Source organism: Odocoileus virginianus, chromosome 23, assembly GCF_023699985.2.
Source record: "Odocoileus virginianus isolate 20LAN1187 ecotype Illinois chromosome 23, Ovbor_1.2, whole genome shotgun sequence".
Lineage (NCBI taxonomy): Eukaryota > Metazoa > Chordata > Mammalia > Artiodactyla > Cervidae > Odocoileus > Odocoileus virginianus.
In genome coordinates this window covers 7,762,003-8,026,404 of record NC_069696.1, presented here as the reverse complement: position 1 = coordinate 8,026,404, position 264,402 = coordinate 7,762,003, and the positions used below count along the sequence as shown (strand labels likewise).

Below are 264,402 nucleotides of genomic sequence, written 5' to 3'. Positions count from 1 at the left end.
CTCAGAAGAAGCTAGGTTCTGAAGATGATTGTGTTTGGTAATTTCAAATTCTGTTTTCTCACGGATGGTGCAGAAAGTTCTTAAAGATACGGTAATTATTGCAGAATGATGGCTTCGGGCATTCAAAGCTATTCAAACAGTAAAATTCCATTATGAAAGATCACAATATGTGTGTTCGGTTGAGCTGCAGTGGAGAACCTGTCCCTACAGTGTTGCTGCATCATTCTTAACACTGAAGAACACCAAAGCAAAATGCAATAGTTCTAGGACTTGATGATGGATTAAAACTGGGAGATGTAAAATAAGAAATGAATCAGAATGAGATCCAGGAGTTCCGGGATGTGTGTGTGTGTGTGTATCAACATCAACAACAAGAATAGTTGACATTCATTGACTGCTAACAATGTTCTAAGCATGTTTTCATTTTCTCAACAACCATACCAGGAAGGTATTGCCGTGTTTCATATGAGAGAACAGAGGCTGAGAGAAGCTGAGTTTGGTTGTTCAGGGTCACACAGGTAGTTGTAAGGGTCAAAGCCAACCAGGAACCCTGGTCCATCTGGGTATAGAGGTTGTGCTTGTAATCACTGGCTTCACTGCCTCACAGTTCAGGGTGAGGGTAACAAGGTGGGCGTCGGTGTCATTGACTGGGATGACAAATGAGGAAGATGGGCAGGGCTAGCCTGTCTGTCCTGGGTTTGGGGCGGAGCTGGAGCTCCTGCCTCCACAGTGGCTGTCCCCTTCGCACTCTGCCCTCCAGCTGGTCGCCCCCAGCTTCTAGAGCCGCTTGGCTGAAGCATCACCCCAGACCTTTTGGATCTTTCTTTTGTTGGTATCCCTTTTCTGGAGAGTTATCTGCCTCCACACACACTCCCCAGCCCTTCCCTGCCCTCTTTCATGTCTAGACCCAAATTAGCAGACGCTGCAGAAAGCTAGAATATCCTAAGAGCTGGTTTGGAGGTGAAGAGACTGTCCCAATTTCTTTTTTCCACATAATTAAACCTGGGAAACGTCATGTGGCTACACACACAGAATTTTAATTGGGGGCTGCTTTCACTGGTTCACCCCAGCAGCGGAGAATTTTCATTTCTACTTTTGTTTTTTGCTGAGCCACTTGGCATGTGGGATCTTAGTTCCCTGACCAGGGACTGAACCCACGCCCCCTGAAATGGAAGCATGGAGTCTTAACCACTGACCACCAGGGAAGTCTGAGAATTTTCATTTCTTTAATGGATCTCTGTCTCTGAAGCATATAATGTGCAATTGAAAACCACAGAGAGCAACCCAGAAACAGCCAACAGAAACTAAAGAAAAAATCAGTTCTGACTTCAGTTTCATATACAATAATATGCTCATACTTCATTTTTTAATGGGGAACACTTTCTCCATAGTGACCCTTGGTGGCTAGTTTCGTCTCTGGGCTAATGGTGTGATATTTGCTTTACGTCCACGCTCGCTATGTAAGAGTCTTGGGGAGCTGCTTCTATTAACCCTCAAACAGTCTGCTCCCCCTGTATTTCCTCCACCCGCCCCCACCCCCTTAAAAACCAAAAACAGAGAAAGGACTGAGCCAGAAACAGTAACACGTTAGATTAAGCCCAAGGTGAGAATAAATACACAGCTTGAAAAGCACAAATTCCAAAGATAAAGAGAACTAGCAAGAAAGAGGCAAACAAACACTGACTCCGGGGATGCAGGGGCCCAGCGGGCACAGCGCCCCGTCCCTTTCACAGGGCAGACAGCGGTCGATACAGACCCGCTGTGGGCACCGTCAGCTGGCAGCTGCAGAGCCTTTGGACAGGAGACCAGAAGGGACTTAATGGAAAAGCTGATCTGAGCCTGAAAGAGGCAGTGATAGGGGAGGGAGGTCGGTCTGTGCCGGGAGGCGGGAAGGCAGGGCCCGGCCCCAGTAGGACCGAGGCAGCACTGGCAGTCACATGTCCACCTAGGGGGACCATGAAAGAGGACACAGGAAGCCCAAAGCCAAAGCTTCCTACGTTCCTGAGACAAGAGCCCTTCCAGAAGATGCCACCAGCTTTCAAGACCCACATACATGCCCCCAAATAAGCAGGGGCCTCTGGAGGCCCTGAAAGCCCATGGAGAGGACAGCTTTCCTGCCTTCTCCCCTAAAGTTGCAATGGGGATCGGGCTGGCTGCCTTCCAGAAGCTCGATCCTGTGCAAGCCTGGCCCTGGGACCATGTTGTCTGTGCCTGGATAGGTCCCGGCCAGCTTAGTCACTTGCTGCTGAGAACTGCTGCTGAGCGTGGTCCTGCCACGGTGCCCCCTAGTCGTCTCTGCTCTACTGAAGGGGAGGTGCCTTCACCAGCTGTGGTTCCCTGTGGGGACAGTAATGGCGAGCAGCTTAGGAACGAAAGGTCCAGACGCTCCTCTACCTGCCATATAGGTTGGGGGTGACCAACAAGCCTCATCCTGAAGCCTGTAGATTTCCTCTGTAAAAAAAAAAAAAACCCACTCTATTTATTTATGTATTTTTGGCTGCACTGCGTCTCCGTTGCTACATGCAGGCTTTCTCTAATTGCAGTGAGCAGGGGCTGCTCTCTAGTTGTGATGCTCGGGCACCTCACTGCAGTGGCTTCTCGTCGCGGAGTACGGGCTCTAGGCACACGGGCTGCCGAAGTTGTGGCTCCTAGGCTCTGGAGCGCAGGCTCCATAGTTGTGGTGCACCGGCTTAGTTACCCCAAGGTGAGATCTTCCTGGATCAGGGATCTAATCCATGTCCCCTGCATTGGCAGGAGGATTCTTAATCACTGTACTACCAGGGAAGCCCTAGATTTCCTTTTAAAGCATCTTAGGAAGCTGCAGGAGGAAAAACAACACAAGAGATCGCTGTGCTTACCTGGTATGCATCTCAGAAGGTTTTCACAGCTCAGTCTATTCAAATCCCCTTGGCCTTGGGCTTCCTAACATTTGTGGGGCGCCTTACCGTTTGCAAAGCACTTGAATATGTCTGTCTTTAGTCCCTGGGTCAATATGATCCCCTGGAGAAGAGAATGACCACCCACTCTGGTATTCTTGCCCGGAGAATTCCATGCACGGAGGAACTCGGCCGGCTACAGTCCATGGGGTCACAAAGAGTCGGACACGACTGAGTGACTAACACTTGAGTCTCATGACTCTTTGGAGAGCGAGACAGATGGGGGATTCGAGCCTCAGAGAGGCTGAGTCAGTGGCTCAAGGTCGCACAGTGCTGAGCAGCGGGCAGGATGCCTCCCCCAGGTTCTAATGCTGGAGGCATCCTGTCCCACGAGCTGTGCCGCCTCCAGCCCCTCTCCCGGCACAGCCACGCATCAGCATTCTAATCAGCTGCCAAAAACTCAGTACGAGCCTCTGCCCTTAAAATTGTCTTTTATATTCTTAATCTTGTAGATTAGCTTTGTTTAATCCATTAGCATATTTCATCATCTCTAATATATGGAAATTAGTGTTTTCATTTGGCTCATTAATCGCCGCTTCTTCCCCTAAAAGCCAGAGTTACTGGAAACAAAATAACACAAAGACCAGAACACCTCACATTCTTGAGATGAGCTGGGGGGGTGGGGGCGGGGGGAGCTAGCGATGATTATCCACTCTGATTCTGCCTCCACGCCTAAATGACAATCTTTAGAGGGGTGAATTTCAATGACTAATCTGCTGAGGCTTGGCTCTGCTGTTTAGCATGAGAACATAGCAGTATTCGCCAGCTTTTCAGCCCATCACTATTACCGCATGGAAAAATACAGTACATAGAGATGATTGGATATTAACAAGCAGTTGATTATTAAAATTCTGAATTTTAAAGAATTTTAAAAATAATTGGAGGGGTGGGACAGGGTTGGGAATAAGCATGTGTCCTTCTGTGATTTCTCTGTTCTGTGTCAGCAGCTGGCCTGTACAGATCCCCCTGCCCCACAACCAACCCTCTAATCTACATGGAGCACTCACCTGCCGCTTGGAAAACATGATGGGAAACATGATAGCCATGTCTTCACCACAGCACCCTTGGGATGGGGCGAGGACTTCCAGTGGGTTAATGGTGTAACCAGAGGCCTCCAATGGGGTTGAGCTGGTTTCACTGAGGAAGTGCCCTGTCCAAGCTGGGGGCCTGAACTCAGTGCTCCCACAAGAGAGGAGAAGCGGATCCATCACTGTCGTCCCTGTATTAGTATCCTAGGGCTGCTTGGCCGCATGCTTGGTAGCTTAAAATAACAGTAATTTAGGGACTTCCTAGTGATCTGGGGGCTTCTCAGGTGGCACCGTGGTGAAGAATCTGCCTGCAATGCAGGAGACCTAGGTTCAATCCCCGGGTTGGGAAGATCCCCTGGAGAAGGGCATGGCAACCCTCTCCAGTATTCTTGCCCAAAGAATCCCATGGACAGAAGAGCCTGGTAGTCCATGGGGTCGCAAAGAATCAGACACAACTGAACAAGCACTGGTGAGCCGGCAGCTAAGACTCTGTGGTCCCAATGCCGGGGGCCATGTTTCATCCCTGGTCAGGGAAGAAGAACCCACAGACCACAGCTAAGAGTTCACATGCTGCAACAAAGAGTCTGCTGCAACTAAGACCTGGTACAGTCAAATTATTAATTAACCGAATTTTTTTAAAGTAATTTATCATCTCACGATTCTGAAAGCCAGGAGTCTGAGATCAAGGTGTGATCTGAAGGCTCACCTGCCTCAATTCAATCCTGCTCCAAGAGAACGCAGTGTAACTAGAGCCCAGCCCTCCTTGAGCGCCCTTTCAGCCATTCGGAGGCTGCGCAGGTCAGGGAGGCAGCAACGTGAGAATCGCAGTTTGATGATCAGACTGAGAGAGTTTCAGTCCAGGCTCTGCCCGTTCTGAGCTCTGCAGCCCTGGGCCTGCCACTCTGGCTCCCTGAGCCTCTGTTCCTTCACCTGTTCTGTTCAGTTCAGTCGCTCAGTCGTGTCTGACTCTTTGTGACCCCATGGACTGCAGCATGCCAGGCTTCCCTGTCCATCACCAACTCCTGGAGCTTACTCAAACTTCTGTCCATCAAGTCGGTGATGCCATCCAGCCATCTCATCCTCTGCTGTCCCCGTCTCATCCCACCTTCAATCTTTCCCAGCATCAGGGTCTTTTCTAATGAGTCAGTTCTTCATGAGCATCAGGTGGCCAAAGTATTGAAGTTTCGGCTTCAACATCAGTCCTTCCAATGAATGTTCAGGACTGATTTCTTTAGGATTGACCTTTAGGATCTCCTTGCAGTCCAAGGGACTCTCAAGAGTCTTCTGCAACACCACAGTTCAAAAGCATCAATTCTGTGCTCAGTTTTCTTTATAGTCCAACTCTCATATACATACATGACTACTGGAAAAACCATAGCTTTGACTAGACAGACCTTTGTTGGCAAAGTAATGTCTCTGCTTTTTAATATGCTGTCTAGGTTGGTCATAGCTTTTCTTCCAAGGAGTAAGTGTCTTTTAATTTCACGGCTGCAACCACCATCTGCAGTGATTTTGGAGCCCCCAAAAATAAAGTCTCTCACTGTTTCCATTGTTTCCCCATTTATTTCCCATGAAGTGATGGGACCAGATGCCATGATCTTAGTTTTCTGAATGTTGAGTTTTAAGCCAACTTTTTCACTCTCCTCTTTCACTTTCATCAAGAGGCTCTTTAGTTCTTTGTTTTCTGCCATAAGGGTGGTGTCGTCTGCATATCTGAGGTTATTGATATTTCTCCCAGCAATCTTGATTCCAGCTTGTGCTTCCTCCAGCCCAGCGTTTCTCATGATGTACTCTGCATATAAGTTAAGTAAGCAGGGTGACAATATACAGCCTTGATGTACTCCTTTTCCTATTTGGAACCAGTCTGTTGTTCCATGTCCAGTTCTAACTGTTGCTTCTTGACTTGCATACAGATTTCTCAGGAGGCAGGTAAGGTGGCCTGGTATTCCCATCTCTTTCAGAATTTTCCACAGTTTGTTGTGATCCACACAGTCAAAGGCTTTGGTGTAGTCAATAAAGTGGAAGTAGACGTTTCACTGCATATCATGAGTTATTAGCACTCACCTCACCTGGCTATTGTGAGAATTAAATGAAAACATGTCTACAAGACGCCTTGTACATAGTAGATGCTCAATCAGTGTTAGCTCTCTTCTTCTATCTCCATGTTCCCCACATACCTTACACAATCCTTGGATTTGGGCGGTGACCTGACATTATTATATAAACAATTCTGCAACAAATATGTACTTCTCAAGCTGAACTTCAATTTCATCACTTTCAATTAGTTGGCAAGGAGAAGTATTTTTCAGTGTCTGGATTTTCAGAACCCATTAAGGGTGCCCAGCCAGCTGGTGGGCTGCCTTCTTTGAAATGAACGCAGGTCCAACGCCGGGCCTGGCAATGATCGAGTGTCACAGTGTCTCTCCAGGTCCCATGTCGTGTGGGCCTTTGTGTCTGCTGTACAGTAATCAATTGCCTTGTTCCCAGAAGCCTGCACACCCAGGAGCAGCATTCAGAAGAGAACAGCTGCCCTGGAACACACGTCTCTCTGTTCAGTGGCTCTGGCTGACCCTGGCTCCCCCGTCCCTGCCTCTGGCAGGTGAGGCTATAGCCTGCTGCAAATGACACTTGTGGGAGGGATGCCCCTTGCCGAGGTCACTGCCGTCTCAATTTCTGGAGGTCCAAAAATGGTGGCTTTATCAGCTTTCCAGAAGTACTCAAGCCAGAGGAGACTGATTTGTAATGACTCAAATTGAACGAGACCCTTATGAGCCAGATCATTCTTTGGCACCAGAGTTCAAGTGCTTATTCATTCATTTGTTTATTCATTCACTCATTCAACAAACATCTACGGAGGGCTAGGCACTTTCCCACATTAACTCAATTCTTAATCCCAAGAGTTCTTATTATCCTTCCTCTCACAGGTGGGAAACTGAGGTTTGGAAAGAGGAAGTCATTTCCCCAGATGCCTGCCCTTGTAGTGAGTTCAGGACAGAGACAGGAAAGAACAAGGGGGTCCAGAGAGAAAAGCAGTAGGGAGACGAGGCTGGAGAGGCAGATTGGGGCCTGATTATAGACCTGGGGTGATGGGGTGTCCATTCAGGAAACAACACACCAGCATTCCTGTGACTGTCAATGCAGAGATGAGAAATCATGTGGGGTCAGAATGCTTGCCTGTGGATGCCTCTGTGGCCCAGCATCTTCCCATCTCTTCTTCAGGGTATCTCTAGCTAACCACACCTGCACCCTTCTCCAGAAAGTGTTTCCTTATCAACATTCTTATAGCCAGTGTACTAATGAGGTCTTGTTCAGTTATGCTGTGGTCACAGACAGCCCAGATTCTCCATTGCTTATGACCACCACAGCATATTTCTCTTTCAAGTTAAAGCCCTGGTCAGCCAAGGCTCTTATCCACGGCATCTTCTTTCTGGGATCCAGAATGAAGAAGCAGCCCCTCCCTGGGACATGCTCTCATGACAGGGGCGAAAGAAGAAGGGTGGAACCACACAAAGAAACAGGTTATTTACCTTTATGGTCTGTTGCTGTTGTTCGTTGCTGTTTAGCCGCTAAGTCGTATCTTACTCTTTGCAACCCCATGAACTGTAGCACGCCAGGCTTCCCTGTCCTTCACTATCTCCTGGAGTTTGCTCAAATTCATGTCCATTGAGTCACTGATGCCATCCAACCATCTCATCCTCTGCTGCCCACTTCTCCTCCTGCCCTAAGTCTTTCCCAGCATCAGGGTCTTTTTCAATGAGTCGACTCTTCACATCAGGTGGCCAAAGTATTGGAGCTTCAGCTTCAGCATCACTCCTGTGAGTATACAGGGTTGATTTCCTTTAGGATTGTCTGGTTTGATCTCCTTGCTGTCCAAGGGACTCTCAAGAGGCCTCTCCAGCACCACAGTTCAAGAGCATCAATTTTTCAGCATGACTATATGGACCTTTGTTGGCAAAATGGTGTCTCTGCTTTTTAAATACTGTGTCTAGGTTTGTCATAGCTTTTCATCCAAAGAGTAAGTGTCTTTTAATTTCACCTCTGCATTCACAGTCCACAGAGATTTTGGATCCAAGGAAAATAAAATTTGCCACTGTTTCCACTTTCTCACCATCTATTTGCCATGAAGTGATGGGACCGGCTGAACAAGTTATTTACTATGGTCTTGTTTACACTATGGAAATAATATAAATTGTCTCTCAATGAGGCTCCTACAAAGATTAAATGAAATACAGTACAATTGTATGGAAGCATGGTACACTGTCAATTTACTTACAGCTTTGTAGTGCCAAAACAGTGCCTGACACAAAGAGATGGCTCAAGAGTTCTATGTGGAACTTTATTCATCAATGAATATTTACTGAGCTCCTTCTGTCTGTCAGGCGCTATTCTAGGAGAGATCTTGGGATCTAGAGGAGAATGAGACAGGCAGGATTCCTGTTGTCATGGACCTGACAGCCCAGTTAGTGAACACAGACAATAAACAACTAAGTCAGAATTCCAGAGAGTGGTAAGAGTTGTAAAGAAAATAAAGTAGAATGGATAAAAACAGGTCAGAAAGTGAATGACACTCACCAAGAAAGACCCCTCCCAAGAGGTAACATTGAGCTGAGACCCATTAATGAGAAGGAGCCACTCATGAAAAGAAATCAAGGAACCAGCATCCTGAGCAGAAGGAGGAGAGCATGGACAAAGGCCCCGAGGCAGAGATGAGCTTGGCTGTTTTCAGGAACACAAAGAAGCTCAGTCAGGCCGGCGAATCCTGAGCGCAGGGGGCGCCCGCACGGAAGGCAGCCAGGAAGAGGCAGGGACCTCCGCCCCTCTCCTCCCGTCCTTCCAGGGTCGCCAGAACCTCACACCGCGCCTGGAGCACAGGCAGACTCTAGGAAGCATCTCTTCAAGAAAGAGTAGTGAGCAGGAGGGATCGACAGCCCCACAGAGGCAGGGCTCCTCCCCTGGAGGGGCTGCAGACACTCTGCCCGTTCCTTCCTTTTGATTCTCCTCCTTGGTTCCTCACTCGCCCCTAGAAACTTCTGTCAGTACCGCATCACCCCATGACATGTTACAATTTCCAAAATTATAGCTTTCTCATGACCTAGAGATGGACTTCATTCTTATAAATAAGCTCTTCCCAAACCACAGTGTGGGATGGGCGGGAACGAATCCCATCCGCTGTGACTGCTGTCAGCTCTGCCCCCAAACCATGGCAGCCGCCGACCTTGGCCTGGATTTCTGGGTGATTTTTGCTTGGGGAACCTGGCTCTCCTCCCCACAAACAGTGGAGTCACATAGTATGCACGTCTAACTCCACCTCCATACTTCAGCTACGCCCGCTTGCAGAAGAGAAGGAGCCAGTAACAAGGAACACGGTGAGCTCGGGCCTCAGAATGAGCCGGGATAGGAAAGGAGACTCAGCGGTTCCCTGAGTGCTCCAGCGCTCCCACGGAGAGAGCATCTTTCCTTCTGTGTTCCTGGAGATCTTAGTGCTAAAAGATCTGGGAGATCTGAAGGTACCTGGCTCCTATAAAGCTATCGCCCTCGGTGCCAGCATGGAGGACATCTGGGCCAAGCCGGCCAGCCATAAGCCAGGACATCACCCTCACAGGGAGGCCTTACCAGGGGTTCCAGCGGGGAGTGGGGTGGGGAGTCAGCATACAAGCGATTCCACTGTCTGTGCTCACTTCAAAGCGAAGCCTGGAGCTGCTCGTGCAGGGATGGCTCTGGAGGAGGCCTGTGTGCTGGGTTGGGCATCAGAAGACCAGGCTCTGGCCCTGACTGGCCCCTGAGCGGGTGACCTGCTCCCCAGGTGCAAGATAGAGGCCTTGGGGTGGATGGTCTCAGCACATCCCCACCCTAACTCTGACACTGCATGATCCTGAAGGGGGCACCACTGCGGGACTATATATGGAGCATTGACAGGAGTTCTTCCGGGGAGGGATGGTGAGCAGAAGCCACACCTGGGTCCAAGGAGCCATGGAGAGGACCCCCACTGGACCTTCCCAAGCCTGACTGGAGGCTTAACTTCCACCAGGAAGGGATCAGTCCATCAAGGAACCCCTTCCAGAGGGGCCATGCCCTGGGAACCAGGCTGACGGGGGCAATCAGCCGACCTCTTGGTCCAGGTCCAAGGAGACTTGGCCAGAGGCCTCTTTAGCATCAGACGCCCCAGAGACAACAAAAGGATGCGCTGAGGTGAGCAGTCGGGGAAAAGCAGAACCAGGCCCAGACCTAATTAGAAAGTGTCTCACACGGCCCCTCCCATCAGAGGTCTCAAGGCTAGCGGGTATTGGGAGCAGGCAGGGGCATTGAGGAGGAGGCAGGCCCCAGAAACAGAAGAAGCTTCAAGTCAGCCCAGCACCCCAAGTCCAGGTTGCCTAGTGACGACACAAAGAAGGCTGCGAGGGGGCAGGGAGTGACCGAGTGGGCGGCCCAGGATGGGGAGCTGAGGAAGCTGGAGGCCCTGGCAGGAAGCTGAGCCCAGGCTGACCGAGAGCCCGGCAGACAGGGGCCTGGGCGGAACCAGGGTTTCCTGAGGGCCCGGCACATGCAGGGCTGTGGACAAGCCCATGCCAGGGACAGAGCTGTGACGTGGATGAAACATCGACGTGAGGGTGACTCTTGGGGTTGTGGATGCACATGGGGCAGCCTCTGAATGGAGCCACGGGCCAGGAGCCCGATGCAAACAGCCAAAAGCGATCTTCAGGAATTCTCCCTTTAACCTTCACGTCTCTAAGGCTGGTGCAGCTTGTGTTCTGAGTGGGACGTATGTGGATCATTCTTGCCCTTCACACCCCTCTCCTCTCCTGGGCTGTCTGTCTGCCAGAGGACCCAGCACCCCAGATCTGTGAGCCCCGTGCAATCTCTCCCGAGCTCCAGAAAGGGGACTGAGGCCCTCCAGAGCTGGGTGAGCCAGGGCCCCACGTGGAACCGGGGGACACACGGGGCTGGGAAGGCTTGGGCCAGAGCTGCAGTGGGAGAGGGAGGAAGAAGAGGTGGGAATAAGTCATAGTCACACACCAAACTCTGCAAACCAGATATTACCTTCCCCATGTTGTGGTGAGGAAACTAGGCTCAGAGAACTTAAGGAACTGCCCAAGAACACACAGCCAAGTACAAGTCAGAGGCTGGATTTGAACGCAGATCTGCTTGATTCCAAAGAGGTGTTCTTACAGCTGCAAGACACTGCACTTCCTGTCAGAGAAGTGCAAAGAGAAAGAACCCAGAGCTAAGGGTGTGTGTGTGTGTGTGTGTGTGTGTGTGTGTGTCCAGGGCAGGGGTGGGGTGGTAGGGGGAGAGTGGAGATAAGAAGATGTCATCAGCTGGAAAGGAGAAAGGAAAAGAAACAACTGCAGAGAAAGAGAATAAAGAAACAGTTGCCAGCATGAAACTCAAGGACAGACCTTTGGAAATTTTAGAAGTTGTCAGAGCTTTCTTGATGAGTTTTTTCTATCCAACTGGTGGCATAACTTTGGGAGAATGCCAGGGACAGAAAAATGGAGCCAATTAAATGATCCCCCCCCCCCCACCCACCGACTGTTTTCCCAGAAACCTCTCCATCACCCCTGCAGGGCCCTGGGGCCCCGAGGAATGGCTTAAAAGGCAAAGTGTTCAGTCACATTGTAAAGATCGGTTACTTTCCATCCGTAGCTGTGCATCACAATGTTTGCAGTCAAGCTCTGGGGCCCAAGGCTATTAAAATTCTGATGGTTCTGTGGCTTTGGGATTGGCTAATGACAGAAACTTCCACAGAGGAAGAAAAGCTCTGATGGCAGTCAGTACGGCAGAAGTCAAATGCGGCGAGCACAGTCACATTGCGGGATCCACTCAGAGCCTTCTGTCTTGACCGGAAGAGCGCCTCCCACCACTTTGGGTTCATGGTCAAGGCTGATTCTTGGATGCTGTGAAAGACAGGTGTGTGCTGTCTGCTCAGTTGTGTCCAACTCTTTGCAACCCCACGGACTGTAGCCCACCAGGCTCCTCTGTCCTTGGGATTTTCCAGGCAAAAATACTGGAGTGGGTTGCCATTTCCTCCTCTGAAAAGGTTTATTAATATCACTAACAACAACAATAATAATACATTAGAAGCTTACATTTGTATTTCACATGAGGAATTTACATCTGCGGAGAATCTGATGTTTAACTAAGTACTATACTTATATACTTCCTGTCTCCAGCCTGACAATAACCTGGAAAGCAAGCTGGGCGGGGCGGCGGGGGGTGGCGGGAAACAGGTGCTATCAGATACGCCTGGTCCTGCCCTCCCTGCTGCAGTGCAAGGCGGCACCTCCCACTGCCCTGGAGGTTAGGTGTGGCTGTGTCACTTCAAACGTGGCCGAAGCCTTTATGTTCCAAGTCACCTGTTCCCTGCCACACAGCAACGCCGCGGAGTCCCCAGCCAGCAAGCCTTGGGTTGGTACAGATGGATGTAACCTCGCAACATCTCAGCAAACTGATGCTGAAAATTTAGTCTCTGTGCACTGGTGCTGAATTGAAGCTCAGAGTTTTGGGTGAAGTAGAAAAGGATAGCGTTATTGCTTTGCCAGGAAATGGGGGACACAGCAGGCTCCTGCCTCTCAACTCGGTGTGTGCCAACCTGGGAGGACCGAGAGAGAAGCTTCCTAGCAGGAGGGTGGGCTCTGCTGACCAGGATGAGGGTGTGTGCAGGGCCTGCACTCCTTTCATGGTCTTCTCTGGAATGAAGAATGCTAGCACCTTCCATCTGTTGGGAGTTTTAGTTCTCCGAGATATGAGTTTTAGAACTCCAAGATATTTCTGTGAGTGTTCCTTGAGGCCGAACCAGGACAGGAAGGACCCCAAGGCTGCAGCTGCTTCCTGGCTGTCCCTCCCTTGCCTCTGCATCCCCTCCCTTCCCTGATTAGCGGTTGTTCAAATCCGCCCTTAGGAACTCAGGGAAGATCACGGAGTCGGAAGGCTATTCCCTAACAAACAAGAAACGGGGTGTCAAAAAAGCTTCTGTGCCCAGGGTCCTGCTTGGTTTCAGTGCTGACTGGAACAGAAATTAGCCCCATCTCCAAAATAAGCAAACGAAGACACCCTTCCCTAAGGCCTCGTAGATACCAGCTGGTGATGGATCCTCCATCTCCCGTTCCTTCTTGGCCATCAGGGAGGGCAGGATTGAATCCAGCCTGAGTCTTAGAACGGATGACCTTGGGCAAGTTTAGCCTCTGTGGGTGCTGCTCTGCTCATCTGGGAAACAGAAATGATGGAGGCAGGACGGTTGGGAGCACTTGATCAGACACCATCACGTGGAGCGCTTGGCTGTGATGGGTGCCGTCCCCACTCCCCCAGGGTGTATCTCGCAGGGCCTCATGCAGCTCGGGGAGTCTGAGGTTGACTCAGGGCTCCCCAGATGCCTTCCTTGAACGGCTGCCCCTTCCGTCCTCAGCTGAGCAGAGTTTTTATTTCGGTCTGGGCTCGGAATCCGGAAGCTGTCTCCTCTGTGTCCAACTAGAACAGTTTTCATTTCAAATCATATCATTGTCCGGGAACAATGGTGTGAGGCAGAGCTGAGCTGCTCCTGAAGATAGAAGCGGCGGAAGGCACCAGAGAACAGTGGCACCTCTGAGCAGCGCCAGGTGTCGGCAGGAAGGGCCCTGTAATTAATTTTTAAATTTGCTATTATCATGCGTTTAGGCAGTAGGCTGGCGTTTCACTTGGTTTTGACCTTTCAAAATGTTACAAGCAGTATCAGTCTTTCTCCAATGTTGAAGGACAGTGCCCCAGAGGCTATAAAAACCTCAGCTTCGTGGGCTGGCCAGCTTCCTTTTTAAAGTTCTCTCTCCTTTCCCTTTATTTTACTTGTCATCTACATAAAGCAAATCTCACACACACACCCTGTGTTTTCTGGAAATGAGGTGTGTGCTTCCATCCCTTCATTTCCATTCCCCAAGGGGCTGTCACACTTTTTTTTTTGGTGACAGAATATACATAACATAAAATTTAGCATGTTAGCTGTTTTTAAGGGTCGAGTTCAGAGGTGTTAAGTACGTTAAGTACGTTCATGTGGTTGTTTAGCCATCACCACCATCCATCTCCTCAACTTTTTCATCATTCCAAACTGAAACTCTGTGCCCATCAAACACTAATTCTCCATCCTCCCTTCTCCCATCCCCCAACACCCACCCTTCTGCTTTCTGTCTCTATGAACTTGACTCCTCCAGGTACCACGTATGAGTGGAATCATAAAAGATTTGTCTTTTTATGACTGGCGTTATTTCACTTAGCAGACTGTCTTCAAGGTTCTTTCATGTTGTAGCATGTGTCAGAATTTCCTCCCTTTTAAAGGCTGAGTAATATTCCACTTATGGATAAAGCACACATTTTTTAAATGGCGAAAGATTCTTGATGGTTAGTAGTGATACCCTGTATCTCAGTGTGGAAAATGTTGTCTCCATGCTTTATTTCATTTGATCCCCCGCAGTGTTTGAGGTGGATGTGATTAGTCCATCTCAGACGTGCGGAACCAAGTCTCAGGGAAGCTCAGGCACTGCCCCAGGCAGTTGACGAGTGGACGCCAGGGCTCTGGACCCACAGCTCCCTCCCACCTCCACCCACAACACCCTGGTCTCAAATGTTAGAAGCAGAACTTATTCTTTGTTTGGGCTGATGTTCGCTTTCCCGTTTTATTTCACTCCTCACATATACCCACGAACCAGATGTTCAAGCAGGGGCTCAGACAAGGTCGGAGCAGGAACAGAGTCTCATCTCAAAAAAACCTTTGAGAAAGAAGGAAAAGAAAAACCCCACCCCAATCCCAGTACCCCAGCTGTGACCCACTGAGTCTAATTTCTACTCTATTTATAGGAGAAGATCATGATGGTTGTGGGGGAGCACAGCAGAAGATCACCTCTTATTTGCATTTAAAAACCACGCAGGTGAGACCGGGTCAAGGCTAGAGCAGAACCACACAAGGCTGGGCCAGGGAAGCCTGGCAGGGGTGACGGCAGCTGCTGTTGGCTAAGCCCCTGAGGCCGCAGGTCCTCTGTGGGGCCTTCCGTCCAGCGTCTGACAACAACCCACGGCAGGAGCATCTGCCCCCTGGGGTGGAGACGGTCGGTCGCACAGGCAGGAGGCAACACGGGTAAGTGTAGCCCCGAAGTCCGCATTCTCCTGCCTCATCCTTGGCTCCGCCTCTGCCAGGCTGAAGAAAGGAAAGCGAGACCACTCCGCAAGTGCAGCTTTGGGGTGGGGGACTCATGAGAGTGCTCATCCAGGGCTCCTTCCACGCCTGCCACCATGGCAGGACCTGCAGACCCTCCTCAGAGACAGGAGGCCAAAGGTCACACCCCACTCCACTTCTCCCACTCCTCTCCCTCCACCCCTCCACCTCCCCATCCCCCTCTACCCCCTACCCCGCCCTCTGCACCCTTTCTGGATCACCTTCAGGCCAGGCGGTATTGGTGGCGTTCCTTAGCACCGAGATATTTCTTCACTCATTTTCAACAAAGCGTGGACATCTCCTGAGTTGCTGCTGCTAAATGCTGGGCTCAAGGCTAAGCCCCAAGGCCCCAAGAGGTAGATGACCTTGTCTGTGACCTTGGGGGCAGACAGCCTCCACCCCATCACCACACAATGAAGTGTTCTGGAGGCAGACGTGCGGTGCTGGGTCAGGGGTAAATTCTCCCAGAGAAAGGGGAGGCCTGGCACAGAAGAGATACTATTGAGCCGGGTCTTCGGGGCTGAGCCCACCAGCTAGGAGACGGGGGTCCAGGCGCCACAAAGGGTACAGGCTGTGCAAAGTGAATGGAATGTCCACAGAGAAGGGCTGGGTGGTGAGTGACAGGAGATGTTCTGGGAAGCAGCGGGTGCACCGTCTGTAAGACCCTGAAGATAAGGAGGTTCCTTGATCTCGTAGGCAGTAGGGAGCTGGGAGATGTCTATTGCCAGGTAGGAGTGGGGGGTGGGTAGTCAGGGGCCAGTTGGCACCTGATGGACAGGCACAGGGGGGCTGCAGGGAAGGAATGGGGACACTATGCCCCTCCCCTAGGCAGACAGGGTGCGGGGAAGGAAGATTGTCACATCGCAGAGACTTCTGAGGAGCAGATGTGTCCTCGGAGGCTCCAGGCCCTCAGAGCAGCATGTCTGTTAATAGCTGCTGTGCATCAGGACTGATGAGCCTTCCACCCCCAGCTCACTGAGGGCTGGCTGGCTATGCCTGTAAGATGCCACCCGCGACTGCACAGTGCGGAATCGGAGGCTTCAGATGAAGCAGAAAGGCCTGACTGGCTGGCCCAGCCTTCCGAGGGAGCTTCAGGGTGTCATGAGGCTGGTGGGGCCATTACCCTCCCCCAACCAGCCTGTAGAGGAACCTGAAATGTCGCTGGATCCTCACTCCTCTGACGTCAGGTCTTTTCTTCCCGGGCCCCAGCCTGGGAGGTGCCATTCAGCTTCAGTTCAAGTCAGTCGCTCAGTCATGTCCGACTCTTTGCCATCCCATGAACTACAGCACGCCAGGCCTCCCTGTCCATCATCAACCCCTGGAGCTTGCTCAAACTCACGTCTGTCGCGTCAGTGAGCCTCAGTTTCTATAAGGAACTGACCACATTCCTTAATAATAAGACCTACATCCTCCAAGGTGGTCAGCAAAGGGATACTTGCTGGGTGGGCAGCTCGCCACAATTCACTGATATGTACTGCCAGCCGGGTGAGGACGCGCCCCCTTTAATGCTCTGCTGAGAGGTGGGCACTGCCCTTGAACCCACAGACTGGACTTGGGGGACAGCAGAAAAGCAAATATGACTCTGCAGGAACAATGAATGGACACACAGCAGCCCAGTCTCTGGGTTCAGAGGCCCTGTTCTCACCGAGGGATCGAACCCGCGTCTCTTACGTCTGCTGCATTGGCAGGTCAGTTCTTTACCACTAGCGACACCTGGGAAGCCCCGGTGTGTGTGTGTGTGTGTGTGTTTGTGTGTGTTGCTTCAGTCATGTCTGACTCTTTGTGACCCCCTGGGCAAGGAAGCCCAGATAGATGAATGCTAAATACTCCTGCTTAACAAAGCCCTAGGCTCCCAGCAGTTGGGGGGTGGGGGTGGCGTGGCCTGTTGGTGCAGGAAACGCCCTCCCTGAAACCAAGAAGAATAAATAACACATTCTGCAGTGACTTTTATTAGAAATCAAAGCTCACCAAACTCCTCCAGCTTCTGCCCTGACCCTGCTCCACAGCCAATGCCCAGCTAGGAGCACAGCTCCCGTGGCCAGCCCTGCAGTGTCCATGGACCTGTAGGGAGACACGCGCAGTCACCGTGGCCCTGGGTGGGGTGGGTGGGGTGTGGCCCTAGGAGACCACAGCCGGGCCTTCTCCCCAGCCCCCTCCCCTGCTTCCCTTGGAGCCCTTCTTTCTCAAGGGCCCCTAGGGGTCAAGTTCCTAATGTCCCGAGCCTCTGCCTAGTGAAAATACCTGTAGAGGAAACAGCAACTTTTTTCTGCAAAGCCTCCACCTGCCAGGTCATGTGCAGGCAAAGCACTGCCTTAGAACTCAGGCCCCAAGACAGAGCAGGACACAGACCCTGCCCAGCAGGCCTGGGGGCCTGGGGGCCTGGGGTCATGGTTACCACCCCTAACCAGAGCCGGCATAAAGGCTCAACCACACAAGTTCTGTGCTGCTCATCACAGAGGGCAGGGTGGAAGATACGGGTACCTGCAGCCCCTGAGGACCCTCTGGGGCAGGGGGGCAAATGCAAGCTCTCAGTCCCAGCCTTCCAGACCTGGGCTGCCGGCTCCGAGATCCTAAACCGCCAAGCCCAGACCCAGGGCCGGTCAAGGTGCCCGCTCACCCTGGTGTCCACTGTGCACCCAGACCCTCGGCTATCTGGAGGCTGGGACCAGATAGTCCAATGACCCTCTTCTCCCTGCTGGTGTGTGGTCTGGACAGATGGCTCCACCTGCTTGTCTGTGCCTTGGGGGCACTGTGAGTGCTTGCAGCCTGTGACCTTCAGAGGAGCCAATGAGATGCTCAGAGGCAGGGCCCAGCACCATGCCAGACACACAGCGGCGGTTGTCATCATCACGTATGTCTCGTCTGAGTGCAGTTATTTCTGCTGCTCTTTCCTAGCCTCTACTCCCCAGTCCCGGCTGCAGCATCGTGGCCCGGACCCTGCCTGGCTGGTCACAAGCTGGCCTGTCTCCCACCCTCCCTGAGCCCCCAGGCCCTGAGCCCAGTGTGGCTATCAGCTGTCAGTCACTCCCTCCTGAATGCCCTCAGAGGACCAGCACCCCCTCGCCCAGAACCAGCCTGAGCCCCCATCTAGACCAAGGTCACCCCGCCTCTAAGTTTGAAGGTGATATTTTTAAAGATTCATCACATTATTTGCAAGCAACCTGCTCCTTCCTGCCAGAAAGATGCTAAACAAGTTTGTTTTTTTAAATTTTCCATCTATAATAACTGCTTTTCAAACTGAGACAGAAACAAACATGGAAAAAAGCAAAAGGGTTTACAGCTAGTAAAACATCCTCGTCTGTTTCCTAGCCTCTTCCCACAAACATTTCTGATACTGCCCACCCGCCCATCTCTGCTGCTTCTTACACCATCCCACGCGCTGTTCTTCATCTCACAATGCTGCTTGCAGCCCTTTAGTGTCAGGGCAGTGGCCCTCTCCTCCCTGCTGGTGTGTGGCCTGGACAAACAGCTCCACTTGCTTGTCTGTGCCGTGGTTATCGCTAACAGCTCCTGGAATTCCATGGTATGAATGCTCTGTGGTGTACAGTGTTTGAATCCCATTTTGAGGGTCATTTCAGTGGCTTCCACGGCTGCAGTAAATATCTTTGTGTATTTATGCCAGTGATTCCACGGAAGTGGAATTGCTTGGTTGAAAGTCAAGGCCTCTGTGGACATTTCGTCCTGACTCCACTCCCCAGGGGTCAGCCGGCAGCCTGCCAGGTGTCCTATGCTAATCCTACTCAGCTTGCCCACCTCCCCCTGCCCGCGAGCTCCAGTGCAGGCCTGACAGCCAGGCCTGCTCATGTTTGAGAGTCATTCATTCACTCATTCATTCATTCATTCGCTTCTCCAGCAAACAAGGCCAAGGTCAGTCAGCCTTCAGGAGCTGGTGGCCTTGGGTTAAAAACTTCTCTTCTGAGACCTCATCTCCTGGGACCCCTCCCTGTCCTCTGCCTGCCCCTGCCCTTCTGGAGGGCAAAACCCTCTGCCTGCTGCGTGGAGAATGGAGCCTGCACATAGAGAGGGGCGGGGGCGCCTCGAGAGGCCAGAGAGGTGCCCCCTCCCTGAAGTAAGTCCTGGGAGATACCCCTGGGTCCTGACAGCAAACTCACATTATTTAAACTGGCTCTGAAGAGGGTGATTCCTTCTAACACAACAAGCCTAGAGGTGCTTCCCTCCTCTGTGGGCCCCTGGGGCGGAGACCTGGCTTCTGGTTCTGCATCCTCAGCACCCAGCGAGGGCTGACAGCCACTTCCAAGGGCACCTGCCTTGACCCTGTGAGGCAGCACTTGCCCCTTTGAAGTCAGGACATCAGGCCAGGATAGTCTGTGTCTGGCCAAGAAATGACTGACGGCGTCAGGGTTTACACTCAGATCTTCACTGCGAGTCCGTGTTCATCATCTGACTATAGGGACTTTGCACACCTACTCCGATCCAGCCTTCCCTCCACTCGAACCAAGTTTCCTCTGTGCTCCGGTCTGACCCCCTGACCTAGGTGCGTGCCTGGATCCCCCGTGTGGCAGGAGTAAGTAGCATTTCTGAGATGAAAGGAATGCAGATCACCAGGCAAATGCTCTGGTTCAAAAGCACCAGGTTGTAGAGCATGATCCTGCCCTGGGGTGGCCTCAAGGGTCCCTGGGTTCCTGAGAGTCCTGGGGCTGCGGGTGCCTCCACCGCTGTGCCCAGGTCCTTTGCAAGTCCCCAAAGAGGAGGAGGAGGCGACAAGACCAGCCTTACTCGGGAACACATGGGGTTTACTGTCCCTCTGAGACTGTGAATTGTTGGAGCAGGGGCACCATGAGGCCGGGGCTTATGTAAGTTAGAAAAGGAGGAAGTTTCCTCCCCATGTGACAAGTCACAACCCTGCCCCCACCCCCGCCCCCATCACCATGACAAGCTCAGGGACACTTCCAGGGAAGACGGGTGCATTCGAGGCACATGTGACCTTTGTCCGCGGGGAGCCCATCTGGTCCGTGTCATCGCCTCCTCATGGGCTCTGAGAGTCTGGGGCCTCTTTGCTGAAGGACACGAGAGTTTTCCAGATGGATCCACATCCTGGCGCCACACAGGCCCTCCCCTGGCCTCCCTGATGACAGCATGCGATGAAAACAAAATGAAGTGATGCTGGGGTGGGTGACCGAGGGGACCGGGGCTCTGAGAACCAAGCAGGCCCCCCCCAGGGACAAGAAGGTGCTGGCTGAGAGCAGCTGTAACCAAGTGAGACCTGGGAGAAAAGGATGCTGTCTGAGGGGTGGGCTCTAGACTTCCTTCCCCTTGAGCAGAGAGTCCAGTGCTGCTCCTGCCCTTCCTTGGGGCCAGCTGGTCTCCAAGGAGGGAGGTGGCTACGGAGGTCCCAGGAGCTGAGGGCACAGGGCCCTGGGCCTCCTCCCTCAGGGTCCCAGATGTGCTGGCATCTGGCCTCAGGCATTGTGGGCAGTGGTCTCACACTGGTCTGGGAGCTCCATCCAGGTGACGTCAGTTTCTATCTGCAGCACGGACGCGGGGAGTGACAGGGTCAGGTAGCCTCAGAGGCAGAGCTAGCATTCCTGGGGAGATGGGACACTGGGGTCAGACAGATCCAAAATGGGCACGATCATGACACAGCACACTGAGAGAAGGTAGGGGTTTGCAGCTCCAGGAGGACTTCCTGGAAGAGGAAATAACTCAGACATTTGTAAAAACCAGTACTCCAGCAAAGTGCAGGAACTTGGGGAGGGGAGCATCCAGGCTGAGGGACTAGCATAAGCAAAGATGGAGGAGGCCATGCAACATGAGCTGGGTGGGGTGCTGTAGCTAGCATGGAGTTTGTTTTGCTTTTAATTTATTTTTGGCTGTGCTGGGTCTTCATTGCTGTGCACAGGTTTTCTAGTTTCAACGAGCAGGGCTGCTTTCTAGTTACTCTGCAGTGCTTCTCATTGCAGTGGCTTCTCTTGTTGCAGAGCACGGGCTCTAGGGCACTCTGGCTTCAGTAGTTGTGGCACATGGGCTTCGTTGCCCCGCAGCATGTGGAATCTTCCCGGACCAGGGATCGAACCCGTGTCCCCTGCATCGGCAGATGGATCCTTAACTGCTGGACCACCAGGGAAGTCCGCTAGCATGGAGTGTTGAGACAGGGGACGGAGAAAAGACTGGAAGAGTGGGCAGAGGGCAGGTGATATCAGGTCAAGAGAGCCTTGTGGAAAAGCGCTGGGATGCCATCAAAGCTGAGGGGTTGATGCAGTCAGATTCGTTCATGCTTCATGTAGATCCCGTGGTCAGTGTGGCAGGCAAGTCAGGAGACCCCATGGGGTCCTGGGTGGCAAGGTGATTCAGCACAGAGATCTTAGCAACAGAAGGACCCCAGAAACACTTAGGAGATAAAGTTCTCGGGGCTTGAAGCTCAGTTTCCTTAGCTCTAGGCACGAGCAGTTCCCAGAACCAAGGTGAGCTTCAGCCCGCAGGTGGCAGAAGAGTGGCAGTGAGGTGGTCCAGGGCGAGAGCAAGAGGGAGGCCACTGCACTCAGGGCCCAGGGGCGGGAGAGGCCTTTAACCCTGGTCTTTTATTTAAGAGTGTGTGAAACCTTCTCTAGTGATGGTTACAGGCTGCCCTGGAGGCCTGGCCTCCAGAAGCAGGGTGCCGCGGTCAGCTGCAGGTAATAACAATTCCATTCACATGTTGTCGTCTCAGGCCTTAAGAGTCTGCTTTCATGTTCCAAAGACAGAAGATAAATGGCCCTTATCACTTTTATGTAGCGGGTGTCACCACCGGAGCTGCCCGTGGAGTGCCCCGAGCTGCTCTTGTGCTTGTTCATTAGATACTTTAAGACCTTTCTCCAGGGAGAAGATGCCCCTTAGCTGAGAAATGACTCCTAGTTTAACATAGCCCAAGTCCACAGGACTCATGCACAGTCGCTCCCCCCCTCCAATTAGAACCGTTGGGTGAGCCTGAGCCCCGGAACTGGGGCTGGAGGGATGGCTTCCCGCCCCAGCCAAAAGGAAGCAACATCCTGCTTGGGAGGGCAGCGGGCCTCTCTCACCAGACGACCAGTCGGGGCGCTGCAAGAGCAGGAGAGGAAGGGATGCTGAGCGAGGGTGGGCTGAGGGCCAGGCAGTCTGCCCGGTTCTCACTGAGGATCCTCCCGGTTATCCAGGCAGGATCTCCAGGCAACAGGGAGGATGCTGTGGTCCAGAAAGAGAAGACACAGCCCCTCCACCAGAACCCTCCCCTCTGTTCTCCCAGGGGAGGCTGGGAGGGCTGGAGGCCTGCTCTTTCACGGATGAGGGGATGGGGGGCTTTAATACACCTGAAACTGGGCAGTGTCTCTGGGAGTGAGCCTCACTGTTTGGAGACCTCTGCGAAGGTCAGGATGGAGCTATAGCGCCACTGGCAAGCGCCAGAGAGCTTAATCAGGACACAATCCAGTCTGTTCATTATAGACCTAGGTCCTAGTCCATCTTTCAAACTGATGAGCAATCTTGTTGGGACGTGTTGGGGTTTGGGTTTTTTTTTTTTTTCCTTCATGTTTTATTACTTTCCCCCCTAAGTCTTCCCGGAATACAAATTTATACGGGGGAGGGGCATGGCTTAGTGTGCTGTCAACTCCGCAGCCCAGCACTCGAACACCAGCTCCCCTCTGGGGAGGCACGGCTCCCCCAGGAACCAGCGCTGACCTGGGCGGGGGTCCCCTCAGGAGGCAGAGCTGACACTCACACTTCTTTCTTACTCCTCGTCTGTCAAGTACCAAGCTTCAGCTTCATGGGTGACTGAAAATCCCACCAACGAACAGCTCATGTTCCACATGCTGCCTTCTGACAGCAAGAGAGTTGCAAAGACAGCAGCAAGGTTGTTCCAGAGTGGAGGGCTGGAAGTAGGGGGGCGTTGGCTGGGAGGGGAGGACCAGAGGGGAATCAGGAGGGGAGGGAGAGGTTCAGGATGGGGAGAGGAGGGCAGGCCCTGGCTGCTGGGCTGGGTTGAGGCCTGGCGGTGGGCAGAACTTGCCCAGACAGATCCACGACGGCCAGACCAGGCTGTGCATGGAGACAGAGGTCAAAGCAAGTTGCTGCCAGGGTGGGTGCCAGGCCCATGAGGACCATTCATTTTGCATGAGGAGGACACCCCTGTTTCACAGCCTCGGGACCTCAGCAGGGGAACGGCCCATGCTGGTCTGCAGAAGGACCTATCGAGGGCCAGGCTGGACCTTCAGCTCCCTGGACCCTGTGGAGTGGGTTTCAGGTCCTGACTCCTTTTTCTGGGAGACTGAGGGTGGTGAAGCAATTGGTCTCATAACTAATGACAGAGAGAGACATGCGGCCTTGCACATGGTGGAAATGAGGGGTGAGAACAAGTCCCCCCACCGCAGCAGGAGGCATGCTGGAGGCTGGGCATGTGGGAGGGGCCCCCTGATGGCCCCCCAGCTCTGCCGCCCCTTCCCCGGCTCCCTGAGGGTGCAATCTGTTCCCATCCCAGGCCGGGCACTGCGCTGGCGCCTGAGTCACGGGCATCATCCCCCAGTGTGAGAGCCGCCCTGGCACGTGGCCCTTCGTGGAAGGAGGGGCGGCCTTGCTCCTGGGAGCTGAGTCACTCAGAGGACCTGGGAGTGAGCTCCAGGGTGCAGACACCCCCCAGGCCCCGGAGGTATCCCAGAGACCTCTGGGGGTGCTCCACTCCCCAAGACGTGGCCACGCGGCAAGGTCCCCACACGTCCAGCTCCCACGCCATCGGTTGCAGGGACTCTGAACAGAAAGCTGGGCTCTGACACAAGTCTGCTCGGTGTCTGAGTCGGTGTGACCCTGCCCCTGTCCAGGGGTGGGTGGTGGTGCCCGCTCGGCCGCCCACGGGCAGAGCAGAGGGCCGGGCTGCACCCAGCTCTCTGTCAGCTGTCATCCCTTGGGCCCCCAGCCCTCGGGACCCCGGGCAGCCCTAGAGCTGTGACCTTCCCCTGCTGGGGGTGCGGGGGCAGAACTCAGGCCGGGTCTCACTGGCTCAGGGTGAGATGGTGCAGGAGGGCCTCCGCAGACCCCGGGCCACTCCCCCTGAACCTTCCGAGCCCGGTCCAATAGCTTCCCCGGGATTCTCTTCCTCCCAGAGCCAGCTTCCAGCCCGAGCAGACGTCACAGCCAAGATCTCTTTCCTGAAATCGGCTCAGTTTCGGCCCATTACTCCTCATTACTCTCCTGAACGACTCCTTCTCAGTCTCCTCCTCCTCCGCGTTTGGTCCGTGCCCTTCAGAGGTTTGCAACAGGACTCATTTCTTGGCCCAGGGACAGGCCATCCATCTTCTTAATCTGACTTCATAAATCAGCCATCTGGGCCTCCTCAGGCACCCCTCCATGGCCCCCTCCGCCCCTGGAGGCCTTTGGGCACCTCTCAGGGCCGCACCCACCGGGACCGCCAGCCCCTCCAGGAGGGGGCCTGCTCCCCCAACATGCCCATCACCGTCCTTCCTCCCCACCACGCTCCCACCCCCAACGACAGGTCGGGGGCTCCCAGCTGCCCCAGCAGGACTCCCACCAGCAGCCTGGGCAGCTGCCTCTCCTGTCAGCAGACCCTTCTTCTGGAACCGGGATGTCTTAAGCTTGTTGGGATCAATTGCCCGTGTCGTTCCACTTAGTCCCCTTGCCGGGTCCTGACATCTTCACTGGAGGGGAGGAAACAAGGGCTTTCCAGGTCTCTGAATCAATGCCTAAGGGACATGGCCTTGGGGTGGAGAATAAAGCAGGGTCTGGAGAGGGTGGGGCAGTTAGAAGCAGCCCAGAGCCAGTGACCTTTAGAAAAAGCCACAAGTAGCCCCCCACCCCGTAGCCCCTGGGGAGCCCTGTGAGGGGCAGTAGGACCAGCGGAGTCCAGTGCCAGGCCTGGCACACAGAGAGCCCTCGGGTAAGATTGCTAAGGGGCAACTCTGGCAAATAGAAATGGTGCGTGCGTGTGTGTGTGTGTGTGTGTGTGTGTGTGTGTGTGGTGTATGCATTGTGTATATGTATGGGTTCTGTATGCGTGTCAGTGATTTCTTGGTGGGGACAAATCCCGAGGACTGATGCTGAAGCTGAGACTCAGATACTTTGGCCACCTGATGCAAAGAACTGACTCCTCGGAAAAGACCCTGATGCTGGAAGAGACTGAAGGCGGGAGGAGAAGGGGATGACACAGGATGAGATGGTTGGACGGTATCACCGACTCGATGGACATGAGTTTGAGTAAACTCTGGAAGTTGGTGATGGACAGGGAGGCCTGGTGTGCTGCAGTCCATGGGGTCGCAAAGAGAGACACGACTGAGCGACTGAACTGAACTGAACTGTTTAGTCACTAAGTTGTGTCTCTTGCAACCCCATAGACTGTAGACTGACTGGCTCCTCTATCCATGGGATTTCTCAGGCAAGAATACTGGAGTGGGTTGCCATTTCCTTCTCCAGAGTATCTTCCCAACCCAGGGATCAAACCCGAGTCTCCTGCATTGGCAGGCGGGTTCTTTACCACTGAGCCACCTGGGAAGACGTCTTTGACTTGAACCCCCACTCAAAGACCCACTGGCCAGAAGATACACTTTAAGTTTATATAGTTAGTTGCTCAACTAAAATTAACTTAGCGTCTGCTCGGTTCTGAGCAGGCAAATGATGAAAATGCAGCAGTAATAATAAAGACACAGTTCTTGCTTTGTGAGGTGTGTGTGCCTGCTGAAAGGCTTCCTGGAGGAGGGGTGCTAACCCTGCAACTGATGGGAGAGATTTTGAATGATTAGATTAATGGTTCTAAGACTGGTCCAAGCCCAGGGGTACCTGGGAACTTTTAGAAATGTAGATTTTCTGGCTGAATCAGACACAGGTGGCAAAACGTCCTCCAGGTGTTTCAGGTGAGAACCCCTGGGCTAGGCCAGGGGAAAATCAGCATCGAGGGAAACCAGATTCTGGGAATTCTCTCCTCTGGCCAAGATTTTGGGGCCTCGAAGCGTGTTCTGGGCTTCTGTCCAGGTGCTGAACCATCCTGCAGGTCTATAAAGTGTGTGCCTGTGTTCGGGGCAAAGCAGAGAACACTATTCAAAAAAATTTGATATTAGTATTTTTTCAAACAGCATGAAGATCGTCATCATGTGAAATACAAGAATCTCAGACATCTTATCTATTTTATCCCCCAAATTAGACAGTACTAGGATTGCTCAGGGCTTCCCAAGTGACTCAGCTATAAAGAATCTGCCTGCCAATGTAGGAGGTGCAAGGGACGTGGGGTCAATCCCTGGGTCAGGAAGATCCCCTGGAGAAGGGAAGGGCAACCCACTCCAGTATTTTTGCCTGGAGAATCCCATGGACAGAGGAGTCTGGCGGGCTACAGTCTCTGGGGTTGCAGAAGAGTCAGACACGACTTAAAGACTAAACAACAGGATTGTTCTACAAAGTCAGTGTACCTCCAGGCTTTCCCCACACGTGGACCATCTCCTTGACCCCTGCTCTTGCCTCTGGGGCCTCCTTCCATCAGGAATCACCTTTCATTAGGAGTGGCTCTCGTGGGGGCTCTCTTGTCCCCTCTGGGCTTTGTCTGAAGATGCCTTCATCCTGTTCTTGCGAGACATGTTTACCTGATACAGATTCCAGTTGGACAATGAATTCACTTATGTTTTTAGTCTTTGATAATATTGATTTCCAGGCTCCTAGCCTCTCTCACTGCCATTAAGGAGTCTGCCATTCACAGATGGGTCATTTTCTCTTCGGCTTCTTGTAAGATTTCTTTGCTATTCTCCATCACTGTGATGGGTCCGTGTGTGGGTTTTTGGTGTTTTGGTTTTTTTTTTCAAACCCTTGCTTAGGATTTATTGTGCTCCCTGAACTGAAATTCGTGTCTTTTATCAATTCTGGAAAATTCTCAGCCATCACCTCTTTGAATAACGACTTTCTCTCCTGTTCTCGGTTGTCTCCCTCTGGCCCTCTGTGCAGCTGTGCATTATTTCTCATCCCAACCTCCTCTTCCTAGCCTCTATCTAATATGCTCTGGCTTTCCCTCTGTCCCGCATTTACGCATCCTGGTAATTGCTTCTGCTCCATCTTCTAGTTCCCTGATTCCCTCCTGAACTGGGTCTATTTGTTGTTCCTCCCATCCGTGGAGATTTGTGTTTCAGTTATTACGTTTTTCATTTCTAGAAGTTCTACCTGGCTCTTTTTCAATCTCTTGGATCACTTTTATATTCTTTTTTCCCCTCCTTGTCTGTATTCTCAATTCTTTCTTGAAACATTTTAAACTTATTTTTATTCTAGTTCTGATCACTCAAACATCTGAAATCTTTTGATCTAGTTTTGCATGCGTGGTTTCTGCTGACTCTGACTCATCATGGATTGTTTTCTCATGTGTTTTGCAATTTGAGATTGTAGCCAAATGATATTCTGTAGGAACCCAGAAGGACCTAGAAGACATGGGTGTGCTCTAGCCGTGTGCCCTAGGTCTATCCACCCAACACCACTTTAGGTTAACTTCTGGGCTTGGAGTTTTCTGGACCACTGATCTCACAAATTGCGAGCCCCAATTGCTAGTGAAGATCAACCTAAATTGACACGTTCTCAAGAAAGAATCTTTTTTTATCTTCATTCATGGCAGGGCCCCGGACACATGAATATCCTTGCTCTCTTTCTTTGCTAAAAGTTTGGTTTTTACAGACCAACATTATGCTGAGTGTACCACCTCAGAGGGTCCCAGTTTGAGATAAAGATCTCACTTCACACTCCCAAGCTCCCATGAGCTCTAGATAAGATAATGTCTTGTGGGTTAGTCGCTAAGTTGTGTCACTTTTGTGACCCCACGGACTGTAGCTCGCCAGACTCTTCTGTCCATAGGCAAGAATACTGGAGTGAGTTGCCATTTGCTTCTCCAGGGGATCTTCCTGACCCAGGGATTGAACCCGCATCTCCTGCTTGGATTCTTTACCACCAAGCCACCTGGGAGGCCCCAAAGATAATGTGTGCATTGCAGTTAAAACCCAGTTTGAGGCTCCTAGCAAATGCCTCAAGGCAGTGTTTGCTTCTAGTTCCAGTATCATTTCCCACGTCATTACTGGCTCTCAGGAATTTCCCTTACTTTCTTGCAAACTTAACTATGCATTGAATAAAGAAGTTTGTAATGACTGAACCTGAATTTTTAGGTGTTTATGTAGCAAGAGTGTCCCTCAACCCCTGGAGGATCTGACTATAGCAGAACAAATACTTGTTCACCAAACCATCTCTTCTTCCTTTGGGGCTCACACCTAGACCCCAGCCCTAGCTACCCTCAACCCTTGCAGCTAAGCATGGTGCATGTCCAGTGGAACTCTTCCCAGGTCAGGATTGTGAAAACCTCCCACACGATCCACAGTGGAAGATGACAGAGTCACAAGATAGATGAGCCTGCATCCCTAATCACTGCCTGAAGGAGAACTGCCTGCCATTTCAAAAGTTAGATGAATAAGAAAAAAAGCCCCTGGGACTTAAGGATTAACCTGTGACAGCAGCCTTTGTTCTTTAGTCCACTGGTCCACCATTTGTCAGAATTAAAGTCTCACATAGAATTGTCCTGTAGTTTAGTATTAATCTTGCGAGGCAGCAGTGAGCAATGGTGTGAAGCAAGATCTTAACTACCTGCCCAGAAATTGAACCTGGGTAGCCTGGATGACGAAGAAGGCAATGGCACCCCACTCCAGTACTCTTGCCTAGAAAATCCCATGGATGGAGGAGCCTGGTAGGCTGCAGTCCATGGGGTCGCTAAGAGTAGGGCACAACTGAGCGACTTCACTTTCAGTTTTCACTTTCATGCATTGGAAAAGGAAATGGCAACCCACTCCAGTGTTCTTGCCTGGAGAATCCCAGGGACAGAGGAGCCTAGTGGGCTGCCATCTATGGGGTCGCAAAGAGTCGGACACGACTGAAGCGACTTAGCAGCAGCAGCAGCAGCCTGGATGAGGGGCTTCCCTGGTGGCTGAGATGGTAAAGCATCTGCCTGCAATGTGGGAGACCTGGGTTCAATCCCAGGATTGGGCAGATCTCCTGCAGGAGGGCATGGCAACCCACCCCAGTATTCTTGCCTGGAGAATCCCTATGGACAGAGGAACCTGGCAGGCTACCATCCATGGGGTCACAAAGAGTCAGACACGACTGAGTGACTAAGCTGGATGAGAACCAGGAATCCTAGCCACCAGACCAGCAAGGGCTAGGGGCTGGAAGATATTTTTCCCTGGATCTTTGCCCTCAGTGAAAAATGCATTTATTAGGAAGGCAGAAACTCTAAATGCAGATACAAAGTTTATTATTAGAGACAAAGTACAACAACAAATGGAAGAGCACAAGAGAAACAACTTAAATGAGATAGAAGTAAGGCAGAGATGCACACCCAGAGGAAAAGGGTGTGGGTGTACCCCTAGCGAGGAAGAAGGCAGTAAAAAGGTGGCTAAGTCACTTATATAGGTCAGTTCTTTGGGGTCTTTGTCTTCCTTCAGGCCAATTGTCTGGTTTTTTTCCCCACACCTCACCTACCCTGAGACCCTCCCCTGGGTGTGCATGTACCCCTCACCTGAGATGAATCTCGAAGTGAAGTCTTCCGGAAAGAGCAAGACTCATATGACCTGGCATTATCCCTTGACTTTTGACCCACAAGGAGTTTTTCTGCGCATGTGTAGTGTCTCCCTCATCCCCAAAGATGAGGGGAGCAGAGATCCCTTAATCCTTTACTCAAAGAGGGTTTTGCCCCTCTTTGTCCTTGCCATGACCCCACTCCAGTGCTCTTGCCTGGGAAATCCCACGGACGGAGGAGCCTGGTAGGCTGTGGTCCATGGGGTTGCTAAGAGTCGGACACGACTGAGCGACTTTACTTTCATGTTTCACGTTCATGCATTGGAGAAGGAAATGGCAACCCACTCCAGTGTTCCTGCCTTGAAATTCCCAGGGACGGGGGAGCCTGGTGGGCTGCCATCTATGGGGTCGCACAGGGTTGGACACGACTGAAGTGACTTAGCAGCAGCAGCAGTCCTTGCCATGACTGTTACCTTAAGGTGTTTACAAGAGACAAACACTGGCTATTTATCCTATTTCTGTCATTACTTTCATTTCAGAGGGCAAAAAAGAGCCTGTTTGTAAATGCCTTAACTGGAACCCACCTATCTCTTGTCCCAGGAAACGCTAATGGTTGTAAGTATCCAGCCTGAAGCCCACTGCTCTGTGGCCCGTGAAATGCAAACAGGAGGCCAGTTGTAAATGTCTAACCTGGAGCCCATCTATGTCCTAACTCAAACCTGTACAATCTTTTCAGGCCTTAGGGGCTTCAAGGGTGTGTATTCAAGGGGGTCCCAGGATGCAAAATCATGGCTCACAGAGCCTGAGCGGCTCACTGGAGTTGCAAGTGGGATATTGGCTTGAGAAAGATCCCATATTGGTTTGAGAAAGATCCCCCTTCCTTTCTCTGCCTTGTCACCGTTTTACACCAGGCCTGCACTGGCCACTAGGTCCCCAGATCATACAGGTGAGGCTGTGCTCTTGAGGAGCTCCTGTGTATTGGAGACAGAGATGCAGACATAGGCAAGCCTGGGACGAGAAGATAATGGTGGTCGTGGATTGTGGTGGAGTGATGACTCAGGTGATGGCCCATTCAGACTGAGGATCAGGGCGTGGCTGGGAAGTACCAGGTTGCCAGCCCTGAAGTTCAGGTCCTTGGAGACAGAATCAGGCAGGCCCTGCTCTGTTCCCTGCTGGCGAGATTCCAGAGGGCAGCCCAGCCCGCCTGGCAGGGAGGGCCCGGGCATGCTCTGGAGGTGGGCGTGTGGCCCAGAGCCGGCAGGACGTTGAGGCTGCCGCCTGCAGAAAAACCTCATCTCCACAGCCCTAATGACACCTTGCTTGGTCTCTGGAGTCCTCACTTCACCCATTGTGCAAGCATGTCTTCAAGAGGCCATAAACCTGTATTCACTGACCGCTTCTGCAGGGATGAGGGCTGCCGTTGGGCATTGGCGACATTGTAGGGATACAGTTGTTAGGGGAGTGTTGATTGAAACTGCCCACCCTGGCCAGGCACCACAGTAACAATTTTCATGAGGTCCTGATAAGGAACAGGTAACTAATAAGCCACCGCCAACTGGAAGAGTTCGGGAAAGGCCAAAAGGAGATGCCATGTGACCCACCACCTCCCAGAATTCTTCTCACTGGAATCCATCTTGGCTAAGCAATGCATGCGCCACCAGAAAGGACCCTGAGTCAGAATGATTAGGCAGAGACAACCCGGAAAAAGAAATCCCATCACCATAAAACCCAAGACTTCGAGCCACGTGGCAGAGTAGTCCTCCCAGGTTCCTTCACCTTCCTGCTCTCAGCCTGGGCGCCCATTCCCAACAAAATCAGCTTCTGTGTCTCCTCAGACAATTCATTTCTGACTGTTAGACAAGAGCCCCCTTTTTGGACCTGGAAGGGGTCCCCCTTCCTACAACACGGAGACACATCAGGTTAGAGAATGGGCTTCCTGACCCCCACCCTTGATGGCTCACAGCCTGGAGGGACAAGGAAGGGCCCCCTGCTGGTAACTGACCACATCCCCTCCTCTGCCCCCCAGCTCTGGTAATAGCGGTGTCCACAGCCCCCTACCCCCCACCCACAAATCACACGTGTGGTAAGTGGTCCCTACTAGCAAAGGTGTGAGTTAGAATGACCCAGTTGGGATGTCGCTTTTATGTGTCAGCCTGGCTGGGCCGTGGTGCTCAGTTGCTTAGTCAAGCACTGTGTAGACGCAGCTCTGAGGGTAATTTGCAGGTGTGATAACATTTACGATCAGCTGACCTTGAGTAAAGGAGCTGACTCTCCATGAGGCAGGTGGGCCTCATTGAACAGGTAAAAGGTCTTAAGAGCAAAAACAAAGACTTTCCAGAGAAAAGGGGACTTTGCTTCTAGACTGGAACATGGAAGTCCTGCCTGAGTTCCAAACCTGCCTGGGTGGGGAAGGGGGGTCTCAAAGGCATTTTAGGGGTGTTTTCTGTGCCCCTGGATACACCCAGAAGCAGAGGCTTGGGACTTCCCTGATGGTTCAGTGGTTAAGAACCCACCTTGCAATGCAGGCGATGTGGGTTCCATCCCTGTTTGGGGACTAAGATCCCACGTGTCACAGGGCAACTAAGCCCGCACCCAGCAACAAGAGAGAAGCCCTCACGCTGCAATAAAGATCCCACATGATGCAAGACCCCGCGGAGAAAGTAAAATTAAAAAAAAAAAAAGTAGGGGCTTGGATGGAGGAGACGGAGGCTTCCTCTCAGGCCAGGGCTATGGATGGACTGAGCAGCCTCCTTCATGAAGGGAAGGACAGGGGTGAGGGACCCGTGGAGTCCCAAGGTCGTGAGGCATCATCATCTCTACAGCAAGTTACGTTCCTATGGAATCGGACCATACAGGAGTGAGGCCCCAGAAACCCCTGGCCGGGCATGACAGCCTCAGAAGACAGGAGGCCAGCCTCTAAGGGAGGACATGTCTCCCTGTCCAGAACCACCTACTGTGTGCCGCCCTTACTGTGCGCCTTCCTTCTGCCCATGGAGGAAGCAGGACCACGGGGGTGAAGGGTCTCATCGTGTGTTCCATAATCTTCTTATGGCTGCAAGATGAGCCTGTGTGGAGCGGCCCTTGAGGCACGAAGCTGCGCTTAAAGGGCTTCAGAGATTGGGAAACTGAGGCCCAGAAGGACGTGACACCCCTAGGCTGACACAGCTCAAGCCTTTTGAGTTTTCGGACCCGGGGAAACCCCCGTTCAGCAGCTTCCTCGCTACATAAACTTGATGGAAGGAATTCTCCTGTGCCTAGGTTTCCCTGTCTGTAAAATTGAAGACATCAAAGTATCCTGTGCCCTGGCCCTAAGGAAGAAATGAAATAACTCATGTGAAAGAGCCTCATCAGACACCTAACATAATAAACCTTGATTAAAATTACTATCTGGACCACAGTGCTATTATTCTAGTTTTCTCCCATTAAGCACTCTGTATTCGCTAAATGAGTGATTTTTTAAAAACATTTTATTATGAAAGTTTCAAACACACAGCCAAGTGGAAAGAATTTTTAGTGAACACACAGATTCTATAACAGTAGAATTCTACCATTTACATTTCATAATACTTGCTTTATCAATATCCATCCATCAATCTGTCTTACTTTTTGATGCATTTCAAAGTAAATTGATGATGTCAGTCCAATTCCCCTTCAATGCTTCCTGGTTTACTGTTTGTGGGGGGGGGGTGAAATTTACATACAGTGAAATGCACAAAACTTAAAAGTCATTTGCATATAAACATGTAATACAAACCCATATCGGAACAAAGGATATGACTATCATCTCCCAGAGGGGCTTCCCAGGTGGCTCAGAGATAAAGAGTCTGTCTGCCAATGAAGGAGACACAGGAGACTTGGTTCGATCCCTGGGTTGGAAAGATCCCCTAGAGAAGGAAATGTCTACCCACTCCGATATTCTTGCCTGGGAAATCCCATGAACAAAGGAGCCTGGGGGGCTACCGTCCATGCCGTCGCAAAGAGTTGGACACAACCCAGCAACTGAGCACACATCATCCCAGAAAGTGTCCTCCCGCCTCTTTGGAGGCAGTCCTGCCCCTGCTTCCAGGAGGCAACCACTCTTCTGATTTGTTTCCACTACAGGTTAATCTTCCTGTTGTAGAATTTCACATGATGCAGAACATGATTCATAACACAGGGCTCTGTGTGCTTGTGTCAGCTATCTGCGGCTGTATAACAAATTACTCCTAAACTGAGCAGCTTAAAACATCACCACCTAAGAGTTCACAGTTTCTCTGGGCTGGGAACAGGGACCTAGCTTACCCGGTGGTGCTGTAGCGTGAAGTTGTGTCTCTTGCGCCCCAGTGGCCTGTAGCCTGCCAGGCTCCTCAGTCCATGAGATTTCCTGGGCAAGAATACAGGAGTGGGTTACCATTTCCTCCTCCAGGACATCTTCCCAATCCAGGGATCGAACCCACGTCTCCTGCATTGCAGGTGGATTCTTTACAAGTTGAGCCACCTGGGAAGCCCCCTGGCTTAACTGGACCCTCTGGCTAGGGGTCCCCTAAGGCTGCAATCCACATGCCGCCAGGGGCTGCAGTCTCTCATCTTCAGGCTTGGCTGAGGGAGGTCCGCTTCCCGGCTCACTGGAATGGGTGCGGATGGGATCAGCACCTTGAGGGTTGTTGGGCTCGGGGCCTCACCCCCGTGGATGCTGGCCTGAAGACTGCATCTTTCAACCCCTCATCACGTAGGCCTTGCACAGGGCAGCCTACAGCGTGGCAGCCAGTTCCCGTCAGAGCGACAAGATGAGCAGGCCAGAAAAGGCGAGGAAGACAGTAGCCAGATCCTTGCCACCTGCTCTCAGAGGTGACATCCCATCACTTCTGCCATACTCTAGCCATCAGAAGGAAGTCACTAGGTCTAGCCCACATGCTAGGGGTGGGGACTCTATAAGGGAATGGATACCAGGAGGAAGGCTCACTGAGAACCATCTGACAGGCTGCCACCTTCCTTGGGTGAGACACTCAGGGCCTGTCCATCCCCAGCTGGGAACAGTCTTCCTGGATGCTCTCTCTCTCCAAATTTTCCTCTGACTCTGGGAGGTAACCATGGTGATGGTGCCTGTGTCCCTTGTTGTGGCGGCCTCCTGGAGGGAAGATGCTCCTCTGCATGGTTGTGGCTGGCCTGGGCCCTGTCCCAAATCCAACTGGGGCCTTGAGTCCCTGACCTTTGCCTCTCCATCCTCCCAGGATGGGAACACCTCTCCAGGTAGTATGTGATATGGGGTGCCCTGGAGTGGGGGTGAGACCCCCCCGGTTCTACATTTAATTGACAAGTCCTGGTGGCACCTTTCCTCAGGGCCAGAGCTGCCCTTTTCAGCACCAGCACAGCAGGCTGTCCCCTGATTTGCCTGAGCAGGCTGACTCTGGCCCATGGTCACTTGGTGGGCAGGACAGGGACTCTGACCTGAGTACCCTTCCCATCTCCCAGGACAGAAGAGAGCGCACGTGACAGGCACCACGTGGGGAGGAAAGAGCATAGAATCGGGTCCGGGCTGTGACTCGGCCTCCAGCCCCCTCCCTGCAGGCACTGGACACAGAGGGCCTCGGGTGGCCGCCGGGCTGGTGATGTGCTTTCCGTTATTCCAAGTATGAGGGGGAGATGGTCAGGCTATCAATGGAGAGTCAGAGATGGAGGGAGATAAGACAGAGAGACAGAAGCGGATGGAGAGATGGACAGAGAGAGACAGAGACACTGAGCCGGGCAGAGAGGAAGGGAGAGCAGCAGGAGACACAGGGACCAGGAGGCCAATGCTGACTGGCTTAAATGTGGTGAGTGGAGGTGTTGGCAGCAGTATTGGGGAGACCTTCCTCCCCGCCCCACATCTCCCAGGGTTAACTCAAAAGCCTCATCCTGAGGAGCTGACATCTGGAGCCATCAGCCCGGCCCTGGAGGTGGGGGTGCGGGTGCTCAGGGGTCCCAGGAGAAGATCAGACCAGATCTCAACCTGGGTGAGTCAGTCACCTCCTCCCTCTCATAGGACTGGCAGATCAGCAAATAAGCATCTGACCTCCAGTCAAACCAGAGATATGGTATGGGACACACACTAAAAAATTATTCATGATTTATTTGATATTCAAATTTAACCAAGAGTCCTGGATTTGATCTGGTGGCCCAACTCTCTGAGGGGTGGCCAATGCCTTTGTATGGCTGTCTACCTCTTGTCCTCCAGGCCCTGGCTCAAAGGACTCCCTTCCAGAGAGGTCTCCCCTGACCATCCTGGCGGATGGACCGTCCCCCCTCCCCTCAGCCATCCTCCATCAGAGCACCTGGTCCAGAGCCGTCCTGGCACTTGCAGGTTCTGAAACAACTCCACTCATGTGTCTGCTTGCTTTTTATTTTCTATCTCCCCATCTGAGAGAGCAGGCTCCTGAACTCGGGGACCCATCAACACTGTATCCCCAGCACCTATCACCTAGTTGAGCACCTATCACATAGTAGGTGCTCAACAAACATCTACTGAACTATGCAAGGGCAGAGCCATCAAGAAGGCAGTGAGAAGTCGTGGGTGACGGGGGGGCACTGTGTGTAGCCCACCCCTCCCACTGGTGACCTGTCTGCTCTCCCAGGAGTCTCAGAGCTGCCCCGGGGGACAGAGCCATGGGGGCCCAGCCTGCACTTGGGGGCCTGCAGGTCTGCACCAGCCCAGCGGGGCCCTCTGGCGGCCCCTCCCCACAGGACCAGTCTCCCATCCACCGATTCCCAGAGCAACCCTGTTACCATGACAACGGCAATCTGAGGTCACAGCGCAGGAAACCGGAGGACGCCTCCCTCCTGGAACGCTACCTCAGAGTCAGAATCTAATTTTCATTACAGCCATAATAGCGGTTTTGCATAATCGTCCATATATTAATACCTAACATGCCAGTGTTTATTTGGTTAAAATTCATGAATTCAGGTCTAAATAAAAAGTGCTGATGGGTGAAGTTTTTCATTCTCTTAAAATGTTCTTTTTTTTTCTCAGTCTCTCTCCTTGGCAGCAACTTGCCTTTAATCCCATTATTAACGGGTAACGGAGAGGAAAACAAAGCGAGCACAGCTCTGCTCTCAGGGCCCAGGGTGGCCTCGGCGCGCGAGAGACGGATGCTCGCTCCCCGGCTATGGAAGGGGCGGGCAGGTCATGGTCACCACTGGCTCCGCCTCCTTGTGTGACTTGGCACATGTCATACCGCCTCTCTGGGCCTCAGTTTCCTCGGGTAGAGAAAAGAGGGAGGGGGTGAGCTGGGCACTAGGCTCTGGGCTGGGCGGAGGGACCATGGTTGCCATTGTTGGACTGATGCAGTGCGATGGGGACTCAGCAGACAGACAAGGACGTGGGGATAAAGGTTTGGTGTGGAGGGAGAAGTGGAAGCTGGAGAGCAAAGCCATGGGCAGCTGGGAAGGCTTCCTGGAGGAAGTGACATTTGGGTAAGCTAAAGTGGTAAGAGCCAGGGGAAGGGGAGAAAGGGAACAAGGGGCATTGTGGCGGGGGGCCTGTTCTTGCAGGACGTGGGGGAAGAGGTGTGGGGTCGGCAGCACGTGGGCAGTCTGCAGAGCCACAGAGGCTGATGAGGCCTGGGAAGGAGGCAGAGCCAGCTTGGGGGCTGGGAGGGAGGAGAGAGTTGTAGGAGGAGGGACAGTCACCTCCAAAGGGCCCTGCAAGGTGAGCCAAGGGGCCAAGGAATGTGCCCTGGGAGGTCAGCAGGGAGGGCTGGGAGGCGATGAAGAGGAGCTGGGTGGGGGAGCAGAAGGGAAGCCAGGGTGAGGTGGGCGATTCAGGCCGGGGCCCCCGGTGGGAGAGGAGAGGAGTCTGGAGCCCAGGCTTCCAGAGAGGGATGGGTGTTGGGGGTCAGCCGTCTAGAGGTTTGAACAGGTGGAGTCTGAAGTGCCCCATGGAAGAGTCCAGCAGGCCTGCCTCTAGGGGCTGGGAGCGGAGGGGCTGGAGCAGGGTGTCTCCCCAGGGAGTCAAGGCTTGCTGGACAATTTGGTCATGAGAGCTGAGGCTGGGCAGCTGGACCAAGTCTCACGGGTGATGAGTGAGGCTCAGGCTGGGGCCTAGATCTACACTGGGACTCAGAGCCCTGCCTGCTCTCTGGAAGGCCTGCCCTGCCTCAGTTTTCTCATCTGAAAATGGGGGTCAGACCCCTCCCCAGGTGGAGGCAGGCCGTCAGGAGTGGGGGCAGGCCCGCCGCCAGCCCAACGTACCAATGCATGTGCAGCAGCCCCCACCAGCCATCGCCGCTCTCCCTGCCCCCACTGCTTCATCTATGGTGAGGCAGATGCCCAGGCCTCGATAAGGCTCCTGGTGAGACCCCCTCTGTCTCCCCCTCCTCAAGCAGGGAAAACCTAGTGCTCTGAGCAACAAAGCCTGCCGCTGGAAGCGTCCACGTGGGCGCCACGCAGAGAGACCTAGAAGGCAGCAAGATGTCTCTGTCCATATCACCCTCTCCCCAATCCAGAGCTGTGGGGGCCACCAGAAGGGGTCTCAGAGCAGATGGGAAAGCAGGGGTGAGCCAACGGGGGGGTCACCTAGGGCCGGGGTTACAGGCTGGTCTGTGGGGTGGCCCCAGGTCTTCCTGTTCTCTGCTGTTCTCTGAAGTGGACAGCACTGGAGGTCACCCGCGTTGTCCTCATGTCCCTCTCCTGTCCAGGCCAAGGCCCTAGTTGGCCCTCAAGTATAGTGAGCACACACCAAGGGGGGCAGGTAGACTAGGTAAGGCTGGTGGGGATCAGGTCAGCGCTCCAGCCACTGGCTTGGCTATTCCACTCCTACAGCTTGTTGACATCTGGGTGCTCAGTCTCTGGACCTCTCTGGGTCCCTGGTCTGATCTGAGGGGCAGTGACGAGAGCACCCTTCAAAGGGATGAAGCCGCACACAGCTTAGCCAGAGGAGAGGCAGCCCAGGTTTCTCTGCATGTCCAGCCTTCAGCCCTTCCTTCCAATAAGCACACAGTGGTTCTCCTTGACATTTTCTCCCTTTCTTGCTCTCAAACCATGATGCCGGTGGGTCACCCCCATCCCTGGATCCCAGAGTTCAGACCTGGCCAATGAGAGCATGGCATTTACCCCAGTCAACCATGAACTCTGCCAGACTGTCAGGGAGAGACGCCCTCCTTCATCTGGGGGTGGGCAGATAGATAGGCCCCAAGTCTGGGCTGCTGGTGGCCACTCGGAGAAGAGGGAGGCAAACTCAGAAGGAAGCAGAGCCGAGAGGGAGAGAGACTTTGTCCTAGCAACATAGTTGGAGCCTTGATCCAACTGCATCTGAAGCTGACTCTACCTCTGGACTTTTTAGCTACTTGAACCACTAAGTTATCTTCATCTTATTTCTCTCTTTCTCCCTGTCTTCCTTTCCTCTCTTCCAGCTTTTTCTTTCAAGTTCATTTGAGTTGGATTTTTGTCCTTTGCGAACTGTGGTCTTGGAGAAGACTCCCGAGAGTCCCTTGGACTGCAAGGAGATCCAACCAGTCCATCCTAAAGGAGATCAGTCCTGGGTGTTCACTGGAAGGACTGAGGCGGAAGCTGAAACTCCAATACTTTGGCTACCTGATGCAAAGAACTGACTCATTGGAAAAGACTCTGATGCTGGGAAAGATTGAAGGCAGGAGAAGGGGATGACAGAGGATGAGATGGTTGGATGGCATCACCAACTTGATGGACATGAGTTTGAGTAAACTCCAGGAGCTGGTGATGGACAGGGAGGCCTGGCATGCAGCAGTCCATGGGGTCGCTAAGAGTCAGACACGACTGAGCGACTGAACTGAACTGAACTGAACCAAGAGTCCTAAAAATACCCACAGTATGACTTTAGGTGACAGTACCAGCTAAGTAGATGACTTCTCTCTTGTTACTCTCTCACCCGGGTCCAGCGTCTTCACTACAGAGCCAGGTTCTGCTTCCTCCCCAGCCCAGCAGCCCCCGACCCACACCCCAGCCAGAAGAGGACCCTTTCGGGGTGTCTCTAGGTCCAAGACACCCCAGGCCCCACAGCCTGTGCATAATACACACATCACCACCACCACGCCCACCCACCCCCCACCAGGAAACCCCCCAGTTCAACACCCACGCCACTAGGGAAAGAACAGCCCAGACACACAGAAGAATTCTGAAATAGGCTTCGGGTTTTATTCAAAACAACACTGGTGGTGGCTGCCACTTGGTTTCTCTACCCCAGCCATCTGGGCCAGTGGGTACCAGCGCCATCAGCAACTAGGAGGGAAGTTTATTCACGCCATAGAAGCTCTACAGCGACTGGGAGCGCGATGGTCACAGCAGCAGGGCTGGGTGGAGGGCTTCCAGGAGGAGGCGGCCTCTGTCTCCTCCTCAAACCCTGCCTCAGCCCAGGCTCTGCCAGGAACACTGATTATTGCACAAAGACAAAAAGTATATTTGTATCTGGGCTAAACAGCAGTTTCTAAGACCCCAAGCCCTTACACAGCGCAGCAAAGGGGGCCAGAGGTGGCCCTGGAAACAGAAAGCTCCAGTGGGAAGATTTGGGGTGGGGGGGAAGAAGACAGGCAGACAAGCTGATACTGTGCACATTTGGTCCATTTTTAGGGGGCTGCCTGGTGCAGGAGAAGGCCTGGCAGGAGACAGGAAAAGGGTTTGGCCGGGGCAGGCCATGTCCCATCTGGTCTGGGTCCCTTTGTACAGGTGTTGAGGTGCCTGCCAGCCACCATCCTGCAGAGATCTGCAAACACACAGCTTGGGGTGTCCAGCACCAGGGTCCCCACTCTCCTCAGGGCCAGGCCACATCGGTTAGGGTAGGTTTGTGCTTTTGTGATGGACAGGCCGCAGGATCGGGGAGGGCAGAGGGACTAATCACCCAACCCTTAGCCATTTGGGCTTGTCCTGGCCAGCCAACCACAGCTTCCCTGGTCCCCTATCACCTGTAACTCCCAGAAACAAGACCAAGTGCCTGGGTTCTGCATTTAAGGCCCTCCAGGAACCAGCCCATCTCTCACGACTCCCTCAGGCAAAGCTTCTATCTTCCGTGTTCAGCTCTGAGACACATCCTGCTCTGACCAGACCTCCCACCATCACTCAGGTGACAGCTGGATCACTCTTCCCACCTGTCTGCTTGCTCTGAGGTCACACAGATCCGGGTAAAAGGATGGCTTTAAGTCAGACACACCCAAGATGTGTTCCCTGCCCAGCCTTTGATAACCCGGTAACACCAGGAAAGTCACTTCCCTGGTCTGTGCGTGGAGCAGCAGTGCATACGGCTCAGGGCTGCCCAGTGACGTCTGAGCCCAGAAAACGGAAGCTGCTGACTGGTGTCAGATAACATCCCCTTGAACCCCAACCCACCCTCCACACGGTCATCCCAGGTCCCTCTGGCCATCTTCCAGCCCCTGGCACACACGTCCCTCCAGGAACATGCTGCCGGGCACAGCTACTGTGTGTGCGGCCTCCCCTCCACCTCAGTTGGTGGGGCCAGCATGGCTCATGGAGGGAGGGTGCGGCAGAGCCCGGCAGGCTACCCGCGCCCTCTTCTTCCCCAGACGAGCAAGCACCCCCGTGATGAAACCATCAGCATGGCCAGGGCGGCCAGCGCAAGGCTCTCTGGAGCAAACAGCTGAGGACCAGAGCCCAGCCTCCCCCCACAGCCAACGGGCCCCTGGGGGGCAGGAGGGATATGACGCCAGGCCCAGCCAACCTGTCCCCCAGAAGCTGCCGCCTGGGAGAGTGCAGGGCTTCCGGGTACTGCCTGTGTGTCCTCACGGCGACCCCTCAAAGAGGACTGTCCACCATCGCACTTTCAGGTGAGGACAGGGAGGCTCCAGAGGCTCAGGGGCAAGTCCAGGACTGACCACCAAGATGGCCCAACTCCCCCCACTGCCAGCAGAGAGGCCCACAGCCCGGCTGTGACTTTCTGAATCCCCCTGCTTTGAAACACAGGGTCCCTGTTTCACACTCCAGGTACTCGGGAGCTGTTCACCCACGGCGCCCCAGCCTCTTTGCTGCCCACGCTCTGAGGGTCCTGGGGTGGCCCCTTCAGCCCCTGGAGTGGGCCTTGGCTTCCTTGGGTGTGAAGTGGACTGAACAACCCTTCCCCATACCAGCTCTTGGGGAAAGGCTTTGGAGGCCACATTACCTCCTCCCCTTGCACGATGCCCAGACCCCAGGGGTCCCTCTGCCACCCAGAAGACCCAGGGCCTGTCAAGAAGACCTTTCTCCTGAACCTGTAGCCCAGCCCAAAGCCAAGCTCTTTAAGGTCAGGGTTTGGGAACAAGGTCAAGGGCCCCTCGGCGGGGCCAGCTGAAGCCTTTGAGAGGCTCTCACACCGGCAAAGGGCCTGGTTATTGCTGAAGCGTGGTGAGTCCCCAGCTTTCGGCCTTTCCCACCCCACAACTGTGTGTCTGCAGATCACTGCATCACCACGACCCAGCCTTCTTACTCAAAATGACTTCAAGTCCATTCACTGCTCAAAACCCAGCCTTGATCTGAGCACTATGTCTGTGACGTCATGGGTCCAATGTACTGGGGTTTTTTCCTAATAAATACAGAAATAAATGCACAACTTTTCAAATAAATACCCATCTGATAAACGCAAAACTATTCAAATAAATACCTGTCTGGGAACCCATTTGAGAAGTATTGCCGCTTTGGGAAAGCTGGGGAGGGGAATAAAACAGAGACTCAGAGGCAGGCAGCAGGGAGAGAGGATGTGGGGATGTGGGTCTCCTGGTGCCAGGCAGGTGTGGGAAGGCGCAGGGCCCAGGGCTGATCCCAGGGCCCAGGCAGGCACCCCCACCCCTACTTAGGGTCCTGTCAGATCTGTTTTACCCTGAACTCCATAGAGGATGGGGGAGCAGGGAGCAGAGTTGATCAGGGGACAGGGAGTGGGGGGGTGTGTACAACCTCCAGGAATGGCCGTGGCTCAGGGTCCACCCTGGGGTGGGGGTAAAAGGCAATAAGTAACTGGCCACTGATTGTCAGAACCCAGGAGCCCCGGGGGGCAGCCCGACCAGCACAGACCACGAGGGTTCCCTTGACCTCCAAACGTCTCATCTGCTTAATTCCTCCACCTTCCCTCTTCTTCCTGCAGCTCTGCTGCTCTCAGCTCCTGGGGGGCAAAAGCCCCTGGAACCTCACCTAAAGCAGAGTGCCACGCCCCAACCCTGCCCAGTCGTGGAGCCACCTTCCACCCCCACCCCTGTCCTAAAAGTAATACCAGGACTCACCCCTGGTTTTCTAAAGAAAAACATCTAACTGGTTGACTAAGAGAGTTTGTGTGCTCTGGGGCATCTATGAAGGACTGTCACAACAACTAGACGGTCAGGAACAAGACAGACACCCCAACATGTGGAGGGGCGGGATCTTAGCAGCGTTTCTTCTTTAAAGGAAAAAAAAATGCACCCTGAATTCCACCTCTTCTTCTGGGCCTGTCTCCCCAGCCACGGGGTGGGGAGGACCCTTGGAGGCCTGAGAGCCCTCTCCCAAGACTCTCTCAACCCGGGAGGGAGACACCAGAAATTCCAGCCGCCAGTGCCCCCGGAGTGGGCCCCCACCGGCTATGCTCAGCTTTAGCACTTTCTGGAAGTCATAAGCTCTCAGTAGAAAAAATAAATAAATATATATGTCTGTCTCTCTCTATGTATATGCATATGTATACACGTATACGCACGGGCAGGACCACAGCTGGGCCCTTCTGAGCCTCGGCCACCGCGGGGGGAACCCTGCTCCTCCCGCCCCGACGGCGGCCCCCCGGCGCGGCGCCCAGGTCCAGGTCGTGGACTGGACGAAGTATTGCTGTCTGCCCCTGGCTCCTGAGGTAAAGAAAGGTGAGACGGGGCGGGCGGGCGGCGGCCCTCATCTCCTCCCCTGGCTCGCGGCGTCCGCAGACGGCGGCTCCCCTGGCGGCGGCGGGGGCGGCGGCTCGGGCGCCTCGGGGTCCCGGGGGACGGCCGGCTCGGCCGGGCGCGGCGGGTCCTTGCAGCGATCGGCGGCAGCCCAGGAGGGGCTGCGGGCCAGGCCGCGGGGCCCGGGGGCGGCGGCGACGACAGCGCGGGGGCGGCCGGGGCCGGCGGCCAGGCTACTGGCGCTGCTGAAGCGGCGCGCGGGCGGGAGGCCGGGCGGCGGGGGCGGCGGCCCGAAGAGGGAGGTGAGCGAGAGACTGCTGAGGGTCTCCGAGTGCTCGCTGCCCGCGCCCCCGCCGCCCCCGCCGGCCCGGCCGCCCGCGCCCTCCTCGTCCGAGGGGTCCATGGAGTCGTGCCGCGTGCAGCCCGGGCTGGTGGAGCCCCCGCTGCTGTGGCTGCGCTGGTGCGCCCGCAGCCCGCGCAGGCTGAACGGGCCCCGGCCCCGCGGGCTCGGGCGGCGGCGCGCGGCGGGCGACGGGCCGGCGCGGGGCCCCGGGACGGACGCGGGCGGCCCCAGCCCTCGCCGAGGGCTGTCGCTCAGGGTCAGGCTGTCCTCCAGCGTGGTCTGCAGGCTGCCCGCCGAGCTGCTGCGGCTGACCTCCAGCGACGTGTCGCTCCCCGTGACCTGCGGAGAGGGCCACAGGAGATGGGGGAGCCGCCCGGTGTTCCCCTCCCCCGATGGGCACCCTCCCAGCCCCTCCGACCCCTCAGGAACACACCGGGCCTGGCGCGGCTTTCCTTCCGCCTCCCCCGCTCCAGCTGTCTGAGCTGCAGGGTGGCCCCCCTGGTGGTCCCTGCAGTGGCCTCCGACTCCACCCCACCCCACCCCACTGCCTGGTCCTCAAGGTGCCACCAGCGTCATCCTGCTCAGACCCCAGTCAGACCCTGGCACCCGGCAGAGGGGGATCCAAGTTCACTGGGAGGAAAAGCCCTTGGGCCCCACCCCATCCCCCTGGGACCTCCCTCCCCCCTTACTCACCTGGCTCCTCCCACCCCACCCCGCACCCCCACCTCTGCCTGGAAAGCTCTTCCCTGATTCACACCTGCGTCACTTCTCAAGGCCCTCCCAGTCCCTCCACCTGAATATCAGCAGCCCACTCCCCCCCCAGCTCCCCTCCCTCCCAGCTCCCACCCGCCCCCGCTGCAGCATTCTCCCTGGCCCACATCACTGCCAAACAAACTATACTTTCCACGCATTCATTCTGATCATCTCTCCTGGCACATCCCTGCAGCACACTAAACAGTAAACCCCCTAGAAGGCAGGGATTTTTCACCCTGAGGCTGGCTGTAGCGTAGCTGGGGTCAGCAGTCACTGGGCGAACAAGTCACTGCAAGAGCCCTGGGCTGCCTATGCCTCCCGCACTGTGCCTCTCCCTGAGACCTGCTCCCCTTCCCCTGCCCGGCTCCCCCCATCCCCACCCCCAGACCAGGGACGTCAGGTCTGCAGACCCTTCTGCCCTGTGCTCTGGGCCCTGAGGGGTGCCCAGGTGGTGGCCCTGGCCAGTTCAATACAGGTGGCCACGCAGACCGAGACCTCCATTCCTAGCAATCACACCCCAACCCCGTGCCCCACCCCACACCCTGCAATGACTCCCAACGCCCCCTCCTCCCTGTCCCCTCAAGCTAGAGCCCAGGTCTTCCTCCAGGCCCCCGATCTGGGCCTCCCCACACTCTACTGTCCCCAGATGCCCTAGGACCCCGCCCTGTCCACTTCATCGGCCTCTAGTGCCACCTCCTCCCTCCAGCCTCAGCACTACGCCCACTTTGCCAAGTGTCCCTGGCACCGCCTGCCTGGTGCCTTTGGTTGGGCCCCATTCCCTCCTCCCTCACCTTGGATCTCAAGATCCCCCTCGCATGTCCCCTGACAGGAGAGCTCTCAGAGCTGGGAGGGACCGTACCTGTCGAAGGAGGGTGCAGTTGACGCTCGGCGACCGCAGGGAGGCCCAGGAGCCCTGCAGGGCGATCTTGGGGAGGGTCCCGGCCCCGGCGCCCTTCTCCTGCCCTTCCTGGCTGGCGGCCACGGCAGGGTGGAAGAACTCGGCCGGCATGGGCAGGAGTGGGCTGGAGGCATCGGGGGAGAAGGGGCTCGGGGGCGCTGCTGGGGAGGGAGGAGAGGGTCAGGGGAGCAGGCTCAGGCTGGCTGGCGGGCCCCTGAGGGTAGGCTGGCAGGAAGGGCCCCCCTGACAAATTGGCTGTGACTCCATGGGCAGGCCTCCCTTTCTGAGCCTCGGAGTCCATCGTGAGAGCAAGAAACACCGAGCCTGCCTGTGAGTCCTGGGAGGACGGGCACTGGGCAGTGGCAGTTTCTAGAGCCAAGCAGACCCAGGCTCAAGGCCCCCTAGCTTCCTTCCTCTTTAAATGGGGACCAGCTGCCCACCTTGAAGAGTGGAGACATGGCCGTAAGAGCAAGAGGCAGCTATGGAGCTCAAGCCCCATGAACAGCAGTGCTCACTAAGACACTCACCCCCCAGTCCTGACACCCTCGGGGCCTGGCCAGGACTGGGGGATCCCCACCCAAGGACAGCACACAGGTGGGCACCACGCTGGGCAGCAGAGCAGACAGAGTTTGGGGGATGGAGGGGGCAAGGAGGAGGTGAGGTGGAAATGAAAGCAGGCGCAGTTCTGCGGGCGGGGGGCAGCAACTTCTGCCCATGGTCCCCTCAGTGCCTTCCAGGATGAGGATGGAAGCTTGAATGTCCCCAGGTAAGGGGGATTCTGCATCTGTGTCATCTTCTTTCAGGAAAAATGCTAATGAAAGGTTAGGTAGAGATGACAGGACTTCGTCTGATCAGAATGGCTCTTTGGTCCTGTGCCCTAACTTTTGATTCAGGAGGTCTGGGGTCTTGGCACCTCAACCATCATATCCAGTCCAGAGGCCATCAGCTTTAGGAAGGTCCTCGGAAGAGTCACTCCACCTTTAGCTCCTGGAAGGTGCTCAAGGCCAAGCCTCCTCCCAGAAGAGTACTTAGGGTGGGTTCAGGATCTTGGGGCTCCTCTTCTGATAAGTTCATCTTTCTGCCCCCCTTCCCCAGCCAGTGCTATGAAGCCAGATCCCATCACCTTCCAGAGGGACTGGAGGTGAAGGTGAACCTGTAAGGGACCAGTCAATTGAGTCCTCTGTTCTTGCGCCCAGAGCCCAGCCACAAGCTCAAAGTGCACAGAAGACGCTGAAGGTAGGGCTTTGTACGAAAGAGCTATTGAGGACCACAGCCTCTCTGCTGTTCAGTATCACCTTGTGTGATGATCTTGTGGGATAAACATCTCTCAAATTCAGCTCTAGAAAAACACTTCAATAATTAGGCAGCTTGCCTTCTGCTTGATGAGAGCTGTGTGTGCCAACCTGTTTCCTTTTTCACCACAGCTCCTAGGACACTCAGCGTGAATCATCCATTAGCCCAGATTTTTGGTATAATTATGATCTCATCTCTCTGTATTATTTGGCTACTGGTCTTTTGTCATTGTTCTATCAGGCCTGAGATTCCTATCTTTTATTGTCAATTAACCATCTGGTTCTTTCTGGACTCGATGTAATAGTCTAGGCAAAATTACTAAGAAAAAAACCTCAGCCAGCTCCCTCCAAAGCCAAAACCCGAGATCAGGGCCATGGGAGCTGGCGGGGCTCCCACCCTCACCTTGGGTGCTCTCGTGTTTCAGCCAGGACCGGACGGGGTTGAACGGGATGGCCTCCATCTCACACAGGAAGCTCTCTGGACCCGACGAGACGGCCGTGTTGGGTAAGGGGAAGAAGCATTCGCCCAGGTCCCCTACCTGCATGGGCTCAGGCGGGTCAGGCTCACCCTACAGAAAAAGGGAGGTGGAAGGGGCAGGATGGTGGAGGGGGGGAACAGCCCACCACAGCTGTTTCATGCCCCTGCTCTTCAGCCCTTTGCTTCACTGCTCTCACTGCCTGGGACAGCCTTCTCCTCACCTCCTCCACCTGGCCAGCAATCATCATCTTCCAAAACTTCCTGGAGGTGAAAGGGCCCCACCTCCAGGAAGCCCTCTCTGATGCCCCAGGCAGGTAGCAATTTCCCCACTCACTCCCCTTGTGACCCTGAGACTCCTGAAGGCCTTCCCTGTCTCTGTAGCCAAGTGCCTGGCACAGACCCTGGCCAGTAAAAAGGCCAAGCCTAGGCTGGTGAAGGCACCAGAAGTCGGACCAAGGAGCTTCAAAGCCTCCTTGTGAGCGTGACCCTGGGCAGGTCCCTTCCCGTGGCTGAGCCTCAGTTTCCACATCCATAAATGAGAGAGGAACCGCTCCTTCTGGCAACCAGCTCTCCATCCTGACACTCCCTAAGCCCTGCCCTTCTTCAACCCTGCAGGCCAAGGTGACCTCTGAACAGTATGTGCCTCAAAAGCTGCCTCAATGCTCCCTCCAAGGTAGATGAGCCCCCTATGAACTCTTCTTTGAGTCCTAATAAAACAGCACCCACCTAACACCCACCAGACCTTAGAAACTGTGCATCCCAACATCTCGTGTGGGAAAACAGTGCAGGGGTGCAGGAGATCCAGGAAGGGGCTGGGGGTGGTGGGGGCAGGGGCTGTCAGCTGTCAGAAAGGGGACAGAAAGGGCTGGGAAGATCCACTCCCCCCATCCCCACCTTCCTGGAGCTGATGGAAGTGGGGGGCACTGGGGGGGGGGGCAGTGGTGCCAAATCCAGGCTGCGCCAGGGGTCAGAGGGACAGAGACTCTCTTAGGGGACACCCACTGCGTATCAACCTCAGGCCAGGGGCTCTCGCACCTCTCCCAGCCTGGGCAAGCACGACTAGAATGCCTTGGAGCAATTAAGTCTTCTGATGCAACTACTGGGACCACACACCACAACTAGAGTCTGTGTGCCGCAACAAAAGACCACACACGATGCAGTGAAGATCCTGAATGCCACAACTAAGACCCAAGTGTCCAACTCCTTGCAACCCCATGGACTGTAGCCCACCAGGCTCCTCCGTCCGTGGAATTCTCCAGGCAAGAATACTGGAGTGGGTTGCCATTTCCTTCTCCAGGGGATCATCCCAACCCAGGGATTGAACTTGGGTCTCCCGCATTACAGGCAGACTCTTTACCATCTGAGTCACCAGGGAAATCAAATAAAGAAATAAATGCTTTAAAAAAAAAAATGACTCGGCCTGGAGGTCACAAGCCCGGTGGCAGACCTCCCCTTCCTGAGCCTGCAGGCTCAACAGAGCAGCCCTTCCAGCCCTCCTAGCCTCCCTCAGACTGACCACCTCGAGGGCAGAGGTTGGGGACCATGCCCAGCTATGCGACAGGACAAACCACCTCACCTCTCAGAGCTCTCATGCCCTAGCCTGTGGATTGGAGTCACATCACCCTTAACACACAGAGCTGGGAGACAGACATACTGAGTGCAGACAGAATGGCACACAGTAGGTGCCTGCACCTGTTCAGACTCTTCAGCCTCCCCCGGTCCCCCTGTAAAGTTTGCCCACCAGGGACAACTCCCATTAAATGGAGCAAAAACATCCAAAACTACAGTGAGTGGCAGGGCCACTTGGATGCTATGATTAGAGCCCTGGCTTGTTGCTGTGTGACTTCAGATAAATCACTCCACCTCTCCGTCCCCAGCCCTCATCTGACCAACATGAGATGAGGGCCTGGCACGCAGCGGGTGCCACTTAAATGGTGCTCCAGAAAGGGGCAGTGGCCCAGCATGGCAGGCGGAGGCCAGGCTGCAAGTTCAGATCCACCTGCCCGGGAGCCCACTGGGTGCTCACCTTGCCGTCCCTGGGGCCGACGGGGCAGGCTGCAGGGTCCTCCAGACTCAGGTCATCGCCAAGCAGGATGGACGAGGACCTGTCTGAGTTCAGGGAGAAGGCCTCCGTCTCGGCCAGCTGCACCTGCAGGGAGAGGAGGCCACCTCGGGTCACCCCTGGGGCTGCGGTGGGGCAGGCTGGTCCTCCAGGGAGACACAGGGCAGCGGTCAGCGAGGGCAGAGATCTGAGCACAGAGGGCATGTCCATCCTGTGCAGGGACCCAGCCTGGGCTGGGGGGTGGGAGACGACCCGAGGAGGTCACAGCCGGCAGAATGCCAGGCCTGGGCTGGGCCAGTGGGCAGGTGAGCTGCCGAGGGCTGTGAACCAAAGCTGGTCCGCTTGCCCCCAGACCAAGTGCCCTTCGAGGCCGCTGGGTCTGACTCACCTGTGGCCCTGTGCAGGCTGCCCTCACAGGCTGGAGGTGCTTCTGCGCCCCTAGGACCTTGGGGAGTCTGAAGTCACCTCAGGCTGAAGGGGATCCCTGGGGGCTGGATAGTCCTAGGGAGGTGCTCAGGGTCCCACGTAGCTGGGGAGAGGGGACAGGGCCCGCCTCAGCCTGCACAAGACGGGCCCAAGGCCACGGATGCCCTGCGGTGCCCATCAGGGAACGCCCACCTGGGGAGGGCAGGGGCCCCGGGAAGAGGCTCCAGGGTGCTCAGGCCTTGAACTCCAGGACGATGGCCCTGGGTGACCCCTTGATGTCACAGAAAAGGCACACTGCCCCAGAGGTGACGCCTGGGCTTCCTGCCGGTGCCCGCAGCTCACCACCACGGTGAGCAGCCGCCCTTTCTGAGCACCTGCTGTGTACAGGCCCAGAGCCAGGCTTCGAAGCTCCTGAGGCCACACCACAGGCCTACACGGAGCAGAGGAACAGGCCAGGCTGGGCTCGGGGGGGAGGCCCGTCCACCACGGCCCCCTGGACCCGCCTTGATCAAGTAGGCCCTGGGGGCCTCCAGCTAGAGCGGCTCGCCCCTCGGGCTGGCCCTCCACCACGACCGGTGCCACCCCCAACCCCGAGGCCCCAGCTCCCTTGGGGGCGCTGCCGTTACCTCCTGCTTGTCGTGGTGACACTTCTTGCAGCTGGCCGGCGAGGAGTAGTGGTGGAAGATGGACCCGGACAGGTTGTCGATGATGGTCAGCTCCCCCTCCAAGGAGTCCTTGATGATTAAAGAGACGCTGTCCAGCCACAGGTTCTCCTAGGCGGACGGGGACGGGGTGGGGACAGGTGGGATTATCGGCCGGCTCGGGATGGCCGGGTGGGCGGGCACGGGCTGCCTTCCTGGTTCTCCGCCCATGGCCTGGGCCCGACCCCACATCACAGGGTCGCCCCTGAAACGGAGCTGAGCGAGTGGGGCCCGAAACGACCGAGCTCTCTGCCCGAGCCCTCCCCACTGCCAAGCCCAGCTGCCTTCCCAGCCCTCGGAGACCCCGCTGCCCTCTCCGGGCCCCGCCCACCTGGGCTGGCGAGTAGCAGCTTCGGCGCAGGCGGCCCTCGGGGTCACCTTCGCTGCCTGCCCCTCCTGGCCCGTGGGCGGGCACGGGCGCCCCCGGGGAGCCGGCGGGTGGCCGTGGGCTGGGGCCCAGGCCATGGGCCATCTCCAGCTCCAGCTCAGCGTCCATCTCGGCATCCTCCTGGGCCTCCTTGTTGCTGTCGTCCAGGTGCTTCATGAGCACGGCCACCACCACGTTGATGAGCACGAACTGGGCCGTGAGCACGAAGCTGACGAAGTACAGCGGCGACACGAACTGCAGGCTGCTCAGGCAGCTGCGCTCATCGTGGGTACAGTCCCGCAGTGTGTCCTGCACCAGGGACGGGGGGCAGGGAGGCAGCTGGTGAGGCCGGGGGTCTGGGACACAGGCCTCATCTCTGTCCTCATGAGACCCCTCTCCACCCAGCCCAGGCTGAACTGCAGGCCAGAGCCAGGGAACCTGTGCTGGGTGATGGGCAGTGAAGCCCAAGCCGAGGGCCCAGCACCCACAGCAGTTCCTGGAGTCCCTGGCCTCGGGCCCCCAGCCCCGCTCTGGCCCTGGGCAGAGTCCTGTCCCCTGAAATCTCAGCCCTGACCCCGGAGCAGCATTCGGGGCAGACAGAAAACCCGCTCTGGCCTCACGTCCACCTCACTGTGCCCCAGGGCCGTGGGCAGGTCCCCCTGCATCTCTGTGCCCTGCACACCCTCCCATGTGCGACGGGTCGCTGGGCAGGCAGAACCCAGCCTGACTCTCCCTCCCCTGCCCACCCACATGTACCTTCATGATCCCATTCCAGTTGTCGCCGGTGGAGACCTGGAAGAGCGTGAGGAAGGCCATGCCGAAGTTCTCGAAGGTGGCGTGCCGGCTCATGCCCTCACAAGGGTTCTCGTCGTTGCAGACTGGAAGGAGAGTGTGGTCAGCCTGGCCCGCTGCAGAGTCCCCTGCAGGGCCTGCCCCATGCTGCTGCCTTTCAGCCTCATATCAGACAACCTCAGAGGCGCGTGCGGGCTGTGCCCAGCCCACAGATGGAGAAACTGAGGCTCAGGGAGGTGGCACACAGGTGGAGACTCAAGCTCAGGTGAGCCTGGCTCCAGGTATCAATTTCTGAGAGAGAAGCTGGGCTAAGGTAGGTAGGTAAGGGCTCATGCCCAGGGGAGCCAGCTTTCTGAACCCGGCCCTGGGCAGGGCTGCCTGGATGTGGGCTGCATTGCCCTCAGTCTGTGCCCTGTCCACTCTGCCTACTGGGATGGCACTGACTGGGGATGGGCACTGGCAGGTGGGACTGGAAGGGGCATCCCTGAGAGGTCAGACAGCTAGGGGGGCTCCAAATGGGGGGTCCACTGCACAGGTATGGGAGTGCCTGCGGACCCAGGCGAGCATCTCTCCAAAGCCTCTATTCACACTGGGAGGGGGGTGTGGATGGCTGAAGGTCACCCATCCAGCCCCCAAAGGCTCGCTGTGGGAACATTTCCCCATCACAGAGACCGTGGCATGACAGTCTGTTTGGGGGAGGGTGTCTCAGGGCTCCCCACCCTGCCGGGACACTCCCTCCACTACCAAACCTGCTCCATAGCCCACCCCCCAGGCTGGCTTCAGCATCAGCATCACGCACCCAGCTTCCCGAAGAGCTCCACTCCCAGGGCGGCATAGATGAAGAAGAGCAGCATGAAGAGGAGGCCCAGGTTGCCCACCTGTGGGGACAGCAGGTGGGGCTGGGCAGGTCCAGGGAGGGGGCGCTGCAGGCTCCAGGCACGGGGCCAGCCCGAGGGCCAGGGCAGGCTCTGCGTCCGTGACTGCCACCCCCGCCCCACCTCCTGGAGGGCCGGCTGGTCCAGCACAGGGCACCAGACAATAACATAACATGTGTGAAGCCCTCACTGGCGGCCCCTGTGGCTCAGTGGTAAAGAATCCACCTGCAATGCAGGAGCCACAGGAGACGTGGGTTCGATCTCTGGGTCAGGAAGTTCCCCTGGTTAGGAGAAGGCAGCACACTCCAGTACTCTTGCCTGGAGAATCCCGTGGATAGAGGAGCCTGGCGAGCTACAGTCCATGAGGTTGCAAAGAGTCAGGCACGACCGAGGTGACTGGCCCTTCCTATGAGCGGTCTGATTTCAAGCATTCCTTAGTCACGGCTGCACACAGTGATCTATGGACTCTCTTTTACCCCCATTCTTCAGGTGATGAAGCAGATGTCCTTGAGAGGTGAAGTCTTGCCCAAGACCACATCACTAGCAGTGGTAGGACTGGAGTCAAGCCTAGCAGGCTGGCCCCAGGTTCTCTGCACACAGCTACTACACCTGTGTGTGGTCAGTACCATCCCATGGATGAATGGAGAGAGGGAGAAAAGGAAGTTACATCAATAATGCTACCTCCTTCATGAAGCCTGCCTGGATTCCTTCAGACAGATGGGGATTCAGTCTTACAGCGTGAGTGTAACTGATGTGTCCCTGTCACTGTCTCTGCCAGTCTGGGAAGTCCTGGAGAGCAGGGGACATGGCTGGAGTAATTCAGATCTGCTTCCTCTCACCAGCATGAGCCCTGGCCCCAGAGAGGCAGGAACACAGGAATCATGCAAGACTGGCCCCCCCAGAAGCCTCCTGCAAACCCAGCCACCCCGCTCCCTCAGCTCCGGTGAGAGAAAAACATCAGATTCCAAACCTATTTCAAGTCTATCTATAAGCCAGAGACCACCTTTAACTCATGTTATGGGTAAGATAAGGCTCCAACATGTTCTTGCCCTAGAAAGGAAGTGTCTCTGAGAAACCTCAGAAGACCTGCATGAATGGAATCTGAGGATGTTCATGTTAATTGCTGAAATGTAAACTGTGTTAATCACGGGCTCCTAATGTTTCTCTACTCCAGGCAAGGGTTTCCTTCTAAGCTGCGCCACAATCACACCAACAGTGTCTAATTAAATGATGCTGGTTTATTAAAGAGACAAGCTCTCACTGGGCACCTCTGAGGCCAGGTGTGAGGCCCCAGCTGCTGGGGTCCAGCCCTGTGGACCCCTCCCAGACTGATCTCCCAACTCCAGACTACAGCCACACAGAGAACAGACCTCATTTGCATATTCTGTTTTCTCTGCCAGGAAGACCTTCTCTCTGCCTTTGCCTAGAAAACGCCTACTCCCCACCCCTCAACACCTGGATCAGGGGTCACCTCCTCTGAGAAGCCTTCCCTGATGCCTCCTCTCTCTGTGTGCCTGAGACAAAGCCTGGAAGGAGGAAGGAAGGGCTGAGGTTTCGTTTTCTTGTCACTTTACAAAGAACCAAGGAAATGTCCAGGATCAGCTAATAGGAGGGGTAAGCCCCTCACCCCAATACCACATGGTTCCAGGCACACACATCTCTTAAAGTAGTTGTAATTACTATCACATGTCTCCTACTTGAAGCTGGGACCTCCTAGGCATCTCCATGTGCCCTATGCCAACGTAGGCTTAGGATGCCCAGGGGTCAGAACGAGGGGAAAGGGAGAGGGGAAAGGGCCAGGAGGCCAGGCAGGCTGGGGGCACACACTTGCCACCCCCATTCCTGTCTTTAGCAGACTCTTCCATGGTGCTTCTTATGATCCAGTGCTTTACAAGCTTTAACCATTTAAACCTCACAACAACCCTTTGAGATAAAAACTGCTGCCACCACCACCCCCCGCCCTGATTTCACGGGCAAGAAAAATAAAGGCACCTCGTCCCCAGGCTCTCACAGGGCACTAGGCTTTGACCATAGGTTCCCTGGTGGCTCAGATGGTGGCTCAGAATCTGCCTGCAATACAGAAGACCCGAATTTGATCCCTGGGTCAGGAGGATCCGCTGGAGAAGGGAATGACTACCCACTCCAGTATTCTTGCCTGGAGAATTCCAGGGACACAGGAGCCTGGTGGGATACAATCTATGGGGTCGGGAAGAGTTGGACACGACTGAGTGACTAACACTTTGACTTTCAGGGAGGCTTGAGTCTGGTCTCCAACCCATTTACTCTCTGCCCAGAACTCACCCACATCTTCCATGTGACAAATTCCTCCCAAGGGATTTAAGTTAAGAAAGACCACAGCTCTCTGAATGAAAGCCTTTGCTTTCCATCCAGACCTGCTGTCTGCTGTGTCACTTTCCCTTTGCAATGAGGCTGCCAGGAAGCTCACTCCAGAACGGAACTCAATATCCTCAGCCCAGGTGCCTGAGAGAATTTGCTTTCACATTCCCTGGGCTGTTACTCTTTCATCCTCATCTTTAGCGTGCTGTATCCGTGCCTTTTACCTTAAGATACCTAAAGTTCTTTAAGACTAGATGAGTCATAGTGAATAAATGAATGTATATGAGGCTCACCTCAGAGAGAGGTGAGGCCGTACTGAGGGGAGGGAGACGAGGACTCATCAGTAGCTGGGACAGCAGGGGAGGAGGAGTCTGGGACTGCAGAGTTGCCAGGAGGATGGAAGATGCACCCTCTGTGGCCCTGACCCTATCTCCAATGGTGGGGGGCACTTTCCTAACTTCTCAGGGTACCCACCCCCAGGTCAGGGTCTCATGCTATCCCCTCCTAGAATGTCATACCTGTCACCTCTCTATCCACATCACCATCTCTTACCAAGCCGCCCTACAAGGTCAAGCCACCCTACAAGGTCAAGCTCAAAGTGCCATATGCCTTCTCTGATTCCCCCATGTGCGGGCCTCCCCACACTGCCCTGAGACCTCTGTCATGCCCCTAGACTCCTGGGGGCAGAACCCAGGTCCTCAGTGGCCAGCCCAAGGGCTGGGTACAGAACAGGCAGTGGGGGAGGGGGAGGGAGCAAGTGCTCCACCAAGAAAGGAAGGAAGTAGATGGGACCCCGCCCATCTCTCACTCCCTGAGCTCACAATTGCTTCTCTGGAGGCAGGACTCTGCCTTGGCTCCGGGCAGATCTGAAGAGAAGGGAAGTCACAGCCCATGCCCCCCAGCGGGCCCCCAGCGGGCCAGGTTGCGGGAGGGGCGGCTCTTACCTGGGGTAGAGCTTGCACCACCGTGTCCAGCAGGGCCCGCATCCCCGTGGCCATCTTCAAGAGCTTCAGCACTGTGGGCGACACCCCGCCCGGCCCACTCAGCCCAGACCAGCGGGGACAGGCCTGTGCAAGTGTGTGCATGTGAATGCAGCAGAATGAGAAAGTGCAGGGCCGTGAATGAGATGCCGCGCTACAATCCCTTAGGTGCGGATGAATGCGGGGCGGGGTAGTGCACAAAAACATGTTCGTCCGGGTGGGTGTCGGCGTAAAAAAGCCCAAGAGAAGGAGGGCGGGCACAAGGGAGCAGAGGGATATCCAGTGTGTGAGTGAGCACCTAATGCACCGTGATGAGGTCACATGACCAGCGTGTGAGTGCCCTTGGGTCTCTCCCTTCCTCTCTGGCTGAAGAGCCCCAGGGTGACTGCGGAGTTTCTCCACCAGACCCCTCGCCACCTCGGAATCTGGGGACAAGGGCGGGGCAGACAGAAGGGTGAGCCCAGAGGCAGGAGGTGTTTTGAAACAAGTATAAGGACAGCCTTGGGGTGAAAGGGAGGCTTCTGGGAGGAGAAAGGATTTCAAGGACAGGGTGTCCCAGCCAGAGCTGGAGAAAGGCTGGTGAGGATGAGTGTCTTCTTGGCTCCACAGGTTGGTACCCAACCTGAGACTGGGCCACCCTGGGCAGAGTGTTATATGGAGGGGGCATGCCAGGGTGCATGCCCTGGCAGAGCTGTCAGGACGAGGGCACGTGTGGGCACACAGCATGGGGGTGTTGAGTGTATGTCAGGGACAGGCTCCTATTCCCCCTGCTCAGCAGGCAGCCCATCCTGCCCCACCGGACCCTCACCCCGGGCAATGCGCAGGACCCGCATGATCCGGATGATGGTGGGGTTGATGGGCAGCGCCGCGTTGATCTCAATCTCCTCCAGCGTGATGCCCATGACCGACAGCAGCACGATGGCCAGGTCCAGCTGGTTCCACCTGTGCGGCCAGGCAGAGGAGGGCGGGAGTAAGACGCAGGGCGAGAGGCACTTGAGTTTAGACACACTCCAGCTGGGAGGAGTTTCCCAGCCCTCCACCTTCCTGCCATGGCCCTTGGGGATCCCTAATAGCCCCTCCAGATCCCAGGGGTTCCAGCTCCCTCGCTGCCCCCTACCCCCAACCCCACCACAGCCTCTATCCCTCAAGCAAGAGGCTGACCAGGCTAAAGGAACATCTGAGGAGGAATGGGTTCTGACTCCTAGGGCTGAATCTTGAGCCAGCTGCTCCCTCTGTGTGGCCTTGGGCTAGTCCATCAACCTCTCTGAGCTCCACCTGTTCCCTCTGAAAAGAAGGACTCATATGAGGTGTGCCCTGCTCTACCTTCGGGGTACGGAGGACCCATGAGAGGGGTTCGGCAGAATGCCCTGCACCCGTCAGGGCTGAAGGCAGCACCCAGGGTCAGTGGCCATCAGTCCTCAGATTCCACTCGTTCCCCTCCTCCAGCTGCTCCGAGTTTCCCCTGGGGTCAGGACTGCTTCCCCCTCCTGCATTGCACTCTGCGCTGCCTCAGCCCATTCCAGTTTTGCTCACCGGTCCTTGAAGAAGCGTCTCAGACCAAACGCCACCAGCTTCAGCACAGCCTCCAGCACAAAGACAGTGGTGAACATGTAGTTGCAGTACTTCAGGGCTGTCTCCAGAGACTGCAGGAGCCACAAAAAGAAGCATGATCCAGGCCCCATGACCCGTCCGCCACCTTTACTCCCGTCAGAAAAATCTCTGCCTTGTAAGGGGAGAATTTCCTTCATTCACGCTTAGTGCAATGGTTTACATATCTGCTTTTACTCTTCCCACTTTACTCAAAGTGCACTATTTATTTTAGATTGCTGTTTCCTTTTCCTTATTTCTGCTGGTCTGGTCCAATTACCACTCAGTGGAGGCAGTATGGGGTAATGGTTAAGGCAGCGGTTAAAAACCAGACCACTTATTAATCGATGTGAATTCAGACTCAGTACTTATTCCTTGTTCGTAGCCTTGGCAAGTCACTTGACTTCTTCAGGACTTAGTTTTCCAGTCTACGAGTTGGGGATGATAATAGCACCCACCTTAGAAAGTTGCTATCAAAATTAAATGAGGTAATAGTCCAAGACCAGACAGAATAAATACTTGGTTAATATGAACTTATTCCATTTCTTCATGTTAATTTAGAAGTTCTATCATTACTGCTGCATTCCATCAATGGTTGCCTTCCTTTTGCCTGCACTCATTGTATCTCACTCCTATCATTTAAAATAACGTACCGATTCCTCACCTGGAGGCTCTGCTTTCCCCTCTTCCCCCACTCCAGTAAGTCTTCTCAGAGACTCACCCCTACAAAACACACCCCTCATGTCCCTCGTGAACGCTGCCTGCAACCAGCTGGGAACCGGACACCTCTCCTTCCCCAGTGTTTGCCCTCAGTGGCCCTGCCCCTCTGCCAGGCTCCAGATGCCCAGTGGTAGTGGAGCCAGGTGGCAAACCAAAGTTCCAGTCCCGCCTCACTCACTGGTTGAATGACTTGGGCAGCGTATTTTAAATGTCTCTGAGCCTCCGTTTCTTTATCTACAAAATCTGGAGAAAGCCCGCCACACACACGCATTAAGGCTGCTGCGAGGATCCGAGAGTTAATATCTGTAGTGTGCCCTGCAGAGTCTCAGTGAACACAGCACAGCTGTTGTCACCCATGTTCAAGGCTGGACCTGAATGTCACCCCCCACCCCACTCCCACCCCATCCCACCCCACTCACCAGGACCTTTCCCTGGAAAGGAGTGACCTCTCCCTCTCATCACTCATCCATCCTACCAGGCCCTGAGCTTCTTAAGCAGAGGACCCCGTGTAGGACCTGCTCAGACCCTGGCCCGCCCATCCCTGGGGTGGGGTCCCACTGAGGACCCGACCCCGCCATGTGACCTCGGGCCAGGAGTCAGGCTGGGGCTCACCGTGGGCTGGTTGTAGTGCTCCAGGGACATGGTGACCACGTTGAGGCAGATGATGAAGGTGATGAAGATGTCCAGGTAGTGGCTGGTACACATGGAATGGATGAGCAGCCTCGTGGGACAGTAGGTGGCATAGTAGGGCAGCCGCTGGGCCTCTGCAGGGGTGCAGGGTGGGGGGCACAGACCATGGAGGGTTGGGGCAGAGGTGGGAGCAGAGCACTCGGAGGGAGAGGCGGAGCGGAGGGAGGAGGCGAGGGGGAGATCGGGTCCACCCCAGGCCCTGGGAGTCAGCTAGGTCCACCCCACCCAGCCAGGTCACCTCGAGAAAAAGGGGTTAGAATGTGAGGCAGGGCGGCAAAGAGGGACCCTGACTGTCCTCATCCACCCCAAATGTGCCCATTCATGGGCTCTGGGTCTGCTGGGGACAGGATAGGGGTTCCACGGCTCAGGGCTGGGCATCCGGGCTCTGTCTCTGCCCTCTGCCTGGACTGAGCTGCAGGGCCTCATACGGGCAGGCAGTGGGATCACCATCAGACTCTGGATGGACACTGATGACAGAGGTCAGGTCAGGCAGACACTGGGGAAGGGCGAGGCCAGGGGCACAGAGACCTCTGTTCCCTCCGGGTCCAGAGGCCCAGTGGCTATGGTCAGGCCCAGGCCTCCGCAGAGCAGCGGGCAGAGGAGCCCTGGGCCAGGGGCCCGTCCCCCTCCCCTGCAGGTTACCCACTCACTCCGGCGCTTCTTCTCCAGCCGCCGCAGCCGCTTCTCCTCACGCCGCCGCGCCTCCTCGGCCTCCTGGTGCTGCCGGCACTTGTGGAAGTTCTCTACCACGACGCCCACGAACATGTTGAGCACGAAGAAGCTGACGATGAGCAGGAAGGAGATGAAGTAGAGCAGCATCCAGGGGTTGTGGTTGGGCACGGGCTGCGGGGACCAGACGGGGCTGAGGGAGGCTGGCTGGGCACCCCGGGGCCCACTGTGGGGGGTGCCCTCCCTCGCCGAGCCTCCATGCAGGGGGGGCACCAAGAGCATCCTCCCAGGCAACTGGGAGATTTGCAGGAGGTGAAGGTAGGAAGTGCCCACCCTGCCTGGCACAAGGATGGTGCTCGGCAAAGACAGTGCCCCCTTCCCTGCCATCTGTCTTCTTACCCTACCCACCATCTATTCATCCACCCACTGACCTATTCATTCATCCACTCATTCATCCATTTACCCATCCATCATCCACTCATTCATCCATTTACCCATCCATCATCCACTCATTCATCCATTTACCCATCCGTCCGCTTATTCATCCATCCATTCATTCATCCATTTACCCATCCATCACCCACTCATTCATCCATTTACCCATCCATCCACTTATTCATCCATTCACCCATCCATCACCCATTCATTCATCCATTTACCCATCCATCCACTCATTCATCCATTTACCCATCCATCCACTTATTCATCCATTTACCCATCCATCATCCACTCATTCACCCATTTACTCATCCATCCATTCATTCATCTGTTTACCCATCTATCCAGTTATTCATCCATGTGCTCATCATCCATTTATTCATCCAACCATTCATTCATTTATTCATTCATCTAGAAACAAACCAGGAAACAAAGCAGCCAGCAGAGGAGTGATCACAGCCCTGATGGTGTGTGTGTGTGTGTGTATCTATGTGTGTCCATAGATATGTGTGTGTTAGTGGGAGTGGCAGGCAGGAAGAGTGTACAAAGAAGTGGAAGGTGATGTCACCATGTGTTCTCATTCCTCCACATCCCCAAACTCCACCTCTATGACCACTCCAGAGCCGTCCAGGGTGAGGCCAAGAGCCCGAGGGGGCCTACAAGCCTAGGGGCATCTCCAGCTCCGATGCCCTCACTGAGTGGGTCCTGTCACGACCTAGAGCATCTCCCTGCTCCTTCTCCCGATGACTTCCATATCCAGGACACTGCTGACCCTGATCAGCCATGTGTCTTGCCTAAGGCCCCCGCCTAGCCCCTGAGAGGACCCCTACTCTCAGAGGGATCTTGGGGGTGAGGGCTCAGACCCAGCCTCCTCTCTGACCCCTTCCACCCTCCCAATCCCAAATCCATCCTCACCCAGCAGCCCCAGGAGGCTCCCACAAGTTCACCTCACTGTTACCCCTTCACTGACACACACTGCCCTCCACTCCAGCCCCAGCTGTGCACCTAGGCCTTCCTGGCCTTCCTGCCCTGCTTGCCTCCTGCCGCTCTCCTTCCACCTCCTACCCCCGGCCCTGGCCTCATGACTCCCTGAGCCTGTCACTGGCCCGCCCAGGCGTGCACCTGCTGTCCTTGCAGCTGGCCCGTCCCCGGCCCACCTCTCACTCTCGCTTCTCCACCCACGGCCTCTGCGGCCCTCCGGGCAGAGCCGGTTCACAGCGCTCTCCCTGCAGACAGCAGGCTTGTGGAAGCCAAGGGAGCACAGACTTACACCAGCCAGAGCACAGCCCTAATGGGGAGGGTGCCGGCCAGGACAGGGAGGGGCGGGTATGGCTGACAGTGGGATACACCCGCTTCAGGCCCCGGGGGCCCCAAAGACACCATGTCCCTCCCCTGCTGCCCGGGCAGACCCAGCCCGGCCGCACCCACCTGCTGGTCCACCGCGACAGCGTCCAGTCCATTGTACATAATGTTCACCCAGCCGTCCTTGGAGGCCAGCACAAAGAGGGACATGAGGGCCTGGAAGACATGGGAGGAAGGGGGACGGGGAGGTGGCATGGGCAGCTCAGGCTGCATCTGCCCCCTCGGAGGGACAGAGAGGCCTTCCCCGAGTCCAGGGCAGAGCTGTGTCCTCGGCCAACAGACCTTTGCTGAGGACACGCCGTGTGCCTGCCCTGTGTCCCGCAGATACTGCTGCAGGAGAACGAGCACTGGACTGGGAGTCCTGGGCTCCAGTCTCAGCTCTGAAATTAACCAGGCAAAAAATTCATGACATGTTTTCCCCTCACCCACGGAATGGCGCTAACCCTTCAGGGCCTGCCTGCCACATTGGCTGGGAGGATCAATGGAAACTTTAAACTGGAAGGTTTAAACTGAAAAGCAGAAGCCCTGGCAGGGGAGGACTGGAGCCTGGTCTGTAGTCCTGTTGGCACTGAAGAGCTGTCACCCCACTCATGTGGAGTGGGTCAGGTCAAGAGAAGGACGGGGTGCTCACCTGGCCCAGATTGTCGAAGTTGTACTTATGATGGACCCAGCGGTAGTTGGCAGCCATGCAGTCAGAGCGGTTGGTGATGTTGCGAGTATCCACACCCAGACAGTGGTAGAACTTGCCCTTGAAGAGCTGGAGGCAGGGACACAGGGCTAGTGACCATCTTGCCAGTGCTCCCGGGGGGTTTGCAATTGGGGTGCAAATCAGAAGAGGGACCTGCCCCTCCAGGGACACTGTGCATGCCTGAGCCAACCCCCTCCACCCCACCTGCTCTCCAAGTACTCCAGCATGAGGCAGGGCTACGCTCATCTCGTCTCACAGGTGAGAAAACTGAGACCCAGTGATGTCAGGTTAATTTCCCAAAGTCATTTCAGGTTCAGGAAGTGGCAGAACCAAAGTTCACAGCCTGGTCTGATTCCCAGCTCTTCCACAGACCCCAGAGATCAGACCCCAGTACGTACACTGGGGATTCGGGCAGGGACTCCACACAAGAAAGCTGCCTGTACATCTCCAAGGGAGAGAGAGAAAGAAGCAAAGGGACCCTCTTAGGGACCCAAGCCCTCTCCATGTCAACTGCCTGGAAGGGGCAGATCCACTGTCTGCATGAAGCCCTTCCTGCCCAGGAAGCCACGCTGTGCTCTCTCAGTGACCCCAAAGGACACCTGTGCACAGGGCCTCTCCAAAGCACAGCCCGGAACACAGGACCATGGGGAGCCTGGGGCCTCAGGACAGTGCTCAGACCCTCAAGAAACAGGGTCTCAGTGGCAGCTCAGACCACAGAAGACCCAGGTCATTCTGGCCACTCCCCAACATACAGTCTATGGTCTGCACCCCCTCCTCCCTGTCCAGCCCTGAAAGTGAAAGTTGCTCAGTCGTGTCTGACTCTTTGTGACCCCATGGACTGAATTCTCCAGGCCAGAATACTGGAGTGGGTTGCCTTTCCATTCTCCAGGGAATCTTCCCCACCCAGGGGATGAACTCAGGTCTCCCGCATTGCAGGCGAATTCTTTACCAGCTGAGCCACAAGGGAAGCCCAAGAATACTGGGGTGGGTAGCCTATCCCTTCTCCAGCAAATCTTCCCAAGCCAGGAATCGAACCGAGGTCTCCTGCATGGCAGGTGGATTCTTTACCAACTGAGCTATGAGGGAAGCCCTATCCTATTCCCAGACTGGGCTAAACCAAAATCTGAGTCAGCTTAGGGCCCTGCCTGGGTCAGAGGTTCTCCATGGTGCCCACACCAGTGAAGCCAAGCTGCCCTTCCAGGTCTCACCCACCTTGGTCCAGCTCACCTCTCCATGCCAGTCGTAGCTCCAGGACTCTCTCCACCAGTGCTCTGCTTGTCCCCACCTCCCCATGTGTCCATCTGCCCCTGACATACATTGCCCCCACTGTGATCTGCCCAAACCACTTGTCTTTCAAGGCCTGGTGAAAAGGCTACCTCCTTCCCCATTGTCCCCAGTCCAGCCCTGTGTTCCTGCCTCCCTTGGCCCCCTGTCATCCCATTTACCCCGCCTGCTCTGCACTCAGCCCTTTGGGCCCTGTCTGCCTCCCTGCCTGGAATGGGAGCTCCCTGCTGGCAGGGACCATGGTTGCTCCACCAGGGCATCTGGCACAAGGTCCCGAGAGCTGGGCAGGAGCGTGGAACCTCTTCCTCAACTACAGAGCCCAGCCTACTGCCGGCCCAGCCCCCTCACCTGCACCCCCAGGATGCCAAAGATGATGAAGAAGGCGCAGCAGATGAGGACGATGTTGCCGATGGGCTTTAGGGAGGAGATGAGTGTCTCCACCACCAGCTTCAGGCCAGGTGCCCGGCTGATGACACTGCAGGCAGGGAGGGGCCAAGGATACCATGAACCACCAGCCAGGCCCAGAACAGCCCCTATTAGGCCAGAGCCACCAGAGCAGAGGCCCCCAGGCCATAGATTATATGCACAGCAAGACCCAGTGCTTTTACCCCAATCCCTTGGGATACATACTGCAGCCTCTAGATACTAGAGGCCCAGAGATGGCAGTGAGCCCCCCCCCAAGGACACACAGAGAGTGGGTAGCAGCCCTGGGGGCCACCTTCAGCCCCCACATTCCAGAACCTGCTGCAGGCCCCACCCCAGGAGCAGGGCCCACAGTCCGGAGTTCAGATGGTGCCTGGCACATGCTACAGAGGACCACATGGGTCGGGAGCGGGAGAGTGAGGGGTCCATTTAGACCATGGGAGATCCCTCGGGCAGTGCAGGGATTCCCCATCCACAGGGGTGGGGGGTCCTCACCGCAGGGGTCGTAGGGTGCGCAGGAGCCGCAAGACCCGGAGGACGCCCAGGATCTTGGCTCCCCCGGCCGAGGCCACGGACACCACAATGTCGATGATTGACACAAAGACGAGGAAGCCGTCTAGTACATTCCAGCTGCTGCGCAGATAGGCCTGCTCCCCGAAGTACAGGCCCAGAGAGACCACCTGGGGGCGGGGCGATGGGCGGGGTCAGGTAGGTTTCTGGGGAGCAGGTGGGCGGGAGTGGATGCGTCCACTGCCACCCCTCCGAAGGCAGGTTATAGGTGTCCCCTTACCCAAGGAGCCATTCCCTGAAGCACAGGCCCATGACTGCCCGGTTCCCATCTCCCCGCACATCTGCTAACCCCCATTGGAAGCCAAGCACTCCCGGAAGCATCCTAGACAGAACCCACTCCTGTGCCCCCACGCCTCCAGCAGGTACCTCCATGACACTGGAAATGCATTGAGCGCCCGCCCGGCGGACAAGAAGCTGACCTCGCCCCCCTCCTCCTTCCACCACCCCAGGAGCCCAACCCAGTGGCTGGCATCAAGTGGGGATGGGCCTCCAACACCCCCTATGGAATGCTGCTGCGGAGCAAGTGGGTGACCAGCTGACGGAGGCTGGACCAGAGCCTAGGGCCTGGACAGGGGGAAGGAGAGGTCCCAGGTGAAGCCAGGTACCTTCAGGGTCATCTCGCCCACGAAGATAGCTGTGAAGATGTAGTTGGACACAGTGAGGAAGATGCGTTCCTGAAAGAGCCGGGAGAGGCCGTGGGTCCAGGAGCTCCCAGAACCGCCAGCCTCTGCCTTCAGCCAAGGGGCACCCAGGAGAGGCTGCCACTTCACAGTCCCTGTCTCCAGAGGCCAGCTCCCGGCCACACCTCCCTCTGTGGCATCCGGCCTCATAGAGCTCTCCAACCCCAGCCCGGCATGCCATCCCACAGCAAGCCCTGGCAGCCTGTCCCTCTGCCTTGTCCCCTGCACCGCCTGAAGGCCCCAGCCACTCACAGTGCTGCCAGCCTCAATCTGGGGCCGCTCCAGGGCGATGGTGATGCAGTTGAGGAAGATGAAAGCCAGGACGACATAGTCGAAGAGCTTGTGGGCGATGACGGTCTGACACAGGACCCGGAACCTGGGCAGGGCGGGCAGGGGGGCCACGTGAGTGTTGGTTTGTCCCTTACCCTGGCCAGAAGGAAGGTAGAAGGCCCAGGCACACACGGGGACCAGGGTGGCCTGGAGGAAGCTGACCCTTCTCTTCTGGACACATCACAGGTGGCGATTTCACATCTTCTCAGGATGACACCTTCGGTGACCACACTGCAGGCACCTAACACCCCAGGATGAAGGGCGCCCACCTAACCTCAACACTCAAAGCTTTCCAAACACCAGCCTGTGTCCCTGAGTCTTGTCCTCAGCCATATGGGCACACATGGCCAGATACCCTTAGCTCCTGCCCCCAGGTCTTTCCTCAGGCTACTCTCTCCACCTGGACCAGCCTCCACCCTCTCACACCTCCTTCTTCATCTGCAGAATGCTGTCTGCTTCCAAAGCCCAGCACAAAGGCCACCTTCTCCAGGAAGCCCTTTGATGCCCTCTCCAGAAGGAAGCACCCCAGGTTCTCAGAAGATTTATCCAACCTGGAGCCCAGGAATGGCTTAGGGAAGAGAAGATGCTCAGAAAAGCCCCCACCCGAACCCCTCCCTCCCCTGCAGGCTCTGAGGTATCAGGGATGCCCCCGCAATGGTCCTGCTTGGCTTAGCAGAAGTCTCTTCCTTCCAGACACGTCAACCCCCTACACTAACCGCACCCCAAGCCTGGCCCTGCCCACCTGTTCTCGGGTGAGAAAAGGTAGACGGACCAGTCCTCGCGGACTTCACACCAGTCAGGCTTGTAGACGTCAATCATCTTGCGGACTCGGAAGCACAGAGTCTGCCAAGAGAAGGCCACGGGGTCAGGCAGGTCAGCACTGCCCAGAGCTGCTCACCTCCACCCATCCTGGCCATCTAGCAGAGTGTGGCCACTGGATGACCTCTGAACTCTCCTAGTAAGACCAGAATCCTCGCCCCACCCAGGGTAGGCCAGGAGGGTTTCTGTGCCAGGGGCAGGCCCAGCGGTGGGCAGTCCAGGCCCCGCCCCCTGCTCACGCACCTGAAGTCCTCTCCCCACGGCCACGCCCATTTAGGCGGGGCCCCACTCAAGCCCCGCCCCTCGGCCCCTCTCTCTTCCATGCCAGCTCTCCAGAGCCCGGCCCACTCACGTAGTCCATCTCCTCCTCATCCTCCCCGCGATCCCGGCGGTCATCCATCTTGGTGAAGACGTCCTTGGCGATGCTGGGCATCCTGCCATTGCAGTCCTCGTGCCCGGAGGCCGGGCCCGCCACCCTCCAGGCCGCCCGGGAGTGGGTGCCCACGGCGGGCACCAGCTCGGCCAGGTCCACCGAGTCTCTGGTGTCGAGGGACAGCGTCCGGCGGTGGTGGCGGTGACGATGCGCCGGGTGGAGACCATAATGCGCGTGGTGGGCGTGCGGGGCGTGCAGGGGCGCGGCCCGCAGCGGGCCCTCGTCCCGAGCACCCTCGCAGCCCCGGGTGCCGCCACGCTCAGCGGAGAGCAGGGATTCATGCTCCGCCGATGGTGGCTTGTGCTTGAGGCTGTTCCAGCTGGAGCGACGGCTGGCCCAGGCCCCGCTGCGGCCCCACGGCCCATAGTAGGAGCTCCGAGAGCTGGACTGGGAGGAAGGCCGGGGCTCTGGTCAACGCCATCACACACAGTCACGGCTGTGACTGAAGGCAACCTGCACACCCGCTGAGGCCCAAAGGGCGCCACCCACCTGGCCACTGAAGGACAGAATGGGCTAGACCCCAGGAGACCTGTCCCTGCTCTGCCTCTCATTCCATCCTCATCTTGGGACATTTGGTCTCCTCCACCCCGTGGTTCTGTCCCTCCTGCTGCTTCACTTCTCAATGAAAAAGGTACAGCAAGTTAGGGCATCTGCCCATTTTACAGGAAAGGAAACTGGAGGCTTAGAGAAGCTTTGTAACTTGGCCATGGTTATAAAGCTTGGCGGTGGCAGAGGCCAGATTGAAGCTCAGGTCTCCCCAACCCGAAGGCCCAGCTCTTTACCCTGCACGTTGCTGCTAAGACAAAAACCCAACTCTACACCAGACCCACTGGCACTTGTTCATTCATTCCTTGTTCCCTGGGCACCCAGGAATGAAATGACATGGTCCCTGCCTGGTTCTGGCTGGGCAGTCTGGTGTCCTAAACCTAGGTACCAGTCTGAGGCTGGTACCAGACTGGCAGACACATCTTCTCTGGGTCACTCAGCACACACCCGGCAGGAAGCAGCCATCCAGAGCACCCCACAAGGACTCACCAGGGAGCGCTGGTCGTAGCTCACCCTCCCCAGTGACATGACACTGCTCTTGCGGGAGCCCAGGGCCATTAGCACAGGGTCTGGCTGCAGTGAGAGGCGGGGAGCAGATGCTGCAGCCCCAGTGGGGCCCAGATGTCCACCCAGTGGGAGATTGGGGTCCAGGTGCCCATTGGGGGTCATGGGGATTGGGCAGAGCTTGGGATCTGGAGGGTTCAGATAAAGACAGAAGGAGGGGCAGACAAGAGCAAAAGAAGCCGTGAGACGAAGAAACAGACATGGACAGTAACAGAAAAGAAGAGTTTTTCTGGAGAGACCTCCTCCACCAGGAAGTCCTCCTGGTCAGAACCCATTACATGTGCCTCCCCTATGCCCATCTCCAAGGCTCTCAGCTTTACGTTTGGATGAGTGAAGCCCTTGCCTTCCAAGTTTAGATGCCAGTTCTGGGCTTCACCCAACATGGGAGACTCACTCCTGTACTCATTGCAGGAAGAAGGCAGAGCCTGTCTAGCCTAGTTGCTGAGAAGGACACAGCATGGGCTGGGGAGGTTTCTTCCCAGCTGCCCAGAAGTACTCAACAGAACCCAGGCATCCTGAGGCCCAAAACTCTTCCTAACAGGCCAGCTGTGTGGAGGGGTGAGGGTGGGCTGCATGCCTAGAATTCAGGAGAGCCATGACTGTCACTGACCTTTTTGAGATTCAGCATTTCTGTCTATTATAAACATAAACAACAAACCATAGAGAGTTAGCAGTCCCGGAGCCTTGGCTTGAGGGGAAACCAGATGCTGTACCGTCTGCCCGCTTGGACGTCTGGGGAAAAGTCCTGGCCTCCCAGGTGATGAATGGAAATCTGTTTACCTCCACTGCTCTCCAGGCCCTCCTGGAACTTATCGAACTCCTCCATGTTGGATGAGCTCTGGTCCTCGTCCGAGTAGGAACGATTGGCATCACCCTGGGAGACCGTCCCTCACATTGGAACGAAAGTCAGTTTAGCCCTTCCCTCCCTCTTGAATTTTTCAATGCGTTTTTATCACTCCCCACCACCACCATTTTACAGATGGGAAAACTGAGGCTCAGAAAAAGGAAGTGAGAAGCTAATGAAGACCTCAGCCAGAAACCCACATCTGCCCGACAACAAGTGTCCCCCAGGTTCAGAAAATGGAGCACCCCAGATCCTGGGGACTCTAGGATCTCAGAGATGGACAGACTTATTCCTACATCCCTGGGGGATAGACAGGGGTCCTAGATGCAGCCTCCACTTGCATGCTTCCTGTGATGGGAAGCTCACCACCTCACTGGTAACACCCTCCTCTGGAGAACCGCTGCCTGCTAGATGTTTGAATTGCGGTCCTCCTGTATCCAGGCCACCCCCCCACCCAGTCTCATACAGGCCCCAAAGGGGTGCTTCCTCCACCAGGGCCACAGTCACCTCCGCCTGGAAGCCCTCCACCAGGATGGCCACCAGCAGGTTGAAGAGCACATAGTTGCCGAAGGTCATGAGGGCAACGAAGTAGAGGGAGGCCCAGGGGGATGTGGAAGCCATGCCGTTGTAGAGGACGACATTCCAGTCCTCCTGGGTGAGGATCTGTGGGGGGTGGGAATCGACTGCTTAGCCCCGGAGCATCCCCAGGCCCCAGCCCGCTGGTTGTCCTAGCTGCAGGCAGGCAGCAGCCCATACACACCTACAGCATTCTCTCCCACACACTCATGCACACCCAGGGTCCTCGCATATCATGGCCTTGGCTGGAGCATAGCCACAGACCCAAGTGCATGCGCATGTGTGCAGACACATGCGCGCGCGCGTGTGCGCGCACACACACACACACACACACACACACCTTGCTCTTCCCGCTGCCTGGTCTGCCCACACCCTCAAGGCCTGCATCACACAGTCCTGCCCTGACACTCGCTCCCCAGTCACCAGCACTCCCTCCGAGCCGGCCTGACAATCCCACCCCCACAACCACAGTACCCATGAGGAAACGGTTTCAGGGAAGAATCCTAACCCCAAAGCCTCGGGGCAGGAGTGGATGCACCGGGACGGGCACCAGGCTCTCATAGCCAGAGCTGCGGCACTCTGGCTGCGGGAGGCTGCGGTTGAGGGGCCTCCTTGCAGGCTGCTGCTCTTTCCCGGGACTCTCTGAGGCTGGGAGCACCTCCAAAAAGTGACAGACACCCATGGACACAGGCTGGAGCTCACCTGGAACACCGTGACGATGGCCCACAGCAGGGAGTCAAAGTTCTTCCTGTCGGGGACCGTGTCTCCCGTGTCCGTGCGGAGGCTGAATTTGCAGCCAAAGATGTGCATCCCGAGGATGCTGAAGGAAGGATGGAGGTGGCTCAGGGGACTCACACACATACCAAGCCCCCTGCCCGCCCATCCTGTTTCATTCTCAGAACAGCCCACTAAGAGAAGTGCCAGAGCTGGTCCCATTTTACAGATATGAACACTGAGGCTCAGAGGGGCAGGATTTGCCCAGAGCCATCAGGGATGAAGTGACAGTGCCAGGATTCACACCCAGGTCTGGGGTGCTACCTGGAGAAGCTCAGTCACACTCCCCCAGGCCCCTGCCCACGGCCCTGGCAGGCCCCACGGGTGTGGCCCCAGGGTAAGCAGGGCTCACCTGAAGATGAAGATGAAAAGCATGAGCAGCATGCAGAAGGTGGCCACGTTGTCCATGGTCTTCATGAGCACCACGAGCTGGCGCCGCAGGGCGGGCATGAAGCGCACCAGCTTCAGCACCCGCAGCAGCCGGAAAGTACGCAGCACTGACAGCCCGCCATCTGCCTGCCCCACGATCTCCCAGATGCTGTGGCCAGGCCAGCAGGCAGGGCAGGGAGGGGAGAGAGGCAGGAGGGGTCAGTGGGAGGCGGGGATGAGGGCAGAGGAAGAAGGGAGGGTGGGGAGGCGGAGATGGACACCTGTTCATACTCTCGTTCACCCAATAGATATCGTTTGACAGGTCGCTGCAGCTCGTGGCACCCTAAACTCGGGGCTCTGAACCTGGATTCCACGAACCCCCCCCTTGACGAAGCATAAAGCCCATGAATATCGCTGACCTCTTTTTGAGATTCAACATTCCTTTAATTATGATGGTCAACAACAAACGGCAGAGAATTAATGAGGAGTCCCTATGATCCTGTGGCCAATCAAAATCACTGGTAGTTTTCTATCATGTGATGGCAGATACAGACATTTCCAGACATTAGTTATGCTCATCCTTTCTCTGGAATGTGGTTGTCATGGACCCACTACTATTGATCTTGATATTTAATTCATTCATCCAGAAGCACGTCTATATTGATAAATCACATATTTTCAAATATTTTCATTCTGGCATAATTAACTTCCTTTGATCTTATGTACTTTATTTACATCCATAGTTGGATGGCATCACTGACTCAATAGACATGAGTTTGAGCAAACTCCAGAAGATAATGAAGGATAGGGAAGCCTGGTGTGCTGCAGTCCATGCGGTTGCAAAGAGTCAGACATGACTGAGCAACTGAACAACAATTTCATTTACTGGCTGAGGTCAGTGCATTTAATCCCCCTCCCACCTCGCTCTATTTCTAAGCCCGCAGGCTGCAGGGGGAGGGGGGTCAGCACCTGATGATGACGATGATGCTGTCAAATATGTTGTAGGGGTTGCGCAGGTAGTCGAAGAGCCCAAAGGCGGCCAGCTTCAGCAGCATCTCCAGGGCAAACATGCTGGTGAAGACCACGTTGCAGATCTCCAGGATGTTGGTCAGCTCCTCAGGCTGTGGGGATGTTGGGGCAGGGGACGGGGACCCGGTCAGGCTAGAGGGCAGCCATGGATACCCCACTCTGGACACCCATCAGCTCTCAAACCCCCAGGGAGGCCTGGCTCTGCCACCCTGGCCCCATGGCCTGTAGGTCAGTGTCCTCGCTGGACCTCCATCCTCCCCCTGCATTTGGCCTCTGCATCATCTCTGCTGCCCCAAGAGGTCTACTGAGATGGGAACCCATGGGGCCAACCTTCCATCAATCGGGCAATGATGCCCGTACTGCCGACTGAGGGCCACATTATGATACCCATTTTACAGATAAGGAAGCTAAGGCTCAGAAGACAGCCTGAAGTCACACAGTTAGACACAGAGGAAGACAGGAAGGCAAACCAGTGACTGCTTAAATCCCTGTTTGCCCACAACCCTAACCCATTTAGCGAGTGTGTGCAGGACCTGTTCTGTGCACTTCCTAAGTATCGTGTCACTCAGGCCCTCACAAGAGCCCATCTGTATGCAGGTCAAGCAGTAACAGTTAGAAAACCGGACATGGAATAACGGACTGGCCCCAAATTGGGAAAGGAGTATGTTAAGGCTGGATACTGTCACCCTGCTTACTTAACTTATATGCAGAGTATATCATGCTAAATGCCAGATTAGATGAAGCACAAGCTGGAATCAAGACTGCCAGGAGAAATATCAATAAGCTCAGATATGTAGATGACACCACCCTTATGACAGAAAGCAAAGAGGAACTAAAGAGCCTCTTGATGAAAGTGAAAGAGGAGCATGAAAAAGCTGGCTAAAAACTCAACGTTCATAAATTGAAGATCATGCATGGCATCCAGTCCCTTCACTTCATGACAAATAGATGGGTAAACAATGGAAACAGTGAGAGACTTTATTTTCTTATGCTCCAAAATCACTACAGATGGTGGTTGCAGCCATGAAATTAAAAGATGCTTACTCCTTGGAAGGAAAGTTATGACCAACCTAGATAGCATATTAAAAAGCAGAGACATTACTTTGCCTACAAAGGTCCGTCTAGTCAAGGCTATGGTTTTTCCAGTAGTCATGTATGGATGTGAGAGCTGGACCACAAAGAAGCCTGAGCACTGAAGAATTGATGCTTTTGAACTGTGGTGTTGGAGAAGACTCTTGAGAGACCCTTGGACTGCAAGGAGATCAAACCAGTCAATCCTAAAGGTAATCAATCCTGAATATTCATTGAAAGGACTGATGCTGAAGCTCCAATACTTTGGCCACCTGATGCGAAGAGCTGACTCATAAGAAAAGACCCTGATACTGGGAAAGATTGAAGGCAGGAGGAGAAGGGGACGACAGAGAATAAGATTGTTGGATGGCATCACCAACTTGATGGACATGAGTTTGAACAAGCTCCAGGAGATGGTGATGGACAGGGAAGCCTGGCATGCTGCAGTCCATAGGGTCACAAAGAGACAGACATGACTGAGCGACTGAACTGAACTGAGCTGAAGAGCCCATTATGCCATTCAGGAGACAGGTTCAGAGAAGGCCAGTCCCTGCCTGAGGAGGTACTGCAGAGCTAGTGCCTGGATTTGAACCCAGGCAGCCTAACTCCAAGGCTCTGCCCTTCACCCCTCCGTACCCAGCCTTCTCCCCACCTCCTTCCTTCCTTAACAATTGCTTTCTCAGGATTGTGGGTGGCTAGAGACCTCCAGCTCTGTGAAGGGCAGACAGAGACCCTGCACCTACCATGTGCCACCACGGCTTTCAATACACTGGACCACCTGGTCAGTGGGGCTTACTTCACCTGCTGCTCAGAGGAGAACGCTAAGGCCCAGAGAGGTTGAAGGTCAAAGGGAAAGTTGCTCAGTCGTGTCTGATTCTTTGCAACCCCATGGACTGTATGTAGCCCGCCCGGCTCCTCTGTCCATGGCATTCTCCAGGCAAGAACACTGGAGAGGGTTGCCATTCCCTTCTCCAGGGGATCTTCCTGACCCAGGGATCGAACCCAGGTCTCCCTCATCGCAGGCAGATTCTTTACCATCTGAACCATGAGGGAAGTCCCTGAAGGTCAAAGTCCCAGCTACTCAGAGGGAGACTAGCCCTTCTGTCCACAGACCCACCCTCTGCCCCTGGAGCTGTATGCTGCTGCTGCTGCTAAGTCGCTTCAGTCGTGTCCGACTCTGTGTGACCCCATAGACGGCAGTCCACCAGGCTCCACTGTCCCTGGGATTCTCCAGGCAAGAACACTGGAGTGGGTTGCCATTTCCTTCTAGCTGCTAATTATGAATAGCACATGACACCCTTACAAGTGGAACTACCCAAGGAATCCCAGTGTATTAAACAAGCTACCCTATAGCCGCAACTGGGGTGGGGTTCCAAGTCCACCCTCACTGCCCAGGCTTCAGTTTCCTCATCCTTAAAATGGGAGATGGAGTGAGGGGAGGGCTATACAGGGCTCCAGCCCCTTCTCTCTCCACCCCTCTCCCCTCTCCTGGTTCTGCCAGGACTGATGAAGTGTCTGGTCTCTACTCACCACCGGGTCAGGTTGTTCCTGCCCAAATCATACAGCAGGAAAGGGCCATTTTTCAGGCCTGAGCTCAATCCCAACTCAGTTACTGACACCTCAGCCACCCTGTGAGGCCACCGTTGTCATCTCCGTTTTACAGATGAGGAAACCGAGGCTCCAAGAAGGGAACTGCCGTGCTCAGAGTCACCTGGCAAGGCTGTGGCAGCGCCACCAAGTCAGACTCCAAACTGCGCTCCCAGTCCCCACCCCCACCCCCAAACTCATCCATCCATCCATTCACTTGTCCACTGCTGCAGGCTCTCCCCAGTGTCGGTCAAGGGCTGGGCTTGTGCTACCCAGGCTGGGCGGTGGTGAACCAATCGGGACATTCTCCCTGCCCTTGAGAAATGCAGGCTCCACTGGCAAAGCCCATCATGCGGGTTAACACCCAGTCAGCAGGTGATCAGAACAGAGGGAAGTTGAAGGTGGTTTGGGCCATAGGGTCAGTGGAGTCTGGAGCGGCTTCCTGGAAGAAGCTGACATCTCAAGGAGACCTCAGAGTCAAGAGGGAGAGTGGTAACAGGGAGCAGAGAAGGTGTCCAGGCAGAGAGACCAGCTGGAGTGGAGGCAGCGAGGTGGGAGAAATCCCAATATCGGGTCCGCCCACTCCAGCCCAGCTCTCCCATGGAGCGACACAGACTCAGGGCCTGACTTTGACTCCACTTCGGTCAAAAGGAGAAGAGAAAAAAATAACAACCCAACCCTCTGCTTCCCGCCTGGTGCCTGGGAAATCTAATAAAACTGCCAGCTCCTCTCAAGGCCAGATCAAAGAGAAGGCACCATTTCCATCTGTAATTACATTTGACTCACAAAATGGTCCCAAAAGGGGAGTGGGACCCCGAGAGAGGCCCCCAGAGAGGGAAGGGCTGGGGCCCAGCATTCCAGGATGAGCCAGGGCCCAGATGCTCTTCAGAGTCACCAATTTCCCAGCCCTCCAAATGGGAGATGAAAGATGTGGCCGCTGACACTCCACAACAGTGGTCACCCCGCTAGGGGCCTCACGCTGCCCGCACGCCCGCCCACCCACAACCGATGGGAAGCCTGCCGCCCGGCTCTCCCCAAAAGGTCACCCGCTTCCTCCCCTCCTCCCTCACAACAGCTGTTTCTCTAGTCAAGCGCACACCTGTTAATCTTTTTCTAACGGACCATCCATCACTCCTGCAAGCATTTTTCTGGGAGAGAGACAGTGAGCAGGAGAGAGAGACAGATAGACAAACCTAGACACAGTGAGTGTGAGACCAAGTGGGGAGGCATGTGGAGAGGAACAGGGCAGCCGTCGGAGAGATGGACAGACAGAGACTCAAAAGACTGATGGACAAACAGACAAATATGGACCCGGGGAGTAAGAAGCAAATGCAGGGTGTGGAGAGACAAGATAAAGAGAGGAAAACAGAGATAAACAGAAGGAAAGACTGAGATCATGACACTGGGTAGGTCAGAGACAGAGCCAGAAAGTGAGAGCGCGGAGGCAGACAGACAGACGGAGAGACTGCAGAGAGGTGGCTGGAGATGGCAAAGACCCACCCAGGGGAAGGGGAGGTGCGGAAAGGCAGAAAAACCAGGTTCCACCAGAGGTGGGAGGATGGAGGGCCGATGAGCGGGGAGCTGCAACCTGCAGGAGAGGCTAGAAGCGGAGGCAGACAGGGCAGTGGCAGGGCCAGCTCACCCTGATGGACGCCAGGCTTGGGAGGGCTGGCGGCAGGGGCAGACAAGGGCCCAGCTGGGCAGGAACCTAAGCTGCCCCCAGGAACCCCTCGAGCCCAGCATCACCCCCATGATAACAACACAGCTGTGTTAAAAGCATCCCCACGTGCCAGGTGGCGCTAAGCACTTTCCATGAATTATTCCATCAAAGCTAAAACATTACCCTGTAGTAGCCCCATTTGACAGCTGGAAAACCTGAGGCCCAGAGAGGGGAAGTGACTGTCCCTGGCCACACACAGGCAGTGGAAGAATTAGATCTCAAACCCAGGTCTCCTCCCTCTGGCCCGGCTACCTCCCCATGGTCCAGGTGCCTTCACCTGCCCTACCTTTCTGACCTGGGGCTCCAGTTCAGCACAGACTCACTGGCTTGCTTATAAGCCTTCCATGCCCCACCCCACCCCCACTGCCCTAAGGATAAAGCCTGTCTCAAGACCCTTCACGAATGGACAGCCCCCAGGCTGCCTGGTCTGTCTGCCCTGGCCCATGTGCATATGCTCCTTGAGGGCTCAGGAGGGTCTTCCATAGGAATACCTATGTTCCTGGTGCCTGCATTTGCCTCTCCTCTGTCTACTGAAACCCCAGTCAGACCTCAGGATCCATCTCCAGTGCCACCACCTCCAGGAAGCCTTCCCTGACTGCAGTCCATGTTGGTGTATCTCTCCCCTAAGCCCCCATAGAGCTGGAATGTCAGGCACTAAGCTACCCCATCTTCCTCTTCCCAGAGTCACCCCAGATCTAGGTTGGCAGTGACTTGATGAGACTGCTGAAAAGAGAATAAAACCTGTTCTGACCCATCCACTGATTTGGAGGCCTTGAATGCTGTCCCCTGGGACCTAGAGCCAGTGGACACGCCCCAGCTGGTGTCAGCCCTGCCCCAGGGAGGCTTTCTGCACCCCTCCCTTGCATTCCATTCAGCCTGGCTCTCGTTTTCTCTTTTTTTTTTTTGGCTGCACTGCAGCACATGAGATCTTAGCTCCCCAAGTAGGAATCAAACCTGTGCCCCCTGCATTGGAAGGCAGAGCCTTAACCACTGGACCACGAGGGAAATCTCTGATCCTCTGTGTTATCTGACATGGTGACCTTCCTCTAGTCTCAGGAAGGCCTTGCCCAGCTCAGAAGGAGTCACGGGTATGGGCAAGAGAGTGCCAGGAGAGAGCGGGGCCAAGACAGACCCCTCCCAGGAGCAGTGCCTCCCCTTCACCTCCTGTCAGCTTTCTGGAACCTCCAATTCAACCTCAGTATCTCGGAGCCCAGCGCTGACAGCTGCTCACCACGCCACGCTGGGCAAGCCAGTTCACCTCTCTGAGCCTCAGTATCCCTACCTGCCCAGTGGGTACAAGGCACTCTCCCCGCCTGCCCCGGGGGCTGCCGAGAGGTCACACCAGGAAGAGATGTGACAACACAGGAGAGCAGATGGCGATGGAGGAACCTGGCTGCCCAAGCCATCCCCACCCAGCCGCCTGTCATGCAGACTCCGTCCCAGACCATTCTGGGCCCCTCCCCTCCAGGGCTGCGCTGGGTCGGGAACAGGCTTCAGCACCATCTGACCGCCTCGGGAGTCACACACAGGCCCCTGCCTGGCTGATTCCCACTTTTCCCTGTCACCCCCTCACAGGCCAGTCCCTGCACGGAGTATCCATGACCACAGGAACCCTGGTGACACGCCTTCGAGATCCTGGCAGCAGTGACTCCCTAAAGGCCGTGGGCACCCCCAGTCTCGCCTCTCATCTCAGCCCAGGGGTGGCCCCTTCACAGATGGAAAAGGAAAGTGGCACCTGACCTCTGTCATGTCCTCGTCACCTGCCACCCCTGCCACCCAGTGACCACACCAAGCTCCCCGCCTGCAGAGTGTGCAGCCGGGGCCATATGAGGGACCCCCCAGGATGCCTCCCCTCTGAGTCCCCTCCCCTGCAGGAGACAGGCTGCATGTGTTCCCCGGCCTCCCCTTCCCGCTCCCCACTTCTCTCCCTGCCCCTTGGCAGCCCTGGGCTACCTCTCTCTCTACCGGCACCACCTCAGACGGGAGTTGCTCAAAATAGACTCGGGGGCGGATCACTTCCTGCCAGCACGTCTGGGATGGGAGCGAGGGGCGTGGAGCAGAGCTACCCGCGCCCCACGAGCGGGCCCTGCGCGGAGCTCCGCCAAACAATGGCTGCTGCTCAGAGCTGCTTTAAAGAGAATATTTTTAAAAATCCTCCCTCCTCCTCACTTTTTCCTTAATAATTTTTTTGAGCTTCAGACGATAGCTGGGTAAACTGACCCCAAGGGTGGTGTAGTGAAAGTTGCTCAGTCGTGTCTGACTCTTTGCGAACCCATGGACTGTCATGGAATTCTCCAGACCAGAATACTGAAGTGGGTAGCCTTTCCCTTCTCCAGGGATCAAACCCAGGTCTCCAGCATTGTAGCCGAATTCTTTACCAGCTGAGCCACAAGGGAAGCCCAAGAATACTGGAGTGGGTAGCCTAGCCCTTCTCCAGCGGATCTTCCCGACCCAGGAAATAAACCGGGGTCTCCTGCATTGCAGGTGGATTCTTTACAAACTGAGCTATGGGGGAAGCCCCAGCGATGGTGTAAGGTTCCAACAAAAGTTCACAAACCATTCCTAACTAGTGGGCGCGGACTACGCGCCAGGCTTCTTAACACATTCGACCCTCCCAGCTGCTCTGGGAGGAGACGTTCGTGTGCCCACTTCCAAATGGGGCTACTGGCTGAAGGAGGCCAAGTGACTTGCCCAAGGTCACCCTGCTGGGCGACAGCAGAACCAAGGGATGAAGCAGCAGGTTTCAGCATTCTGGTGGTAGGCGTCAGGTTGGGGGGTGGGGCAGGTGGTGTTAATACCTGCTTTGGTGGTGAAGACTCAATACACCAGCTGGCTCAGGGCCTGGCGCTTAGTAGGAGCCAGGGAGCCAATCCCTATGAGGTAAAAGGCACGAAATCAGGGCATCTGCTCATGGACAAGGAGGCCAGGGCGGCTCCTGTGAAGGGGCAGAGGGTGCCAGTGAGGGCACCCCAGTGGGGAGACCAAGTGGGGCCTGCAGTACCAATGAGAAGAGCCCCCCCCGCCCCCCGCCATCTGAAGGCTGGAGTGTTTGCCCAAAAGGATGCGGCAGAAGGAGAAGGCGGACAGGCCAGGCAGGGAGACCCTAAGAGGACTCGAGCAGGGACCATGGCCTGGCCTGAGTCTGGGGCTGGAGAGGGAGAAGCTGGACCCAGAGGTCAGAGCTGCAGCCACCGTGTTGCCTTGGAGGGATGGCTGAGAAGGTGGGAACCAGTGGTACAGTAGCAAACAGGCCTCTGAAAAATAGCCCTGATTTGCAGTGTACGGCAGTTTCCACTGGGTGAATACCCCCGCCATGGCCAAACCATTTGAAAGGGTGGGCTTGCAAAATCCTGGAATCTCAGAAAACGGGCTCCTGCGAGCTGTTTCCACAAGCCACCAGCAGGGCCCGTGCTCAGGCCCTGGTGGGGCGGGACTGTGACAGGCTCCCTGGGTGCTGCTCCATCCAGAAGCTAGAGGCAGCACCCTCGCAGCACCAGTTCACTGCGGGGCCTTCCCCAGGGACACTGGGTCAGGCAAAGGCCAGGAGACTGGACCCGAGGCGAAGGGATCCAGGCTGCCAGTCCCACCAGCTTTACCCTTGCAGAAAGCCTCCCCACCGGCCCTCCCCAGAGACCCTCATAATTAAGCCGGAATGGCTGGCAAACGGGCAGCTCTGAGCAGAGTGTGGCGGCAGCCCCAGGGGCCGCATTTAAGTAAATTGAATACAGCCTGTGCCTGGTGAGCTAATGAAGAGGGAAATGAGAGTGGGGCCCGCCCCGGGATGCTGTGGGCGGGTGGGGGGCCCCACAGAAACAGGACCACCGGGAAGCCAAAGGGGTGTTGAAACTCTATACCCTAGCAGAGGAGGGGATGAAATCTGACCCCAACTGGCTGTGGGATCTTGGGTCAGTAACATCCCCTCCTTGGGCCTCAAGGCTTCCCTGCTCGCTCCTAGACAGAGTGCCTCACACAGTTGGGGTGCAGGTTAAGGGAGGGACCCCACCTAGCGGCTGGGGAACAGTGGGAGCCAGAAAATGATGTTTTTCCAAAAGGAGCCAGGGCTGGACTGACTTGTCCAGGCTGTCAGCCAAGTGTGAGCAATGGAGACATCTGTGCTAACCCCCTAGCCTTCCATCCTGTGCCCCCATAAATACCCTCTGGTACCACACATTCTCCCTGTGATCCTGCCACCTTCTAGTAGCCATCCCCACCCCCTTGGGTGGTGATCCCCCCTTGGGGGACCCTTTCTCTGAATTCGCCTCACCTCTAAACCCTGGGCAGTACCCCCTGATGGCCCAGGGAACCTGAGACCCACCATTTCACTCCATCAACACGGTCTCTGCACCCCATGCCTCCAGAGCTAAAGACAGAAGAAGCCACGGGTTCGGCCAAGAAGGGAGACGGGGGCAGCAGATTAACCCTCAGTGCCGTGGGGCTGCAGTGATGGGGGCAGGAAGTGGGGCTGGGGGGTCAGGGATAGGAGGACACCCCACCTGCTGAAGGCGTGTCACGGGTAGGGCACAAGGGGCTTTGACCATCAGTGAAAAGTGCATTTTGTGCCGAGGGCGACGGAGGGCGTGGAACTTTGGGGCCAGGGAGCTCCCAGCCTCTGGAAAGACCACTCCAGGTGTTTTGGAGAGAAGAGACAGGAAGGCTCAGGTGCAGAGGTGAGGAACAGAAATGAGGATTCAGCGGGGACTGGCGGGGGACGGGCTGTGGGTGACCTGGTGTCCAGGCTGAGAGGGACAGGAAGTGCTCCCCCTTGTCCTCACCCCAGGTGACCATTCGGTCACTCGTCCACCCTGAGCTCTGCCACCTCCTCGCCTCACCCTGGGCTGGGCACTGAGGTCATGTGGCTGAACGGGACCCAGGACAGGGGAGACAGACACACCGCGGGTGTGCGCCAGGCCCTGGGCACACACATGCCAGCCCACCCCTTGCCCACCCCCCGCTCCCCACTGGCCTGCTGATGGTGCTCGATGCCCATGCTGACGGTGTTGACCAGAATAGCCATCATGATGCCCCGGTTGAAGTACTTGCTGTCCACGATGCCCCGCAGCTTGGCTCGCGTCTCCCGCCACACGTCTTCGCACAGCCGGGCCGCCCCGTCGGCCGGCCCCTCCTCGTCCTCCTTCCCCAGCTCCGAAGAGGCCCCGTCCTCGCTGGTCCGGGCCACATCCGCGCCGGCTTCCTCCTCGCCGCGCCCCGAGTCGCCGGAGCCCGAGCCCTCCTGGCCCGAGTCGCTGCTGCTGCCCGGGCCCGAGGGCCGCCGTTCGGTCTCGTGCTGGCAGCAGGGGCAGCTGGCAGGGTCGGAGGCCAGCATGGCAGAGATGGGCTGCACCAGCGTGTGGGGCGTCGGGTCCAGGGGGCTGTGTCGGGGGCATAACTCTGGAAAAGAAGCAGAGGTCAGAATCGGGCCCTCGGGTCACCCAGGAGGCAGCCCCCACCTGCAGTCGGTCTGGCATAACCTGGGCCACCACCTGTGTGAGCCTGCAGGGTCTGTCTGGAACCCACCAGCGCTGCTTGGAGGCTGACGGCTTATGGTCCCTGGGGAAACGTGCCTCCCCTTCTGGGCTTTCCTGGCCCCCAAGAAAAAGCAGGGACCAGAAGTCCCCACCTTACAGAGCCGTGGGGTGGGTTCTATTGCTTAAGATGCAGATGAGCCCTGAGGAGTGTCCTTGCTCCATCACTTCCTGGCCTGTGGCCCCCCGAGATTAGTCACCAAAAGACCCTTCAGGTACCCCAGCCCATCCCCACTGTTTTGCTTCACGACATCATGGAGCTTGGAAAACGGCTGAAAAGGCTGGCATGGAGGGTAGACACCCCTCAGAGGAAGCCAAGGTGGCCTCAACGTTCCTCAATTCTCCTCGGGTCTATTGCATCCAGGGAAGAAGGAGGCAGGAGTCCTGAGCAAAGGAAAGTCTTCATTCTAGAAGCACCTCTCCCCGCCCCAGGCTCCCCTCCACACAGCTGAGTTGAGGTGGGCCCTGGGGAGCGGGCAGGAGGTCCCCACAGGTGGCAGGGGCAGGAGTTGTCATCCCCGGGGCTGTCCCCGGAGAGGTGAGGAGCTAGGCCAGTATCGGATCCAAGTTCTATGATCCGTGAACCATTTCAAAGAGTTGTCAGAGAGGCTCCATCTGGGTGGTTTGCTTCCTTCTTTATATTTGTGTATGTTTTCCTAGAATAAATGGGTTTTGCTTGTGTAGCAAAAAATATATAATGTTAAAGAGAAAGAAAAACCTGCAATGTCTACCCTTCATTTCCACGCTTGCCACCAAATACCTCTGGACAAGGCTCTCTGACTCACTCACCCTCTAGACTGGTGGGGCCACCAGGGGTGGGCCCACCTCAGCATCGGAGGTCAGAGCAAAGCACTTCCCAGTCCAGCTGAGCATGGGGTCGCCCCCCTAAGGCTTGTTTCCCAAGGAAGGGAGTTGGGGGAGACACGGAGGCCCAGGGCAGAGATATGACCTCCCTCCAGAAGCCTTCTAGGGCTTCTCTCCACGCAGTTTCTCCGGAGAGAGTGGGGGCGACAGCAGGAAGTCCCCAAGCAGTAAACACCCTCCCCGCGTCATCCAGGAACACGGGGTGCCAGCCTTGCCCAGACCCCTACTCCCCCGGCCACGTGCTGGGCCAGCCCACGGGCCACCTGGAGCTTCCTCCAAGACCATGCCTGGACGGCTGGCGCCCGGAGACGGGTGGGCGGCCGCCCTGAGGATGAATTCTGCAGCTTCTCTCGGAGCATCTCAGATTCCCAGAACATGAGCACTGCGGAGCCGGGCTTGGGGGTAGCTGACTCCACAGCACCTGGCCCTCATCCTCACTCCATGGATGGAGACTGGAGGGCTGCAGAGGGGCCGGGCTGTCCAGGGTCACAGCTGCCGCTGCTCTGGGGTGCGGTCCTGAGGCTGGCTGACTTCCTCACTGGCACCAACTGGGGGGCAGGGCTGGGCCTGGGGTGGGGCTCACCTCCTGTGGCTCCTTTGCCTCCTCTTACTGGAGAGGTTCACAGCCCCCCCAGGAGGTGGGGGGCGGGGGCGGCAGAGCCTGTAACCCTGATGTCTCTAGCACACTGTGTGACCTTGGGTGACTCCCTTCATCCCTCTGGACCTTCATATTCCCTTCTGAACACGGGAGCCAATATTACTCTATTCCCTTCTGAAGACTGTTTTCTAGAACAGATGAGAAAATGAATGGAAGACCCTTTGAAGCCTAAGGGGCTAACTCTCTGGAACTGTCTACAGTTGAGCAAGAGAAATGGCCCCAAGGCAGGAGGAATCACAGTGTGTGAAGTGCCCGACATGCTTGCTCAGGTGTGCAGTGAGAGGGGGATGGCCTGCAGTGTAGAGGGATTTTATAGTTTCATAAAACTAAGGAAAACTATAAAGAAAGTTGAGTGCCTAAGAATTGATGCTTTTGAACTGTGGTGTTGGAGAAGATCCTTGAGAGTCCCTTGGACTGCAAGGAGATCAACCAGTCCATCCTAAAGGAGATCAGTCCTGAATATTCATCAGAAGGACTGATGCTGAAGCTGAAACTCCAATAGTTTGGCCACCTGATTCGAAGAACTGACTCATTTGAAAAGACTGATGCTGGGAAAGACTGAAGGTGGGAGGAGAAGGGGACGACAGAGGATGAGATGGTTGGATGGCATCACCGACTAGATGGACATGAGTTTGAGTAAGCTCCAGGAGTTGGTGATGGACAGGGAGGCCTGGCAGTCCATGGGGTCTCAAAGAGTTGGACACAACTGAGCGACTGATCTGAAAACTAAGGACAGATGCGCCAGTACTTTGGCCACCTGATGCAAAGAGCTGACTCATTGGAAAAGATCCTGGTGCTGGGAAAGATTGAAGGCAGGAGGGGAAGGGGACAACAGAAGATGAGATGGTTGGATGGCATCACTGACTCAGTGGACATGAGTTTGAGCAAACTCTGGGAGATGGTGAAGGACAGGAAAGCCTGGTGTGCTGCAGTCCATGGGGTTGCAAAGAGTCAGACACGACTGAGCCGCTGAACAACAAAGGACAGATTATTGTTCATTCTTTCGAGCATGGAGCCCAGGGTGGAGCCTGAGTCCTGTGCACACATGGGATCAGAAGGGAATTTCCAGGATGGGGCTAGGACCCCCAAGTCCAGGGCTAGGCCACGCCAGGCCAGGCACCAGCAGGTGGTCAGGAAAGGAGACAGGGAACTGAGAGTGTGGCCTGGAGCTCCCAGGGGAAGGCCCAGGTTCTGAACTAGATGGACACCTCTGCTTGTGCTGGAAAGACAGGCCACGTTTTTAAACTGCCGCTTTTGAGTCCCCAGCTGGAGACACACCAGGCCTGGGTGGAGTACCCTGGAGGCCCCGCTACTTACTGTAGTGCCTGGGCTCCTTGGCGCGGGGCCCCGGCGTGGTGGAGCCGGGCGTCCCAGGGGCCTGGCGCCGGCTCCGCAGGGCCTGGTAGAGGCCCAGGGCCCGGCGCTTGGCCTTGCGCAGGATGTGGCAGATGTACTGGAAGATCTCCTCGTAGCAGTCGCCGGGCTCAGCGTAGCTGGCCACCGTGCTGGAGGACAGGTAGCGCTGCCGCTGCTCCAGCATCAGCCGGTGCTCCCGCTGCTTGGTCTCCGAGAACTGGGTCGCTATGACAACGAGGCACAGGTTGATCATGAAGAAGGAGCCCACCTGTGACCAACGGGAGGAGAGGACAGGGACAGAAGGGATGGTGGGGTGAGAGGGCGTGGGGGCGGGGCGCCGCAGGAGGGTGGGAGAGGGAGAAGGAGAGATGGGGCAGGAGAGACAGCGGTGGAGACGGAGGGATGGAGGCAGGGCAAGGAGCAGAGGGGATGCAGAGGCAGAAAGAGGGCCAGGGGGAGGGGCGGGGTAGATCCCGGACATGAAACAGGCAGAGAGACAGCCAGAGACAGCGGGGCACAGAGAGAAAGGCAAGGAGAGACGCCGAGGGAGGGTGAGACAGACTCAGAGAGGACAGAGATGGGGGGTGTGGGAGGCACAGAGACGGGGGCGGGTGGGAACAGGGAGAGAGAGAAGGGGCAGGGTGTGGAGGGCCCAGAGAGACGGAGAGGCACGGGCACAGATAGGAACAAGAAAAGACCACTGAGGCCTGGCTCCCAGAGGAGGCTGGGGCCCAGGACAGGGGTGGCCCGGGCAGCCCCCCAGAAGGCTGCTTTCCTGAAGCCTACTTCCAAGCCCATCCGCTTTGGACCCCTAGATCCTGACCACAGCTGCCCTCCCGCCTGGGACATTGACGCTGAGGCAGGGGAGGAAGGCAGAGACCCCATAGGCTCTGCTAGCCCTGATACCCACCCCAGCCCTGCCCTCGCTATGGCCTTGACTTGGGCCCTAGTTGGGCCCGCAGACCCCACTAGAGAGGTTTTCTTAGAAAGGGTTTGCTTGTGTGTTTGGATGGGGAGATAGGAAAAGGTTAGGAATTCTGCTGCCTCAAGTCCCCAGGCCCCGCTCCAAGGGCCACCAGAGGCAGAAGGGCCCTTTCTGCCCTAGTTTCCAGAGGCAGGCTCCTCCCAGACACGTGCTGAGCCTTGGACCAGACTCAGCTGCAGTGAGAGAGGCGGTGGTGTCGCACCCTCCTCCAGGTCACCCACCAGAAGGTTCCTGCAGGCGACGGTCGGTCGCTCATCCCCTCTTTCTTCCTCTCCCCAACAGCATGGCTGGGAGCCGGGGTTCGGGAGATGAGCTGTGAGGGTTGTAGGGGGCTTCCTGGCCCAGAGGACTCTGGGAAAATCCCCTGCTTCTAAAGTAAGAAGACACCTCACTCATTTGCTCTCTGTATTTCCAGGAGACGGGCTCCGCAGAGCCGTGTGAGGGACACGGACCCCGCCCACTGGGAACTCACACTTGGCAGCCTCTGCCCAGCCTGCCCCTGCAGCTGCTGTCCTTGGGTGACCAGAAAGCACCCCATTTCCCTCTGGACCTCCATTTTCCCCATCTGTCAAACAGAAGGCTCAGACGAGCTTAGGACTTATCCAGCCAGAAGGAGCACGGGGCACCTGGGTTAATTTAGGGCTGAGAACCCTCACTGGCTGTGTGGTCCAAGCCAAGCGCCTCACCTCTCTGAGGCTCAGGGTCCACACCTGAGACATGGGCAGGTAACCCAGCCTTTAAGGTTCGATGATGGCATCATCTCCTCCAGGAAGCCTCTCACTTCCCCATCCTTTCTCCAGGCTGGGCGAGAAATCTCCTTTGGACTCCCTTAGCCTCTTGGGCTTCCTTTTGTGGCGGCTCCTAAGATGTGGCTGGTCCCTGCCTGCTGCAGCCCGTTTTCCCCAATGAGACTGTGAGCTCCCAGAAGGCAAGGCAGGCCAGATCCACTGCTCGGTACCCAGCACTCGGGGCCTGGCATAGCGCAGGCTTCCCTGAAAGTGCTGGGGAATGAACGAACCAGTGGATGGGTAGGGATGCTGAACAAAGCCTGGGATCTTCTCCTTCTATCTGCAGTGTTTCCTTATGAAAAGCGTTCCAGCACCCCCAGGAAGGCTGAAGCTAAGCCAGCAGTGGGTGTATCTCAGCTCAGTTTGTCCTGAACCCCCAGGTCAAAGTCCCAGCAGCCCAGGAGGGGGTGCTGCCCCCAGAGCGCCAAGCGCAACCCCTCCTAACACCAGGAAGCCAGACAACCCACCCCTACAGCAGGGAGCCAGCAGTGACTCTCCTGGGAGTGAATCACCTTGACATTTGGGGATTGTGCTGTGGCTGAGGCTGTCAGGTATGACAGAGTGAAGGAGCTCTAAGCTTAGGGGAGACTGCGGTGGGGGTAGAGGGGTTGGCCAGCAGAGGGGCCCTCTCTGGGGGTAGAGGGAGCCCTCCTTCACCTCCAAGTCTCCCCCACAAGGCAGAGATGCCCGAGAGGTGTGGGTCACTCCAAGAATCCCAAGGAGCTCCAGGAGCCCACACCCAGCTCAGTCTCCCCTCCAGACTCTGCCTGGGAAGCCACCCCAGTCTTCGGTTTCACAGCATCTCATCTTCCTGCCCCAGGAAACAAGGGAGATGCTGGAGCTCTTGAGAAGCTTCATCTGGGGGCTGCATCTCTGCTATGGTCATAAAAGAATGTATTCCCAGAGACTGCAAGGCAGAGAAACTCGAGTGCTGGAGGGACTTCAATGCCCAGAAATGAGAAATGAAGGCAATCAGAAGTGATGGATGCCTCCAGCAGCCACCCCCAACAAGCTCCTTCAATCACCCGTGGCTCGGCTGCATTTCAAAACTGCCCCTCCTGCTCTCTCCCACTCAGCTCTGTGGGCTCAGAGGAGCACCCTGGGGACTCCCAAAGACTCTCTGGTCCCCTGGCCCGTGGGTCCTGGAGCTTGCCCGGAGAGCACCAGCTCCCTTGACACTTACTATGATGAGCAGGATAAAATAGATGAAGTTGTAGAAGGAGTGAGCATCCATCACGTAGTACATGATCTCCACCCAGCCTTCCAGAGTAATCACCTGCAGCCGGAACAGAGCAGGAGAGACAGGCTGAGACGGCAGAGCCTCTGGAAAGTCAGGCAGCAGGCAGTGCCCCAGACAGAGGTCCCCCAGTGCACCGGGACACTACACGTGTTCTCTCTCATACTTCTCCCAAGGGCTCCACTGGGCAGGCATCCTCATCCCCAACATGCAGGTGAGGAACTGAGGTTCAGAGAGGTTAGGACACTTATCCAATATCACACAGCCAGCAAGGAATGGATCAGGGACTTCTAACCTGGTCCCTCTCACTCCAGAGCTCCCTACCTTTCAGTCCCACAGCAAAGCAGAAGGACTGGAGGAAGCAGGTGGTGGGGAGGGGGTCTGGGTTGCAACTCCAGCTCACCCCCGGGCCACTCTCTGAGCCTCAGCTGCTTCTTCAGTGCGTGGGATTAACAAAACCGGCCCGGCAGGGCTGGGGGCGCAGCTCAGCTGAGCCAGGGACAGTGGCTGTGCTGAGTTTGGTGTGACTCTGTCCCCCACGCACTTTCCCAGAGAGGAAAAGCAGAGCAGCCTTGGGCAAGATGAACTCTGGGTCCTCCCCAGCACCTGGTCTTGTTGGCTTCTGGGCAATTGCACAGAGCAATTCCCCATCTTGGGGCCGGAAGGTCTCCAAACACAGATGCTGGGCTGTGGTCACATCACACCTTCAGCTCTGAATTCTATGATTCTGCTGCTCCCCAGAGCAAAGCTCGCAGAGCAGCCCTCTCAGCGGCTTCTCAGCCACCACCCTCTGCACCTGCCCCATCCTCCCTTCCAACCTCAGCAGGAAGGTAACCCCGACCGAGCACTCACTGCACCTGGGCTCTGCTCACATCGTCTGCTTTATTCTTCTCAGCCACTCAAGGTTGGGGGGCGGGGGAGGGAGCTGTTATAACCCCCATTTTTTAAATTTAAAAAATTTGTTTGATGTGGACTATTTTTAAAGTCTTCATTGAACCTGTTACAATATTACTTTCATTTTATGTTTTAGTTTTTTGGCTGCAAGGCATGTGAAATCTTAGCTCCCCGACCAGGGACTGAACCTGCATCCCCTGCATGGGAAGGTGAAAATCTTAACCACTGGACCACCAGGGAAGTCCCACCCTCATTTTAGAGATAAGAAAATTGAGGCACAGAGACTTCAGGCAATAGACTCGAGGGCCTGCAGTCCTTTCTCCAAACCTCAGTTGCTCTGTCTGGAACATGGGCGTGATAGTGCCTGTCGTGCCGTCAGGTCGGGCAGACTTCAGTGACTCTGGCGGCAAACGCCTAGCACAGAGAGCGGGGTGAAGCTGCTCCTTCCACCCCTGCCACCCCCAGCCCCCAGCACAGGGGCCAGCGCCCGGCCCAAGGGCCTCACCTGGAAAATGACGATCCAGGCGTAGCCGATGTTGTCAAAGTTGATGGCGCCCTTGTGGGGGTTGGCGCTGCCCGTGCGGCACACATTGTAGTAGCGGTTCCAGTTGACGCAGAGCCCACTGGCGTTGAGGTCCTGGCGGCCCGCCCCAAAGTCGTAGACGTCGTCTTTGGACAGGCAGCACTCGCGGCCCTGCTCCTTGAGCGGAGGGATCTCGTGGCAGCCCATGATGCCGTTGTCCCCGGACAGGGAGCATATGAAGGGCATCTCGTCGTCCTCCTCCGGCTGGTAGTAGGGGGGCAGAGCCACGTCCCCTTGTCTGTCCACAGGTGACGGTGCAGAGAAGAGGAGAAGGGGAGGGGTCACCGCCACGCAGCACGGCAGGACTGGAATGACCAGCCGTCATCGCTTCAAGGCCTTCCTACATGCTATTCCCGCTGCCTGGGACACCTTTCTCCACCTCTGGCGTCCTCACAAAAACTCCCACCTACTCACTGAGGGAAGTTCCAGGTCTCCCCTTCTCAGGGAGCCTGAGGCCCTGCACAAACTCCCATTATTGCTCTTGGGGGAAATGCACCCAACTTCCCTGGGAGCCTGGAGCTCTTTCAGGGCGAGGACTGGGTCTCAGCACCCCTAGTGCCTGCACACTGTTTGGTCAGCACACAGCAGGTGCTCAATATACAAATGCTGAATTTTACTGGTTCAACAAATCAAGGTAAGATACCTTCCTGTCCCATCCTGTCCCATCTATGTGACCTTGGGCTGGTCATTTCCCCTCTCTGGATCTCAATTTCTTCATCTGTAAAACAGAGATGGCGATCCCTGCCCCGCCCATCCTGCGGAGCTAATCTGTGACTCACGGCAATTCCCAACCAAAATTCCAACATGCTTTTGTCTATGAAACCTGGCCAGATGGTTCTAGGCTTTATATAAATGGGAGACTAGTCTAGACAACCTTTTAAAAGAATGAAGATGAGTGGAGTACAGCCCTACAAGAGGTCAAAATATACAGAGTGGTATTGCATGGGAACAGAAAGATCTGTGGAGCACCACAGAGCATGGGGACAAACCCAGGTGTAAGAGAGAACTTGGTATATTATAGAGAAGGCTTTTCAGATCCATGGAGAACAGAAGGACTAGGCAATAAATGGTGTTAGGAACATTTGCTATTTGGAAAACAATAAAGTTAAATCCCTACCTCACACCATATACAAAAATAAACTTCTGGAAGACATGGCATTGAAAGGAAAAAAGAATGGTTTTTTCTCCTCAATTGTTTATATTGATTGCACACTGCAAATAATATTTTGGACATATTAGGCTAGGCAAAATACATCATAAAATTTTAAATAAAATCCTGGTGAATTAAAAAACAGAAATGCAACAAACATAACCACAAAAATTTTACAAGAAAATATGAGGTATTTTTGTTAACTCAGGATAGGTAAGGCCTTCTTATATAAGACACATAAAATCCAAAACCTATAAAGAAAAAGGTTGACAAGACTGATTAGACAAAATTTCTACGAGATGAACAATACTATACAAACAACAAATTACAATAAAGCAGAAGTGGGCAAACCTTTTCCATAAAGAGACAAAGAGTAAGTTTTTTTTTTTTCTTTCTGCAAACCACATGGTCTCTGTCCTAACAATGCGACTCTGCCACTGTAACATGAAAACTGTCACAGAAAACGGATAAACAAGTGGACATGGCTGTGTTCCAATGAAACTTTATTCAAAAAAACAGGCCAAACTTTGCCATCCCCTGTGATAAAGCATTTGAAACACATAAAACAGATACAACATAACCATCTAAAACATACTAAAATCTCTTATAACTCAATAAGAAAAAGGATCCACTAGGGGAATAAAGGATGAAAGAATCACAGAAGAAATCACAGAAGAAATCAAAATGACCAACATATAGGAAGAGATGCTCACCTCACTAATAACAGGAATTTACAAACAAAAATTACAGTGAGATCATTTTAAATCCATCCAAACAGCAAACATTTCAGGGTTAATAATATTGAGTGTGGCGAAGGGTGAGTGCAAACAGACATGCTCATATGCTAGTGGTGGGAGTATAAATTGACACAACCTTTCTAGAGGGCACTTTGGCAACATCCATCAACAATTAACATGTAGACATGTAACCCAAATACATATGGTCCCCTGATGGTAATAAAGGCACTCTGACGATTCAGTGGGGAAAGGTTGGACTTCTCCAGCAGCAGTGCTGGGACAACTGGTCATTCACATGAAAAATGAATCTTGACCCCAACCACATGCCATACTAAAAAACATTTGAAATGGAATACAGACCTAAATGTGAAAGATACAAACAAGAAAGCTTCTAAAAGAAAACCCTGGAGGATAGTTCATAACCTTGGGTTAGAAAAAGATTTCTTAAACTGGATACAAAAAATAATACTAGAAAAGTAATTGAGAATCTGGTCCTCATTACAACTGGGGAGCTTCTGTTTATCAATCAAATGATACCATTAAGAAAGTGAAAACTGAAAAAAGACAAAAAGAAAATTAGAGAAGAAAAGAAAAAATACAGAAATACAGAGAATCTTTAAAAAGAAATAAAAATGGAAAAAAGAAAAAAACAAAATACAAAATTTTAAAGGGGGAGAAGAGTGAAAACATAAAATTCAAACTGGAATCAAATATATGATATATGTCATAAACATATATATATATATATATATATATATATACATATATATATATCTACTGAAGGACTCAAATCCAGAATATAAAGAACTGCTACAAATTTATAAGAAAAATAAAGGCAATTCAATTTTAAAATGGCAAAAACCATACAGGCACTTCACATGAAGATATACCAATGGCTGATAAACACACAGACAAGTGCCCATCACCACTAGCCATTAGGAAAATTCAAATTAAGTTGCAAATTAAAACCACAGTAAGGCGCCACTGCACTCTCACTAGAATAGTAAAAATTAAAGGACTGACAATCCAAACGTCGCTATAGAATGTGGGGCAACTGGAACTCCTTAGACTTCGCTAGCAAACATTCAGTGCAACCATCCTGGAAAACGGTTTAACAAAATTTACAAACCAGTAAACACAGGCACTCCCTTCACCTGGCAATTCTTCTCCTGGGAATTTACCCAAAAGAAGGAACGGCCATATCCACCCAAAGACATGGGCAAGAATATTCATGAGTCATTGAACCAAAGAACCAGAAACCACCCACATCCAGAGGAGAATGGAAAAACACAACACGTCGTGGTGTGTTCAGTCAGTGAGCCTTACAGCAATAAAAAAGGAGCTACTGATACATGCAGCAACTTGGATGAACCTCACAGACCCAGGACCATGAGCAAAAGACGCAGACACAGAAGCCTGTATGATTTCATCTAAAGAAACCTCAGAAACAGGCAAAAGGAGTCCATGGTGATAAAAGAGATCAGAATAGCGGCTATTTGGGGCGAGGAGGAGGGTGACAAGGAAGGGGCAGGATAGAGCCCTGCTGGGCTCTGTGAATTTCTCCGGGTAGATTTACACTGGTGCTTAATCCAGGGAAAACCTCACTAAGCACCCCGCCCCCCACAGCACTTAATAGCTGTGCCAGAGTGTACTTTATACCTTAACCAAAAAAGGCAAATAAAAAATGGACACAGAGGTTCAAGAGGGAGGGGGACATATGTATATCTATGGTTGACTTATATTGATATTTGGCAGAAACCAACATAATTCTGTGTTTATCTTTCAATTTAAAAATAAAAAAATATTTTTTTAAATGGGCACAGGGCATACCTCATTTTATTATTTTTAAAACACTTATTTATTTGACTGCACTGGATCTTAGGTGCAGCATGTGGGATCTTGGATCTTAGTTGTGGCATGTGGATCTTTTCAGTTGTGGCGTGTACAAACTTACTTGTGGCATGCAGAATCTAGTTCCCCGACTGGGGATGGAACCCGGGGCTCCCTGCATTGGGCATGTGGAGTCTTAGCCACTGGACCACCAGAGAAGTCCCCATACCTCATGTTATTAAGCTTTCCTTTGTTACACTTCTTACAAAGTGAAAGTTTGTGGCAACCCTGCTCCAAACAAGCCTATCAACACCACTGTTCCTACAGCATCTGCTCATTTTGTGTCTCTGTGTGGTACTTTGGTAATTCTTGCACTATTTCAAGCTTCATTGTTATTATGTCTGTTATGGTCATCTGCAATCAATGATCTTTGTTGTTGCTGCTATGACTCACTGAAGTCTCAGCAGAGATGGCTAGCATTTTTGGCAATAAAATATTTTCAGTTGGGGCATGTTCTTTTTTATATACTACTGCACAGTTAACAGAATCCAGACAACTTGCCTGGTTCACACTCCCAGTGCAGGGGGCCTGGTTAGGGAAGCAGGTCCCTCATGCTGCAACTAAGAATTTGCATGCCGAAACTAAAGACTTCACATGCCGCAACAAAGATCGAAGATTCCGAGTACTGCAACTAAAACCTGGGGCAGCCACATAAATAAAAAGAAACATTAAAAAAAAAAAAAAAACTGACCACACACAGGATGGTGTAAACATAACTTAACATGCACTGGGAAACCAAAAAAATCGTATGACTCACTTTATTTCCGTGGTCTGGAACCGAACCCGCAGTATCTCAGAGGTGTGTCTTACACTTCCACTAGCAATTATGAGTCTAGTCATTGATCACACAAGGGCATACAAAGATGGCAAGCATACACAATGCTCCCTGCAGGCTTCCACGTAAAAGCAAATACCTGGTAACCACACAAAATCCATCGACAGAAGCCGGCTCACTGAACTGTGGTTCATTTGTAGAATAAGAAACACTGATCTAAGACACACTCAAGACATCACCAAAGCAATTCTCATTTTTAAAACCTGTCTGGGGTGTAAATAGCCGTGCGTGTGCATTAATGCCTAGACAGAATCTGCCAGAAGGGAGCAGATGCTTTGCAGAGGACACGAGATGGAGCCCTGCCACTTCCTAGCTGGGTGACATCGTCTTTGCTCATCAAGAACCCTCCATCTGACCATCTTGGCTTATGTGCCTGGGGCATGCTTTGTGCACACTCACTGGGGGGTGGTCATGGTAGGCTTTGGAGGTCCTGGAGCAAGGTTCTCCTCTCTCAGACTCAGTTTCTGGGTCTCTGCATGGGGTCAAAAGTAAACACCACCGCCACCACCTGTGTCACACAGGAGCGTGTCATCCTTGCTAACCAAGTCAATAAACTGGACTAAAGATGCCCAACAACCCTGAAGATAAACTCACAAGTGAGACAGGTTCAGACAGAGACAGTGCCAAGAAAATCAAGCAGGATAATGTTTTGGGGGAAAGGGGTGGTGAGGGAAGGCCTCCAGGAGGAGGTGACACTGGGGTTGAGCTGGGTGAATGAGAGGGGGCCACCTAGGGATGAATGAGGAAAAGATCCATGGGGGACCAGAGGGGCCTGGATGTGACCTGAACCCCGAAAGCTGAGAGCTCACACCTGCCCGTCTCCATCTGTGCAGGCCAGACCAGGAGCAGCAGGGCCCGCCCCTTCCAAATGATTGACACTGAGTGCTCCCCTCCCCCACACAGGGCCCTGACCCACAAGGGTGCCCGCCCCTGATCTGCCCCCACAGCGCTGTGGAGGGAGCCAGTTCTTTCCCCAGGCTTCCCCCTGGCTCTCCAGCATAGCTCCATCCCCACAACCAACAGTCAGGCGGACAGGGAGGCCCAGCCCACACCTGTGCCCACCCCTAGATCCCCAAGGGCTGGAACCCCATCTTCTGCTTCGTCCTCCCCCGAGCTGGGCAAGTGCCGCTGCTTGGGTGAGCGTGTCAAGTCACAGGATGAATGAAAATGCTTTCCTACCTCTGTCTCCCTGGGGCCTGGCACACAGCAGGAGTGCACTAATGCATATTAGTGAAACGAAATGAAAGCTTAGTCATGTCCAAATACATATGGCCACGTATGTGTACTCAAAGCCGCCGCTTACCCCTCCTCGCTGAGATGCTACAGATGTCCAATTTTTCCAACGACTCAACCCAACTTCTCCAAGAGCCACAGCTCGATTTCTGTTTACATAGCTTTGGACAAGCCTCTCTCTAGGGAGCTGTCCACCCCCACTGCTTTTAGACACACGTGGGCCAAATGCAAGCTGACCTTTCCCTGATGACTCAGAGTCACTGATAGGAATGTCTGTGCTGTAATTAGACAGCCAGGTTTCATGTCTGCTTTTGAGGTTTTCTGTCTTGTTTTCCCTTGCTGTCATCACTTCTGCTTGGGTCTTGGCCTCCTACCCAAACTCCTCCTTGTTTGCTGCTTCCACTCTTTTGGTCCCAATTACCAAGTAGTTGCCTCCTGTTTCCCCGGTGGCTCAGACTGTAGAGTCTGTCTGTAATGCAGGACACCCGGGTTCCATCCCTGGGTTGGGAAGATCCCCTGGAGAAGGGAATGGCAACCTGCTCCAGTATTCTTGCCTGAAAAATTCCATAGACAGAGGGACCTGGCGGACTACAGAGCATACAGTCACAAAGAGTCGGAGACGACGGAGCGACTAACACTTTCACTTTCACCCAGTAAGTTAAAACTGTGTTCAGCAAGAGTCAGTAGGAGCTGAATTAGAATCTAAGGGCCTATCTTGGACTGGGGCTTTGTGATAACAGTTTTCAGGGCTCAGAGGCCTTTTGCACTCATTCTAGTGTCCAGCCATTCATGGGAGACCTACCACCAACTCACCTGGGCACATCCCTTAATCTCTCTGCTCCCCTGGGAGTAAGGATGGGGACTAGGTGCTCAATGGGGAGACCTTCCTAGCCTGGAAACATTCTGCATGAACAACGCCCCAAGTAAAGCTGGCCAGGGGTCCCAGGGCAGGGGGTGGGGAGCTGCACTCACATGGTGAAGTTCTCCTCCAGGAAGCAGCGGTTTCGAAGCAGGCCAGCCCAGAGCTGCACGCCAATGATGCCAAAGATGAAGAAGACAAAGAAGCAGAGCAGGAGCACATTCCCCAGCATGGGCAGTGTGTCCAGGAGCAGGTTCACCAGGATCCGCATACCTGGGAGAGGGGAGGGTGGAGGGATTGGCAGACAGGGGCAGAGGGCCCAGAGAGGAGAGAGAGAGAGCAGGGTTAGAGGAACAGAGAAGGGGTGGTGAGAGGAGATGTGGGACAAGTGGGCAGGGGCTCCTCACTGCCCTCAACCTGCTCAGTGGCCACCAGACAGACCTCCTCCTTGGTACCTGCCCCTTCTCCCAGAAGCCATGAAAATGGCTCTGCATCCCGCTATACTTCCACTAGATCATGGGTGAATAAGCAGATATTTACGGAGCACTTTTAATGTGCCAACTGCTCTTCGGGGTAATGCTCAAATACGAGCTCTTCAGTCTCCATGACAACTCTATGAGGGTGGTAATATTATCCCTATTTTATAGAAAAGGCAACCAAAGCTTCATAGAAATGAAGCTACTTGCCTAAGTTCACACAGATAGGAAGCAGCAGGGTCTGGATTTAAACCCGGTGTCCTGACACCAAGTTAGCACTCTTGTTGTAGCCCCCAAGTACCCGGAGGTCTGGGACTGAGGTTAGCTCATCTCCCGATTCCCAGCACCCGCCCAGGATGGGCACTGGTTCCCCAATAAGTGTGTCCTAAGTGTCCTTCATTTCTTGGACAGTTAGTGGTCCCCTGACTGGGACAGGACACACCAGTACCAACCAAAACCATCCTGCTGACCCACCCCACTGCATGATGGAATCAGGCAGAGCTCTCAGAACCACCTAGAGAAGAACCTTGGCCTGCCAAGGTACCCAGACCTGGCCTGATGCCAGAGGAAGAGGACTTTTCCTTTCCTTAGAAATAGTGGCAATGAATGAGCCAGGCCAGAGGCAGTAAGAGGAGAAACTGGGGAAATGAGAGAGAAGATAGCCATCTCCAGGGAGCGTGATGGGGTGACCTGAGTGGGGCTTCGGGCAGGCATGGGGAGGGGGGCAGAACATGTGAGTCACTTCCTTGGGAGATCTGACATCCCAAAACTCTGCAGGTAGGGAAGGCCTGTGGAAAGCACATAGCCCCTGATGAAGAGAGAACAGGGTGCAATTCCTCACTCTGCTGGCCTCTGGGACCTGTGGGACCTTGAGCCAGTCCCTTCCCCTCTTGGAGGATACGACCCCTCAGCAGAGGGGCCCAAGAAGACAGCAACCATGCTACAAAGATTCCCCAGCTCAGGGCCCGCACCCAAGTCTCAGCAAACTCTGGGGCTCCCACCCCACAGAGGAAGTGGAGAACAGGTTCAGCTTTTGACACCACTCCACACACTTAGCACTCTTCACATGTCTCCCCATTCTTCCCTTCTGCCCCGCCTGCCTGAGCTGACCCATCTGCACCCTCCATGCCCTCTCCCCCCACAGGCTCAGTCCCCCCGCTGTGAAAACACCTGCTCTCTCAAGTCCGGGTGATGTCATCCACTGTCATGGCTTTGGTAGTGGTCTGCATGTCACCCACTCCCTCCTGACTCCTCAAAAAGATCCAGCCACCCCAGTCACTGGAGAATCCACAGGAATGCAAGTCCCAGACAAGTGGGCCACCTTTGTGGCTTTGCCCAGCCCCTATTTCCCAGTCCTCTGAACACAGCATCACTCTTCCATTCCAGTTCTATGGTTTGGATGGGCTGACATGGAGATCATATGACTCAGGCTTGGCCAATCAGCATAGTCTGTTTCCCTAACCTCCGTGATTGGTCCAGGATGAGCATGTGACTCTACCTAGGACCAGTGAGAGTTGGCAATGGGACTTCTGATGGAACTACAGGAAAAGAGATGCTCTCTTGCTGCAGAGTTTACAAGTTGGGAGGAGTGAAGCGTGGAGTTGCGGGGGCCATCTTGCTCCCCAGGGATAGTGCCTGTCTGGGGTTGAAGCCAGCCCAGGGAAAGCAGAGCCCAGGGCAGAGAAGGAGCAATTTCTGATAATAGCCACTTTAGAACACAAATGTGGGCATGTCATCACCATGTGTACAAACTGCTGGCATTCTCACCAGCTACCAGGGTTTGTGGATCCCTGACAGGTGGGGGGAGGTCTCTGGAAGGACTATAGGAGGTCACTGAACCTTATGAAATTGCTGTAAAATATGCAAGTATGACGCCATGAATTTTTCTGGGAAGAAGGTCCACATAAGCGTCTGTGGCTCCAAACAATGTCAAGAGCTAGTGGGTCACCCTTGAGTGTACATCACCCAAGATCCTGTGATTCCTGTGTACGCTCTCTAGCCTCATCTTCCTCTCTCCCTCCCTCTGCCCTCAGTGTGCACCCTAGGTCTCAGGTGGCACTAGTGGTAAAGAACACATCTACCAGTGCAGTAGACGTAAGAGACGCGGGTTCGATCCCTGGGTCAGGAAGATCCCTTGGAGGACGACACGGCAATCTACTCCAGTGTTCTTGCCTGGAGAATCCCATGAACAGAGGAGCCTGGAAGCCTGCAGTTCATAGGGTCACACAGAGTCGGACACAACTGAATTAACTTAGCAAGCACACAGGCACAAAGATACCATGGGATTTCACACCTTCATGCTTTTTTTTACTCATGCTGGTCCCTCTTTCTAGAACACTCTTCCACCTCTCTTGTGCCTGGCAAACCTTTATTCAGTCACCATAGCTCAGTTAAGGATCTGCCTTCTCTCAGAGAAGTCTCTCTGTGACTTCCCATACCCCTTCTAAACCTATCTCTCACTCATCTGTTCTGGGCCACCTTAGCACCTCTGACCTAGCATAGGCTGTCATGTACAGCTGTGCAGGTTGCCTACTGCACAACCTTGAAGGCACTATTTACATCAACATCTATCTTATAACCCTGATATATAGTTATCCATTTACTCTCCTGTTTTTTCCACTGGGCTATATGCTCCTGGAGACAGGGTCTTTCTGAGTCACCTCAGTACTCCCAGAACCCAGCAGGTCCTGGCCCAGAGCAGAGTTTCAGCCAGCATTTGTTGAATGACTGCTTGTGAATGAACAATGTGCTAAATCATGGGGAGGGGGTGGAATATTGGAGAGGGGAGGATGAAAGGATGATGACAAGAAGAGTGGCTCTGTCCAGATTTTTATTTATTCCAGGGGCGATGGCTGAGGTAGTTATTAACGAGGATAATTATTTGGGATTTGCATCACGAGCTCTGTATGGAGTGATTTCCAATCAATAATTAATGCTCACCCCCATCCTCCCACCCCACAAAACTAGGTCAGCCTCCTCTTGGGAAAGGCAGTGGGGCTCCCTTGCAGGCTCCTGCTCTTCAACTGAGAGCAAGCCAGGGTGAGTGAGGGCTCAGCACCCCATCCCTCCACATCCGCCCCCACAACAGGGGGTGTGCAGAAGAGGGAAGTGAGAAATCAGTGCAATCAGCCTGCAATCCATCCAAATGTTAAGTCAGTCCGTCACAGGCCTTTCTGGTGCCCCATCATTCATTCATTCATCAAACACTTACAAGTACTGTTGCATACCAGGCACAGTGCTGGGCTCGTGGGAAATCCCACATCCCATTTTTCACCCCCTGCAGAATTTGCAGTCTGCCAGCAAGGGGACAGGGGACCCCAGCACTGGGGAAAGGGATGAGGCCTGGGGAGTAAGGGAGCTCCAGGCACATCGCGGGAGGGGCTGACTCGAGCTGGGCCCTGCAGGATGACAGGAGCGGTGGCAAAGGCACGGAGGGGTGACCAGTCAGAGAGAGCATCCGGGAGCTCTCTGCTGGGCGGCTACTTGGGGGATTTCTAAGCAGGCTGAGCCCTTGATCGGCTCCTGACTTTAAAGCCGATGGAACAATCTTGGAGGACAGGACAGAGGCGGGAGGCAAGCATGGAGGGCCAGGCAGCGGCCCTGAGAAGCGGTGGGATCAGAGGCCTGGAGGAGGCACCTCTGCACCATCCCAGCCTGGCTGCTCCCGCCTGCGTCCCCCAGGGCCCAGCTGTTGTTGCTCAATTAATTACATTTCCCAGCTCTCCAGGACACTGAAATTCTGAAAGGCTCCTGAGAACCTGCCTGGCCGCCGGCTTCCCGGAAGGGCAGCTCTGTCTCTCCTCCCCTCCTCCCTCCGCTCTGCTGAGATGAGACCCAGCTCACTTCACAGCCCCCCTGGGGCCCACGGAGTCCCAGGGCCACAGAGCAGGGCATAATTAGCTAATTAGGGACTCAGGGCAAGTTCATCGCTTCCGCGCTGGGGAACAGGGGCCACAGGATTAGGGAGCCAGGAAGGACCTCATGAGAACCCAGCTAATCCTCCTTTCAACGCCCACAGTCAAGTAATTAGCTCAAGCAAGTCGGAGGGTTCCGCCATGCCCTTGATTCCCCTGGCAACCGATACAGGAGAGAGAGACAGAGAAAGTGAAACAGAGAGAGAATTGTAGACAGAGAACAGAGGTGGAGAGAGAGGCAGAGACTGCCCTTAAGACCCGTCACCATCTACCTCAGACCATCTTTTCTGCTCATCTTTCACACCTCTCTTCAGCTAAGGCCTCCTCCTCCAGGCAGCCTTCTCTGACTCTCACCCCCAGACGCTTAGAAGGCTTCCTGCCTCTCTGATGAGTGGCTCTCCCTTTTCCTTTCTCGGGATGAGATTATCTGGTTTTGGTCTCTGTGACTCTTGAGCCTTGGATGGAGACCAGGTGGGCATTGATGAGTGCACGTTGTAGGTGACCCATGAGTGTGGCTTGGGGCCCTGCTCCCCTAATTAAGATGGAAGAGGACCCCAGAGTCCTCAGAACATCCAATGAACCCTTTCTCTGGTGAGCAAACAGAGCACCAACTCAGGCCAGGACCCCTGGTGCCAGATCTTGCTGGTCAGCCTTGAGGCAGAGCTTGCCCTCTCTGGGCCCCTGTGGCCTCAACTACAGAAGACAGTGGTTCCCGTCCAGCCTCAGGAAGACCCCAAGGCCAGAACACCTCAGAGAAGGGTTGGGGGGGTGCCCCCAAAGTCAAAGCCTCCCATTCCAACGGGGAAAGTGTAAATCCTTGTCCCACCCCCAATCACAGGACCCCCAACCATCAGGCTCCAGTCTGTTACAGCCTCATCCCCCCTGTCCATGCCACACCTGAACCTGCTGCTCCACCAGACTGCAGGCACACCCAGCACGCCCACTCCCCACCTGTGCACACATCCTGCCCCCCACTGACCGCCCCCTGACTCTCTGCCACGGGGGGTTTCTTTACTACTGTGCTGCTGAGAGCAGAGCCAAGTTCACTTCCCAGGGCACGACGGGGTCCATGCTGGAGCCAGACTGACCCACTTCCAATCCCTGGGAAGCCCAGGTTCTGGGTCACTGCCGGGCCCTTGCACATGCTCACTAGGCCACCTCTCCTCTGTTTTCAGAGCTCTGCTGTGTGGCCACCTCTCCTGGATCCCACGGCTGGGATCGTGCCCCTGCAATGAGCTGCCACAGCCCCGTCCGCCCTCCATCACACCACTTATTACGCTGTCATCCTTCATCACAGCTCTGCCCTCCTCTCTCCCCAGAAACCAGGAGTGCAAAGCCCACCTGGGGTGCTCTGCATCCCCCAATCCAGTCTGGGGCCCAGTACAGAGTAACCCTCTGAGGGGGGCAGCCTGAACGAATGTAGGAGTGATGGGCTGGGTGGATGGATCCGTTCTACAAATGTTGAGCAAGGGCCAACTACATGCCAGGGACTCTTTTAAGCTCTAGGGATATATCAGTTTAAAAACACATCCACAAAAACAGATCAAACCCTTGCCCTTGTGAAGCACACATTCTAGGTAAGGGTAGGAAGAGGAAAGGGCTTCCCCAGTGACTCATCAGTAAAGCATCTGCCTGCAATGCAGAAAACATAGATTTGATTCTGGGGCCAGGAAGATCCCCTGGAGAAGAAAATGGCAACCCACTCCAGTATTCTCGCCTGGGAAATCCCATGGACAGAGAAGCCCGGCGGGCTACAGTCCATGGGGCCGCAAAAGAATTGGACACGACTGAGCGTCTAAACAACAAGCGAGATACAAAGAAACAGCAAACATGATAAATAAGTACATTTCTTCCTTTGTTGGGTGGTAAGTGCTACAAAAGCAAAGAGTAGACTAGGGGAGGGGCGGGAGGACCAGGTTGGGGCTGGGGTCCAGCTGGTATAAAGCAGGAGCTGGGAAAGGCCGCCCTGCCAAGACGCAGGGAGCAGCTGTGTGCCCACTTCGGGGAGAGCTCTCCAGGAGAGGGAGGAGCCGCGCAAAGGTGGGAGGGCAACAGGGCTGCCTGCAGGACAGCCTGTGGCTCCAGCTTTGACCGGCGCTGAGAGTCGCGGGTAGAAGACAGACGTGGTCTCCTGGCTGCTGAGGAAAAAACGACGACTGTGTGGGCTGGGGCCGAAGAGGGAGGCCATTAGGGACCCCAGCCTGCAGGATGGTCTACAAACACCCCTGTGTGACCCCGGAACCCGCACACGCATCACTGGAAAGGGGGCCAGGCCTGTGGGCTGCATGGCCAGGAGGCTGACAGCGGCCACGTGGTCACTGCCTCCCGAGGACAGCCCCTGCCTTCCCCTGGGACTGAAACGGGGCTCCTCTCGTGACTCAGACGGTGAAGCGTCTGCCTGCAATGCGAAAGACACATGGTTCTATACCTGGGTCAGGAAGACGCCCTGGAGAAGGAAATAGCAAACTACTCCAGTGTTCTTGCCTGGAAAATTCCATGGATGGAGGAGCCTGGTGGGCTACGGTCCATGGGGTCGCAAAGCGTCGGACATGACTGAATGACTTCACTTTCTTTCTTTCTTTCTTTCAAGGGGGTGCCCAGGAGAGACGCAGGCTCCTGCCCGGTGCCCTCCCTGCTGAGGTTGCCCACGCCAGATGCTGGGACTGGGCACTCTCCAGGGACTCTCCAGGTGGGGACTGGGCCTTCGGTCCACCTGCTTCACTTCAAGCCACCTGGCCTGGCCCGGCCCTTGCTCACCTGCCATCCTGATAACACACATCTGGCTGGGGTCAGATGATGTGTCAGTGGAGAGGGACGTTGTGGTGGGGTTCTGGAGGCATTCCGAAGGTTGAGTCGGGGATAGGATGTGGGTGTGAGTGGAATAGAGGAACCGGGGCATCTCCAAGGTTGGGGGCCTGAGTCCAAAGGCACACAGCAGCCCTCAGTGGAGATGGGGGTCTACAAGGACATGTGGAATTGGGGGTGCCTGGTGTACACCTGTGTGAAATCAGATCTCAGGGTTTGGGGTTCAGAGGGAGAAGTATGGCCTGGAGCATCACGTGGGTGACATCAGGGTAGAAATGGTTTGTAGGTGGCATTTTATTTTTTAATTTTTTGGCTGCACTGTGAGGTATGCAGGATGTTAGTTCCCAGACCAGGAATCGAACCCGCACCCCCTGCATAGGAAACATGGAGTCTTAACCACTGGACCACTAGGGGAAGTCCCTCTAGGTGGCATTTTAAATGCCAGGAGCTGGGGGAGATGATGACTGGTGGGCAAACTGATGGAGCTGCTCAAACTTTTCACCCCTTTCTTGCCAGCGAGCCCCTGGACCAGGCCCTCTGCCCTAAGGAGAGCTGGGCATCAGCCAGACAAGGGCCCCTGGTGGCAGCGGGGCACCCAGGAGGCAAAGGGGTGCGCTTCCTGACAGGCCTCTCCCCTGGAGGTCTGGGGTGCTCTCTGCAGACAGGAGCTGTCAGCCCAGGTTAGCACGGCCACTCTGCCAGGCCAGTTCAAGTAGAAAGAGCCGAGTTCGTGCCAGCCTCTGCCAGGGGCCCAGCCCGCTGCCAGGAGGAAGGGAGCAGGCCTGGGGCAAGGGGCCGCGAGGCAGCGGCTGGCCCTGGGGCTCCCCTCTCTCCCTGGTCTGCCCAGGTCAGCAGAGGCTGCTGAGCAGCTGGGAGAGGCCGTGTGCTGCTGCTGCCACGGCCAGTGCCAACTAATCAGAGGCACAGTGGGTGCCCAGGAGGCCAGGCCAGGCAGCATACGGCCGGGTGGCCAAGGACACAGCTGCTGGCCCCAGCCCCAAGGGGAGGGGCCTGAGGACTGAAGGGGGGCCCCAGTGCCCACTCCTGAGACGAGAAGCGATGCCCGCACGAGGGGTCTGCGGCACTGTGCCCTCCACCCCAGGGGAGGCCTTGGTTCCACCCCAAGGCAGTCAGTGCTCACACCCTAGGGGCGGGAGGTGCGGCCCTGTCCCGCTGACGGTCCCCAACCAGACCACGGTCCCTGATGTCCTCTCCTCATTCCTCCAAAGTCTCTTGCCCATTCTTCTCTGAAGCCTCCTCAAAGTACGGTGTTGGGAGCCCCTCCCCTTAGCCCTGCTGCCCCCATTAGGGCACCTGGCCCCAGGCCCACAACTGCCCAGCTTGAGCATCTGCCTGCAGAGATGGGGCAGCATCAGAGCCTTCTCCATGACCCCCACACCTGACCCAAGGCCTGGCTCCGTGGCCGCACTGCGGATGCTCCTCTGGATGAACGGATGAAGGAATGAACACACACGCAGTGGCTCTCTCCCTTGATCTGGTGTCCCGTCCACGAATCACGCCCTCCTGATGTGTAAAGCGGAATCTGACCCAATGTGGAGGCGGAGCAGGGAGGAGAGGGCTGCCCTCACCCCAGCCCCACCCCAAGCATCTCTCCTCTCGCAGTCCTGGCTGCTCTTTCCTGTTCTCATCAGATGTTCTGCCCAGATGTTCTCCGGCCCACCCCCATCTCTTCTGAAAGGAGCAGCCCTGGGGAAATCGGGCCCCTGGTCAGTGTCTTCTCTTTTCTCTCCCCACCTCCCTCCTTCCCTCCCTTCCTTCACAGGTGGCTGCCAGACCTTTCTTCTTCAGCTGCGCCCCAAGCCCCACTGAACACACACAGAAATTGAAAGTGCTGAGATTCTCATGCAAGCTTTGTTTCCAGGCACCCCAGCCCTGTGCCAATAGATCTGGAGTATAACATGTGGAGTATGAGACGCTTCCCTGGTGGCTCAGTGGTGAAGAATCCACCTGTCAATGCAGGAGATGTGGGTTCAGTCCCTGGGTCTGGAAGACCCCCTGGAGAAGGAAATGGCCACCCTCAACAGTATTCTTGCCTAGAAAATCCCACGGACAGAGGAGCCTAGCAGGCTGGAGTCCATAGGGTCGCAAAACAGTCAGACACAACTTAGCGACTAAACGACATGAGACCCCTACGTGATCAATGTATGGTGTTGGCACCTTCTAGGAGCAGGTGTCATGAAGATGCTTTGCTACCTCATAGCCTAGCAAGGAAGGGCCGGGACCCATCTTATGGATTGAAAAACTGATGTCTGAGAGGTGGCCAAGATCCCAGGCACAAACCCTGGTCTAACTGCTCTGAATGCTGCGGTCTGTAGCCCCGACACTGGGACCCTCCCTCTGATGGTGCGGGGATGGGGCAGTTCACCGGGCACCTGCTCTACATCTGGCCCTGCAGACTAACCCACACTGAGGTGCCATGTGTCATCCCCCTTGTGCGGACAGGGGTCCAAAACAAAAGAAGTTTCTTTTCCCAGGTCCTGCAGCTAACTAACATGGGCCCAAGCTCTGAACACTGGCAGGCAACTCAGACACCATGCCCCGCGCTGACCACTCTACCATCCTCCTTCCTGCCCTGACTCATCCCCCTCAGGCTGCTATGGGCCCAATACCACGAGAACTCTTCACCCTGACAGTGAAAGGCATTCAGAGGTCTGGACCACACCAAACTTTGGGGTAGAGAAGCGGCCGTTACTTCAGCCCATGGGGCCTTTCTGCTTTGACCTTGGATGTGGGCAGGTGTCTTTCCTGATGTCCCTGTGCAGATGAAGTGGGTGGCTGCACCTATGCACTAAAAGGAAAGGAAGGAGGTTGTGAAACGAAACACAAAGCTCTGGTCAGCTGTGTGACCTTCAGGAGGTTACTCAAGCTGTCTCTGCCTCAGTTTTCCCATCTGTAAAGTGGGCATCACAACGGTACCAACATCCTAGGACTGTTATGATACAGTTCGTGTAAAGCATATGATAAAGTTTAGCCACTTATGATTATTAGTAAATCCCTAGAAGACGTGGAACGCTCACCTCACGCCTCCCTGTGACATGCGGTGCTCTGCGCCTACCCACTAAAACATGCACACAACCCCACATGTGCACATACATACACACACAGTCCCAGAACAGCTCCTCTTCACCCTGGCATGTCTAATTCCGCTCCGTCTGCCACGGCCACCCTTCCCAGTTATCTGTGCTCCTGGTGAGCATTTTCCACAAGCAGCCTCTGTGAAGAGGTCCTGATGCCCTCACCCTCCAACCCCAATGCTCCCAAGCACCTTCTTCATTAGAGTAGCACCTGTTGACCACCTACTGCATACAAGGCTCCATGCTAAGCTCTCTACACACATGGGAGCATTTTGTCCTTAGAAAACCATATAGTAACTGGTATCACTAATGTCATCTTATCATTGGAGAAATAGCCTGCAGCTGGGACCCAACAGGGGCCTTCCACACAGCACTGTCCGCTCTGCCTTCCTGTCCCCAGGCCCTGCCCAGCCCAGCTCCAGCCCAGAGGCCCCTGCACAGAGGGGGACTCTTGCTGACCCAGGGGTTGTCAGCCAAATAGGGGTCCAGGAAGTGGACAGCCACCCCGAGCTCCCTAGGCCTCCCCAACCCCCTCCACAGCCTGCGTCAGGGCATACAGGGGCACAGGTGGGCCAGCAGTTCAGACTCAGCCGGCTCAGGCTTTAGCAGTAACTGCCCTAGTTTCTTAATGGAGAAAAAAGCACTTTTCATATCTAAATGGCTTGGTCAATGGGCTTTGGGATGCACCACAGACGAACTGTGCCAACAAAGGTCCGTTTAGTCAAAACTATAATTTTGCCAGTAGTCAGAGTTGGACTATAAAGAAAGCTGAGCACTGAAGAATTGATGCTTTTGAACTGTGGTGTTGGAGAAGACTCTTGGGAGTCCCTTGGACTGCAAGGAGATCCAGCCAGTCCATCCTAAAGGAGATCAGTCCTGAATATACATTGGAAGGACTAACACTGAAGCTGAAACAATATCTTGGCCACCTGATGCGAAGAATTGACTCATTTGAAAAGACCCTGATGCTGGGAAAGAGTGAAGGCAGGAGGAGAAGGGGATGACAGAGGATGAGATGGTTGGACGGCATCACTGACTCAATGGACATGAGTTTGAGTAAACTCCAGGAGTTGGTGATGGACAAGGAGGCCTGGCATGCTGCAGTCCATGGGGTTGAAAAGACTCAGACACAACTGAGTGACTGAACTGAACAGTTGACTGAGGGATGTGTAGGGTGGGTGAGGCCTGGAGTCAACTGATGCCAGGAGGGAGCACTTTCAAAGATAAATCAGCCTCATCTTGCCAAGGCCCAGAAAGGGATAGCAACGGATGAAAAGTCACACAGCAAGGACTTATAAAAAGTCAGAACCTAGCATCCTGACTGGCAGTCTAGTGCTTCTTCCTTCCCTCCCCAACTGGCTCCTCTACGCTATCTCCTGCCCTTTATCCGCCAACAGTTGAGTGGTCGGGACACACCCACAGGGGTGGGGTGGAGGGACACATTTTATGATGTTCTGTAAAGAGCATGACCCCCAGGGGCCCCATCCATCCTGGACAAAGTCCCAGCTCCTCCTTTGTACAAATAGGAAAACAGGCCCAGAGACTCCCAAGAGCTTCCCAGGTCACACAGCAGACTCTCCCCAGAGCTCAGAAGCAGAACTTACATTCCCTGACAAACCAACTGAGTCTTCCTGGTTGCTCAGGCAAACGTCAGGCAGCCACCTCCCCCTCCACAGCTTTGCAATTAATAACCCATAATTTGACTTCGCCATCCTGATCCTCTAGCCTGCCATCTAGTGGCCAAATGGAAAGCTACAGGCTATTGTTGAATGAGTCCCAGGGCAGAAGCAGCAATAAAGATAAACGGGGGACTTATCCAGTGGATAACACTCAATGCTTCCAATGCAGGAGATGCGTGTTCGATCCCTGGTTGGGTCTAAGGGAACTAAATCCCCCATGCCATGTGGCACGGCCTAAAAGAGATAAGTGGGAGGGCTTGGACTGTTCAGGGAAACAGCTAGAAAAAAAGAAGGCAACCAACCAAACCTCTCAGAGAGACACTTCTAAGCGACCCCCCACCCCTACAGGCCACTCATTCCCAGTGACTCTGGGCAGAGCACTTGGCACCTGGGAAGGAAGTGGTGAGGTCTGGATTAGTGCACCCATTCCAACAGCCTGAGGGTCCTGTTAAGTTGCTCATGAAGATGGATTTATCTTAAGGTCCCTTTCGGGGAGGGCAGTGAGGCACATCGGCTATGTTTTGGATCCCAGAGCGTTCATGCTCTTAATAACTCCCCCCCAGGCCAGGTTCTGAGAAAACAAGAGATTCGTTTGTCCACTGAGAGGCAGAAACAACTCAGAGAGGGAACAGAACTGCCCATCTCGGGCAGCCCTGGGCCTCCTAGAAAAGCCTATAAGCAGGAAAGAAGCCCCTGAGGAAAGACCTGGACTCCTCTCTGGCCCCTTGGGGCTGCCCAGCCTCCAAAATCAGAACCTCCATGAGCGCGGGGCCCAGCCCTGCCCTTCTCTAGAGAACTGGACGGACTGGCACTGGGGCCTACAAGTGACCCCCAGAGCCAGGAGCTGCAAATGAGCCCCTCACATGGGCAGTGAGGTAGGGGGAGGAGAGGCACATGGGCCCACACCCCCACATGTGCACACCCCATGTACACACTCCCACATGTGCACACTCCCACATGTGCACACCCCATGTACACACTCCCACATGTGCACACCCCCACATGTGCACACCCCATGTACACACTCCCACATGTGCACACTCCCACATGTGCACACCCCCATGTGCACACTCCCACATGTGCACAATCCCACATGTGCACACCCCATGTACATACTCCCACATGTGCACACCCCATGTACACACTCCCACATGTGCACACCCCCATGTGCACACCCCCATGTGCACACTCCCACATGTGCACACCCCCATGTACACACTCCCACATGTGCACACCCCCATGTACACATTCCCACACGTGCACACCCCCAGGTACACACTCCCACACGTGCACACCCCATGTACACACTCCCACATGTGCACACCCCATGTACACACTCCCACATGTGCACACTCCCATGTACACAATCCCACATGTGCACACCCCATGTACATACTCCCACATGTGCACACCCCATGTACACACTCCCACATGTGCACACCCCCATGTGCACACCCCCATGTGCACACTCCCACATGTGCACACCCCCATGTACACACTCCCACATGTGCACACCCCCATGTACACATTCCCACACGTGCACACCCCCATGTACACATTCCCACACGTGCACACCCCCAGGTACACACTCCCACACGTGCACACCCCATGTACACACTCCCACATGTGCACACCCCCATGTACACACTCCCACATGTGCACACCCCCACATGTGCACACCCCATGTACACACTCCCACATGTGCACACTCCCACATGTGCACGCCCCATGTACACATTCCCACATGTGCACACCCCCATGTACACACTCCCACATGTGCACACACATATACACACAGTCTCTCAAAGAGAGAGACCCTCACACACACACACACACACATGCACAAATGTACAGAAACCCATCCACAGAGACCCATACCCTGTGTGTCTATCCCACCCACCTCCCACCCAGACCATCTCTCAGAAATGTCCTGTCACATCGCTGTTCCCATGAATGTCAGACCCTGAGACCTGACGGGAGATGCAGAAAGTAGGATAGCCTACAAACACCCCTGTGTGACCCCGGTACACGCATCTCTGGAAAGGGAGCCGGGCCTGTGGGCTGCATGGCCAGGAGGGTGACTGGCCACGTGGTCACCGCCCCCTGAGGGCAGCCCTGCCTTTCTCCCTGAGGGGGACCCCCAGGAGAGATGCAGCCCCTGCCCGGTGCCCTCCCTGCTGAGGTTGAGGTTGCTCAGGCCAGACGCTTGGTCCCCTCCAGGTCTCTCCAGAGTTAGGACCAGACCTTCCATCCACCTGCTCCTTCCACCCTGCCCAGCCTGGCCATCATTCGCCCGCATTGCGGGAGCGGTCTTGTATCCACTTGCTCACTGCTGCCAGGGTGTCTCTAAAATACTCCCTTGTCAGCTCAGCCCCCATGCTCCGCTGGGTCTCAGCTCAGACACCACCTCAGACCCCCAGTGCCCCCCACTGTGCCCCTCCCTGTATCTCTGTGCCCTCCACATGCCCGGCACCCCTTGGTCTGAGCATGGGCAGCACAGGACAGCTGCCCGATATACCTGCCCAGCGGGTCCACTTCACACCTATTTACTGAGCACCTGCTACACACCAGACATAGTTCTGGGCACTGCGAGAATAAAGGCTGCCTTGTGGCCAGGTTCCCAAGAGGAGATGGGGCCTGGGGAGGGGAACATGCACCCCTGGGAGAAGCGTGCTGCTTAGAAACGGGCTCCAGTTTAGTCCCTGCCACTGACCTGCTGTGTGACCTTGGGCTGGCCATGGCCCTCTCTGGGCCTCATTGGCCTCATTTGTTAAAAGGGGTAAAGATGGTTTAGAATGAGGTGATCTTTAAGAAGACTCCTAGGCTTGGTGGCAAGTGGGAAAGACAGAAAGGATGCCAGCCAGGATGGCCTCTCTGGATGCCCCTTCTCTGCCCCGAGGGAGTCTCCCTAGGACCAGGAGGGGACAAAGGTGAACTGTTCCTCCTATTCCCAGACAGCTTGAGTTCCCACCGCCCACCTCTTGATTCCTACCTCTCAAGCCCTCACTTGGGACCCTCACAGCAGCTCTCAGGGGCCCCTGAGTTCCCCATCATGTCAAGGCTCATGTGTGGGGAGTTGACCTTGTACATGTGACCTTGAGACACCAGCCCTTCCCCCTCTGCACCTCCTCCAGCCTGAGCCAGCCTGCCCCATCCTCAAGTCCCTCTGCTCCACAAACATCCCAAAGCACAGCCTCCACTGCCCCGCCAGGCCTGTCCGGGCTGACGGACACGAGCCCAGAGTCAGGCGGACAGCTGCAGAGAGGTGGGCAGGCTGGGAATGGGTGGAGCAAGGTCAGTGTCACCTGGGGAGGAGAACGAGGTGCCAGGAGCCCCTTCACCTTCTGCAGAAGAAACGGAGGCTCGGGCAGGGAAGAGAACTAGAGTTCAGACTGAGTCCGGGAAGAGAGGGGCTTGGGACAGACAGAACTCTGCTCAGATCCCTGCCTTGCCCCTGAATTGCTCTGTGACCTTCTGTAAGCCATTTAACCTCCCTGAACCCACACAGGTTGTCGAGGATTAAGTCAGCCATCAGCATGTCAAGAGCCTGACACGCAGGAGGTGGGCAGATGCTCACGGAAGTCCCTGTCCTTCTCCATCAGGACAGAAGCTCCCTGGGGCAGGGCTCCCCCTCCTCCTTTCCCGAAGCCCCATTCCATTCTTGACACCAGGCAGTGGAAAAGAGTCGGGGGACCTCCTGGGCAAGTAACCTCATGTTTCCTTGAAGTCTCGGGTTTTTTCATCTCAGTTTTTCATGAGCACAGCCCACCTCCAGCCCAGGGGGACGGTAAGGCTCAAAAGAAATCACAGAGATGAAAGGCTCTGAAAGCAGTGTGAGTCTAGGCAGATGTCAGGGATTGTTGTTCTCAGACAACCTCTCTCAATACTAGGTGGGTGGACGGATGGCGGCAGCTGGTCAGATGGGGGAGCTGAGCGGGTGGATAGACCTGTATGTGGGAGGCGGGGTGAACCTATGAGGGACGGGGGGATGTCAGGAGCTGGAGTTCCAGGTCACTCGGCACAAGTTGGGGGTCCGGGAGCCCCTCCCCAGTAGAAAGCTTCATGACAACTCCCTCCAACTAACCAGCTTCTTTTCACACACCTGCCACCATGACTAGCCCCCTGCAAGGAACCTTGTCCCCAACAAGCCAGAAACTTGCTGCAGTTTGAGTCCCTTGGGGACCCAGAGGCATCAGGGCCACCCTCCAGCATCTTCAGGCCTGAGTAATGGCCCAAGTGGCCTGGGCAGCAGGGCTCACATCTGTCCTGTCACAAAAGGGTCCCGTGCCAGCACAGACCTGGCACTGGGAGGTGCTGGGCAGTCTTGCTGAGTGCATGAGTGGCAAGGTGGGCCTGGGGCAGGGCCGGGGGCGCCAACTCACTGGGCACACGGTTGATGGCTTTGAGGGGCCTCAGGACGCGCACGGTGCGGATGGCTGACAGGTTGATGTTCTGGAGGTCCAGGGAGTACTCGACCATCCTGCGAAGAGAGGGGAGGAGAGTGAGGCCCAGAGTTCGAGGGGCGGCGGGGCCAAGGCCCAGACCAGCCACGCCCACACCTGGATGGGGTAAGAAAAGTGGTCAGAATCCCCGGCTAAGCCCCAGTCAGCCCTGTGGCCTCGGGCTGTGCCCATGGGCCCATCTCCTCCTCCAAAAGCAGGGCTGGTGATATCCACCATGCGGACTGCCCGGAGGAGCCCAGTAGATGCAGCTGGAGGCAGAGGGAATAAGGAGCAGAGACCCTGGGTCCCCCAAACCTGTCCAGCGCTGAGCTGGCAGCTCCTGCCCTCGTTTCCAGGGCAGCCCCCCAAACGGAGCAGTCACCCCATCCCCCAGGGGGAGAACGGAGGTGCCCAGAGGCCCCAGGCTGAGCTCAGACAGTGACTGGCCATCACAGCTACAGCCACAACAGCAGTGTCTGCAAGGCCCTCGCTGAGGGCAGAGACCAGGGTGGAACCCCTCATCCCTCCATCTCCCCAAGTCCCCAGGAACCCCCCAAGTCAGGGTCAGATGCCCAGATTTATGATGAGATGAGGCTGTAGGAGAGGTGATGTCACATGTCCCAGGTCACCTAGCAAATGGGTTTTAGAAGCTCAAGCCAAGAGCCATCCCAGTTCTGCCCCCTCCCCAGTTTCTGAGTTTCACCTGGGCTCTGTGAGGCCAGGCATCAGAGACCAGGGCTCGGGGGTATGGTAGGCAGGCAGTACTTGACCTGTAGGAATAATCCCCTTTTTAGGCCTGCCCGCCAGCCAGCCCCTGCAAGGCGCCCAGGCTCCAGGCTCATGGGCTCACTGCACTGTCCGGCTCTAGGCCTTCCTCCCACTGTCTCTTCCACCGGGAATGCTTCCCTCCTCTATTGAAGCCTTAATCAGGTTCTGTACAGAAGTCCCAGGAGACTTGGCAGTTTCCCCATACCCGGGTCCATGATGAACCAGGCCAGTCCAAGTGCTGTGGACCCAAGAACGACTCAGACAGGCCCCTAACCTCAGGAGTCCGCACAGAGGCAGGGCAGAGACTCAAAGGCAAAGACAGCCCTGGAGCCCTCACCGCTTCCCTCCTTCTCATCCTCGGGGCCTCTCCCCACAGGCCCGCCCACCCCTCCCACCGTCCACCAGTCCAGCAGCAGCTCAGAGGCAGTTTGCCTCCTCTAGGAGGCCTTCCTGGATCTCACAGCAGGCAGATCTCACGGCGGAGGGGCCTTCTGTAGTTCCCAGCATGTCCACCAAATCCTCCCTGCTCAGTTGCTACCTGCTCCCCAACTCTGAAAGGCAGGCCCCAGGGACCTGCCGCCCCAGCCTCACCCCGGACGCCACAATCACCAGACCTGGGCCCTCAAGCCTGAGACTCAGGCCCAGCTGCCAGTTCCACCTGTCACCGCCGTCAGCGGGAATGCAGGCTTCTCCTGCACACCATGCAAACCTGTCCGACTGTTGTGAGGCTGCCGCCCCGCTCCCGCTGCTTGAAGAGTAATTGAGTGAAAGCCTTGCTTGCCTCAAACGCCTCCATCCATCCCCCAGCTTTCTGGGGCCCAGGCTTCACTCCCTCTCTGTCTCTCTCTTTCACACACACACACAACCCAGAGTCAAATGCCTGCACACAACCCCTGGTGCACACACACATACACACTCACTCCTTGAATGCCCTCATCCACACTCGCTCCTACCAGAGCCCAAATTCAGATGAAGGAATGTGACAGAGGCCTCAGAACCAGAGAGAGACCACCGGGGGAACCAGAGGAGGGGGCGGGAGGGGATGCAGCGGGGGGACAGGGGGCAGCAGCCAGGCAGAGAGGGCGAGGGCTGAGGTGCCCCGGGGCAGTGGGTGACGTGAGAAGGGGGCGCCGGGGGAGGGGGGCTGCATGAGGATTCCGTGCGTAGGCGAGCCAAACTGTCGTTTTCCTATCTGGAAGAAAGACTCTCCAGGCAGCCCGGGAGATGTGTGTGAGGGAGGCGCTGCGGGGGTGGCACACGTGGGCACACAAACAGGTTCTCACGCTGGTGCATGCGCGCGCGCACACACACACACACACACACATGCCAGGCCCGGGACAGCCACCCCAGGGCAGGCAGCCAGGCCCAGCTCCAGCCTGCCCCTCCCCCGTCCCCCATCCCCACTAACAGAGACCCTATCCCTTCTGCCTGGTTCTATTCCATCCTGACAACTGGCTGGGTTGGTGCCTTGCTGGGTGTGCTGGAGGTGGGGGGCTCCCCGCCCATGCCAGACGGAACCACCCAGGGCACACCTCCGAGCTCCAGCAGGTGCCAGTCCAGGATTTGTTCATGTCTCACAATAAAAATAAATAGCTGCTTCACAGGCAGAGGGGTAGACAGAGAAAAGTGAATGGATTTTGAAGGCTGCTTGCGTGTGTTCTCATTATTCACCTGAGTTAACCTCCTCGAGTGCCCTCTACATCAGTCAGATCCCACCCCAACCCCCTCCTTGCTCCCCTGGACCAGGGCAGACCCACAAGCCACACAGGGCTTGCTCTGTGCTGGGAGCCCTCAGGACAATCCTGCCCGGTTCCTGACTCTCCCGCCCCACTCGGCCACGTGGGCTCCGTGCTCGTGATCCCCTCTCAAAGAACCCGCAACCCACAGTCTGGGACTAAAGCTTCTTAATTAAGTCAGGAGCACCCACCATGGCCCTGACCTAGGATAGGCTGGAGGGCAAGAATGGGAAACTACAGATGCCCTGCATATTCGGGCCCGATGGTTAAGAAATCGGGTTCTTGTGTGTTTCTCTAAAACAAGTGGGGCTGGCCCCTGGGTCTTGAGCACGATACAGGTTATGACTGGATGTCACCAAGGCTCACGATAACCCAGAGTTAGTGAGCCCTAGTATGTGAACACCTCCTAGACCCCAGCCCTCTCATAGAGGCTGATCTGACTCTTGTCCCATCTCCAAAGAGGACTACACAGCTACAGCCTGGCAGATCAGACCAACACAGTGGCTCCACCCCTTCCCTTCACCTCTGATCTGATCCTCTACTGCAAAAACCCCCCTGAGAATTCACCAGTTGCAAGCGCCTGGATCCCCACTGAGAAACTCCCCCAGAGAAATTTCTTGAAGAACCTAGCGCCAAGATCTTAGCTCTGAGCTTCCTGGCAGTCGAGTCAAAAGGGGAAATGTGATGAGTCACTAAGTTCATGGCAGCATGATCGACCTTGGCCCTGAGAATTCCTCTGCCTGAGCATTTCTCCCAGGTCCTGACTCTCTCTTCTGTATTTTGTGAACCTATCGGGGTGTCTGGCTACAGCCGCATAGCCTATCTGGGGGAGCAAGACCAAGTGTAAATGCTTTCAGTGGTAAAGAGTAAACAGCAGGTGCATGGTGAGGAATCCAGCAGTTCTCACAGTTCCCTGAGAGGCAGAGGATAGAAAGCTGGACATTGGACAAGGATGGGGAGACAGGCGCCAAGTGAGGGGCCGGGTAGGAACTGCAGGTCTGAGTCTCCACCCTGGAACCATGCTGTCCTGACGGTGACTGTACCCACCAGCCCAACGTGGACAGTCGCCGACAGCTCCAGCACCCTGCCCCCGCCCGGCCACCGTCCCTCTCTGCTGACAGCTGCAGCAGCCTTGGTGAGCCCAAACTCCTGAAACACAAAGCTAGCTGCGTCACTCCTGGCCTTAAACCCTCAGTGGCTCCCCACTGCCCTCAGAACAAAGCCCAAGCCCTGAGCAGGGTCTTCACGTCCCTGCAGTCTCGCCTAGGCCCCCTTCCCCCACCCCTTGCTTCTATTCCACACTTCTCGGGCACCAGGCACAAACAGCTTACCAAACACGCCTCCCTGTCCCTTTCCTTTGAGTGGAGCCCATCCTCCTCACCCTCCGCCTTCAAGACCCCCTCCTCCAGGAAGCACTGCTCCCTGCTCCCCGCTCCCCTCTGGGCTCTGGCTCCTCCCACATTCTGTTCACACCTCCCATCTGGCTTGGGATCCCCCAGCACTGCCTCAGCCCAGGACTCAGGAGCCTCAGTTTACTTGGGAGGTGATCCCAGGAGGCCCAGCGAGGGGGCAGGGAGGGAAAAACCAGCAAGGGGCTGTTCGTGAACAGGTCACCCTGCAAACACAAACGGGGTGCAATGCCAGCGGGGACCCTGACAGGCTGTGTGCCTCAGACCTGGACCAGCAGGGGCGGGGCCGAGGCGTTGTCCTTGGACCACCGGCTGGATGCTGGCCGGGCATCTCTCAGACACAGCCCGGTCCAGCCCCACCACACAGAGCAGGCAGAGCACTGACTCGGGGAATCTATGCAGCCCGAAGGACACCGGGGACGGAAGAAGCCACCTCCCCCCTCGGGAGAGCTGAAGGAGCGTTCTCCCCCCACCAACAAAAGAGAAGGCGAAGAGAGCTGCTCTGTGGGTGAATAACCATCCGGCTGACTTCCCCCAGGCCCCAAGTAAGACATCACTTGCAGGAGTGAGAAATTAATCCCTAATTACACAGTTACTTTATCGCGCAGCTTCAGTGCTAAAAGTCTAAAAAAAAAAACCAACAAACCCCCCCCCTACCTCCTGCCAGCTCCCAGGCGCCTAATTAGGTAAGTAATTTTGCTTTAAAGCGAGCACGTTCGTCCTGACATCACCCCAGGAGGAGGGTGACTGCACTCAGCTCCCAGATGGGGTGTCATCTGGGGAGAGGGGCTCGGGTGTGGCCGTGCTGAGGTGAGGACCATGCCAGGGTGGGCAGGCAGGTTGGACACCTGCTCTTAGGGCCCTCTCCACGGATTCCTGCTGAAAAGCCTCTCCCCTGGTTCCCAGGAGAGGCGCAGAGACCCAGGCCCCGTCTACCGCCGGACACTGTCCTGCACGACCACCATCAGCCACCGCGACTGGTTCAGGATGGGCTGTGAGGAGCTGCTGGCCCTTGAGCCGGGACTGCAAAGAAGAGATGCTCTCCCTGGCTAAGCCACCACCAGGAAACCCGGAGGCGCTAATGGCCATCTTGCCTCCATGGTGGCCGGAGAGCTCTGCCAGAACAGAGGAAGGCAGAGGCCAAAACTGGGGCAAGGCAGGATCCTGACCATATGGTTGGAGCACTCCCCGCCAGCTGCACCCGAACCACGGATCTGTGCTCTGTTCTGCCCAGGCACATGAGCCAGCCCCTTCCCTTTGGGGCTTAGGTGTCATGTGAACTGGTTTCTCTCCCTGGCAACTCGAAGAGTCCTGTTGCTTCAGAGGACTTTCCAGAGCACTCACCGTGTGCCAGGCACTTTACACACCTTCCCCTGGAGGGAGTAGGGCACCCACCCCGGAAGCTGAGGCATAGACAGAGCCCAGCTGAGCAGTGGGGGGCCCAGGAGCTCTGCACGACCTGCCCCCCCACACTTCATCAATCATCAGGTCAAGCAGAGCATCCCACAGCCAGCCAGTAAATCAGACCGGCAGCATGTGGAATAGGGCCAGCAACCATGGAGGCTGTGTTACCCAATGTTCAGAGCACAGAGCCTGGGTTCCAATCCCAGCTTGGGGTTGGCACCGGGCGACCTTGGGCAAGTCACTGAATCAACCTCATGGGGTCGATGAAATGCGTTCACATATGGATTCAGCACCGAGGACAGGGTTTGGCACATGAAAGCCAGCCATTATTACATCACAGCCTCATTTGCTGCCTCAGGGCACACTGCCCACGAATCGGTGGGCACACATGCTACCTGCTTAAATCCTTCCCTGGACCCCACTTCCTGCTGGGGGAAGCCCAGGCTTATGATAAGGGTCTCTGGAGGTTCCCCGACCATGACTCCATCACCGCCCACCATTTGCCCCGCAGTCCAGGAACACCCGAACATCTCAGTTTCCCAGAATACACCAGCAGATATGCCTCTGCATCTGTTAGCCTCTCTCCCTGGGACGCCTTTCCTGGCTTTCAGATCCCACCCCCAGGCACCTCTGGGAGGGGGTACTGCCGTGTCCCTGTTCTTCAGGGCATGGCTCAGAGCCCTAGTTATGTCCCCAGCCCCCCGTCCAACACTCAGCTTGGAGGCGGCTCCCCCTGCCAGCTTGTCAAACAAATAACTTAGGGACAAGATCAGAAAAAAAATAAAAAGAAAAATCTAGGAGCTGACAAGAAGCAACATAAAATGACTGAGACTTAACATCTTTCCAGGAAATACCCCTCCCAGGAGATGATTTCTGAGTGTTACTGATAAAAATAGGGTGTTTCCTCAATCTTTACAAGGGACTCACAGGGGCTTTCTTAAAATGTAATGTAAGATGTAGCTAATGGAAAGGAAGCTGAGATGCTGGGAATGGCAACTCATCTGTCGGGAGGCAGCTCTGTGATGACTCAGGCTTGTGTCGGGTGGTAACTAGACCACCAGCCTATGCTACTATCCCAGCACCCAGCACATAGTAGGTGTTCAGTGGAGGGAGGGCAGGAGGGAGAGAGGAAATCATGGAAAGAGAAAATTAGGGACAATAATGTTAACCCTTGACTCTGGCCAGTGTTTTATGATTGGTGGGTCATTATTGCCCAGATACCATCACACAATTCTTATGAGACCAGAACAAAATTTCTTTCTTTTTTGGGGGGAGGGGATTGCACTGGGTCTTCATTGCTACATGCAGGCTTTCTCTAGTTGCGAGCGGGGCTACTCTTCACTGGGGCACGCGGGCTTCTCATTGTGGTGGCTTCTCTCATTGTGGAGCACGGGCTCTAGAGTGCAGGCTCAGTAGTTGTGATGCATAGGCTTAGGTGCTCCACGGCATATGGAATCTTTCCAGACCAGGGATCGAACCCATGACCCCTGCATTGGCTGGTGGATTCGTATCCACTGTTCCAGCAGGGAAGTCCAAGAACTGGGTTTCTTAAGCCTACCTGACAAAGAAACTGATGGACTGAAGCCAAGCCAGGCCTAGTTCAGAGTAAAGGAGGAACTGGGGACCACAAAAGAAATTTGGGGACTTCGGCAGCAGAAGACCCTGGAACATCTCTCCACAAGGCTGTACAGAGGGGACAACACTCAGTGACTTTGTCTCTGGGTAGAGTTGTCAGGTAGATAGAGGATGCCCAGTTAAGGCTGAACTTCAGGCAAAACAGTGTTATCATTTTTTAGTATACATCCCAAATATGCCTCCTGACTGCCTCCCACAAAATTCAGCTCCCTTACTCCAGAGTAGTCTTGGCACCACGGCCAGTGAGCACAGCTGCTGAAAACCAAATAGGGATTCTTTTGGCTCCACCACAGCCTCAGGGAAAAAAATCCTTCTTCCGGGACTCATCCCACACCCTTCTGAGAGCTGGTGAGGCAGTCCAAGTCCTCCAGGGAGATCAACTGGGATCTTTTGGCCTCTGAAAGGGTAAAACCCTTTATGTTGCGAGTCAGCATGGGTTCTGGGGACAGTCATACCTGAACACATCACACAGTCCCTACAGGCTGTGTGACCTGAGGCAGGCTGATGATCTCTGAGCTTCCATTTCCCCAGTTGGGAAATGAGGTTAACAACCCCAAGTTCTCAGGACAGTGGGGGTGTAGGTAAGAAAGTGCAACCCAGTCAAAGAACCTTAGTTCTGGCAACCCACCTAGGCATCATCACTGATCTGGAGCTCCCTTCTCTGCTTGTAGGGTAACAGTCCTGGGATTTGCCAAAAGCATCCTCCCACTCTCTGACCACGTGGTATGAGAGAGGCCAACCTCACAGCTGGCCCAGGGCATAGACCTTGACCTAGGTCTGGCCAATCAGAATGCTGCCTCATTTAGGCTACAGTGATTGGTTCAGGGATGAGCCCATGACCCGTGCCAGCCAATCCAAGCCAAGGAGGCTCTCTCCCACTCTGCTTGGAGTGGCTGGGGAAGCAAGGGTGTCCTTCCGTTGAACTGGAGGGAGGAGTTTGTGCCCTCCTTCTGCCCACCCCCTACCCCTCCAACCCAGAGGAAAGCTGCCTTGGATGGAAGTCAGCACCGAGGACCGAAAAGAGCTGTAGGATGGGAGGACACTCTGCCTGGTGACATCTTTCAGGATTCTGGATTGAGCGGGTCCTGAAGTCGGAGACCCCTCGGCTTTCAGGAAAAGGGATGGTAAGCTTCTTTAAACAAGGTTCAGAGGGTTCCTGTTCATATAAATTGAGAGAATTCTGACTGATTTATGATTGACTGGTATCTGGCTTGTCAACCTGTAGCCTGAGAATCTCTGGTGATTTACCCCCTACCCGGTCCCCCATGTCATCTAGCATCCTGTTTCCATGGAAACGGACCAGAGCGACAATCATCATGCTGTCTCTCCCTCCCAGTTTATTCCATATGCAAATGAAGAATCATCCACACCAGGACTTTCCCTGGAACCTTCCCAGGTCCACAACCACCCAAGGGCCGATTCAGCTAAAAGAAAATGGTCCCAGATCCCCCAGCTCTGCAGTGACGGGACACGAAGATACAGAACAAATATGGAGCTTCCCCTCTGTGCTGACCCTGGGGCCGAGTTCCAGGGACTCCAGGACGATGGCTCGGCCTTGGCCTTGCCCTGAAGCACACAGCCCTGGAGTAGACAGACCTATAGAGCCTAGGATAAATCAGGGTCTAAAGTCATAGAACCAAGAGGATTCTACCTGGGCCTGCTGACATGTGCAGTGCTTCCTTGATTGAGCCAGAGATCATGGACACAGAGCCATGCAGGAGAGAGACAGGCAGTAAAGGCTTCTGGAAACAGCCCAGTGGTGATCCTCTCACACCAATAACCACAGCAAGTCTGCTAGTGGGCACTGGCCTCTGTGGAGCTTACACGGGTTGATAATTGACTTTGTATTTCTCAACAGATCATGTACATCCCCAGACAGCCCAGGCAGGGCTCCTGAGGCTCCAATTAGGACTTGGAGACATGGGAGGGCCACAGCTTTGGTCAAGAGCAAACAAAGAAACACAGGCTGTAGGAGAAGAGGGTGGCAGACTCTGAGAGTTGCCCACCCAACGCCCATTCTCTCTTCTTCCAATCTTGCCTGGCCCCAGGGAACAATTCTTGATTGATTTACCCAAATTCAATGATGTTTTCCATTCCCCTAGCTTCCCTTGCAGCTAAGCACGGCCATGAGACCCAGCTCGGGCAAAGTGTTGTGAGATGGGGAAGGATCTAGAAAAGAATATGCTGTTTTCCAGATCCAAGTAGACATGCACAGCTGGCATAGTCCTGTCTCTCTCCACCCTTCCTGCCTTCAATGCAGACACGACGCCCACAGCTTCAACAGTCACCCTGTGCCCATGAAAAGAAGATCTGGAAAATCACAAGGACATCAGCCCCCACATCACAGAACCATCACCGGTAACCACTGACCTCAGAACGTCATGATATGTCGGGAAAAACATCCCAGGATTTGCACTGTGGTCAGATGTTCTGTTAATTTGCAGTCCAGTACATCCCTGACAGATACACCCAGCACGTTACACAGAACCAGGATTCGATGCCAGCCCACGGAGCCAAGGTGCCTGGATGCAACTCCTGGCTCTGTCCCTTACCAGGTCGTGACCTCGGGCAGGTCACTCTCTGTCGCTGTGCTCATCTGTGAAATGGAACTGACCGCAGTCCCTCCCTCACAGTGCTACTCTGAAGATTAGGCCAGATAATGCACAGCATCAGGCCGACAATGAGTACTCCGCAAACAGTAGATGCTCTTATTTTTTTTTTTTCACCTGGATAATGCCTAAGAGGATTCAATTCCTTTTGCTTTTTAAAGTCCCACTGATGGGCCACTTTGGACAATAGGAACTCTCAGCAAGCAACCACAGAGGGGACAAGCCTGCCTGATCTCTTTAGAAAGCTCTAGTTCAGGGATAAGGAACAATTCTTATTGACATTTTGTTGCCCGAGAGCCTGTAAGAGTCAGGTTGGAGAAGCTGCTCCCCACACACTCTGGGGAGAAGCTGTTTCCAGGGCACGATAGATCCTGGCCCAGCCCCTCCTCCTTCCTCCCTGGCCAAGGTGCAGAGTTCCTGATGTTACCGCTATTCGTGTTAATATTATTAACGATGACAGAAATTTTTACGAGTCCCCACTGTTTCATTGACAGAGCACATCTGCTTGTCTTGAGAATTAATTCAGATCCTCGGCACGGATCAGAGACAGAGCCGTCCTCAGGCCTCTTCTCCTTCCTGTGGTTCCCAGAACCAGGAATCATGCCCACTACTCGAAGGGCTCCTGATGAGGGGCTCTGTGATGGTCAAAAGAACCCAGACCCACCTGGGCATTTGCATAAAATGCAGATGCCTAGGCCCTCTGTACCTGCTGGGTCAGGATGCCCTGGACGAGGCCCCAGAATCTGTATTTTAACCTGTGCCCCAGTAACCCTGTGGCTCTCTGAATTTCAAGGAGTACAGAGAAGGGGTACAAGGTTGCACATATGTTTAAGTTTTGGGGGGGTTGCCCATTCCTGATCAGCTCATGCTTATCCCCCAGCAGCTCCATTTTCCACACCAAGGCCTTCTCCAGGATACCATCATAGTCAAAAGCTTTTAAGGGACATCAGACTAAAGGCCACTCCTGTTCCCTGAGCTACTCCAAGGCGGGGCCCACACCAGCCATGACCTTGGCAAGAGCACTGGCTCAGACTCATTCTAGAAAGGTCCCTACCAGCCCAGCCCTACAGCCCCAGCTCACCATACCCACCCCTCCTCCCAGACACCAGTCATCAGAATTCTTGGGAAAGATTTTAACAGAGGTACCCAGACCCCTCCCCACAGCTGTCAATGGCCATTTCATGTGTTTTTATTTTTTTGGTTAAGGGAGGTGGTAGTATTACCAGTATGATGCAGCGAGGGAGATATATAGATAAAGAAAATCTCAAGTTCAACAAGAATGTCATTGAATATTTCATGACCTCCTAATGGACTAGGGCAGAGATGCGTAGCTTAAATAACACAGTGAGGTAGGTTCCACTATTACCGACTGATGAGTGGGGCTTTGTCACAGGGCCTTGCTGTCCTGGGCTGATCAAGCACAGGAAGAAAATGTAATGAGTGATGGAAACAAGACTCCAAGAGATCGTTGTAAGATGAAATTAATAACAATAAATGCAAAGGTGGGTATTTGTGTGTTTTTTAAAAAATCAACTGTGTTCAGCTCCAGGGTAGGAGAGACCTGGTTCGGAGAGTGAACACGACCTAGGGGTGGCAGGTAGCACAGCCCTTCAGCAGGTCACCACAGTCCCACGTAGTCCTGGGTGAGGGCAGTCCCTCTTCTCTCCCATAATCATCAGTGGGAAGCCGGGGTCCTTCCCCCCAGCCAGGGACCAAGACAGCCTAAAGTAGGTCCAGCAGGGGAGGCCACCTCTCCTCCTTTGATAAACAGCGGGAGATGCTGGGAACATTTTATATGGGGAAGGGGAGACTCAGGGAGGAAATGAGCCGCTTTCCAATGTGTGAAGGCTGTCACAAGTCTTCTGGGGACACCCCTGCCAGAATGGCAATCCATTCCAGTATTCTCGCCTGGAGAATTCCATGGATGGAAGAACCTGGTGGGCTACAGTCCATGGGATCGCAAAGAGCCGGACACGACGGAGCCACTAACACACACACTGCCCAGGGACTCCAGGCCCCTCTGGGCGATCAGGCCCCTGCCCCTTCTCTGGCCTCATCTCTAAGCATCCACCCACCCCACGGGTCCCTGGCCTCTGACAGCTCCTCTTCCTCAAACAGCCCCTTCAGGCCCCCTGCGTGCTGTCCCCTCCACCCAAGACACCCTCCCCAAGCCCCTGCTCGTCAACTCTTACCCCCAGGCCTCTCTTCCTCAGGAAGCTGTATACAGACACATTCCACTCCCTCACGGCCCTCTCTACTTTGCTGCAACAGCTTTGGTTCCAATGTAGAATTTATCTAGAACTTTATTATCTGTTTTATATTGTTTCCTAAATCGTAAGCTTCATGAAATCACAGAAGCATCTGTCTTGTTCCTTTCGTGTGCCCCCTGCGTAGCACCTGGTGTGCAGTAGGTGCTCAATAAATGCTGACTTTGTCAATGAGTAAGTGACAAGATCCACCATCAGGCAGGAGCTACAAGAAGACAAATTTCAAACTCCTCGAAAGAACTTTCCAGCACATTAGGCTGGACATGAGTTTGAGCAAACTCCAGGAGATAGTGAAGGACAGGGAAGCCTGGCGAGCTGCAGTCCATGGGGTCGCAAAGAGCCGGACACGACTCTGACTGGACAACAAACGCTGTCCCAGTTTGCAATCGGCTACCTTGTGAGCTGCCCCCAGCGGCGGCACGCAAGCAGGGGCTGACTGGATACGGAGGTGAAGACGCCAACCTCTGCAGGCACCTTCCAGTGTAGAGGTTCTGTCTCCTCTGTCACCTGAAAAGGAGCCAGCAATTTGGGGACGAGGAGGAGCAGGAAGGAAGAAAACGTCCTCAGGATGGCAGGCCTGTTGCTCAGAAAACAGGACATTTATAGCTGGGGGTTTGGGTGGAACTGGGACTGGGCTCTGAAGCCCAGGCTCGTGGCTCCCCCTCCTGCCTTCTGCACCCACATCACCCCTAGGCACAAAGGACAGGAAGGACCCAGAACTCTGGGTCACCAGAGTTCCCAGCATCCCACATGGGGCTGTTCATGGCTCACAAAAATGTCTCTGTTGAGCCCGCTTCCAAGCCAAGCCTGGCTACATAACTTCCAGGACCCAGTGCTAAGTGAAAACATAGGACCCCTGTTCAAAGTGTATTAAGAATTTCCGCACTTCTCTGCTGGTACAGTGGATAAGAGTCTGCCTGCCGATGCAGGGGAATGCAGGTCGGATCTCTGGTTGGGGAAGATTTCACATGCCTCAGGGCAACTAAGCTTCACAACGACTGAGCCCATGGGCTGCAAGTACTGCAGCCCAGGCATCTACAGCCATGCTCCGAAATAAGGGAAGCCACTGCCTTGAGAACCCCACGCACCACAACCAGAGAGTCGCCCCTGCTCGCCCAAACTAGAGAAAGCACGCGCACAGAAACAAGGACTCAGCACAGCCAAGAGTAAGAAAAAGATAATATAAAGTAAAATCTTTTTATGAAAAGAATTTCAAATATTACATGTTAACACACATATACAGAATCTAGAAAAATGGGCATAGATGAAACTGTCTGCAAAGTGGAAATAGAGACACAGACGTAAAGAACGAATGCACAAACACCAAGGTGGGGAAGGGGTGGGCGGGAAGAATCGGGAGATCGGGGCTGACACAGATATACTACTACGTATAAAGTGGGGCTTCCACGTGTAACAGAGATAACTAATGAGAACTGCCTGTGTGGCACAGAGAACTCCACTCAGTGCACTGTGGTGACCTCGATGAGAAGAAAATCCAAAAGAGAGACGATATATGTATACATATATAGCTGATTCACTTTGCTGATACGGCAGAAACTAACACAATATTGTAAAGCAACTATACTCCAATAAAAAATTTTCAAAGAAAGAATTCCATTGTGGAAGACCAACAACCACTAAAAAAAGAAGAGAATTTCAGACTGATGAAAGCAGAGCATGAAACCACGTATGGGGCCCTAAGGGCCTGCACATGTACCCGTCCTCCCTGACCCCCCAGGAGGCTGCTGGTCTGTGGACCCCACCCCCGTGCTGTCTCCACCCCGAAGACCAAGAGAAGATATCAAACGGAGACCTCGCCACAATACTGAAGCCAATCCAGCTCCTTAGACCACTCAGTTTAGATCTTTATTGTCTTTTTTTATAAATATGAGCAGACAGAGAGGAACCACTAAGCAATAGAGGAAACTCTTCAAGGCAAAAGGGCAGGGCGGGGGCACTCAAAGGAGGCAGTCAGTGGAGCCAGCAAAACAAATGACTTCCCTGAAACAGGAGTTAAGAAAAATCATCCTAAAATGTGGAACTTTGCAAAGGAAGGGCAGCATTTCTGGCGATGTCATTTGGAGCATTATTTAACAGACCCATCTAAAGACTATTTCATTATCTGGGGGAACACACCTTGGTCTGATTCACTCTTTACTGTTAATGAAAAGCCTGGCTGCTATGAAATTACATGTGAACTTGGAGATACTGTAAGTGGTATTCTGCCCAATATAAAAAGATAACCCCAAAGGTTACAGTTTTATAACCCCATTAACCGGCTTTGATTCTAAGCACCTCATATCTCCAGGTTTTTTTCCCATTGCCTGTTTTCCTGATTCTGATGATTACCATCCTGCTGATTCCTCATTAATGAGTCAGATAAATCTGTAATATACATGTTCCTTCTAAGATTTGTGTGAGGGTAATTTTTTTTTAACTTTCTGGAAATTATACTTTGACTTCAGGATCAGTAAAGCCTAATTTGTATTTATGAAGAGATATGAGTGAATATTGCATCCATAAAAACAAGCTGCTCTGAAAAATAAGAAATTCAAGAGCAACAAGCGATCCTGAGAATTAAAAAGACACAGAGGAGATGAACACTTCCATTAGGGGCAGTAAATTGAGAAAAAGACATCGTTAGTGATTCAGAAGGCCAAGTCAAGGAATTCTCTCTTAGTACAGATTTCATCTGTACAAGAGGTGAACGAAACATGCAGAGAATAGAGAGAGGATGGAAATAACCATATACTGGGAATTCTAGGAAAGAGCAGAGAAGAATGGCCAGTCACCAAAGAAGATACGGAATAATTTTTTTCTGACCTGAAGGATGCACAAGTCTTGAGTTCCAAAAGGCCCCACCGGAAGCAATCCTTCACTTAAGGAAGGATTACTTAATACTTGTCCTTGTGAAATGTCTGAATTCTGAAGGTAAAGAGAAAACCTTCAAGCATCTAGCAAAGAAAATGCAGGTTTCTCCCAACAAAGAAGAACCAGATCTATAGTGGCCTTGGCGGCAATACATGGTGCCGATTTGGATGGTACCACATGCAGGGTTCTGAGGGAGAAAAACTGTGACTCTAGAGCAGTGCAGAAGAAAACTGCCCTTCACCCACCAAGATCAACGGGATATATGCTTGGACAGGCAAGACTGAAAAATGACACTATCCAAACACCTTTTCTTTTTATTGAGTTGGTCAAAAGGTTCTTTCGGGTTTTTTCTTAACATGTGATGGAAATGAACCCAAATGAACTTTCTGGCCAATCCAATTAAAAAGAAAAAACAAACTACTTAAGGATGTCCTCCAGCCAAACCAAGATGAGAAAGAGAAGGAAGAATCTGACAGAGGGTGACACAGGTCCCACGTAGGGACCCAGTTTAACTTCTAATTTGGTCTAAATCATCGCTGATAATGTGGCTGTAGAACTGAATACAGCTCTGAGGAAAGGATACTGTCAAGTTTTAAAGAACACCAGTGAGCAAACCACTGCCCTTCAGGACACATCCGCAGAATTCAGTGCGTACATGGTGATACTGACTTCCCATCTCAGCCAGGTGCCTGGCTACCCTCCCTGCCACTTCTCGAGGGCATCACATACGTATGTTGGCACACACATGTCTGCAAATGCACATGCTCTCATGGACACTGACATGAGTACACACTCACACACACACTCGTGAGTCTCTAGCCTTTTTGTCCCCGCTTTTCACTTCTGCCATATTGACCATTACTGGGCATGGTTAACACCTGCCCATCTTCCAGCTGTTCAGGCAAGCTGTCAAATCCCCAAGCCGCCAGTCTGGCCCAAAGATGCTCTCAGAGAATCATAACACTTTCCCAGAGCCCTGGTCTCAGCATGTGGCACGTTCACTCGTGTAGCTGCTGAATGCCTCTCTCCAGCTGGTACTTGGGAAGGATAAAGTTTATGCCTAGATTTGCCATCCTTCCTGCCCTGCATTGAAGACAGTGCTGACACTTAGTAGGAGCTCAGTCAACTGCTGACTGTTGGATGAATGTGTGGATGGGCCTCTAGCCTGGTTTAACCCAGGAAAGGAAAGACAAGGCACAGAGCAGAGTCCAAGATGCTCCAAACAGGTTAAGTTGTCCCCTGACCTCTTTCTGACTATAGCTTAGGTCTTGGCAGAAATAACCACAGTTTGGAGTCAGACAGTAGAGTCCATGCTGGATCTCTAACTTGCTGAGTGATCTAGGATGATAATAACAATAGCTCACATTTATTGGGTGCTCACTTTAATGGAGCTATCCTTCATTATACATTATCCCCATTTCACAGATGAGGAAACTCAGGTTTAGAGAGGTTAAGTGGCTTTTGTAAGGTCACAGTTAGTTAGAGTAAAACAGACCCAGTATCAGCTGACAGTGTAGGAAGACATACAGTTCACCAGAATGAGGAGGAAGGAATGTCTGTTTGTCCAGGCCATTAAGGAAAGGGACATCATTCCTTCCATCACAGGTGTCCAGGAGGAATCCAGACAATAACGCACAGCTTTATCATTATTACCAAGAAGCCCCAGAGATTATTTACATGATGTCTGCATGCATCAGAGGCTAGGACCTGTCTGATATGGTCTACCTACCCTGCCATGACAATGAAGAAGTCCAGTCGGTTCCATGTGTCCCCAAGGTAGCACTTCTTGCCAAAAATGCCCAGGGCCACCATCTTGAGCACCATCTCCATGGCAAAGAAGACAAAGATGAAGTCATCAAAGACCTGCAGGGGCAGGAGGAAGACAAGAAGCAAGGGAGAGCGTGAGGTCCCAGAGCAGGACACGGTGGAGCCGCGGTGCGAGGTGGGAGCACGGGCACGAACACGAGGGCCAGGGACAGGCCTGGAAACATCTTCTCCCAGTCCGGGAGAGGACCTGAGATCCTAGTCCAAGGCGTTCATTTCGCAGAGGAGACTGAGGCCTAGAGTGGGGGATGAGTTTGCCCAGGGTTTTCCAGCCCCCTCTAATTGTTCCCTAAAAGCAAGCACAATGACAAGGGACCCAGATGACAGCGGGCGAAGGGAGGTCTCCTTAATAACGGCCATGCCCTGGACTAGACCCTCGCTCTGCATCCTCTCTTCAGTTCTCTCAGCGACCCCTTGAATGCTGTCATTTAACAGATGAGGAACCGGGAACTCACACTGCTTCAGAACCTCACCACAGTTCCCACAGCAGTGAAGGGAAGAAATGACACTCAGGTCTCTCTGACTCCTAAATGCACATGGAAGGGGCTTTCTCAAAACAGGCCTGACACTCGCTCTGGGCCCAGGTCCCCATGCTGTCTTCCTCTGCTCAGAAACAAAGCCCCCAAATACAGCTGTCATCATGGGCTCAAGTGAATGTCTATTGCCCGAGGATGGGGCCTGGGTGGAATCCCTCTTTCCAGGATCAGTGAAGGTTAAAGACAATTCAGTTCAACAAATGGACACTGAGCACCTTCTCTGTGCAGGTCATAGGCTGGTGTTGGGGGCCCAGAGATGAATGCTCACTAAATTCACCACCTGGTAGGGAAGCCAGTCTAGTACCCACTGAGGTTAATTAGTTCTAACTCCACCCAGGACCCTGGGGCAGGCCCAGGAGCTTGATACCTACTTGGACCCCAGACCCACCTCAGAGATTCTAATTCTGCAGGTTTTTTATTTTATTTTATTTTTTTATTCTGCAGGTTTTGAATGGGTCAGGGGTCTGGATCTTGAACATGTATCCCCAAGGGAATCAGAGAAACTGGGCTGCTTGGGAACCTCTGAGTCCTGTGGGAACACAGCAAGCAGAAGGCACTTCCTCTCAGGAGGCCTCTGAGTTTCTCAGGGAGACAGATGTTTCCACATCTGTAAAATGGGTATAAACCTAACACCCTGCACTACTGGTGTAACATGTGCCACAGGGGCCAAAGGTCAGGCCTCCACCTGGGATCTCCGTGAGATGAGAACAGGAGAGGTCCAGGAGGCGGCTCCCAGCGGCATCAACATAGTGATGGAGCTCTGCCTTTATCCCATGATCACTGGGAGTGAAGGACAAGGCTTTCTTCAGGGAGCGTCAGGTCACTTGTGCTTTACTGGAAAGGGCGGTGGGGATGGGGAGACCAGGAGGAAGTTGGTGGTGGGAGAAAAGGAGGGGCATGGACTAGGGCAGAGGCCTCGAGATAGAGAGGAGAGGATGGAAGGGAGAGAGGATGGAAGGGAGGCAGATAGGACCAGCTGGCAGTGAGGCAGACAGGATGAGCGCAGCGAGGGCAGGACCAGGAGTGAAGCGGTGGCTGGGGCGGGGTGGGGCAGGGCCTGGCGGGGTGGGCGGGGCCTGGGGCGGGGCTGACGGAGGGGGCGGGGCGGGGCCGCCGGCCTCACCTGCAGGATCTTGCAGCGCTCTGACAGGCAGTCCATGTCGTCGCAGGGCTGGTACATGCCGAGGGTCACGCAGTTCAGCAGGATCACCAGCATGCTGATACATTCAAACCACGTGCGCACCAAGTCAAGGACACAACAGCTGGGGGGCACTCTCCCACCACCAACACAGGTGTCCACCCCATTGCCCCCCAGGTGCCTCTCTGGTGGGTCAGTACCTATGTTTTCAAATACCTTTTAAACAGCCTGCCCCAACCCGTCACAACAGACATAGCCAAACCCACCAGAGAACCTGAACCCCACCAAGCCACCACCTGCCAGGACGCCCTCCCCACCCCGACCTCTTTGCCCCAGCCTGAGTTCCCCCAGACCCACAGAGACCTGCCTGGGGGACCATCTCCAGACTCTCCCGGCCTCTCTGTCTCTGACTTCTTTCCTCTGACTGTCACTGCCTCCCTTTTCTGACCATCCTTCCCCTCCCCTCCCCACGCCCCCTCCATCTCTGCCCAAGCCCTGGAGCTGAACCCTGCAGAGGGCCCGTCCAGCATGGCTGAGACTGGCCAGACACCCTGTACTTCTGTCCTCTCCTGTGGCTGGGTTGCAGCCCATTGCCAGACTCCAGCAGGTCTGTGCCTGGGCTCCCCCGGCCCCTGCATGAGTCAGGGTGGGGTTCAGCCTCCTTAGGCCGGTCCAGGCAGAAAGGCTCCTGCAGCCAGCAGCCTGGGTGGGGCCTCAAGGGCACGTGCTTGGACCCGGGTGAGTGGGCTTTCCAGGCCAGGCCACTCTCCTCTCTAACACCCTGCTCCTTCCTGGCTGGTTCCTGCTCAGTCACAGCCCACTGATGTTCAGCCCCATCCCTCCCTCCCAAACCTAGAATCCTAGAACCAGGGGAGCCAGAACCCAGGAGGACCCAAGGGCCTGGGTCATTCACGGGCTAACTGGCTGACACACTCGTTGTCTTTATCCAAGGCTAGAACCTACCTTCCAAGGGGACAGGGTCCCCCTTGTCAGGTCATGCCCCAACAGTGACAGGCATCTAGGAGGAGCACAATAAATGTCTGTTGTGATTGAGTAACCCTCTCTAGGTGCAGCCCACTCTGACACCCAAAGATTCTTGAGTGTCCCCAAGTGAAAGTTCTGGCCCCTCAACTTCAAAGCCCTTTCTCTGAGCTCAGACACAGCTATGCCAGCCAGACTGTCAGCCAGACCCTACCCAGCAGCAGGGTGAGGATCTCCTGCCTAATGGAAGAGTGACATGGTTTCCTTGGCAACACCCTCCCTCCCATCCCCAGTCCTTGCTCACCTTGGGATACTGCTTTCCCTCCTGCCTCTCTGTCAGACCCTCCTTGCCCCAACTCTGCTCCTTCCTGCCCCCTCAAACCTCTGCCACTCTCCCACAGCCTGTAATTAACTTCAGTCGTTGCCAAGGCCCCCTTCTAGCCTGAGCATCGCTCCTGCAGCAGCTTCATCATTAATTAACTTTTTTGAAGTTCAAACGTTCTAATTACCAGCAAACGTTCCCCATCCTCTTTGCCTTTTCCCCCTGACTGTCGTGCTCTCTCTCTTTTCAGCCACCTCTTCTGTTCCCTCTGCCCTTCCTGCCAGCTTCAAGCTCAAAGTACACTTGGCAGGTATCTTCCAGGAGCCTGGCACTCCCACTTCTTCCTTACCAAGGCCCTAAGCAATGGAGATCAGCAGGCCCATTTCACAGATGAGGAAAACTGAGGCTTAGAGAAAGGAGGCCCCTCTCCTAGCTCACACAGCTGGGAAGCGCCAGAGCTGAGACTCACACCAGACCTGCTCTCCTCTGTGATGCAGGGCTTGTCTCTGCCTGTGGCCTTCCTTGCCCTCCTCTGAGGCCTTAGTTTATCTTCAGCATCTCTCACCTAAGCCCTGCCCAGCCTCCCTGCTGGCTTCCAGCTCTGGTCCCTGCCCCTCCAATCTGCCCTGCGCACAATCCCAAGGTGTTTGTTGTGTGGCCAATACTATCCAAGCTCTTTGCAAGTGTTATTGCATTTAATCCTCCAGCCCTATTACAAGCCCCAGTTACAAGTGAGGAAACAGAGTCACAAAAGGGAACACAATTTTGCCCAAGGACCCCAGCTAGAAAAAGGCAGAGCTGAGCTACAGAACCAGAGCCTGCTGTTCTTGTCCCATTTTGTCATCGCCAAATTAATCTGGCTGAAGCCCAATTCTGATTAGACCTGTCCCCTATTCAAAAGCCTTTCAGAGGTGATGGGAGGATGGCTCCCATCACCCTCCCTAACCTGACACACACAGCCTCCTACACTCTGACCTCAATGAACTCTTCTGGCCTTCCCTCTCACCAGCCTTGGCATGCACTGAACTTCTTGCTGTCCCCAAGCATACCCTTGGCATGGGGTATGCATGCATACCTTTCAACCAACATGCATATCTTTCTACCAACTTTACCAGTGAACTCCTACTCATCCTTCACAGCCTGGATCATCTGTCACCTCTTCTGGAAGCTTTCCCGAAGCACCTTTCCCCACTCACCTAGGGGTGGCTCAGCCTCCTTCCTGAAGTGCTCCCCACCCACCTGGTCTAGCTCATATCGTGTTAATGAACTTGGCAGTAGTCATGACCACTGCCTGCCAGGCCCCTAGGGACATGGCCCTAACTCTCAGCACAGCCCACAGGGAGCAGATGGAAAAACAGCCTGCAGAGCTGGAGTGACCTGGCCAAGGTCACAGTCAGTGAGTTGCCTGAACGGTCTGACTTAGCAGTGCCAGAGCTGCTGCCACAGGGCCGCCTCTGGTGCACGTCCCTCGAAAGGGGCAGATGGAGCGGCTTTCACCTCTAGATGGCTCAGCTTCAGGGATGGACAGTCTCAGCCCTGCCCCAAGGCACTCAGGGAAATCCCAGATGGCAGGGCTGGGCCCTTTCCAGGAGCCCGCGAGGCTCAGAAGTCAGGCCAGAGCTGGCATCGCTGTCTGCGGTTCCTGACACACTCCCCACTGGCTCAGGGATCAAAGGCATAAGCCCTCCTTGAAGTTAAACCAGACCACGTGGCTCGGGGAAGGAGAGTGGTGGAAGGAGTGAAGGTCCTGGGCTGAGCAATTTGGTGGCCTGGCCCAGCGCCCAGAGCTGCCATCATTAGTCACAAGCACCAGGGAATTCTGAAAGCCGTCAAGCAGAGCTCCGGGCCTCTGGGACAGTGCAAGGGAGGACGGAGGCCCAGAGAGGGTGGTACAGGATTTCTGGGTAACAGGGCAGGCCAGGGCCCGGGTGCCAGCTCCACGAGGGCCTCCCATGGCGAAGCTCAGGGCCCCTGCCTGGCACCTGTGGTTAGGACCCTGCCAACTTGCCCACTTGGCCACCCAGACCCTCACGCCTCTCCAGGTGACCTTTGCCACAGAACAACCCCATCCCGGGCATCAGAGAGCCCCTGATCCCATCCCCCACTGCACAGAGGGGACACAGAGGGGCAGAGAGCATCCCAGGGACATGATGACCCTGGAGCGGAAGTGACCCTCAGACAAGAGACTCCCCAGCCACAGGGTGCCTGAGCCACGGCTGGATTCCTGACCCCACTGAAACCCCACGTGTCCCCAGACGTCCAGGCTTCGTGTGTGCGGCAGCCACTGGGCCCAGGTCCCCACCCCGCCTCCTACCTCCACCCCCGCCCCCATCTCAGCTCCACCTCCCGGCAACCCCACCTGGGGAACCGGCCCTCCTCCCAGCATCCCCCGCTCTGCTCAGAGTGCCTCCCATGGTCCTGAGAACTAGGGTATCAGAACCCAGCAGTGAACTAATGTACACCTATTGAGCACCTGCTGTGTGCTAGGCCCCAGGTTAACAACAGAGTTAAGGGTAATGATGGCAAACACATCTCAAGTGTTCTTGAGTACTTGTTTGCCAAGGAGTTTTCGAGTCAAGGGCTTCGCCGGTGGCTCAGATGGTAAAAAATCCGCCTACAATGCAAGAGACCCAGGTTCGATGCTTGGGTTGGGAAGATCCCCTGGAGAAAGGGAATGGCTACCCACTCCAGGATTCTTGCCTGGAGAATCCTATGGACAGAGGAACCTGGTGGGCTACAGTACCTGGGGTCCCAAAGAGTTGGACATGACTGAGCGAATAACACTTTTCACTTTTTTAATGAAATAGCATGTATTAATAATATGTCATTTAAACCTCACAGTAGCGCATGAGGAAGGGAGCCCAGAGGCCCCAGAACACAGAACCCATGTAACCATGGACGAGGATCAGGACTTGTCAGATATGTGCAATAGGGAAGCTCCTGTCCTTGTCCATCTCTTCTATAACAGGGTCCAGGGTTTCCCATTCTTTGGCTTTGGGGCAAAAAAAGAAAGAAAAAAAAAATGCCACCTCACCAGCAAAGGACTGAGAATCTCAGGCTGGTGTTATCTGCTGATTACTTAACATGACCTTGAGTAAGGACAAGAGATGCAGTCACAAACCCTTTAGACCATGGCTGCCTCCCAAGGGCTGAACCTTCACTCACAGGCTTTAAATACAATCAATCAACAACTTGGAGAGTCGCCCTTCACCTTCAGCCGAGTCCACTCAACTGGCAAGTGCTACTGTTACCCCATTTTACAGATGAGGAAACTGAGGCACCGGCACTGGCTCCAGGGCTCCAGCCACAGCCATCCAGGGTCACGTGGCTGGTATGTAGCAAAGTCAGGATTTGAACATGCCTCTCCTGACTCCAAACCCCCTGTTCTCAGCCACGTGCTGTGGCCTCAGGGAACAGGGCCGGGACTGGCACAGTGGAATATTTGCTTTCCCCTTTCGACTGGGAAGGAAGGAGATGGTGCAGGAGAGGGTGGGAGGGGAAGCCAGCAAGGAGAGGGTGGCAGCCTCAAAGTCCCCAGCAAAAGCTGAGCCAGACCAGGACCATCTCTACTCCATGGCTGGCTGCTGTCTTAAGAAGATGGGGTGTGATCTAGCAGGACAGGGCCACCAGCGAAGCTATGACACCAGGGGCCCCCTCAAACCTGCCACTTCCCAAAGAGAAGAGTGACTGGCTGGGCAGTGTCCAGAGCCCGACCAGGCCCCTCAGGGCAGCCTCCTCTCCAGGAGCCAGAACCAGAGGCCTGCATGGTTACCATGACAACCACCACCCTCTATCCTGCAGGCTCAGCTGACAGTCATGGTTTCTGCAATTCCGGGGGGCTCTGGGAGGGTGGGCAGGGGATGGGAGTGCTCGGTTTGGCTGGGGCAGCCAAGTTTGTTTTTATTTTTGTCAAATCTGAAATCAGATTCATTTCCCGGCGTGCACTTCGGTTGTCTAAATAAATCAAGTGGAGGAAGCGGGCTGGAAGCTACATCCTCCTGAACCAGGGAGGCAGGGAAGGTGGGCTTGCCCCTATACGGAGCTCCCTCCTCTGTCTGTCCCCAGGGCATCCAAGGATGGGCACCTAGGCTTCGGGCCTTCATAGACCAGGGCCTGAGTTTCCAGATCCTTGTTCTTGGGCCAGCTCTGTGCTCCTCCAAGGCCAGGTTCACAAGCATCCATGGAGCACCTACTGGATACCTGGCCTGTGCATCAGTGTACTAAGATGAGCCAGACTGGAGGTGCCCAGAGTGCTTACCTCTTCTAGGACCCGCCGTGGTATGAGGGCATGTGGTATGCACTGTATTAGAAGTGGCTACCATTTTGAATGTCAACTATGCTGCAGGCCCTGGGCTTTATATCCATTCACTTACTCACTCATTCATTCGACTTATCTTTATGAGCCACAACCACTTTGGAAAGCTGCTTGGCGGCATTTATTAAAACTAAACAGAGGGCTTCTCTGGAGAATCCAATGGTCAAGAACCTGCCTGCTAATACAGGGGACACGGGCTCAATTCTTAGTCTAGGAAGGTTCCACGTGCCACAGAGTAACTAAGCCATGTGCCACAACTACAGAAACCTGAGCACCCCAGAGCCTGTGCTCCGCAACAGGAGAAGCCACCGCAATGAGAAGCCCATGCGCCATAACTAGAGAGTAGCCCCGACTCTCCGCAACTAGAGAAAGCCCTGAGCAGCAAGGAAGACCAGGTACAGCCAAAAATTAAGTATTTTTTAAAATTTTTATTAATTTTTTTAAAAAGAAGGGTGACTTTAAACAAGCCCATGCTAGAATCCAGCTGTGCCACTCTTGGGTCCACATCCTCCAAAGAAATGCCCAAATAAGTCCACAAAAAGGCACGTGTTACCCTTAACAGTCCCAACTTGGGAACAATCTAAGTGTCCATCAACAGGAGAACGAGTCAGGAGGAGATTTCAACTGGAGATGATTTGGGCCCCCGGGGGGTCAAGTGGCCATGTCTGGAGACGTTTTGGTTGTCAAAACTGGGTTTTGAAGGATGTTCTTGGCATCTGGTGGATGGAGACCAAGGATGCCACTCAACACACCACAATGCACAGGGCAGCCCCACCACAAAGAATTCTCCAGCCTGAAATGCCCACAGTGCCAAGGCTGAGAAACTGCGACACATTCTTTTGATGGAACACTACTCTAAAAGTACACTAAACACTACTCTACACTAAACACTACTCTAAAAGGGATCTAAAAGAATAAACTACCACAGCAGCATGGATGGGGTGGCCAGACCTAATGCTGGTGACAGGAGCCAGGAGAGCAAAGAGCGCCCACGTTCACCTATATGAAGTGAAAACCCAGGCAAAGCGAAGCAACAGTGAAAGAGGTCAGAAGGGCAGTAACTAGAGGAGAGAGAGTTCATCACGGGTGGGGTGAGGGAGCTTGCAGGGGCTGGAGATGTTCTTCTTGGATGGAGTGAGGTCACAGGAGTGTGTTTACATGGAAAAATGCCTTAAGCTGGACATTAAGATTTGTGAGCTCTATTGCATGCACATTCTATCACAATAAAAAGTGTAACAAATAATGATGCTGAGCTACAGCTATAGGGAGATATAAAATGCAACAATTAAAAAGCCACAACCCCTGCTGGGGCACCGGCTGTCATGGACCCCCCAGAACACCTTCACCACAACCCTGCAAAGGAGGGGCGTTACCCCTGTTTCACAGACTTGCCCAAGGCCACAGCAAGGGACAGAATGGGATCTGAACCTTGCAGCATTTTGTCTTCATATAAGAATTTCTTCTGTCCAAGCCTATGGCAGCCTTGGAAGATGGGCATGGCAGGCATCATTCCACCCACTTTACAGATATGAAAATGAAGGACTTCACTAGCGGTTCAGTAGTTAAGACTCCCTGCTTCCACTGCAAGGGGCATGGGTTAGGGAACTAAGATCTCACATCCCACATGCCTCATGGCATGGCCCAAAAAAAGAAAGAAAATGAAGGTTCAGAGATGGCAAGATTTGCCCAAGGGGACACAGTGGTTCAGCTGAGACAGAAAATTGTTCCACAAAGTGAATGGACCCGCTGGGCAAATGGTCCTCATCCTCTTTCCACTTACATGCCTCTAGTGACAGGGAGCTCCCCACATGACACACAGCCCTTCCCAGGGCTGATTGGTTCTAGTTATAAGCTATGGAGGTTCAGTGGGCTGAGATCCCTTAGAAAGAGTGTTGCTGCCCCCAAGCCCACTTCTTAGAGTCTCTGCAATTTGACAACTCATTGAATTTGGCCAAAGTCTTTGATTCCCAGATGCCCAGCAGGCCTCTGTGCCCAGTGCAGACAGCCGGAGTGGGGGAGGCAGTGGTGAGGGAACTGGGGCTGCCAGCTTGGAAGGAAACCGGGGTGGATGGTCCATGGGAAGGAAGCTCCAGCCAAGGAGACTCACCAGACACTGCATTTCAGCCACTGCTGAAAAGAAGGGCAGGGAAGGACCCAGGGGACCAGGGTCCCACTGTCTGCAAGCCGACCCAGCTTCAGGAGCCTGTCCACAAGGAAGGTGCACCTGCAGGGCAGCCTCTTGGAGTCCTAGGCAGGGGGTGTGGAGGCCTCCCCTGCGCACTTACAGAACCTCAGGCGTGCCCCTGACAACAGCGTGGTTCTGTCCCAGCTTCCTGCCCCCCACCCAGGCTGTGCTCTCCAAAGACAGCACACATCCAACCTTCTCAGAGGCCCGCCTGGAGCAGCAGCTCAGGGCATCTACAGCCTCGGGGGGGAGTGAGGTGCCCGTCACTTGGAGGCATCAAGGAGGCTAAGAGGGATTTCTGTGTTGCAGCCCACCTCCCCACCTCAAACACCCCCTCCTCTCCTTTCTAACATCCATCACTCACTAGTCTATATTCAGCCCCTCTTCACTGAGCCCCGTCCCCCCTCTGTCTGGCCCACAGTGACCCTGGAAACCCTGGATGAAGATGACATGGTCCCTGCCCTGCAGAAGCCATGAGCAAACACTAACGGAGATGCGGTTGGACAGGGTGAGGGCTGGACAGAGGGTGATGACGCTCTTCCTTGGCCTCCTGGGGGCCTGTCCACCACCACACGGCTTCTCTGCCTGCCCCTGACCACACATGTGTTCATGTTCACATGTGCATTCCCACGGAGCCCCACAGCCCCTCCCACACTTACACACGCCAAAGTGTGTGCACTCCAGCCTCGGGCGCGGCCAACCCACTCTCTCCCAGCACCAGCAGCTCTTAAGCATTTCTGTACCTCCTGGGGAAGTTCATGAACCCTTTCTCAGAATACTGTTTTTAAGTGCATAATTTTTTTTTTTAAAGAAGGCTTAGTATTAGAAAGGAAGGAAGCCAGTTATGTTAAAATAGTTGTCAAAATATTTTTTAGAAAAACAAATTTGTGATGGAGAACTCTGTGTGCTTCGTTATCAACACAATGAATAACCAAAGCCAGGGGCGGGTCTGAGCCTGTGTGCCTGGGAAGCAGGGGAGAATGACAATGACATTCCCAGAGCTCTACAAGGAACCGTGATGTGGCTCAAAAATACCGGTGACTGCTGCTGGTGACAGTTGCAGAACTGCCGGTGACCAATTGTGCTGGTTTGCTTCTGTTCGTAATACAAAAAAATGCTACACTTCAGTCAGAAGTCAATGAAACCAAACATGCAGCTTGTCCCGATTCAAGTTGACGAACCTCAGTTTAAGACCCTTGTTCCAGAAACTCCTGCTGGGCGCTGGGGACACCACCAACCCCTGAACAGACCCTCATCCTGCTTGGTGGACCTCACCCTTTAAGTGTTGGCCTTTCTCGGGCTCGCCAGCCCCCTGAGATTCCCTCTCCATCCACCAAATCCACACCCAGACCCACTCCCACAGCCTCGATGACCTGCCCTGGACTGACAGGTCCAGAGTCTATCCCAGCCACAGGCTCACTCCGATGAACTAGCCTCCCAAGCACTGCTCTGGGATGTCCCAGGGAACCTCAAAGTCATCATGTCCAAAATGGGATAGGTCATTCTCTCTGCAGACCACCAAACTCCCCCCTGAACTTCCACCCCATGAGCAATGATCCCAACCACCACCAATCCTGCAAACTGTCCCCTTGCAGGGAGGCTAGAACCCCTCAGAGCCCTCCTTCCCCTCACCCCTGACGTCCATCTTAGAGACCTGTCCATCTCACCCCTAAATCTCTCCTCTCCATCCCCCCTCTGCACCCCACTGCCCCAGGCAAGCCTCGCTCTCTCACTCCTAAGTCCATGAACAGTCTGCTCCTCCTGCAGCCCTGCCTTCTCTGACACATCCTCCATGCAGCAGCCCAAGGGTTCCTCCAAAACCAAAAGCCTCCCATGGCTCCCCACTGACTTCAAGAGAATTTCCAGATTCTTTGGCTCTGCATTCCATTGTGTAAGAGCTCTTGGCCAGCCTCCTCTCTGTCTGTATAACCTCCACCTCCAAACTTGTTAACTAGGATGTGCTTCGCTGAAAGCTTTGCTGCACACCTGCTATGTGCAGCATAGGGCTGAGGGTCAAGGCTAAAGAAGAGACGTGCATTAAGGGAACATGGAGCCTGCCCTCAGGGAGCTCACAATCTAGCAGAAGGTGAGAATGAGAAGTCAGGTACAGAGGTCTTGCAAGCGCTACAAGGAGAGAGTGATGGTGCCCAACAGAGGTTTGGGCTGGGTATTCTGCATTTGCCAAACAAATGAATGGATAGATGGGTTGATAGATGGGTAGGTAGGAGGGTGAGAGGGAGGCCTTCATGTAGTTGGAGCAATGGATGATTGAATGGGTAGATGATTGGGAAGGTGGGTTGATAAATGCACAGATGTAAGGACTGAGTAAATAAATGGGTGGGTGTGCAGATAAACAGATGAAGAAATGAAAAATGAATGGATAGATGGGTGGATGGATGGATGAGTGGGTTGGGGAGTGGCTGGATGAATTGACGCATGGAGCAAAGGAAGGCGGGTGGGGAGATGGATGGGTGGAAAGAGGGGGGTGATTGAGAATGTGACTCCTAGTAAATGGCAGCTCCAGGACTCAAACTCAAGTCTAGGAGACCACAAGAAACCCTGCCAGCTGGGACTCTGAACCATCCTCCACTTCCCTCTCAGGGATCGTCCTCAGCTTCCCTCCATCTCAGCCTTCCTCCTCACAAGACCCTCAGCTCCATGCTTTCCACACTTTCGGAGCTTCAGGAGATCTCAGGGACCTTCTGAGCCTCCGCACTGTTGACATCGAGGGATGGAGGACCTTTTGTTGTAGGTTGCCCTGTGCGTGGCAGGATGTCTGACCTTTACCCACTGGCAACCAGTAGCACACGCTGACGCTGGGAAAGATAGAAGGCAAAAGAAGAAAGAAGTGGCAGAGGATGAGATGGTTAGATAGCATCCCTGACTCAATGGACATGAATTTGAGAAAACTCTGAGAGATACTGGAGGACAAAGGAGCCTGATGTGCTGCAGTCCATGGATGGGGTCAGAAAGAGTCAGACACGACTCAGCGACTGAAGGACAAGGCCCGGTAGCACACCCTCCCCGGGCTGTGACGACCAACAGTATCTGCAGACGCTGCCAAATACCCGCCGTGGGCAAAATCACTCCCAGCTGAAAATCACGGTTGATACGGCTCAACCCTTTCCTCAGTCCTGTTTGGTTTGGTTTGGTTTGTGGACATTGAGATGAAGACAGGAGGAGTGACCACCTGAGGTCACAGGGCTTATACACGGGCTGGGTCTCTTCCCCTAGCCCAGCCCCCGCTATTCATACAGAATCTCACAGTCAGCCAAGCCTTCTCCTGCTGCTTTCTCATCTAAGTACAGGAGCCAGAGAGAAATGGGAGCCCGGACAGGTCAGTGGCTTGCTCAGCACCACACAGCAGCCAGCAGCGGAGTCAGGATTCGAACTTGTGGGGAGACAGGGGACGCAGGACTCCCCAGGGCAGCTGGGGACGGAAGCGTGGACGGCAGCCCCGTAGGAGAGCTGGAGAGAGATGAGCAGGAAGACCTTCTAGCTGATTAAAAAGACACATCGATTTCTCTCCCAGGGAAACGAACGGAGCCATTTGTCTCCCAACAGGACCGCGAGGCAGTCTGAGGGAGGCGACAGGTCAAAGTCGGCTTCTGACACGAAGCTGCAGCCCAGGCGGGACTGACGAGTAAAAATCCAATCGTGTTTTAAATGCCCTAGGGGGGTTGACTCTTCATTAGCCAGCCAGCCCTCCTTCTAATCCACCCGCTCTATATCAATCACAACAAGGCTTCCCAGCTGGGCTCACCTCGGCTTCGAGGGGCTGGCGACACAGGCCCAGACACCCCCCCAAGGCCCTTCAGCCATCGCCAGGCTGGGTGGTCTGGACAAGCACCTCCCCTCTCCGAGCCTCGGCTGTCGAACGGGAAATCTCGAGAGGGGCCTGAGCTGCACCCAGCACATGGGAGGCCCGGAGGGATCACCAGCGTCCTCTCTGGCACAGCCTTCCAGAATCGAGACCCTGGATGTCCCTCCTGCTCAGACCCCATTCCTCTGGTCTTCCAGCCCAGACCCCAGACTGATGTCAGCGACCTTGGTGACCCCCAGCTTGACTCGGACCCTCTGACCAGGTTGTTTCCTCCACTGGGATATCACGCCCCGTCCCCCTCTTCTCCCCATTGAAGTCTCTCCTGCCCCGCTCCTTATCCATGGAGGACTCCTGCGGCTTGCCAGTCAGAACGGACTGACCAGCCTCCTGGTGCCCACAGCCCACTCAGGGTCCCTCTGCCCAGTCTTTACCCCATTTTCCTTCACTGGAGTATGACCTGGGTGTGGCTTGGCCTCCCCCATCAGATTGGGGTCTCCTGGGGGCCAAGGCTGGGTGCTAGGCCTGGTACACCATGGCCCCACCCAACGTGGCTGAACAGCCCTCCACCCTCTCTAGGACAGTGTCCAACACTACTGAAGCTAGGCTTCACTAAACACTTGTTGAATCCATCAATCGACTGATCTATATCTATTATAGGTGCTTCCTGCTTGGTCTCCAGACCTTAGTCTCTCTCCCTCAAGCACCTGCCATTCCCAGGAGGAACCATTCTAATAAATGAAATTACACATGCCCTATCCCTGCTGGACATCCTTCAGTGGTTCCCCAGTGCCCACAAGATGGAGAGTAGGCTCTAACCTGGCATTTCATACCCTGCTCTCCTGCCCCGCCTCACACCGCTCCAGCCATACTAAACTCCTCCCTGTTCCCTACACTAGTCCCCCTGCCCTAAAACACCATTCCTCAGCTGCCCTCCTGGAAAACTCCTACTCATGCAGCAAAACCCAGCCAAATGTCCCCTCCTCCAGGTAGGCTACACCAACCCTCCTAGGATGGGTCAGGGGCAGCTGCCACACCTGTAGCTCTGTTTATATAGACATCTCCAGGTGACAGTACCTGAGACGGCCCTGTGGGTCGGGCTCTCCCTGGCCCAGCCAGGCTCCTCTGACTGGCCATCAGGTCCACCCTGCTGACCAATGAGTGTGCAGCATCCACTCTGACCACCATGAGCATCCCCAGGGCACAGCTTGGTGCTGACTTGTACTTCTGAGAAAAACAACCTTCTCTATGCCAGATGGAGGGAAACGGACAATTTCCCAGACATGTGCTGCTTCTTCCAGCAACACTTGCCATCCGTCTGGACGTTCCCTTTGGGCCAGGGCTGAAGGAGGAGGGGATACCCTCCTCGAATGAACCCCTTCCCCAGCCACCAGCAGACCCTGGCCTGAGAGTCCTGGGCTCCGCTCTGGGCTGGCTTTGTCCACTACTCAACATGTGCCCTCGGGCAGGTCAGGCTCCCCTCCTCAGTCTCAGCCTTCCCAGCTGTAGAATGGGGAGCTAGCAGACTTCTGGCCCTGGCACTCTCAGCTCGGGAGGACCTGAGAGTATCTGGGAGCTCGTGGCGAGCGGGAAGGTACTTTGTAAACCGGAAAGTGATGAGACACCTGTGCGTTGGAGACAGTCAAGTGAGAGCCATGGGCCCAGCCCTCTGGGACCCCACTGGAGGAGAAGGAGACAAGGCTAGCCACCAACAATTCCCCGAGGCGGGAGGCTAGGGAAGGACTGCAGGAGGCTAGAGAGGAAAAAGCTGAGATTCCGGAAAACTTCCTGCAGGTGGTGGCCAGGAAGCTGGTGCTGGTGGGGCTGGCAGGATTTGGCACCATGGAGACTGGGGGAGAGGGTGTCTCGGGGGGCAGACCCAGCATAAGCAAAGACGGGCGGGCAGGGGTGTCAGGAAACACCAGCAGCATGTTTGGGCTTCAGGATAGAGTGTGTGAAGGGAAACAGCAGAAAGGCGGCTGGAGGCCAACCAGGTGGATGGTGGAAGGCCCCGAATCCAGGCTAAGTGAGACTATTCTGGGGGTGAGAGAGCCGCTGAAGGTTTCTGAGGGAGGAATGAATAAGCAAACAAATGAAAGAAGGCAGCGAGGGAGGCAGGGAGGGAACAGCACTTGACTGATGACAAACCATGTCCACGCCGGGAGCCCAGGACCCCCTGAGGATGAAGGCAAGCGGGGAGGAGAGGGGTGCAGGAAAGAGGCACTCATCAGAGTACACTACGCTCTGGGCTCCTGGTTGGGGGTTCTCTCCACCGTTCGGGAAAGAGGAAGGAGGAAGGTGCCAGCTGTCAGTGGGGCAGGAGGGGTGAGATCCCAGTGGCCACCTGTTTAGACAGGAAGAGGTAGAAGAATACAGGCCCAGATTTCCCAGTGGCCCTGACCCAGGGAAAGGGCTCAGGACAGGAGGGCTGGGAGTTGATTATGGAGGACTTCCTGACAGTCAGTTGAGAGCCTCAGAAGGCCCCAAAGGTACTTATCAATTGGCCCCAGGCCCCGTCTGATGCACCACAGAGGTAGCCCACCAGAGGCAGGGGGATGGACTACATGACCAGATCAGGGGCAGCAGGGCGATAGGAGGGTGGTGACGCCCCGTTTCTCTTCCCGTGGCGAGGGCTTTCCAGGCCTCTCCCCCTCACTCCCCAAACTTCATGCCCTCCCTCCACCCTGCAGGAGTCGGCACCTCTCTCAGCCCAGCCCACAGGTTTCTCAGACCATCATCCAGACATGGGACCCAGCTGCCCACCGACCTTGAGAACCCCTGTCCTGAGCTAGGTCACCCAAGTCACCCCAGGTGGCTCCCTGCCAGCTCCATCATCAGCTCCATGGTGCACACAGCTGCTACCCCACACTTAACAGTTTGCCTGGTCAATGCTTGCCCTGGAATTCTCACTGGAACCCCTGATATTCCCAACTGGGGGGTCGCTGAAGTTCCCATTTCACAGATGAGCAAACTGAGGCTCAGCAAAGACAAAGGCCCCTTGGCCAAGAAGGTCATCATTCATGCTCAACCAAACTACAGTCCCTGGGGTCGCCTCTGTGTCCTTCCAACACCAATCCCAAAGCAGCCATACCTCCGCTTGGACCCCCATTTCCAGCCCCACCAGTACCCTCAGCCACCAGCCTTGCCAGATGCCCTCTCATGATGGTCTGACTGGCATCTCTCCAAGAGAGCCAGGGTGACACTCCCCTGCACAAAACAGCCATAGTTGGCCTCTGTATGAGCCTGGTACATGGCAGGCACTCAGCAAAGGCTTGCCGACCCAGCTCATGAATGGGTGAGTAAAGGACGGATGAACAAAAGCCCATTCGCTCACCTCAGTAAATTCACTGAACCCTCACAGCGAACAGCACAAGGCTTGACACCACAGGGCTGTGATAAGAAAATGGACCCTGTCTCTTCCTGCCCCATGATGACCCAGGTCAGAGGGTCTGCAAGGTGGCAGGGGTCTCAGCCAGGTGGGCTTCAATGCAAGAGCACCCACAGACCCCCAGTCCTAGCATCAGAGCCAGGCAGGGCACCAGAAGCAAACAGAAGTGGGATGGAGGAGCAGATGAGAACCAGGACCACAGCCATGAGTGCACCTGCCCACCAGGAGCACGGAGCCCCATCCCCGCACACCACGGGGACACTCCCTGACGAAGCCGGCAGGGAAATGGGCACCCCAGGAAGCCCCTCCTGACCTCACTGCTCGAGTCTCCCCATCCTGCAGACAGTGAGGCTGAGGGCAAAAGAGGGGAAGTGACTTGCCCAAGGTCACGGGTAGCTGATGTCCCCCGTCCTCCCCCCTGCCCAGCAGAGAGGCAACCTTCACAGCCGACTGGCTCCCACCATGCATGGCTGGTTCACACGGCGGCAGCAAAAGCGCTGGCTCACCGCAGGCTGGCGTGGGGGAGGCAGGGGGCTGCGAACTCCTCCAGGGGGGTGGCCCCTGGTAGGGCACAGTGAGGTGACTGCTGAAGGTAGATGCTGGAACCCAGGAACACCCTCACCCAGCGGCCTGGAACTGCAAAGCAAACATCCTCGCTCTGGTGGAGTGTGGAGAACCCTATCTCCATCCTCCGAAGGTGGCAGCCGTGTCCTGGATAAAAGCTGAGCCTGGGGAACTCAGAGATATTGAGGTTTTCATGCTAGTTTTACCACATCCTGGCTGTGCAACCTGGATAAAAGTTAGTCAACCTCTCTGAGCATCACTTTCCCCATGTGTAAATGGGGCTCTGACAGCACCTACCTCCTGGGGCGTGGTTATAAGGGTTAAAAGGTGATAATGCAGGCAAAGCATTCAGCACAGTTTAAGTGCCGGCTCTTGTTACTATCACCGCCCCCCCTCCCCCAACCCCACCTTTGGGCTGGACACAGGGCTGGGTGCTTTGCAAGAATAATCTCTAATCATCTTTAATTGTCCCATCACAGAGATGAGAAAACTAAGGCTCAGTGAAAGGAAACCAGAGTGCACACAACCCACCACTGGCCGTTCTCCCACATGCTGCGGGTGACGTGCCTAAGAAAGGCTCTCAAAGTCTAATCAAGGGTGGAAAACAGGTTTCAAACTGATAAGTCGTGCTGCCAAGGATGCCCTGCTGGAGGATGCTGTGATCGATTAGCAATGTCTGCACAGATGAGGGCATGGGTATCAGCATGGTAACTGGCACAAATCTACCTAAATCACAGAGATAGAATCTGATTTTTCCTGGAAACAATGCCCTCTGAAGGCATTATGTTCTATTGAAAGACGTGATGCCTGGTGTTTTGTTGAATCTACCACGAGCAGTGTTTACTCAGCTGTAAGTGAGGGCCCTGATCACTTTTGGGCACAGGTAATAACAGTGATAACCACATGCAAGGTTTTCTAGGTTACAAAGATTTGCTTTCCCATGTGCTAGTTATGTACTGCTTTGGTCTTCAACACAATCCAGCAAAATGGATAAATATCACCTCTGTTTAACAGATGGAGAAAGTGGGGCTCAGAGAGGTTAAGAAATCAGCTTGTGGTCACACAGCAAATAACAGGCAGAACCAGCCCATGGGTCTGTCTTACTCCAGTCCCCAATGCTTTTCACATGCCACCTACCCATGAGTCAGAGAGCACAAGTGCGGAGCTCCCTGGCAGTCCAGTGGTTAAAAATGTGCCTTCCAATGCAGGGGATGTGGGTTCAATTCCTGGTCAGGAAATGAAGATCCCCTGAGCCACGGAGCACCTAAGCCCAGGCACTGCAACTCCTGAGTCCACGCACCACAACTAGAGAATCCCTGCACCTCAGCGAAAACCCTGCATGATGTATCAAAGACCCCATGGATGGCAACTAAGACCCACGGCAGCCAAAGAATAAATATTTTTTAAAATAAATTAGTTGATTTAAAAAAAAAAACAGCACAACGGACCCCCTGACATTTCAGACACAGAGTCTTCCCAGCTGAAACCCGGCTGACAGTGTGAGCTGAAGGCCCAGGCCAGGTAAGGAAGGGCGCTGACCTCTGGGTGAGTGGACCTCTGCCACCCTGGCCCGGCAGCTTACGGAGGGTCCCCGCGGCCTTCTGTCTCTCCAGTGAGTCAGGTGGTGACTCAGGGCCTGCCTCGGGGCTGGGGGAGGAGCTGAGTCAGGAAGCACCAAGCTTCAAAGGGCAGCTGGCTCTGAGCCAGGGCCCCTCAGCACCAGGGACTCCGGCGCTCAGAGCAGTCTGTCCCGGGCAGACCTCCCACACCGCCCTGCTCCCACCCAGGCCTGTGGGTCCTGACATCCTTTCCCTGCTGGCCTGACCCTGACACCTCCGTGTCCACCATTCCTGTGGGTTCTTGATGGAGAGCAGGCTCCTGCAACGTCTGCAGATGCAATGGCTCATTTTTGATTGTCGCAATAATGGAGGGCCACTCCCTACCAATATTTAGGGACCAGGAAGAGCAGATGTCCTGGGCTGTGCAGGACAGCTCAGACCACACAGCACCATCACACTCCAAATGCCAACCCTGCCCGCACTGAGGGATACCGGGTTGCGCAATGCTCCTTCTCTGAGCTCCCTCCCAGGAAGGAGGGGTGGGAGGTAGGTTTGTGGCTGGGAAAGAATCCTGGAGCCCTCGGCACGGGATCAAAGAATCCCACTCTATTCCCCCAAGATCCTAAAGCTCAGCCTGAGTGCCCCATGATGGAGCCTCTAGTCCGTTCACTACGGAGACACGTGCCCAGCAAACACTGCAGGAGCACCCACGATGTGCCAGGCACTCTACTGGGTGCTGGGGTCCTGCCGTCAAAAAGACAGGCTTGGTCTGTGTCCTGGTCACCTGATAGTGCCCTGGATGAGACAGTGTTGATTCTGGGTCCCGTACCAGCTAGGGACAACAAGTAAGAGAGGTGGAGGAGAAACCACAGAGGGCTGCCCTGAGGAGGTGACACTAAGTGGGGATTTGAAGGATGCAGCAAAGGATTTGACCCGGTGAAGAGGGAAGGGAAGGCATTTCAAAGGAGAGAGTGTGTGAGAAGACCCTGAGGCCTGGAAGAGCAGGGGAAGAACCAGGGGAGCAGGGCAGGGCCTGGGGCTGGTTAGGGCTCTGCTCTGTGCCTCCAAGGCCATGGGAAAGGGTGAACGTCTTCATCAGGGCTGACCCGAGCAGAGGAGAGGCAGCGAGTAGAGGCAGGGAGCTCTGTAAGGAGGTGAGGTGGGTAGAGCCTCACCCTGCGTGTCAGGGTCACCTGCCAATGGTCCAGGCCCACAGTTCTCCATAGGCTCTCATCACCCCTGTGGTCAGCAACCCCCGAATGACTCGATCACTGGGAGCTGGGCCACGGGCCAGGGTCTGACTTAAGTCTGTTTCCTCCTGCAGACCTAAAGTTCACACCCGAGGGCTTCCTGAGCCAGCTGGACACAGCACTGACCGCCCACGGTCATCAGCAACTTCCAGAACATTCACATCAGCAGGATGCCAGATCCTTATCCGTCTGAGCTCCATGATCCAAGATCTCCCAGGCTCAGCACCTGAGCTGGCTCACCAACATCACAGCCTCTCAGCCTCAGTCCAGGCCGCAGGGCTCCTGGCCAGAGGGACCGGCGGGGCCCCGGACAGAATCCAGATAAACCCAGGCCCCACAAAGGATATGGGTTACACACCATCTTGATGCACCAGTTCCGGGGGCTGGTGGTCTGTCGCAGGCAGAAGAAGGCAACGGGGGCCAGGTCCGGGTGAGGGACTTCTGGGTCAACTCCGTCCAGGGGCTCTTCTGGGCCAGGAGGGGAGGGAGGGGGGCTCTGGGGCCCCGGCTGTTCCGTGACTCCAGGCTCAGACACCGGGGCTGCGGCAGGGGAAGGGGGCGGCGGGGAGTTCTCAGCCATGTCGGCGCTGAGCAAGGAGCCCTGCAGAAGAAAAAGAGGCGGCACTTGGCAGGGGTGGGGGCAAGCCTGGCACCCGCCTCCCTCGACAAGGGGACATGGCTCAGACAGCCCAGCCTCAAGCCCCTCAGGCCCCTCGCCCACACTGTGGCTGTGAGACTCAGAAGAGTCGCGGGCCCAGAGGCACGCAAATTGGAATCCACTTCCAGGCTGGTGGTCTTGGTCAACCTTGGTGAACCTCATTCGGAGGAAATGAAATGTGGAGAGAATAAAACCTTCTTAGAACACAGTTGTGATATTGTTGTAAGGTTTTTGTTTTTTGTTTTTTTCCAATGAGCCCAGAGTTGTGTATTTATTGCATCATCAAAGGTAAAGAAAAGTTACAGGAAAAAGGCAAGAGTTATTGGAAAGACAGACATTGCCAGGATGACGTGTGCTACAAAGCAGAGCTGCCATGGGACCTCTAGGTCCCTGAGCAAGCCGAGGTAGGATCAGGACAGACTTCCCTGAGGAAGTGACCCTTGAGCCGAGACCTACAGGTGAGCCCAGGGACACCCCACCCACCCACTGCTCCACAAAGCTGAGAACCCAGAGAGACCTCACACACCAACCTCTTGGTTTAACAGCAGGAGAAACTGAGACACAGAAAAGAAAGAGGACAGACACAAAGTCAGAGACAGAACTCCATGAGGGCTGGCTTCCTGGGTGTCTCAAAAGGACCCTCTGCTTGGCTTAATGTTCTGCTGTCACGAACTTGAAATCCTTAATACTTTTCCATCAAGGGGCCCATATTCTCATTTTGCGCTGGGAATTGCAACTCACGTAACTGGTCCTGACTTCCACTCAGAGGTACTTTGACAGCCTGGCTGCATCTGATGCTCATTACAACCCCAGAAGCCTTATTGGTCCCATTTAGCAGATGAAGAAACTGAGATGCGGGTGGGCATGCCCAGGTTACACCTGGGCACAGGCTAAACTAGGGCATGTCTAGAGGCCAGAAGCCCAGCACCAGCCTCTGGATTCAGTGACAACTGACCGTGGCCATGCTCAGCACCTCCACAGGCAGTCAAGGGCAGGGCCTGCCCCTGCCCACATCACCCAAGAGGTTAACAACCCCTGAATCCTCCTCCAGGGGAGTCTCCTGGGCCCGGACACCCTGTCAGTGAGAGTCAGGGATGTGTGGTTCACCCCCCACACACACAGCTGCTGCCTGTGGCTGCTAAGCTGTCAGCTGGACCACCCAGAGCTGATACATTTGGACATTTCTCTGGCTCTTGGAGGGCAACAGGCGGGAAGTGGCACCTCCTGCCTCTTCGCCCGGCTGGTCAGCGAGGCCAAGTTTTCTCCTGAGCTCAGAGCTTTGCTCTCGGTTCTAGAAAAACAGCCATGGGCCTTACATAAGCTCCCAGGCACCTCGGCCCGCCACGTGTCAACCACTGGGCGGAAAAACATCCTCCCCAGGGTGGCTGCAGGTCTGCTCATGGCCATGCCAGCCCGAGTCCACCGCTCCCCACACTGGCCCCGCGCTCCTGCCAAACACTGCCTCATCCTGACCTGGGGCACAGGCTGCCTCCTCTCCCAGGTTTCTGCTTACACTGCCACCTCTCCCGCAAACACCCTCTCCCCATCTCCCATCCTCCCTTCTCCCAGGCCCTGATGATTCATTCATTTGCCCAACACTGATTTCCTGAGCACTTACTATGTGCAGGCAGTGTGCGGGCTCAGGGGGCTACACTGGTGAAGAAGCCAGACTTGGCACCAGCCTTCATTCCAGCAAGGGAGAGAAGAACACGGGTCAATTCATTTTTCTCTCTAGGCTTCCAAAGCTCTTTTCACCACTCAACATGCCACCTAATTTATGTATTTACATATTTATGATTTAGTGTCTGTCTTCTGGCCATGAAAGGGGGCTGCAAGAGAGCAGGGACTGTGGTCTGCATCCAGTGCCTGGACAGTGCCTGGAACATAACAGGTGCTCAGCAAACAGTTGGTGACTAAATAAGTAAAAAGTGCTGGGAAGTAAATAAACACGGGAGAAAGGTGGGCTCGGGAAGAACCCATCTTGTCCTCTAAAGAAAGACCTTTACAATAAAAACAAGAATCGGAGGCACCAGCCATGGGTGCTCGGTGGGAAGAGGCCTCCAGGTACCAGGAACAGCTGGTGCATCTAAGGAACAGAAATGAGGCCAGTGTGGCGGAGCTGGCACCAGGGAGGAGGGATGAAATTGAAGAGTTTGGCAGGGCCCGTTGTGAGCCCACGGAAGGAGCTTGGGTTTTAGTCCAAGTGCAACAGGAAGCCACGGAAGGGTTTATGCAGGGCGTGCTGTGCTTGGGGCTGTGTTTAACCCCACCCCTCTGTGGGCAGAAGGGAGAGTAGGTGGAGAGGCAGGGGAGGACCAGAAGGAGACTGGGAGGGTGGGCTGGGCTGGCCTGGGATCCTGGAGGAGGTGAAAAGAAAGGGGTGGCTCTGAGGCATATTTTACAGGCAGGAGAGCCTGGCCTGGCATTGGCCGCGATGCCACCTCGCCCAGCTCCACCAAAGGCTGCCGGGAACAGCAGAGGTGGTAACGGCTGCCGTGGCCTCTGGGACCACACAGAACCGCCTCCTCTCCTCGCTCTCAGCTCATTCCACTTGATACTAACTTGCTCTGTGCCTCACCTGGCCCTGTGTAAAGCTGTCACACCGTGTTGTCCCTCGCTTTCACGCCTCTCCTCCCACACTGCAGGGCTCTTAGAGACCATGACTGCCAAGGCCACCAATCCACTCCCCACTGCCCTGCCCAGCCTCCACCCTCTGACCTGCTCCCCCGTGACCCTCCGGGCCATCTCCTGCCGGCCTGCTCCCTTGCAGCTGCCCGGGCCATAGCTCTCTGGCCTCAGCTCTCCCTTCCCAATCCCCTCTGCTCTGTGCCAGCAGCCCAGCTCGTGTCCCCAGCTGCTCATGTGTCTGTGGCTGAAGGTTCTTGGGGAGTTGGCAGCTGGGCCCCCCTGGGCTTTGTCCTGTCTGCAGATGGAGCCTCAGAGAAGGCAGACCACTCGCCTTAGGTGGTAGGCAGCATTGATGAATTCAAACTCAGGTCCATCTGGCCCCAGAGTCTGAGCTGCCTCCATGTTCAGAGCCTCCTCCCTCTAAGTGCTCCCAGGGTGGCCCCACAGGCAGTGGTGTGTGACTAGACTGGCCTCCATGACTAGGGGCAGGATCAGGACCCCACTGTATCTACAGCATACTCCCACCCACTCCTGACTCCACTGGTCTCTTGGAGTCTTAGTTTTTCCCTCTGTGAAGCTCAGCCTTGCTCCTGTCTCCCTCTGCAGGCTCCTGTGAAGAGTCAAAGTGACACAGATGGAAAGATGCTATAGGACCCATGAAGGTGGTTGCCCAAGCAGGTATGGGGCCAGCGGTGTCATACCCAATGACTGTCACCCTAACCGTCTCTTTGCTATCACCACCACCTCCACCATCACCACCACCACCATCATCTCCACCATCACCACCATCATCACCACCACCACCATCATCATCTCCACCACCACCACCACCATCATCATCAGCACCATCATCTCCATCATCTCCACCACCATCACCACCATCACCATTCCCACCACCACCATCACCACCATCATCACAGCATCACAGAGGCTCTGAGTCTGACCCTGTACCAGGCAATGGGCAAAGGGCTTCCTATGTACTGTCCATGTTGATTTCCACCACAGTCCTATGATATACACACCATGCTTATTCCTACTTCATGGAGAAGGAGACTTGGGACCAAGGAAGTCCAGCAGTGCCTGAGATCATTCAACCAGTATAGGGCAGAGTCAAGTTCCAGGCCAGGTCTGCCACCCCTGAGCCCATGCCCACTGAATCATCACAGGCACCACCTTGGGACAAAGAATGGTGCCCTGGAGCCAATCTTTCCCTCCCAGCTGAGTCACCAGGCAGTGAAGTTACAGCTGCTGGTCCAGCCAAGATCCCCAGTATGGGCAAAGCACCCTCAAGTCTTCCCAAGTCTCTGGGGGAATCTGCCTACCAGGGTCTTTCCGCAGGCACTCCAGAGCCTGCAGAGTATGGTATGGGGAAGCCTTGTTTCTGCAGAGCCCAGAGTCCTGGTGGAGAAGAACCCAAGGCCTGACCAGGTCACCCAAGTCATGTGTGTGCATATTTGTGTGTGTGTTCACAGGTATACACAGGCCAGCAATTGTTTATCCCTTTGTCAACAACCACACATCAGCTAATGTCACAGCTCTAAGAACAACAGATTCATTCTGTGAATCCTCGAATCCAGGAATCTCAGAATCAGAATATCTTAGAGTCACCCAGAACGAACCTTAGAGACCCAAGATATTAACTATGATAAGCTTACACTCTATAGTGTATGCTTCAGAGCACCAGAGCTGGAAGCCAAGACTTGTATCAGAGTCCCAGTTCTGACACCAACTCACCTTAGCACATGACAACCTGGCAGGGACCTTGGATGCCCTGTCTATAAAATGAGGCTATTGGCTGTTCTGAGGTGGGGCTACTGGGAGGATGAATGGGGTAGCACACACATCAGCACCTGACCACACCACCAGCCACTGGGCCAGTGCACACGGAGCCTGCGATGGTTTCCCAAGCATGTTAGCGCATCAGCAGCAGGATTCCAGAACCCTGGGACTCAAGGGTCCCAGAAACACAGTGGCTCCAGATTTCTACACAAGGAGTTTCTGAAAAGACTGAGACCCCAAAAGTGACCTAATCATCACCACACACATTCACCAGCACAAGATAACACAACCACAATCACACACAGAGACATACCTACAATCACACACTCACACCACACCCAGTCACACAGCCAGATGTCTTACACATTGTCACAGTCACAGACACGCACACACACACACAGACACACACTCACAATGATGCACACTCACCTGCACACATTCACTCACACAAACATGCACGCACACACTTCACACACTCATTATCACACACGCACAAACACCACACCCTCCAATGCAGAGCCTGGGGAAAAGTCTCTATGAGGCTGCGGGAAACATGCCTACCAGAATCTTCCAGCTGGTGTCTCAGAGCCCCCCGCACCCTCTGTCTGCTCCCTCTTCCAGATGACAGCCCAGCAGATGTGTGACAACCGGCCGCCCACTCCCAAACCTCATCTGCCCCAGGCCTCTTGTCACCAGTTCCCTCATCCATTTCTTGGGCGACAATTTTCAGATCATCTGTTCCTTGGGACCTCTCCCCAGTCATGCTACAGTCTGCCGACTCCCCCCCTGCAAGGGCTAGACAGGTTTGCACCACGTCACCCAGAGCAGACAGGTCTGCTGCCTGACTCTGCGGAGATGGAGAGGGAGCTCTCTTGATGCAGTCTGGGAGCCTAGCAGCCCGATTGAAGCAACTATGAGGCATGTGGTCCGCCAGTCTCCTCTGATCTTCTTCAGAACAACGGCAGCCAAGTCAAGGCTCCTGTAGCCTAAAGAGGAATGGCTGAAATCTGGCCTCAAAGTGCGGGACCTGACACTAAACTTGCTCTGGTCTGGCCAGCAGAGTCTGCTTATGGTTCTATCACCAGAATCAACAGCTCACCCTCCCGTGCTTGCTGCATTTGATGAACTGAATGAGCAACCCCTCCAGGACAGCTAACAAGACTCACAGCCAACACTGTTTGTTGAGCACCTGCTATGTGCCAGGCACTTCTCTACAAACCAATGAAGTAAGCACTTTTGCCCTCTCCAATTAGAGGTGAAGAAATCAAGGTACAGAGAGATGCAGAGATTTTCCCAAGGTCAAGAGCTACTTAGTCAAAGAGCTAGGATTTGGATGAAGGGGGTTCAAATCCAGGTTCCCAGTTAAAGGGTTGCCCAGGCCAGGCCGTAGACGGAAGGCTGAAGTCATGCTCTCGCCCTCAGGACCTGTCCATGTGTCTGTCACTAGGCATCATCATTTGTTCGTCGGCCCTCGGCCTCGTGACAAGCCCCAGCAAGTGGGGCTGTGTTTGAATCTCCATCCCTGTGTCTGAACATCTCCCAGCTGGTGACTCTGCTGATCATTTTTCAGTCCCTCTGCAGGAAGTAGGGCCTCGGGTCTTACTTCAGCGAACCAGTCAGGGTGATGGAGGCCCCTGATGGAGGAAGAGCATTCTAGCAGAAAGAACCCTGGGTCCGGAGTCCCAGCTCCACCTGCTCTGCATCGTAGTCACAGCAAGCTTCATTTCTCTTGTATAAAATGCAACATAGGGTCCTTTCTCTGTCTCTCGAAAGGGACAGTGAATGGGGAAGGAGATTCAGAAAGCACCTTAAGGAAAAAAGGCAGCTTCCCTGTACCAGGCCCCGTGCTAGGCACTGCAGAGACATTTCTAAGCCTCACCAAAATCCCTTAAGGTGGATGCTATTTTCCCAATTTTATGGGAAGCCGATGCTCCCATGATGCTAAGTGCCTTGCCCCTCAGGGCCCAGGCCTGTGACCCTGTATGGGCTCATGTCTCTCCCGGCTGGGACAAGAGCTGAGGGATCCAGGGAGGAAGCCTGAGTCCCTGGACCAGTGGCGAGTGAAGGGCAGCCCTGACTGCTCATCAGGGCCGGTGGTCAGTGGTGAGAAGGAAAACCCTGACACTCTTCTCAGTGAGACTGCCCAGGCTAGAGTGCAGGAGAGGGGGAACTGGCAGAGTGAGGGCCTCCGAGATGAAGGGAGAAGGTCTGCAAGGCAGGACCAGGCCTGTGCTGACCTTGGCCCCAAAAGACTGTGGCCTCCACCCTGGAGAAACCACTTCCCTCTCATCTTCTCCGTTCAAGGAGCCCCGGAAGCTCCCAGCACTTGCTCCCAGGGTACTCAAATGCCTTGTGCTTCCAAAGCCTTCCATGATCTGCACCCTTCCCCACAGGTGCCAAACACAGCCTGGTTCTCCTTTCTGAGCATGCACAAGGAAAGCAGGCCCTATGACCAGGTGCCCACACCTGGGCACCTGGCAGGGGGATGCCCCAGACCCCTCCTAGGGGCACAGATGCTCTGAGCCTTCGTCTGCTCCCCTCTGTTCACTGCTACATCCCTCTAGCGCCCAGATCCGGGCTTGGCACATAGTAGGTGCTTATCAAACCCAAAAGAGAGAAGGGAATCCAGGAAATCAGATTTGTTTTCTTCCCTCCGTAGACTGGCAGCCATGAGGGGGAGAGATTCAGCCCACATCTTCCTGGATATGAGGATCCACAGACCCACGAACGTGCGGACACACAGACCCATGAACCCACACATTCACCGGCTCGCAGACACTTTACACCCACAGTCCCACGGACCTAAAGGCTCGCAGACCCACACACTCACACATTCAGAGATCCACGGATGACGGAGCACGGGCCCACAGACCACACGCTCCCAGCTCCCTGGGCGGTCTCTGGGCCTCCAGCAGAGCCACATGCCGGACTCCCGCGGGCAAGAAGGACTGAGGTCACTAGCCAAGAGCACCTCCTGCGGACTTGTGGGAAGAAAAGGCTCTGCAGAAAAGAACCAGAGGGCGAGGAGAGGTCAGAAAGGAGCAAGGGGAAGGGCGGAGAGAAAGGAAGCGGGGAGCCAGAAGAGGAGAGGGGATGGAGGAGAAGGGAGAAGAGCGATGCACCCCCTGCCGCCCCCACCCAGCGCACTGACTGGGCATCCGGTGAACAAGGCGGCCCAGGAGACAGGCAGGAACCAAGGAGCCTCGGGAGAGCCCGTTGTTACCTTGTTGCCTTCAGAAGCTGCCGGGGCGGGAGCCCCTCGAGGGTGGGGGAGGGACAGAGAGGGCCCAGAGGCAGACTTTCCCGGGGAGCCCCACTTGGGGCACAGGGTGAGGGGGTCAGAGATGGCAGTGGAGGGGGACAGGGGGAGGAGAGTCGGAGGCGACTAACCCCCACCCCCCGCTGCGGGTTCGGGATGTGGATCTGGGTCCAGGACCCCTGGGAGGCTGCGGTCACACGCCAGACCCTGAAACTGCTCCCAGCTTGGCTGTGGGGCTCTCGAGGGGCAGGCTTGTCTGGAGCCAGCATGAGGGAGAGGAGAGGAGGGTGGTTCTGGCAGCTACCTCCACCCCCACCTCCCCACCCAAGGTCAAGGGAATCAGGGCACAGAGAATTGCTGCGTGGTGCCCCCTGGTGGGCCTAGAAGATGCCCTCTTGGAAGAGCCTGGAATGGAGGTGGAGGGAAAGGGGGTGGAAGACCTCCATCAAAGCAACTGGGAGAGACCCCTCCCCCAAGCTGCCCCCCACGGAGCTCCAGTGGCAGCCTTGGGCAGCTCTGAGCAGCCAGGCAGGGAGCCCAGAGGTCCTGGAGTGGTACCCAGACCCCCGGGGGTGGCAATGTTGGGGGGCGAGGCAAGTTTGGCACCAGCCAGCTTAGCACTCCCTCGGGATGGGGCTCTTCCCTTTTCCTCCCCCAGACTGCAGCCCCAGAATCGTCCCAGCTGAGTGCCACCTGCCCTGTCACCCCTGGGTCCTCCCACTCTGGGCTCAGCATGGATGCTGGAGGAGGGAAGGGGACAGGGAGGTCTCCAGATGCCCCAACCCAGTCCCCATCCCAGGCCAGAGGGCCTGGAGCCTGAACAGAAAGTTTGTCCTGAAGGGTGGACAAGTTTCCAGGGCCAGTCCTGGGGGCTGAGGGGAGACACTGATCTGAGTGGTGGTCTGCCAGCATGGACAGGGCCTGAGGAGCGGGCAAGCAGCCTAGCTCCTCGACCAGACCCCTTTCCGCGGGCTCCAGCCCACGGACCCACAGCACCATCTGCACAGCACCCTGGCTGGAGACAGGGCCAGTATCTGCTGGCTGAGTCCCCTAGGCGGCAAGAGACAGCAGGACAGACCGGCTCCTTGGTCAGGCCATCCTGAGCACCCCAGCCCCTAGGACGCCGTCACACGGCGTGTCGACATGTCAGACCTGATCACACCCCACAGCAGACGCAAGCAAGCTTCCTCTCGCTTTCTCTCTCTCGCTCACACACACACACACACACACACACACACACATGCACACACCTGGCCCCAGACCACAGACTCCCAGGGCCAGAATACAGCTCCAGTGTGTCTCCAGAGGCCAACCTCATCCACGACTCAAGAGCCCCCAGGACCCCGAAGGGAAAGAAAGACAGAAGCAGAGCAGCTGACTGATGCATCAGCCTGGGCCCAACTAAGAGCCCCCTCCAGCCAGGCTTCATGCCCTCCCCCCAGAGGCCTGCCCACCCCTGCCAAGGCCTCCTGCCCCCGCCCCACATCCTACACACACACCACCCAGCACACAATTAAAACCCAGTCATCATAAACACTCATTATATAACCAGCCCCAACCTACTGAGGTTTCCTTTTACCCCCAAGAGTCCCAGCTCCGACCCCCGCCTGGCTTCCCACAGCGAGGCTCTGGGCACCCTCGGGGTGCTGACCAGGGAGGGGGCCGGCTCCCACCCAGGCCTCGAGTAAAGTTAAACGCTGCCTGGGATTCCCCCCATTCAATCCCCCTGCGGCCGCCCTGCCTCCGCCAACACTCCCAGCTCAGCCCCCTGGACACGGGCACGAGCTCCGGTCCCGCCGGCCGCAGAGCCGCAGCCGCGGAAGGACAGCGGGATAGACGGACAGACAGCCTGGGCACCACCACCCCCCCCAACCCCCGACCGGTAGCCTGACTTGTTGAATAAATTTCTGCAGCGCTGGCTCAGCCGGCTTCAGCATTGGCACGGAGAGAACTTTCGTGGCCTTGGAGAAGGGACCGGTCAAAGTTTCCCGTCCTTCCTCCCAAGGCACCTACCCCCAAGGCACGGGGTGGGGGGCCGACCTGATGGGCACGCGCGGGTGGGGGGACCGGTCCCCAGAAATAAATAAATGCCCCAATAAAGAACACGACGCGCCAAGAAATTGGCATCGGAGCGGAGCCCTCCCTTCCTTCCCGTTCCCCGACCACCACCTCCAACCCCACCCCCACCTACCTTGGCATGGACTTGGCCGGGCCGCGGAGGGGTGGGGGGGTGGGGGTCGTCCACGTTAGAGCCGCGGGGGCGACGCGTCCCCCGAAGCCGGAAATCGAGGGGGACCCACAGCCCCGCCAGGCGCCCCCCGCCAGTTCAGGATCAGCTGAGCCCCTGGGACGCTAGGGGCGGCGGGCTGTGGGCGGCGGGCCCGGGGGCCCGGGCCATGGCGCGGGGAGGCGGCGGGCTGGCGGGAGTGTTGCGCGGCTCCGGCGGGAGGCGAGAAGCCGGCAGCGCGGACGAGCCGCGGACCGAGCCGGAGTTGGAGCGCGCGGCGGGCGGCGGGCGGGAGCGCGGCGCTCCCGGGCAGGGGCCCGGGCCCGGGGCGGGGGCGCTGCGGGGACCGCGCGGCGGGCAAATGCCCGGAGAGGAGCCCGCGCGGGCGACCGCCTGGGGCGGGTGCGCGGGGTTGGGGCCGCGTTCCTCGCCCGGCTCGGCTGGGCTCGCGCCTCCGGCCCCGGGCTTCAGGAGCGGGGTCTGCGCGGCGGGGGCTGCGGAGGAGCCCGAGCGCCCGGCGGTGCGGGGACGTGCGGCGGCGGCGAGACCGAGCCGCGCCGCGTGCGAGGCAAAGCCGTCCTTATACTGACACCAAATGTCTTCGGGGAAAGCTGCAGGCGCGGGACGCTGGAGGGGGGAGGCGTGGAGGCGACAGACAGACTGACGGCGGCGGCTGGTGAGCCCCCTCTTCTCCCAAGAGGACAGGAAGCCCCCTCTAGCCTTGAGGCCACCTCCTCAACATTCAGGGTCGTGCCTGGGAGAGGGTCCTATCCCCTCCACAAGGGGGCTGCGTCATGCATTAAAAAGGGAGGGACCCCATTACTGACCCGGTGCCTGGTTGGCCACATTACTGTCCGGATTCTAACCGAGATGCTGTGAGAGGTGGGGAGAGGGTCCTTGCCGCCCCGGTGAGGGGCTGCCCGTCTAAGACCACCAGCTTCTCCAAGGTGGAGCCCAGCTTAGAACTCAACTCCAAAGGTTCACTCCACAGCCCAGGCAGCCTTCCCTCCTCTCACCCACACCCAGCTTCTTCCCACTCTTCAAGGCTTGGCTGAAAAGCCACCTCCTCCAGGAAGTCTTCCAAGAGGGCTCTCAGGTGGAATGGAAGCCTCACTCCAGCTGCAAATGCCCCAGCCTCACCATTTCCCTCCAGGGAAGCCGGGGCCACAGGACCCAGAGGGGTCAGAACCTCTGCTCAGCTCTCCCACCCCCACTTCATCTCCTTGGAGGCTAGGGGAGTGGGGACACCCTGCTGGGCTGAGGCTGTGGTGAAGGGATACTGAGACCTCCCTTGGAACCACTTGGTCTGCTAAATGGACAGAGTTGGAAGAGGATGCCTTCAAGCTTGATCCCAGTTCAGCCCCTGCCTGTCAGAGGACCTTGGGAAGCCCCCTGAAGTCTCTGGGCCTCAGGTTCCTCTTCTGTGAAAGGAACACACAGATTCCACATAAAAGAATTTAAGTTCATGCTCTGCAGAATGAGAAGTCTAAAAAGGGTTTAGCTCCATGCCTGGCACCTAGTAGGTGCTCAACAAACATTCATCGCTCCTTACCTTTTCATCCATCTGGGAAAACCAGGCAAACCTTCATCACCAGACCACAGCGCAAGGTCATGTAAGCACACACCAGCCTGGGCGGTGGTGTCTCACAGGCATGGACTGAGCAGGCCAGAAGGCGTCCGCGGGCGGGATGGATTTATTTCAGAACAGAGTGGGCTGCAGATCAGACTTCTCGGGGAAGACCTCATCCAGGGCCAAAGGCTTGCACGGGACCTCAAAGGCACGTGAAGGATTGAGATAAGAGGAGACGAGGTGGGTGGAGAACTGGCATCGAAGAGGGAAAAGGGACATGTGCAAAGACTTGGAGGTAGGAAGGAGGTGGCGCGAGCAGGCGCTCCATGCCCTGACTGTCTGAGTGCCCAGCTGGACAGCCCTGGGCTTAGGAGAGTGAAAGAGATCAGACAGCGAGGCAGGGAGAAGATGCCAGCTACTGCTCGCTTTCTCTCCAGTCTCCTCTGGCAACATTTTCATTAAGTTCACAGGCTGGACCCTGAGAAGCCAGCAGATGGTGAGTTCTCAGGACTGGGGCTTTTCCGTCACAGTCTCCCAAAGTGAGGGCCCAGCTCCCACTTGCATACCTGAGGTGACGTCGATCTCACCACCTCCTGGGACAGCTCCTTTGTTCTCTGAGCAGCTCTGATCATTTCACGGTTCTTTTTCAGTTTGAAGGAGACATTTGCCCTCTTCCATGATCCCAGTCCCTCCCTATCCCGACAGGATTAACACCCCCACCCCAGCCTCCTTCAAGCATCCACACTGGCAGGAAGTCCTGCTTTGTGTCCAACCTAAATGCTTTCTGCTTCAGCAAAAACCTTCATGGTGCATTCCTTCACCCTCTGCCCACCCCACCACTCAGCATCGGGATGAGTTCTGTGGACATAAAGGGTGCACGTAGAGTAAAGGTCATGGAAGCAGTGAATGAGGGGTGACCCTCAAACCTGCTGGGGGATGGGGTTGCAACTCCAGGTCTTCACAAGAAGCAGAGCTGTGCCAGTCCCTCCTGGAGGCCCTCGCTGGCTGCAGGAGCTTCATTTATTCATTATTGCTATTTATATTGCGCCTGGTATTTGCAGAAGGCTGCAGCAGCCACACACACACTCATTAGACCCTGCCCTGCCCTGGGAGCAGGGGCCTCCCAGGCCCCTGCCAGGAGGTAAATGAGCTGGGCCCTGGCCTGGAGGCCCCTTGTGCACCCTCCTGACAGCTGGACCAGGTTCACTATCCCCTTCCCCAGGACAAAGTCCAGGCCTTGGGTCCTCACACTCCAGCAGCTGCTGCGAAGAGAAGCCCAGACTCCTCTCCATCCCTGAGGAGAACTTTCTAGCAATTGTCATGGCTGCAAGAGTAGGGAGCATCTGTCAGTGGGGATAAGCAAGCTGGGACTAAAGGAAGCTGGGGTCAAATTCCTGCCCAAGGACATGAGACGGGTCCCTCCTAGGCATAAAGATCCTGGGAGCACACAGATTCCAATTTCCTCAGAATCCACACTGATTTATTTCTCAAACACTCACAGAGCATTTCTGTGCACCAGGCCCTGGTCTAAGCCCTTGACAAATATTAACGCATTAAATCCTTTCCGCAGTCTTGTAAATCGTCACTACTGTGTTACAGATGAGGAACCACTGGCAGAGAAAAGTTAAGTAACTTGCTCAAGGTCACACAGCTAATAATTTGAATTCAGGGGGCCAGTCTGTACTCTTCACTAGGCTCCTGAATTCCAAGACTCAGGAACTCTTAAGAGTCAAGGTTTCAGGGTTCCAAACAGGCAGAGTTACCCCATCCACAAGGGCAGGGAGGAGATGGCCTGTGATACCCTCACATTGGCCACCCCTCACCCTTCGAGGGCATCCCTCCCCCCAGGGCCTGGAGAAGAACTGCTCTCAGTCCAGCTCCCTGGATGCCTAAGAACCAGGCCCTGGGAGCAGCCCACCATGGGAGCAGCTAAAAAATCAGTGGCAGAAAACAAACTTCAACATTCCAAGAGATTTTATTAAGCATCTATTGGGTACCAGGCCTGTGCCAGGGCTGCAGAATGTGACTAGATGGAAAGATCCAGAAATGCTGACTGTGGATGAAACAGAGAGGAGATTTAGAGTTAGTTTCAGAGGAGAGGAGGGCCAAATGCTGGGCCTCCCAGGAGCAGGCGTTTGCTGGATTCAGAGAGGCCAAGGTGGACCCAGAGCCCAGTCTGGAGGATCGTGGCTGGATCGGTCAGGGGAGAAGAACCGGAAGTTTCAGAGGGGAAAGAGCAGAAAGCAATGGCAGAAGAGAGGAGATGAGGAGGTGGAGGCACAGCAAGGGGGAGCCCCCAGGGAGGAGCTCCCAGACAGGAGGACTTGGATATGCCAGTCCCCTCTCCCCACAAGCCCCGGGGAAAGTTGCTAGATACACACAGACCTTCTGAGAGTGGGGTTTTCACTGTGGGGCTGGATTCCCCTTGGAGCTGATGTGCACGAGGCCAGCCCTGGGCAGGTCAGCCAGTCCATCCCCCAACTCGACTAAGCTGATGGAAGCAAAGGTCAGAGCCAGAGGGGCCCAGGAGGATGCTGGCAACCCTCCGGAGTTGCTGCAGCCTCCTCCCCCAGACAGGTGTCCTTCTCCTCCGTTAGCCCACTTAACCTGACAGCAGTCCTCGGTGAGAGGGGTCAGGAAGCTCATTTTACAGATGGGAGAGCCGGGATCCAGAGAAATTAAGTAAATTGCCCAGGGTCACCCCGCTAATGAGTGGCAGAAACAGGATTCTGTGCTAGAGTGAGTGACTGAGTGAGTAGAGTGTGAGTGAGTGTGTGTGTGTGAGACAGAGAGAGCATAGAGACCCACCCCCTCCCTGCCTGCCCAGGAAGAAGGCTGGAGATGGGCGGAGGGGGAGGAGACGGATCTCAGGACCCCCAGATTCCTGCCTGGTGGGAAGCCCCTGACTCACACCCAAAAGAAGCCTCTGATGCCCTAGAAGCTTCCTGGGTGGGGCTTGAAGAATCTAGCTTGAGTGCAGATGGACAGGGTGACTTGATGCCCCAGGGGTCTGCAAAGGGCAGGGTTGGGGGTGGGGACCAGGGGGCTAGGAGCACCAGCACCTTTATCCCCGAGTGAACGTCAGAGAAGAGAACTGCAGGGAGGACTACCCAGACCCCCAGACCGGACACCAGAAGCCACCCCCCTGCCACATCCGACTGGTGCTTGACCGTGAGCACACCATCCTCTTGGTGTCTCAACACCCAGCATGTATAACTCAGCAGACAGTAGGTACTCCCTGTTTGCTCCATGCGGTCCTGAATGCCAGCACTGAGCAGTCATTTCCACGTCCACATTACTGATGAGGAAACTGAGGTCACGAGAAGATGTGGCACAGGACAATCACTCCAGGGGGTCAGTCCGTGACACTTAGGGACCATCTACCACGTGTCAGGTGTTGGAGGTACAGAGACCAGTGAAACCAGTCCAGCAGGGGGACGGCCTGACAACCCGGGTTAGGCGCAGTGGAGAAGGGGCCCCCCACGAGGAAACCATCCTTTCTGGTGCGGAGGGTCAAGGCAGACTTTGACGGGTCTTCCCGGTGCAGAGAGCCCTGTGACAGTCTGGAGGGATGGTGGGCGGCGGGAGAGGTCATCCCAGGAGGGGTAAGAGCAGGAGAAAAGGCCTGGGGCTCTGAAGGAGCAGAGCTTGTCTGGGAACAAACGGCCTTGAATGCCAGGCCTGGGGGTGCGGGGTGAGTCCCGAGTGGCAGCCTCAGGTTTGTGGTGAAGCCTGGGCCTGGGTACCTTGTGAGAGCCCATCGCAGAGGGCAGGACCGGGGCCCAGAGGCCTACCGAGCCTGGGCTGTGTTGCTGACCGGAGGGATGGAAGCAGACTCAGGGGACGTGCTGGAGGCAGAGGGACAGGACTTGGGGAAACTGAGGAAGGAGGGCTCTGGTTTCTGGCTGTTCCCCAGACGGTGGTGCCCGACATCTCCCCCAGCAGAGCCCCCAGAGCTCTTCCCAGCAAGACAGGCGCTAGGATGGGAGTGAGATGGGAACAGTGTGGGAGAGATGGCCCAGGAGAGAGAGGAGAGGAGGAGATGAAGGATGTGGGGAGAGAGGGCTGGAAGGAGAGACAGGAGACATGGGGGAGCTGGAGAGGAGAGTGCAGGAGGAACCAGGGAAAGCAGTTTCTGCTGTCTTGTCTCTGTCTCTGTCTGTCTCTGTCTCCCTGTCTCTGTCCCCCTGTCTCTCTGTCTCTGTCTGTCTCTGTCCCTCTGTCTCTCTGTCTCTGTCTCTCTCTGTCCCTCTGTCTCTCTATCTCTGTCTGTCTCTGTCCCTCTGTCTCTCTGTCTCTGTCCCTCTGTCTCTCTATCTCTGTCTGTCTCTGTCTCTGTCCCTCTGTCTCTGTCCCTCTGTCTGTCCCTGTCTCTGTCTCTGTCCCTCTGTCTCTGTCCCTCTGTCTCTGTCTCTGTCTCTCTGTCTCTGTCCCTCTGTCTCTCTATCTCTGTCCCTCTGTCTGTCCCTGTCTCTGTCTCTGTCCCTCTGTCTCTGTCTCTGTCTCTCTGTCTTTGTCCCTCTGTCTGTCTGTCTCTGTCCCTCTGTCTCTCTGTCTATGTCCCTCTGTCCCTGTCTCTGTCCCTCTGTCTCTGTCCCTCTGTCTCTCTATCTCTGTCCCTCTGTCCCTGTCTTTGTCTCTGTCCCTCTGTCTGTCTGTCTCTGTCTCTGTCTCTCTGTCTCTGTCCCTCTGTCTCTCTGTCTCTGTCCCTCTGTCTGTCCCTCTGTCTCTGTCTCTGTCTCTGTCTCTCTGTCTCTCTGTCTCTGTCTGTCTCTGTCCCTCTGTCTGTCTCTGTCCCTCTGTCTCTCTGTCTCTGTCTGTCTCTGTGTCTGTCTCTGTCCCTCTGTCTCTGTCCCTCTGTCCCTGTCTCTGTCCCTCTATCTCTGTCCCTCTGTCTCTGTCTCTCTGTCTCTGTCTGTCTCTGTCCCTCTGTCCCTGTCTCTGTCCCTCTGTCTCTGTCCCTCTGTCTCTCTCTGTCTCTGTCTCTCTGTCTCTGTCCCTCTGTCCCTGTCTCTGTCTCTGTCCCTCTGTCTGTCTGTCTCTGTCCCTCTGTCTGTCTGTCTCTGTCTCTGTCTCTCTGTCTCTGTCCCTCTGTCTCTCTGTCTCTGTCCCTCTGTCTGTCCCTCTGTCTCTGTCTCTCTGTCTCTGCCCCTCTGTCTGTCCCTCTGTCTCTGTCTCTCTGTCTCTGTCCGTCACTGTCCCTCTGTCTGTCTGTCTCTGTCCCTCTGTCTCTCTGTTGCTATCTCTCTGTCTCCGTCTCTCCATCTTTCTCCTTTTTCCTGCTCCTCTTTTCCAGCTCCCTTCCTCTTCAGCTGTCTCTCTGTCTTGTCCCTTCTCTGGCTCTGCCCATATTTATCTTCCACCCCCCTTTGTCACGTCCCCCTCTCCACCCAGCATTTCCCCCTCTCCCTAACTCAGGGGGGCCCGCTCCCTGTCTTCATCCTGTGTGTAAGTCTCCCCCACACGCATGCTCTCGCTGCCTTTTTCCCTCTGCCCTGCCTGCTGTTTGGAGACAGAATAATAGAGCAGGCCACTCTTCCCTTTATCCTCGGCTGGACAAAGGCTGGCACCCCTGCAGTCAGGCCTCTGGGAAGCCACCTTCAATGCCACCCTCCAGGAGAGACGGCTGGGGGCTGTCTGAGTGGGAGCGGGGTCCTGGGCTAGAGAGGCTGTTCCAGGTTGGCCTCGGGCCTCCTCGCCCCTGCAACCTCGGGACCCCTGCTGACTTAGGATGGGCCTTCCAGGGATCATCTCCTCGACCACCCAGGATGGCTGAAATTTCTCCTTTCTTTTAAGGTTCCGATCTTTGTTAAAACTGAAACCTACTCCACACCCCTCGACCCCCACCCACTCCCACCCCCTACCCCTGGGAAGAATCATGGAGCCCAGTGCCCCAGCTCTGGGGCCAGGTCTGTACCCGTGCCTACTCTGGGCTTCAGAGAGTAATCCCTGTCCTGCCCTCTGTTCGGCCTTGGTCTTGGGAGTTGGGGGGAGGAGATGAAAAACCACGATCAAATGTCTCCACCTAGAGAGTGCCTTTGCACCTTCAAGCCCCGCTCAGCCTCCTCTTCGCATCACACCAGCTGAGTCAGAGGTCCCTCCCTCCTTACCCCCTCCCCATCTTGATGGCCTAGCACTCTGTCCTGCCCTGTCAGACCAGGACCGCTGCAAAGAAGGGCAGAGCTTGGCATAGAGCAGGTGGCAGCACGAATGAATGGCTGAATGAATGAATGAATGATTATCACACAGGAGAGCATGACAGGGCTACTTTGTCTGTTCATCAGCTCCTCTCTGAGCCCCAACTATGTGCCAGGCACATTTCTAGGCCCTGGGGGCATAGCAATGAACAAAATGAAGTCCTTGCCCCCTCTTGGATCATATATTGTAGTGAGCAAGTCAGAAAATATACCCTGTAGCTCAAACAGTAAAGAATCTGCCTGCAACGCAGGAGACCCAGGTTCGATCCCTGGGTCAGGAAGATCCTCTGGAGAAGGGAATGCAGTCCACTCCAGGGTTCTTGCCTGGAGAATCTCATGGACAGAGGAGCCTGGTGGGCTACAGTCTGTGGGATCGCAAAAAGTTGGACAGGACTGAGCAACTAACACCACTACTACTTTACTAAAAATGTGACATATATGTGTTCTCAGGCGCTCAGCTGCGTCTGACTCTGAGACCTTGTGGACTGCCACGCCCTCCTCCAGGGGATTCTTCGAAACCCAGGGATCAAACCCAGCACTCCCACATTACAGGTGGATTCTCTACCATCTGAGCCACCAGGGAAGCCCAGGAATACTGGAGTGGGTAGCCTATCCCTTCTCCAGGGGATCTTCCTGACCCAGGAATTGAACCAGAGTCTCCTGCATTGCAGGCAGATTCTTTACCAGCTGAGCTACCAGGGAAGCATAGTACACCAGATACGATCAGCCTACACATCATATGTTGTGCTGAGTTGATCAGTAGTTTCTGACTCTTTGCGACCCCATGGACTGTAGTCTGCCAGGCCCCTCCGTCCATTGAATTTTCCAGGCAAAGAAAAATAAAGCAAGATGGACAGTGAGGATGGAGGGGTCATTTTAAGTGAGGTAGTGATCTGACTCAGATCCTAAAAGATCTTCCTAGAGACTTCCCTGGTGGTCCAGTGATTAAGAATCAACCTCGCGATGCAGGGGACATGGGTTTGATCCCTGGTCAGGGAACTAAGATCCCACACACTGCGGAGAAACTAGGCCCACAGACCACAACTAGAGGGTCTACAACAAAGGATCTCTCACAATGCAAAGATCCCACTCCCTGCAACTGGGACCTGAAGCAGCCAAATAAATTAATATTTTTAAACAAAGGTCACCCTGGCTGCTGCATGGCGGCCAGATGGGAGGGGGCACTGCCCGCCCATCCCGACGCACTCTCGGGCCAGAGGCCTGGTGCTTTCTCAGCAGGTTCCTTGATCCCTGATGCAAATGGCCCCTGACATCTGGGCCCACCTGCCCAGCTGAAGGCCCAGCCTCCTACTTCTCCCTCTGGCTGAGCAGAGCCTGGGGCTCAAGCTGCCCCACTTTATCTCCGCCCCTCCCACCCACCTCTCATCTTCCATTCTCTTCCACCATTCCCAGGACACACACATATCTCCTTTCATAAAACGCTTCTGGGGATCCCTCCATCAAGGGCAGAGACACAGACCATGGTGGGGGTGTTAGAGGGCTCACAGTGGGGACGGAGGACGCAGATACACACCCTCAGCGGAGATCTGGGAGGCCTCCTGCAGAGAGTGGCTTTCAAGATGCGCCTTGAAGGTGAGAGTAGCAATCCACGGATTAAGATGAGGGATACTTTCAGTGGGAGGACCCAGCCTCCAATTCTGTTGGAACATCAAATTATAAACACACAGTTGGGGAAGCAACATGAGCCAACCCATTGAAGCAGAAAAGCGCACACCTGATGGATGGGCCTCAGGTGTTCTGGTGACCAGCGTGTCCTTACCAACTCCACACCCATGAATTCCCTTGCTCCCCACGTCCAGCCTTGTAAGATGAGCAGGGATCATGTTCCTCTGGCAGATGCAGAAGCAAGGACCAGAGAGGCCAATAGACTGACTCAAGGTCACACAGCAGAAAGTGACAGAGCCAAAAAGCCTCAGCCTGGGTCCGCTGTCTAGATAGTCTAGAGCCTGTGACCACCCTGCTCCCAGTCTTTAGGGTGTCTGGCGATCTCCATGCACCCCAGGCCTCTGTGTAAAACTAGGGAGGGGCTCTCCACTGCTTTCCCTTCCAGGGCATAGAGCTGCACCCCTCAAAGGAGAAGAAACACACAGAGACACGCAATCCCCTCACTCCTGTGTGTACACAGACCCGCAAACACCACAGACAGCCCCACATATACACCCAGACAGAATTGTTATTGAATACATCCTCACAGCAAGACACAAATTCACACAGATACATTCACACTCCCTCTCAAGTACACACAGCCACTTGAGCGTTACTGTTATTAGGTTCACACAAACACAAGAGCAAAAAATACCCTTTCTCAGATGCACTCGTGAAGGCAGAAAGACAGAGTTAAGTGTTAGAGAGACAGAGGGAAAGGGATGAGAAAGAGGAGGAAGGTGGAAAAATTGAGGGAGGGGAGAGAGTGAGGGAATGGGCAGATCAGGGCAGAGCGGGGGGAGATCAGAGCATCCAAGAGGAGAGAGGTTTAGGGAGAAAGAGAGGAGAGGAGAGGGGAAAGATGGGGAGGAAAAGATAAGGAGGCAGTAAGGGACGGAGAGTGAAGAAGGGAAAGAGGGGGAGAGGGAGCCTGTGATTGGAGCCTAACTTTAGCTGCAGAAGCACAGATGACTCACACTCGGGGGGAGCGTTGGGTTGGCTCCAGGTTTCTGTTTATATACCTCGATGAGCTAAATATACAGGCTAAGGGGTTCTTCTGTTCTGGTCCAGCAGCTCCTCTGCGTTCTTCCTCCCGCCCTCGCCTCCCCTCCCCAGCACACACACACACACACACACACACACACACACACACACTCAGAGTCCCTGCCTCTCCCTCCCCCAAGCGCACAGAGCCCTGCCTGTGGCCTTCTGCAGCCAACAGCACACATCCTGCCCTTGCCTACAGCTCTCCCCACCAGTGTATTGACTGCCAGGAGTTGACCATGAGATTTGGCTCCAAGCTAAGAAATAACATGGTCCAAACTGCCCCCTTCGGATGCCAGGAGGTCAGGCGGGAGGGGTTGACACTTGCCCAAGGTCACACAGCACGCAAGGAACTGAGCCTCACCAGAGCCTCTTGTGACAGCCAGGCCAGCATCCCCCACATGAGACAGGGGTGCGGGCCTGCGGACGTGAGCTGAGTGCCTGTGGACAGGCAGCCTGGGGCCTGGAGAAGGGAGCATGGAACCTGGGGGCGGGGGGAACAGAGCATAAGCGAAGTCCTGCAGGAGGAGGAAGAAATGGAACCAGGGGTGGGGGTGGTGATTGAGGGTCTTGAAAAAATAAAAGAGAATTCCAGTGGAAAAAGCATCTCCGGACCCACAGGGAGCTTCTCTGACATCATCACCCTCAACCCAGCCACCTGCACCCCAACTGCCTGAGTTGGCACTCAAGGCCATGCAACCAGTTTTTTCCTTTTTTCTTTAAGTCATTTTATGTATTTATTTTTGGCTGTGCTGGGTCTTCGTTGCTGTTCGGGCTTTTCTCCAGTTGTGGAGAGTGGGAGCTACTCTCTGGTTGTGGTGTGCTGGCTTCTCACTGCGGTGGCCTCTCCTGTTGTGGAACACGGGCTCTGGGTGCAGAGGCTTCAGTAGCTGCCGCACACAACCTCAGTAGTTGCTGCTCCCAGACTCTAGAGCACAGGCTCAGTAGCTGGGGCGCACAGGGTTAGTTGCCCCGCAGCATGTGGGATCATCCCAGGTCAGGGATCGAACCAGTGTCTTCTGCATTGGCAGGTGGATTCTTTACCACTGAGCCAGCAGCAAATCCCTCAACCCGCTCAGGCTTCAGCCTGCAGAATCACTCCCTGTAGATTGGAGGCGGCGGCGCTGTCCGTGGTGCTGAACGTCTCAATGCCCTCTCCCCAGCCTGGACAGTATCCATTCCCACCCACACCTCTCCCAGCAGTTCAGCAGGGCTGGGGGAGCAGGGTGGCAGGAAGGAAGCAGGAGACGGAGACAGAGGACAGGGGTTGTGAGAGAGATGACTCCAGCCAAAGATTTTCAAGGAGAGCAATTTCTCCTCTGACATCGTTTTCAAAGGACCACAGTGACCAAGCACACCACAGCGAAGATGGCTGACAAGCCGAGAAACCAGAACAGAGAGAGATGTCTGCGGATCTGGGCGAGTGTTGACATGCACAAACGAATCCAGGCCGGAGGGCGGAAACCGGGCGGGCTGAGAGTAACGTCCTCAGCAGACTTGAACCAAAACGCTTTTAGTGTTCCTGTGTTTTTCTTACCCATCTTGATGAAAAGGTTGTGAGTTTTCACACTGTCATGGAACAAACAGAACCTTGACTTCCGTTTCCCAGGGTATGTGGCTGTTTCATGTACTCCTGACAGCTCCATCACATTTCTGACAGTTTCGAAAATTTTTGTTTTCCTCTGGGAATGTAGCAGAGTGCTAGCCCTCCCCTTCTCCATCACACACCAGGCTCTGGAGCCTTGTTCCCTGGCGCACACCTGCACACCCCCCCCCCCCCCGCAGTGCTCCACTTACACTCACCTCCTCCGTCTGCTGTCTCCTGTCTCTGAGGTCTTTACACATGCTGTGACCCTCCCCCCGCCCCAACCTGGAGTGCCTTCCCTCCCCCTTTTCTCCTTCCAGGCCCAGCTTCTCTGTCTCCTCCTCTGGACATGGCAGGGCAGGAAATACCACACTCAGTATCCCCAGTAGCCAGCAGAGAACCTGTCATATCCATTTCCTGGGTTTCCCTTCCTTTTGGATGAGTGAGCTGAGCCAAAGATATGCTTAACTAAATACCCTAGGATTGAGGAGGAAGGGTGCAAATTGACTCCTCTAGAAGGAGAGTGTTGCAGGCGTTCGAAGGAAGAGGTCTCCCAAGTTCTTAGATGGAAATTTACTGCCTAAAGCAACCTGAAAAGCAGTTTAACAGAATCCTCCCTCCCTGCTTTGTGTCATTTTGCAGATGAGAAAACTGCAGCTGAGAGAGGAAGGGCCTTGGCGCAAGGCTGGCCAGGGAGACAGTGGGCAGACTGAAGCTGCCCAAGACTGTGGGGAGGTCCTTCTGAGTGGGAGCAGGTGGGAAGGGAGCTGGCTCTGTCTCCCAGGTTTCTGGGCCCCAGCCTGGCCACACACACACCCCCAGGAGAGAATCTAACAGCCACTGCAGAAAAATGGCCCTGCCCCTTCTCCACCATCACCCCACCTGCCAGAGAATCCCAGCCTTCAAATAATGAAGGATTCCTAATTTAATTACATCTTTAATTCATTCAGGTCTCTGAGGAGCTTTGAGTTGGAGTCTGAGGGGATGGTCAATAGTTCCCAAGAGGGAAGAAGGATTTCCTTCCCAGTTTCAGGGAGGGGAGAAAGAGAGGCTGTGGTCCTTTTCCTCTGGGACTGTGTGTGCCCCCACTTTCCCTGCAGGGAATCCCTCCATCAGACTTGGGCTTTGGGATAAGCAGTGCTAGCCAAGGGTAGGGAGGCAGCTGGTGGAGGAAGCAGGGAGTGTTGGGGAAACCCCCGTATTTTAAAAGGCACAGTGGGCTTCCCTGGTGGTCCAAAGGTTAAGAATCTCCTGCCAGTGCAGGGGTCACAGATTCAATCCCTGGTCCAGGAAGATTCGACATGCCACAGGGCAACTAAGCCCACACACCAAAACTAGAGAGTAGCCCTCCTCTCGCCACAACTAAAGAAAACTCTCGAGCAGCAAAGAAGACCCAGTGCAGCCAGAAAGAAAGAGGAAGCGCAAGGCTTCCCTAGTGGCTCAGTAGTAAAGAATCCACCTGCCCATGCAGGAGACATGGGTTGGATTCCTGATCCAGGAAGATCCCACATGTCATGGCCCAACTAAAACCATGTGCCACAACTATTGAGCTTGCACTCCAGAGCCTGGGAGCCCTAATGCCTGTGCTCCAAAACAAGAAAAGCCACCACAATGAGAAGCCCGCACACCACAACTAGAAAGTAGCCCCTGCTTGCTGCAACTAGAGAAAAGCCTGTGCAGCAATGAAGACCCAGCCAGCCAAAAATAAATACATAAATTTTTTAAAATCTGCTTTTAAAAAAAATAATAAATAAGCTCACTATTTTAAAGAAATAAAAGCCACAGAGCTCACACACACAGCAGAAATTTGGTTGTGGACTGCCTGCTTTGTGCTGGGGCATCTTAATCACTGCGATCATTTCTTGAGGGTCTTCTCTTGTCAGGCACTGCATCCAATTTAACCTTTGCCTCCCAATATTACCATCTGTGTTTTGCAAAAGAGTAAACCGAGGCTCCGAGGAGAGGAGATGACTCATCCAAGACCACCAGGTAGGTAAGAAACATAACCAGAACTCAGAAGTGCTCTTTCTGGCTGGAAGTCCCAGCTCACATGTTCTACCTCCACAGGGGTCTCCAACATCCACTCACACATCTCTGACAAGGAATCCCAGGGGATATCTAATCCAAGGATATTGACACTCCAGGGATGAACCTCTTGGAAATGTTTGGGTTTGGGAAATCTTGTGCCCATGTGCAAATTCCATCAACTTATAATAATAGCTAGCATTTATACAGTCTCTATTATGAGTTAGGCGCTGTCTAAGCACTTTCACATATTACCTCATTTAACCTTCACATCAGCCCTGTGAGGTAGGTGCTCAGATTATCAATCCCATTTTACGGATGAGGAGACTGAAGCACTGAGAGTCAAGCAACCTGGCTAAAGTTCACATACCTGGAAAGCAGTGGGTTCTTACAAAGTAAGGCTTATAATCCTGACTCTAAAGATCAGGAAACAGGCTCAGAAGAAGGCATCTCCCAGAGACACACAGGAAATGACCTGACTTAAACTCACACTCAGGTCTGACCTCCCAGTCCCAGGCTCTCCACTGCATCGAGTATGTAGGAACCTCAGTTTCCTCATTTATCAAATAGATTAGGTGTGAGGCCCAGAGGTTAACTGGGAAAGCACTCTATAAATGGATAGGCACCAAAAAACATAACAGCTAGGTTCCTAAGGCACTTAGAATGTGTTCATTTAATCCTTATGACAACCTACAGGGTTGACATTATTGTTAAGCACAGTTTATGATGGGGCCACTAAAGCACAGAGAGTTTAAGTAATTTGCCTAAGGTCACACAGCCGATAGATGGTGGAGCTAAGATTTGAACCCAGGCATCTGACTCCAGAGTCATGCTCTTAATCATCACGTTCTGCTTCCTCCACCTGGGAGCATGAGGGAAAGGGAAGGGATGGGAGCCAGCGACCAGGCCTGGGAGGACACGGGAGGAGGTCATCTGGCAGAGAAGAGAGGAAGGCAGAGGCAGAAGGAGGGACGATTCTGGGACCAGACCTGGGGTGGTGACACAGCCTAGTGCCCCACCCCCAGAACCAAGGGGTCTTGTGAGCCTGTCAGTGTAGTAGTCTAAGCCATGGGTCCCCAGGCACAAAAGGTCTGTAAGGGGGGTGAGGGTGTGTTGCCAACCCTGGGGCCAGCAGACGAGGCAACAGCCACCCTTAAGGCCACAGCTGGACAGGCAGAAGCTGCCCCCTTCCCAGGCAGGCCTCCCAGCAACTGCCACCCCAAGGAAGCATCTGCAGGCACAGCCTGAGGGCAGATGAGAAGTCATCCCTAGGGCCTGATGGCCCTGGGGGCATGGTCCTGAGGGTGGAGAGAAGACAGAGTCTGAGGTGACTCAGAAACTTGAGTGGACAGGACGGGTGACTCCTCTCAGGTGGAGTAAAGGACCGGGGGAGACTGGCACCCCAGTTTCTGGCTGGAGTGAGACAGGGGAGAGGAGAAGCAGGTTTGGGGAGCAAAGCAAGCTCCCTTAGGGACAGGTTGAGGCTGAGAGGCCCGTGCAACACACGAGAGCAGAGGACATGCCAGGAGCCCTTGGAGACACAAGTCTGGGCCCTAAAGAGAGGCCGGAGTTCACACAGAAGCCACATAGCCTGAGACGGCTTGGCCAAGGACCAGTGGACTCACCAGCCTCCTTTGATCCGTTTCTCAGGAGAGGAGTTGAGGGGAACTACCAGGACCCTCTGGGGACAAAGAATTGATGCTTTTTGAACTGCAGTGCTGGAGAAGATTCTTGAGAGTCCCTTGGCAAGGAGACCAAACCAGTCAATCCTAAAGGAAATCAACCCTGACTATTCGTTGGAAGGACTGATGCTGAAGCTGAAGCTCCAACACTTTGGCCACCTGATGTGAAGAGATGACTCATTCGTAAAGACCCTGATGCTGGAAAAGACTGAGGGCAGGAGGAGAAGGGGACAACAGTCGATGAGGTGGTTGGATGGTATCCCTGACTCAATGGATATGAGTTTGAGCAAATCCTAAGAGATGGTGAAGGACAGGGAGGCCTGATGTGCTGCAGTCTATGGGGTCACAAACAGTCGGACACAACTGAGCGACTGAACAAGAACAGCTGGGGACATTTCCTGCCAGTGTCCACCAAGTAAGAACCCCCACAAGGGGCGATCACCTGGGATGCCCTCCCAGGATGAAGCTACAAGTGACACTGTCCTCAGGCTGGGCTTTGCCTCCCTTCCTGGCAATTCCAGACTCAGGACCTCCAGCAGACGCTGCAGTGTAGGCACCAGTGGCTGACTCAAGGCTGAAGGCCATCCCAAAGGAAACAGACTGCGTGCTGAGGAGTGCGCTCCCCGTGACAGGTTACAGCCACACAACTAGCGAATGCTCCCTCCTCCCGACCAAGCTTCTCCCCCCAGCCTGTTCCCCCCAACCCCATCTCCCTGTCCTTGAGTCTGTGGCCACCATCTGCACCCCACCTGCCCCTCTACCGTCTGGCATCTACACTCACTCTGCTCCCCTCCCTCACTTCTGCCCCAAACCTCACTCATAAGGAAACCTCAGACAGCCCCTGGCACACAGTAGGTGCTCAGTACATATTTTTTACCTAACAAATGACTTGACACTCATTCATTCATTCAACAAACATCTGCCAGGCACCACTCAAGGGTCTGTGGCTACTGGCAAGAAGAAGATATAAAGAGTTTCCCAAACAAGCAAAAGCTAAAGGAATTCATCACGTAAGCCAACTTTACAAGAAATGTTAAAGGGATTCCTTTAAAAGGAAAAAGAGGAAAAGACCATAAGTAGGATTCCTTTAGAAGGAAAAGAGGAAAAGGCCATAAGTAGGAATACAAAATTATGAAAGAGAAAAATCTCACGATAAAGGCAAATAAATAGTAAAGGCAGTCGAACAACCACTTATACAGCGAATATGAAGGTCAAAAGATAAAAGCAGAAAATCTACAATGAGTCAGTGAGTGTGAGTGAGTGTGAAGTCGCTCAGTCCTGTCCGACTCTTTGCGACCCCATGGACTGTAGCCCACCAGGCTCCTCTGTCCATGGGATTTTCCAGGCAAGAGTACTGGAGTGGGTTGCCATTTCCTTCTCCAGGGGATCCTCCCGACCCAGGGATTGAACCTGGGTCTCCCGCACTGCAGGAAGATGCTTTACATCTGAGCCACCATGGAAATGCCACAATGAGTTAAGGGATACATAAAATAAAAAGATATAAAATATTATATCAAAAACACACCTCACTCTGTAGTAGGGGGGAGTAAAAATTTAGTGCTTTTAGAAGGCACTCAAACTTAAGCAACCATCAATTTAGACTGCTATGTACATAGGTTGTTATATAAAACCTCATGGTAAACACAAACCAAAAATCCATAACAGATACACAAAGATAAACAGAAAGGAAGATGAACATAACACTAAAGAAAGTCATCAAATCATAAGGAAAGAGAGCAAGAAGGAAGGAACAGAGAGCAAGAAAAACAACCACAGACAATTAACAAAATGGCAATAAGTGCATTCCTATTACATTTAATAATTAATTTAAATGTAAATGGACTAAAGCTTTCAGTCAAAAGACACAAAAGGAAAAAAGGCTATATAGAAGCCCTGTGGTCCTCACATCATGTTTGAGAACATAGACAATGAATAAGAAGTGGAAGTAAAATACCTGGTGGTCAGACAGTGGTTAGTGCTGTGGAGTGAACATGGGCGGGTGCGATGGGAGGTGTGTGATGGTAATTTGAAAATCGCGGGGTACTGTGGATCCATTACTGCCCCACCCCACCTCAAGGCTTTACACTCTCCTGAATCCTCACAAACCTAGAAGGTGGTGTCATTTTTTTTCTTTTCATCTTACAGATGAGGAAACTGACCTGAACCAGGTCAGCTGGTTCTTGTGCTGCGGTGGGAGGGGTGAGGGGTGCCTTAGAAAAGTCCCAAGCTGAAAAACCCTTCCAGGCGTGGGCAGTCCCACTGGGCTCCCCACCCCCACCCCCAAGGGCCTCTTGCTTGGTTAAAGGCTCTGCTCTCAGCTCACCATCTCAATTATTTTTGAACAAGAGGCGCCACACCTTTATTTTGCACAGGGATCCACTCAAGGAACAAGGACTCTGAGATGCTCCCTCCTTCCCTTGCCCCTTTGAGGTGGTGGAGTTAGAGCAATTCTTCTGTGTGTCTCCAAAGCCCAGCACGGGGTGAGCAAAAGCAGACCCTTGGGGAGTGCTGGCTGGGTCGGGCCAGTGGGGTTGGGATGGAGTAAACTGACCCTTCCTGGGGGTCCTTGGTGGCGTCATTGTTGCTCAGTTGCTGTCGTGTCTGACTCTTCGACCCCATGGACTGCAGCACAATAGGCTTCCCTGGCCTTCACCATCTCCCAGAGTTTGTTCACACTCATGTCCATTGAGTCGGTGATGCCATCCAACCATCTCATCCTCTGTTTCCCCCTTCTCCTGCCTTCAGTCTTTCCCAGCATCAGGGTCTTTTCCAAAGAGTCAGCTCTTCGCATCAGGTGGCCAAAGTATTGGAGTTTCAGCTTCAGCATCAGTCCTTCCGATGAATATTCAGGGTTGATGGTTTGATCTCCATGCAGTCCAAGGGACTCTCAAGAGTCTTCTCCAGCACCACAATTCGAAAGCATCCATTCTTCGGCACTCAGCCTCCTTGGAGGAATTTTTGGTGCCAATTTCTAACTCTGCGTGCTCCTGGGAGATCCTGGGATTCTCCTCTGACCACATCCTGACTCCTGGTCCCAGGGTCCTGACTGGGAGGCAGCCTCTCAGGATACACCCAGTTCGGGGCTCTGGGGTCCAGATAAGCCCCCATCACCTGTGTGTGGTGAAGAGCTTCAGACATTTCACACCTTTTCTTTTCACATGTTGGCTGGAGCCTCTCCTGGGCTGCCAGCAAGGACATACAGGAGTGGGATGACCCTGCTCCAGCCTCTGATCCTGGTTCCTCTCTAAGCCCCCCTGTCAGCCATTTCAGGACCCTGGGGTTTCCTCCTCTGAGCTTGAGGAAGCCCCAGAGACCTGGTTGAGGTCTCAGCACACCCACAGGCCTCAAGCCCTAGCTCCAGGCCTCCTGGTTCTCTGCAAGCTTGAAGCCTGAGCCTTCAGGGACGGGAGTTTCACCACCGAGCAGACACAGGACCCTGAAGCCATGACAAAGCCTGCTCCTTCTCATTCTCCCTCTGTGCATAGATGACATAGGTCATCCCGGAGCCCCAGTCTGACCTCTTGGGGTCTCCTGGGGACTCTCAGGAGGGGAACTGGGAGGTGTATTAGTCAGAATGTGGTAGACTGTAATATGGAAACAAATTGATCCTGAATCTCAGAGTTATAAAAAACTGTAACAACAATAGTTTATTTCTTATCAGTGTCACGGTTCTACTGGACTATCCTCTGCCATCCATAGTATATTGTACCAAGGTCGTGGTAGCAAGGAACATGAGCTGAAAGGACTTCCCTGGTGGTCCAGTGGTTAAGACTCCAAGCTTCCAATGCAGGGGGCGCAGGTTTGACCCCTGGTTGGGGAATTAAGATCCCACATGCTACGCAGTGCAGCCAAAAAAAAAAAAAAAATGAAAAAAAGAGAGAGAAAATGAGCTGGAGATTGCAAGGGGGTGCTTTCAAGAGCCAGGCCAGGCCCAGGGTGGTGTCATTTCCTCCACCAACACACCATCAGCCAGAACCCATTTTCTGACCCCACCCAGAGATCAAGGTTGGGGCACTGCTGTAAACTCCAGCACTGAGCCGTCAGGATTGGTGTGGGAGTTGATGCACACTTTCTGGCCTCTCCTGAAAACTGACCCCCATCTTGTTCAATATCTGGCCCCTCTGAGACCAGACCCTTGAGCCCCACCCTTGGTCTTGCAGGGTTGCAAACTTGACCACTTAGCATTAAGAACACAAAGTCAATCATCAGACACATTTTACAGCCACTGTTCTCTGCCCCCCACTCCCTGTTTTCCCCTTCCAGCACTTAAAATAAGGCCACAGTCACCCACAAGTTCAGAGGCTGAAAGGTCTGCACAGAACAGCCCATGCTCATTCTTTCTCATGATTTATCAAAATCATGTATACTCACAGCTATTTCTAAAGAGGATTTCTTAGGAACCAAAATAAATTATTAGAAATCATTTAGGGAACAAGAGTGAACTAGATAGATTAGAAAGCTGAAATAGACACTTAGCACAGTTGAATAATATGGTAACATAATAATGCACTCAGTTACATTTATTACTGTATTACAGTAATAATGCCATCCAATCTGAGCTTCCTAGTAACAGAGGCAAAAAGGGATACAGCTTCTTCCATGTAATCTTCCCTTCTGGCTTCTTTCACCAGCTTTCTTTTCCCTTCCCAAAGTTCCTTCTCTTTACCCTCCCTGTTTTCAGATACACTGGGGATAGAAAGATCCCTCCAGCATTTTTGAGGCATCCACATCTCCCTTGCAAGAAAAGAACAGCATAAAGTCAAAGGCTGCAGTATTAGTGTAAGAGTGGCTCCAACTGAAGACCTGAGCATACACAGGACTTCAAGATCACTCATGCCATTATTTTGGTTCAAGGATGCAGCAGAAGCTAGAATTCCAGGTCAAGAGACACCTCGGTTCATCGTGGGGAAGGGTCCAGACCACGGCTTCATCGGGTACACTGGAACTGCATCCAGGGAGCAGACCCTGTTCTCTGATATCCTGTACATTAAATCACTGAATCCCCAAGGCGATCCTTAAAAGAGGCCTATAGTGTTATCCCCAGTTCACAGATGGAGAAACTGAGGCCAAGGAGGGAAATGACTTCATCAAGGTAACCCAGCTCGCTTCCACTAAAGACCCAGCCTTGGGGCGAAAGACCCCCAAGAGGTGCACGAGAGGGAAGAAGAGCAGTTCCAAGCAAACTGAGAGTTCAGGAGATGGAGACCGGCTCCCCTCTCCCCCACCCCTCAGATTCCAGTTTCCATGACAACAAGTCCTCCTCTCTGGGTGTTTGTGGAAATTTGCATTTTAATGGAGATGTAATTAGAATTAAAAAGCTGAGTCTGGAAGGGATGGGACCCTTCCTGGCCACTTGGAACCTGAACTATCCTTCTACTCCCCACCCTTCGCCCCCCGCCCCCCAACCCTATCCTGACACTTTGCAGCCAGACTCCTAGTGTCTGTCCCCACTGCCCAGAAGGGCAGCCTGAAGCCTGGAGCATAGAAGGGACTTATTCAAAATCTCACAGTGAGGACAGGTCCCCAGAGTCTGCACTGCCTAAGGACCCCCCCCATCTGACAAGAGGAAGGGGTGCTGGCTAGATGAGGGCCCCTCAGGTCCTCCCCTGACTCTTCCAAGCTCACTTTTCCTCCTCCTGAAATCTCACAACGTCTCAGTGACCCTGGGAACCTGGCAGGTGTGTGGGGCCAGGGCGGGGTGGGGCGGGGAGGTGGTGGGGACCCTTCCATCTCACCCCAGAGGGAACCAAAGCCCAAGGGATGTGCCAAGGACACACAGCAACTTAGTGTCTTTGGCTGGTCAGAGCTGAGTCCATAAACAGATCCCACCTTCGGGGCTTCTTGGCAGTCTCCACCTTCCAGTGCAGGGGATTGGGTTTGATCCCTGATCGGGGAGCTACACTCCTACTTGCCTCCTGGCCAAAAACCCAAAACATAAAACAAAAGCAGTATTGTAACAAATTCAATAAAGACTTTAAAAATGGCCCCTTCAAAAAAAAAAAAAAATGATGTCATCTTTGACCCCCACCGAGAGTCACTATCTGACCCCAGAGCTCCATGGAGAATTTCTAGCAGCTTTTTCCTGTGTCTTTATTAAGTTCTTAAAATCAGTCACACCAGCAACTGTATCTTTTCAAATAGTTGAAAAGAAGCCACTCTGCCTCTGCCTGGACTCCCCACAATGAGCTGCTGTCCCTGGGACCTTTCTTTTTCTTTTTTTTTTTTTTAAGATTTTATTTTATTTTATTTTTCATTTATTTTTATTAGTTGGAGGCTAATTACTTTATAATATTGTAGTGGTTTTTGACATACATTGACATGAATCAGCCATGGATTTACATGTGCTCCCCATCCTGAACCCCCCTCCCACCTCCCTCCCCATCCCATCCCTCTGGGTCATCCCAGTGCACCAGCCCTGAGCACTTGTCTCATGCATCCAACCCGGACTGGCGATCTGTTTCACACTTGATAATATACATGTTTCGATGCTATTCTCTCAGATCATGCCACCCTCGCCTTCTCCCATAGAGTCCAAAAGTCTGTTCTGTACATCTGCGTCTCTTTTTCTGTCTTGCATATAGGGTTATCGTTACCATCTTTCTAAATTCCATATATATGTGTTAGTATACTGTATTGGTGTTTATCTTTCTGGCTTATTTCACTCTGTATAATGGGCTCTAGTTTCATCCATCTCATTAGAACTGATTCAAATGTATTCTTTTTAATGGTTAAGTAATATTCCATTGTGTACATGTACCATAGCTTTCAGGACTTTTCTATGAGCCCTGAAGCCTCCAAACCCTGAGATCACAAACAGAGGCCCTTAAGAAGAGGCTCACACTTGCTGAGAATGTAACAGAACTGTGCGAGCAGCACCAGGCCTAGAGAGACCCCCTTTTCACCCCAAGTCCACTGCCCTGCCTGACTAGTTGATTAAGTGCTCAGCCCGGTGCCAAGGACATTCCATGTAACCTCTCACTGCACCCTCCCCTTCCAAGAGACCCTGGAGGGAGACACCACCAGCCCCACGAGAGCCCCCATGAAGCTCAGAGAGGCCGTGTAGCCTCCCCAGGCCCCACAGCTGGTAGGTGACAAAGGCTGCATTTGAACACAAGCCTGCTGACTCCAGGCTCTTGAACACCACTCTCCCCGTGTGGTCACAAGAGCATGGAGGTCCAGCAGCTACACAAACACTCAGATCACACTCACAGACGTGGACAGAGGTCCCAGGGCACACTGCTGGCCCCCACGGCAGTCCTTTATTTTCAAACACATAGTGCTTAAACTTTGTACCCGATGTGCTATTCCAAGTATTAACACTTTGCACTCAATCCCCACAGCCACCCCAGAAGGCAGGGACCATTATTATAATGAACACACAGATGAGGGAACCAAGGCACAGAGAGGTTATGTGACTGACCCAAGGCCACACAGCTAGTAAATGAAGAAGCCAGAATGCAACCCTACACAGCCTGCCTCCAGAGGCCATGCTCCCTCCAGACCTCAGGACCCTGGAGCCAGGAGCTCTGGGCTTCCCCCCTACCCCCCAGCCCTGGGAGGAGGGCCGGACAATATTCCTCAAAGTCGAACTGACAGAGGAGGAAACTCAAGTGTGCAAGGAAGGCAGCCTACTTCGGGGCACAGGGCCGCGAGCCCAGAGCCTCTGCACCAGCCCCAGCCCTGCCCACCTCCCAACCCCCACCTCGGCCCACAGTGCCCCCCCCCCCCCACGGGGACTGCTGAGGAGTGACTGCCTGGTGACAGCCTGGTCAGGAGGAGATGAGACAGGAGACGCGAGCATCACCTTTCAGAGAAGAAAGCTCCAGAGACCCTGAGAGGGAGGCGATGCGACCAGAGGCTGCAAAGAGCCCATGCCCCGTCCATTTAGAACCAGACAGCGCAGAAATGGATTTTCTCTTGAGCGCTCTTGTGAACACACTTCAAAGCCACTGACGGCAGGAGCAGGAGGTGAGAGGGAAGGAGGCAGAGAGGCCAGGCGGCAGGGGGAAGGGAGAGGGCCGGGCACACGGGGACTAGGAGACACACAATCATCAGTCGGAAAAGGCAATTGGAAATTCCATTTGGGTTTTCAATTTGAAGGTGGAGAGAGGCTGGGAGCTTAGGGTGGGGGTGAGGGGACAGTGCAGTGACTGAGGAAGAAACAGAGAGGACTCAGAGATAGGGAGAAAAGGAGAGGATAGAGACATGGAGAGACAGAGTCAGAGATAAAGGTGAGGAGATTAAGAGACTCACAGAAAGAGGGGGAGGCAAAAGCAAATAGCAAGATCCCAGGTGCCCCCCAACACATAGTTCAGAAAGGCCACACAGGGACTTGCCCGCTGGTTCAGTGGTCAGCCCCTCCTCCCAATGCTGGGGGCCCAGGTTTCACTCCTGGACAGGGAACTGGATCCCACATCCAGTTCCTGGACAGTGGAAACTAGATCTGCTGCAACTGAAGATCCCACATGCCACATCTAAGACTCAGCACAGTCAAATAATTTTTTTTTTTAATAAAAAGAGAGAAAAGAAAAAAATTTCAAAATGGCCACACACACACACACACACACACACACACACACTCATGCACACTCTTGATCAGGACTCAGAGTCGTGGGTCCTAGTCCTCCCTCTGCTCTTGAAATACCCTGTGACTCTGCAGAAGACCCTACCTCCCTCTGAGCCTTGAGGTTCCCTCACCCAGGCCTGGTGAGGTTAAGTTGGCTCCAGAACTGCCAGGAAGGAGACTAGGATGCGGCATGTGTGCAACAGGGGCTGGGGAGGTGGCCACATCACCCGGGTACTTCTTCTGTGCAGCTAAGGGCCTGGGCTGAGCAGGCATAGAGGGGCACCCAGAGAAGGGTCGGGCAGGCTGGTAAAGAATCTGCCTGCAATGCAGGAGACCCCAGTTCGATTCCTGGGTTGGGGAGATTCGCTGGAGAAGAGATAGGCTCTCCATTGCAGTATTCCTGGGCTTCCTTGGTGGCTCAGCTGGTAAAGAACCTGCCTGCAATGCGAGAGACCTGGGTTCAATCCCTGGGTAGGGAAAGAGCCCCTGGAGAAGGGAAAGGCTATCCACTCCAGCATTCTGGCCTGGAGAATTACATGGACTATACAGTCCATAGGGTTGCAGAGTTGGACACGACTGAGTGACTTTCACTTCAATTCAGGCAGGAGCCCAGCACTTCCACCGAGGAACTGTCCTCGGTGAGGACAGAGGAGGAAACAGGCTGAGAGCAGGAAAGTAGCGGGAAGTCAGGCAGCCAGGACAGGAACCCACCTGTGAGACCTCACGGCCCCCCTCCCAACTCCCCAGGGCAGGGAGTGAGCAGGAGGGAGCTGCCCTCTTGGAGCCGGACCAGGACAGGCCTGGCACTTCTAAGGTGCCCAATTGCAGGCACTTTGTTCTTGGTCCGAGTGGGGCAGACCCGGCAGTAATATTCACCAGGAACCCTCGTGGGGTACTTACCCCCTCAGTCCCTAGTCGGGTAATACAAGCTTTATCAGTATTAACTTACTGGCTCCTCCTACTCACTTTATCAGGAAGCTAAGCCCCATTTAACAGATGAGGAAACTGAGGCACTGTCTGTTAAGGGAGTGGGTGAATGCCCTGTTGTCATTTGCACACCTTTCCATAAGAAAGCCTTATCTCCCCGCTGGGCAGTCCCAGCCTGGTGGCTCTGCCTCCGCTTCCCCACTCAGTCTTGGAAGGGCGCGGGGCAGGGCTGACCACAAACAGCCAGCCGACTCCGAGGCATGTCCCCACCCCACGCTCTGACCCTAGCCTGGACCGCGGCAAACCGGATGCAGAGCCGCGCGATGAGAGAAAGTGGTCCTGCGGCGCCACCTAGTGGCCGGAGCGGCCGCTTGTCACTTCCAGAGGCCGGCAAAGACGCTGCAGGAATCCACTCCTTGTTTGGGACATAAGGAGATAAAAAATCCCTCCACTCTGGCAACCATGTGCTGACCATCCATCCCACGTTGGGAGGAGACGGGGGGTACGGTCGAGCTTTGTCCTTTGTCCTCCTGAAAGGCAGACTCACTCATCCCACGATGAGTGGACCTGGACATCTCTGCCTTCCTCTCTCTGATCACGTTTATGGAACCCTTACAAAATGCCAGACTCTGTTCCAGGCGCTTGATGTAATAGTGAATAAAGAAAGATGCCTGCCTTTATAGAGTTTATACTGAGGAATGGGTGGGGAAACATTCAATAAACACTACATGAATGTATCAGTTCAGTTTGGTCGCTCAGTCGTGTCTGACTCTTTGCGACCCCATGGACACCAGGCTTCCCTGTCCATCACCAACCCCCGGAGCTTACTCAAACCCATGTCCATCGCACCCATGATGCCATCCAACCATCTTATCCTCTGTCATCCCCTTCTCCTCCCGCCTTCAATCTTTCCCAGCATCGGGGTCTTTTCCATTGAGTCAGTTCTTCGCGTCAGGTGGCCAACGTATTGGAGTTTCAGCTTCAACATCAGTCCTTCCAATGAATATATAGTAACAGAAATAAGAAAATCTGGCCATTTCAGAAGCAGGAAAAAAGAGCCTGTCTGATGACATCACTGGGATGTGGGACCATCAGGGCAAATCTGTGGCCCTGATGCCAATGAACTCACTCAGCCCTTTGCTCCTCCAGGGCCACACCTGTCCCAAGGGACATGCCCCCACTACAGGCGCCTCCTGCTCTGGACACCCCTCCCACACGGCCAGCTCTTCTGCAGAGGCCTCCTGACACACACCGCATCCTGGGTAGCTGGCGTAGGCCAGCAATGCATAAATGCTCCGGCCCGATGGTCTTTCTTTAGTCCCAGCTCTGACACCACCTGTGTGACCTGGATAGGTTCCTTGGCCCCTCTGGGCCATTTGTAAAATGGGGGAAACAGTGGTTTCTACTTCAGAGCGAGGGGGGTGGTACAAGTTAAGTCAACAAATGTTAAACACTGAAAACAGCACCTCGAAGAAGTGTTTGTTATTATTGTTTGTTTAGGTTTTTCTCTCCCTTCTGGACTAGCTGGTGGAGGTTAGTAAGGTTCATTCACATAGGAGCAACTGAGTCACCTCCACGTCCTACACTCTACAGAGTCTAGTATACAAAAGGCCCTCAGAACATGTTTGTACTGCGAATTCATTCGCCACTCACTTATTGAGTGCCTTCTGAATGCCAGGCTAGGAGCTCAGATGGAGCAGTGAACAAGACAGGGTTACTCCCCACAGCAAGAAGAGTACTAATTTCTAAGCCAGAATTTCTCAAACTATCAATATTTTATCTAAGAAACTCTTTGCTTGGGCGCTCAGTCATGTCCAACTCTTTGCAACCCCATAGCCTGTAGCCTGCCAGGCTCCTCTGCCCATAGGATTCTCCAATGCAAGAATACTGGAGTGGAATACTATTTCCTCCTCCAAGGGATTTTGCAGACTCTGGGATCGAACCCGTGGCTCCTGTGAATCCTGTACTGGCAGACAGATTATTTACCACAGAGCCACCTGCGCAGCCAAAGAACCTCTTCCCTCTTAAAAAACTTCAGGATCCCAAAGAGCTTTTGGGACGACAGAGGATGAGATGGCTGGATGGCATCACCGACTGGATGAACATGAGTTTGAGTAAACTCCGGGAGTTGGTGATGGACAAGGAGGCCTGGCGTGCTGCGATTCATGGGGTCGCAGAGAGTCAGACACGACTGAGCGACTGAACTGAACTGAATGAGAATCGCCACATTAGAAACTAAAACAGATACATTTTTAAATGTCTATTAATTTAAAATTAATAGTAACAAACTCACATGTTAACGTAAGTGACACATTTTAACGAAAATGGTTGTCTTTTCCAAAACCAAACAAAACAGTAAAAATAAAAAAAAACACTGATACTATTTGGAGTTTTTGCAAATATTTTTAATGTCTGATTTAATGCAAGAGAGCTGGATTCTCATGCCGAACTATACGTTGCTCTGGTTGAAGAATATGTAAAAAATACTTCCAAAAATATATTCTCCTTTTTCGTAAAAATTGAGAACACAAACACTGCGCCCCTGCCCCGGCCTTGCCCACTACGCAAAGGCCAGACCCGAGAGGCTTTAGCTGCCTGGCTGGGCTACTGGCGCACGGCTTCCGGAAGAAGGTGCCGCCTGTCTCTCAAAGGGTTGATTGGGTTGCGATTGGACGACAAATGCCTCCTTCGGCGCTTTGGCCCCGCCTCCATACCCCTCCCCCTTCCCTCCGATTACCTCACTCAGGCGTTCTAAGGAAGGCGGGTATTTCCGTCCTCTCACAGTGGAACTTTTGGTTCTAGCTCAGGTTTCCGCGGAAACCACCAAGGGAGCCAACGGCGGAAGTAGTTGAGACGTGTGGGCGGGATTAAGCGCAGCCATGTCGGCCGCCTTGCTGCGGCGAGGCTTGGAGCTATTGGGGGCTCCTGAGGGTGAGGCTCTCCCCGAGGACGTTCGGCCTGGCGGGAAGGTGGCAGGGGCTGGGGGCAGCAGCCCCGAAGGTGCCGAACGATCCAAACCAGTCTTAGCCTCGGTGGGATGGGAACCCTGAGCGCCCTCCGACCCGAATCCGTTCTTTACAGCCCCCGGAGCCGCTCCGGGACCCACCAAACCAAGCCAAGCTCCGACGAAGCGGACCCGGAAGGCGAAGGCGACCCAGGCACAGAAACTGCGGAACTCCGCCAAGGGAAAGGTGCCCAAGTCGGCGCTGGGTGAGCTTGGGAAGGGGCTGAACGCGCTGCTCCCGAGGGCCGGGGGCGGTGCCCTAGAGGAACTGGCGCTGGAGTCAGGGCTTCAAATGCTCCCCAGGCATTTCTAGAATACCTGCGGTGCGACGGGCCCGGAGCGGGGTCCTGGGAACACGGAGATGAACGAATCACATCGTCCCGACCCTCAAGGTCTACAGTCCTAGTGGGGAGAGAGCACTGAGGAGTTTCAAAATCAGCCTGTGGTTGGGTCGCTATGATGAGGTTTGTGCTGTAAAACTGCTGCTGCTGCTAAGTCACTAAAGTCGTGTCCGACTCTGTGCGACCCCATAGACGGCAGCCCACCAGGCCCCGCAGTCCCTGGGATTCTCCAGGCCAGAAACTGGAGTGGGTTGCCATTTCCTTCTCCAATGCATGAGAGTGAAAAGTGAAAGTGAAGTCGCTCAGTCGTGTCCGACTCTTAGCGACCCCATGGACCGCAGCCTACCAGGCTCCTCCGTCCATGGGATTTTCCAGGCAAGAGTACTGGAGTGGGTTGCCATTGCCTTCTCCAGCTGTAAAACTAGGGTACTTTGAAAGGGACTTAGAATAAAGACTTCTCTGAGGAAGCGACATTTAAGCACAGACCTGATGGAAGTATAAGAATGAGCTGGGGTAAGTATACTCTTGGCATATGTGGAATCAGAAGTTTATTATTAATCTTTGAAATGTTGAAAGAAAGAAGCCTGGTCGAGGTGACATATAGTAAACGAGGGTCAGAGACAGCGTTTAATGCAAGTTAACCCTCCGGGTGCTCTTCTAAACCTCTGACAAATGTTTGCTCATTTGTTCTCACAACCCTGTGAGGTCGGCGCAGTCATTACCCCCATTGAACAGATGCAGAAACAGACCCCTGCCCAGATGGTACAGGTGGAAACCAGGCAATGTGTCTCCAGAGCCCTTCTCCCACCTATTCCTTCAAGTAGAAGGAGCTGTGGCCGGAGCAGTGGTGACAGTGCAGAGTCAAGAAGAGAGTCCTGCAGATGGAAGCTGTGTTGATGGTGTCAGTGGTGGATTAGCTGTGAGGATGGAGGAAGAGGGAGTCGGCGAGAACCGAGCATCTTGAGGGATTTGGCGCCACTTAATGAGATGTACAGACTTGAAGAGGGACAGGTGTGGGCAGGATGGTGGGGTGTTTGATGGTTTGACCTGTGGCAGGACTCGGTAAGCTCCTAGTGTGTCTTCAGATCCCCAGTGTTAGTTGCTCAGTTGTGTCTGACTCTTTTGCAACCCCATGGACTGTAGCCCGTCAGGCTCCTGTGTCCTTGAGATTTTCCAATCAAGAATACTGGAGTGGGCTGCCATTTCCTCCTCTAGGGAATCTTCCCAACCCAGGGATCAAGCCCAGGTCTCCCACATTTCAGGCAGATTCTTTACTGTCTTGAGCCACAAGAGAAGCCTCAAATCCCCAGGGCCTGGTGCAATATAAAGGTGTTCAAGTATTTGTTAAAAGAACTATGAATCTCGGGGAGGAAAAACAACAGGAGCAAGTGTGAAAGCTGGGAAGTGAGCCACAGTGATGCCAGGGTGGAGCGGGCAACACCCTCCATCCCCACCCACCCCACCTCCCTGCCATGGCACATGAGTGAGGGGACTCTCAGGGCCAACCTAAAGGACTCCTCTGTGGCTGCCACCTTGGTCTGAGCTACACTGTCTCTTGCCTGGATTATTACAAAAACCTCCTAATTGGTCTCCTCCTTCCGCCTCCCCTCATCTGTTTCTCACCACAGCAGCTGAAGTGATGCCGTAAAATCCTAGGTCAGACCTGAGGTCAGACCTGTCTCTACCTTGCCTCGCACCCTCCAGGGACTCCCATCAGCCTCGGTGAGAGCCTGAGTTCTTGCCATGCCTCCATGCCTGCTGAGGCCCTCCATAATCTGCCCCCTCCAGCTTTGTCCCCTCAGGTTCTCCCCTCCCCATCCTTCAAGCACATTAGTCACACTTCTGCCTCAGAGCCTTTGACTGACTGTTGTCTCTCCAGAATGCTCTTCCACCAGTCTTTGCTCAGAATTTCTTTCAGTGAATTTCAGCTCTTCTCAAAGCTTATTTATTTAGACTTGCCACCTTCCCCCCATCCCCCACATTTCTCATTTCTGTTTACCGTTCTCTTTTTCTCAATAAAACGTTCACCCTCTAAAATACTGTTTGCCTTGTTTACCATCTGTCTTCCTTCAGAATGGAAGTTCCATGAGGGCAGGACTTTTGGTCTGTTCTGTTTCCGGCTCTGTGCTCTTGTACCTGGAACAGTGCCTGACACACAGTAAATGCCCAGGACACATTTGTTGACTAAATCACTTGAGCAGCTGGAACCAAGGGGGACTTTGAGCGGGATCTGTGTGGAGTGTGGTTTTGACAGAAGAGGCCAGACTGTTGCAGTGACATGGGGAATGGACCATGGGGCCTTCGGCAGGGCTGGGGGGCGGGGGTGGAGTGGGGAGACGTGAGAAGGGGACCCAGGTGGCTTCCAGGGAGTGAATCTGGAATGAAACCACCCTCTCTGCCTCCACAGCTGATTTCCGGAAGAGAGAGCGTCGAGGTTACCTTGGAGTAAACCTGAGGTTTATGACCAGTGCAAGAAGCACAGTGGACGAATCCATCACCCGGCAGGTTCGTCAGGGGGGTGGGCTGTGGGAAGTGGGGGTGAAAGCTGAGGCTGTCCCGGGGATCCGTGGGAGTCTCAGCCCTGAGGCTAGGATCGGGGTGGGTCCCCCTCCAGGCTCCTGAGAGCTGCGCTGCTGTGCAGTGAGGGGCCTCCTCAGAGGGCGGACAGCGTGAGCGGGGAGGAGGGAGCCCGGCCTCACTCCCCTGCGGCCCCTCTGGGCCTCGGTTGGCTCTTCTGTCAACGGAAACGACGTGCCCTCCCCCTCCCGGGACGCGGAGAGGGCCGGGGGAGAGGGCAGCCCTTGGGTGGCTGCGCCAGGCTGTGGGGCTCCAGGTGGCTGAGTCACCACCCAGGGCTCCTGACCCCCACATGCCCCCAGATTGTGCGCCAGAACCGAGGCCGCAAGGCCTGTGACCGGCCTGTGACCAAGACCAAGAAGAAGAAGAAGGCCGAGGGCACCGTGTTCACCGAGGAAGACTTCCAGAAGTTCCAGCAGGAATACTTCGGCAGCTAGGCTCCCAGGCGGGCACAGCCTCCTCTGACCTCTCAGCCCAGCGTGGGGAACTCCTGGGGGAGCTGGCGAGCTGGAAGCCCACAGGAGGGCCTTCAGCTCAGACTGAGCTGACATTTCCAGGCTCAGGAGGTGCCACCTGCCTGCCAGAAAGAAACGCTTCCCGCTGTTCTGTTTGCTTTGCCCCAGGGAGGGCCTCTGGGCTGTTTGCCGTGCAGAGGCCGGTCACTGGGCCCTCGGGGACCACACCTCCCGCCAGGAGGAGGGCCATTGGGTGGGCTTCCGGGTTCTAATAAATGTGGCCCCCGGGCTGTGTACTGCTCAAACAGGGTGTCTCCCATCGTCTCCCCTGGTACCAAGGAGCGTCCACCCCACTCCCCCTCCAGCTGCTTCTTAGGCTCCAGGTGAGAAGTCCTTGGGCTCAGCCCCAGTGCAGGCGCCAGCCTCCACTGGCCTCCTCCCCCTGGAGGGCAGCCACAGCTGAGAAGGCAGCTCTTGAGGCAAAAATAGCACCCACAGCTGCTGTGGGCTCATTCCAGGGAAGCCAACACCAGGGTCTGAGGGAGAGATCACTGCTGCCTCAGGCCAGTGCCCAGGGCGCGGGCACACGTGGTGGGGGGACACATCAAAGGCCACTTTTTTCCCCTTACCCCCTGTCACATGAGGTGGGAGCTAGCAAGGTGAGGGGGAAGGTGGAGGCTGGGCCATGTCTGGGGGGCGCCGGCACTGCTGAGCAGAATGCCTGAGTGGGTGAGCAGTGCTACCCCGCTTGGTCTTCAGTGTGGTATTGACAAGTCCTGGAAGCCCCAGGAATTCTTCTGGGCACAGGTTGGGGGCCTTCAGGCTGCTAGTCTGGCTCTTGTAGGGCCCCCACTCACCCATGCCTAAAAAGCTCCGTGGGACATGCACTGTCTGGCAAGAACTTCCAAAGGGCCCCGTGGCTGGGAAGCGAGTTGGCCCATCCCACCGTAAGTTCTTTAGTGCAGGAGAGGGTTTTGCCCCTTACACACCCATCCTGGGATGGGGAACACTTTCCCTGGTTATTATCCAGCTTTCCATCCTCAGTGGGGACACAGAGGGACCACAGACCTGCCTGAGTCCAATTTGGAATCCTTCCTGTCTGCAGGTGGCCGCCATCTGAGTAGAAAGCTGGCCGGCCTTCCAGGAAGTCAAGGTGGGAGGACAGGAGCTGAGACTTCAAAGCGGTATTGTGCCAGTGTCCCCAGATGGGCCTGTCCAAGAAGGGTGAGGCGGGTGTGCCCTGAGCTCTCCACCCTCCACCCCTGCAGGGAGAGGCCGTTGGGTGTCCTTTCTCTTTTAAGTAGCTTGGCAAGCAGGCTCAGCTGCTCACTGCCTCTTGTTCCCTGAAGAACAGGCTGATCAGGCCCCCTTTCCTAACAAGGATGCAACTGACAGATCTGATGGGAAAGGAAGGCTCAGGAGCCAAGAGGACACTAGGTTGCCATATTGAGGCCAAAGCTAGAAAAGACCAGTTCTGAGTGGCTGTGAAGTACCTGGAAACATGACTCTGATGGTTTGGAGCAGCTGGCACATTTGCCTGGAGACCCTACAATAACCAGCAGAGCCCCAGCCAAGGCTTCCTGTGGCTTCCACATGGGGTGGGCTGCTCCAGCCATCCACTGCCCTGGGTCTCCATGAGTGGAGGGGCTGGCTGAGGCCCTAGCAAGACAGCCACATGGGCACGTGGGTGGGAGGCGTAACAAGTTTATGCAGGAGTTGGGTGGGCCATATTCAGTGACTTCCTCTAGCAGAGCTGGGGTGGGGCAGTCCTCTTGCGATAAGTTTTTTATTTCTTGGGGTTTCATCCCCACCTCCAAGGCTTGGCCTGAGCTGCTTTCTCAAGTGCTCTGCCCGTTGTGTCCACAACTTTTCCTGTCCTCAGGTAAAGACCTCGAAAATCACCAAGGCCACCCTTGGCTCCCTGGAAAAAATTCCCACCTAGGTCAGCACCAAGCAGCCCAGCCCTGGGTTCAAACGGCTGGCCCTACCACTCCTGAGTACCCCCTGCTGTAGGACACGGGTCACGATGGGCACTGCGTCTAGAACAGTGCCTGGTGCCACATTCACATAACCCTTGTGACCCATTCCTCTACATTGTTCTTCACCATGGAACACTCATCTCCCCTCCACAGGCCCCAAAGGACTAAAGAAACCTACCCAGGCTGGGATTGTCTCAATCCCACCAAAGAAAGTGTCTGCCATATCCTACTTTAAGATGTCACCGGTGGGAGGGGGGTTCATGATGGGGAACACAAGTAAATCCATGACTGATTCTTGTCAGTGTGTGGCAGAAACCACTACAATATTGTAATTAGTATGTTACCGGCCAGGGTTTTAAGAGCAGTGTGGCGCCAGTGCCCTTCCACCCTGACTCTTCCCCAACCCCCCACCCATGGATAGCAGGCCTTCTAGCTAGCGGGCCTAGGTGCCAGAAGGGAGCCTGAGAACCAGCCAGCCTGCTGACCTCACTCATCTGTTTCAGCACTTTAGAGCTAGCTCTCTCTCAACAGACCCTTATGGAAAGAGGCCTGTTAAAACATTAGAAGCCTCTGTATTTAATATTGGCACAAAGACAACAGGAGTGGAGTCCAGGCTTTTCCTCCCACCCTGTTTCTTGGGCTAATTCCGCAGCCTCACACCCAAGGGTGGCAGTAGCATCAAGTCTAACAGTTCTTGGTTTTCAGCGGAAAACCCAAAGACCTACTACTGGAGGAATGTAAACCAACTCAAGTGTCTCAGGTCCAACCACATCAGTCATCCTGGGGCTTCCCTGGTGTTCCAGAGGTTACAACTCCTGCTCCCAATGCAGAGGGTCCAGGCTCCATCCCTACTCAGGGATAAGACCCAGCACAGCAGTTATTAAAAAATCTTCACCTATGGCCCAACAGTGTCAGGAAAAAAATAATCTCACTGTGCATTTAAGTACTAACCACCAATCCCACAGCAATTGAGACTTTGGGGGGACTCATTAGGACACTTACCAGAGGCAACACACCAGACTGTGTAGTAGTACTTTCACTACAAAATAATTTATTAAAACACAGCTTCAGCCTCCTATATACAAGCGCACATACTCCTGACTACCCTAACTAGGGGACCCTTTTCTTCTCCCTTGCCTTGCGAACCTCTTCTATCAGATCTTTAAGATACTGGATCTCCTTGGCCAAGGAATCTGCCTTCTCTTTCAGAGCCTCATTCTTCTTTTCTAGCTCTTTACATTCACCAGTGAGAGCCTCCTGTTCTGCCCTCTTCTTCTGGCGGTACCTAGTGGCTGCTGTCTTGTTCTGCTCCATTTTCTTCAGCTTCTTGTCTAGCTTCTCACCCTTTATTTTTGCTGCTACCATCTTCTCTCCAGGAGGGTCGTAGGGTTTGTGGCGGGAAGAGCCACCGAGGGCACCTGGAGATAGCAGGCTCTTATTTGGAGAGCCCCTGGAGGTGGAGGGGCTATGCTGGGGAGAGCCCAGCGAGGAGTCGGGGCTCATACAGATGCCACTATCATTATCTGAGGGGGCATCCTCCTCCTTTATGCTCTGAGGGATCACAGTACTGCAAGTGGTGGAGTCTGGCTTGCTATCTCCTTCAGAGATAACCACTTCACTGCACAGCTCTAAACTAAAGGAATGATCTGGAGTGGAAGAAAGGGCCCCTGGGGAAGGGGGAAGAGGTTGCAAGAAAGTGAAGGGGGCACCCTGGTCAATTGTTGGTAAACTTTCTGGAAGATGGCCAATTGGGTTCACTATCTGGGGGGGCTCCTTGTTAGTCTCCTGGAGTAGGGGATCAAAGAGATCACACGTGTCATCCAACGTGGCCAAGAGCTCATCTGGCATGGTTTCCAGGTCATCCATACTCAACAGGGTATCATTAAAATCAAACTCCTTCAAATCCATTTTCTCCACCATCCAATCTGTCCCGGAGAAAGCATCCTCTAGAAAACATAAAAAGTTAGAAGAAACGTGAATCAAATGTAGGAGCCCCTATCACCAGATCCCACAAGGAAATAAAAAAAAATCCCTCTTACCCTTGCTGTTGTCTGAGAAACTGACCAACCCATCCACAGCCAGCCATTCGGAGGAGCCTGCCTTAGCCTTGTCGCAGGAGAACCCATGAGGTTTGAAGTGCTTGGCCACCTCCAGGTAGTCATCTAGGAGACCTAAGCTCTCTTCAGCCCCCAAACCCGACGGGTCGAAGGGGGACACGAAGTCCCTCACGAACACCTCGCTGCTCAGGAAGCTCATCTCGGCCATGTTGCGAGCTTTTGGTGCTTAATTCGAGGAATGTGCTTAATTCGAAGGTGTCTTTGTCGATTACAGCAAGGCTGCTGCTGAATGCCGTGAAAAGCCTGGATAGCAATTAGAAACCGAGTCCCATTAGAAATCAGCTGGTCCGAGAACTTCATCTTCTCACCCATTAGGCAGGATGGCGAAATCAGAACTCCACTTCGTGTTGAAAATAGGGACCACGTGGCCCCAAGGCCATGGTGTCACCCTTACATTAGGCCGCACAAGATGGACGCCCGGCCCTTCTCTACCGGCCACAAGAGGAAGTCGCCCCACCCTCGCGTCCAAATCCGGCCCGAGCCGCCCGGCCCCGCCCACGCCCCTCCGACTCAAGCCGCGGCCGCCGCCCTGCCCCGCCGCCATCTTTGCTGCCACGTTTCGCGGGACGGCAGGTGGGACTCCGGTGGCTTCCGGGGAGCCCGGGGCCGACCAGGGCTTCGCTTCGAGGCAAAACGCCGCTGTCTCCCGACACAAGGGCGCCGGCGTTTCGGGGACACCCAAGCAGGAGTCACGCGTCCTTAGGCGCTCGTAAAACCGCTTCCCCCTCCGCGACGCCGCCAGGCCGTCGGCCGCGCCCAAACAGGCGAAAAACCCCTCACCGACCCGGGGGCGCTCAGCCGAGCGGCTCCTCCCTGGTACTTACGCCATGGCTTAAGCCGCTGGGGGGTTGCCGCTGCAGAGCCTGGTGCTGCTGCCGCCGCTGCAAAGGCCGATGCTGCCGCAGGCACTGCTGCCTCTAATGCGCCATGGTGGCCGCGGACCCTGGGGGGAGCGGGAGGAAAGACGGTGCGCACTTGCCCGAAGGAACTACATCTATAGGCGGGAGGAAGAAAAAATGGCGGCAGCAGCCGAGCGCGGATCCTTTATAGACTCTGCCTCTGTGAGGACGCATCACAGGCCACATCCTTCCGCCGCCGTCACGTGACTCGCGCCTCCCGCCCACGTATTATCATCTATCCGACGCCCCAACCGTTTCCAAATCTACAACTTTTATGTCTAGGGAATACAGGTGAAAGAGGAATGAGTTGTTTTTTTATTTACAGCTTCAGGAAAAAAGTGCACTTCTTTACAAGGCTTTTAAGATCAAAGAGGAACTCCAGGCCGCCACCAGAGAGCGCGGAGGGATCCATACACTCACTTCCGGTTTTGGTCCGAGGGGCGGAGAAAGAAGTCTTTCACCCCAAGAAAGGTTTTTATTGTGAAGTGGACGGTCTCCTGGTTCTCGCGCGAGATAGTCGAGGAGAGAGCGCGTCGAGATGATTGGTCAGGCACGGTGAGTCATATATATCTCCAATTTCTATTGGCTCAAGCTCCTGATCTGCGCGGGAAGGGGCGGAGCGGCTGGTGAGGTTCCCGCCGTCTGGCTCTGTCGCCCAGTCGCTTTTTTCTGTGGTAATGTAAGGCTTTGAATTGTTTTTATCAAGCCGGTCCGCACGGAGCCGGTAATGATTGCCTGGGGCAGCCCTCGCCTAGTGCGTACCAAATAATGGCGCTATGTCCCTGCCTTGCAGTCTTTCCTGCCGCTCTCAGTGAAGCCCCTAACTAGCGACCAGTTTCAGGCCCGAAGACAAAACTAGGCAGAAGGAAGTGTCACTTCGTGTGTGCGTTTTCACAGAGTGTCGTTTTCATGCAGACACTTGCAAAATACTGAGGACTGCAAGCCCTTCAATAATTGAAAAGGTTGGCTGATGACGTCAGTCGAATCGCCTCATCTGTACCCACCTACCATTAAAGGCCAGCGCCGCGTCCCTACTCTTGACTATAAAAGTCTAGGAGATGCATAATCCTACAGCCCAATGTATTTTTACATAATCCATTTTGCTAAAATATAAATCTACTATTCTGTTACAGGGGGGATTTCTTTCGGTTTATGTAGGTTCAGTTCCGCTAAGAACAAGGAGAGATTTTAAGCTGCTGTCTCGGGTAGTTTCATTTATCTCCCTCCGCTGTAACTACTAGGCACAATCGCTTCCCAGCAAGTCCTCCTAATGCCCAATTGCAGTAGTTTGTGTTTGGAAGACGCCGTCCACGTCGGGATCTGCAACTTGCAGTCTCTACTAGGGAACTGTTAAGTGGTGAGAAAGCCCTCCACCACCTCTCAACCCCCTTGTCTGGCCCTGTAGAGGTGGAACCCTTGAGTTTTTGCTTCCATCCACTTAAGTGGGCTCTACATATATTACTCTTTTGAGGACTGTGATATGAAAAATTGGGGGAGCACTGTCCTCTGTGACTACTGACCATTCATTGACTTGATTCAGTCTAGCCTAACAATTTCTTTTCAGTGATAAACTGAGGACTAAAGGGATGAAGTGTTCTTGCCCCGTGGAGGCAGTATGAGGTAGTTGAGAGATTTTTAGGGGCAAATATCCCCAAATATGGCTAGTCTGTTTATTAGTGGAGACGTTTTGGTTGAGTGAGTTACCCTTGCTGAATCTCAGCTTCCTGGTCTGTAAGATGAGGCTCATGATGAGTATGCTTAGAATGAAGTCAGAGAATACATGTAAGCACTGAGCCAAAGCTCCTGGTATCTGATAAGTGCTGGATAAATAGTTCCTATTACTACTATGATTAGAACTGAGGTCTTCTGAACCTCCCAGGTCCCCTGTCCCCATCTCCATTACATCATCCTGCTTCCTCAGTTCAGTTCAGTCGCTCAGTCATGTACGACTCTTTGCCACCCCATGAATCGCAGCACGCCAGGCCTCCCTGTCCATCACTAACTCCCGTTGTTTACTCACTCATGTCCATAGAGTTGGTGATGCCATCTAGCCATCTCCATCTCCTGCTTCCTCAGAGGACTATTATTCACAGAGATGAAATCAACAACTATGAACAACTGATATAGGCAAAGCATACTAGATGCGGTTTTTCTTTCCCCTTGGGGAATCACAAGTATCTGGACATACATAAGGCATCTAGTCTTTCTGAGCAAAGACAGAACCCCTGAGCCACTGAAGTCTTCCAAAGGTGTAACCAAGGACCCTGGGGGAAATGTCCTCCATTTTTTTGTATGGAGGGAACTGTCAGTGCCTCTTGACAAATTACCTTATTGACGGCTGAGACTTAAAGTGATCCTGCTCCAGGGTGACACTGCAGGGGTGGGAGAATGACTCCAGTGTCAGGTCGTCCCATCCTCTCCTTTATGGTAACCCAGTTCAAAGTTTCTCCTACCTGCAAATGGAAAACCAGTCCCACTCCTTTAGGAAAATGTTTCATACCACACACACAAGCCAAAGCTGTTGGAAACTTTTTATTTTCGTTTTCCCATGCTGTAGACAGACAGCACGTTCCCCAGCTTTATTTCCTCCCTCAAGGAGAAAAAGGATGATAGTTGTCTGGGTCTCAAGGCAAAACTGCTTCTCTCGGGACCTAGCCGAGACAGGACACAAAAGACTGGTGATGGGTTCCAAACCTATCTGCCAGACATATTAACCTCTTATTGAAGGGCAGGCAGATGACTGGAAGGCAGGTTGTGAACTTGGCCTCAGGGGTGAATAGAGAGCATGAGGTGACTGTAATGAAAAGGTAAACAACACACTGTATACAGTTAACCCCAGAACACACACCTCTGGTATTTTGGCCTCTTCGAATCAGCTAAGTGTATCTACAAGGGCTGCAGCCTCACAACTCTAGTCCTACGTCCTCTTACCAGTCTCTTTGGCTTTAAGCTTTGGCTCAAAGGTCAGGATTCTAATGCGTCCTGTGAGAGCAGTTCTCGGCCAGGGTCATAGTCTCAAAGATTGCCACAGCAGAGCCTCCGGACACGTGGCAGGGATCCCTGCTCACACAACCCCACCCCTGACCCTCTCCAGGGCCTCTTGATCCCAAAGCTGATTCCTCACCAAAACCACTTGCGTTCTCAACTTGAGTGAAGTACCAGGGAGCAAAACCAGCCAATCAAGAATATGAACAGGAGGACCACAGGGGCTGAGCCCAGGAGGAAAGATTATAGGTCTCACAACAATTTTTCCAAACATGAGCTTCAGTTATTTTTTTATTTGGGAAAACAAAAGGTCACAACCAAGAGTATAAAGTACTTTGTATTGAACTCATGTTTTAGGAAGGGGCAACAGGGAAAACCAAAATACACTTTGGAATTGATTGGGTTTTTGAGATGATGAGTCTTTTTTCAAGCATTAGGCTAACTGTGGTTTGCTAACCTAGATGGTGCAAAAAATTTCCAAATGGGGTAGAAGCAGATGCTGTTACTTCAGGCAAAGGTGAGAGTTACATGGTAGAAAGGTGGGAAAAGGCCCTATGTCTTTCCCCAAAGATGAAAAAAAAAAAAGTGTGTGTAGGGGGGTCCCCTCCTTCATCCCAGAATCTCAAAGCACTGAACTGTCATCCACATGTGATGATGGGACTTGCCCCATCTCAGTCAGCAAATTCACCAGGACTAGAGTCAAGAATTCCCACTGCTTCCAGTTCTGAGGACTGCTAAGAGATTCTTGCTTGTGAAATGGCAGAGTTAGGCGTTTTGGTTTTGTGAAAACAGGTAAGAGACAGCTGCCTGCAGAAAGATGCTCAGAGATAAACTCAAATCACAATTACACTTGGCTTAGATGATTTGGGATTTGGTCTTTTAAAGTCTTTTGTTTAAAAAAAAAAATAAAATAAAATCTTTTGTTTTTTGAGTCTCCATCCAATGTCTTATATAGAATTTGGTCAGAGACACCTGCTTGGGAAAATTCCAGGTTTTCTAATATCCACATGGGAAAACCAGATCCCTTCTCTGAATGAAGAAAAACAAGAAGGAATGCTTTTCAAACACTCGTAGCCCTACCTTTTCTTTTCTTCTAATGACAGCAGATGGGTGCATCAGTGCTTGGCTCCACCCCACACGCTCTACACCAGTCACCCAGGATGGTACTCAGGCATACAGAGCATTTTAAACTCCCAGTTTGACTCTGATGAACAGCCAAGATGGAGAACCTCTCAGGGTTCTGGGCTGTCAGTTTTTCATTCTCTCTCAACGTCTTGATACAGAGGAAACAACTGAACCATTTTAGGGAGCCTTTGCATGTATGTAAGAGAAGAGACAGGAAGAGTCTCTAAATATAGCCAATGTTAATCCTACTGCTCAACCTACTAAACCATGACAAAAAAGGGACAGGAGTCTCTACCTTAAATTCAAAGGGAAGCTAAGGTTTCAATGCTATTTAAAGGGTCATTTTATGTCGCTGTCATTGGAAAGGAATGAGACAGCTGCAGAGAGCTTCACCAGAATCTCATTGATGGAGAGGTAGTAATAAAAAGATTTGATGGGAGAACAAAATACTGGATGGGCAGATCAGAAATAGAATTATCATCAGCCTCCTGCCACAAACAGGGAAAAAAAAAAAAAACTAAACAAGATGCACTGACACTGTATATTAAATATTCCTCCCCACTCAAGATACTTTTTACATTGCAATAAATAGTGCAATTTTAGCAGCAGGAAACAAGAAGGAATGTGGGAAGTACCCACCTCCCTCTCGTGTTCTAGCCATGTGCTTTCTTCCTGGGTAGCACTGATCTCCCCAGGTGCTGGGTGAGAGACAGGATGGAGGAAAGAGGTCTGTGCAAGTCTGCCTGCCCTCTGGCCTCTGGCGATGCCTGCAGAGTTAGGCAGACACTCCCTCATGTTCCTATGGCACACACTAGGGATTGAAGGGCTGGCTGTTGGACCTGTTCTTGCTCTAAGGCAATATCCAAGAAAGGCAGGCCTGAAGGGAATGTGGTCATTAATGTTCAGCTGCCTGTCAACCTCAAGCACTAAGACTGTGTTCTTAAAGGCCTTGTCCTCATTAGCAATACAGCAGGGAGGGGCCAACAGCAGCATCTGACATCTTCACGCAGCGGTGCTGGGTGTGACCAGCCCCAGGTGAGGCACAGACATCATGCACACAGACCCCACTACCACCTCCAGGTTCCCGCACTCTGCACTCTCACTGATGGCCACTAAGAAACACAATTTCCGAATAACTCTGTATCCAGTTTATCGTGAGCCCTCATTTCCATGTGTGGCAGCCAACAGTGTGCCCAGCAGACCTTCTCGGTCCTTCTGGATAAGAATTGGTCAAGAGGTGGGGAGTGGGCTTCTTTTTTCCAGGAACTTGGGTCAAAGACCAGCTTTTCCACCAACGTTATTCCCGGAAATCCTAAATACTGTCTGAGCACTCTCTGCAGAGTTGAGTTTGAAACGTGCAATCCTAACTTCAGTGACAGTCGACTGCAAGGCAACATCTTAATTAGGCAGATGGCTCCAGGAAAAAAAGAGCAACAAAGATGTGAACAGGTGGGAAAGACAGAGCAGACACCAAAAAGGGGCAGGCGGCACAGCCGACACGACAGACCTAGGCCAAGATGCAAAATACCAAGTGGTCGCCACAGCTCAGGCCGGGGCTCCACCTTATCGATTCATTCAAGGAAAATTAGCCTGGAGCAGGGGGGAGGGGAAGAGTAGGGAGCATAGAGCCTGACGACAAAAATCGAAAGGGTTGGTGAGAAAAGAGGAGACAGATATGTCATTCTCATCAGCATGAAGTGACCAGGGTGATGACCGGCAAGACAGGCGGCACCCAGGGACCCTGTGAGGCACCAACTATGCAGCCAAGTGTTTCTAACGGAGAATCGGGGGCCTGAGCATCCGACACCTGCTTCGGCCTTCACCTGCCCTACGTCTGCAGCAGCACCTCCGGCTCGGATAACGAGCAATAGAGTGTGTATCCCAATTCGTCTATTTCCTCAGGGGTGAGCTCTGCAAATAAGTTCACCTTAGGGTTCAGGACACTGGGCAGAACGCCGGCCTCTAAGTGGCTGATGAGCCCCCTCAAGGCCTGCAGGAAGCGGTCGGCCAGCACGTCCGGGGACCAGTCAGCCTCCTCCTGGGCCAAGTGGAGGATGACATTGGTGAGCTGGCTGGCAGTGAGGCGGCCCAGGGCCGGAGTGGACTTGCATATGGCCTTGAGGATCTTGAGGCACAGGGAGCGGCAGCCCGAGTCAGCCTGGTCCAGGGCTCGCAGGCGCGCCGTCTCGGCAGGACGCAGGCTCAGCCGCCACAGGTTGTCGTACTGGGCTAGCCGGTGTGGTCTGGCCACCAAGACAGTGTCACCAAGGGTCACTGATGGCAGGAAGTCAATGACGAGGTGCTTGTCGCGCTCATACTGCACTTCCAGAGTCAGGGCCTCTGGGGGCGGGGCTGGTCGAATCACATAGTCCAAGAGGGACCCGATGGCTGGCCAGTTGATGGAGCCAGCCACTACTTTCTCAAAAGTGTCTGCCACCGTCTTCGGAGAAAGGTAGCCCCCTACTACACAGCGGTCCCAGTAACTGCTACCACGAGGAAAATACTCTGGGTTCTCCCGGCGAACTAGAAAGAAGCCAGGGACATTCATGATGGTGTCCTCCCCGGGGATACATGACCACAGGTTTGGCTCCAACACGAGGGGCATGATAAGTTGGATGTGGTCAGCTGTCACCACCTGTTGTAGCAAAATTAAAACGGGTTTGAGGGACCCTCATCTCCTCAAGAGACAAGTTTCCCCAAACACAGGTCCCACCATCTTGTATCCCCACCACCACCACCCCCACCCAGCAAAAAAGGAAACTAAAAATTCTTGCACATGACCACATCAATTCAGAGTGAGGACTTAAATCCAGGTCTGTTAGACATTAGAGCCTGTGCTCGTTCCAAACACCCCACTGTCTCTGGACCCAGAAGTACATATGACATCCTCCATGCCTTCAAGATCCCAGAAGACAGAAAGCCAGGAAGGAGAAACTGGGACAAGAATAAGGAAGGAGGAAGCCTCTTAACAGCTTCCTAGAAGTTTTATGACTGAAAACGAATTAAAGGCAGGGATCAAATGCTACCACAATGTGCAGAATTCAGAAGCAGTAAGACTAATCTTTTTTGGCAAGCCAAGGACACTGATCTTCTGCCCCAATGGCACTATTGAGAAGCATCGTGGTCAGAACCACCCTACCCTTTGTAAGCACCCCCTGGTTACCTGCAGGTCATCATAGAGGCTGCCACTCAGGTACATGTCCCGAAGTGGCATGTCAGGCAACTTGGCCCGCAGGAAGCTCCGGAGCTCGGCACATATGTCCACAGCAGCTTGCTTGGCCCGAGCCTGCTCGCCGGCAGGGATGGCCGCCCGGTTCCGGTAGTAAGTGAGAAGTTTCTCCTGCAGGGACATGCGGAGTCGTGACTTCTTCAAGTCTACCTGGCCCTTCCTGGCCAATGGCTTGGGCCGGGGCGGGCAGAATGTATCTGCCAAGGCAAGAGAGAGAGGCCCGTGAGCTCATCCCGTGCTTGCTCATCCACAGCCGCCTCAGCCCTAGAGAGAAGGGCTTAGCACAAAAGGCCAGCATGGCGCCTGGCGCGTGTGTCCTTAAGAAACGTGCTGAGGGCAAGAGTAACACTGAGAGCCCGAGGTGAGTCCCAGAGGGTAACAGCCTTCCTCACCTGTGTCAAAGGCAGAGGAGCCTGTGGGAAGAGCCTGCAGGGACCTGCTCAGGCCTGCCTTCATGTCCTTGTTGAGCAGTCGGGGAGAGCCCATCCAGTTTGGTTCCTCCCAGCTCCTTTTCCCTGAATGGCTCAGGCGGGTGGGGCTGGTGGGGGCGCTGATCGCCCTGTCGTACATCTGAAAGGGCAGAGAGGACCAGCATGTGGACCTTCTTTCCTGCTTCCCACCAGTTCTGCCATAATGAGTTCCACTACTACTTTTCAATAATGTCGTTTTATTCTATATTATGGAATGCTTTGCTCCACACAGAAACTCTCAGGAATACTAAATCATATAAATAAGTAAGAAACACATTTATTCATAATGTCACAACCCAAAAAAAAAAACTCAGAATTTCTCCTAGTTCTATTCATAAAAGCCTGCTGGGTGACTCGGGGACACCCCCTCCTCTACCCAGGCCACAGGGCTTCCCTAACGTGGGTCAGACCTGTGCCCCTGCTGGGCTTATCCACCTCTCTGTCCTGGGGGTACAGGCACCAGCCTGACCCCACGAGGAGCGGCCGACATCTGAGTCAGGCCCCATCGGTGCTTCGGGGGCTCAGCCTTTCCAAGCCCAGCAGTACCCATTTCGGGACAGGACAGGGTCTGGCAGACTTAAGTGCTGTGCTGTGTGCTTAGTCGCTCAGTCATGTCCGACTCTTTGTGACCCCATGGACTATATCCTGCCAGGCTTTTCTGTCCAAGGGATTCTCCAGGCAAGAATACTGGAGGGGGTTGCCATTTCCTCCTCCAGATCTTCCCAACCCAAAGATCGAACCCAGGTCTCCTGAATTGCAGGCGGACTCTTTACCACCTGAGCCACCAGGGAAGTCACACCAGAAGATAACTATTAATATTTTGGTACATTTCTTTCTAGAAATATGTATTTATATAATTAGCATCTTCCTCTATATATACCTTGAAAAATTGATTTTTTACTTGTCATTTTAATCACTCCCCATATCACTGAGAATGAATCAGGGTTGAACAATATGGTACAATTTCTGATGATACAACACTGTACCTTATCAATGCACCATAATGTCAAACACCGATCCATTTATTTACACATCACTGAATGGCTACTCTGTGCCAGGCACTGTTCTAGGTACACAAAATAAAGCAGTTTTTCGACCCAATTCCTGCCTTCATGGAGTCTGCAGTTCAGTACAGAGATTTAAGCAATACATAATCAACAAGCTAAAGCATGCAATACAGGTGTTAAGAGTAAAGCAGGAAAGGGAAATAGGAAATATATGTGTGGTGAGGGTGCTATTTTAAGTAAGGTGGTCACAGAAGGCTATTTTGGTTATTTGCAATTTAACCCTGGGATAAACTTCTTTCTTTGTATTTACAAATCCTAGAAGCACATTTACTTAATTCTCTCAAGGTCTCGTCTAATAATGTCAATTGCCACGTTACATTCCCTTAGCAGTATCACGGTATTAATTCTAGATCAGCTCCACTTGGCAGCCTCACCAGCTCTCTAATGCCTGGCCTGGGCTGAGTGCACTTACCCGCTTAACTGCTAGCGTAGCGATGCCAAGCATGGCTGCTCCTCCCACCCCCAGCACCAGCCGGGCGTTGGAGAGCACAAAATCGATGGCCGTCCCGATGCCATTGTCATCTTTCTTGCTTTTGCGCTCACCAGAGCCTGCCATCGCGCACCTGAGGACGAAGGCAGAACACAGCTGTCACCACATGCGACCCGGAGAACCAGGCCTCCTCCTCCCTCCCGCTCTGGGCTAGTCCAGGGTACTCTTGAGTTCCAGCAAACCAAATCCTCCTGACTCCAGCACTCCATGCTCGGGGGCCAGGAGGGAGGTAGCGTGTCCTTGAGGTAGCTGGATGCAGTCGGAGGAAATGATCATGCTAGTTACGGGAAAACTACCCCACCTATCAACTGAGATTATAGAGAGCACTAAGCTCACGGTCAGCCCTTCCTTGTATTAGAGTGAAGACCCCACCACGCAACACAATCCTCCGGACCCTTTCCCAACACTGTAGTGCAGATAGTGCTTTGATCCTCTGGCCACTGCTTGTGGAAAGTCAGATCAGAGAAGGTCTAAATTAATTAGAGGCGGCCCATCTAGTCCCATCACATCACCTCACACATAGGGAGGTGACCTGTCAGAGGTCTCAGAGAAAAGGAATGACGGAGCCATGTGCACAACTCGCAACTCCTAGCATGATGCTTTTCCTCCTCTGTCATGTCTGCCCTTGGCCAGATCAAACTGTTCCTGTTCTGCGAACATCCTGCCAATAACGGTAACAACACGACACGGACTGAATACCCTGGCACACGGAGACGTAACTACAAGTCCACGTGTGAGGAAGGGCCAAAGAAGAAAAGAACGCTCTGTGGACAGTCCCACTGACAAATGCTGTTTCCTGGGGAGAGTGAGCAGGGGGCCATGAGAAGCTCAGGGGAGCCTAGCACTGGGACAGAGACAGAATAAACACAACAATCGCTGGAGACTGAGCTGTTAACTGGAAAACAAAGAAATCCACCTGCTCACACGCACCTGAAAAATGAACTAAAAATGTGGTCACCCGAGTGGAGTTCACAGGCACAATGCAGAAGAGGCTGGCCTCCGTACAGTGTTCATGCGGGGTGAGCTCACCTTTGTTCCCTGGCAACAACGGGGTCAGCATGACTGAAGTTCCCCTCATCCCCCAAAAAACCCATTTCCCATGGACTTAAAACCCTGGGCCCAACCCAGATGAAGGATGGCAAAGCGGTTCGATCTGAACACGGCGCTTCATACTGCTTCTCTCTTCTACCTCCCGTGTCCTGCATCCCAGAACTACCTATAAACAGTTGTTTATCATTCACCCGCATACCCACAATGGGAGGAGAGAGAGACAAGGTCCCTCATGCACTGTCCAGTGTGAAGGAACTTCTTTCTAATACCCTTACAGCCGAGTACTACCATCTCACATCTCATGCTTCGTGCCTCCCTCATCAACAAGAAAGGAATATTTCTGACTCTATTTCAGCAAGAGTTGCAGTCAAGTATTACTTTTTTCTAACTAGAATTTAGTTGCCACTTTTCTATTCTCTTCTCCACCTTTTGCAGTTAGTAGACGCTTCAGGTTCAGGGACAGAATGAGAAACTACTTGGCCAAATTAAATATACTCCCACTTCAAATGCTCAGAGCAAGCAAGGCTGAGAAGAGAGAAGCTCTGTATTTGCAGGTGGGGTGACGCAAGAACTCTAGCGTCATTGTCCCTCCAGCAGCCACCAAGAGAGATGGGACATAAATGTCCCCGAGGCAAACTAATACAATCAGGACAAAGTTGACAGGTACAGTTCCCCATACATAATCATGACCACTGTTTTGTGTGTGTGCTCAGTCATGTCTGACTCTGCGACCCCATGGACTGTAGCCTGCCAGGTTCCTCTGTCCATGGAATTCTCTTGGCAAGAATAGAGCAGGTTACCGTTTTCTATTCCAACCACTGTTTTATTTCTTTTAAAACAAAAGGCTCTTTAGGGATGTATTTACAATAGGGAGAACCATCTCCTAAATGATCCTTGCATGTGATACAGCAGAGCAAGAGGGGCCCAGCTCCCCTCTGCGCAGCAGCTGGAAGGAGCCTCTCTGGGCCATTTAGTCCTTGACCCTCTGATGGCTGGTGAGAACGAGGCAGTGAGGTGGCACGACAGAAGAGGCTGGATTTTAGAGTCAGAAATCTTGAGAACCTCCATTGAGCCCTGACTAATTAGCTGGGTGACCGCAAATGAGTTACTCAACCCCTCAGCTATGTAAAGGGGATAATGACGCCTGCATGGCCTAAATCATAGGGTTGTAGTGAGGACAACATAGCTACTCAAATACTGTATGTGAACATTTTATAAACTGTAAAAGGACTCTACAAATGTGGGCTATCATTAAGTCTTTTACAATTTCCATCCACAGGACAAAGGTCACATTTCAGAAGGCACTCAGCAATCCAGTCTGTCCTGTGAGGTCCATTTCACCTTCTGAGATGGAGCCAGGAACGGTCTCTGAAACCCACACTGATGCCATCCTGGGATTGAGACCAAAAATATTACGTTGAGCAGACTTGGGAAAAGGCTTTTCTACACCAGTGCAGTATATTCCCTGCCCCATCCAAGGACCAGGTGGTGCTGACAACCTAACGACCAGCAAGAAGAGCGAACACCCACAAGCTCCCCCAGGGAGATAAGAGTTTCTATTCTAAAACTGAACTCAACCTGTTCCGGTTGAAACTGCTTATCCACAGTATACCCTCCACTCAGGCCGTGCTCTACTAGCTGGGAGCCGGTGAGGGGTAGGAGCTCTGCCTAACAAGGGGGAAGGAGCCTGGGTCTTGCGCAATTAGGAAGGAGCCCTGGGGTTTAGTTTCAGTTTTACAAGATGAAAAAGCTCTGGAGATCTGTTATATCACAAGATGAATATTCTTAACACCACGCAACTGTACAAGTACAAATAGTTAAAAGTATTTTAAAAAAGAGGAGGAACCACTGTCCCGGCGGGCAGGGCTGAGGATGAAGAATGTGAACTCTGTTAACATTTCAGACAAGGTGTTTAACCTGTCTCCTCAGATACAAGAATGGGAATGGACATACTACCACCCTGTGTACTGGCAGTGGGGGTGATGAGTAACAGTGGCCCTGTGACTTCCTAGGATGACAGCACAGAACTCTGAACATTCCAACTTCTTTTACTTGAAAAGGTCATATTATTCAAACTAAACATTACCTGGCTTAAGTATGCATGATAAGAATTAACACACATTGAGCATGTATCATGTGCTGGGCATTTTTCCCCCTCTTTGCTCTCTTACTCTTCATGACAATCCCATGAGGTCAGTCACATTGTTATCTCCTACTGTCAGATGAAGAAACTGAGGCAGAGGTTAGGTAACTGACCCAAGGTCACCATGTGAGTAAGTTGTGCAGTCGCGAGTTGAACCTAGAGCTCATGGTACTGGGGTGCAGGTTATCAGAGTCCCAAACAGCCTGCAACCCCACCTTGTACCCATCTGCTCTCCACACAGCACTAGACCATAATGCCCCAGGGGCATTCTGGCTCATTCACTGCCCCCAGGGCCAGCAGGACTTGACAGACCGAACTTGACGCATCTGTTCCACCAATGAGCTACTAATTCTATGGCTTTTTTTGTTTGTTTTTTGGAGGAGGTAGCGGCACTGACTCGATAGGCATGGGTTTGAGTGGACTCCGGGAGTTGGTGATGGACAGGGAGGCCTGGCGTGCTGCGGTTCATGGGGTCGCAGAGAGTCAGACACGACTGAGTGACTGAACTGAACTGAACTGAGTGGCAGCAACCTGTAACCCGATTCACACTCAAAATAGACTCTGAACACAAAATCTTCAGTACTCACTTCTGCTTTCCCTATGCAGGCAGGACCTCGTGGGCATCACGTCCCACCTGCCCTTTACTCCCAAAGGCAGGTCTGCCAATCAACCCACTGGCTGAGGAGAACCCAAAACCATTACACAAGGCTCCTCCTGCCTTCCCTCTGTTGAAAACAGTACCCTCCACCCAGCTGGCATGCCTTCCACCTCAAAGTCATCCTTCACTCTCTCTCCTCCTGTTGCACCAGCCCCCACTTGGTAAAGTCCCCTGCTGCCCACACTGCACCTACATGCAGCCTCCCCACTGCCTCAGTCCCTCCACTCATCTGCTCAGATTCACCCGCTTTGGGGCTCTCACCGATTTATTCTGCATGCTGCCACTGCCCTGACCCCTCATGCACACCACTCCCCAGCTGACAAAGCTCTGGTGCCCACCACCGCCCATCAGATATCACGACTTCCTCAACAGGAGATTCGATGTCCTTCCAGATCTGGCTCAGTCTCAACTCCAGTCACCTGCCTTACAGGTACACAATTCAAGCTACTCCAGACTCAAGTTTCCAGACTACAAAATGTGGTTTTCACCTCCTCACTTGCTCATTCTTGCCTATCTGCCCGATGAACTTCTACTTTTTGTTTGAAGCAGACCTCCAATGTCCTCTTTTCTATACCTATCTGTGATTCCCGGCCCCCCCTCCCAGCCGCCCCGCTCTCCAGGTCGTTTTGGCCCCTTTCCTGTCTATAAGCTCTTGACCCACCTCTAGTCCAGAGCTACCTCCTGCGAATCGCCACATCGGACCTGTCCCTAGATGGGCCACATCGTTCATCTCCACCTTAGAGCCTACCATGATGCCAGGGCAGGCCCTTTGGGAAAGTTGCTGAATTAAATACAATCATCAGGTTACAGTGGAACTTGCTGCTAACACTGGCATGAGAGGAAACACAGCTCACATACCAGTGGCCAAGAACTATTAAAGTACTCTGTGTGCATTTTCTCATTAATTCTTACAATAAGCTGAAGAAGCAGGTACTATTTTGGTGGTGGTGCTCAGTCGTGTCCTCTTTGCAACCCCACTATAGCCCGCCAAGCTCCTGTCCATGGAATTTTCCAGGCAAGAATACTGGAATGGGATGCCATTTCATCTACAAATGAGGAAATGGAGGCCTAGACAGATTGAGTGATTTGCCCTAAATCCCACAGTTGTTAGCCAGGAAGGCAGTCCTCTGAGGTCTGGACACTATGCTTGCTTTAGAGACTTTTGAAACAGAGTAGTTATGTTTATAGCTTCCCTGGTGGCTCAGTTGGTAAAGAATCTGCCTGCAGTATGGGAGACCTGGGTTCAATCCTCAGGTTGGGAAGATCCCCTGGAGAAAGAAATGGCAGCCCACTCCAGTATTCTTGCCTGGAGAATTCCATGAACAGAGGAGTCTGGTAGACTACAGTCCATGGGGTCGCAAAGAGTAGGACTGGATTTAGTGACTAAACCACATAGTTATGTTTGGGGGAACATGATCTAACCCTCAAGAGAACTGAATCCACTGAAGAATGAGCCAGATGGAACAAGATCTAAGTTTTAACCAGTAATTTTTCTAGCATTTTCATACATTAAATGTCCTATAAAGAAAAATGGTCTTCTAGTAGGACTTGAAACTAGGGCCTTTTTAACTGGGAACATTTTATAAGGGAACATTCTGTTATTTATGTTGGTATTTCCTTCAGTATGCCTAAAGAACTTTGGCCACTAAAAGGAAAAATTCTTCCTTTCCTCATCCCTTGTATCAGAAAAAATGAAACCTACAGGAACACAGGCCTACCTACCTGAGGCTTCTTAATGCATCTGTGAGGTGGAGGTTGCAGAGAGGCAGGCGTGTCTCTGGAAGGCACCTGTGTCCACTTTCGCTTGAAATTAGGATGGGAGGGGAAAGGAGAGGATCCTAAATGATCCCTCCTAGCTTGCTGTGGAGGAAGACCAGGCCCTTTTCCAGCTGCTTCTCCCGGGCCTCAGGATCCTCCAGTTTCTGATTTTTCCGGAACTCACGGCGGATGGAGGCAAGGTAGAAGTCTCGATCAGTGTAGCGAAGCTGTCGGCCTTGGCGAAGCAGAGCCCGGTAGAGACTCAGCACCGCCTCTCGGCTCCATGAGGCCATGGGGGACTGACAGGGGCTGGGCGTCAAGCTATACACAGGGAAAAAGAGAAGCCTGGAATCAGAGTTAATGATAGAAGGGGACTACACTGTTGTTCAGTTGCTCAGTTGTGTCCGACTCTTTGTGACCCTTTGGGCTGTAGCCTGCCAGGCTCCTCAGTCCATGGGATTCTCCAAGCAAGAAAACTGCAGTGGGTTGCCATTTCCTTCTCCAAGGGGATCTTCCCCACCCAGGGATCGAACCCACATTTCCTGCATTGGCAGGTGGATTCTTTACTGCTGAGCCACCAGGAAAGCCCAGAAGGGCCTATGAAAGTGAAATATGAAAGTGTTAGTTGCTCAGTCGTGTCTGCTTCTGCAAACCCGTAGCCTGTAGCCCGCCAGGCTCCTCTGTCCATGGGATTCTCCAGGCAAGAATACTGGCGCGGGTAGCCATTCCCTTCTCCAGGGGATCTTCCTGACCCAGGGATTGAAGCCAGGTCTCCCGTGTTGCAGGCAGATTCTTTACCATCTGAGTCACCAGTAATTCTGTAGTTCTTAATCCAGGTCTCAGAGACCCCCTCAAGGTCACACTGTGACTTAGTGGCAGGGCCAGGGCTAGATCCCAGCCTACAGACTCCTCCTGGGAAACTACCAGTTACGCTGAAAGGTCAGGGACTGGAAGCTGGACTACCTGGGCTTGAATCTGGGCTCTGCCACTTACCTGCCATATGATTTTGGGCAAAGTATATAACCTCTCTGAGCATCAGGTTCCTCTCTTGTAAAACAGAGATAACGCTATCTACATTTATATACTGCTATGTAGTTTTAGGCTAATAGTACTTACCCCACAGGGTTATTTTGAAACTTGCCTGAGATACCCCATGTAAAGTGAAAGAAAGTATTAGCTGCTCAGTCATGTCCATCTCATTGTGACCCCATGGACTGTAGCCTGCCAGGCTCCTCTGTCCATGGCATTCTCTAGGCAACTGGAGTGGGTTGCCATTTCTTCCTCCAGGGGATCTTCCCGACCCAGGGGTTGAACCCCGGTGTACTGTAGTGCAGGCAGATTCTTTACCATCTGAACCACCAGGGAAGAAGCACGCGTAATATAACTTCACCACAAGGGGCCTCAGTCATACTTGAATCCTAGCACCAACACTTAGAAAGCTGATTACCCTGGGCAAGTTTCTTAACCTCTCTGGGCTTACCTTAGTTCCTCATTTGTAAAATGAGGATTAAAACTGTATTTTCCATATAGTTAGTATGAGGATTAAACGTGGTTAGAATAGCACTCAGCATATGCCAAGCCATCTATTGGGGCAGCTATGATTAATGCTATCTCCCCTTGTGTGTTTGTAAGTGCTCAATAAGTATCAGATTTAGTTACACATAAACTACCATCATCTACCTTCAGTAACAATAAACCCTTACAGAACCACGGAGTGATATCATTTGTAAAGTGCTTTGTCATCCATTATCACATTTAAACTGAGGAACTTATGAAGTGGACAGGGTTCATAACAACAATGGTTAATGTTTATTGAGTGTTTACTGGCCAAGCAGGTCCCACGTGACATCTCATCCCATCAACAATTCTAGTGTCACCAGTCTCCCCATTTTAAGTGGAGGAAACTGATGCTCCCAGAGAGAAGTAACTCACCCACAGGCAGGGCTGTAAAGGGGGGTGCACTTACGACCCCACTCTGCCTGCCTGCGGAATGAAAACTACCGTTTGCTGGGATCGTACCACGCATACAGCACTTTTAGGTGCTGTACAAACTTTCCCAGTTCAGCGCCCGGCACATACCGAGGGCTCAAAAAATAAACGAAGGACGCTCACAACGTCCCTGTGTGGAAAAAATGATCACCCCTCTTTCTGAAATAAAGAAATGAGACTGAATGGGAGAGGTAGCTGACTGGTAAAAAGGTCTGGACTTTGGGCCCAAAGTCAGCTACCGTCAGCTTCCGGCCTTGCTGCGCGAGCGTGAGCAAGCCACCGTCCCCGTCCCTTTACCCTCAACTGCAGAAGAGCGCCCCTCGGCGCCAAGGGTCTCCCTGAGTGGGACAGATGAATCCAGAAATCAACAGAAAAGTGTTTTACGAAGTAGGAGGCGACTGGCATGCAAGAGCTGTTACAAGGTCGACCGGCGAATGGGCGGCTGGGCCCTGGAGGGTCCCCAGGTCCTCCCCCTACCTGGGGGGGATCGCACGAACCGGGGTGGAGAGACCCTGAGGCTGGGGCAGGTCGGCTCTGGGGCCCCGGGAGAGCTCCGGAGGTTGGGGCGGGGCCCCGGAGCGGCCTCCAGGGGGAAACCCAGGGCAGGCTGGGGTGAGACCCCCGGTGGTCAGGCCGATAGTGTAGGCCCCGGCCGGGCTGGGGACTCAAACAGCGACCCTGAGAGAAGGCGTGGCGAACCCCCAACCCCGGCCTTCACTCCTCCCCTCACTCACCTGAGGACCGCGCGCACTTCCTCTGCTCGAGATTCGCCTCTCGCCCGGTACCTCTCCTGGGGTCACCCACCAACATGGCCCCTTTACTTCCGGGCCACGACCTTGCGCCCGGAGCTGAGAGGAGGAACCAAAGGGATCCAGCGGCCGACGGTAGCGGGAGGACTTCCGGTCTCCCCTGCCTAGGCCTCTCTCAGGGTGGGGCCAGGAGCCACGTCGGGCCCCGCCCCCTCGCGGGGCCCCGCCCTACAGTCCTGAGACCCGCCTCTGTACGTGACGTCACCCACGGATGGGCCTGGCCAGGCCATTTGGACGCCGCCCAGAGGGCCCCAGAGGGCGGTGGACAAGTGATCTGGTGGGAGAGAGGGGGAAAGCGGGGATCAGCCGTTGTGCGGAGTGGTCCCCCAACCTGCTTTCAGCTCTGTAACCTGTCAGGCCTCAACACTGTTTGCTGATCTCCGGCTGGAGCCGTGGAGGGTCCTGGGGAGGTTTAGCACTAACAATGTTCCCTATCGTGGCTTTTAAAGCTCTTCCAGATTGCTCTCATTTTATCCTTCCATGCTGTTACCGCTCGACTGTCAAAGACCTACTGTTGAAGGTCCTCCTCAAACATCCCCTCTAGAAGTCGTCTCCAGCTCATTCCGCGCCCCTCATCCAACACACCTAGGTGTCTCTTTTGGGTCCCACAGAACTGTTTGCACATCCCAGTTAGGGCTTCACTCTTTCAAGGAAATGTGTTGTTTAGGGTTTTTTTTTTTTTTAATATTTATTTGACTAATCTGGGTCTTAGTTGGGGCTCTCAGGATCTTTGTTGTGGCATGCGAACTCTTAGTTATGACTTGTGGGATCTAATTCCCTGACCAGGAATGGAACCTGAGCCCCCTGCATTGGGAGTGCAGAATCTTAGCCACTGGACCACCAGGCAAGTCCAGAAACATGTTTATTGGAACCTGTTATTTGCTAGGCACTGTTTTTTAATTTCTTCATTACTTTTTGTCTGTCATCAGATTTGAGGGCAGGAGCCATGTCCCTATGGAATCTGTCTGTCAGCCATCTAGTAGGAAGAGGGTGGGCACCCACAGAGCAGTTGCCCACTCATCCAATTATTCTTTCACAAATCTTTGTTTGGGGTCTCTAATGTGAATCCTAAAGAAAATCAACCCTGAATATTCATTGGAAGGATGGATGCTGAAGCTGAAGCTCCAGTACTTTGGCCACCTCATGCAAAGAGCTGACTCACTGGAAAAGACCCTGATGCTGGGAAAGATTGAGGTAGGAGGAGAAGAGGCAACAGAGGATGAGATGGTTGGATGGTATCACTGACTCAATGGACATGAGTTTGAGTAAACTACAGGAGATAGTGAAGGACAGGGAAGCCTGGTGGACTGCAGTCCATGGGGTCGAAAAGAGTCAGACATACTGAGTGAATAAACAACAATAATGTGCCATGCACTGCCACAGGAATGGCAGATGAGATGAGATCAAGTTCTCATCTTCCCATGGGGACAGATGTAAAAGGAAGTGATAAGAATTGGGAGGAAAAATAATGCAGGAGGATGGAGAGAAAGGAGCTGCTTTTATACCTGGAATGTTGCTGGAAAGCCTGTCTGATAAGAGGACCTGAGTAGGATCTGCAGGAAGGGCATTCCAGGTATTGGCCCTCAGGTGGGCCCTTAGTCTATCCTAGGAGCAGGCAGGGAGGAGGCCAGGGCCTGGGGGAATAGAGTGAGCAAGAGGCGGAGAAGAAGCAAGACAGGAGGTCCTTATCAGGGGCAGGGGAGAGGAGACCATCTGAGACAGCAGCCACCAGAGGATTTGGAGTAAAGTAGTGATGGGATCTGACATCCATTGGTTTGTCTGTGGTTTAAAAAAAAAAAAAAGTTGTACTTAGAATTAGCCAACTGGACTTAGTTTATAGATGATACAATTTGTTGGCACCACCCAAAGCATTACGGGGCCAGTCAAACCTATATGACTTCTTCTCTCCATCAGACCCCATCAGGGTGTTGGCCTGTCTAGGTGATGTCATAAAAGCATCTTCCCAGCCTGTCTGATACCTGTGTTGATGGCCTTGACCTCCACAAAGAACATGAGTGTGTTACTGTCTTCTATCTCTTTCACGGCAGATCCAGTGGCCTGGGGAATGTGGTGCTGGCATAGTGGTCAAGCTTGGTTCTCCTGGGGGTGCACTTCTGAGAATATTTAGGCTGCCATTGGAGCCGTGGTGTCTTGGTCCTCTGGAAGGTGGGTGATATGTGGGTCTTCTCTTGTGTGTGTGTGTCTTTGGATGCATTTCAGCACTGCCTTCCTGACCAAAGTCTATTTTGACGTCAGCTCTGGGAGAGCAGGGGCTTTCTTCTTCACTTTTGGTGTCATCTTTGCGAAAGGGGTCCCTGACTTCCATTTTCACAGGATCAGCCTGACTGGAGACTAATGGAAGGCTAAAGGGCTAAAGCAGGGTGACTGGTCAAGAGGCTGCTGCAAAACCCCAGGGGAGAGAGGACAGGAGCTTAGACCAGGGGGCAGCAGTGTGGGGGGGAGTGGCCGGATCCAGGAGGTATTGGGAGGTAGGGCCACAGTTCGCTGATGGGGGAGCGAGACAGAGGGTCAACCACGGCTTTGGGGTCCTGACTGAGTAATGCCCTGGTCCTTCCCCTGCTCCAACCTATTCAAGAGCATCGTCCAGGCTTTCTGTGTTTCTAAAAGAAGGCAGTTTTCTGGGGTCTAGAGTCTCCACTCAGGTAAAAGAAGATCTCCCATGACAGAGGGAGCCCCATCAATACTCGGGAGACCATGGACCCCTGGAACATCTAGGAAAGGGAGGGACCCAAATAGGGGCCTTGAGGAGGCTAAGATTTAGGCATAATAATGTGTGTGGCATCTGGGATCTTAGGCATCATTCCGCGAGGGCTGGATTGGTGTGGGAAAAACTGAAATGGCAGCAGATCCTATATGTGCCTTTATGAAGCACCTGTTGTGTGCCAGGACACCTGGCACAGTACTTTACAAATGTTGTGTCTAATCCGAACGTCCATGCTGACTCAGCATGACTGTCCTGGTGATGATAAGCAAAGCAGAGAAATGTTCAGGCATTTCCCTAAGACACGGAGCCAGGCAGCTGAGAGGCTCACAGCAGAGCCCAGGTCTGTCTGACTCCAAAATGTGTATTCTTCCAACTCTTCAAGGCTGCCCTACTTTGCTCTTTAAGGAAATAATTTTGTGACCCACATAAGTCTAATTGGTGACATTCCCAGCTGGAAGACCAAGGGAACTTTTATGTCTCCCCTGACCCTCCTGTTCTAGAGAACATTATTTTTAGGAGGGAAAGAGGAAGCCCCCTTAGGCATCTTCCCTTCAGATCAGCTCCCCCAAACTCTTCTTGCTCTTCAGATCAAAGAGATAGTGAAGGACAGGGAATCCTGGCATGCTACAGTCTTTGGGGTCACAGAGAGCTGGATGTGTCTTAGCGACTGAACAACAAGACAGAAAGCTCAACCCAGCCCACCAACACCACCACCACCACCACCCCCCCCCCCCCCCCAGCCTACCCAGGGAGACTCAGGGTGTAGTGAAAATGTAGATGCTCTTATTACCCGGGATGATGGAGACGGTGGCTATAACCAGATCAATGAGGACTCCATGATACAAGTGGCCGGGGATCTGGAAATCATTCTCTGAGAGCCAACTCTATCCTCATGGGGCTTGCTATCTTCAGATGTCATCGATTCTATATTTACCAGACTAGAACCTGATATCCTTGGACAGGTGTTTCCCCCACTCTCCTGTGAAATCTTTGCTGCCCACATTGTGCCAGGTGGTGTTGAAATGGGCAAAGGGACTGTAAACTTGTTCACTGAATACCTCTCTTTGGCAGGCAACAGGAAGGGGCTGAGGGCAGATGTGTGGGCTCAGAGCCCAGATCCCAGATCCCCACTTTCCACTTGTGCACCTCGGGGAGTTTCTGGACTTAGGAGAAAGACAGGGAGACTGAGTACAGTGACCAGGCCAGAGCAATTGCTTGGGGAATGGTAGGTGGTTTCCCTTTACATCCTTCATCCCCATGGATTGACTACTATAGCCTGCCAGGGCTATGCACTAGTGTACCCATTTTTTAAAAAATTATTTTAAGTTTAATCCATGTTGTCATATCAGTTTATTCCATTTTACTGCTGGATAATATTCCATTATATGAATATACCACAATTTTAAAAATATTTATTTGTTTGACTGCCTTGGGTCTTAGTTGTGTCGTATGGGATCTTTCATCACTCGGGGTGATGTGACTCGAGTTGCCCTGCAGCAGGTAGGATCTTAGTTCCTCAACCAGGGATGGAACCTGTGCCTCTTGTGTTGGAAGGCAGATTCTTAACCGCTGGATCACAAGGGAATTCTCTCAGTGTACCCATTTTACAGATGAAGCACCATTCAGGCTGACTATAACTTCCACAACTACAGCTTCACGACTTAGCGATTAAACAAAAATGTAGCTTCCACCTCCTCAAGGGGCAAACTGGAAGTCCCCGTACTGGGCTGGACCAAGACATGTTCTTGCTTCACATCAAGCTTTGTAAGATACAGACAAATATAAAAGACAGGTTTCCAGTTCGGCTTAAATGTTTAGAAGACCTGGAAGCACTGGACTAAGAGTTTGAGCTCCCCCCTCACCCTGATCCCCGCTGCTCCCTGTCATCTTCTCCATGGGTGTCCATTCATCGACATGACCCGTTGGGCTCTGGTATCCTGCCGAGTCTGCCAAAGCCTCGCAAGGCTTTCTCAGCCGAGATGGGAAGGAAAGGGACTCGGAAAGAAACCGTGACTGCCCACTGGAGTCAGGATGGGTACCCTCTCTGACGTGTCTTCCCAGCTGTAATCACAAAGCACCAAACCTTAAAATATAGAACGAGGGAACCAAAACAGCGCAGCTGTGCTCAAGTCCAAGGTGAATAACCTCCACAGCTCAGGAAAGGAGCTGAAGCCGAAGTTCTCAGTACAGCCTGGGAGCCAAGGTGGACTCTCGGGGGTGCTAGGAGCTGCAGGGCTCCCACACCCGTCCGCTGGGAGCCCCAGGAGAAAATCCAGGCAGGGTGGGGCAGCTCGAGTTGAAGAGATGGGAGCTAAGATTATTCCAGTCAAGGGCAAAGTATTACAGGAAGCAGGTGGGTGTGGAGGGCTGAGGGTTATAGGGCTGAGAGTCAGGGTGAAATGAATCAATGGCAGCTGTCACAGATGTTAGACCTGAGAGTTTATTCAGCTTAACTTTCCCCCTCCACTGACACCCCCCCCCCCAACTGTACAGCCACTCAGAGACAGAAAAGACTGGCCAAATTGTACTTGTTAAAAATCTTATGTCTGTGGTGAATTCATATTGTTTTAAGGAGGGAGGGAGGGATTGTAATTAATCTTTTTTCAAAACAACTATCTGATATTTATGAAACAATCCTTCTTTCCCTCAATGCCACGTTTATCATATATCAAATTCTTGTGCATATTTGAGGACCCCATCTCCAAATCTTCAGAACGTAGTGACAACTTCACATTTGTCGACTTCTGGGTCAGAGTACTGCCTCCCAATGTCTACTACTATTATTACTACCACACGTTAGAGGCCAGGGAGACCAGTCACCCAAGGAAGGGTGACTTACTATGTGCCCAGGTCAGTACAATTCATCGAGGATTGAGTGAGTGTGGCCAGGCCCGGGGCTGACCACTGGAGACCCAAAAGTGAGGCCCAGCCCCTCTGCGTAAACAGGAGAGATGCTCCAGAGGTATGTCCTCTGTTCATGTTTCTCTCGGAGCTCCAGCACCTCCGGCACAAGCTCTGGAAACCTCACTTCCTCTGTAAAAGGGGAGAGAAGGTTCTCTTCCACCCCCCACCTCCTACCCCGCTGTGCCTTCAGCGCGCTGACATGCCCCCAGCATCGCCTTCATTATGTTGTGTTACTTCCTGAGATTGATTTTCTTTTATCATTTCCCACGACTCTAATTTTTATACATGTGCTTTTCCATTCTGTGGCCTGTATTTGTATCATCTGGCTCACATCCTGGGTGGTGTCCAGCGAGAAGAAGAGGAAGGAAAGAGGGGAGCAAGCGAGGCGGGTGCTGGCTCTCCCACTAGGGGGCAGCGCTGCGCCACGAGAAGGCTGGTAGAGCCCTGGTCCTTAATCCGGCTGGAAGCGGTTCCCAGCCTTTCAGCAATTCTACCCTTAATGTCCCGAAATCCTAGGCTCCCCCACCTCCGATCTCATAGACAGGAATGTGGGAGGAAACCCTTCCCAAATACTGTTGGGATTACGGGAGCGACTATATACCCAAAGGGGCTGGTGTGGACACAGCAGAGGCCCGAGGGCCAGGTGGCTGCTGTCCTGGATCAGAGGCGCTAGGGCGAGGGCTTCAGGAGTTGCAACTCAGTCCTTGTGGAGCCCGGGCTTCGTTCCTCCAGGCATGTGGGATCTTCACGGACCTGGGACTGAACCGGTGTCCCTTGCAAGGCAGTTTCTTAACCACAGGACCACCAGGGAAGCCCCAACGTATCTTTAACAAAAGGGAATTTATTGGCACACATAGTTGAGAAATCCTGGCTGTGGGTTGTTGTTGTTGTTGTTGTTTTTCTTTTTAATTTGGCTGTACCAGGTCTTAGTTGCAGCATGTGGGATCTACTTCCCTGACCAGGGATCAATGCTGGGACGCCTGGATTGGGTGTGCAAAGTCTCAGCCAATGGACCACCAGGGAAGTCCCTGGCTATGGGTTTTAGCAGAGGCTCCATAGAGCAGCCAGTGCTATAAGCTATGTACTCCACACACACCCCCGTATTATTTCTGGTACTGGGTGAAAAAGAGGTTCTTTTTTATTCTTCTTAAAGAAAAGAATTTTTTTTTTTTTTTTTTTTTGGCTGCTCCATGCAGTTTGCAGGATCTTAGTTCTCTGACCAGGAATTGAGCCCAGGCCCTCGGCAGTGAAAGCAGGGAGTCCTAACCACTGGACTGCCAGGGAATCCCCAAGAACTCTTTTTGTTAATATTTATTTATTTGATCTCACCAGGTCTTAGCTGTGGCATGCTGAATCTTCGATCTTCATTTTGGCGTGTGTGATCTTTAGTTGTAGCGTGTGGATTCTCGGTTGGGGCACATGGGATTTAGTTGTGGCATGTGGTTCTTTGACCAGGGATCGAGCCTGGACCTCCTGTGTTGGGAGTGTGGAGTCTCAGCCACTGGACCTTTAGGGAAGTACCCCCAAGAACTTCTTTTCTAAGAGCTTCCAGCAATTTATTCTGTATCACTGAGCCTGAATTGGGCTACTTGTCCATCCCTGAAGCTATTGCCCTGACCAGGTCATGGATGTACGCATTGGCTTAGCTATGCAGGGCCACCTCGGAAGCTGGGTGTACCCACTAGGAGATGCTGAGAAGAGCAGGTGCAGATGTCCACTGCAGGTAGCACTGACTACTGGGTGCCCAGCTCTGTGCCCACTGCTTCACAGGCCTTGTTTATTACCCATACCCAGCCAATGCTTTGAGGTTGGAGTTGTCATCCCCACTCTACAAATGCAGAGATGAACACATCTAGGGTCATGTGATTAGCAAGTTGGAATCTGGAATTTGGACCCTGGGTGGTTGAATCATAACCCTGGTATACAGCAGGTGATCAGTAATGGTAGCTACTGTTAGGGAATTTTCAAGGATGACTCTCAGATTTCCAGCTGTTGTGATTGGGAAGATGACGCATCATCAACAGGATGGAACGTACTGGGAGAAGAGCCTTCGGGGAAACTGAGTTCCATTTGGCTCCTCGGTATTTGAGGTGACTGTGACACTCGACCCCAGTGGGATCCATGAATAGGGTGCTCAGGAGAGAGGACTCCTTGGAGAGATTTATCTGATCCCACCTTTATTTTTAGATTAATTGATTACTTAATTTTTGGCTGCGCTGGGTCTGGTGCACGGGCCCTCTTTAGCTGCAGAGAGTAGGGGCTACTCTCCGTTGCAGTGCCCAGGCCCCTCACCTTGGTGGCTTCTCTTGATGGCATGGGCTCTAGATGCACGGGCTTCAGTAGTTGCAACACTCGAGCTCAGTAGTTGTGGCACAGGTGCTTAGTTGCCCCACTGCAAGTGAAATCTCGGACCAGAGATCAAACCCGTATCCCCTGCATTGGCAGGTGGATTCTTATTCACTGTATCCACCAGGAAAATCCCTCAATCCCACCTTGATAAGAATCATGAACTGTAAGCAGAGCTGTGGGCCCAGGACTAAGCCCCAGAGAGACCCTTTATTGAAGGGCTGTATGGGGTAAATTGTTAGTCACTCAGTCGCGTCCAACTCTTTGCGACCCCATGCACTGTAGCCCACCAGGCTCCTCTGTCCATGGGATTCTCCAGGCAAGAATACTGGAGTGGACTGCCATTCCCTTCTCCAGGGGATCTTCCTGACCCAGGCATCGAACCTTGGTCTCCTGCATTGCAGGCAGATTCTTTACCATGTGAGCCAGCAGGGAAGCCCTATGGGTAAAAGGGGCCCAGAAAGGCAACCAAGAAGGAATGACAAGGAGAAGGAAGAGAAATGCACAGAGGCTAAGGGAAGGAGTGTTGAGAAGGGATGCGTGGTCCATGTGTCAAGCGCACCACATGAGGAAATGCAGGGAGAAGACATGGTCATAACGGTAATGACTCGCACTTACTAAGCTCTCATAATGCTCCAGGCTCAGTCCCAAGCTCTGAGCACCCTCACACTCACTGCAGAAGCGTGCTCTATGAAGATCCTCATCTCACAGATGATCCAGGAGAGAAGATTGACCAAGGGCTGATGAAAGGCTTGATGGAGGCAGCTGAGATTGTACCAATGGTGACATCTTTGCCCCCAGTTTGGGAGAGCATCTCCCCTCCTTTTAAGTCAATGTAGAATGGGCTCTGGTTGATCTAAGCCAATCAGTATATGTCAACCCCTCTCCACTCTTCAGTGATCAAGGCATGATCACGTGACCTCATCCAAGTCAGTGAGATCCAGACCCAGGACTTTTAGGAGCACTATTTCTTCTGTGCTGAGTACACAGGATGAGATGGTGTGAGCCCTGGAGCTGCTACAGCCATCTTACAGGCATGAGGGGTAAAACCGTCTGAGAAAGAGGACACCGGTTGGGATGTGGAGCTGGGCTGAGCCACAGAGAGAGCTGGATGACAATGTGACACTGAACTCTGCCTGAAGCTGCATCTGAAGCCTTTACCATCACTGACCTTTATTGTCAGCAAACCAGTAAACTCCTTCTCTGCTTTTCTAGTTTGGGTTGGATTTTCTATCATTCATTGAAAGCAAACTGTATCAGTTATGTAGGGCCACAATTAGGCTGCATAACAAATCACCCCCGTAGCTTAGTGGCTAAAGCAATTCAGCTCATGAGACTGGATTGATGGGCTGGACTTGACTAGGAAGTCCTCTGGCCTTGACCAGTGGGATGATGGAGACAGCCAGGCCATATGTTGAGGCCCCAGAGATAACGATTATATCCCTGTGATGTTTTGTCTCTGGAAGTTTTCAGGAGTCTAGGATAGGTGCTTCAATGATGGTCTGTGTTACTGATGGAGGGTTGGGCTTTTCTTGCAAATACTGCAGGAACAGGTTGCAGGCTATAAGAGGGTATATGAGAGGCCAGATTGTTTTTTCCCTTAATTTGGGTTTGTGTAACGCTTCCTTGGGATCATAGTCAGGCAATGGTTTTTTTTCAGCAGCAGACCTCATGGGTGGAATGGGTCCTTCTCAGAGCCTCTTTTCAGTGGGTCTGTGAGGTTGAGGGAGTCCTGTCTATGTGACTGTTGACGGGCTGGCAGCCTCATTCTTTTGTGTGTTATCCCTTCCTTTGTCAAAACAATGCAGGTCAGGTCTGAGCAGGCGGACATGTCTCTATAGCAGCTGTCCACCCACTGCAGATCAGAAAAACTGTTCAGCTGAATCCAGCCTGAATTGTAGAACTGGGAGCAACTAGATTGTTGTTTTGTCTACTATATTTCAGGGTGATTTGTGTTGCAGCAATAAATAGCAACAGCATTTAAAAAAAAAAAGACTATTAGAAGACTATACTGATTTGAGGGGCTTCCCTGGTGGCTCAATGGTAAAGAATCTCCCTGCCAATGCAGGAGACACAGGTCCAACCCCTGGTCCCGCTGCTGAGCCTATGCTATACAGGCCAGGAGCTGCAACTACTGAGCCCACTGCCGCAACTACTGAAGCCTGAATGCCCTGGAGCCTGTGCACCGCAGCAAGAGAAGCCGCTGAAACCAGAAGCCCTTGCACTGCAACTAGAGAGTAGCCCCCACTCGCCACAACTAGAAAAAAGCCTGTGCAGCAACGAAGACCCAGCAAAACCAAATAAATGATTTTCAAAAATACTGCATTAGTTTGAAAGAGTTAGTTTCCTATTACAACTGAGTCACTGGGAATTCACTGGAACAGCAGGTGAAGAGTCAAGGATGCTGGTCCTGGGCAAGGTCTTTCACTCCTTTGAGCTTTAACCAGAGATCTGTTTCAACCCAAAACATCTGTGGGTGTTTCATGATTTGAGGCACATGGGTGGAGACTTCCAATGGGCTCGAGGATGATGGGCCTTTGGAATTTGGGGGTTTCATCTGCACACAGCCAAATCCCCCACTTGCACAGCAAACTGGGAGGATTTTAACAATGGGTCTTGACTGAAGTCATCACGTTTGCTCTGGTCTCTTCCAACCTAATAGAGCTTACCAGGTTGCCAAGCTTTTTTCTTTATCTCATTTTATCCACTGCATGCAGTAAAACTTTCTATGGGCTATTTTGACAGAGAGAAGACTGAGTGTGGAAGAAAATATATGTCCCCCCTCCAAGGTCATGGAGCCCATCAATGCCCCCAAACCTACCTGGATGGCCAGTGGAGGGGGGAGTGTTTTACTTGATGCTCACAGACAGACAGTGACACCAGTTCCTGCACGATGCCAATTTCTGGATTCTGGGGACTCTTTTCTGGGGACTCTGTGCCAGCCTCACCTCTGTCCTGAGGTCATGCTTCCCTGCGTTCTCCACTGACTGTGGTCCCTCTGAGAACAGGGACTGTCCTCTCTCTCGGTGACCCATGACCTAGCACTGTGCCTGGCTGTCAGATGCCTGGATGATGTCTGAACAATGGCACTGGCATCACCCCCATCCTTTCTACCTCTTCCCCCACCCTCCTCCTCCTCCCTGAATGGACTCAGAGAGGGAGTGAAGTTTGGCAGTTAAGATCTCAGTTTCTGGAGTTAGGCAAACTGCCCTTCCCTGCCTTGTTGAATGTATCCAAGCCTCACTTCCCACATCAATAAAATGGGAGTGATAGGGAGGGAACTCTCTTAGCCCAGAGTTTGGCACAAAATAGGCATTTCATTAAAAATGTTTGTGAATGATTACAATGGTGATAATTCACTATCAGACACGATTTAAAGGCCGTAAACTTGAACTTAAGTGGCGGGTGGGTCAGCATTGCCGTCTTCCAGATAGATGAAGCATCTACATCTTTCCCACTCCTGCTCAAGTCTGCACCTGCGGGCGCCTTCCTGGGCTTTGGGGTGTGTGGCTAGGACTCCAGATGTCAGTTATGGGCATAAAGTGCTTGGCACTTCCTGGGTGCTCAGGCTATATCTCTTCCATTTCTGCTCAATCCTGCACCTGCAGGCGCCTTCCTGGGCTTTGGGGTGTGGCTCGGAGTCCAGGAGTCAGTTATGGGCATAAAGTGCTTGGCACTTCCTGGGTGCTCAGGCTATATCTCTTCCACTTCTGGTCAATCCTGCACCTGCAGGCGCCTTCCTGGGCTTTGGGGTGTGGCTCGGAGTCCAGGAGTCAGTTATGGGCTTGGCACTTCCCAGGTGCTCAGGAGACGTGAGCCTTTGCTCTGGTCAACCAACACCGCTGTCAATCCTCTTTCCTGTCCCCAGCCTCAGTTTCTCCATCTAAGACAGAGGCTGCACAGTCACCCCATTAGGGACCAAGGCAGAGTTCATCTTTGAGACTCTCCTTAGAAAATATCCAGAGGCTCCCCTTCCAGGACAATGCCAGGATCCAAAGGACCTGGAATAAGCCTCCAGGAAGCCCCCACGTTCCACGGCCCGGGCACCATCACAGCACAAGTCCAGGTTAGCTCCATAGGAGAGATGACCAACCCTGGAGGCTGCCATCCCCACCTGCCCTGGAGGGTCAGCACCCTTAATTCAGGTCTGACCCCACACCCACTAAGTGTGTGGCCTTAGGACCCCCGACAGGCGCACAGTAGTGGAAGAATCACTCCCCTCTCACTAGAGGCACCAGGGTCTTGATCTAGAGCCCCAAAGGGGTCCCTGCCTACCTCAGGAGGGTGTGGCCAGGCCCAGACCCACTTCCTCCTTCTGTGAAGGACCACACGTCATTGCCCCCTTTCCAGGCCCGTTTCCACTGGTGGGAGGTCAGAGGCTCTTTTGGTCGGGGTGGGGGGTGGGGGTAACTGCATCCCTAAATGAAGATGCTGGGGATGTCCCCCCCGACTGCCTGTCCAGTCCTCAGGCAGGCTCACCGCCCCCCACTGACCCAGCAAGACCAGAGTCACCCACTCACACCCCTTCCTGTGCCAGCACACCCCCAGAGCGGCCACTCAAGTACAATCTTTAGACTTTGTAGCTGTTTTTATTATTAATATTATCTTCTCCTTTAAGCATCCCTTTAAGGGTGAAATGAAATCCAACCATTTACAGAGAAAATGATTTCAGAATGTACATATTGATTTTCCCTTACAAAAAAAATAATACTATTATTATTATTGGTGTCCTTAAATTACACATTTCCCAGGGCCCCACCTGCTGCTGGGGCAAGTCCTAGTTCCCCACCCTGTCACCTTTGTCCCCAAAGCTCTCCCTTGCCTGCCTGTGGGAACCACCACACCCTAAGGAGACCCTCCAGGGTGGGCTGGGCCTCCATGAGTCTGGAGACCACAGGGCCGGGGCTTCCCAAGGAAGGAAGGAAGGTGGCTACGCGACAGGGCCAGCACGTGCTGGCATCCCATTTCACAGTTTGGTTTGCCTTCATAGAGGGGAGTGGCCCAGGGCTCCCCTGTCCCCGAAGTTCCCAGTGTATGATGTGACTCTGAGTGAAACTGCGACCCCATGCCTCGGTCCCCTGACCCTGCGGGCTGTGCTCTCCACGGCCAGGCCTCCACTGGGGGGTGACCATGAGCACGCCTGGCCCTCCTTGTCCGAGAGGGAAGGTGGGGTCTGGCACGTACGAGCTCCTTCCCTCTTTCTACCTTTGCCCCTGAGCTGACGAACTGGAAGCCAGGGACCCCTGCCAGCCTGGAGGGGGGACCTCCCCACAGGTGTGGGGGGTGTGGGGTGAGGAGGCCGTCAAGGTGGGAGGCCCTGGGCTGGGGCTCAGGCACGTGTCCCCAGAGATGCCCCCCCGGGAGGTGGGCAGAGGTGGCTGGTGGGCAGGACCTGGCCTGGGGTGACCTGGAGACACAGGGACACCCTGACCTCTTGAGCCACTTCTCAGCCCCAAGAGGGGCCAGGGGGTGGAGGGGGCGCTTCTCTAACTCCGAGGGAGGGGTTGGTTCCCTTGGGACACCCCCTCAACCAGAGGGACAGTGGGGGCCCCCCAGCCTGCTTCATGCCCACCTGGCTGAGGCTGTTCTGTGGCCAGCTCCCCACACCACACCAGTTCCCCAGGAAACCCCCCAATAAGACACGCTGAGAACGCCTTGGCTGGAGGCGTGGAGGGACGAGGCCGGGAGGTCTCAGGCTCGCAGCAGTACAGCCCTCAGGCTGAGAGCGCTCTCATTCCTTGGACTGAAAGACAGACAGACGGACGGACCCCCACATCCCTTTTAGCCTGGCTTTCTGGCTCCCCAGATTGCCCTTCTGCCTCAGTCATTTTGGGGAGTTCAGGAGGTGTGGCCACAGGCTCCAGGTCCCAGCAAGGGGAGGCCTGGGCCCCGCTCCCACGTCCCCCACACAGGCATATATGTACAGGGACACACCGACACAGACACGAACAAGTACACACCAAGCATGCACCCATGCCATAAATACACACGCACGCAAAGACATGTACCGTTCACAGGCAGGCTCTGCGTCCCGGCATCACTGGCTAAACACCCGAGCGGGCCGTTGGGAGGGGGCGCCTCTTCCCTGCCCACCACTGCATGCTCTCAGTGACCCAGCCCTGGGTCGCCAGTGAGGCGGGCAAGGACGGGCTGATCCAGGAGCTGTGGGCATGCCAGCAGGGTCCCACCACTGCGACAGTCACCTCTGCCCTCTCCCCTCCTCCCTCAGGGTCAGAGACGCCCCTTGTCCCTGTAAGTATCCTCTGCGCCTTCATTTTTTCCCTCCTTCCTTTAAAGGGTGAAAGGGGCAGCCCAGCTGAAAACTACTTTTCCCGCTTCCCTTGCAGGTGGCCAAGTGACTGAGTCCTGCAAGATGCCATCAGAAGTGACTGTGCCATCTCCGGCTCATGCTGTTAACAGAAAGGGTTTGCACTTTCCTGTTTCCCTCGGACATGGATGCACACGTGATGGTGGGAGCTGGAGCAACCACTCTATCCAGAGTTGGAAGGTGTGAGGCAGGAAAGCAGAGCTGCCCTCCAGACCACCACCCTCCAAAGAGGTAAGTTAGAAATGAGCTTCTGTCTGCCGAAACCACTGTATTTTGGGATCTCTTAATTACAGCAGTTTAGAATCTACTCTAACATATACAGCCCCCTCCCCCGAGGCAACTAAGGAATGAGATGACAAACAACTGGCCTTAATGTCCCTCGTGGGCCCAGAGCAGCCTCATGGCCCCTTCCTGGCCCCAAGCCAGCCCCCAAAGGGGCACAAGGGTGACTCTACCTGAGGCAGTGGAGAGCTGGGGCTGTGGGTTCTAGTGGGAAGGGGTGGCGGGGGAGGAGGCTCCCCACACCCCCACATCTCACCTACTAGGCTAGCTGATGGTCCCATCCCAGCCTGAGAACTGGACTCTTGGAACTTGCAAGGACTGGGTGGGCAGCCCACAAGACAGCGATATAAGAAGTAAGAAGAAATGTCAAAGCCAGCTTGGGACCCTAAAAGAAGACTTCCCAGGCTTCCCCATGCCTGCGTCATCTCCAGAGGGGCTGAGGGGCACAGGACCATCTGTGCTGTGTGTCCTGTGAGACGAGGGGGGAGGTCCCCGCTCCCTCTGGCCCAGCACTCCTGAGGACACTACAGAGCACCCACTGGAGCTCCTTCCCAGCTGCCGTTTTTCATTCCCTCCCACCTTGGTGTGCCTGCTTCGTCCAGGGCCCGAATGCGACTATTTACAGAGCCCTGGGAACTCCTGGCATCTCTCCCTTCCTACCCTGGGTCCAAAGCCCCAGGAGGCCAAATGGTGGGCTTCTTCTCCCTGGAGGGGACTGCGGCGCCCCACCTGGCTGCCGTAGGGCGTTCCTGCAGGCTCCCTCCCCCACCCTGCCCACCCACCCCTCCTCCCCTGTAACCCTCCTGCGCGCTCTGCGGGCACCTCCCAGCCGCAGCACTCCTGGGGGCGGTAGCACCTGCTCTCCTCCCCTGGTGAGGAAGGGTGTTTTCTGAGCTCACAGGCCTGACCCTGGATTCACAGGGCCTTGAGTAGGAAAGCCTCCCCCACCTTCCAGTCCTGGTCCTCTGACGAACCACCCAGAGGGTAGAAGGAGGCAAAAAGGTAACAACAGGAGGGGCAGGTGCCAACACCCCACCGCACCCCCACCCTGCCACGGGCCCTGTAAGATCATGCAGCCTTAGCCTTCAACCGCATCCAATTTGCCCCTGGCGGGTGGCCTTCCCTCCGAACCCTTGTTCCGCCGCCCACCGGCCGCTGTGCTCTTGGGCTCCTGGTAGGGGTTGTCCAGCAGGTAGCGGAACTGGTCGTAGTTCTTCAGCAGGTATTTGGGGGCGTACATGTGCTCGCTGGGGTCGGCCGGTGGGTACTCCTGCTGCGTGCCGTCGAACCAGCCCCCCGTGCGGATCAGGCTCCGGATGTAGTTGAGGTCCCGCTTGTCCTCGTAGTCGCCCCAGCGGGGGAAGTCGCCGTTCTGGGCAGACACCAGCTTGAAGTAGATGCCCTCGGGCGTGAAGCACCAGGAGCAGTGCCAGCCGGCGAAGTGCAGGGGGCTGCCTAGCGCCCACTGCACCAGGATGTGGCCCGTGCGGTTTTCGTACTGGCGGAAGTTGGGCATGGTGTAGTACTGGCGGCGGCGCAGGCGGATGCCGTCCAGCCCGTACACCGTCTGCAGCATGTCCACCGTGCAGCCCGACACCACCTCCAGGGTGCCCGGCTGCTTCCAGAAGAAGCCGTACAGAGACTTGCGCATGTGGAAGGCGAAGGGCTCCGTCCAGCCGTCGTAGAGCTTGAGGAAGAGCACGCCGTCGCGCGCGGGGATCTCGTCGGCGTCGTCGATGATGAAGACGTCGTCCGGCCGCAGGTTGCGCAGCCGCGACACGCCGTCCTGCGTCAAGAAGGTGCGCAGGTAGTCGTCGGCGATCCAGCCGTCCTGCCGCCCGCCCAGCGGGAAGTGGTCCAGGAAGACGTACAGCACCTTGTGCCGGATGTACTCGAAGGTGCCGTTGGTCAGCATCTCGCGGAACTTGAGCGGCCGCGGCTCCCCGTACGCCGTGAAGTTGGACTCGCACACCACGAAGGCGTCCACCACGTCGCCCAGCTCGTGGAAGCGCACGTCCAGCAAGTCGAACTCGTGGTTGATGTTGATGGCGTTGATGACCCGTCGCGGCACCTCCCGGGGCACCAGGCGCTCCTTGGTGGGCAGGTTGGAGTACTGCACCACGGTGGGCACGCCACAACTCGGCCCGTGCCAGCCCGGGAGGCACACGCACTCCACCCACTTGCGCCGCGCACCGCCACGGCCCCCTGCTCGCTCCCGGGCGCTCAGCAGCTGCCGGCCCGGGCCCCGTGCCGACGACGACGCGCCGTCGCCCGCCTCCATCTTCTCCTCTGGCCGCCCCGATGGGGGCTTCTCCAGCATCTTGGTACCTGGCTTGAAGCAGACGCCCCCGGCCTTGGTGCGGACAAAGTATTCGGTGGTGTCCTCGGGCAGCACGAAGTCCATCCGGTGGAGCTCCTCCGTGGCCTTGCTCGGCGACAGCGGCTGGAGCAGGGGTGAGTGGGAATAGAGTGGGGTCCGCAGCAGGTCGGGGCTACCCGGCTCTGGGCTGGCCTGGGGTGTGACCGGGGCATTGTTCCAGAAGAAGCTGGACACCAGGTTAGGGCTGAGAGAGGCCAGTTCGCGGGGGAAGGTGACATAGGACAGGGTCTTAAAGAAGTGCAGGAAGGAGATGAGACACAGGCCAGCCATACAGAACATGAGAAACAGCTTGTAGCGTTTCATCTTCATCCTGCAGGAAATGGGAGAAAGCAGAGGGGTCAGGAGTCTGCAGACCTGGTGAGGGGAGCCTGAGGCTCTTCTCCTGAGGGAGGGAATGCAACTTTAGGGAAATTAAAGTAGAAAAGGTCGTGTTCAGGCTTTAGAAGCAAGAGAGCAAGCCTCTGGCCTGCTTGCACACTGCCTGGATCCCCTGCCTGCCCGCAAGCACAGCAAGTCAGGCAGCACTTTAAATAAGAAAGGGAACGGGTCTTGGGATTCTTGGAGGTCTAGCCAACCCCCTGGGGTCTAATGAAATCTTGTGACTCACAAGGTGAAACAAACAACATTGTAAAAGTTAAGAAACAAAAACAAAAAAGACAACCCAGAGCTGCATTTTTGAACACAAACTGCTGATGGTATCAGATTGTGGCCTGGGATTATAAGCAGGAGCCCTCAAAGCTGCGATTTGGATCACCACCCATGGGGTGTGTGCACCGCCCAAGACCCTTCCCATTTGGGACTCCAGATTGCAGGGACCTCCCAGAGATGGTCAAGTCTGGATGTAGGTTGTTGGCCCAATGTGGTGATATATATGTTTTTACTTCTCTCTATTGTTTCTATTTCTTTTCTTTTAATGGCTGTATGTTGAAATTAAATCATCTTCTATAGAGAAATTGTTTGTGTGCAAGAGTGGTTTCAAAGGAATCCTTTGAAAAGGTTTACTAAAAGGAAAGTAAAACTTTTGGCAAAACAGTAGCAGGTTCCAGCACCTGGCCCACCCCACCATGACTGTACCAGCTGCACCGCTGGGCTTTACTCCAGGAACAGAATGCATCCTAGGAGGAGCTCGACCCTGCAATGCAGAACCTGCCCCGGGGGCTACAGGCCCTAAGGGAGGGGGAGAGCGGGTTGTAGGTTGCAGACACGGGGTCCCTTCCCTGCACTGTCCAGGATGCTTTCTCCTTCTATCTGTCTGTCTCTTTATCTTTGTGTGTGTGTGTGACTATATTAACAAACCCTTTTCACTGAAAAAAGTTCCCAGGTCTCAAGGGAACACTTCTAACATATTTAATAAACGAAATTAAGAAAAAGTTACCCAGAGGATGGTGACTGCAACCCCGAAATTAAAAGATGCTTGCATCTTGGAAGGAAAGCTATGACAAACCTAGACAGTGTATTTAAAAAGCAGAGACATCACTTTGCCAACAAAGGTCCATATAGTCAAAGCTATGGTTTTGCCAAAAGTCATGTACAGATGTGAGAGTTGGACCATAAAGCAGGCTAAGCACACAAGAACTTATGCTTTCGAATCCTGGTGCTGGAGAAGACTCTTAAGGGTCCCGTGGACAGCAAGGAGGTGAAACTAAAGGAAATCAACCCTGAATATTCAATGAAAGAACTGATGCTGAAGCTGAAGCTCCAATATTTTAGCCACTGGCTGCGAAGAGTCGACTCATTGGAAAAGACTCTGATACTGGGGAAAATTGCAGGCAGGAGGAGAAGGGGATGATAGATGAGATGGTTGGATGGCATCACCAACTTAATGGACAAGGGTTTGAGCAAACTCCAGGAGATAGTGAAGGACAAGGGAAGCCTGGGGTGCCGTAGTCCATGAGGTTGCAAACAGTCAGACACGACTGAGCAACTGAATAACAACTCCTTCATTGCCCCATGCAGGACAGTTGACTGATATCCAGCCATAAATATTTATCTGCTTGAGATGCATCACTGGTTTTATATGCATTTTTTCTGTTCTCAGCTTAATATTTTTTATAATTATTATTCTATTGAACGCTCATCCAATCAAGTGGTTTTCCTCAATCAATGACAGGTTAAAGAGATTTTCATGTCAGTAGAAATAAATCTATTTCCTTTTAAATTTCACCTATTCCATACTCATTTGGAATGAATCATTCTCTATGAAGAATCATGATTATGACCATTCTCTACTTGTTTGCAGTTTATCAATTAGTTTATGGTTGTGGAATGGAGAGCCATATATATTGTTTTTCAGAATTAAAAAAAGAAAACCTTTTTTTAGAATATTTGTAGCTTATCAGAAAAGTTGCAAAGATACTTCAGAGGGTTCCTTAACACCCCTCACCCCATCTCTCCGAGTGTGGACACTTCCATTGCCACAGTGTGGGGTCACACCTCAGAAACTGAAAGGCTCACATTACTCTAAGCTGGACTCCACACTTCACTCAGTCATGCTCTCTATCTCATGAGCAAGCCAGCGCAGCACCTCCTACTCTCACCACACAGCACAGGAAGAGGGCACAGCGGCCAGGAAGTTACACCCATTTGGCCAAGTCAGACCAGTGCCTTCCCAGGTGGCACTGCGTGGTAAAGAATCTGCCTGCCCACACAGGAGATGTAAGAGACTCAGGTTCGATCCCTGGGTCGGAAAGATCCCCTGGAGAAGGGAATGGCACTCCACTCCAATATTCTTGCCTGGAAAATTCCGTGGGCAGAGGAGCCTGGTGGGCTACAGTCCATGGGGCTGCAAAGAGTCAGGCATGACTGAGTTCATGACCAGTGCCTTGGCTGGAGTGACCTACAGTCAGAGGAGGGGCTGGGACAGAAACGTGTTTTCATTTCCCTTCCATAGATCTCCCTGTGGCAGGGGTGGGGGGCACTGTCCTTTCCCTCAAAATGTTTCTTTCTGCGGCCTCTCCTTATGTTTCTGGTTCTTCCTCTGGGTCATTTCAGCATCTTCTTGCTATACTCTCCCCTTCCTTTCCTAACTTAAGCCAGGCTCCTCACCATTCTGAACCTTGGTTTCTACATCTGTGAAATGGGTACAGAGTTCGTGGTATACAGCAGGTATTCAACAGATTTCTACTTCTTTCAAAGTTCAAGGCTAAAAGACTCCAACATAAATTTTCTCTAAACTACATGGTCATAAGGCACACAATCATGCAATGTTTGATCTAGAACAAGCTTTAAGGACCATCTCCTCCCACCCTTTCATGTTGGGGAGGAAGGGCCACCCTCCCTGGCCTCACCTTGGTGAGGAGTCCTGAGCACGCTAGTGAGGAGCAGTCGAGTTTGCTGATCCTGCTGGCCAGGGTGGTACTTGTGCCCTCAAGACCTAGATGTACCCTCTCCTCTGGTTTAAATGCTGACCCCTTGGAGCCTGGCCTCAGGCGGGGGTTGGCACAGCTGACCGCAGAAGGCAGGACAATCAGGGGTGGGGGCCTGACCTCTGCTAAATGTCAGCTGCCCCGGGGCAGAGGGGGGGACTGGTCTCCACTGGCTTTGGGGGAGGCAGGAGGGAGCTCCCGTCCCCACCACGGATTCTAGCCCTGCTCTTGCAAAGGCAGGCCAGGCCGGTGGGGTGAATGGAATGGCAAAGGGCTGAGGCCCGTAGAGGCAGAAGGATGGGAGCTCTTGCTGGGGCAGGGACCGGGCACAAGGCGACACTGCAGACTGAGGTCAGCATGGCAGAGGTCTCCAGAGTGACCCTCCCGAGGGCTGTTAGGACCTGGCAAGGCAGCCCCATCCTTCTGGTGGACCATTGCTCCCCACTTGCAGCCTGTCTCTGTGAGACACCTCAATCCCAGCCCTCCCTGGACTGAACTGGCAGTGAGCGGTGAAGGGCAAGGCTGGGGCCACCACTCAGATAAAATCTCCTGGCAGCAGTGAACACAGGCCCCAGGAAGGTAAGAGAAACTCAGGCAAGGGGCCCCCACAGCCCTGCTGAGGTCACACTGACCCAGCTGCCCCTCGGCTCCCCGGTCAGACTGCCTTTCAGGATCTAGTTACCCCTGGCCAGCTGCACCCTTTGGAGGACAGACTCTCCAGGGCCTGGGGGTCCCCCTCTGAACTGCAGGGCCTTCAGGGTGAAGCCGTGTGATAAGGCCCCAGCCCGGCTTGCTGCCAAGAATCACAGAATAGAGTGTGTCTCACTCGTGGCTCGAGCTGCTGGGAGGCTGACAGACACAGAGGCTGGCCCAGAGCAAGGCAGGGCCTCAGAGGCCAAGTTTTCTGGGACACTGTTACACACAGCTGTCTGGGTTGGGTTTTTTTTTGGTTGTTGAACTTGTTCTTGGCCTGATCTCTTTTTATCGTATCTTCAACTATTTTCAAATACATTTTATAGACTGAGTGGCCTATAAACAAGAAACCAAATAAATAAATAAGCATGGGCACTGGGGTCTCATGTAAGTCTTGCCCACCCAGGGAGACTGAGGATTTTGACCACCGTTTTCACAGATGGGGAAACTGAGACTCAGAAAGATGGCAAGACTTTCCCCAAAGGATATTAGGAAGGCGACCGAATCAGGACCTGAAGGTAAGTTCTGTTCCCGAACCAGGCTCTGCTTCCTTACATCTGAGGCCACAGCCCTCCTTGATGCTTCTGGCCTGGCTGCGGACTAAAGCTATGGAACCAAACTAGGCCCCCGCTTCAGCTTCTCTCCCTCCATTATAAAGCTTCATCTCGAACCATCAGGTGTACCGATAAAGCTGATGGTCACCGACACTTACAGGCCAGCTACTGTCCCGAGCACACCACGTGCATGTCCTCACCGGATCCCCCACCATGCAGCAGGTACTACCGTCTCTCCCATTTTACAGATGAGGAGACCGAGGCCAGAGAGATGGTATAACTTGCTCAGTGACACACAATTAGTACGGGTCGGACTCAATCCGGTGGGGTCAGTAGTGGGATCTCATCCACTGGTAGAGCTGTCCTGGGTCCCTTCCATCTGCCAAGTTCAGCCCAAGTCAGGCGATAAGGGTCCCATGGAGAGTCCACCAGTGACCAGTAAAGACAGTCCATGGATGCAACAGCCACCACTGCATTTGACCCACGTGACCCCCTGCAGAGTGTCACCCAACCCATCTCCTCCATTTACCCAGTGGCTGCTTACTGAGAGCTGGCTGAGTGCCAGGCGCGGCACTGGCCCTGGGAGCACAGCAAATCAGGACCACAAGAGCCCCCACCTCATGGAGCCGGCGCAGGGCGAGCGGGGCACGGGGCTGGGGCAACTAAAATGAGCCAGATCATACGGTATGTTAAAAAGACGAGCTCTGGAGAAAAAACGGTAAAGGCTAAGAGCAGGCAGGTTCAGAGGTAATCAGGTGGCCAGAGCGGGCCTTAAAAAGAGTGAGGCCAGAAGACAAGGGAGGAAGGGCAGTGGAACAGAATGTTGGAGTGCGGCTTTCACGGGAGGATGCTAAGCGTCCGGGCTCAGCTGGGCTGCTCTGCTGAGACCGATGGTCACCGGAACAGAGCAGGGAGGGTGGTGAGGAGGCCGCGGCACTGTCTGGGTGAGAGGTGGGGTGCAGGCAGCAGTCAGACCTGGCGTGAAGTGTGAGCAAGGAGTCACCCTCGGTGACTCCAGGACCTGCAGGATGGACCCGCCTTTGACTGGGGCGGAAGTCATCCCTCAACCGCTTCCATGGAGATGGAAAATGGCAGAGCTGGGCTGGAGGCAGCTCTTGTCTCTGCAGGGTCCTCTCTAAGTGCCTTGCCCACTTCAAATGAAGACATCAAATCAGAGAGACCAATCCAGAGCCCCATCCCACCCTGTCCCTTCTTCCCAGCGCTGAGCCCATCCCCCCATCCATCTGTCTCCTTGTCTCTGGACACGAGCCCCCAGGGGCAGGGAGCTGTCATGGAGCGAGCTTCAACCAGAGCCGCTACCTGGGTGCGCACAGAGCCTAGAACCAGAGAGCCCAGCTCAAACTTCTGGCTCTGCCATTTCCTATCTGCGTGGCCTTCGGGCAGGTGAAAGTAACTTTCCTTCTTTGGCTCATCTAGAAAATGAGGGTTCAATAATAACCCATGTGAAGCTCCTAGCACACCATAAGAAGCCAATAAGCATTAGCTCTTCTTACCGCTGCTGTTATCCCCCCGCCTGGAAGAAGAGTAGGGAGGGCCTTCAGCTGGGGGAGGGGGCAGCAGGGGCACAGGCTCGACCAGAGCTGAGCCCCTGGCAGGGCCTGGGGCCTGGTGGGTGCTTTCTTGTTTAACAGCAGCAAGGAGTCGAGTGGGGGCGCTCAGCTGGAGCCTGGTCAGAACCTGAGTCTGATGGAAGATGGGCTGGAAGACAGTGCCCTGCTTCCCTGGGCTCCACTGGGGCTCCACAGAAAGGAGGGAAGAACTGGGAGGCTCTCTGGAAGACTTCCTAAAAGACCCCTGGCCACACACACACACACAAGCACACCCACTCATTCACTCACTTCATGGGTTGCACCAGCCTCAGGGCCCTGGGTCTCCTGCAGGAAGGTGAAGGGAATGGACCGGATGCTTCCCGACAGTCAGATAATCATGGCCGCAGGAAGCTGACCCAGACCCTGGATGCTGGCAAGACCAGCCCACCCTGGGCCTCCTCTTTCTGTACTGACTCACAGCCGTGGCCGTGCTCGGAAGGTTCCAGCTGAACAGACTGGCTTTCTACCTTGCCTCTTCCTGCTCCTCCCTCCTTCTTGTGACCTCTTCCCCTGGCCTCTGCTTGATAAGCTTGTGAGGTGAGAGATGAGCCCAAAGCCCACGACCCAGTCACGGCCTTGGGGTCTGGGCTCAGGCTGCGACCAGTGGGGGCTGCCAGCCAGAGAGAAGACAGGTGCTCCCTGGAGGCCACGGGCTGTGACTCGTGTGCTAGTCAGGCGGGCAGCAGCCTCCCGGGTGTGGATGCACCCTGACAGCTGTCACCTGGTGACCAGGCTCCTGTGGCGCTCTCCATGGTCCTGAGCTCACATGCGCTGACCAGGGTCCTAGCTCGGCCCTTAGCCGGCCTCACCCTGGCCCCTGCCAGCCTCCGCTGTGGTCTTGCAGCTTCTGTCCTAACGGCCATGTCCACTGTTCACCACCCTCTGGCCCCTTACCCCATCTGCCTCGCAACACCTTGCTGATAGCTGTGATCCCTGGTGTCCTCAGCTTGGGAGCAGCCACGGGGCACCCAACTCCTCCAGCTGGCAGAGGGGGCCAGCAGTGAACAGGTCTGACACCTAGGAGGTGCTCAGGGCACTCTTGGAATATCCATGGGGGAAATCTTGGAGGTTGCACAGCCCACCCTCTCTCTCCACTCCTAGCAGGAGTCTACAGCCCCCAACCCAAGAGTACCTTCAGATGGACTCTCACCAGCTGCCATGTGCTTCAGCGGGCATCTTGACTGAGCCGAAGTTCTGCCTTGCACCCCATTCCAGTTCTGCTCTACAGTACCCAAGGGCTCTGCCTAGCTCCGTGTGCCAGGCTTTGCTCCTGGCCAGCTTTGTAAATGACTGGGCCAATTTGGGGTGGGGGGCTCCTTACTGCTGACTGGCACCCATCACCTTGCAGCACATTCTCAGTGACTTATCTGGCTTTCAGAACCAAACCTCTTGGCCCAGGTCAGTGCCCCTCCCGCGTGCCCATCTGGCCTCTGCTCATCCAATTCTGAGTACCGCCCATTCCAGGCCATTTGAGCTGCTAGAAATTCTTCTTTCTATTGGCCTCAATCAGCTTCCCTGGAGCTTCTGCCACCACTTCCGGGTTCTTCCTTGGGGCTCAGCAGAGGAAACCAGTGTCTCAGGGACCAGAAGATGGCAACCACCTCCCTCTGAGTCTGGAACTAAATAAGGGTCTTTCCGACGCGAGGTTCCCCGATCCCACATGGAGGAGAGACGGGCCGAGGAGGTGGCTGCAGAACATGACGGATCCCAGAGCTCTGGCAAGGTGCGAGAAACAGCTGATGCTGAGTCATCTCCCTGTTTTATGCATTCCTTTGGTTCATACCCATCAGGCCGGCTCCACGAGGAGCGAGCCTACACCCGGGGTCACTTGACAGTCAGCGCGTCACCCAGGCTGCTGGTGCACATTTACCAAGAACCTGCTATGAGCCAGGCGCTGCCCGATGCGAGGGCTGGAGAAAAACTCAGGGGCAGATTCCCGGGGCCGAGCCTGAAGGAAGGTACGTGGGTCTCCATTTCACAGATGAAGAAACATGGGGCTTCGAGAGGTTAAGCTACTCACTCCGCCACCCAGGGCTTGTGGGAATGAAGATGAGCTGGAAGACTGAGGCTCCCCAAGCATCCTGCACGTGCCAACAGGCAGACCTGGAGCGCAGTGGGGTTGCAGATTTGGGAGTCCTGCCCTGGGCTGGACAAGAATGGCTGAGGGTGGGTCTGGTGCACCAGGACCCTCAGTCCCCAGGAATTCTGCTCCCCTGGCATTCCCTGGAGAGAGGGAATCGGCTCAAGGGAAGGATTCCATCTGCCCAGGTGACCGGAATGTCCTGGCAAAACCTGTTAACCGGGGGGTGGAGTTGGGGGGAGGGCCACAGCTGCCACTCTCCCCACCCACAAATAAGGGAACCGAGCCACAGAACGGCCAGGCAGAGCCACACCGGGAGCCAGTTCTTGGACCAGCCAGACGGGGCACTGAGGCCACTTCCCTGGGCACAAGGCTCTGAACCCCACTTTCTCTGCTGGCTTGGCTCCAGGGGGTAGGCCTGGATTAAGAACTACGGAATGACTGGTGGCTCAGATGGTGAAGAATCGGCCTGCAATGCGGGAGACCTGGGAGAAGGGAATGGCTACCCACTCCAGTATTCTGGCCTGGAGAATCCCATGGACAGAGGACTCCATGAGGTTGCAAAGAGTCAAACTGAGCGACTAACACTAACTGCTAAATACTAGGTGACTGAGGGAGGGAGCCGGAGGAGGCACGCTGCCCTCGGGGAAGCCCAGACATGCCGGGACCAAGAAGGGGCTGAAGGCAGGGCCTGGGGAAGGTCTGGGAAGGTGGAAGAGCGGGAGCAGAGCCGTGAGGGACCAGCTGGTGCCCCTGGTCTGTGCCAGGCGGGGACACAGGCTGACTCGAGCTGGGGGAGCGGGGGTAGGGGGTGGCTAGGCCTGGATCTGCACAGAGGCCACCTGAGGCAGCATCCAGACCCTGCAGCCAGACGGCAGGGCCTTACCACTTCCCTGGGCCTCAGCTTCCTCACCAGTGAAATGGAGCGATGATATGGCCACATCATGGGGCAGTGGTGAGGGGTCTACGTATCTGAAGTGCCTGCAACAGGAGGTGTGTGTGTGAGACAACAGCTGGTGAGGGGCACGTGGGGAACATCTGTCACGGGAGAAGGGAGACCACTGAAGCCTCTGAGGTGGAAGCGGGGACTCCAGGGTGGCTCTGGGGATGAGGAGAGGGGCTGGATGCAGAGACCTACAAACATCCCACAGAAAGGGCTCTGTGGCGCTGAGAACAGGTGTTCCCAAAGCAAGGCACCCCCCAAGGTGCCCCAGCCCTAACCCTAACTGCCCCTGGACATGACCAGGGGGCCACTGAACCAGGGGTGTCCCGTCTCCTGCAACCCCTGCTTTGGGTCTGTCACCCTTGGCAGCAACAGGCCTCATCCCCTGCCTTGCCCACCTCTGTCCCCACACTGTTCTCTTAAGTCAGGTGGGCCTGCGCTCCCCACACCAAGCCTGGGGCCCAGACAGACAGATAGACATTCAGCAAGTGTTTGGGGCAAGCCAGAGGGAAAAGCTTTGGCCACTACTTTGGCCACTACTTTGGCCACTACTTTGGCCACCTGATGCAAAGAGCCGACTCATTGGGAAAGACCCCGATGCTGGGAAACACTGAGGGCAGGAGAAGGGGGCGGCAGAGGATGAGATGGTTTGATGGTATCACTGACTCCAGGGACATGAGTTTGAGTAAGCTCCAGGAGATAGTGAAGGACAGGGAAGCCTGGCATGCTGCAGTCTGTGGGGTCACAAAGAGTCAGACACGACTGAGCGACTGAACAAAAGAGGGAGGCGCACTAGGGTGGAATTTCAGGCACAAGGATCTGGCTGCGTCCGTTCACTTCAGCAGGGCCACGCAGCCGTGGGGGTGGAGGGGCGCAGGGACAGGGTGGAGGGAAGGCCCCCGGGGGATGTGAGAGGGCCTTGGGAGATGTAAGGGCCACCATCAGGCCCCTGGTGCTTCTGCCTGCCCTGGGGTGGGTGGAGAGAGCAGACTGGCTCCTGGAAATGGAGCCAGGGGTGCAGCAGGGAGCCAGGTTGGGGGAGGAGGTCCTCATAGAGCTCAGTCCAGGGGAGGGACAGAGGACAAATGAGAAAAACAACCAACGGAGGATGCCAGGTGTCGGGGAGGGCCTCCCAAGGAGAGGACCCTTCAGCGGAGACCCAAGGTCGAGAAGGAGCCACCACGCAGACTGGGGACAGCAGCCCAGGCCCTGGGCCAAGGGCACAGAAGCCGGTGTGTTGGGAGCCCCAGTGCAGCGGCAGCAAAGCAGGGGCCCCAAGCCTGGGGAGGGGTGCGGGGCCTCGAGGGGTGGCACAGACCTTCCCCACACTCTGGGGGCAGCTAGGGCAGAAGCCTGGGCACCCATCTTGGTCAGCACCCTCTTGGATCAGCAATCCCAAGGCATGTGCAAAACTTTCAGTCTAAAATAGAACCAGAGGAGGACTTCGTGGGCTTAAGTGGTTAAGACTCCATGCTCCCAAGGCAGGGGTCATGGGTTCGATCCCTGGTCGGGGAACTAAGATCCCGCATGCCACACGGCCAAAACTATATAAATAAAAATAGAACCAGAGGATATACAAAGTGGAGTTTCTCACACATATACCCTCAGGGGGACCAAACTTAAGGATTAGGAGACCTGACTTCCTATAAATGCTGGATTTATATAAAACTGATAGTGTTGATCAGAGGTAGCCTCCCATCAACCTTGGAAAGTTCTGCCAGAAGCCACCAGCTGGGAGGAAGAGGAGCCCCGTACACCACCTCTGCGACTCCTTACTCAGGATTTCCAGGACGAAGCCTAGGCTGCCGCATTGAGCCTTACCTGGGGAGGGGCCTCCAGCAGGAGTCCGTGGGCCTGAGTCTGTGGGTCACGGTCCTCCCTGCCTCTGGCACGTGGCTGGACCAGCCACCAGAGCCCCATACCCAGGACAGCTGCACCCTCCCAAAGCCCCTTGACTGGCAGCTTCCCTCCCCGTCCCCTGTAACAATGTGAGTCCTCCCACCCCACCCTGGGATGCTCTGCAAGGTTGACCTGCGTTGACTTCAAACTGCACTTCAGGGACTTCCCTGGTGGTCCAGTGGCTAAGACGCTGCACTTCCTAATGCAGGGGACCAGGGTTCGATCCCTGGTCAGGGAACTAGATCCCACATGTCGCAACTAAGAGTTTGCATGCCACAACTAAAGATCTCTCGTGCCACAGCTAAGACCCAGCACAGCCAAATAATAAATAAAAATTAAAAAAAAAAACACACACACACATTTCACAAAACTTAGAGTTTCCTGAGAAAGGCTGAGGGAGCCCCAGGGCCCTTTCCCAGCACCTCATCCAACTCCAATGGAACAGATCACCCTGAACAGGGTCCCATGTTACAGTCTCCAGTAGCCTAAAGGGGGTCTGGTGCTCCAAAAAGTTGGGGAACCTCTGAGGCCAGGCCTGGACTTCAGGAGCTCTGGGGGCCTGAAACCTCTCAGAGGACCTGACTCTTCCTGCCCCCAGCCCACACCCTCTCTTCAGTTTTTATCCCCACCTTCCCCATTATCTTCTCCCTGGTCCTACTGGCCCGGAACTCAGACAGTGAGGGTACCACACAATTGCACCCCTACTCGGGGGTTTCTGTTTGCTTGCTGTTTGCCAGTTGGGCCTGACCACATGGCCTGGGGACCCCCGGGCTCCTATGCCCACAGCCATCGCCACCAGCCTGTTGCCAATATGGGCAGAAGAAGCGGGCCCACCCGAGGCCTATCCCAGAGCCACCCTCTGGCAGGGACACTAAGTACTTTTGCTCCAATTGGATCCTGTCATTAGCCGCCAGCGCCATCACAGGTGAAAAAAGAGGTTCAGGGTCGGAGTGCCCAGCCTGACCCCCCCTCTAAGTGGCGGCAGAGTGTCCGACCTGGACTCTGGGGCTTTCCGCTCCCCGCCACCCTCCCCTGCCTTGCTCTCTTGCCTGGTCCCTCCCTGGAGCCCCCAGGCCCACCCTCCCCTCCCCTGACCCGGTACCTGCCCCGGACCCCAGGGTGGGAAGCCACAGGGGAGGCAGCGTCCCGTCCCAGCGGCTGCAAGGCGCTGCCTGACCCAGTGCCCAGCGCCCACGGCCGGACGGCAGCTGCTTCCTCCCTGAGGGCGGTCCCCACCCCGCAGGCCGCGCAGGCCGCAGGAAGGTAGGTGGCTACATGATGAGCCACCTCGGCCTGGCCTGGCGCCAGTTCTGCCCTTCACAGGGGGTGACTTCCTGGCTCCACCTCCTCCCACTTGTCCGGGCCTCAGTCTCCTCATCCACTGAGGTACAAACAGATAACAGGGCGGCAGGGCAGGGCGAGGCAGCCCCACCCTGACGGAGCCGCTCCCCAGAGCCAGGGGCCGAGGAGGTGGAGGACCTGGGTTTTCCGTCTCGCAGGTGAGGGGCCTACTGGTACCCTGCGCTCGGGAAACTGCAAGCCCAGCTCCTCTGGGGGCCTGCTCCTGCTCCCTCTCTGGGTGGAAGGTCACTGTGAACCCTACCCTGATTTCCAAGACTGACTCAACGGACATGGGTCTGAGTAAACTCCGGGAGTTGGTGATGGACAGGGAGGTCTGGCGTGCTGCAGTTCATGGGGTCGCAGAGAGTCGGACACGACCGAGCGACTGAACTGATACTGCCCTGACTCGCCGAGGGTGCCCGCGGATCAGAAATCAGCGTGCTACTCTACTGCCTGGCTCCATGTCCAAGTCCATCGCGGGCCAGGGCCTTAGTTCTCTGTGTTAGGAACGGCCCTCTCCAGGGTCCTCCAGAGAGGGTCAAGACATGAAGCTGGCCCTGGCGCCAGAGAAGCGTGTCCAGCAGAACTGCCAGCATTGGTGCTGCTGGAGGTGGGATGCGTTAGAAGTCTTTAAATACTCTTTCCACACCCCTGGGACTCCCTTCTCCCCCCCCACCCCACGCACCCCCCAGCTTAGTCTTTATCTCTCAGCGTGGGTCGGGGGGGCTTCAAGCCCCGACTGCTCAGAAGCCCCCATCTGCCTGAGGGAACCATCCTGTCGTTTTGTCTGTCTGCCCCACAGCCCAACCCAGTCGGGTGGCTGAAGACTCGAGTGAGGAGAGTTGAGAGGACATTCCCACATGGGGCCGGCCCAAGGGCTCTCTCTGCAGAGAAAGACGGGCTGGGAGAGGCGGGGTGCCTTGCAGTGCTGGAACAGGGGAGGAAGGTGAGAGGAGGCCAGGGTCCAGCCAGGGTGGGGCCAAGGCAGCAGGGAGGGGAGCTCAGGCCTGCAATAATGACTCAGGCGGACTATTAATCATTAATAGAGCTTCTGACTGAAGGATGGAGAAGAACCCAGCTCCTTCCAGTATAGGACAGGAACACGCTGCCCAGCTTTCATGGAATGTGGACAGAAGCCCGCCTCATGCAGGCCTATCGTTCATGTCTTTATCAGTTCAGGTCAGTCGCTCATTCCTGTCTGACTCTTTGCAACCCCATGGACTGTAGCACGCCAGGCCTCCCTGTCCATCACTCCAAGAGTTTGCGCACATCTTTATGGAGCCCACCAAAGCCAGTGGGGAGGAGACTCCCCCAGTGACCCCTGCATCTCGGGCCCGCAGCTCTTGGCCCACCTCCCAGCCGCTTGTCCTTCCAGACCCATATGACCCGCCCTGACCCGCGAGAGGGTGGCCAGAGCAGACGGCCCTACCCCGCCTCAGTGTCCACATCTGTGGAACAGAAATCAGGTTCACAGCGAGGAGAAACAAAGCCTGTCAGGCCAGGGCTGAGCACCTTCTGCCTCTATGAGAGCGGGAACTCATTTCCAGGCCCAGCGCGGTAGGAGATGCCCCCAGCCCGATGTCTCAGGAGGCGGGGCAGGGCACTGTGATTCGGGCAGCAGCTGCCCGGAATCCAGAATCCAGAGGCACTCTTCTCAAATCTGGCCCCCGTGCCTTCGAACGCCTGTGCGATCCTGGGCAGGTCACATAATATCCCTGAACCTCAGAGTCCCTCATCTGCAATGTGGGACCACCCCAGCCCCTCACCCCAGGAGGATTAAACAGGATAACACCCAAAGAGAGAAACCAGTCCGTGGAGCTTCCAGGATGGGGTCAATGCCCGCTCTCCACATGCCCTCTGTGTGCCTGGATGGCCTGGCAGGGATGCTGGTAGGCCAGTTGGCACTTCCCTCCAAAAGGCCCCCCTCCTTGTCCTCCTCACTGGTCTCCCTCTTGCTTATATCTTTTTTCGTCTTGAAAATTTTTTTTTTTTTGGCCACCTTCGGGCAAGTAGGATCTTACTTTCCCAGCCAGGGATTGAACCCATGCCCCCTGCAGTGAAAGCGCAGAGTCCTAACCACTGGACTGGCAGGGAAGTCCCCTCTCTTGAAATTCTCAATTTGTGAACAAAGGGCCCTACGTTTTCCTTTGGCATTGAGCCCCACCAGTTCTGTCACTGCAAAGGCCCCAGTGGCCACATCCCCCTGCTCTGAATGCTCATTGCACTCAGAATAAAATCCCAACTCCTTTCTGTACCCACAGGTCCTGGCCATCTGGTCCCTGCATCTTTGCTGACCTCACGTCCCTCATCCATGTGACTCCGGCCACAGTCCCTGCCTCCCATCCCTTCTGCATCCCAGGCTCACCTGTCTCAGGGTCCTCGCCCTGACTGTTCCCTCCACCCAGAATGCCCTTCCCTCGGATCTCCACATGCCGGCTGCTGCTCAGAGGGGCCTTCCTGACCAACCAGCTAAAGCAGTGGTCCCCTCCCGGTCATGGGCTCCACACACTCCTCACTGCGGAAGTGATCTGTCTCCTTGTTTATGTGTTAGTGGTCTGTCTCCCCCACCCACACCCTGCTCGCTTGGAATGTCAACAACAGGAGAGCAGGGTCACCGTGGGCCACAGTCGCCAGTCCCTGCTGCTCCCCACTCCCTAAGGGAAAGCCCAGGCCCGGAGCAGGAGCTCCACAAACAGCTGCTGAGTGAGGACCGGAACCCGGATGAGAAGTGATGCTAGACTCCCCGGTGGCAAGTATCAATCCAGCTTGGAGGTGCCTGGGGCGCCCGGCCCACCGGTGCACACCCTCGCTTAGCAGGATGCTCTCCGCTTGCCCCCTCCCTGCCCCCAGCCCTGCTGAGATCAGCGCCATCCTTCCCAGGCAGGCAGCCCCGGCAGTGCCAGCCCCTCCCGCTCAGGCTCGCCCATCCTCCAGGGACAATGTACAAAGGGCCACTTCAGTTCCGAGCCTCAGCTCCATCTCCAGCCCAGAAGGCCTGAGTGGGGGAGGGGAGGGGAGGGGAGGGGAGGGCCCAGGGCCCGCCCCACCCCTTCTCTGTCCTCACGTGCTTTCTCTTGTACAGGCTGGGTGGGCAAGAGAGTCAAGCTGCAGCTGGAGGAACTTTGTCCCAGGCGTTGCACCCTGGGAGGTTGGGGTGGGAGAGTGCCTGTGCTGGGGGGCGGGGGGGGGGTAAGAGGGTGCCCATGCCCAGGGTGGTGGGGGTGCTCAGGCACAGGACGCAGGCAGAGGTTGGTCCCTGTGTTCCTAGGCAGTGGGAGTGGAATGTTTCCCATGGGCATCTCCCCCGTGCACGGGCCGGGGGGGGTAGGGTGCACCTTGCACGCGGGAGACCCGAGCACCGGCTGGGCTGAGGGACACAGACAGGCAGACCCCACGGGATCTGGGACGGGCTGCAGGGAGGGCAGGGACCTGGGCTTTACAGTCAGTTCCCATCATGCCTGCTGGCCACCCTCAGCCGCAAGACAGGGCGCAAAGAACTGACTCCAATGGTTGTTCTAACAACCTGAGCCGACGACCCGTGACCTGAGCCTGGCACCGAGGACTGGGACAACCGTGGCCGTTACCAACTTGCCTCCTTCTGCGCCCCGTTGGTGATGTGAGCTGCCACCCAGGAGCCCATGCCAGGACCCCAGGAGCCGCCCTAAAGCCTCCCCCTCGCTGACCCTACACACCGGTCACCACGGCGGGTCTGTTCCGTGCCCTGAAACCTCTCGAGCCCCAGCCTCACCCTGTGCCCCGTCTCCTGCTGGCGGTGCCACTGCCAGTGCTCACCCGGACAGCAGCTGCGGTCTTCCTGGGGGGCTCTCAGCCAGGTGCCCTGGAGCCAGGCAGGAGCCACATCTGACGCCGCCCCTCCCAGCCTGGCCCTCAGGATAAAGTCCAGATCTCTCAGGAGGCTCCAGGGTGCTGTGTGATTCTACAGCCCCGGCCCCACGCCGGACTCGGGAGGGGTCAGCTGAACTGGCCTTGACTCCCTCCAGGCCTCTGACCTAGCCTGTGGACAGAGCCGAGCCATCTCAACCCTGGCCTGGCCCCCCAATACCCCGGGGCCCCCAGCTCCAGCCGGGAGCCTGACTCAGAGGCTTGGAGAATGAATGAATCCACACACTGCACTTTTCAGTCAGTGCCGCTGGGCTCTCGGGTCTGGTCGGGGGCTTGGAGAGGTGGCTGCAGCTCCTAGCTCTGTCTTCCGTGTGACCTTGCGCTCAGGACGCCCCAGTGAAGGGGCTCCTCTACGTGCATCCTCGGGGTCCCTTCCAAGGGGCTGGTGGTAAAGGGAGACACAGTTCTGAGACTCCATCCTCGAATGCTCTGAGCAGCGTGACGCCTGATGTCCGTGAGGAGGGACGGGAAGGTGGGAAGTGAAGCAACCACTTCGAGCAGGTTACGATCCTTCCCACCATGGCTCACCACTCTGTGCTCAGTGCCCAATCCAGGCCTGGCACACAGTAGTAGGTGCTCAAGCGGCTGCTGCTGAGGGAGGAAATGGGTTTGAGCCCTGGCTCTCCCACCCCCAGCTCTGCGACCCCAAGCAAAACTCCCACTCTCTCCAGGCTTGTCTGCTGCGGTGTGAAAGGGAAGCTGGTAACGCTGCAGGCTCCCCGGAGGGTTTGGGGGCTGCACCTGGCCCGGGGCGGCAACTCCTGCCACCGGGGAACCTGAGCACCATAATTAACCTCCTGCTGGGTGCAGTCCTGAGCAGGTACACAGCTGTTTGGCTCTGGGGCTCTGGGCACCTGGTGAGCCTCCAGGAGGCTAAACAATGAGCCTTTTCTCTTTTCCCTCCCTGATTTTTCTCTGTCCTACCCGGCCGGCCTGCGAGGGGCTACAGCATGCCTGGGTCAGGACCTGACTGTCCCCACCAGGCACTCTCCATAAGCCGCCACCACTGGAGGGCATATCACACAGGGCTACCAGCACTGGGCCCCCGCTCCTTAATTTCAGGGGTGCTACCAATCTGTTCTTGCCCAATAATGACTTAGTTCTTCCTGCCCACTGGATCCACGGATCATTCTGGAACAGGCTGGTGCTCAGATTTCCCGCCTACCACGGGGCAGGAGACAGGGAATGAAATAGTAGGGACAGAACCGTCACCACAGGTGAGGTCATCCCAGGGGCCAGGTAGCTGGGGTCCTGGCCTCGGCAATTCCGCTAACCTCTGGGGAGACCCTGAGCACCAAGAGCAGCATCCCCTTCCCAGGTGGTGCGCTTCATCCTAGCTCATCTTCACAAGCCCACTTCACAGACAGGGAAACCGGGGCTTAGAGAGTGGACGTGCCTCATCCAAGGAGGCTGTAGGAAGGGACTGGCTCAGCGGAGACCACATGCATGCCCATTGCTGCTCCCCAAGATAAGGGCCTCCCCATCCTCTCTGGACCTCAGTTTCCCACTGACCCCTGGGGGCACAGACATGACCTTCCAGCTTGACCCATATCAGCATTCCACATTCCAACAGGCCAAATTCTAGGTTTGCTGCTCCATGTTCCCTCTCCAAGTTCCATCTTCTAGTTTCCCTGGTCTGAATTGGGGGAGGGGGTTCCTACTTTCTGGTTGCTGTGTTCTGGGTTCTAGTTCCAAGGCTTGCCTCTCATAGAAAGTTCTGTAGCTGGAGAGACTGCCCGGGTGGTACAGTGGATAAGAATCCACCTGCCAACGCAGGGGACATGGGTTCAATCCCCGGTCCGGGAAGATTCCACAGGCTGCGGAGCAACCAAGCCCGTGCAGCACAACTACTGAGTCCGAGTGCTGCAACTGCTGAAGCCAGCGCGCCCAGAGGCCATGCTCCACGGCAACACAGGCCACCACAGTGGGAAGCCCATGCACCCCAACTAGAGAAAACCCTTGCAGCAACGAAGACCCGGTACAGCCAAGAATAAATAAATCATTTTTTAAAAAAGAAAGTTCTGCAGCCCAGGTTCTCCAGCCAACACACTCCCTCTTCAGGGCACTGTGCCCTCCTCCTAGCACCAGCGGCAGCACTCACAGCCCAGGGCTCCGTGGCCCAGCAAGGAGGGCCCGCTCGGGCTCCCAGGGCCATGGCAGGATCGCAGAGCCGACCCACAGCCCTGGCAGGAATGCCCCTCCCCATCCCTCTCCTTGTCACCCCAGGATGCCGTCCTGACCATCCCCATGCCTACTGGCCTCCATTCCCCACCAGCCCACTCTATAATGGCCCCACGAGACAGGCACTTCCCAAGGGCAGAGACCTTGGGTCACTCAGCTTCTGGGTCATAGCCCGGCACCTCCTTGTGGGCACTGAATAAACGCTTGCTGAATGAATTAGCTAGGCATGCTGGGGACTGACAGGATTACACACAGGCACAGCCTAAGGGACATGCATTCGTATGATGGAGGTGCTCCTGCTGTGTGCGTGCACAGGTAATTCACCAAAAAAAAAAAAAAAAGCACAAAAACACAGACATGATCACACCCTGCCCTGGAATGTAGCCCAGCCCCCGGCACAGAGAAGACACTTGGTGATCAAGTGCTAAATGAATGAACAACTGCTTTGTACCAAGGACAGAGTCAGGGGCCGTGGTGCAGACAGAGATCGAGTCCCCACTGGGAATTGGGGCTCAGCTGTCATTGGGAAGACCATGACCACAGACGGAGAACTTGACTATGACTCAGAAGGACTGCCAGAAATGCACTTAGAGACAGGGTCAGTCAGGGGACAGTCAATCCCCTGGGCACAGGGGTTGGGGGGACAGTAATGTCAGCAGCCCTGGGGTCGCCTCTGGTTGGAAGGGGCAGGGGTGGCTTCCTAGGTGAATGCCAACACCTGGGTGGAGTGGGCTGGCTTTCCGGGTGAAGAGTCCAGCACAGTAACGGCCCCGAGGCAGGAATGTGGGGTGTGCAGGGGAAGAGGTGCAGAGGCTGGACTGGGGCCACAGGAAGGAGGTCAGACGTGTGAACGGAATCCTCGGGGTGTGGCATCCCAGTACCCCTTGGCCTGGACTCTCACTGACCCAGTCTCCAGGAATGAGACGGACGGACGCTGTGTGCCCCCAGCGCACCTGTTCTGGGGGACGTCCCTGGGGCCGGGCAACTCCTACCCTGAGACCCCACAGCCAGCCTCCCTGGAGGCTACTCACGAGCAGGGACCCCAGAATCCAACAAATGGGGAGCTGGCTGTTCTCACAGCCCCTTTTCTTATCTCTCTTAGAACCTAACTTCATCTTCCTGGTTCTAAAGGTTTCTCATACATTCTGGGGAATCTGGACATCACAGCGAAAGAGACAGAATGATACCACTCACCAACCTGCCACTCCTGGGCTAACACTGTCGCCTAAGTTCTTGTAGAATTTTTTCCTGAGCACCTTTTTGCTGGAATGAACTATTGGCATGGATTTCCCGCCAGTTTGGGGGCAACAGGCATTTTTCCTAGGGAGCTTTGTCTCCATGCCGGAGGACCAGAGGGCAGGCCTGAGCCCTGGGGAATCTGCTCTCCTCGCCTCCTGTTCCTTCACCCCCTCACCAGGACCCCACTGAGAAACACTCCAGCGTGGGAAAGGAATGGGGGCGGGCCGCAAACCCACAGTCCTGGGCGCTCCTCCTACAGACCACAAAGCTCTGGGTCAGTGCCAAGCGCCCCGGGACTCAACATCCCCTCTGTGAAATGGGCGGCCTCAGTCTGGCCCCCTCTCTAGGCTGAGGTGACCGTCACCTGGCTGGACTGAGCTTCACAGTTGCTTCCAGGAGCCATGCCAGGAGGCCCCTTGATCTTTCCTGTAACCCCCTCCCTTTGCCACCTGGACACAAGAACAGCAGAGCAAGACCCACGGCTGGCCCTGGTGACCTCAACACCAGTCCCCCGACCCAGTCCTCTCTGTTCCACTCCACTAGCATCCCCCCTCCACCAGGCCCTCAACAGACCTCCCTGCACAAGGGTCTCCTGCCATGAACACAGACAGACAGGAATCTGGGGTAGTAGGAATGCCGCATGGCTTTCTGGAGGAATCTTATAGGATGGATGAATCAGGAGAGGAAAGGCACTTGGAGACAGAGGGACAGCACCGTACAGGCCAGAGGGGGAGTTGGCCCCGGGGCTGCTAGCCTGGGTCGGGGTGGGGCAGCTGATGCAGCGCCCCTGAGATGCTGAAACGAAATCACGCCAGAAAGCAGCAGCATCTCCTTGCCATTCGTGCCATAAACATGAGTTACGACACATGCACAGTCCCAGGTGATGGTCGGGAAGGCACCTTCTCCATCATTCACCTAAACTGGCTAATCTGCCTGGTTTCCGGAAGTGGCCCTCACCCTCCACTCTCAGAATTACCATTCAGCAGATACTTAAATACTTCTCAAGTGCCTCCTCGTGTGAGGCACGGTGCCAGCCCCCCAGAGAGTGCCTGTGTGCCCAGCCCAGGAGCCAGTGCCCCCACTTAATGGGTAGCTCCCCACCTGGTCCTTCTTCCCCAGTCACCTCGATTCAGCCAGACCGTGTGCCAGGCCCCCAGTACAAGAGGAGGGCGGCCATGAGGGGCTTGTCTAAAGTGCTAAGTGTGGACTCTGGGGGGGTCCATACAGGTCCCAGCCCGGGACCTGTTCCCTGGAGGAGGTGGCGGCAGCAGGTGCTGAGATAAAAGCAATGGGCTTGGGAAGGGAGGGGCGGGAGGGGTGGGACAGGGTGGTTGTTGCAGAGCTGGGGGTGGGGGCAGAGAGACCGCAGGAAGCAGCTGAGTCACCAAGGCTGAAGGGGTCTCCTGAGGCAGCATGGAATTCACGGGGCCAAGCTGTGGTTCCTGAAGTCCACAGGCCTCAGAATCCCCAGGGGATGCAAAATTATAGATTTCCAGCCCTCCCTCCCAGGGTGGGGAGCCTGGAAAATCCATACTATCCCCCTGGTGCCCAGGCAAGGCTGAGCGGGCCCTCCTGAGGCAGGGTCCCAGGCCTATGAGCAGAAAGCAGGCAGCCCCTGGGCCCCCAAGAGGGTGGCCTGGAGGGCGGGGTGGGGTGAGGCGGCAGTCCAAGGCGTCCGAGCCGCATAGAGCAGTCATCTCTGGGTGATGGAAGGGCCTGGACAGGCAGCCCCATCCTACAGGCTGGGGACCTACAGGCTGGATATGATGGATCCCAGCCCTGCCACTTCCCGGCCCTGGGTCCCCAGCCCCTTCGAATTGCCAAATGGGATAATAATAGTACCTACCTTGTGGGAAGTTAGGAGGTGTCTCTGAGATAATGCAGACAAAGTGCTTTGGCCCAGCGCCCAGCACGTAGTAAGTGCTCGATAAAGAGCTGCAAATTATTATGACTGGAAAGTCCTCCATCTCGGGTCTCTGGCATCCAGAATCTCAGAGACGGCCTCTGGCCACCCTCCCTAGCTCAGACCTCAGACCGCCTGGCCTGCTCCTTCTGGGAAATTCCTGGCCTGCCTAGAGGGGTAGCCAGAGGCCGGGCCCTCAGGAGACCCCAGCATCAGCACAGACTCCTACCTTCTGTCCTGGCCTTCACCCCGTACCCCACCCCACCCCACCCCCGGGATTCCCACTTCAGTGGGAACCAAAGTCTTAGCCAAATAAGCTCTAAACTCATAAGACAATAGAGTAACTAGGTGTGTGAATGATTCCTATTGTTCCGATTTTATTTTTATAGAATAGATGAAAATAAGTAAGCCAACAGGGGAATTTCAGCAATGCAAGGAAAAGTGTTCCCTGTTAACTTTCTGGATTACGAGCAAGGCCGTGGGCCCCTTGTCAGTCCACTCTAGACCATGCGAGAGTGGTCCACTACCCTTCCACCCCCTCAGGCCTGCTTCCAGCCCTTGGGAAGTTCTCACCCCTTCCTGAAGCCTCTTTCCCCTTCTGGGAGATGGGGACAAGCAAGGTCCTTGTGACCGTTCTGCTGCAAGTGAGGCTGTCCACTGGAGGTTCAGTGTCCTTGATCAGGGATGGAGACGGAGGAGGAATAGGTGGAAGGAAGAGGAAGGATGCTCCCTTGGGCTGATAATCACACATTCATTCATTCACTCACTCATTCACTCCTTATTTGTGCTCCTGTAGGTCCATGGAGCTCACTGTCTGTCAGGATCACACAATAACAAACATGCTGGCATCACGTGGAGGCTTCTGGTGAGTAACAGAGCGCCGGGGGACAGAAGGAGGAACAGACATTCAGGTAGTGAGAACAGCATAAGCAAAGGAATAGAATCTGAGGTTTGGGGCCTGTGTGGACCACATCTCAGAGCCCTATTGGGCTAAAGCATGGGGCAGCCGGGCCATTCTATGCCAAGGCCCAGGCCCAGGTCAAGGGGGGCCCCTGGGAGGAGAAGGGGTCAGAGAGGAGAGAGGCAGGGCCAGAGGTGTGGAGGGAAGGAGGATACCCACCATTCCCTCTGCCCTCCTCCCTGTGGATGCTTATTCAGGGTAATCTCTCACCCCACTCTCAGCCTATCCAGTGCCCTCCAACAAGCCCCCTGCAGTTACAATATCACATGGCCGCTCCTCAAGTCTATCTGACCAACAGCTCCTGGGGACTTTCCTCCTTGTTCTACTGTTATTTATTAAGCACCTACCGAACGCCTGGGTGCTGTACCAGCTCCCACTGTGAGACTGTTAAACTGTTGGCAGCTCGAAATCAATCCTGCTGGGAAGATTTCCACTACGGAAACTGGCCACCACTGCTGATTGGCGAGCCAGCAGACCACTGCCCCCTGCCCAAGCAATGGGTATAGAGAGGCAGGACCCAGCCCACAGGGATTCACAGACAGAGGGGAAGACTACAGGAAAGTGGACCACACATCTACTGTGGCAGGCTGGGCGAACAGGGAGACTCATTCTAGAAGGGGGGCAGCGAAAGCCCACTGGAAACTGAACAAAGCTCTTCAAATAGCGATAGTGTGGGTCTTCCCCATTTTAGAGATACGGAAACTGAGGCACAGAGATGCAGAGTCTACTGTCACGTGGTAAGAAATGACAGGATCAGAATTGGAACCTGGGCCACTGGATCTAGAATCTTTGCTCTTTCTGCACTTGACTGCCTCATGGCACAGTTATTGAGACTGTTCCCTACCTGCAAGCTGCCAGCACAGAGCTAGGCAGACCGTGGATATCTGTGCCCAAGTGTCCAGGGGTACCTGCTGCCCAATTTGATTTGAATCTCTGGCGGGCACGGCCTGTGTCCTCTCCACCGGGCTGCCCAGCAAAGTGCCCCTCGCAGGAGGATATCATGCTTGCTGGCCAGAATATCTGAAGAAACTTCTGGAAGGGAGCCCTGTTCCCATGTGGTAGACTAGAGATCTGGCTGGGAAGGGGTGCACCATGCGCCGGCCTGGGGAACAAAAATTGGCCTTGGGGAGCAGAGCAGAGTCCCCTGACTGACACGGCTAGGGGCCAGAAGGTGGTGGGTGTCTACACAGGCAAGAGGAGGCTGTCCGTGCAGACTACCCCGCCCGGGTCACTCTTCACTGCTACTTTTGTCTCCTCCGAGAAGGAAGACAGTGACACTCAGCTCCCCCAAGCCTCAGCTTCCTCCTGGTCACAGCCAGCCCTCACAGAATCCTCACCATCAAGTGGACATGGCCTGCCAGCTGGAATCAGTGTCCCTGTTTCACAGGTAAAAATACCCATGGAGCTGCCAGCCATTTCCTAGGTGTGTCTCAGGTGCTGGGTGTACCTGTTCGTGTAGACGCAGCATCTCATGCAGTCCTCACCACAACTGAGTGAAGGAATCTCCCCATTTGTCAGACATGGAAACTGAGGTTCAGAAGGCTGTCTGGCCGAGGTGGTCCGGCTATCTCAGTGAAAGTGATCAGCAATGTGGGTCAAGTGACCCTGAGCACATTAAGGGCGCTGGGCAGACCCACAGAAGGGGGTCAGCTGGGCCGGCCGGTGCCATCCCAGCCGGTCTCCTTGCTGTCCTCACGCCAGCTCCCTGGGGTGGCCCACCACCTCGCCTCCACCTGGCCTTCCTTTCCTCCAGCTTCGGCTCCCCTCTCTTCAGTGGCTTCTCATGTTGGCTCCCAACAGGGCTTTGGCTGTCCCCCACCTCCAGCTCTCAGCACACTCAGCACATCTTGGAGCCTTGCCTTATCCATCCCTCCGCCCAGAATACCCTTCCCACTATCTCTCCCAAGCAAACCCTTCCAGCTTCCTTTTATGTCTTCCAGCAAGTTCCCTCTCCCCCAAGGGGAGAGGGGGCTGAGGGCCCCTTTTCAAACTTTCCCAGGACCCTGTGTCTATCTCTTCAGCTGGCAGAAACACTGATAACCCTGCAGAATGGCCAGCTCCTCCTGGTGGGGCATTGGGGGAAGTGGGGTGGGGTGGGGGGAGGAACTTGTCTTGCTCTTCCTTCCATCCCCAGGCTTGGCCCATTGCCTGGATTTTTAGTAACTGCCCTGGAGGTGACACAAGTCTTCCCCATCGAGGCAGATCTGGGCTGGTGGCCCAGGAGTGGAGTGCTATGTGGACCCAGAGAGAGCCCAGGCTGGGGGACCAGAGAGAGAGCTCATTGGGGCAGTGGTCCTGCCCACTTCTAGGAAGTCTCCTGGAGCCTAAAGAGAGTCACCCAACCTCAGGTCACCAGGGCTGGCTGAGACCCATCTCTGCCTCTCTGGCACCCTAGCTCAGGCACCGCCCCCCCCCCCCCACCCCAGTACAACCCAGGTGCAGTCCCCTCCCCACCCTGGTTCCAGAACTCACTATTTGCAGATATTTATAGCACCCTCCCCCAGCCAGATTCCCTCCCCCGCCCTGGGCATGCGGTGGAAAGAGCGGGAGCCCCCCCACCAGAAAGGGTTGGGGTTCTTTCTCCACCTCCCTCGGTCTGATCCCGGCCTCCGCATCTGCCCAGCACCCCGACAGCGCCAGGGCCTCGGCCGCTGCCGTGCCGCAGCCCAGGGTCGGGGGGCAGGGGAAGGCGGGAGCCGAGGCCTCCCACTCCCAGCCTCGCGGCGCGCGGGAGGTTTGCCGGGGGCGCGGTGCACAAAGCCTAACTCAAACCCGGAGCCTCGGGGACGCACCCTGCCCAGGCCGAGGGTAGGGGTAGGGGGGGTCGAGGGAATGAGGCTTTGCCCTCCCCCGCCACAGAAAGCTCAGCTGAGCAGCCGGGTTGGGGGAGGGGGTGCCAGAGCTGAGTAGCCGCCCCAGCATCCGCCCCCCATCTCGGCCCCCACCCAGACCTCCCAGCCTAGTGCTCCCGCCTCCGCCCCCAAAGGTCACGCTCGGGGAGGGGGGCTGTGGGAGCTGTGACGGGGGCGGGGGGCGCAGCGAGCGCGGAGGAGGAGACGCAGGGCCGGGAGAGCCGGGATGCGGGGGGCTGCAACGCGGGCCCCCAGGACGCCAGGGTCAACTCACCCATCGCCCGCCGGGTCTCAGCAGCGGCGGCAGCAGCAGCGGCGGCGGCGGCTCCGCGGCCCCCGGGGCCCCCGGCGGGGAGATGCTGGCGTCCGCCGCAACCTCTCGCCCCATCCCGGGCTCCGGCGGCGGCGACTGCGGCGGGCGCCCGGCATCGCAGGCAGCGCGGCCCCGGCCCGGCCCCGATCCCCGCCCCGCCGCCCCCGCCCCCACCTCCAACCCGTCCCACGGGCTCGGTGCGGCCGCCTGTCTGCACCCGGGGGCCGCGGCGGGGACCCTGCGAGCGGACCCCGGCTGGGGAGGGCCCCACTGGAGGCAGGCGGGGGATGCAGAAGCGAGGCCCGAGCGCTGCGCGCAGAGGTGCAGCTCCCGCCCGGCTCCGGCGGCTCCGGCCCCCGCCCCGCCCCCACCGGCGCCCCCTTCCCTCAGCCGCCAGCCCGGCTCCGCTCGCCGCGCGGGGCCGGGGACGCCTAGGACCGCAGTCTCCGGCCGCCGCTGCTCTGCGCCTCCCGCGTGTGCGATCAAATGTGTGTGTGTATGTGTGTGTGTGTGTGTGTGTGTGTGTGTGTGTGCGCGCGCGCACGCGCGCGCCCGGGCGCGCGCGACCCTGCCTGTGACCGTGCGTGCGCCGACCCACGGCCCGGTGCGTCCTGTGCGGGTGTGTGTGTGTATGAGATGAGAAGCGGAGCGGGTCAGAGTGTGTGCGTGTCTAGCATGTGCATACGTCTGCGTGTCCGATTCTGTTGCGCGTGTATGCATGTGTCTGTTTTGCCGTATACATAGCTCTGGGTGACCTGCGGCGTGTACCCGAGTCTGTTCCTGTGTGTACATGGGCGTGGATCTCAGCCACTGTGCCTGCGTGTACCTGGATCGTGTTTGTGTGCCCACATCCGTGACCATGCAGAGAGGCCTCTAGGTCTTCTGTTCTGTGTGTGCCTGGTCCTGGGTGGCTGCGATGATGTGTACACGCAGCTGTGACCGTGTGCAAAGGGTCTGGTATTGTGGTGCGTGTATCGCTGAGGGCCTGTGACCGCTTCTACACGTCTGTGTGTTTGTGAAGATCGCCGATGTACACTGGACTGTGGACCTTGGGCCTTGGCCCGCCTGTATCCTTCTGACCCCCTCCATCCAGGCATATGACCAATGCAACTGTGTGCTTCCTCTATTCCAGGCCTGGCCCACTGACTCCCGGTGAAGACCTTTGCTCCCCACCCCCATCCCGTCCCCCTCAGCGGGCACTCAAAGCCCAACGGTCCTGCCCACCTCCTGCGTCTCCTCTCCTGCTGCACAACCAGCAGCGGTTCTCCAAGCGCCCACCATCTCACACCTTGCCTCCTCTTGCTTTTGTACGGGGCTTGAGGTGGCCTCCACGTGCTTCCCGCCATTCCAGGGCCGTGGCTTCCGGCTTCCGCTCACGTGAGCCCCTGTAGCAATCACTTCCGCCTATGTGTGTAAGCGGGTCCGGGTATGCGGCAGCATTGCTGTGGACCCGCGGCCAAGGCACCGGGAGGCTAGGCGCCCACAAGGTTCTCGAGAGCAGCCCCAAGGGCCTTCGGAGCCCTCTCCTGCGGGTCTTCCTGGTTCAGGTGCTGCTCACCCACCTTTGTCTGTCCTTGCTAAGCAGCCAGAGTCCGCCTTCTCCAACATTTATTTGAGCGGGACACACTCCTCCCTGAACACCTCATGGCTCCCGCTTGCTCTCAGGCAGAAAAGGAGGCCTTCGTGACCTAGACTGTCTGCTGTTCACCTCTGCCGGTTAGTTCCCTGTAAGCCCCAAATGAGCAAACTATTGTCTGTAAGGGCGATATAGTAAATATTTTAGGCTTTGTTGCTCACAAGGTCTCTGCCTCAACTACTCTACTCTGCCACTGTGGCTTAAAATCAACCACAGATATTGTGTACAGGAATGAGTATACGGCTGTGTTCTAAGAAAACTTTATTTAGGGACACTCAAGGTAAACCATTATTCTTTTGATTTTTTCCCCCAACCACTTGGAAATGTAAAAACCATTCCTAGCTGGCACTAGTCTTAAAAAAAAAAAAAAAAAAGAACTTTAGTCGATCAGTCTTGTCTAACTCTTCTTGCCCGGTGAACTGTAACCAGGCTCCTCTGTCCTTCGGATTTCCCAGGCAAGAATAGTGGAGTGGGTCACCATGCCCTCCTCCAGGGGCTCTTCCTGACCCAGAGATCAAACGCAAGTCTCCTATGTCTCCTGCATTGCAGGCAGATTCTTTACCCGCTGAGCCGTCAGGGAAGCCATACTATGCCTTATGTATTATCTCCATGACTCACCTGCTTGAGTTACTCTATCACTACCCACCCCCCCCTCCACCCTCTCAACTATTCTACCCTGAAAATATGCCTTGAGACTTTTCTGTTGGTTCATTGGCTAAGACTGCTTTCCCAACGCAGGGGACCAAGGTTCAATTCCAGGTCAGGGAACTAGATTCCACATTTCACAAATGAGTTCTCATGCTGCAACTAAAGATCCCACATGCTGCAACTAAGACCAGGCGCAGTCAAATAAATAAATAAAGTACATTGCAACAAGTGACAACTAAGTAATGTTAAAAAAAAAAAAAAGTCAGCCTCTGCTTCTCCCCAACCTGCCTTGCTAGCACACTCTCCGCCCTTGTCGCTCCACCCCTACAGAACCCTCACTACTGCTTACACACACTCACCTCCACCTTGCCGCGGCCATCACTCCATTTCTGCCTGGGGATTCCTGCCATGTGGAAAGGACCCTCTCAGAGACACTTTTCCTTGCCCGGCCATGTTCCCCAGGAGAATCTTCTCCCACGGCCTCCTGCAGCACTGTGGACATCCCTCAGCCCAAGAGAGAAGCTCTGTTGCAGGTCTGGCTCCCCCAGTGAACTTATCCAGAAACCTGGATGCTGGCCCAGCACCAAGCTGGGCACAAAATATCACATCCCTCACTTTCCACAGCTCCCAGCAAAGGGGAGGAGGTGAAGTGACATGCCCCGGGCTCAAGTTCAGGTTTATGGGGCTTTCTCAGTCTTCGCTCTCTTTGCCAGGATGCTCCTGGTGGGTGGCCCATGGCCTTCATCTGTCACCTAATGTGTGCTCTTTCTGCCTCTGACAAGAGCTGGCACCCCACAAGACCACGAGCCCAACAATTCCAAATCAAGGCCTGAGCCACAAATATGCCTTTTGTCCTTTGAAATCGTTTAATTGATTTGGGTGGGTAGAGAATAATTTCACACATGCAAATCTGAAAATTATTGAAGGGTGGCCAGTGGAAAGGAAGCTTCCTAGCCCCAGCCCAGGCCTCCCAAATCCCGTCTATGTAAGGATTTTACCCTTGTGACACTTTTTATTTTGATGCAGCTCATTTGATGTGAAGCCATTTTGCTGTGACCTAAAAACTAATTCATCACACTTGTAGCTTGACTCCTTTTTGGTTTTTTTTTAACGATGTGCAAAATAGATGTGATCATCTATCATTGAGCCCATAGGCCCTCCCTGTGAGGCCGAGTGAGAGATAAGGGTGTGGGCAGGTCACTGCGTGGTGGTAACTGGGTTCAGGAACCAGAGACATCTGGCTTCAGTCTGAGTTTTTGTGTCAGTGACTTAAACCTCAGTTTCCTCATCTGTAAAATGGGAATAAGGAAGTTTCCTTCATAAGGCCACTCAGAGGGGCTTCCCTGATGTCTCAGTGGTAAAGAATCCGCCTGCCAATGCAGGAGACACAGGTTCAATCCCTGGTGCAGGAAGATTCCCACATGCCGTGGGGCAGCTAAGCTCATGCACCACAACTATTGAGCCTGTGCTCTAGAGCCTCGGAGCCACAACTACCAAAGCATGATCCGAAACAAGAGATGCCACCACAGTGAGAAGCCCGCACAACCAAGAGTAGCCCCTGCTTGCCGCAATTAGAGAAAGCCCACATGCAGCAACTAACCCAAGCACAACCAAAAATAAATAAAAAAGATTTATGCATGCTGCAATGAATATCAAAGATCCCACACGCTGCAACTAAGACCTAGTGCAGCCAAATAAATAAAAGAGACCTGGGTTCTAATCAGCTCCTCTACCTGTTATACTCATGTCACTGCACAAAGCCTCCATTTCCTCATCCAGAAAATGGGAATGATCGCTGCCCAGTCAGCAGCGAGAGTTCCATCCTCTCCCTCCCCCTTGCTCACTTCCTGGCCCATCTCCATGCCATCAAAGGCGGCGTGGGGAGGCAGAGGCTTGGTAAGTGCTCTTCCCTCCCCACCCCTCCCCTGGGGCCAGGCCACCTGACAAGGAGGCTGTGGGAGCCTGGAGCTGAGAGAGGTCCGGATACAAGATTATCCACCCCAAGACAGGTGTCCCCTTACAGATCTGCTGTCCCCTTTCACCTGGGGCCTGTTTGGTTCTGGGAACAATTGCTAGGTCTGTTATCCCTTTTGGCAGCTGCTGCCTGACTGGTGGAAGCTATACTCCCTGCCTCCTTCACTTGGCCCTGGGTCTCCAGGTGAGGAGTCCCCTAAGCCGTAATGAGGGCCAAACACCTGCCCTGCCAAGGCTCCTCAGGGGCCTGGAGCCTGGTGATGCCATAGGCAGTGTGAGCTGGCTCAAAGCTATGGCTTAGGGAATTCCCTGGCTGTCCGGTGGTTGGGACTGATCCTTCAAGCCTCACAGTGGTGCAGCCAAAGAAAAAAGCTTCAGCTTATTCATCTGTGTAATGGGCATGAGGTGGCCGCCTGAGAGCATGTGGGTTAGCAGCAGCAGCAGGATGTCATTCGCCTTCCTTCCTCATCACCTGCCACATGAAGTCACCAGACTGGCTCTCTTACCCTCCCCTACATGCACTCCATTCATTCATTCATTACCAAGCCCACCCCCCAAGCACACAGCAAGCAGCTCTCTGAAATGCTTGCAGTTTCTCCAGCCTTCCTTGTCTCTGCGCTTTGGCATATAATAGTCCTGCCCAGAGAGCCTTTCTGAAAAAACTCCTACTCATCCTTCGAGACCCAACCCACGTAACCCTTAACCCTGAAAGCCACTCTGGTTCCCAGAGGCCTTGCTCATGCCTGATTTAGAGAGTTTCCACCCCAAGGCCTCTGGTGCTACCAGACTCTGCCTGCAATGCCCTCCCCAGCCTCATCTCTAAGTATTTATTCCACCCATCCAGTCCTCCAGGGTGAGGTTACAAATACCTCCTCTCCATGGAATCTTCTCTGACTTCCCCTTCCTGAAGTTCACCTTCATGCCTGCTACAGGTGTCCGGGCCCTCTTAGGACCCTCAGCGCTTCTTGTCTGACATTCTGACCTCCCTGACTGACCTCCTGGTGAGCTCTTAGGGCATAAAAATGAGATGGGTCACCCTGCTCAGTACAGGGGGACAGAGAGCCCCACGGCTGGGAGTCTAGTCTTGTCTGGGCCAAATGCTGCTGGTCAGACCCTCTCTGCCTGGGTGACTTTGGTAAGTCCCCTTTCTCTCTGCAAACCTGTTTCCCTACTTGTCAAGCGGAGGGGATAGATTAGACAGGAGTCCATTACCTGGGAGGTCAGGGGGTCCAGGAATCTCCTAAAGTTTCCTGTGGCGTGGTGTGTGTTTGTGAGTGTGCACATATGTGGGCAAACATGGGTATGGGTATACTTGCACATGGATGTGATTTTGTGCTTGTGCGTGTGAATGTGTATGAGCATGTGTGGCGTGTGGACATGTGCATGCACGCCTGTGTGCTTTTGTGGGAGCAGGCCCGTGGCTGTTATTGGGTCCTCAAAGGATTGGGGACCAGCTGAGGGACTCCTGGGGTCCTCTGGCCTTTCAGAGGCCCCTGCCCCAACTCTCCCATGCTCCTCCCACAGCAGAGGGTCCTGTGGGCTCCCCAGTTGCCCTCTCACCCCTCCATGGCTCTCACCCTAATACTTTTTTGTTTTAAAAAGCCATTGTTGCTTTATTTATTTATTTTTAGCTGCTCCCAGGTCCCCAACCAGGGATCAACCCTGTGCATCCCCGAAGTGAAAGCGCAGAATCTAAACCACGAGACCATCAAGGAAGTCCTTCACTGGCATGCTTGCCATAGCTGTGCCCCTGGTGCGTCTGCTGAAGCCCTATAGAGCGGTCAGTATGTTTCTAGAAAGCAACAAGGCAGACCCACTGCTCAAATCCTGCTGTGGCTCCATCTCACCCTGCGCCCTTCAGGAGCCACACGGGCCGCCTGGGCTGGCCTGCTGCCCCCCAGCCCTCGCCCCGTCCCCCTGCGCGCTCCCTGAGCTCACCTGCCCCCTTGGGGCGGGCTGTTCTCTCCTCCGGAGTTCTCTCCTCCGGATGCTCTTCCCCAGGTACCACGTGGCTCCTCCTCCTCCGAGTCTCAGTGCAAACTCAGGGCCTCCCCAAGCACCCTGTTTGTTTAGGTGCAGGCTTCCTGATCACTCTGCCTTCTCTTCTTTCTTCTTAGAACTTTTCACCTTCAACACACTAGGTAATTTCCTGTGTCTTGTCCTCTTGCTTGTCTCCCTGACTAGACATAACCCTTAGCAGGGCAGTGATGTTTGTCCTGACCCCACTGTTGTTTCTTCAGTACCCACAAGCCTGGCACATAACAGCTGCTTGGTAATCTCTGTTCATAGGAAGGAAGCCTCCCTTCCACCCCCCACCATGTGTGTTTGAGGGTCACCCCTCAAGTTTCCCAGGTGGCGCCGTTGGTAAAGAACCTGTCTGCAAAGCAGGAGACACAAGAGATGTGGGTTTGATCCCTGGGTGGGGAAGATTCCCTGGGGAGGAAATGACAACCCACTCCAGTATTCTTGCCTGGAAAATCCCATGGACAGAAGAGTCCGGCGGGCTACAGTCCATGGGGTCAGAGAAGAGTAGGACGTGACTGAGCATGCACACATGGGTCATCTCCAAGTGTCTTTTGTGTGGGGCTTGAAGACTGCTGGGAGCCGAGAGAGAAGTGCCAGCCTTCCGGGTAAGGGAAGACCTTCGGACTGAAAGAATCACCCCACTGGGGCCAAGGCTGCTTGCTGTGTGGTTGTAAACCGACATGATCCAGCAGCCCAGTCACGTCTTGTGCCATGAACCGCACACTTAGCTGAATCCTGGCAACCTCTCCTAGAAACTCAGGAGCCCATTCCCTCTCCACCATCACGTTTGCCTTCACTGGAGGCCTCCAAGCCTCGCACACTGCATACCCCAGTGAGAAAACTGATTGACAGAGTGCCCCCCTCCCCTGACAGCTAAGGGCAGATCCAGGACTCAAGCTCAGAGCCAGGGCTCCAGTGACCAGGGGCTAGGTCCCTCCCCGAGTCCTCTCATCCTCACAGCTGACCCCATCCAGAGAGCACATGGGGCAGGGGGAGGGCAAGGTTACACCTGTTCATAGATTGAGCACCTACTATACGTCAGGCCCTGGGCTAGAGCAGTCAGACTCATCCCTGCCCCCAGGAGAAGCTGGGCCAGTGGGGTGCCAAGGACCAGACGGAAACACAGCAGGAGACAGACGCAGGCCCTGGGGGCTGGGAAGGTTAGAGGCAGCATCTCAGCCAGGCCTCGAAGGCTGGGGCAGATTTGGAGATGAGCCTCCAGGACAAGGATGGACAGGGAAGGGACTAGTTACAGCCAGAAAGTGTGCAGGGGACCCGCGGGGAGAGAGTCAGCCCAAGGGTCTCCACAAGCTCCAAAGACACCAGAGATGCTGAACACTGGGCTAAGTCACTGGCTGAGCTAGTGACACCCTCTGTGGCATATGGCAGCCCAGGAGGGTGGCCTGCTGGAGTGAGGCCCTGGGCTGGGTCATATCAGTGGTCCTACCTCTACACAACCACACCTGCGTGCCTCTGCCTGGCACATGCAGGGAGCACGGCATGTCTACCAGGAGGTTCCCCACCCTAGTGCCGCTTACACATACACACTCAGCCTTGGACCCAGAGACCCACGGACCACACCCCTTGTACACTCACAGAGGACACATGCCCTGAAACCCTCAAAACCCTACTGGGCACTCCCCACAAACTCACATGACAACATTCCTTCCAGCCTCAGCTGGGAGGGCAGGACCAGGCTGGGCCCACCTGGAGCCCCCTCCAGCCTGCAGCTGCTGCTCCCATCCACGCCCCCAGCACCTACCCTGGCAAAGGTGCCTCGAAACTCCAGAGGTGGGGGCACCAGCCCACCTTGCTGACTCACGGCCTGTCCACCCGACGGCAGCTTCCGCTCCTGGAGCCCATCAGCAAGATCCCAGTCTCACAGCTGCTGGGCTACCACCTGGCCCACACCCCCTCCGTCACCTCTCCCCAACCTGGAAGGCGACCTCTGGACGTCCAGACTGTTTTCCCTGTCTGAACCTATACGCCCCGAGCCCACAGGTGGTCCTTGCGGGGTCTCAGAGGTCCTTTGGGTCAGCAGGTTCTCTGGTCCTTTTGATGACCAAAAATGTAAATAATGTGGGTGCTGTGGGGAGCCCGGGCTGTCCAGCTGGAGCTGGGCTGCTGGGTGGGAGTGGAAGAAGAGAAAAATTCACCCAGAAATATGTCTGTGGGTTGGCCACAGAAAAGGCCCCGGGCGGGGCTGGCGCTCCACCTGGGGACCTGAGCCAGCACCGGGGCTCAGCTGCTGACCTTGAG

General features: G+C 54.6%; 6 protein-coding genes across 11 annotated transcripts; 1 reads left to right on the top strand and 5 right to left on the bottom strand.

Annotated features, from left to right (window-relative positions):
• Positions 1 to 39,737: 39,737 nt before the first annotated feature.
• CACNA1I (calcium voltage-gated channel subunit alpha1 I) lies at positions 39,738 to 159,227 on the bottom strand. 3 transcript variants are annotated; one of them, XM_070453363.1, is made up of 37 exons: positions 158,617 to 159,227; positions 148,449 to 148,702; positions 129,703 to 129,814; positions 127,949 to 128,082; positions 111,461 to 111,558; positions 95,223 to 95,382; positions 88,328 to 88,643; positions 86,875 to 86,967; positions 83,880 to 84,186; positions 80,482 to 80,906; positions 71,081 to 71,232; positions 70,095 to 70,280; positions 69,671 to 69,788; positions 68,900 to 69,055; positions 68,329 to 68,422; positions 67,474 to 67,676; positions 66,358 to 66,825; positions 65,929 to 66,029; positions 65,109 to 65,232; positions 64,782 to 64,850; positions 64,102 to 64,286; positions 63,532 to 63,658; positions 61,843 to 61,968; positions 61,278 to 61,367; positions 59,393 to 59,585; positions 58,665 to 58,816; positions 57,279 to 57,388; positions 56,554 to 56,687; positions 55,710 to 55,780; positions 52,353 to 52,431; positions 51,518 to 51,639; positions 50,726 to 51,070; positions 50,320 to 50,466; positions 49,232 to 49,354; positions 47,131 to 47,296; positions 45,397 to 45,593; positions 39,738 to 44,123 (listed from the first exon to the last, which is right to left on the bottom strand). In XM_070453363.1, exons 2-37 carry the CDS (start codon positions 148,679 to 148,681, stop codon positions 43,452 to 43,454), a joined length of 6,588 nt encoding a protein of 2,195 aa, XP_070309464.1. In that variant the 5' UTR covers positions 148,682 to 148,702; positions 158,617 to 159,227; the 3' UTR covers positions 39,738 to 43,451. The 3 variants fall into 3 exon arrangements, with proteins under 3 accessions (XP_070309464.1, XP_070309462.1, XP_070309463.1); XM_070453361.1 differs by lacking the exons at positions 148,449 to 148,702; positions 158,617 to 159,227 and having other exon boundaries at positions 45,397 to 45,596; positions 129,703 to 129,809; XM_070453362.1 differs by lacking the exons at positions 148,449 to 148,702; positions 158,617 to 159,227 and having other exon boundaries at positions 45,397 to 45,596; positions 50,320 to 50,427; positions 129,703 to 129,809.
• Positions 159,228 to 186,685: 27,458 nt separating this feature from the next.
• On the top strand, positions 186,686 to 190,595 carry RPS19BP1 (ribosomal protein S19 binding protein 1). The gene is made up of 4 exons (XM_020881862.2): positions 186,686 to 186,844; positions 186,995 to 187,123; positions 189,666 to 189,763; positions 190,138 to 190,595. The coding sequence occupies exons 1-4, from the start codon at positions 186,793 to 186,795 to the stop codon at positions 190,270 to 190,272; spliced, it is 414 nt and encodes a 137-aa protein (XP_020737521.2). The 5' UTR covers positions 186,686 to 186,792; the 3' UTR covers positions 190,273 to 190,595.
• A 2,695-nt stretch (positions 190,596 to 193,290) lies between these two features.
• Positions 193,291 to 195,405, bottom strand: ATF4 (activating transcription factor 4). Its single transcript, XM_020881843.2, has 3 exons — positions 195,211 to 195,405; positions 194,309 to 194,629; positions 193,291 to 194,215 (listed from the first exon to the last, which is right to left on the bottom strand). Exons 2-3 carry the CDS (start codon positions 194,532 to 194,534, stop codon positions 193,380 to 193,382), a joined length of 1,062 nt encoding a protein of 353 aa, XP_020737502.1. The 5' UTR covers positions 194,535 to 194,629; positions 195,211 to 195,405; the 3' UTR covers positions 193,291 to 193,379.
• Positions 195,406 to 200,780: 5,375 nt separating this feature from the next.
• MIEF1 (mitochondrial elongation factor 1) lies at positions 200,781 to 210,309 on the bottom strand. The gene is made up of 5 exons (XM_020881837.2): positions 210,225 to 210,309; positions 204,574 to 204,724; positions 203,017 to 203,194; positions 202,559 to 202,821; positions 200,781 to 202,030 (listed from the first exon to the last, which is right to left on the bottom strand). Exons 2-5 carry the CDS (start codon positions 204,715 to 204,717, stop codon positions 201,224 to 201,226), a joined length of 1,392 nt encoding a protein of 463 aa, XP_020737496.2. The 5' UTR covers positions 204,718 to 204,724; positions 210,225 to 210,309; the 3' UTR covers positions 200,781 to 201,223.
• Positions 210,310 to 210,340: 31 nt separating this feature from the next.
• On the bottom strand, positions 210,341 to 213,189 carry MIURF (mitochondrial elongation factor 1 upstream open reading frame). Its single transcript, XM_070453359.1, has 2 exons — positions 212,984 to 213,189; positions 210,341 to 210,581 (listed from the first exon to the last, which is right to left on the bottom strand). The coding sequence occupies exon 2, from the start codon at positions 210,551 to 210,553 to the stop codon at positions 210,341 to 210,343; it is 213 nt and encodes a 70-aa protein (XP_070309460.1). The 5' UTR covers positions 210,554 to 210,581; positions 212,984 to 213,189.
• A 12,413-nt stretch (positions 213,190 to 225,602) lies between these two features.
• On the bottom strand, positions 225,603 to 263,927 carry MGAT3 (beta-1,4-mannosyl-glycoprotein 4-beta-N-acetylglucosaminyltransferase). Of its 4 annotated transcripts, none has more exons than XM_020881817.2 (2): positions 263,906 to 263,927; positions 225,603 to 230,333 (listed from the first exon to the last, which is right to left on the bottom strand). In XM_020881817.2, exon 2 carries the CDS (start codon positions 230,330 to 230,332, stop codon positions 228,722 to 228,724), a length of 1,611 nt encoding a protein of 536 aa, XP_020737476.1. In that variant the 5' UTR covers position 230,333; positions 263,906 to 263,927; the 3' UTR covers positions 225,603 to 228,721. The 4 variants fall into 4 exon arrangements, with proteins under 4 accessions (XP_020737476.1, XP_070309457.1, XP_070309459.1 ...); XM_070453356.1 differs by lacking the exon at positions 263,906 to 263,927 and adding an exon at positions 258,504 to 258,606; XM_070453358.1 differs by lacking the exon at positions 263,906 to 263,927 and adding an exon at positions 255,822 to 256,551.
• Positions 263,928 to 264,402: the final 475 nt, after the last annotated feature.

Excerpts from the sequence above, each read along its gene's own strand:
- CACNA1I (XM_070453363.1), bottom strand. The coding sequence starts at position 148,681 with ATGGCTGAGAACTCCCCGCCGCCCCCTTCCCCTGCCGCAGCCCCGGTG. Across the intron at positions 84,187-86,874 it reads ATTTTATCCTGCTCATCATA|GTGGGCTCCTTCTTCATGAT; the intron begins GTAAGTGTCAAG and ends CGTTGGTCACAG. Across the intron at positions 70,281-71,080 it reads AGCATCATCGTCATCATCAG|CATCTGGGAGATCGTGGGGC; the intron begins GTGCTGACCCCC and ends GCCTGGCCACAG.
- RPS19BP1 (XM_020881862.2), top strand. The coding sequence starts at position 186,793 with ATGTCGGCCGCCTTGCTGCGGCGAGGCTTGGAGCTATTGGGGGCTCCT. Across the intron at positions 186,845-186,994 it reads GCTATTGGGGGCTCCTGAGG|CCCCCGGAGCCGCTCCGGGA; the intron begins GTGAGGCTCTCC and ends CGTTCTTTACAG. Across the intron at positions 187,124-189,665 it reads GGTGCCCAAGTCGGCGCTGG|CTGATTTCCGGAAGAGAGAG; the intron begins GTGAGCTTGGGA and ends CTGCCTCCACAG.
- ATF4 (XM_020881843.2), bottom strand. The coding sequence starts at position 194,534 with ATGGCCGAGATGAGCTTCCTGAGCAGCGAGGTGTTCGTGAGGGACTTC. Across the intron at positions 194,216-194,308 it reads TTTCTCAGACAACAGCAAGG|AGGATGCTTTCTCCGGGACA; the intron begins GTAAGAGGGATT and ends TATGTTTTCTAG.
- MIEF1 (XM_020881837.2), bottom strand. The coding sequence starts at position 204,717 with ATGGCAGGCTCTGGTGAGCGCAAAAGCAAGAAAGATGACAATGGCATC. Across the intron at positions 203,195-204,573 it reads CTACGCTAGCAGTTAAGCGG|ATGTACGACAGGGCGATCAG; the intron begins GTAAGTGCACTC and ends CTGCCCTTTCAG. Across the intron at positions 202,031-202,558 it reads GCCTCTATGATGACCTGCAG|GTGGTGACAGCTGACCACAT; the intron begins GTAACCAGGGGG and ends TTGCTACAACAG.
- MIURF (XM_070453359.1), bottom strand. The coding sequence starts at position 210,553 with ATGGCCTCATGGAGCCGAGAGGCGGTGCTGAGTCTCTACCGGGCTCTG.
- MGAT3 (XM_070453356.1), bottom strand. The coding sequence starts at position 258,523 with ATGGCCGCGGCAAGGTGGAG. Across the intron at positions 230,334-258,503 it reads ATGGCCGCGGCAAGGTGGAG|GATGAAGATGAAACGCTACA; the intron begins GTGAGTGTGTGT and ends CATTTCCTGCAG.